Here is a 235277-nt window from a genome sequence, read left to right as displayed (position 1 = left end):
CCGGTGTGTGTCTCGCTTTCCCCGCGTGTAAACCCGAGATGCTGCTTCCCTCGTCGCTGCCGCCGCCACCGCCGGGGTGCTGCGTTGGGCCCGAGGATGGCCGCAGGGCGCGCTCAGGACAGTGCCCCAGGGTCACGTGTTCTCGGTCGCCTGGGTGGAAGGGGGCTTTACTGGGGTAGGAATGAGGGGGTGGGAACTAGGAACGGGGCGGGGATAATCCTGGCAAAAAGTCTTTCCTTTTCCGTGATTACAGAGAACCAGGATTTGTTTTTTATTATTATAATTATAATTATTATTATTATTGAGAAGAGGAAACCTAGCACTGGCAGAGGGGCTTTCTCTGCTCTCATCTTTCAGGTTTTACTCCTGGCACTGGCTGTGATACTTGGAATCTTGAGGTTCAGGGAATTCAGAGAATTTGGTAGCACAGTGTTTTGGGAGAAAGGGAAAATTTCTGGGGTGACGGACTGATCACTCCGGCTGACATGTTTCTCGAAGCGGGCGGTGGGGGTGGGGGGGGGTGGGGGGTGCGTGTGAGCAAGTCCTGGGCTCTGGCGGTGATGGTGGGAGAGAGTCTCCTCGCGGCTGCCCTTCTGTGAACAGTTCTCTCCCCCCGAAAGGACAGATTGCGGCAAAGAGATGAAAATAAATCGAAGCGATAAGGCAAAAGATAGAATTAGAAAATGTTAAATTTCCAAACGCCCGCCTCTTCAGAGGCGTGGCTCTCTCAGCGTCCTTTTCTCCTGCGATCGGTTGCTCCCACCTGCACTGCAACAGCGGTTTAATGAACAGTTTGCGGAACAAATCGTTGAGTACGCCCGCACGCATAGCCAACTGTGCTTTGAGGATAAAGCAAGTTCGAATTCGTGGAAAAAGGATTAAATATTTCTGTTTTCTGAAAAGAGTTATTTTGTATTTTGTTTTCTATTAAAATGTATTTAGTTTCAAAAAAAAAAAAAAAGTGTCGTATCTCATTGAAACTGTGAGGACAGGTGGGCGTGCGGCCTGTCCCGGGGTGGCGCACAGCCCGCCTCTCCCGGGGATGGCAGCCAGGGATGTAGGCCAGGCCAGCCCCGATGCAGGTGTACTCTTCTCTGCCCCTATGTCCTGTGCAGCTTACTGTGAATCGTGATTCCTCTTCCCATTCACAGGAATTATTGGTCGCACTTAAGACTGATCACATTTCTGGGGCTCCTGGGTGGCTCAGTCGGTTAAGCGTCCAACATCAGCTCAGGTCATGATCTCGCGGTTTGTGAGTTCGAGCCCCGCGTCGGGCTCTGTGCTGATGGCTCAGAACCTGGAACCTGCTTCACGTTCTGTGTCTCCCTCTCTGTCTACCCCTCCTCCACTCACACTCTGTCTCTCTCTGTCTCTCCAAAAAAAAAAAAAAGAAAAGACTGATCAAATTTCTAAGGGGCATAAGAGCTGTGTTGTTTCATTAATTTAAACCATGTATTGAACAATTCCGGATAAAGGTCTTGTGCAAAAATTTAAATGATGTGAGAATTTTTTAAATGTACTGGTGAAACATCAAAAGCTCTCAGGAAACCAAATAGGAAGATTCTAGCATTATGTGTGAAAATTCTGTTTTTACTTGAGCCTAAGATGCTAATAATAATAGGAAATGTTTCTTAATCATAAAAATCTGTATATTTGAGATACAGTAAGAAGGATCCTATGGCAACTTAGCCAGCGTCACCTTCCACATCGTCTGTGGAAGAGCCTAGATAGAATTCAGATGTATTCTTATATGTAAGAAGTGAACTCTCAAGTTAGATTGTACGCTATATTGCCAGAAACAATAATCCCTAAATTGAGCTGAATCATTTTCCAGAAGTGAAAATACCACTGATTAGGGATGATTTGGAAACGGTTTGTGTTTGTTTTTGAATGCAATATTTCTGTGATTAAACACAAAAAATGTATTAGGTTGGTCAGTCTTAAAATTACCGATCATGTATATGCTTTGTAATTTCAGTTGAAGCTCTTAATGATCCGTATGTTTGGCCTCTTTTTGCTGTTTTGAACTAATTTTAATGTGGAGTAATTTAACTTAATAGAACCCTCCTCACAACATCCCCCAGATTCTTAGAAACATCATATGTGTGATTATGGCCACGAGGGTGCATATGAACATAGTTCTACTCTTAAGGTTGCTCTCCTGCATTGTTTTATTTTTCTCTTCAGAGCAGTTTTGTTCGGCACACAGGACTGGTGATATCACCACTTGGTACATGAAATACCTAAAGCCCAGAGAAGCTATATTATCTACACCCAACAGGGAATGATCACATGTCTTGGATGTTTTACAGAGAGGATCTCTATTTAGTATCCTCAAGTTCTAGCTGGAGGATATAGCCTTGAAGATAGAAAAACCTTTAAAAAAAAAAAAAAAAACCTTCAGGAAAGAAATATGCATATTAAATATATATGTATGTATATGCAGTGCTTACTGTCTCTCAGAAATCATTCTATGATCTCCATAACAACTCTGGGAGCTAAGTGCCATTTTTATCCACATTTTATGTTGAGGATTTTGAGGCCCTGTTGGATTAAGTCACTTACCATAGAGTCACACAGCTAGTAACCAGAATTTGAACCTGGGCAGTCTGGCTCCAAAGTGCATGTCCTTCCCCAGACTCTTGTCTTCCTTCATTCCCGCATTGCCAGGTAAAGAGTGACCTGAGGTTACTAGAAATTAAATATTCTTGCCAATAGTTGTTAGACTCATGCTTCCCTTTGCCAGAGAAATCAGCAGCAAGCAGATCGAACTGACACTAACTACAAACAAACAATATGTACCAGTTTCTAAAAGAAACTTGAGAATCTTCCAATTATTTTGAGCCACGATGATAAATCTCTGTAATGTGTGTCAGGTAGGGGAAAAAACAGCTTGAGATTTCTTAGATTGAGAGGCTCAGAAAACCTGACTGTAATTTCAATTTAGCAGTAGACAGGCCAAAAGAAAGAGAAAGTTAAGATAAAGGAAAGTAATAAATTGAGATGAAACGGGAAACAATTTGAAGTTTATGTGTGTGTGTGTGTGTGTGTGTGTGTCCTTAGCTTCTAAGTATAGCTGTGATTAGCTTTTCCCTTGTTTTATTCAGATATTAAAAATGTGGATGTATAAAAAAAATCCATTGAGTATGTAGGCTTCTAAGTTTGCTATTGCCCAGATTGATATTTAAGTATATGGATTAAAAGATTAGTCTGTGGGCGCCTGGGTGGCTCAGTTGGTTGAGTATCTGGCTCTTGATCTCGGCTCAGGTCAAGATCTCACGGTTCATGGGATGGAGCCTTGAGTCACATTCCATGCTGACAGCAGAGAGCCTGCTTGGGATTCTCTTTCCCCATCTCTGCTCCTCCCCTGCTCATGTGCGTGCTTTCTTTCTCATAATAAATAAACGTTAAAAAAAAAAAAAAGATTAGTCTATACATCAACTTGTCTTTCGGTTGCATGTTTTAGAAAAGTGTTCATTATATCTATGCCCGGCCCACAGCAAGGATTCATGTTATCGAGCCCCACATGGCAGCCAATTAATTCCGAAACTGCTTTATGGTAAACAGAAAATCTTCACTGTAGAATTTGAGGAATGCAAATGTTCCTTGTCAGTTTGGCCCATCGAAGGACAACTTAAGATACTTTCCCATGATTGGCTGAAATTTCTATAAGAAAGATTTTTATGTTAAATATGTGAATGTCTGTTATGATCAGATAATGTGTTAGTGGGCAAAAATGCAGCAGTAAGCAAACTGATATAGACCCTGACTTGAGTTTATAGTTTAAAGAGGGAGGCGAATATTGATCATACAATACCATAAATAAATACATAATTTCAAGCAGTAGGGAGTGCTATACTGGGTGCAATGAAAGAATATGCCCAGGAATCTAATTTACACTAAGCATTCAAGGAAGGCCTCCCTGAAGAAGTAACAGTGAAGCTGAGACCTGGAGGGGAAGCAGGAGTTAGCCAGGCAGAGCTCGGGAAAGAATGGTCCAGACCCCCAACTGGGGAAGAACCTGGTACACTCAAAGAAGTCCACTGGAGCTGAGGCAAGGTGAGTAAGGAGCACAACAGCTCGACATGAGTTTGGATAATTGGCAGAGTTTTGGGGCACTGTCGGGAGGTTGGCTTTTATCCTAGGTGGGATGGAAACCATTGAACGGTGTACCTCAGCCAAGTGACGAAGTCCAAGTTCCACCTTGATGTCACTGCCAGCAAGAGGACATAGACACATTTGCAGTGGACTTGCACTTCAGCATCAGGATAACTAAGCAACATTTACTGGACCTGTCTGTACCGAGCACTGCAGGGCAGCTGAATGATGGAAGCCAGCGACCGTGTGCCAGGCAGCCCTACGTGGCATGACCTGTGGGGCAATGAACCGAAAGCAGCCTCTAACCGACAGCCTGTGAGGACCCGAATCCTGCCAACTACCACACAAATGAGCTCCGATGCAGATGCTGTCCCGTTCGAGCCTTCAGATAAGACTGCAGCCGCCTGATCGACCTTGAGACAGAGACGTCCAGGTAAGTCTGCCTGGTTTCCCAACTCACAGAAACCGTGAGATATTAAGCCACTAAGGTTTGGGGTGATTACTTCTGTAGAGTCGATAACTAACCTATCAGTCCCACTCCATAGTCCATCCTTTTAACTGCTACGCTGTAGAAAATGAGATCGTTACTGATTAAAAAAAAATCACTGGCAGGTGTAAGGAGCATGGATTGAGGGTATGAGAGTGAGCGAGGAGGCCAGTTAAGATCATTGCAGATGTCCAGGGGAGAGATGGGGGTGGCATGGGCTAAAGTAGCTATGGGGGAAATGGGGAAACGTGGACAAATCGAGTGAATGTTACAGAGGTGGATTGACTAGACTTTATTGGGTTGTATGGGGGGAAGAGACAGAAATAGATGACCCACATGTTTCTGGCACGAGCAGTTTGGTGGGTAGAGTTGCCATTTATCGTGATGAAAATCCTAGAGGAAGAGGAAGTTTGGGGCAAAAGGTCGAGAGGTCGTTTTGTACCTCTAAAGTTTGAGGTGTGTACGAGAAAACCAAGTGACGATACCGGATAGGCATTGAGATAGAGACACGTGGGGCTTAGAGCAGAGGTCTGGCCCTGACGTGCTAGTTTGGGACTTCTGTTCATTAGAGGACTTTCTGCCACGGGCAGAAATCTGACTCCAAGTGGTTTACAAATAAGGCATTTTATTGGTTCCCGTAACAAAGTGTACAGGTCAGGTGGGTTTCGCGTGCAACTCATTAAGGGCCCCGCCTGTGTGCTGCGACTCCTCTGTGTTCTCTTCCGTGGTTGGCTTGTTCACAGCCTGGCTTTTCCCATGGTTGTGAGAGAGCCGCCAACAACAATGAAGGCCAGGCTCATCCTCAGTCATGTCAAGTGGGGATGTGAGCTCACTTTCCATTCCTCGCTTTTAAGAGCAAGGAAAATGTATCTGGAAGCTCCAGCAAACCTCTCCGATTTGCATTAGGCCTGCTAATCATGGAACCTGTCCCTGATGAGGGCAAGAGTCATTAGCATGTAGTTGGAATTTGAAAGCTCCCGAACAGATGTGATTACCAAGGTTAAGAGCATAGAGTAAGAAGAGATGAGGGCCTACAACTACGTCTTGACGTTCCCCAACATGTACAGTTTCAGAAAGGAGCAGCAGCCAACAAAGGAAGGAAAATAGAGGGCCCTGTCTCAGGAACCAAGAGAAGAGAGTACTTCACGATGGAAACAGGGGGGCCTGGCTGGCTCCGTTGGTGGAGCGTACGACTCACTCTTGATCTTGGGGTTGTAAGTTGGGTGTAGAGATCACTTAAAAATGAAATCTTTGGGGCGCCTGGGTGGCTCAGTTGGTTAAGCATCTGACTTGGCTCAGGTCATGGTCTCGAGGTTCATGAGATCGAGCCCCGCGTCGGGCTCTGTGCTGACAGCTCAGAGCCTGGAGCCTGTTTCAGATTCTGTGTCTCTCTCTCTTTCTCTGCCCCTCCCCTGCTCATGCTCTGTCTCTCTGTCTCTCTCTCTCTCTCTCTCTCTCTGTGAAAAATAAATAAACATTAAAAAAAAATTAAAAAAAAAAAAATGAAATCTTTAGGGGCACCTGGGTGGCTCAGTCGGCTAAGCGTCTGACTTCAGCTCAGGTCATGATTTTACGGTTCATGGGTTCGGGCCCCACGTCGGGCTCTGTGCTGACAGCTCAGAGCCTGGAGCCTGCTTCGGACTCTGTGTCTCCCCCTCTCTCTCTGCCCCTCCCCTGCTCATGATCTCTCTCTCTCTCTCTCTCTCTCTCTCTCTCAAAATAAGTAAATAAACTTAAAAAAAGCATGTTTAAAAATTACTCAACCTTGTGTTACTCAGGGAAATGCAAATGTAAAACAATGAGATACTGTTAAACACCCCTCCGACTAAGACTAGCAACAATGTAAAAGCCTAACAGTGCCACGTGTTGGTGCATCTGACCTGCCTACACTGGTGAGAATGTAAATTTGTAACCTACTTGAGAAGCTATATGGTATTGTGCAACTAAGCTGAAGAGAGGTGAATGAACTCTGTTATTCCCGGCATTCGTTTCAGCCGCCAGGATACATATATGAAAATGTCCATGGCAACATTGTCTATCATTTCCCAAAGCTGGAAACAAACTAAATGCCCATGAATAGAAGGGATAAATACATTATTGCATAGTCATGCAACAACAACCTTGACTCTAAGAAAACACTAGAGCTAGGGGGCGCCTGCGTAGCTCAGTCGGTTAAGCATCTGACTGCGGCTCAGGTCATGATCTCACACTCCGTGAGTTTGAGCCCCGCTTCGGGCTCTGTGCTGACAGCTCGGAGCCTGGAGCCTGCTACGGATTCTGTGTCTCCCTTTCTCTAACCCTCCCCCATTCATGCTCTGTCTCTCTCTGTCTCAAAAATAAATAAACATTAAAAAACAATTTGAAGGGAAAGACACATCATTCCTATAGAATGATTGCATTTACATAGGTCTGAAATCAGACCAAGCTAACTGCATAGATGTTAGTGTGTGTTCAAACCAAGCTAACTGCATAGATGTTAGTGTGTGTTCAAAGATGCTCTGTAAAGGGGGAAGGGTCCTGATCAGGAGGAGGCGCTGGAGGGCCAGGAATGTTCTACTTCTTGACTTAGGTGGTGGTTACCCCAGCGTGCACTTAAGAACTCTTCATTATGTGGTACAATTTTATTTCATTATAATTAAAACGTTTCTGAAAGAGTAAAAAGTAGATGAGAAAGTGGAGTGCGGGGTGCAGATAGCGTGAGACACTTGAGAAGGGGCAGAGAGTGAGACCTGTTTGCCGGTTTGCTTTGGTTCGGTCTCTAATGGAAGTTCCTCAAGCAGGGGCTTTCAAATGTTGAGACCTCAACAGACAGTAAAAATGTATTTTGGGGCTCCTGAGTGGCCAAGTCGGTTGAGCATGCAACTCTGGATTTCGGCTCAGGTCATGATCCCAGGGTTGTGGGATCAAGCCCCTCATCAGTCTCCTTGCAGAGCATGGGGGCTGCTTAAGACTCTCTCTCTCTGTCTCCCTCTGCCCCTCTCCCCGCTTGAGCTCTTTCTAAAATAAAAATAAACCTGCTTCAGGTGAACACGAACCCCGTTTTGGGTGAGCTAGTGCCCCTCTTTGGATAAAAAATGAGCCCTGGGTGAGATCCACTTCTCTCTCTCTCTCTCTCTCTCTCTCTCTCTCCCTCTCTCCCTCTCTCCCTCTCTCCTCCCTCCCCTCCCTTCCTCCCTCCCTCCTTTCTTCCCCCCTTCTCTCCCTCTCTCTCTCTCTGCCCCTCATGGTATTCTTTCTCTGCCCCTCACTCACTTGTACCCCCTCTAAATAAATAAATAAATGAATAAATAAGCAAATAAATAAAATAAAATATCATATATACAATGTATATACAATATATGTTATATACATGTATAATAATGTATATATGTACATACGTATGTATATAGACAGATATACATATATATGTACATATATACATACATATATATATAATAATTATATAATGACATAATATATACATATATGATATATATTTATTTATTAAATAAATATATATTTTATTTTACACTGTGACCTAGTATGCACATATACTGGGTTTTATTAAATTAAGACTCCATTGACTATAAGAGGCACCATTCTTTCATACACCATTTATTTTCACTGCCATCAAATGTTGAACAATGCTTTCTTGTCACTTAGAAGTTTTGTCTATTTCAAACGTTATGTTCATTTAAAAACTTTGAGACTTGCATGGTTCCTCTCCCTTGAGTGAAATGCGTTGCGATTGTGTTCTGGAAACTTGAGCTTCGGTTCAACTTTTTGAGTCAGCCATCAGGATTGAAGTTTTCCCTTCTGTGCCCCTGAATAAATGTTGGATAAGGCATCCTAGAAGAGGGCGGGCACCCTTGTCCCCAGGATTTCCTTCCAAGCTATTCTGCAAGGTTTGAGGTTGGCCCCTTCTTTCTCTTAGGTGTCAACAGAAGGCTTCCAGAAAACACCCAGGCTTCGCATCCCTTCCTTAAACTGTCCTTAAATAGTCTGCTGATGGAAATAATGGGCGGTCGCGGTGAGACGAGACCGTCCTGACACCGGGACTGACTTCATGCGTCACAAGTGCCACCTGGCCAAGAACAGCTATAGTGTCATCCGGCTGTAAGTCCCATCCTCTCTTGATTCCAGAAATGTTCAAAAACAATTGTCTTAATTAAATCTTAGACTCAACAGTGTAGTGCGTAACAACTTTCTATGTGTGTTGTACCGTGATATATAATTGTTAGTATTGGTCACAACCTACTGGTTAATTTCATGGCCCACTAATGAGGCCAGTACATAGAAACAGGACAGCACTACCCAGGGCCCCTCTGAATGCTGGGGAGGGGAGCCCAGATTGGGGGTGGTGGAGGCAAGGGGTGTTGCCCATGGAGATGAGTAGGTAGGAGGGCTGGGATCAGAAGTCCTGGCTCCAGGCCCTTCCCCAGTGCTTACAAGCAGGAGGAAAGAAAGGAAAAGGAGGAAGAGGAGGGAGGTTATAAATAAAAGAATGAGCTTATGAACCAATATGATTTTTTTGGTTCACTCGGGTTTGTATTTTTGCATTAGGTTTTGTCCACAACACTCAGCTTTGACAGAGATATGATAACCAGAGCAAGCTGCTTAGCCTCTTTGAACTTGAGATTGATTTTGAAAACATGAAGAAGGAAAAACAAACAAACAAAAAACCCGGAGAGTTCAGTGAATGCTGGCTATTTTGTCTGGGTGCAATCCCAGCACCTAGACCTGATCTTCCCCTAGCCCAGCGGTGCTGCTCAGTCTAGCTTCCTGGAGAGGCAGTAGGATGTACAGCTTACTCCCTCCAGCAGTGTAGACACCGAATTCAGATGCTACGAAATGCACATACCTGTCAGAAAGCAATCTGGGCTTTTATTGGGGGATGGGAGGAGGGGAGAGGGTATTTTAATTGGCTTGCTTAGTTTGAGCTGGTGCAAAGGAGGGAGCCCAGGGTTTATTTGCAGAATGTGGAACACTGTGGCCTGAAGAGGTGAGGGTGCTGTTGATTCCCAGCTGCAGTGAGGTATGCCATGGGCATGGGTAAGTTACTTGGCTTCTCGGAGCTTGTTTCCATCCTTGAATATGGAAAAAAAGAATTGAATTGGAATTTAAGATAGTTAAAATTTCATAATCAAATGGTGTCATGATATAAACTTAGTAATACTAACCGAAAAATCTAATTTGGTAAAATATGTTACCAAAAATATGGAAAAGCCAACCAGTTTGCCTAGGGAAATCAAAGATAAAATCAAAAGGTAACAAGGGTTGATGAAACTCGATCATGATGATTGCACAACTCTGAATACACTAAAAACCATTGATCTGTGCACTCTAAATGGGTACATTGTATGGTGGGTGAATTAAATCTCAATTGTTACCAAATTTTTTTTTTCAAAAGATACGAGGTAACTGGCCTATAATTGGCACTCAAACGTTTACTAAATGAATCAGTAAGTGAATACATAGCAAATGATAGCTACACAATCATGGGAGAAAACATGGCTCCTTTGGCCCTTGACAAGACTTCAATACAACTGCCTACAGGATTTTTTAGGCTCACGTCTTCACTGGAGCAGAGTCACAAATATCAACTCGAGGCTTCAAGTTTTATATTTTGAATTGTTCTAGTTTCTTTTGCTATTTCCAAAACACAAGATTTATGCTTCCTAAAAGTGTCTCTAAAATTGATTGGAAATGTATTTCTTGGCTCAGCTAATATCCCTAGGTTTATCAATGAGAATAAAACCACAGGTAAGTATACCAAAAGCAACTTTTACTTCAGAAGAATAAAGTAAAGTGATTTGCAGTGATATCAAGCTAGAATTCAGTGCCCAGAAATGCACCATACTCTGCTGTGCACTTAATCTACCTCCTAATCATAGTCTTTGTTAAGGGCTAGTCCTAGAAAACAGAGAAATTGACAAACCCACCTCTTAAAGGACAGAAAACTAGTATTTCCATAATTAGAGACCTTTCTCTTTAATTGTAAACTCTTTTTAAATCCCCCCTGCCAAAAGAATCCGATCCCTAGATTTCAGTGCTACTAAGAATCTGTCACCCCCAACATTTTGCTCACTCTTTGGAGAACCTTCTCCCATCTTAGCTTATCTCATCTTTCTCTGTTAGCCAGTTTTCCCACATTGGTTATTATTATTATTTTTTTAATGTTTGTTGCTTTTGAGAGAGAGAGAGACAGAGTTGGGGGGGGGGGGCAGAGAGTGAGGGAGACATAGAATCCGAAGCAGGCTCGAGGCTCCCAGCGGTCAGCACAGAGCCTGACGTGGGGCTCGAACTCACAAACCGTGAGATCATGACCTGAGCTGAAGTCGGACGCTTAACCGACTGAGCCACCCAGGCACCCCTTCTCCCATGTGGGTTCCAAGCCTTGTCTCTTTTCTAGACTTGCTAAGAGTTCCCAAACTATGACCGTCACTTTGACTCTGACTCGAGACTGTATGACCAGTCAGATCCCACCACCTGAGCACACAGCAGGGCCAGGATCAGGCATGTGGCTCACAGCCGGGGCTCTGAAGACATCTCGTCCTCAGCACTCTGCCTCACAGCACAGTGCCCTGTGCGTCCTGAACAGTGAGGACAGAGCTGCTCGGGCTTCCTCCCAGCCACAGTCAGAGCACACAGAGGGCCTGCCGACTGCCGCTGGGGAGTCCTGAAATGGCCTTCTATCTGTGCGCGGTGCCCATCTGAGCTGCGGTCCGAAAGCGTGCCACGACGAGGCCACCTGGGAGTCTCCCATCAACTGCAGCAGACAGCTTACTGTCCGCATCCCTCGTCTCCCTCTGCTGGGCGCTGAGCGATATTTACATGAATTAGAGGCAGGCCATGAGTTAATTTCCCCTCTCCTTCGCTCTATTTTTGGACTTGTCTCTCAGGGCTTCTTGTTCTGATGACATCGTTCTTACAGCCAGTGGTTCGTACATTCGTTCTGAAGGTCCCATAGATCTTCCCTCACTCCCCCATTCTCTGACCTTCTTTGTGAATAATGAAGAACGTGAAAAGTGAATCCCTTGAGGAGCAGGAAGTAGCTTCTCCCTCTCTCGGCCAGCTGTTTCTTTTCTGTGGGACCCCCCCCCCCAGTGTAGCAGCAGGATTCAGAGACTCTTTGGGGGCAGTGTTCTTCTTTTGGTCTCTGGGACATTTGGAGGTGGGGAGGGGAAGGGGGGGTGGCTAGAAGCCTAATAGAATAATAATAGAGGATAATAAGCACAGGTGTCACTTACAGAATATATACCGTGTGCCAGGAATGGTGCTAGATGCCAGAAACTCCGTGAGAAACTAGATAGAGATGCTCCTTCATTTTTCAGTTAACAGGGAGGCCTTGCTCACAGTGGGTGCTCAGACATCATTGATCTGAAATGTTTGCCTGTAGGTTGAACGTCAGCATTGCCGCTTAAGATCTGCCCAGCTTCTCGTAAGTGTGCACAGCCCCTCAAGAAGTTCCTGAGAACAGTAATGCCATGGATCTAGCCTATGAGCAAATGACAATAACCTAAATTACTTCTCCCCGGTCAGGTGGGGTGACACAGCATGGCGCCCCGTCCACTGATGCGATATTCTGCAAGTTCAAAGAAGGTGATGTTAAGTGTGGCCCAGGAATTTTAAGATCATATACAATATTTCATGATACTGAGCCCTACTTCAACTGTGCCCTCTAAGCAGTCATAGGTAGGACCCACTTCTAGAAGTCGTCAGGACTGTTGGATGTAGGGTGAAGATTTTACACTTCCGGGTTTGTTCAACTGGTTACCTCCAGTTTTCAGGTAACAGAGAGGCCAGGCTTCTTATAAGTGCTCAGACACAGGAAATGTTTGCCTCTAAGTTGAATACTAACAATGTGTGCTGAGCCTGCCCGTTAATGTTTTGTTTTGTTCTTGGTGAGTGTGCCCAACATGTCAGGAAATTCCTATGCACATTAATGCCCTAGATCTAGCCTATTAAGGAAAAATCAAATTTTTTCCTTTTTTAAGTTCAATTTATTAAACCAGTGCTCAAGAGGTGCCTGGGTGGCTCAGTCGGTTAAGCGTCCAACTTCGGCTCAGGTCATGATCTCACAGTTCATGGGTTTGAGCCCCGCGTCGGGCTCTGTGCTGACAGCTCAGAGCTGGAGCCTGTTTCCGATTCTGTGTCGCCCTCTCTCTCTGCTCCTCTCCCACTCACACTCTGTCTCTGTCTCTGTCTCTCTCTCTCAAAAATAAATATTAAGAAAAAAAGTTTTTTAAATAAAACAATGCTCAAAATCCAGGGTGGTTTGGTTAAGCATCCAACTCCTGATCTCAGCTCAGGTCTCATGTTGTGAGTTCAAGCCCCACATTGAGCTGGGCATGAAGCCTACTCAAAAAAAAAAAAATATTTTTTTAATAAAAAAAAAAAGCCTCAAAATCCAGTTTTATGGCAAATTTCAACACTTTGTCTAAAACTTAAGGCTATTTTTACTGTGTTATATATTACCTGATCTGATGATTTGGTCTCAAACAAAGCCAGAAAATTGGCAGGGCAAAATGTCTTCCTTAATCATTCTTTTATTGCTTTAAGACCACGTATTTTTATATTGGAGGTCTATATCATGGTTTTCTACCACTTTATGTGCCTGGCCCAACACATGGGAAGGTAGCCGACCTTTCTAGGTATGTAACCGTGTACAATGCTGACATCGTGCCGGATAAGCTTAGGCAGGTGCACTGCTCGATGTTCTGCCCATAGGGAAGATTTCCCCTGTCTACTTTCCAGGTTGTCCCTGAGTGTTGCTACAATGTGAACTGGATAAGCAAGAGATTGCTACTGTGCTGGAGGCTGTTTAAGCCACGTGATCCCAACAGGCCTGAAGCTACTGCAGGCATCAGTGGTAGAGAAGATACAGTAAGAAAGTGATGGCAAGCTCCAGAGGGAGAGTCACAAAGCAGGCTCAGGGTCTGGAACGAGGCTGTCCAATCTGCTACTTAAAAAAAAAATTGTTCTTGGGGCACCTGGGTGGCGCAAGTCAGTTGGGTGTCTGACACCTTCAGGTCATGGTATCATGGTTCGTGAATTCGAACCGGGCTCTGCACTGACAGTGTGGAGCGTGCTTTGGATTCTCTCTCTCCTCCCTCTGCCCCTCCCCTGCACGCACACACACACACACACACACACACACACACACATGCTCTCTCTCTCTAAAAATAAATAAATAAAACATTAAAAAAAAATAGCTCCTGATGTGCTACAGGGCTCTGGAAGAGATCAGATGTTTGACCATGGACACCAAGTGGCCATGCATTCAGAACTGCCTATCATAACCTGGCTTCTGTCAGACTCATTAACTCACAGGATCAGGTGAGCCCAGAGACAATCCATCATAAGATGGAAATGGTACATCCAAATCGAGCCCAAACAGGACAAGGGAGTATAAGTAAACCACATGAGCAAGTAGCCAGACCCCTGCCACTCACCACAGTTGCACCTGTACCCCTCCCTCAATTTACATGAATAGCCATTGAGGTAGAGGGTCCCCTATGATCAGGTGAGACGGGGGAAAATACCCAAAACGTGATTTATGATGGTTGCCTCAGTGAGTAAGTTCAAGCCAAAAATGGCAGCTACATTGTAGCCACACTCAGGGGTGACCTTGAAAGTAGACAGGGGAAATCTTCCCTATGGGCAGAACATCGAGCAGTGCACCTGCTTATGTGTGGTGTGTGGAAGGAAGAAAAGCACAAGATGAAAATACACATGGGCTTATAGGTGGTGTTGAATGACCTGGATGATCGTGTCAGGAACCTGGAAGCCCACGACGAGGAGGTCTTGGATGGAGGAATGTGGACGGCCATGAGGGAGTGGACACAAGGTGGGAAGATCTCTGAAGTACATGCTAGGCTCAGCAAAAGTATCCACCTCAGAAGAAGGGCCATTCAACTACGCAGACAAAATGACTCGGCCAGTTGACGTTAACCAGGCTAATCAGCCACCCCAGAGCAGAGGGGCATAGTGCCAGAGATGGATGCCCGACGTGGGCCCAATTGCATGGATTGTCACTTACGAAGGCTGTTCTAGCTACCATTGCTTCTAAACGCCCAACCTACCAGTGATTGAAAGCATCTCTGATCCCCCAATATGGCACTATTTTTGATGCAATCAACCACCCACTTGGGAAGTTTCCAGCATTGGGCCTTTTCTATCCCGGAAGGGTCCACAGTTTGTCCTCACAGGAGTAAACACTTATTCCAGCCAGGATGGCCTTTTCTGCCCACAGAGGCTCAGCCAGCACCACAACCAGGGAATGAGGAAGTACCTGATCCATGGAGCATCCAACCAGGAGGCCCACTTCACCAAACCCATCCCAGAGCAGGCACAACAGGGCACCAGAAGGCCTGCTCTGGCATTGCTGCTAAGTCAGTATGGAAACAAGGATGCTGTCTTCCAGGTCATACACGCTGAATCTGAGGTCTCTGTACTGCGTTATATCCGATAGAAAGAATGCAAGGGTCAAAGAACCAAAGGACAGAAGTGAGAGTGGCCCCCTTATCATCTCTTTGACCCAGGGGGGATCTTTGTGCTTCCCATCTCTCCTCCTCTGTGCTCTTTGGGGGTTGAGGGACACATTTCAACCCATGCACCTCCCAATAATCTGCTGTACTCAGTGTCTGCTTCTCAGAGGCCCCAAGTGACACAGAAGGGAAAAAGGTGGGTGAATTGGCCACCCAATTCAGTTTACACAGAGGATTAAGTTAGTCGTCTAGAGGAATCCATTGTCTGATTTCATTGTTTATTATTTCCTTACAGCCCAGAGTCTTTGAAGCATTTTACTACATAGATATCTCTGTCAGGTAGAAAAGATAATCCCAGAGGTTAGAAGGAAGGAGATTTGGTGCCAAACTAGAGCTGTCTGTTACCTGAGAAAAGTGCTGACTTTTCTTCCAGGAACAAGGAAATTTACTTTTTCTCAGCAGACTTTATAAGTGTTGTGGGAGACTATTGCAAAATCGAAACAGATCCATAGATACAGAGAACAAACGGATGGTTGCCAGAGGGAATGGGGTGGGCACAAATGAGTGAAGGGGAGTGGGATGTACAGGCTTCCAGTTAAGGAATGTAGAAGTCACAGGGATAAAAGGTACAGCATAGGGAATACAGTCAATAGTACTGTGACAGCATTGTATGGTGACAGATGGTCGCTGCACTTGTGGTGAGCACAGCAGAATGTATAGGCTTGTCGCATCACTACATTATACACCTGAGGCTAAGGTGGTGTGTGTGTCAACTACATTTCAGTTGGATGGATGGATGGATGGACGGACAGATAGATGATAGATAGATAGAATTTTTGGCATGTTAAAATACTGCTTGTTTGACATACCAGTTATATGCACATTAACATATTAACTGAAGACATCCAGTGGGAAAGAAACCTGTTTAGCTTTGGTTTAACTTGCTCCTAAGAAAAATGATCCAAAATTTGGAAACAGGCAAAAGGTCCCACTCAAAGTTGGTAGCAAGCTTGCTGGAAGAGCCTTTGTTTGACTTGCTACTCACCTTTGATTAGGATATTTGCAACTCTGAAGGAGATTAACTTGAAGACAATTGATGGTACAGCAAACAATATTTGTCTTATTAGAGTAAAGATGACCTCCAAAAATACCACGTATTGCCTTGTGGGAAATTAACCATGTTAACATAGTAATCTTATTCTACATTTTTTTAAAAAAAACTTTTTTCCTTGTTCTTCAATACTTCTGGAACTAGTTTTACCATCCTGCTAGTCCCTCATCAACAATGTAGTTAATAGATCTTTGACACATTTTGATTCTATATTTGTAAGAGGTAGTCATGCTTCATAAGTTATTGGAAATTGTACTTTAACAACTGTTTCCAAAAGTTACTTAGTTGCAGGAACACCAATGGTTTTTGTTGCTGTTGTTGTTTTCTAATCTCTTGCTGCCCATCCCTAGTGTTTTCTTTAGGCTAACTTCCTAAAAGTGAAACACTAAAAGGAAGTGTATTTTCTTTTTCTTTTTTTTTTTTTTTTTGGGGGGGGGGGGTTGGACATTATTGCCAAATAGTCCTCCAAAAGATTGTACAATTAAGAATACCACTGGGGCGCCTGGGTGACTCAGTCGGTTAAGAGTCCAACTTTGGCTCAGGTCGCGATCTCACGGTCCGTGAGTTCGAGCCCCACGTCGGGCTCTGTGCTGACAGCTCAGAGCCTGGAGCCTGCTTCGGATTCTGTGTCTCCCTCTCTCTCTGCCCCTCCCCTGCTCATGCTCTGTCTCTGTCTCAAAAATAAACAAAACGTTAAAAAAAAATTAAAAAAAAAAAATAATACCACTAACAGGTGTATGAGTGTGCTGTCCCTTACATTCTCCACAATAGTGGGCACCATATTTTTAAATATATTGATCCATTTATTACATTGGTTAATATAATTGGTTAATTTAATAGAGAGATTAGAATCTCATGGTTCTGATTAGCACTTAATTATTAGTAAGGTCAATACTTGTTCATATTTTTTGGCCCTGTTTTTCTAGGTGTGTGTTTATTTTTCCTAGGAATTTTAGTTCTATGGAAAAGATTTTTGGTATTTTTATCGAGATTGTGTTAAATTTAGAAACTGACCAGAGAATTTATGATACTGAGATGTTTTACCTAAGAATACTGGATATATTTCCATTTGTTTTAATCTTTCAGAAGTGTTTTAAAGTATCCTCCTATAAACTTTGAACATATATGTTTATGTTTATTCCTAAATGCATTTTCTATATTGTATAATTGTTGCGTATCTGAAGGCTTTTAATTTTTGTATGTGGATATTATATTTTGCTATCATAATGAAACTCTGTTGTTTCAGTTAGCTTTATCATTGATTCTCTGAGACTTTCTAGGGATACTATCATATCTTCTGCAATAGAGATCGTTTTACTTCTGTTACCAATTCTCCTAATAGATTTCTTTTCAGAGTTTGCATTGACTAAAACCTCTAGTAGAAAGTGAAATCACGTAGGTAGTGGGCATGCTTTCTGGTACCTGATTTTAACAGAAATGCCCCTCGTGATTCCTCTTTAAGAAAGATGTTGGGGGGTACCTGGGTGGCTCAGCCAGTTAGGTGTCTGACTCTTGACTTCAGGTCAGGTCACGAGATCGGGTCACAATCTCACGGTTCGTGAGTTTGATCCCTACACCAGACTCTGCGCTGGCAGCACGCAGCCTGCTTGGGATTCTTTCTCTCTCTCCCTCTTTGTCTGCCCCTCCCCTGCTTGTGCAACGCGAGGTTCTCTCTAAATAATTAAACAAACTTAAAAAAAAAGAAAGAAAGAAAGAAAGAAAGAAAGAAAGAAAGAAAAGAAAAGAAAATGTATCCTTCTTCACAGTCAGTGCTTTTTTTGGCTTGAATTCTATTTTGTCTGCCATCAAGATCACAGAACTTGCTTTTTTGTTTGTTTCCATTTTTCTGTCCCCTTTTTTTCACCTTTCTTTTATATACAGACTACAGTTGATCTTGCTTTATTGGACACATTGGAAACCTTTCTGTTTCATAGATCAACCTTATCCATTCACATTTATTTATCCATCTTGCGTTAAAATTGCTTTGTATACATATAATTAGTTGAAATGCTTCTCTACATGTGTTTTCTTTGCTGTTTTATTTTTATTTTTATTATTTTTTTAATGTTTACTCATCTTTGAGAAAGAGAGAAAGACAGAGTGTGAGTGGCTAAGGGGCAGAGAGAGAGAGGGAGACACAGAATCTGAAGCAGGCTCCAGACTCCGAGCTGTCAGCACAGAGCCTGATGCAGGGCTTAAACCCACAAACCGTGAGACATGATCTAAGCTGATGACTGAGCCACCCAGGCACCCCCGCTGTTTTATTTTTTAATTTTCTTTTTTTACTTAAAATGTTTTCATGCTTGTTTATTTATTTTGAAAGAGAGAGAGCAGGGGAGGGGTGCAGAGAGAGAGAGAGAGAGAGAGAGAGAGAGAGACTCAATCAGGCTCCAAGCTGTCAGTGCAGAGTCAGACACGAGGCTTGATCTCTTGAAACATGAGATCATGACCTGAGCCGAAATCAAGAGTCAGATGCTTAACTGACTGAGCCACCCAGGTGCCCTTAAATTTTCTTTTGATATTTAGGAAACTTTGTAATTTTATACTAATGCTTAGTTTTGGAATTCTCTCCTTTATGTTCTTGTTTTTACTTTATTATTATTTTTTAATTTACATGCAAGTGAGTTGGCATTTAATGCAAGCATGATTTCAGGAGTAGAATCTAGTGTTTCATCCCCTGCATATAACACCCAGTGCTCATCCCGACCAGTACCCTCCTCCATGCCCCGTATCCAATCAACCCATTCCCCCATCCCAGAGCCCCCCAGCAACCCTCCGTCTGTTCTCTGTATTTAAGAGTTTCTTATGTTTTGTACCCTCCCTGTTCTTATATGATTTTTGCTTCCCTTCATTTATGTTCATCTATTTTGTATCTTAAATTACACATATGAGTGAAGTCATATGATATTTGCCTTTCTCCGACTAATTTCGCTTAGCATAATACCCTCCAGTTCCATCCATGGAATTCTCTCTTTTCTGATGCCCGTCCCCTTTTACTTTCTGATTTGTCCATTCGTATTCATATCCACCGTTCCCATCTGTTGTCTAGACGATGAGTTTGTTTTGCTTTTTCTTTCTCTCTTCCTTCCCCTCCTATTTTAGTTGCTTAAGTTTTTACTTAGAACATATCACATTTATATATTACTATTTTATTCTCATTCCCAACTTTGTTTTGGCCTTAAATTTAATTTTTATTACATGCTCATCATCAGCTCGTTTGCTAACAATCTCTCAATCATCTCTTAGTTGAAGGTCACCCTCTCATAGACTCCTCAAGAAAGATTCATAAGTTCCATATTTCCCAAGCTTTTCCATGTTCAAAACGATTTTCCTATACTCTTGGTACTCAAGTATATTTGCAGATACAATCAAGGATCTAGGGATGAGACTCTCCTGGATTTGGCATAGGCCCGAGGTCCAATGACTGGTGCCCTTATAGAGGAAAGAAGGTGAAATTTAAAACACAGAGGAACCTAGGGGAATGCCATGTGAAGACAAAGATAAAGACTGGAGTTACACAGCCCCCAAGGCAAGGGATGCCAGTTTTGTCAGAAGCCACCAACAGTTCAAGGCCAGCCATGGGACAGATTATCCCTCAGAGCCACCAGAAACACCAATGCTGCCATCACCTTGAGTTCAGATTTCTGGCCTCCAGAACTCTGAAAGAATAGATGTCCATTTGTTTTAAGCCACCAAATTCCTGGTAATTCATTATGATAGCCCTGCGAAGAGAACATAGACAGCTTGGCTGGTTATAAAATCTCTAGTTCATGCTTTCTTCCCTCGAGTTTCCTTTCTTTCTTTTAAAAACGCTGCTCCTGGGGCGCCTGGGTGGCGCAGTCGGTTAAGCGTCCGACTTCAGCCAGGTCACGATCTCGCGGTCCGTGAGTTCGAGCCCCGCGTCAGGCTCTGGGCTGATGGCTCGGAGCCTGGAGCCTGTTTCCGATTCTGTGTCTCCCTCTCTCTCTGCCCCTCCCCCGTGCATGCTCTGTCTCTCTCTGTCCCAAAAATAAATAAAAAACGTTGAAAAAAAAATTTAAAAAAAAATAAAAATAAAAACGCTGCTCCTGGGGCGCCTGGGTGGCTCAGTCGGGTGGCTCAGTCGGTTAAGCAGCCGACTTCAGCTCAGGTCACGATCTCGCGGTCCGTGAGTTCAAGCCCCGCGTCGGGCTCTGGGCTGATGGCTCAGAGCCTGGAGCCTGCTTCCAATTCTGTGTCTCCCTCTCTCTCTGCTCCTCCCCCGTTCATGCTCTGTCTCTCTCTGTCTCAAAAATAAATAAAAAACGTTAAAAAAAAATTAAAAAAAAAAAAAAAAAAAAAAAAAAAAAAACGCTGCTCCATAGCTGCCTACTTTGCATATTACTTTTGAAGAGTCTGGAGGCTGAAAGCTGTCTCATTCTCTTGCCCTTACAAGTCATTGGATCCTTTTGCCTGGAAGCTTTGAAAACATGTTTTTATTTTTAACGTTTAACCGTTTTGCTATCCTATGTCTGAGAATTGATTGTTCAGTGTCCATTTTCTCCAGTGGCTGTGGGCTTTTTAAACAGTAGACTCAGATTATTTTTATTTTTGGAATGTGTTCTTAGATTATAGGTTTTAATGTTAGTTCTGGTCTATTGTTTTGATTTGCTTCTCCATTATAAGAATCTTGGACCTTCTCAGCTATTTGTTCCCTTTTCTTTTATTGTTTTGCTGCTTCTTTCCAATGCTGCTCTTTAAATTTTTTATTTAAAACATTTTTCCTTGGGTACTTAACCATTTAGTCAATTCTTTTTTTTTTTAATTAAAAAAAATTTTTTTAAGTTTTATTTATTTTAAGAGACAGGATGAAAAGGGGAGGCGCAGACAGAGGAAGAGAGAGAATCCCAAGCAGGATCTGTGCTGTCAGTGGGGAGCCTGATGTGGGGCTCAAACTCATGAACCATGAGTTCGTGACCTGAGCCAAAACCAAGAATTGGACGCTTAACCGACTGAGCCACCCAGGCGCCCCCTTCATAAAATTTATTTTTTAATATTTATTTTTGAGAGCCGCCTGGGTGGCTCAGTCAGTGAAGCATCTGAGTGCAGCTCAGGTCATGATCTTGTGGTTCATGAGTTCGAGCCCCGCGTCAGGCTCTGTGCTGACAGCTCAGAGTCTAGAGCCTGCTTCAGATTCTGTGTCTCCCTCTCTCTCTCTGTCCTTCCCCCACTGGCGCGCTCTCTCAAAAATAAATAAACATTAAAAAATACTTAAAAATAAATAAATAATAAATATTTAAGACAGCTCCAGGGAGGGGCAGAGATGGGGGACGGGGAAGAGGATCAAAAGTGGGCTCTGTGCTGACAGTAGAGAGCCCAACACAGGGCTTGAACTCAACGAAATGTGAGACAACGACCTGAACTGAAGTCAGACGCTTAACCAACTGAACCACCCAGGTGCCCCAGAATCTGGCTCATTTTTTAGTTCTTTTCTTTTGGTCAGTGGTTTGGCCCACAAGAACTTTCTCCCCACCCCGCTGCCCTGCTCCATATTTTCAGCTTTAAATTCTCCTTCGCTCTCATGACCTTAGGCCAATTTGAGACCCTTACATCACCCTCTTCTCTTGTTTTCACAGTTTTTTAGGAGTCCTCCTGCCCCAGGTATGTTCAAAGCCTTGTGACAGACCTGGACAGATAGCTCTGGTAGAAACTGGTGTTGATTTTTCTATGTAATGGCAATATGAGGTCTGTAATTACATTATAGGTAAGAGATTTGTGTGTCTTTATTTGTTCTTTTTGTTACTCAATAGAGTTTTGGGGAGCAGGTATGAGAAGCTTCATATTTAATCGGCTTCAATTACCAGACATTTCCCCTGACTGCTTTATTTTTTTTATATCCTAGATTCACTTCAGCAAGTTTAGAAATTGCTTTTCATGGGTTTAGTTGGAATTATGTTAGATCTATAAATTAACGTGAGAAAACCAACTTGGCTGCTAGGCATGTGCTTTGGAAACTGATTGCCAGAATTCAAATCCTGCTCTGCCATCTACTATTTGTGTGATTTTGGGCAAAATGCCTCGCCTCTGGGGGCCAGAGCTTCTTCATTTGTTTAAAAACAAAAGAAAACAAAACAAGGGATGCCTGGGTGGCTCAGTCGGTTAAGCATCCAACTCCTGATTTCGGCTCAGGTCAGGATCTCATGGATCATGAGCTCGAGCCCCGTGTTGGGCTCTGCATTGCAGGGAGCCTGCTTGGGATTCGCTCTTCCTCTCTCTCATCCCCTTTCCCTTAAACTAAATAAGCAAACATTAAAAAAAAAAAAAAAAAAAAAAAAGACCCACCCCCTAAAAATGTAGTGCGATTATGTGTATAAATTGCTTAACATAGAACCTGGTACATATCGAGTAGTATTCAGTCTACATATCCAGGAAAATATTGCATTTCTTCATTTTATTTAAGTCTTATTTCTACCTAAGCACAGCTTTATTATTGTCTTCACATTTGTCTTGTACATTCTTTTTAATTTCTTAGGTGTTGTACCTTTTTATTGCAATTATGAATGCCATTTTTTGGTAGTGAATTCTCTACCTTCATACCCAGGAAAACCTATTTTTTGCCAATGTTGGGTTCAACGGTCTGGTAGAATTCTCTTATCGCTTCATTATATTTTCAGTTGACTCTCTTTGGTTTTTTTAAGTAAAGAAGGATATAATTTGCCTGTAATGACAATTTCGTCTTTTTCTTGTCCGTAACTACACCTCGCTTATTTTTGTCTCTTGCATTGGGGTAGGACCTCCAGCACCACGTTTCACAAGAGCGGTGATAACTGGCATCTATGCTTTATTTCTGGTTTAGATAAGATGGTCTCTGTTGGTTCACTAGTAAGTATGATGTTACCTAATGGCTTGATCGAGATGCTTTTTCTCAGGGCACTGATTGTGCAACGTGGCAGTTCTATTCTTATCATGTTAGTTTAGTAATAATGTGTTTTTTCTAAGTCTTTTAATATTCTGTCGGATATGATTTGCTGTGGTTTTATTAAGGATTTATATGTTGATATTTTCCTGTGTTTTGCTTTTGGTGGTGATCTTTGTTAGATGTAAATATTAAGGCTAATGAATTTCATAAAATGGATTAAGAAGTCTATCTTTTTCTTATGCTTCGGAATAGTTTATATACCAGGGGAACCATTTATTCTTGAAAAATTTGAAAGAAGCCCTCGACACAAGTATTTGTAAAACTAAGCAAAAATAAAAAATAAAAATAAATAGCCCTCAACACAAGAGTTTGTAAAGATAAGAAAAATAAATTTTAAATTTTTCCTCTTTTTTCTACATAGGAGGCTATCTTTTATTGTTTTCTTAATTTTTTAATAAATACTTTTAGCATATTTTTAAAAAAGCTTTGAATGTTTTTTGTTTTTTTGTTTTTTTGTTGTTTTTTTTTTTTTTTTTTTTTTTTTGAGAGAGAGAGAGCGTCAGCAGGGGAGGGGCAGAGAGAGAGGAGACACAGAATACAAAGCTGGCTCCAGGCTCTGACCTGTCAGCACAGAGCCTGATTCAGGACTCAAACCCACAGACCGTGAGATCATGACCTGAGCCAAAGCTGGATGCTTATGCGACTGAGCCACCCAGGTGGCATATTTTTTAATAGACATTGGAAAATCCAAAAAGACACATACCCTAATACCCTGGCCATTCACTTCTCCATAGAGAAAACCACTGTTCCTTGTGTATCCTTGCAAAGATACTCTGTTAATATATGAGTGTGTGTGTGAGTATATATATTTTTATTTTTTACTCAAATAGAGCATACTATACATGCAGCTCTGCACCTTGTTTTTTTCATTGTATGTCTTACGGTATGGTTCCAAATTGGCACGTGTAGAGTTGCCTCATCCTTTCTAAAGATTGCATGGCCTTCCACTGCCTGAATGTACCCCAATTTATTTAACTGATGCCTAATGCTAGACTATAGTTTCCAGGCTTTTTTTTTAAAAATTTTTTAATGTTTATTTTTTTGAGAGAGAGAGAGGGAGAAAATAGGGGAGAGGGAAAGAGAGAGAGGGAGACACAGAATCTGAAGCAGGCTCCAGGCTCTGAGCTGTCAACACAGAGCCCGATGTGGGGCTTGAACCCATGAGCTATAAGATCACGACCTGAGTTGAAGTCGGAAGCTTAACCCATTGAGCCACCCAGGCGCCCCCCCCCCCTTCTTTAAATTACTTTTCCAGTCTTTTTCTATTATAAACAATACTGCAATGAATCTTTGTATAAATTTATCATTCCATACATGTGAGAATGTATATAGAATTTAAATTCCTAGAAGTGACACACCCATTGGAATGGCTAAAATCCCAAACAGTGATAACACCAAATTCTGGCAAGGATGTGGAGGAACAGAAGCTCTCATTCATTGCTGGTGGGGATGTGAAACAATGCAGCCACTTTGGAAGACAGTTTGGCAGTTTCTTACAACACCGAACGTACAATCCAGCGATCTCTCTCCTTTGTGTTTACCAAGAAGAGGTAAAAACTTTTGTTCGTATAAAAACCTGCATGTGGATGTTTATAGCATCTTTCTTCATAATTGCCAAAACTTGGAAGGAACCAAGACTTCCTTCTGTAGGTAACTGGATAAACTTCAGTACAGACGAGGGATTATTATTCAGGGCTGGAAAGAAATAAGCTATCAAGCCATGGAATGACATGGAAGAAACTCAAAGGCCATTACTAACTGAAAGGAGCCAATCTGAAAGGCTACATACTGTACATAGGACATTCTGGAAAAAGGCAAAACTATGAAGACAGTAAAAAAGATCAGTGGTTCCTGGGGCGAGGGGGAAGGAGGGATGGATAGGCAAAGCAGAGGATTTTTAGGCAGTGAAACAATTCTGTATGATGTTGTAATGGTGGATACGTGTCCATATACATTCATCCAAATGTACAACACCAAGAGTGAACCCTAATGTTAACTATGGACATCCATCAGTGGACTCGGGTGAGGGTGTTGTTAGTGGGGGGGTGGGGGGAGGCTGTGCTTGTGTCAAGGCACGGGGCAGGTGGGAAATTCTGTATCTTCCTTTCAATTTTGTTGTGAACCTAAAACTGCTCTGAAAAATAGTCTATTTTTAAAAATCCTGGAAGTGACATTGTGCGATCAAAGGATATATGTATTTACATTGTTAATAGATATAGCAAGTGCTTTCGTGCAGCAATTGACATTTTTCACCAACATGTGGACACCTCACCCTCATCAAGGCAATGCAGTAAAACTTTTTGATCTTTATTCAAATGATTGAGGAGAATCATGGTATCTGCTTGTCATTTTAGTTTTCATGTCTTCTATTATACATCAGATAGGGACACCTGGGTGGCTGAGTTGGTTAAGCGTCCAACTCTTGGGTTTCAGCTCAGGTCACGATCTCAGGGTTGATGAGTTCAAGCCCCGTGTCGGCTCTGGGCTGACAGCTCAGAGTCTGGAGCCTGCTTCGGATTCTGTGTCTCCCTCTCTCTCTGCCCCTCCCCTGCTCGTGTGCTCTCTCTCTCTCTCTCTCTCAAAAATAAATATTTTTTAAAAATTGATACCCTACTCCTACTCCAATATGGCTTCATCTTACTTTAATTTACTATATCTGCGACCACTCTGTTTCCAAATAAGGTCACATTCTGAGATACCAGGAGTTAGGATTTCAACATATCTTTTTTGGAGGAACACAATTCAACCCATAACAACCTTCCTCTAGAGTCTTTGGGGAGGGGGTGAGAGAGAACGTAAAAGCGAAAGATGCCGAAACCTGCTTACACTGCATTCAGCCTGCCTGAGTCCTATTGCTGAGATAGTTACAGCCTCAGCCTTCACTCTAAGCACACAATGCAGATGAGTTACCAAAAACTTCAATCTGGACTTCAGAGGAATTTACAAAACACTTCTGCCCCATGTAGATTGCACCCCTTCCTGGTTCATGCTTGAGGGAACTGTAGGCTCATCTTTCAGCCGTTGCCTCGCCACTCCGGTCCTTGACTGGATAACCTGCAAGCTTGAATTAAGAGAAAAAGAAATGTACAAAGAAAGGTCAAATGACAGCCCCACCTCCATCCTTATCAGATCAGAGACCTCACACCAGGAAGATTTTTGTTTGCTTCTTGTGCTGCCCATGGGGCGGGGCAGGGCAGGGGTCCTGCTGTCCACATGAGCTCCCTATTCGCCCTTTGAGAGGTACAGGAACCCACAGGTGGAACTGTTCTCGAAGTAATTCCACTGCTCTCAAGTTTCCGTCAAAAGACATCCTTTTTGAATTCAACACCTGTTACCCACTAAACCTATTAAGAGTCTATTCATGGAAGGCCAGATTTTACTGCTTGGTTCAACCACACCTCTACCAAGAGCCCTTTCTGTCTGTCATTGGTCAGGATTTGGACTTGTGTTGTCTCAGGATTAATGCACAGGCTTTTCTTGCTTTTCTATGGTGTTTTATACTATACCCTGCATCCTAGAATTTAGACACCGATGAGAGGCTAACCTAAGTCATGGTTAACTTGGGTGGGGATTCCATGCTCCCCTGGGTCTAAGAGGTTGGAATTTAGAGGAAGGCATGCTTCCTGCTCACTTCCTGCTCATCAGGGCATTTGAAGCACTATTTAATTCCACACCACCTTTCTATGATCAGTACTTCCTCTCAAAAGTCCTACACTCCTTACCTACCCCGGGCCCCAAGTAGGGTGAGGTAAGTGAGGCACTCTCCTGGGGGTGAAACTTAAAGGGGCCTAAAAAGTGTCCGTAATCAAGATAAATAACACTTTCATGCAAAAATAGAATAATTGGCAAAGTAGGCCAGCTGCTAACTGCCTAATTGTGTGAATAAGGTTTTTAGGGGTGGGATTAACGTGGGAGGAGAGAGGCAGGATTGTGCAAATGCAGAAATGCATTTGAAATTTTGATACATTGCTCATGATGGATTTTTTTGCATTAATTTTGATTTTGAAAAATATTGCATTAAAATATTTATCTTGATTATGGGGGTTTAGGGTTTTTTTTCTCGAATCCATACATTTTGCGATTGAAGCACGTGTCTCTCACTAGCCTTACCCTCGTATCGGCTTTGTAAAATTACGAGTCAACAAAAACTCAATCCACCTTCTTCAGCCACGCCTCATACATGTTAGAGAATCAGGCTGGTCCCATCCCTAATCCCCCAGCGTACAGATGCCTGCACCTTTAAGTCTCCTTGCGTCCCGGTGGGTTTTAAGATCCTCTCCTCTGGCTTTCCTTGCACGTGCATTAAAATACTACATTGCATTTAGATTGGTCTTCTGCACTCTCAGCAGCCGGGGTGTCTCGACCATGTGTTTTTGCACTGCGGCTCAGGTTAGGAAATGATCTCTTCCTTTGCTCAAAGTTACCCAATTTCACGGCTCGCCAACCACCTCCTCCAACCACGACGCCTTCCATAACCGCGCTGACCCGCAGCGGTGTCCTCTCCAGCAACGTTCTGCGTCTCAGTCCGTGCTCGGCCCTGGGACGTAGGGTGACAGGACCGGCCCCAGCCAGGGTCGCCGGGGCCGCGGACCCTCCCCGAGCCCAGACCAGCTCGCTGTCGGGCCGCCGCATCCCTTCACCGGTCATCGTGTGATCCGGTCTGCGCGCTCCGCCGAGTCGTCCGGCGTGAGAAAGGGCTCGCAGGCTTTTACGGGAAGGGACTGAGAAGCGCGAAAAAGCTCCCCGCACGATAGTGCGCAGGCGCAGCAGCGCCCGACGCTTTCTTCAGCCTGGTCTTTGGCGCCGCCGGCTCCGCGCCCCGCGCTCGGCAGCCCGGTGGGGGGCGCTGCGGGGAAGGACCCCCGAGGCGGGAGGGGGCTCCTTGGAGGGGGTGTGGTGCGGCGCCCGGGTCGCCGCCCTCGGGGGCGGGGACCCGTGCGGGCGGAGGGCCGCGGCTAGGACGGGCATGGGGCGGGCGCGACCCGGGGCGTGCGCGGGGGCCGGGGGCCCGAGGAGAAGGGTGACGGCGGGTGACAACGGGCGGGGCTGCGGGCGGCGCCGCGTTCACGCCCTCTGCTCGGCCGGGCCGGGAGGGTCCTCGGCCTCTGTGCGCACCGGGCCGGGAAGGCTGAGGCGCACGGGGCGGACGCGGCGCCATGCACGGCCCCCCTGCTTGGCCGCTGCGGCTGCTCGTGTGGCGAAGCCCGGCCGCCAGAACGTGGGCCCCGGGCGCCCGTGTCCCGGGGCCCCGGCCGCAGTTGACGGGCCTTTGGCCGGCGCGGCCTTGGGGCGCGAGGCCGCGGCTCCTCGGGGATGCCGGAGCCGCGCGAGGCCCGCGCCGCTGGACTAGCGGCTACCCGAGCGGGGGTCCCCGCGGCCCCGGGGGCGGAGCAGGCCTCGCGCGGCTCCTGGGGCTGTGGGCGCGGCCCCCCGGCGCCTGCAGGTGCTGGGGGCTCGCCGGGCCCGGCGCTGCGCGGCTCCCGCGCGCCGGGCTCCCGGGCGGCCCAGCAGTGGCCGCCCGGGTCGGGGACGAGGCCAGGCAGCGCGGGCCGGCTTTGCCTGCGGCCACGGCGACTCCCAGAGACGACTCGCGAATGCGCTCCGCGGCGGCCAGGCGTTCGGATGCCCGGAAACTTCTGGGGCTGGCGTATCCGGAGCGCGGGAGGCTGGCAGGTAGGGCTTTTTCTCCGTCCGTTCTCTTCCCAACGCTGGTCAGCACCCCTTACAAAGCGCGTGGTCCCGCGACCGCCGAGAGGGGACACCGCGGGGGCTGCAGAGAGACCCTGGGCCACTTGTAACACTGGCTGTAGGGACGGGCTGGCCTCTTACCTGGGGATCTCCACCAAGAAGGGCTGGGTGGAGCGCTCACCTCCCGGTAGCACTGTCGAGCGTTCAGGTTGGCCGAGTTGTGTTTTATGTTTCTCAGCTTGACACATGATACGAGTGGAGCAGTATTTCATTATTGGAAACTTTGGGTCTGTTCTGCTTTGGCATTTGCCAGTATTCTCAGAATGGGCCGCGTCCCCCGCCCCCTTCATTGTGAAATTTATTCTAGCCAAAAATATACCTATTTTGTATTATACACTGATAGTACTTAAAAACATTTTTTGCCTTAGACAAGTTTATTAAACAGCATTTTTTTTTTTTTTTTTTTTTTTTGCTATGTGAAGTAAAACAATCTAAGCCTTTCAGATTTGTCTCATGTGCTTTTTGCCTCCCTCAATGGTGAGCAGGAAGTTACTAGCTCTTCAAAAAAAAATCAAACACTGCCTACCATCAGTGATCTGTAAACTCCAGAAACTTTGAGCAAACTATAGACCAAACCCCAACTAAATCATAATTGAGTAATTTTTTAAAGAAATAAAAGTGAATGTTTTTAAATGTGTATTTTTTTGAGAGAGAGAGCGTGAGCCGGGGGAGGGACAGAGAGGGGGCAGAAGATCTGAAGCAGGCTTCTTGCTGTCTGCACAGAGCCTGACTTGGGGCTGAACCCACTAATCGAGGGATCACGACCTGAGCCAAAGGCAGGCACTCAGCCGACTGAGCCACCCAGGCGCCCCAAAATGAATGTTTCAGAACAATTTTCTATAGCTCCTCGTTTTTCACCATAATTCGGGAAATGTTGGCCTTTTAAGATTTAAAAGTTTCTGAGATTTCCCTAAATCTTCATTTCTTTAATAAATATTTATTGAGCCCCCTCAGTGTCTGGTGGGCCATGGGGTTGCGTGGGTGAGCAGAAAGAAACACAGTTCCTGTTCCTCCTAGGGCTTTCAGCTTAGTGGGGAAGAAACATAAATGAAATAATCATATGACTGGAGAGAAAACTGCAACCGTGATGAGGGCTTGGGATCGAGGCCTGTGAGGTTGTCAGATGCAGCCCTTGAAACAGTGAGAATCCCACACACTTTGCCGCAAATCCACTGCTTTAGAAAAGATTTTCCAAGAGAGTCATTTGCAATGTAGGGCAGGTTGGTGCTACGGAGGAGGGCAGCTAGGGAGGGAATGTTTCTCTTCTTACTGTTGAAGCTTAGGGGAATTCTTGGTATCACGGAGGTAGACAGAATTTATGTCATGGCTCAGTTGATTGTATGTAGATTTTGATGGAAATAAAGATCTTTTATTCTATTAAAAGAACATTTTGAGGGGCGCCTGGGTGGCTCAGTTGGTTAAGCGGCCGACTTCAGCTCAGGTCATGATCTCGCGGTCCGTGAGTTCAAGCCCCACGTCAGGCTCTGTGCTGACAGCTCAGAGTCTGGAGCCTGTTTCAGATTCTGTGTCTCCCTCTCTCTGACCCTCCCCTGTTCATGCTCTGTCTCTCTCTGTCTCAAAAATAAATAAACGTTAAAAAAAAAATTTTTTTTTAAAAAAGAACATTTTGAGACTGGAAGATCCCACTGGACTGTGAGCTGCTTGAGAATGGCGCTGGGTCTAATTCTGTCTAGTTCTTAGCATGTGTGCTGCCTAGAGCAGGGGCTCCGAGTGCCTGAGGTGGAAGAGTAAATAATGGTACAACCAGGCCCAGATTGAGGCCCAAATGTAGAGACCCTGAACCCTACAGGGTGTGTCTGCCATTCCCATATGCAACTCAAAGTAAGTGCCAGGAAAACCAGGGTTTTTTAAAGTTTATTTATTTATTAAGAGAGAGAGAGAGAGCGTGCGAGTGAGTGGGGGAAGGGCAGAGAGCGAGGGAGAGAGAGAAGCCCCAGCAGGCTCCACGCTGTCAGCACAGAGCCCCACGTGGGGCTCGATCTCACAAACCGTGAGACGACCTGCGCCGGAACCAAGAGTCGGACACGTAACCGGCTGAGCCACCCGGGTGCCCAGTTTTGTTTTCTTTCTGAGATATGAGGCGCTGAGAAGGTTTTTTAGGTGTCAGGCTTTGCTGGTGCCCACGTGGGCTCGGCACCATGGGTAGCCTCGCCCCGCATCTCGCGTGCCCATCATCCCTGTACCTTCTTACTCTGTTCCCACATGTCCCACCGCGCTGGTATGTGGAGAAGTAAAGCAAGGGCTGCACCGCCTTTTATTATAAGAAGAGCTGGTTTGATCTGCCTCGCTGAATAATTGTGAACATTTAATCCGAGAAAGGCTGAGGTTGGTTCACTAATTCTTCTAAACAGACAATCAGCACGTGTTGTACCTTATAAGGAAATCTGATGAAAAACCCTTACTAGGACATACGGTTTCCTCAAAAGCCATTGTGTATGATATATTGAAGCCAATCTGGATGTTGGCATTTGTGGGATTAAAAGGAAGTGGGGTGTCCTGTCGTCATTAATTTGTAACTTATCATCATAAGGGCAGCCTCAGATGTTGGCACAGCTCTTCGAAATGCTACAGATAAAGAGCTGTGTGCGTGTGTGCGCGCGCATGTGTGTGTTATAATCAAGAGACCAAAAAAAAAACCCGAGCTGCAGAGAAGGAATTCCAATGTTAACATGCTGGTTTTTAGGAACACAAACGCAAACGTCCTTTTTTAACAATTCAGCCGTACATCTGATTAACGACATTTTCCTCTGTCTTCAGCAATTTGCTGAGTATGCCACCTGAAGTGCGTGACCGGGAAAGTTGGATCTTAAGTAATTTGTGTCAGAAACTGTAACATCAGGGTCTGCCATTTGAACTGTTTCCAGATGTGTGTGTGCAGAGAGCGGTCGTAGCGTCACCCACCTCTCCCCCCCGCCCCCAGGTCTTCTAGAGGCACTGCAGCCCCTCACCCGCCCCTGTGCCCCCTCCCCTGCTACCCACTTGCTAGAGGAATCCGCAGCCCATCTTCCTACAGCTGTGGCCCACAGCGGTGCTCTCGGGTCTCACTGATAACTCTTCCTCTTATCCCCTTGGCCAGAAGGAGTCTTCAGAGATACAGGAGCTCACTGAGGAGCCCCCAGTGGACTGCTGGGATAAGAAGTCATTTGTCAGAGCCCCTTGCTGCGCCTGGCAGATAGAGGGGGGCGGTGGAGGGCTCTGACCATCCCATTGAGTTAGGGGCAGGGAGCACTGCGCGAGCTGATCTCAGCCGTGAGGTGTGTGGGCCGTTGGGGTCCTGTGGGGTCGTGACCACAGTGCCAACCTGGAGGTGCACACAGAGACACCTTGCCAGGCAGGTTCCCGGTTACACTGTGCAAGATACACCACACCCCTCCACCCACACCGTTCAGTTGAGGCCTCTGTGGAGGACCTGGGAGGGTGCCTCTCACTTAAAATACTGATAAGGGCTGTGTGCTTTGAGATTAGGGCCATTCTGAGAACCCCATGCCCACCGGGAGCTTTTGCTGAATGTATAAGTTATATTTTATGAAGTGACCAAAAACAATGAAGTGATAAAGCCAGTGAATACGGTAAACAAGGAGCGGATGAGCCGTGCTGAGAGCGACTATTCCCTGAAGTCCCCAGTCAGGACAGAGGCTCTGACAAGGACAGTACTAACTGGCACATGAGGCTGTACCTTTGAAATGGGGATTGCTCCAGAAAGCGGGGGATGTTTGTTTGCTCTGGAGACACCATATATCAGAGAACGCCTTAACGTTCTGTAGCTGTGCTATGAAACGTGTTAGCATTGATTTAAGTGGAAAATGCATACCAGATTTTAAAAGAACTTGGTATGAAGAAAAAAAAAGTGAAGTATCATTGTAGGGTTCGCTATTATTTTTATGTAGATTACATGTTGTTGAATAACTTGGATATATTGGATCAAGTGTGTTGTTAAAATTAATCCTACCCACTCCCTTTTACTCTTTTAATGTGGCGATTAGAAGATTTAAAATGACATAGGTGGCTCAGTCGGTTAAGCGTCCGACTTCAGCTCAGGTCGTGATCTCGCGGTCCACGAGTTCGAGCCCCACGTCGGGCTTTGTGCTGACAGCTCGGAGCCTGGAGCACCTGCTTCGGATTCTGGGTCTCCCTCTCTCTCTGCCCCTCCCCCACTGGTGCTCTGTCTCTGTCTCTCTGTCTCTCTCTCTCAAAAATAAATAAACAAAAAAAATAATAAAATTACATAGGTGGCCGTCATGTCCACTGAGCAGAGAGTACTGGAGGCAAAGGCAGCCCCCCCCCCCCCCATTGCAAATATGACCCAGATGCCTCAGTCTTCAGCGCGTGCTGACAGTCTGGAAGGTCTTTGTTCTGCATGAACCTAAGAAGTTTCCTAAATGCTCTGCTTCCTGCTAGTCTGCCAGCCCCTCGCGTCTTCACTTCCTTCCCTATCCAGTTTAGATGCCAGGCTTCTTCACCTCACCCTCGAACCTGGAGTATCTTCTACTCCTTTGTTCCCCATGGTACCCACCTTGCATCCACGGAAATGTCTCCCAGATGCCTGAAAACTCAACATGGCCAAAATCCAAAGTTGCCTTCCTCCCCCAAACTGCCTTTTCTGCTGCCACTTCTCTCAGAGAGTGGGCTGCTGTGTGAACCCCTTTGCCAAAGCCAGAGACATTCTTGACTCCTTGTGATGAGGACAACGGAAGTGATATCTACTATGTATTGTTTGCTAGATATCGGGCACCGTACCAGATGCTTTACATGTATGTACTGAATTTTCTCCTTGTGGTATCTCTATGAAAGAGGTATTATTTTTATTGCCATTTTACAGATGAAGAAACTGAGGCACAGAGAGGTTGAGTGACTCACTGAAGGTCCAACAGCTAGATGGCAGAGCTAGGTCTCAGTTTAGAACCTACCCGCCTAACACGCTTCCCAAATCCGGTCAATTCTCGGGTCCTCTGGAGCCTCGTTCCTAAAAACATCTCCAGTCCTTGTCACCTTCCTTGTCCCCTCTGTCCCCACCCTAGTTCCCCCAGTCCCCCTTGCCTGAAACCCTGGAACACCACGCCCTAAGCAGTCTCCGTCTGCGGTCATGCTGGCCTCCAGTTCTCTCCTTTCACTCTGCAGCCAGAGCGGGACATTTAAAATGCAAAGCTGCCTGTAGCACTCGCCAGCCTAAAGCCCTCTGACAGCCTGCCATACTGCAAATTCCCTGTTCCACTTCATAATCTGGAGCCCCCCACCTCTCCACTTTATTTCTCAGGGCTGCTTTTGTGTCACGAGGTCCCTATTCCAGCTCTGTCCTGCAGCCCTTCTGGTGCTTCCTGGCCTGCCCCAACCCCAGGCTCATGCCGATTTCTCTGCTTGGAATGTAGGAAGAAGAGGAAGGCTTTGTGTCAGAACAGGGTTCTGTACTATATGAACTGGGTGACCTTGGGCAAGCGCCCTCACCTCTTTGCTGGAGTTGCCTCTAAAATAATGAGGGTAAGAGGGGCGCTGGGAAGATTCAAGGAGATAATGCCTATCAGAGGCTTCAGATCGTGGTGGGGGCTCGTTTTTGTGCTTCGTCTTTAGTCCTGGAACGACACTGGGGATAGCTGTACCGGCCTGATGGTCAGATGCGTCACTAAAAGATTGGTTCTATGTCCAGCAGCTGGGGGTCATGCTGTACAGCTTCTTCCACCCACCCCAAAACCTCTGTGCTTTCATGAGTAAACTCTGCATTTTAGGATTTCTTCCCTCCTCCCTTTGAAGAATATTTCTTGCACTTTTTGGATGCCGTGGTTCAGTAGAACGAGGATAATAGGAAGATACCTGAAGAAATCTGTCAAGAGATACATAACAGTTGCTGGGTCCCATCAGGCAAGAGGCTTAACCATGGAAAGCAGTTGAAGAATTTCAGAAGGGTTGCGGTGTCCTTGGCATGTTGGGTTTAGGGAGGAATCTGGAATGATAGTTCTGGTTCAAATCTAAATTATTCACTAATGTCAAAGACAGTGGTATGTAGGGAAGACGTCCATTAAAAAGAATCCATCTAACTGAAAGCTGAAAAAATCTTTTATTTTACTTTTGTCTACGTTCATTTACTTTTGTCTATTTTATTTTACTTTTGTGTCCTGCATTGTAGGAGAAGGACATAAATGGCAATAAAACAGGCTGATAATCTTTTTTTTTTTTTTAATTAAAAGGAAAAAGGGGATATCCTGGAATGAGTTTGGATTCAACTAAATTCTTTCCTCTTCGTAATCATTATTATGACTGTGTCAGAACTCGGGTTCAGAATCTAAATCATGGGGCATTTCATTCACGAACTCCAGATCCTGATTTGGAATCATCAATTTGAATGAAAAGACGGGAGGAGGGAGGGGGAAATGGACCCGTCTGGCACTTCACATGCATTGCACCCGTGGAGGCGTTTGCCAAAGCGAAAGAGCAGACTGGAGAGACTAGCTAGCTACTGATGACAGATGAAACAGAAAGGCCTCTCGGGTTAATCCCTCGTTCCTCAGGACGCCTCTCTCTGGAGCCCACCAGCTCCCTGAGGTTGTGCTGGGCGGAATCCCGAGTAAACGTTCTCTGTGCCTGGTGGGCTTTCAGTCCCTCTGGGCTCTTGTCGTCAGGAGCGTGGCATTTTGAAACAAGACCCCAGGTCTTGCATCAAAATGAAACGGCCCTTGACCAGGTTCACATTATTCAGTTAAACTGTGGTTGTGTGGTAGGAAGCCAGACACAGGAACTTTCTGGCTCTGTGCAAGGAATCATTTCCATGTGGACTTTCCGAGGCGCCAGATATTCCGTTCCTAGTTAGGCTCACTGAGGCGCTTCGGCATGATAGACTTTTGTGCCTTCTTTGCCCCAGTTCAGTTTATTTGTTTATTCATCCAGCAGATGTTTATTGAACTTCTCCTGTGTCTCTGTCCCCTAGGTGGTGGGGGGATAGCAGTGAACGAAACAGACAAAAATCTTTTAGGTCCTAGTGGAGAGTAGACAGTAAACAAGTGACACTTTTCATTTAGAATGCCAGAAGGTGGCAAGTGCTAGGAGAAGAAGGAAGGGGGAGTGATGCAGGCAGTGTTTGGGTATTTATAGTTTCACAAAGGTTGTCAGAAGGTTGTCCGCTAAGGTCTTCTCCAGAACAGGATGTCAGGAGGCCTCGAGGAAGGAAGAGAGCCATTGTGGGAAATGTTCCTTCCATGAACGCCTCCCCTTTCTCCTAGCGCTCTGCCAGCCAAATAACCGTTGGCACTGAGTCTGCTCTTTGCTCTTTTTTAAGTCTAAACAAATATTTTTGATTGAAGTCTAGTTGATGTGCAAAGTTATATTCGTTCCAGGTGTAATATATTGAATCATCAATTCTGCCCTTTACTCCGTGCCCACCACGATAAATGTAGTTGCCATCTGTCACCAAACAGCATTTAGTACTGTATTATTGACTGTATTCCCCAGACTGTACTCTGCATCTCTGTGGCTTATTTATTTTATAACTGGAAGCTTGTTCCAGTTCATCTCCTAAATCTATCTCTCTCTCTTTTTTTTTTAATTTTTTGTTTAACGTTTATTCATTTTTGAGAGACAGACAGAGACAGAATATGAGCGGGGAAGGGGCAGAGAGAGAGGACACAGAATCTGAAGCAGGCTCCAGGCTCTGAGCTGTCAGCACAGAGCCTGACACGGGGCTCGAACTCACGAACTGCGAGATCGTGACCTGAGCCGAAGACCGACTGTGCCACCCAGGCACCCCTGTATCTGTCTCTTAATACTCTCTCCCACCTTTCCTCTGGTAATCTCCAGTTCTCTGTATTTAAGAGTCTAAAATATTTTGTTTGTCCATTTGTTTTGTTTTTTATGCTCCAAATGTAAGTGAAATCACGTGCTGTTTGTCTTTCTTTGTCTGACTTAAACTTACTCAGCCTACTACCCACTCAGTCCATCCATATTAGAGCAAATGGCAAGCCCTCGTGCTTTTTTATGGCTGAGTAATATTCCACTGTGTGTGTGTGTGTGTGTGTGTGTGTGTGCGCGCACGCGCACACGCACGCGCGTGTACCACACTACCCATTCATCTGTGGATGGACACTTGGTATTGTAAATAATACAATCTGTATTCTTTTTATTGAGGTTACGTGAAAGTAATACCTTTAACTGCAGTGTTAGCATTAGACAAAACACCAAGAGAAGCAATTGCTACTTGCAGGGTGTGAGAGCTCCCATCTCCTGGGGTTCAGTCCATGTTGTGTTCATCTAGGAGCCTCGCCATTGACTTTATAGTGGTGGTACTAGGTGGGTTCCTAATAGGACCAAGCTCAAAAGTACGCAGTAGCACATACCCTGTCCCCCAGTCACCCTGGTCTTAAGAAGGAACTTTTGTTGCCTGCGTCTGATTACTCTCCTGGAGTTGTCCTGTGTGTATGCAAACTTCGAAACCAACAAGAAAATGTTAACATCCGGGTCCTGGGCTGCTTTCACTAACATTGTAGCTTGGTGACGTCAATACCTATAGAGTTGCCCCATTCTTTTTAATAACTGTGTAACACTCAGAAAATAAATGCTCCTTTATTGATCTAACTTGTTCCCCATTTGTGGATGTTCCGCTGGTATAAGTGATGCTGTAACGAACATCCGTGAGGGTACATGTTTTGCATACACTTAGGGGAGTACACATAGAAGTTAGAATCTTAGAGGCAGAATTGCTGGATCAAAGGGAATGTACATTCACATTTTAACCGGTATGATCGCATCACTCTCCGTTGCATTTGTACCACTTTGCACACCCACTAACAGTGCAAATGCCCCTTTTCCTACAGCTTCTTCCAGCACAGTGTGTTATCGATCTCTGATTTTTGCCAATCCAGTAGATGAAAACTGGAATACCTTTGTAGTGTAGATTTGCACTCCCTTATTATGAATGCACTTACCTGTTTTATGTGTTGTTCCTGATTGGGTTTTCTCAGTATCTTCCTTTCTGTTAAGACTCTATCCCACTGTTTTTTAGACGGATGAACAATTGTGTTATTATCTATTGTCCTATCATGCCAGTACTCTGGTGCTTTATTCCCCAAAGCAGTAAGATTAAGAGGGAACATACCACATGTGTCATGGATGACAGCAACTGCTTTCCAAAGGTTATTTAAAGTTTTGAAATTCTATACATAATTCAGAGATTTACCTGCGTTGCTTGATCTTCAAGCAAAGATACAGTTCAGATGCCAGGGAATAACCACGTGTAGCATGAATGTAGGAAAAATCTCATCTGAGATAAACACCAAGATCAAGCGGCAGGGAGGGAGGCCAGAATGGATTTTCAGATTTTCCACAGTCAGCTCTTGGATATTCCTGGCAAGGAAGACACGATCAAACCTGGGTAAAAGCAAAAGTCATCTTCTCTGGCTACTTGGGTATGCTCGGTCACCCTCCTCACTCTGTCCCTGGAAGCTTCTCGGTTCTTGCCTTTAGTCTGGGGTCCGGGAGCTGAAAGAAGGAAACCCGCAGCACCTGCTCTGCGCAAGCTCTGAGCAGCGCACGCTCTGAACAGCTGCTGTGGGCAAGGCGCTTGGTGAATTCGGCGCCCCGCCCCTCGCCGAAGCACCCCGGGGCCTGAGAACTTCCTGTGTTTTCTAGCCGCAGTTGGGTTTCTGGCCATGTCCAGTGTCATCACCATGTCCGCTCCCTTCTTCCTCGGGAAGATCATCGATGTCATTTACACAAACCCCACCGTGGACTACAGCTATACCCTGACCCGCCTCTGCCTGGCGCTCAGCGGCGTGTTCCTGTGCGGTGCTGCTGCAAACACTGTTCGCGTCTACCTCATGCAGACTTCAGGTAAAAGGGCCCTCATCTTGCCGAGCGAGGCGTTCCAGAGGATTCGCACTGGGGCTCACGTGGGGTTTCGTGCACTCCGGGCCCCCTGTTCCTCTTTTCCCACAGTCCCATCCAGCGGGGACAAAGCCCCATGTCTGGCCAGACGTGGGAGCTACGAATATTTTTCGATCCGGCACTCACTTCTCAGCTCCCCTGGTACGTGGGTGGAAGGGAGGGAAGCCGCCTGTCTTACGGGAGGTTCGCGGGCGCGGCCCGTGGACAGGAGGCTGGAGTTCTGAGCCTTCTCCAGGGAGCTGTGGAAATCTCGCATGCTCCGTGTTTGTGTTTCCCCTCCAGTGGGCACTGGGGCGATGGTGTTTTACAGCCTTTCCGTGACGAGGCCTGGCTGTTAACAGGCCGGTGACAACCACAGAAATCACAGAGCCCGGGGTGCCCGACTCTTCCGTCGGCTGCTCGCCACTTAGCTCATAAAACGCTCTGCGGATGATTAACCGGCCCTTGCCGTTGCCGAGCTCAGTACAGAAAAGGATTGCCAAGGGGGAACAGAATCAGCTTTGGGGAAGTTAGCGTAGGAAGCCTTATTTGTAAATAGCACTGTTTTAAATGTCTCTCAGCGATCAGCGATCCTCTGTTTTATCCCCAGATCCCCTCCTGCGCATCCACGGTCTCCACACGGTTCCTGAGGCAGAAAGAGTGCTCGTTACCAGTGTGTGCGTGTCAGTGTGCTGGGGCTCAGAGGGGCCTGTTGCCGGCAGGTGGACGCAGGGCCCCAGACGTGCTGGGAGGAGGTTGACAACAGCGGCCCGAGCCGCTGCCTGTTAGCTGGCTCGACCCAAGCTGATGCCGTTCTTGTTTGCTTTTGCAGGTCAGCGCATTGTGAATAGGTTGAGGGCTTCGTTATTCTCCTCTCTTCTGAGGCAGGAGGTTGCTTTCTTCGACAAGACTCGCACTGGAGAATTGATTAACCGCCTCTCCTCGGACACCGCACTCCTGGGGCGCTCAATTACAGAAAACCTGTCGGATGGGCTCAGGGCCGGGGCCCAGGCTTCCATTGGCATTGGCATGATGGTACGTCGGCCTGGCTGGCATCGGCGCCTTCTGGTCAGGGCTTTGGCCTGTGCCAGGCCTCTCAGTCAGGGGATGAGCTCTAGCTGAGCTGTTCTCATCGCCCCGTAAGCCACTTAGCCAAGAGTGCTGCCACAGAGGCACGGGGGATGTGGGGCTTGCATCCTCCTGTGCGGCCTCCTGCACCCTTCATTTCTCCAGGATGACTTCTTATCTGGAGCGTGCACCATTAACATTTAGGAAAGATTGCATTATTGCCTGGGTTTTCTAAGAATGTGTGAAAGAATGTTGCTGAAAAAAGCAACAGGTGGAAGGAGCGCTTTGAGCGCCAAGCTGTGTGTTAGAGGAAAGGTAAGTAAGTTGCATTCCACCCGCCTCCCCCCGGCCCACACCAAAAAATGCAGTAAAGCTGCTATTGCTGTCTTGACAAGACCAAGGGATGGTTTCCTTTCCTCTTCAGAAGGAAGACGATAAATTCTATCCTGTACACGAGTGGGTCTGTACTCCACTGAAGTGAGCCCTCTCTACTCCCGCAGCCCCTTTTCCTGCCTTAACCGGGTGGCTTGAGCACCGTCGTCTGTTTGCCTCGCCTCTTCAAACCCTGTTTCTGTTCAGACCTGTGCTGCTGGCCACTAGAATGTAATGCAAACTACATAGGTCATTTTAAACTTTCTAGTAGCCACATTTTATTATTATTTTTAAATGTTATTTATTTATTTTGAGAGAAAGAGAGAGAGTGTGAGCAGGGGAGAGGCAGAGAGAGAGAGGGAGAGAGAATCCCAAGCAGGCTCTGTGCTGTCAGCGCAGACCCCAAAGCAGGGCTCGATCTCACGCACCGTGAGATCCTGACCCGAGCTGAAGTCAAGACTCTGACACTTAACTGATCGAGCCACCCAGGCGCCCCTCTAGTAGACACAATTTAAAAAGCAGAAAGAAATGATTTTTTAAATGTTTATTTGTTATTCTTAAGAGAGAGCGAGAGTGAGAGCGAGCAGGGGAGGGGCAGAGAGAGAGAGAGACAGAGAATCGGAAGCAGAGTTTCCACTGTCCGCGCAGAACCTGACGTGGGGTTCGAACTCAAAAACTGTGCGCCGAAGTCAGATACTTAACTGACTGGGCCACCCAGATGCCCCAAGATGAGATTAATTTTAATAATGTATTTTACTTAATCCAGCATAACAAAGCATCAGTTCCACATGTAATTTTTGTAACAATTATTAATCTGATATTTAATATTATTTTTTCATGTTAAGATTTCAAAATCCAATGTGTATTTTATACTCATGGAGCATCTCAATCCGGATGCTAAATTTTCATTGGAAATATTTCAGCTGTATTTAGATGTCATAACATTTGCCATTGAAAAGGTAGATTGACATGCCAGAACTTGACCTAAACTTGACCAATAACTGAATAGAAATGAAATATTGGTTTTTAAGTTTAAATTTTAGTGAAAGCTAAACAAATTTAGGGATTCAGTTTCTCAGTCACACTGGCTCCATTTGCAGTGATCAGTGGCCATGTGGCCCTATCATTGTGAGCAGTGCAGTCCTAGATCCCCAGAGTAAAGATTCTAATTGATCCCATCTCCCAGGTGGAGCAGCTTGGGTTTTTGTCCTCTTTGCGGCCACGCAGCGCTCAGTCCAGAGCAGAAGGACGTACTGCCAACCTGAGCCGGTAAGATCTGATTTATGAAATGAAAAGCCGCTGTGAAATCCCGTGTTTTCTCAAGAAGACCCATCCTGCACTAAAGCATCATTCCTAAATATCGATAGTTCTGGGGCTCAGGAAAAGTTGGGAACCTCTTCCTGTAACAGTTTCAGACAGTTCAGAATAAGTCCGATGGCTAATCAGAAGGGGCCTTAGTCTGCTCAGGCTGTCTTAACAAAGTACCACAGAGCGGGTGACATAACCGATAGAGATTTACTTCTTACAATTCTAGAGGTTGGAGTCGAAGGTCAAGGTGCTGGCCAAGTTGGTTCGTTGTGAGTCTCTTCTATTGGCTTGGCTTGTAGGTGGCCGCCATCTTGACGGGTGGTCACATGGCCTTTCCTCAGTGCTTGCGTGCAGGTTCTTAGGGGTCTCTTTTCTTAAGGACCCTGATCTCATCAGGGCCCCACCCTTATGACCTCATTTCACTTTAATTACTTCCTTAGAAGCCCCATCTCCAAATATAGCCACACTAGGGTTAAGAATTCAGCATATAAATTTGGGGAGGGCACCAACATTCAGCCTCATGAGTTGGCATCACCTGGGACCTGGTCTTTAGCCCTGGAGGAACAAGAGTAGCCTTAGTTTCTCACAAGCTCCCTGGACCTGACCTCTGATAAGTCTGCTGACAAGAACCTAGTAATGTCTATACCAGACTGCAAGTTCAGTAATTTACATTACGGGATCTTCCTTCCTACAGTAAGATGTGTGTTCCTGGGGCGCCTGGGTGGCTCGGTCGGTTGAGTGTCCGACTTCGGTTCAGGTCAGGGCCTTGCAGTTTGTGAGTTCGAGCCCCGTGTCGGGCTCTGTGCCGACAGCTGAGAGCCTGGAGCCTGCTTCAGAGTCTGTGTCTCCCTCTCTCTGCCCCTTCCCCACTCGTGCTCTGTATCTCTCCGTCTCTCAAAAATGAATAAACGTTAAAAAAAAAAAATGTGTGTTCCTGCTCTTCCAAATGCTCCTTTTTTGGTGACAGGACCCTGCGTTAGGCTTCAAAGACTTACTACCAAGCACGGAACCAGAGCAGAGAGAGGTGGGTGGTGCCGAGACATTCTGATGGCTATTCCGGCCCCACCGCAGAGGACGCCCCATGCAGTTGGTTTGCTTGAGCTCTGTCGGATTCAGGCCCCGGAACTGTGAGGCCTGCCTTGATTGCATCCCTGCCCCTGCACATGGCCTGCAGGTGACCTGCTGGACTGCACGGCCTGTGTGCTCAGGGTGGATCGGTCCATAAGTGGTCAAAGGTGCCAACCACCTTCCTGCCTCAGGGCCTTTGGGCACTTGCCCTTGTAAGACCCTATTACACCTGCAGTTATCCTCTGTGTGTCTCTCTCTTTTACCCATCTGCTATCTAGCTGTCACTCTGATAAAACTCCACATGGATCAGCTGTCTCGCAGGGGCCTGGAATAGTGTGAGCTGTCTGTAGGCGTTCAGTAACGGGCTGTTGAATGAACGATTGGCTGATCCATTTATCACTGTACGTTTCGGTCTGCGACTTTTCCTCAGCGTTTTAAGAAAGCCTCATGCCGACTATACTATTTCCCGTGCAGATGAGATTTGGCGGATTTTAACCATTTGTTGAAGAGACGCTGGTACCATTGAAAATCCAATCACCGAACTGCAGGGTTGGCAGGAACCCCATTATGTTATGTCTATAGAAGTTGATTATTTCCTCCTTGAGCAGCTCCAGTTGCTAGAAACTTCTTAGGTTGAGTCCACATCCCTCCTGCCGAGACTTCAGTCCTCTGAGCCCTGGAAACAGCTCCAGCTCTTCTTCCACTTGTTAGTCCTACTTTCACCTGATCGTCAATTGATACGGGGTTTTGTGGTGTCTTTGCCGTCTTGGCCATTTCAGTGCGACGTTGCTCTGGTCATTCAGTGCCTTAGAGGGGATCCAGACTTGAATACAGAATTCCTGGTGTGGTCTGGCCAGCGTGGAGCAGCCTGGGCCTCCTTCCTTCATTCCTGTCCTGCCTTCCCCCCCCTCTCTCGTTGGACAGCATGGTCTAATGTGCACACAGCACTGTACCGGCTGTGGTCCAGCACTGGACGGTAAAATATTTCCATCCTTTCTTCAGCAGCTTTGTCCGTATTACCCCTGTGTGGTGTGCTCAGTACTCAGGGGGTTTTATGAAGCTTGAAGGTGTCTGAATAACACACACACACACACACACACACACACACACCTGTAGTAGGTAATGAAAGTGTCTTGCTGCTCTATGTAACAAACACCTAACACCTTTTGGCTTTTGTTTTTGACAGTTTTATGTCTCACCTCAACTGGCCACTTTTGTTTTGAGTGTGGTGCCTCCAATATCCATCCTTGCTGTGATTTATGGACGTTACCTACAGAAGCTAACCAAAGTTATGCAGGATTCCCTGGCACAGACCACTCAGGTAAAAGCCCCTCCCTTACGTGGTCTCCGCTTGGAGGAGATGTGCTTCTGCTTTTCAAAAAAGTACTGAACTTTTCCTTAAGGGAGCCCTCAAGAAGGCTAGAAACCCAGACTAGGTTTCTATAGGCTAGAATCCTATAGATTCTATCCTTCTAGAATAGGCTAGAATCCTAGAAACCTAAAATACCCTGCCTTCTAGACTAGATTACTACCCACACCTTGAAGTACATCCCACTTGACTAAACATTGTGTGAACTCTCTAGTTCTTTACCATCACTGTTTCTTATAGGATCGAAAAGCTCATTATATTTTGAAAATAGTGTCTGTGTGACATTCTGTCCTTCGTTAATTGATAAGTGAAGCTTTGCAATGCTATCCAGTATTGCATTTTTTAAAAACTAAACATAGCTGTTACATTTTCATGTTACAAAAAACATGGGTGTTTATAATTGAGAACTTGAAAATATCAAGAGAAAAAATAACACATATAACTCTACCTCTCAGAATGAATGGTATTAACATTTTTGGAGTCTATCCTTTTTATCTATCTTTTTCTCTGTATAAAAATATATTTCACAGGGCACCTGGGTGGCTCAGTCGGTTAAGCATCCAACTCTTGATTTCGACTCACAATCTCACAGTTTTGTGAGTTCGAGCCCCGCGCTGCTCTCTGCACTGACCACACAGAGCCTACTTGGGATTCTTTCTGTATCTCCTCTCTCTCTCTCTCTCTCTCTCTCTCTCTCTCTCTCTCTTTCTCTCTCTCTCTGCCCCTACCCTGCTCGTACTCTCTCTGTCTCTCTCAAAATAAGTCAACTTTAAAAATATATATATACTTCAGTATCTATTAGCCCCCATTTGCCTTTCTATCTACATATATATGGCGTGTAAATGTGTAAATATAACAAAAATATATTTGCTTCCAAAAATAAAATTGTTCATATACTCTGCTTTGTAATCTATTTTTAATGTCTTAAAAATGAGAGCCCCATTTTAACTTAGCTCTAGAAATCTTGGAATGTGACTTTCCTCCCCTGAAATGTATTTATTATTCTCCCAGCTAGCTGAGGAAAGTATTGGAAATATAAGAACTGTTCGAGCTTTTGGGAAAGAAATAACAGAAATAGAGAAATACACCAGCAAAGTGGACCACGTGATGCGGTTGGCAAGGAAAGAGGCGTTTGCTCGGGCTGGCTTCTTTGGAGCAGTAAGTAGATCATTTTGAAAAGAGTGCAAAGGACAGATGTCACGACTGAAACAGATTTGTATTCCCTTGACTTTGCCGTAAATAGAAAATAATTCTGTTCCACTTCAAGATTAGTTCTGAGAGTTCATTTTTGTGAAAGAAGAGGAAACCACTACATGGGACTAAGCGGCGGTGGGCGATGAGACCAACACGCGTGGGGGCAGGCAGATCCCCAACATGGCCCAGACCAGCCACGTCCGCCTCACCGGGGAACTGTCTAGAAGTGTAGACCCTCAGCTGCACCCCAGGCCTACAAATCCAATGCTCTGGGGCTGCGCCCAGCCACAATCTGTTTTAACAGGCCCCCAGGTCGCTTCTGATGCAGGCAGTTTGAGACCCACTGGGGATTAACCGAAATAACTTCAGTGTGTTTCAAGAAAAAAGTATGACAAAAATGATCTCATTGATCGCAATGAACTCAAATACAACACTGAACTAGAAAATCACCACGAGCGGGAAATCTATACCATGTTCAAATGGGAAAGAACTTCAGAGGTGATTCAGTAATGGTCATGATTTAGGGACACAGAGGAAACAGGCCCAGATGAGGCAGCATTACCAAAGACCATGTACCTAACAAAGCTCAAGGCAGATCAGAGACAGGACTCCAACTTCTTGTCTAGCCTTTGCTCAGGGCATCACATTAAGATACATAAATGCATATGCTTGCTGTGCATTCGTCTTGTTGTTAGGCAGGGAGGCCTTAATATCGTGTTTTCCTTTGCAAACCGAGTCCGTTGAGTAAAATAGGAATCTGATGGGTGACTTAGCTTCTAGGTTTTCACGTTGATGAGATCATTTCCTTCAATACTGTGATCTTTCCAAAGTAGTTTTTTATTTGAAATTCAGATTAAAACTTAGTGTTCTGGGAAAACCTTGTTGTGATAGTTAAATGCAAAAAAGAGACTATAGGCCATATTTACGCTTTTTGCATTTAGGTTTCTGGCTCCTACCTGAGGTGTCTTCATTTTCTTCATTTGACAGACGGGGCTCTCCGGGAACCTGATTGTGCTTTCTGTCCTGTACAAAGGAGGGCTGCTGATGGGCAGTGCCCACATGACCGTGGGTGAACTCTCTTCCTTCCTAATGTATGCTTTCTGGGTTGGATTAAGCATTGGAGGTATATAATTTAAATAGGCTTGGGAGTTACAAATTAAAACTCAGCTTATTGTCTCTGCAGTAATAATTTAACTTTGCCATTACACCACCTCTCGTCAGTTAACTTCAACTGAAAAAAACATTTCCTAGAATGTTAGTCCAAATTGCCTCTGAAAGAAGATGTAAAGATATGGGTGCGATCTTGCCATGTAGGTGAGCAGCTCCTTGGCTGGGAAGGTGAGGATTTTCATAGGCCTCTTGTGGCTCATTGAGCTCAGGGTCATACTGGAGCCGTATTTTCCAACTTGTATGTTAACACAGCTTGCTGGCTCTGGTCCTAGGAGGTGGGACCAGCAGGTGGGGGCTCTGGGACCTAGGAGGTGGAAGGAAGGACAGTACTGAACAGGTGTGCACACAAAACCCACGGTTCCTGTGGCTCTGGTAGTTACCCGACTGACAAATCACCGTGAAATAAAATTCCTTTTGTACCAAGTCAACCACATTCAAAACTGATAGTCGTAAGTATAAATCAGAAAGTGCGTGAAGCAGAGTCGCTTGCCTTGGTCAAGAATCTCTCGAAGTTCAGCTTCTGTTGTTGAATCCTGGCCAAAGGGAAGCAAGTTCTTGGAGACAGAGCTGTGTGAAGTCTATGAAAGTTTTCTTTCCTGTACCTCGCCTGCATGCCCAGCCAACAGGGGACAAATGATCTCCTGCCTTTTGTTTTCCTCCTTCCCTGAAAACTGAGATAGAAAGGTTAGATAAATAGCTTGAGGTCTGGCCAGCGGAACTCTGGTATCCCACCGTGGCATCTCAGCCCAAGACTTTTATTTTCAGGGTTAAAGCTAAAGGCTTTTCCTTAGACGTTGGCAGTCAAGTGAGGATATTTTCTGGACTGAGATTTTGAGAGATCCCTGAAAAGAGCATGTTAGTTCTGCGGGCTGCTCTGGAAGAAAAACCTGATTCAGACTGGTCAGGGTGCTAAGTGACTTGGGAAGTGAGAGGGTCAGTTCGCGAGGACCCGGTGAGGTGGGGTTGCTCTCCTCTCCACCCCTGGGATGAGCCTGCTGGGCCACAGGGTCTCACACCTGCGTGGTCGTGTTCCTTCAGTCTTCTGTCCTGCCCGACGGTGGATTTACCTTCTACCACTTACCCTCTCTTCGGCCTTTCTTTCACATCCCACGCTTGACCGCAGTCTGCTGTCCTCCCCAGCCTCCCCCAATCTTCTGTTTTCTGCCACAAGCTGCTTTGATCTTTCTTAGTCCCTCCGCTCCTCGCACCTGCTTTTCTCCAAAATTCTTGACCCGACAGAAGCTACCTCTGTTTTGGGGTGTTCACTGCCTTACTTTTTGTCCTGACAAGTTCGCAGCTGTGTCTTGTACAGGAGTAGGTGGGAAACACGGTGTACCGGGTGACTGACCGGGAGTTAATTCCCTCCCCCAGTTACGGAAGCTGCTGCTGAGGCTTTGTCTGTGCTCGAGGTTTGAGGGTAACTTTGCTTTCTGAACCACAGGCTGTCCCATGACTCTGGTCACTGCCTGGTACAGTACCTGCCATCTGGGGCCGGAGGGAGGAGAAAAGGTGCGGGTAGATGGGTGGGGATCTGTGACCACACGGTTTCCCCACATTTACAAACTAGATAGGTACTTAAGGCTATAGGAACTTGATTCAAGAAGCTGAAACAGATTTTAAATGTTTTTGTGAAGCTCACTGTTGAAAATAATCGCATGATGAATCTGTAAGCAAGAAATTCTATTTTGTTGATTAGAATGTATTTAATAATTAAATGTTAAAGAATGTTTATTTAGATGTTTTCTGCTTAGAATAGCATACTGAAAAACAAATACAACCAATTCTACGTATATTCGAGAGAGGATCAGAAGGGCTGTTTGAAGAAAAGCATGCTTGTTTGTTTTGTGCCAGAGAATGCCCTTACATCTACCTAGCGAACCCCAATATCTCGTTTCTTATTTATTTCTATTGAGGTGAAATTCACCTAAAGTAACGTGAACCGTTTTAAAGTCTACAGTCCGGTGGTATTTTGTACATTCACAGGGTTGTGCAACCACCGCCTCCCCTTGGTTCCGAAATATCTTCGTCACCCCCCACCCCCAGCCCAAAAAGAAAATCCCATACTCGTTAAGCAGTCGGTTTCCATATCCCTCCCTCCCCCAGCCCCTGGCAACCACAGTTTGCTTTGTGTCTTCCCGTCTTTACTGGAGTTCGCATAAAAGGAATCACGTAATATGCGGCCTTGTATGTTTGGCTTGTTTCACTCAGCACGTTTTCACAATTCGCTCACATTGTAGCGTGCTTTGGTCCTTCCTTCCTTTTCACGGCTGAATAATACTCCGTTGTATGGGTGGACCACGTGTTGTGTATCCGGGGCCATTTTGCTTTGTTTTTATGTTCACTATGTTGAACTACCTCCAACTCCTTCCCTCCTTTTTTCTTTTTTTTTTCTTTTTTGTTAATAGAAGATTTGTTAGAGGAATTTTAGGTTCACAACAAGATTAAGCAGAGAGTATAGGGAGTTCCCACGTGTTCCCTGCCTCTACGCGAGCACAGCCTCCCCATCAGCATCCCCCACCAGAGCGGCACATTTGTTATCATTGACAAAGCAACACTGACAGGTGATTATCACCCAAAGTCCAAAGTCCATCGTTTACATTACGTTCACTGGTGTTGTATATCCCATGGGTTGGAACATGCATCTATCATTACGGTATCATACAGAATACTTTCACTGCCCTAAAAGTCCTCTGTGTTCTGCCTATTCCTCCCTTCCCTTAACCCCTGGTGACCACTGATCTTTTTACTGTCTCCATACTTTCACCTCTTCCAGAGCGTCATCTAGTTCAGATAGGCATCTTTCATTTCGTAGGTGGCATTTAGTGTTCCTCTGTGCCCTTTCAGGACTTGATCGCTCGTTTCGTTTTAGCACGGACTAATATTGCATCGTCCGACGTACCACGGTTTCTTTACCCACCCGCCTACTGAACGGCATCTCGATTGCTTCCAGGTTTTGGCAATTATGAATAAAGACGCTCCAAAGATCCACAGGCAGGTTTTTGTGCCGACGTGAGTTTTCCCCCTCTCTGGGTAAACCCAAAGGAATGAGATTGCTGGGTCGTAGGCAAGAGTATGTTCGGTGTAAGGAACTGCCTTCCAAGGTGGCTGTGCCATCTCGCATTCCCACCAGCAGTGAATGAGAGTTCCCAATGCTCTTCGTCCTCACCAGCTTCAGGTGTTGTCAGACTCTTGGATTTTCATCCTTCCGCTAGGTGTGCAGAAGTATCTCGTTTTATTTGCGTTCCCCCCGATGACATGTGATGTCACCTGTAGATCTTTAGTGAGGTCTTTGTGTTCAGGTCTTCTGCCCATTTTGTGATCGGGTGGTTTTCTTACTGTTGAGTATTAAGAGTTCTTTGTATATCGTGGATACCTTTGTCAGCTAGGTCTTTTACAAATATTTTCTCCCAGTCTGTGGCTTGCCTTCTCATTCCCTCTGGAGAGCACAAGTTTTTGATTTTAATGAAGTCTAATTTGTCAGTTCTTTCTTTCATGGATCATGTGTTTGGTGTTGTGTCTACAAAGTCATCACCAAGCCCAGAGTCATCTAGGATTTGTCCTATGTTAGCTTCTAAGAATTTTATAGTTTTGTTTTTTACGTTGAAGTCTGTGATCCATTTTGAGTAATTTTTGTGAAGGGCATGAGGTCTGTGTCTAGATTCTTTTTTTTTTGCATGTGGATGTCCAGTGTTTCCAGCACCACTTGTTGAGAAGACCATCCTTTCTTTATTGAATTGCCTTTGCTCATTTGTCAAAGATCAGTGGACTATATTTATCTGGATCTGTTTCTGCCCGGTGCATTTTTAATTCAACACGAAGAATTTAATCCACTGTATCTTGCACACATTTCCACAAAAAATGCACCAAAATACCTTAGAAAGAATAGTTGAATTGCATTTTTGTGGCATCCTTACTGCATGTTACAAGTATATGTTCTTGCGGTTGGCATGGCCTGGTGTACTTGGAGTTTGTTTGCTTTAAGTCATTAATTCATTCACAGTTCAAAGGTGACTTTGGGGTACCTAGGTGTCTCAGTCGGTAAAGCATCCGGTTCTTGATCTCAGCTCAGGTATTGATCTCAGGGTCTGAGTTCAGGCCCCGTGTTGGGTTCCACGCTGCATGGGGAGCTTATTTAAAAAACAAACAAACACGGGGCGCCTGGGTGGCTCAGTCGGTTAAGCGTCCGACCTCGGGTCAGGTCATGGTCTCACGGTCCGTGAGTTCGAGCCCCGCATCGGGCTCTGTGCTGGCTCCTCAAAGCCTGGAGCCTGCTTCAGATTCTGTGTCTCCCTCTCTCTCTGACCCTCCCCCATTCATGCTCTGTCTCTCTCTCTCTCTCAAAAATAAATAAACATTAAAACAAACAAAAACAAAGGTGACTTTAAAAAGAGATTGTTGGAAAATTTAACTTTTCCAAATTCCTTTTCAGTTTTTAGCCTAGTAAAAGTTGTATTTGTCAAGTGCTTGAAATGGGGTTTGATTTTGCAGATATGAATTTAAAATGAATATTGGGATGTTTTATATTCCTTTTAAGTAAGCATTATATTCTATTTGTATTGCTCTGTTTTTTCACTAGGTAGCTTTTCTCTGTAACGTTGTGATTTTAATTCAGTGGTTGATTACTGTGGCTATATGCATTTGTAAATTCCCAATCAAACATGAAATCTGTATTAGAAATCAGTGAAATCGGAGGAGGAGAAGCTGAAGGCAAACAAGGGTATGAGATAGAGGGAATTTTGAGTACAGATTCCCAGGCAGTTGCCTCAAATCCTGTTTGAAAGTGAACAGATGTTATATTAAAAGCAAGTTACCGTTACTGTTTGCAGAGGGCTGTAGCAGATGGTTGTTTCCTGGCATTGGTGATGAGTATGTTTGCTTCTTGTCCTTAGGTCTGAGCTCTTTCTACTCGGAGCTGATGAAAGGGCTGGGTGCCGGGGGACGCCTTTGGGAGCTCCTCGAGAGAAAGCCTGAGCTGCCTTTTGACGGTGGGTATCCCACGGGTTTGTTCTTTGCTGGGATTAGACAAATGTTGCTTTGGGGGTGCCTGGGTGGCTCGGTTGGCTGAGCATCCAACTTTTGATTTCAGCTCAGGTCATGATCTCGCAGTTCACGAGTTTGAACCCCCTCCCTTCCCCTCTGTGCTGGCGGCTCAGAGCCTGCTTGGGATTCTCTGCTTCTCCCTTGCTCGCTTGCTCTCTCTCTCTTTCTCTCTCTCAAAATAAATAACTAAACAGTTAAAAAAAAAAAATGTGGCTTGGGACAGTTAGACCAGCTCTACCTATGAAGGCTGAGCATGACAAGGATGTTGTCCTTGCCACGTTACGGAAAGGGTGATCAGAGGGGCAGGTAGTGGGAGGGGAAGGACAAAGGAAGCGTGGGGGCTGACCATGCAGTGTGTCAGTCCTGCCGGTGATTTGTTACCACCAGCAGCAGGAAGGAAGCGAGTACCACCCGGGGGTACAGATGGGAAGGGTCCTGGCCAGTCCGCCAGATTTGTCTTCTGTAGGGCTTTTGATGTTTGTGTTGGGGCGAGGGCGGGGCGGGGGGGAAAGGGAGGCAGGTCACACATTAAAAGCCTCCAAATTTCTTGGCTTGGGGAGGGGGGTAGGGCTGGCGGATGCTGGTGTTAATTGGCTAGAGCCATCTCCTTCGTCAACTCCTTCTCTAGAAGCTAGTGCTCCGGGGAGCTACGTGACACAGAAGCAGTGGCCACTCCGTCACTCGCTGACTCCCAGGACACTGATTGCTGCTCAGTCCCAGTATTCTCCAGTGTGACAGGCTGGAGGAAGTAAGCCCGGCTGAGGGAGATGGAGTGGCTTCTCCCGAGTCATCGGCAGGGTGAGGAATACGAGGACAGAGCAGCCCTCGGATCCCTCTGGCTCTGCGGCTGGTGTACAATGCTCAGCCCTCTGTCATCCTTCTCTCAAGACATTTAGAGAAGAGAAGATAAACCCTGCACCCGAGGAACTCGAGGTGGCGGCACAGAGGGGGAAGGCAATTGGGTTCGAAACCAGACTGCCCTATGGGTGGACGGTAGCCCCGCTGCCCGTTGGCTTGGGCAGGTGGTTGTCTCTGAGACTCCGTGTCCCGTCAGTAAAACTGGGACAGTCAGCTCTGCCCATCAAGGGCCATGAGGCTCAGACGAACGCAGAGGTATCGTGCCTCGCACAGAGTGCGTGCAGAGCAGGCTCCGGGTGAGCGTTAGACGGAGGCCTCTTCCTGGCTTGCCCGGGAAGGGCTCACAGTCCGGGGGAGTGTGGTGGCCGTGGCCCGGCACCGCCTGGAGTCAGACGAGTGGGAGAATGGAGTTCCGCTGTCCGTTCGATCTTTGCGTTAAGTAACTCGTATTCTGTCTTGTTTCAGAAGGGGTCGTTTTAAACCAGGAAAGTTTCCAGGGCACTCTGGAGTTTCGGAACGTGCATTTCGCCTACCCCACTCGCCCGGAGGTGCCTATATTCCAGGATTTCAGCCTTTGTATCCCATCAGCGTCGGTCACGGCGCTGGTTGGCCCAAGTGGTTCTGGCAAATCAACGGTGCTGTCCCTCCTGCTGAGGTTGTATGACCCCATTTCTGGTGAGTGGGTCATCGCCTGGTACGGTGGGAGGCCTCTCCAGAGCCCCCCTACCCCTGTGTTCTGGGAGAGGACCAAATTATGCAACGACTTGTAGTGTGAGACTTCTGGATGCCAGAGGGTTTGTTCCCAGGAAAGGAAGCCCCTATACAAGGGGGTCCCTCTTAAGAGTACACAGAAGCCCCGTCAGGCAGTTTGTAGAGTTCCTGTCTGGCCTCTTCAAGTCCCGAGCGACTTCCTGAATTCTGCCTCCTCTCCCGTGCCGGTGTCTCCTTCTGACGCCCCCATCCTGGGAGAGGACAGGCAGGGCTGCCCCGCAGCTACGGGAAGGTGCCCCACGTGTGGCAGAGCATCACTGCCCAGCAGCCTCGGAGTAAGTGCCTCTCTGTGCCAGCCACTCAGCTTGTAAAGCTTCTCTGGAAGCCTTCGGGCTGCATCCGCCTGTGAACTGCCCCGTGGCCAGCGTGCAGACGGGTGATTTGGCAGTCCGTGGTTCACTTCTAGTTTGTGACTGCTTTCTTGAAGTCATTTTGAGGTAGTAGGAATTTTTTTAATGGATTTTTCTCGCTCTGGTTTTTATTTTGTTTTTAACTGGATCATAGCATCTTTTAGAGCAGAGAACATGTTATTTTACTTCCTTATGTTCTTTGTCAATTAAGATGTAATTGACATATAATATTATATTAGTTCCGGGTGTACAACCTGATTTGCTGTATGTATATCTTATGGAAGGTCTAGTTAACATCCATCACCACACATAATTATAAAGTCTATATCCTTCTTTACATCAGAGCCTGAAGTAGATAGTCCTTATGTATGGCTTTCATTCTGGATTGAGACAACAAGGATGTTTCTCAACAAGAAAACAACCGCTTGTTAGTAAAAAAAAACACATCATTAATTTAAAATGAATACGTCTCGTGGCTTTTGTAGCTGTGCTTTTTGGTTAAAACAACGAGAGAGCTGGCTGTGTGCCAGATAAGTATTTGACTTGCGGATCCTGACCCACAGAATAGCCAACTGCATTAAAATGGGTGTTAGCTCCACTGTTTGCCTCTGGAATCCCCGTTTTGAGTCACTCTACTTGCTATAAAATTCTGAAATGAGAAAAATCCTAGTGAAGTGAATGCAAAGCAAGTCAGAACATTAAGCCTGTGGATTCTTTATCATAAACTGCCTTATCATAAATCCCAGCCTTGGGTAGACTATATATAAATATATATACACTTGTACTTTTTAAGCCAAAGACCTCAGATGTTTGCCAGTTGGCGAACGTTTACAGCTGGCTTGTAGAATCCCACACCACTGAGAAGGAATGGCATTTCTGAGTCACCATCACCGTCACCACCAAGCATTACTGAGCGTCGTAGAATTAATTCTGTTAGCGAGGGTCGCAGGGTTACATCTGATTATTTAGATGTTCTGCTCTGGTATCAGATTCTCGGTGGCGGATAATGATTCTCCTCCAACTGCGTTTATGCAGGAAGAGATATTTTAAGGAAGAATAAAAGAGCCAAAAAAAAAAAATCACTGGCGGGGTTAAACTCCCAGGACACGTCTCGTAACTTCACTGCAGAACCAGGCCTTCGAGGTGGTTGCTGACGCTGACGTGGCCCGCAAGCTCCAGGATGAGGCAGCCACCGTCACAGGTGCCAGCTTCAGAGCCGTGCCACCACCACCAGCGTCTGTGACAGCCAGCGGGCACCTCGCTGCTTGCCCCCTTCCATGTAACTCTCTCCTGAGTCAGTTTCGCACAGGTGCATCTTCTTGCGGGGCCCTGAGTCACTCCAGAAAGGAAGCTATTGCAGCAAAGTGAGCTGCGTGGTTGAGCGAGGAGATGGGCCGGTCAGCTACCCGCCGCAGGGAGACGGGAGACACGGAAGTTCCATGAAACATGTTGATTTTAGATTCCGTTTGGAGATTTTGAATGTACTTGTAATCTTTAAAAGAACCGAGTGTGGAATTTTTCCACCAGATCCTTTCTCTGTTGTCATGAGTCATTGGCCCCGTGACACTCCGTGACTTTCCTCTCCTCTCTACAAGGAACTATCAGTCTCGATGGCCATGATATCCGTCAGCTAAATCCAGTCTGGCTGAGATCCAAGATTGGGACAGTGAGTCAGGTAGGAAGAGAGGTTTCTATTTTTATTGTACTTGTCCTTTCACTTTGCTTTTATTATTTATTTTTGCCTTAGACTGACCCTCCCAAAGGAGAAGGAAGTTTTCCAGATGTACCGAACTGAGCTCACCCACGGGTTTTGTAGATTTGGAAACAGAGCTGTATCCTGCAGACCTTAAACACTTGATCCAATCGAAACCGATTTTTATCAAAAGCTGGGGACTAATGTTACTTTGTAGAGCAGATAGTCTAGAGGGTGAGGAGAAAACAATAGAACTTTTCTACGTTTTACTGACTCCTCCACAGTTCCCGTCTTTGTCACCAGCACAGTCTACGGTTTCCCACAATGGGCTTCAGGGATAGTAAGCAAGCCAAGGTTCGGGCGAGAGCCGGCGTCTCCTTGCAAAGAGGTCGCGGATTTCGAGGCAAAATTGTTAGTGTAATACGGCGACTTTGATGGGGCTGTTTTCCCGAGACCCTTTGGCGCGGGGAATTTTTGACGCAGTTGTTTATATTTTTATTACCAGGCTATGTGCACAGCAGGCATATCTGAGCCTCCCCTCAGATCTTACCCCTGCCCCCACTCCCCTAGGCGAGGAGCAGGGGCGGGGGGTTGCTTGGTTGTATAAGTATACCAGCAGTGCATATTGTTTAGGGATGAAGAAAAGAAGCTGGAGGTTTATTTGCTTCTCAGGACTGTTCCACAGGGTTCTGTGAAAATGTCATGTCCCCACCCTGGTTTGTGTATATTTCTAAAAGTAATGAAGAGAGATGGATTCCCCCCTTGATTCTCAGTGGGAAGCCCCCAGCTGGAAAATTCAGGTGGACTCGGCATCTTCCATACCTGACAATTCCTAAGGGGAGGAGCTTGCATTTATGAAGTATCTACCGTGTGCCAGGCACCTGCTGTGGAATCTCATTTCCTGCAGTATAATGATGAAATCAGTCCTGTTCGTGGAACAACATGAATTTTTTAGAAGTCGGCTGGGCGAATTTATGGAGAACGAGGGAGTAGAATTGAGAAAACAGTATGCAGCTGACCCTTGAACAACATGGGTTTGAACTGCATGGGACCACTCATATGTGGATTTTTATAGTGCAGGACTGTGAATGTGCTTTCTCTTCCTTATGATTTCCTAATAACATTTTCTTTAGCTTGCTTTATTGGAAGAATACGGTATGGAATACATAGAACATACAAGATACATAGTAATCACCTGCTTTATGTTATCAGTAAGGCTTCCAGTCAGCAGTAGACTATTAGTGGCTAAGTCTTTGGGGAGTCGAAAGTTATACTCAGATTTTTGACTGCACGGGGATCAGCACCCGTCTAACCCTCATGTTACTCAGCGGCCGACTGTGTGTTCTTGGGGAGCAACTTAATAGTTTCTTAGATATAAGTACTGTATTAAGCTTCACTATATTTACTAGATATGTTTGAAGTCTGTGTTGAAATTTGCAATACATATGTTGTATTTCCAATTTGCAGGAACCAGTTTTGTTTTCTTGCTCAATTGCCGAGAACATTGCTTACGGTGCGGACAACCCCTCCTCGGTGACTGCCGAGCAGATAGAAAAAGTGGCTGATGTAGCCAATGCAGGTGCTTTCATCCGGAATTTCCCCCAAGGATTCAACACTGTGGTCGGAGAAAAGGGCGTTCTCCTCTCAGGTACCTTTTTGTTACTGCTTTGTAGCGAAAACTTGCTGTTCCAAAGAACTCTCCAGCATTTCGTATGGCAGTATTAATTTCTAATTAGGCTCTTGTCCTTAGAGTTTATGCAATTTGCCTTTCCATTTTCTAAAATTTCTTCTGTATGTGGACTGCTCCCCAGTGTCCTTCACTTTCCACCCCAAAGGTGTTCCCAGATTCCCACGCAGTGTCCCACTGAGTAATAGCCACAGCAGTTTTTTTCTCACCTGAGAAAAAATGTGTTTTGCAACTTGAAATCCTTGAATTTTGCAGAAAAGAAGACAAACACAGGGTAGCAAGATGATCTGTCCAGGGAGGCAGAGGCTGTGAATCAGGAACAGAACTGAAATTGAAGAATTCTTTATTCCCCACTTTGTACTTTGCCCGTTAGACCAGGAGTTTCATTAAAGGGCCAGAGAGTAAATATTTTTTAAAAAGATTTTTTAATGTTTATTTAATTTGGACGGAGAGAGAGAGAGAGAGAGAGAGAGAGAGACAAAGTGCAAATGGGGGAGGAGCAGAGAGAGAGAGAGGGAGACACAGAATCCGAAGCAGGCTCCAGGCTCTGAGCCATCAGCACAGAGCCTGATGCAGGGCTCGAACTCACAAACTGTGAAATCATGACCTGAGCTGAAGCCGGACATTTAACCGACTGAGCCACCCAGGCGCCCCGGTGGTTTATTCTTTTGGTTTTCTCCTGTTCTGTGCACACACACAGACTGCTCCCTGTGCCTGTTGTCCCCCAGGAAAGGAAAGACAAGAGGACAGCATGAGGACGGAAGGTGTCGGGAGTAGCGCCCTGAGGTAGAACAGCAGAATGACAGGCCCCAGCACCACGGATGCCCTCTGCGCCCGTATCGGCTCCCATCCCCTTCACATACTGTTCAGAGACCCCTTGATGTCTTGAGTTTCTGGTTTCCTTGCCACACGGGATGTTCTGCAAGGGAAGCGGTGCGTAGGTTAAGAGCATAGGCCTTCGCTGTTGGTTCACACCTCCGCTCTGCCACCTACCAACTATAGACCTCAGACTGATTATTTTCTGCCTTGGTTTTTCATCCGTGAAAAGGGAATGATTACAGAATCTACTTCATAGGGTTTTTTCAAGATTGAACGAGATAACATCGTAACACATTCAGACAGTTCCCGGCACATCGGAACTCCTCAGTAAATGTTAGCTATGATAATAATGTTTGTTACTAATTTTGAGGTTGGTGAGGCGACAGTATATTTTAAACAGAGGTCTCTGTCCCCCGACCCACCTCAGCTGTGACTAACTGGAAGAAGCTGTCTTCAAACTGCCGCGTAGCTGATCAGAAAATCCTATTACCAAGAATTTTTGTTAAGGCTTTCAAATTTAAAAAAAAAAAAAACATTGTCATTGTCAGGTGGACAGAAACAGCGGATTGCAATTGCCCGTGCTCTGCTTAAGGTAAGCTTCAAGCCACTTGGCCGGGATTTTTTGTTGTTCTTGTTATCATTTTTAATTAGAGAGCTTACCATTTGTAATTTACTACTCTTCTTCCTTTTGTTTTTTTGGAGGGGGAGGCGAGGTATGTGGTTGAGAGTTCTGGTGAAAGATGGGTGGGGAGTGTTCCACCCGGTACGTCTCGTCCCAATTTAACAAGTATTTCTTGGGTATGAGGAGCCCAGGACTAAGCTAGAGTTGTTGGAGGGAGAGAAGTTTGGCACATGAACCTTCCATCCTGAAGTATACAGTCTCATGAGTGAAACAGTGATTAATTCAAAATATCAAACAATACAAGTATGATTCCTTGTATCGTCTATAGTCACCTGTTCAACTTAATAGTAGTACAGACTGGAAATACTTATACAGGACTCCTAAGAAGAGAGGGAAAGCCATTTTAGCTTAAGGCCCCAGACATTGTATTTCTTAGCAAATGATAGCCTTCCCCTTTGTTGTATAACTGTTTTCCTCAGGGTTATAGGTGAGGTTTTACTTTAAAACTTTTTTTATGAAAAAAAATTTTAAGTTTACTTATCATTTATTTTTTGAGAGAGAGTGAGAGTGCATGAATGAGGGAGGGGGCAAAGACTGAGGGAAAGAGAGAGATTTGTAAGAGGGCTCTGTGCTGACAGCAGTGAGCTCGATGCAGGGCTTGAACTCACAAACCATGAGATGACCTGAGCCAAAATCAAGAGTCCGACATCTAACCAACTGAGCCACCCAGGTGCCCCTAAAACTTTTTTTTAAATGGTTACTTATTTTGAGAGAGAGAGAGAGTGTGTGTGAGTGAGGGAGGGGTGGAGACAGAGAGAAAGAGAGTGAGGGAGGGGCAGAGAGAGGGAGAGAGAGAATCACAAGCGGGCTCCAGCTGTGAGCTCAGAACCTGATGTGGGGCTCGATCCCACGAGTCGTGAGGTCATGACCTGAGCCAAAATCGAGTCAGACACTTAACCGACTGAGCCACCCTGGCACCCTCATAGGTAAGGTTTTAAAAAACAGCTATATTGAAGCATACCATAAAATTCACCAGTTTTAAATGTACATTTCAGTGACCTTTAGGAAATTTACAATTGTTCAACTGTCACATGGTCCAATTTTAGAACATTTCTATCACCCCAGATTCCCTTATACACACTTGTAGATTTTCTTCTCCCCACCTCTAGTCCCAGGCCATCACCACTGTAATTTCTATTGCCTTGCTGGACATTTGAGATCAATGGAGTCCTACAGTTTGTAGAATTTTGGGTTTGGCTTCTTTCACTTGGCAGAATGTTTTCAAGGTTCATCCCCGTTGTGTCGTATATCAGTACTTTTTTTTTTTTTTTATTCCTGAGAGTTTGTGTTTTCCTAGTAAAATTGTGTTCCTTTTCTTTTTAACGTTTTTCTTTCTTCAGAATCCCAAAATCCTTCTCCTAGACGAAGCAACCAGGTGAGGATATCTTAATCGTATGTGTGATTGTAAAAGCCACATTCTTCCTTTACCAAATATTACTCCTTACTTCAAAGTGATACAGCTGAAAAATGCCGTTTCCCCCCCTTCCACTTTAAAGTGACCGAGTGTGACTTAACAAGGCCAGTGGACAGGCTGAGTCGTAAGTTGAGTGTTCTAGTCTCAACCTAGACATGCTTGTGACGAGCCCCGAGTCACTCTACTCAGCAGCGGTCCCGCAAGTTGTGTGGAAATCAAGGGTTCCGAGCTTCCTTTGTAGTATCTTTACACTATAAGAAGTAGATAGTAGACCCAAGAGGTTGTCATTTTGATCGCAGTGAAAATTCACTGCCGGTTCAGGACAGCTGTGTGTGCAACAGGAAACACGTAAATACGCAGTATGGGTGGCACTGACAGCTTTGCTTTCTCATGTGGGTTTCCTGTTTAAGTGCCCTGGATGCTGAAAATGAGTACCTCGTTCAAGAAGCTCTAGACCGACTCATGGAAGGTAGGACGGTGTTGATTATTGCCCACCGTCTGTCCACCATTAAGAATGCTAATACGGTGGCTGTTCTTGACCAAGGAAAGATCACAGAACGTGGGAGACATGAAGAACTTCTTTCAAAACCCAACGGGATATACAGAAGATTAATGAACAAGCAAAGTTGAGTCCGCATAAAGAAGTGGTTCCCGATGAAGTGAACGCGAGAGACTTTAGAGCGAAACATGGTCACAGGAATAAACGAACTTAGAGAGAGGATGTGAAATCTGGGAGTCACACTGCAAGTTATCTTAAGTATGCCGATTTGTTCCCAGGGTGGGTAAAATATTGTTTTGAGATGCACCTGTTCTCAAGACCTTTTTATTCAGAGTTTTAATCACGGTAACTTTCTAAATGTCTCTAGCACTGAGATTATTTTCAGGTGTTTTACTTTCTTTTATCTTGGAATACTTTAGTTAATATAACGTGGCACCTCATTTGTTTTTTCTTACCTGCCATTACAGATTGAAACTATTGTCACATGACAATTTTTAAAAGGGGATTTTAAATAAAAGGCTTAATCATTTTAGGTGAGTTTTCCAATCACTGTGTAATCCTCTCGGTAGTATTCTACCTCCTTTGTGTCTAATTTTACTAGAAGATTAAAATCTTCCCTTTTTTTAATTCTGATAATCTCATGAAGTGAACCTCACATACAGACCTACAGAAATCATAAACATCACATGACAAGATGGGAACGTTTACATTCCATACTTCCTGTATTTTCAGAGGTATGAGAGTTTAGGAATATGTGTTCCTCTGGGATGAGACTGTTTGAATGTGTGTGGCTTTCAAAATCCTTAGCACGCGAAAGCCTGACGAGTTTTAAAAAGGGTTAAGAAGCCTATCCTTTGAATAAGAAAACTTCTATTTTCATTATTCACGCATTTGTTACTGTGGGAAGTGAGGCATGAACTGCCAGGTATTATTAAGAGGTAAAAATGAATTCTACCTTGAAGTCACCCAAAGGCATGTCTTTTGACAATTATCTTTAAAAAATGTATAATTCCTAACCAAATGTTACTTTTCATCAGTTAAATACATTTGAAATTTCACTCAATGAGGCAAAAACCTAAATAATTTTCAACCCTAAAACATTTGAAAAAAGCTTAGTTCTTTCTATTCTGTACAATGTCATGAAATGTTAAGAACTTGTCACTCTTCTAAAAAGAGGACAATAGTCATTTTTATTTATGGTTATAGTTTTATGCACCCAAATGCCTCGGAACTCATAAAGCAATGCTGAGAGCCGTTAGATTTGCCATATTTCAAGCCAGTGCTGTTAATTTGCTGTTGCCTCAAGAAAAAGTGGTTTTTTTTTACATCGACAATGCCAGAATCTAAGAAATAACTATGTTGATGTAATGAAAATAGAGGTTTTCCCTTGTTCTACATATTTATTAGTTCACTGATTATACTGGAAGGAGAAATCACTACTTTATGACAAGCACAGAGTATTAGATTTCATTCTACATAAAGGAGTTTATTATTGAATAAAGTGAACTCAGTGAATGAACGAACTCTATGTTCTTTGAATTAGGAAGCAGTACATCTGTGACAATCATTTTCACAACCTTTACTTGCATTCTTTATACAATTTGCTGTTAGGGTGTGGTTCTCAGAAAGCAGGCAAAACACAACGACAAGGGTGGATCTCTTTGTGCCATAGAAGTATTGACAAAATTGAATTTGATCATTACATTTTATTCTCTAATACAAAAATGTTCAATTGTGTCTTTAGGGAACATTTTATATCCTGGATTAAAATTTATAGTGAACTTTATCTGTGTCTGTCACTTCTTATAGAACTTTATTACATTCAGTTTCTCACTAGAATTTGGCTTTGGAGATTCAGAAATAAGGAAAAAAACTGACATTACAAATAAAGTAAGTAGTAATTACAAGTTCCCTTCATTTCCTCTTTACCTAAGATTGTTACTGTCTTTTTTATTTTCTATTTATAAACTGTTAGAAGGTGAGGGAGGGATAGTAAAGTATCCCCCAAACTGAGACAGCATTGAGAGACTGGAAAACGAAGCAGGTGACTCCATTCAGTTTACACACAGTTTTATTCAAGGTAACTTACTGATGGGAGTTCGGGTGGACGACCATCCAGGCAGCTGCACAAATATTCTCTGCAAAGTTGAGACCTTAGTCTAGAGATTTTATAAGGCACTATAGTGAGATCAAAGGGCTTGCATGCACCTGACCTTGAACCTGTAATTAGATCTTGTGGCACCATCCGGGCATCGCGCAGGGGAAAGACTATGGTATCTCTACAAGATTTATGGGAGCCCAAAGCAAGCCTCCATCCCTCCCAGCCTTGGCAGTCATTTCTAAGGTATGTATGTCAATCTTCAAGGGGCCTGGAACACAAGGGAGGTCATTGAGCAAACACGAACAAGATGGAGGGCTAAAGGGGGAATCAGTATTGTCAGTAGTCCCACAGAAATATTGTAATTAGTTGCTTCCGTGCAAGAAATAAGTATCCCCTGCCCCTACCACGGACAAGGAACTGTGCTATGGAGTGGACAGATTAGCACCTGCCCTCAAGGGGCTTCTGTTCAGAAGGAGAGATGAGGCAGATAAAAATTAATTACAAGAAGCTAGCTAAATATCACAGAGGTGTCGCTGCCCATACCGTGGTGGTTCCTACCGCTTTGTCTCCTGAGTGTTTGCACGAGTTACCACGTTTGATACTTCGACGGTCCTGTAATTTAAATAAATACCTATCATTCCCTTTTCACAGAAGAGGAAATAAGAATAGGCAAGTTGTAATTAATTCAGCGTTGATGCCATATACAAGAAAAAATTAGAGAAATAGGAGCCGGATCATGGCGGGGGCGGGGCGGGGGGGGGGGGAACCTTCAATATCATGCTGAAAATCTTAGTTTTCATCCTACATGTATGGAGAGCCATTGAAGGATGTGTATATTCATAGGGGCAATTTAGAAAATAAGCAAAAAAGGACATTTTAATCACCTGAAATTTTACACGTGAAGATAAAATATCACGTTAATGAGCTTAACATTTTGTTGTTCGCCCTCCCAGGCTCATCTCTATGTGCAAGGCCTTCTCTGACCGCGGACCTGACTGTTTCTCAGGGAATAATCACAAGCTAAATAAACCATTATAGGCTAAACCCTTGCAAATACAGTTTTATAAATTAGGGCTCTGTTTTGGGAAATCCATTTTATTCCATAAAAATGCCAAAGTGGCTAGAAAATAAAACAAACGTAAATGTTATAAAACATTAAGTATATTAATGAAAGGAGTATAGGACAACTACCTTGTAAATGTTCCTTTGGGGGTGTTCTCTGTGATCTATACATCATGGTATCATGGTAATCTATTCATTCAACTCATTCGAGAAACATCGATCATCCTCTATTTTGTTAGGTCCTATGCTAATAAAGGACCAGTGCCTCCCTCCTGAAACTAACCTGTGGGTCACCAAAGTGCAGCCTGCTGCCTGATTCGTACGGCCTGCAAGCTAAGGATGGTTTTTACAGTTTTAAATGGTTTTTAAAAAATCAAAAGAAAAACATCTCATAACACATCAAAGTTCTCTGAAGTTCAAACTTCAGTGTCCATAAACAGAGTTTTATTGGACCACAGCCAACTTGTGAGCAGTTGCAACAGACCGTACGGCCTGCAAGCAGGTGCTCTCTGGCCCTTGACAGCTTGCTGACTGCAGAACTAATGGAAACAATATGCGTGCTTCCCCGCTGGAAGGACTTGGAAAGCTGCAACGAAATTTAGCATTCTCTCAAGAAGTTCCACTGGCATTAGAGGGCAATTAAGTGAATACCTTGGACACTGGCTGGGGCATGGATGATTTCCATGATGAGTTCTCCATTGTTTCCCTGCCTTTCCATTTTAATATTATCACCGTTATGTTGGTGATCATGGAAGTCTAACAATTCCGCCACAGTCACGGGATGTAGTTCTGGCTACTATCCTCTTGTTCATTGCAGTGATTACTACCACATAAATCAAAGTTTGGTCTTAACTGGAAGGGTAGTACTTTAGGAAGGGTGTACAGAAGGGAGGCACGGGTTGAGGTTGAGCATCTCACACTTGTACTTACATGTCTATACTTAGGAGGTACTTTATTTCAGTTAAAAAAAATGGGCTCGTATTGGACATACTATTTTTTGACCAATCTGCTTTTTAAAGTTTGATATTTTCCTATATCCTTTAAGTATTCATTACACGTATCTACATGTAGTCTTTTTAACCATATAGAATTCTATAATGTGAATATACTATAAATCTATCATTGGGTATCCTTCTATATTCCTTGCTATTATAAACAATACTATCTTTGTTACGATGTGATTTGTTCAGATAAACTTCTAAAACTTCAGATACATTTCTAATTGCCAAGTTTAAGGAACACATACAAGTTATAAGGCTTTTTGATAGATTGTCTGCTTAAAAGACTGTACTAACGTATAAAAATCTCCCCAGAAGTGTATACATCAGCACCTCTTCCCCCCCGCAGCCTTTCAACATGAGCTATTTTCATTTTTTAAAACCTTCCAGCTAGGGGCGCCTGGGTGGCTCAGTCGGTTAAGCATCCAACTTCAGCTCAGGTCACGATCTCACGGTCCGTGAGTTCGAGCCCCGCGTCGGGCTCTGGGCTGATGGCTCAGAGCCTGGAGCCTGCTTCCGATTCTGTGTCTCCCTCTCTCTCTCTCTGCCCCTCCCCTGTTCATGCTCTGTCTCTCTCTGTCTCAAAAATAAATAAATGTTAAAAAAAATTTAAAAAATAAATAAATAAAACCTTCCAGCTAATTCAACTGGCAAATAATACTGATGGATGGTTTGATTTGCATCTCTTAATAATTACTAGTGAAGTTGAAGACCTTTTCATTGTTTTTGGTCATTTGTAGTCTTTGACTTAATGCTAGCTCATGCCCTTCGTACATTTCCATCTTTTCCTATTGGGGTAGCTTGCTTTCTCTTACTGATTTTCTTTAAAGAGTATTATTTATTGGAAATGCTGGTTTTCAGCTGGTTTGCCCTCACTATGTTCGTGTTTTTTGACATCCACAAATATAGTCATATCTATATTATGTAATTCTCACAAGTGAGTACTATTCGTAATCTAATAAAGGCTCAAAAAGGTGACACAGATAGCAAATAGCAGAGGTGATTTGAAGCAAGTCCCATTTGATTCGAGTCTATGCACTCAATTACTACACCAGTCGTTATCAAAACGTCCCCAGATGGCAGCATCACCAACACCTGGAAACTTGTTAGAAATGTAAACACGCAAGCCTTAGCCCAGACCTAGGACTCAGACGCTGTGGGTAGGCAGCAATGCGGCTTAACAAGCCCTCCAGGTGATGAAGCACCCTTGAGTGTGAGAGCCACCGCACTACGCTATCCCCTCCTTCTTGATTTCCCCGTATGAGAGACTATACTATTTAAAATGAGGCCCAAAGTAAGGAAATGAATTTTTTTTTTTAAATTAGGAAATGGCAGCCACTAGGAAAATGTCGCATCCTCGGTAGTGATAAAGAAGCACTCCGCTGCCCCCAAGGCATAGTCCTGAGTATCTACTGTTTCACTCGCCCTCCCCACCATACACTGCGGGAGGCTGACATCCATGGACTGTACTCAGGAGCCACAGTGTCCCAGCCTGTTGCAGTGGCGGGAAGTGTGAAGAATGACTCTAGGGTAGCGCCCTTATTTTTGACTTGGGTGATCGGCCAATTTTACCAAGTAGGGCAGAGGTGGTAAGAGAGGGGTCCAAAAGGAAAACAAGAATTTAGCAGGTGTATTGTGAGGAGTCTGCAAGGACATGCAGGGCAAAGTGTTAGGAGCCCTCAGTTTTTGACCAAGATCCGGGATAGAGGTGGACTTGGGGTGTTACTAGCGTGGATGAGACAGTGCGGGGCTGAATGGGGAATGACAAACCTAGAGACCAACAAATACAACGCTAAGAGTGAAACCAGTGACAGCTTTTCGGTTTTTCTCCCTTCTCAGCGACGGACACTTTCCAGTTCCCCAAGAGGCTCAGAAAAGACCAGCGTGCAGAGAGGCTTTGCCTTCAGGGTGCTAGCGGGCCAGCCCCACCCACCGGAGTCGAGAAGAGCACCTGGCTTTCCAGTTTCACTTCTCCGGAGGCTAGAGACACCCGCCAGCTGCCTAGAACCCTCCACACTAGCCACCGCTGCGATCACGCCTCGCGGCGGGACACTACCCTCTGACGTCATTACGACGCGCCCCCTTCCAAACCGCCCCCACCACGCCCCGCGCCTCGGCGCTGCCCTTTGACGTCTGACCGCGCGCTCTCCCCCGCCACCTCGACCACGCCCCGCGGCTCGGCGCCGTGCTTTTAACGTCATCAGCGCGCGCCCTCCCGCTCGCGGGTGTTCAAGCTCCGCGCGCGAGCGGTGTTTCAGCCCCACAGGCGGAGTGTCCGTCGCCTCTCCTTTCCGTCATGTTCCCGGCCGTCTCCTCTCCGCGGACACCGGGGCCCGGGACTCGAAGGGGCCCGCTGGCCGGAGTCGGGCCGGGCTCCACGCCCCGGGCGACAAGCAGGAAAGGTCTATCCCTGGGGTCTGCAGTCAGCTCCCCGGCGCTCTTTTCGCCGGTCGGCCGGCGTAGCTCGCTGAGCTCGCGGTAGGTGATCGTCCCCGGTTGGGTCTGGTGAACAATAGAGTTAGTGGGCCTGATGGGGTAGTGTCTCCAGACGCCTTCGGAACGCGGAGGAGGGGGCGGGGAGGCAATGCCAAGGCTGGGGGAACTAGACCTTCGCCAATCTTTGCGAGCCTCAGTTTAATTCATCTCTTAAGCCTTCACTTTGCACTTTTCATGGAATTACCTCTGTGTATAAGTGAACAAATTGGATTTCAGTCAGTGGTTACCTGCCTCCTTACTACCCCCGTCTTCCATTGTAAGTCAGTCATGATTCATTTGGTGAAATGGCAATAATAGGCGACCTGAGCCTGCTTCTCTTAAGGCCAAATGAATCAATACGAAAACCCTCGACGACGGTGGGAATGAGGATCTCCAATTCTGGAAAGTGATGTTATGCCTAACATAGTTACTGCCATTAATATCTGCTGACTGATAATTACATGACCTTTAGCAAGAGAAGTTATCTTTGCAGCTAAATTAATAGGGGAAAGTCTTTCCTAGCAGTGAGATAAGAACAGTAGTTTTGTTCCCAAATAAAAGTGTGGCACATCAGTCCACATCATTCCTTAAACCATACTCTGCATCCCGCTTTCATAATTAATCTAGAACTTTAGAAGGTAACATGTTTCTGAGTAGTTTCCTCCGAATTCATCTACGAAAAAAGAATTTTCCTTTGCAAGAAAAGTGTAATATTGGGTCTTGAGCTTATAGTTAAAATTTATCTATAGATGCTTGCAATACTTTAAAGGAGAAATGATTTTTAATTTTTTTAAGTTTATTTTACTTTGAGAGAGAGTGTACACAGGAGGGGCAGAGAGAGAGAGAATCCTAAGGCTCCACACTGTCATCTCGGAGCGCGATGTGGGGCTCAAACTCACCAACCGTGAGATGATGACCTGAGCAGAAAAGAGGATTTGGTTGTTTAACCCACTGAGCCACCCGGGTGCTCCAAGGAGACATGATTTTTAAAGAATTCACTGCGTCTTTGACTTTTACATCTCGAAAGTGCTCTTCAAAGTGGTGATCTTTCAGTGTTTTTTTTTTACTACCTTTGAGAAAAGTAAAGCTGTACTTTATTTAATGCGTTTTGTTTCAAATCTCTTTTTACCTTCCAGTGATCATTTAAAGAAAAATCTTTGTTGTAATACTCTCAAGAAACAAAGCTCACTTAATCCTCATGATAAGAGATGGAATAAATTTTATACTGGTAACTTTACATTATTTTTTGAATGTTGACAAGGTGAAAAGATCTAATTTCTACACTGTATCTGCTATTAAAGAACAGGTAACAGCAGATACTCATGACCCTATTTAATTTCTTAGTTATAGAAATCTGGTAGATTTCATGTAATCCTAGAGCTGATGAGGGCAAAATGGGTGAAGGGGAGTGAGAGGTACAGGCTTCCAGTTAGGAAATGGGTAAATAATGGTGATGAAAAGTACAGCCTAGGGAATATAGTCAACAGTACTGTAATAGGGTTGCGTGGTGACAGATGGTAACTGTCCTTGTGAGCATAGCATAGAGTTTCGAATCACCATGTTGTACATCTGAAACTAAAGTAACGTGTGTCAGTTATACTTCAATTAAAAAAAATTCTAGGGGCACCTGGGTGGCTCAGGTGGTTAAGCATCTGACTTCGGCTCAGGTCACGATCTCATGGTCTGTGAGTTCAAGCCCTGCGTCAGGCTCTGTGCTGACAGCTCGGAGCTTGGAGCCTGCTTTGGATTCTGTGTCTCCCTCTCTCTCCACCCTCCCCCACTTGTGCTCTGTCTCTCTCTCTCTCTCTCTCTCTCTCTCTCAAAAATAAATAAACATTAAAAAAAAAAATTCCAGAGCTGATGAGAGCTGAAAGATAATCTAATCCAATGTTTGTAAAACTTTTTGGCCACAGTGTAGGATAAATTCTAGTTTATATCCTATTTTATTTTTCAGAAATGTTAATTGAGACCCTCACAGTGACCCACAATTTGGAAAATGCTGATCTAGTCCAACCTTTGTATTACATAGCGAAGGATACAGTCATATAAAGAGTTTAAGTGAACGGAGCATGCATCTGATTACTAGAGCATAAGAGTCAGAAGCCAAATTTTCCTATATCCTGTCAGTCTTTTTTTAATGTAAAATATATTTACACAGTACACATGAGCCAGAGTTTTCTTTTACTGCTACAGCTCATTTTTTTTCTTGTTTATCAAAGATCTTTTCTTTATATGAAAATAGTACATAAAAGTAAGCATAACGGAAAATTTTAAATATGATGCAAGTTGAATGGTCTCTATTCTTTAGAGGAACACCTACACGAATACTGCCACACCACTGTGTAACTGAGTCTATGAACTATGATGTGAAAACATTTGGATCTTCTCTCCCTGTTAAAGTAATGGAAGCCCTAACATTGGCTGAAGGTGAGTGTCATTTCCATTTGCCTATATTAGCAATTCAGAATGAAGCCTGTCCCTGGGTCCGAGATTGAAATTTGTGCTTTTTCTGGTATACCTTCACTTAAATGGGGTAGAAACAGGTAACATTTGGTTTTCCATGAATTGCAAAATGTAATAAATTTGAGAAGCAGAGTGAGTCCATTTTTAGCACAGATTACTTCTTCAGTGGTCGTAAACACTGCATATGCAAAACTCAGTCCAATTGCAAAATTTGATTGCGAGTGTCATGTTATGAGTATGGGTATAATAACCACTCTGTCATGTTATGAGTATGGGTATAATAACGTTATTGTAAGATCAAGTCTTACCTCCATTTCTGGATCCTTTGTAGTATCCCAGAGGCTATATGTACACATTTATGTTATCAGCGTAAAGTACCTTCAGGAGATTCTGTTGGCAGAGAATTAGAGTGGGAGTTTGGAAGATGCAGTCACGCAAGCGTCAGAAAGGCAACAGTAAGGATAAGGGGTTGGGTGACTGGCAGAACAAAGTTCACAGCATCCTCCATGATCTGCCCAAGTCATTTTTATTTATGATTCAATTCTAGATTTCTGTGATTTTTTTGGAACAGTGTTTTTCAGACTGTAGGTAGTGACTGAAATCAGTTTAGTGGTCATGGCCAGCACTTAAAAAAATTGAAAGCAAAACATCAGAGTGCGTTTTATGTCATAATGTTACATAAGTTTTGTGTGTTTTACTTAAATTACATGTGAATGCATCATGATATAAAATATATTTCATATTGTGAATGATGGTCAAATAAGTTTAAAGTACTCCATTCTAGAAGGAATATTTCTCATCAACTTGAACTACGTATCTTGCCTGTGAGACCTTGGGAACCCAGGTACAGAGGTTTTCAGACAACTAAACTTCCACTGTAACCTCCATCATGTACTTTTCTTGTTTTAATTATATATAGCATGTATTATATTTTTCTTTAGTCCTCTAAAAATTTCAGCTCAAATAGTATTTAAACCTTTTAACATACTCCTGGTTCATGCCACCAGACTGTTAATAACAAATAGTACACAGCCTCAGAGGAGAGAGTCCCTCAAAATCAAGATGTGTAAACTTAAGGGTGTGTAAACTTGAAGAACTTTTCTGAATATGGAAACCTACCAAGTGCTGTGTGTTAAGTCAGGGACCCCACAGGTTTGCCAGTAGAGTCTTTGGAGCTGCTATATTGCTTTCAGGAAATGAAAATATTGAACAGATACTCTAATTCAGCAAAAGCCCACACTTAGCCTAGGCATGATTTAGTATTTTAGCTTGTAGATTATTGATGCCTTTTATTTTGCCCTTCTACCCTGCTTTAGGCAAAGAGCAGAGCTCAAATTAATTAAGTTTCCAGGGCTAACACACTTAACTGAGGTTTACCGCCAGTGCTTATGACAGCAATATACTAATTTAGTTTTGTCACTTACTATGGAATGCAACCCTTGATGTCTACGTATAATGAAGTGATTTATCAAACTTTTAAAGAAGGTATTTGAAAGTCATGTTCTTTTGAAGGAATAATTTTTTCTTGAAATTCTTTATATATTTAATGAGAGAGATTATTATTTGCATTGCTGTATCAAAATAAAATTATGAATGTTACTAAATATTGTAGAAAGTAAGATACTTGTTTATGGCCAATATTAAAAGATAGTAAACCTAAGGCCAAAATATAAAAGGCTAAAAGGCTAAAAGTGGTTATCAAAGTTAAATGGCTCTCTTGTTTTGGATATTAATAACTCTAACTCTTGAATTACTCAAGGGCATTTTTTTCATATGAATGAATCTTTTTTATCTGTGGTAATTACTTTTTTTTTTTTCAATAAAGAATGTATCCATAAAGAAGATCTTGGTATAAGGAATTTTAACAGTTTTTCTTTTCTGTTTCTTTTTTTTTTTTGTTACAGTTTTTCTTACTCGTTCTTTGAGGTTAAATATGTAAGTTATGTACTTTTTTTTTTTAGTTGATGATCAGCTGACTGTTCACATAGATGAAGGTGGATGGGCTTGTCTGGTCTGCAAAGAGAAACTCATTATTTGGAAGATTGCTCTGTCACCTATTACTAAGGTAATGGCTCTTGAGAAAGCTAGAAGGAGAAGAGGAAAGGATTACCAGTTGGCTCTTAATTTTTACTCTAAATTTTTAGAGTTGTTGGAGGACACAATCTGAATTTACTCATTAGATTTGCATTTTCGTAGTGGTATGAATTACAGAGCATACATTCACATTTTTATGTTGGGAAAAAAAGTTTCTCCCCTTTCATAATTTTAAATAGGATCCATGTTATTAAAATTTTTAGTGAGTGTTATGAATGCCATGCCAGTCTGCCTAATGAAGTTTAAGAATAAATACTGCCCACATTAGCTAATGAACTGAGCTTATTTCTTTTTTTAATTTTTTTCTTTTGAGAGAGAGAGTGAGGGAGAATCTTAAGCAGGCTCCATGCTGAATGCAGAGCTCAATCCCACGTGATTGATGCTGGGCTCAATCCCATGAACCTGGTGTCATGATCTGCGCTGATATCAAGAGTCGGATGCTTAACTGACTGGGCCATCCAGGCGCCCCTGAGGTTATATATTTCTAAGATAGGACTATGATTCACTGAGTCTACTGAATGGTGTTTAATGGGAAAAAAATGATACCAATTTTAGCAATTGCTAGTTTAACTTTCAGTTGTCGGTTTCTCACATGGGATTATCATTTGCGTTTCTAGGAACTTATCCTCAGCAACCTATTTTCCTGTCTGTTCCAGATGAGGCATAGTCTCTTGCAACCACTCACTGGTCACTGTTACTGGGCCATCGTTCTGTTGGACCTGGGGATTCTTGCTTACTTAAACTCTTCATGTCTGCTGGCCTCTGTACTTCTGCCGAGAAGATAGTATTTGTAGTTAAGAGCATAGGTGAGGGAAAGTTCTGGGGGCCATGAAGAGTTAGCAGCAGGAGCCTGATATTTGGCTGAGGCTAAGAAATATTTTCTAGACACCTTGGTATAATTAATTGCTCTGTAGTCATGCTGATTTTAGATGTCAAATAAATCAAGACTAGACTGGGAAAATTCCATAGGAAGCCTACATACTTCTTTACGGGAAGTATGACTTCTCTTAAGTCTTGCAGACTTTTTTTAGTCTAGAAAGATACTGGGCTAGTTGATGTTCAGAGTCTGGTCTAGCTCTTAAGTTTTTCTGATTCTATATCTCTTAAAATATTTTGCTTTAAAATGACTGAAGGGCCTGATGAAAAGCTGATCAAAAAGATGTGAGAAAAAAGTACGTTTGTAGAATGATATTTCCAGCAATGACTCAGATTCTGAAATGTACAAGGAAGGGAAATCATGAAGTCGGGGTGCATATGCAAAGAATCGGATTTGATGTGAAAGATTTTTTTTTGTTTGGGTTTGTTCTTTAGTTATCTGTTTGCAAAGAGCTTCAGCTGCCACCAAGTGACTTCCACTGGAGTGCTGACTTGGTGGCTCTCTCTTATTCTGCTACCTCAGGTGAAGCACATTCTACTCAGGTAGGTGACTTAAATGCTTGATGTGTGTGTGTGTGTGTGTGTGTGTGTGTGTGTGTGTATTTTTTTTTTTTTTTAATTTAAATAAGGGAAGTTGTGACATTGGAGGAATTATCCAATCAACATTATCCAAGTTGATTCAGAGACATAACTGTAAAGCTACAAGAATCAAGATACTAGTATTGGCAAAGAGGTAGACACCTAAGGGCAACTGAACAGAATAGAGAGTGCAGATACAGATCAACAAAGAGGTGTCCCTTTGGTCTTTAACAGAGCTGCAGTAGCAAGTCAGTGAAGTAAGGGTAGTCTTTGCGGCAAATGGTGCTGGGACCATTGGGCATCCTTAGGCAAAAAACAAAACAAAAAAACACCTCATACCGTATACAGAGGTTAACTCAAAATGGATCGTAGGTCTAGATGTAAAATGTTTAGAAGAAAACAGGAGAAAATCATCATGACGTGGCGTTAGACAAAGAGTTTTGGGAAATCACCGAAAGCATGATTCATAAAAGAAAAAAATAGATAAGGCAGACTTCATCAAAATTAGAAACTTGGTGTCAGAGACACTGACAAGAAAATGAAGAGACAAGCTACAGACTGGGAGAGAATCTTTCCAAGTTATATATCCAACAGAGGACTTATATCTAGAATGTAAAACAAACTCTGAAAGCTTAATAAGAAAACAAACAACCCAATTTAAAAACAGGGGACAGGGCTTGAACAGACACTTTATCAAAGAGGATGTAAGGATGTCACAGAGATGTTCACATCATTAGTCATTAGAGAAATGTAAATCAAAACTAGAGTGAGATATCACAGTACTACGTATTACAGTGGCTGAAATACAAAGTACTTGAACTGGCAAGTGCTGACAAGGATGTAGAGCAACTGGAAATTGTGCATTGCTGGTGGGAATGCAAAGTGGTACAGCTACTTGACTTTCACTTTCTAGTAGTTAAAATACACTTGCTGTTTTGACCGAGCAATTCCATTCTTGGCTGTTTACCTCAGAGAAATTAAAACTTATGTTTACACAAAAAACAGTACATGAATGTTACAGCATTCATATCACATTGTTTATGATAGCCAAAGGTGGAAACAACCCAAATGTCCTTTAGCGAGTGAATGAATAAACGAATGGTTTCATCCATAGAATGGAATAGTACTCAGCAGTAAAAAGGAATGAGCTCTTGATACAAGTGACAACCTGGATGTATCTCAGAGACATGCTGAGTGAGATCAACAGTGCTTAAAGGTTACATTCTGTATGGTTTCATTTGCTTGACATTCTCAGAAAGATGAAACTATGATGATGGAAATAGTGGTCGCCAGGGTTAGGATAGGGGAAAGGTCTGATCATAAAGGGATACATAGCACTAGGGAGTTTTGGATGTTAATGGAACTGTGCTGTATTCTTATTGTGGTGGTAGTTACATGGATCTTTGCGTGTGTTAACATTTACAGAACTGCACAGCAAAAGGAAAAGAAAGTCAATTTTATAATGTGATAATTTTTAAAATACAAAAAAAGAGGTGGTTTTTTTCCCCCTAATTTCTCTTAAATAATAAATTGCCCTGTTTTCTTTTTATCAGTGTCACCAGATTGCTAGTTTTAGGGTACTTCTTTTTACTGTGATTGCTGAGCGTTATGATCTTGTTTCAAGGCTGTTGCTGTCATGGTTGCCACCAGAGAAGGATCCATCCGCTATTGGCCAAGCCTTGCCAGTGAAGACATCTACACAGAGACCTTCGTGGATTTAGGAGGTGATAAGACTTACAGTTTCCTAACAGCAGTGCAGGTATACAATAGATATTCTTTTATATTTATTGGAAAGCTGTGATTTGACTTGGAAGTGAGATGTGAACAACTAAAAATACAGGGTTTTGAATAGACCATACAGGCCAGAGAGGAATTCAGGAGCCAAGAGAAGAATGTAAGGGTCTAGGATTTGAACAGTTGGGCAAAGGAAAGCCCTTCTCCTAGGACTCTGAAATACCAGTATCCGGATAGTAGCCAGCGGTATTCATTTCTTTCAGAAATATTTTCTGATGGTGGCTTTGAAGCCCTTAGACGTTATGAAGTCTGGTTGGCTAAAATACACTCTGTAGGTCGACCAAAGAATAAAATGTGGTACTTGATTTGTTGAACCTGTAATGTGATGAACCTGTAATTTAAAAATCAGAATTCAGACACTCAATGAAAAAAACAGAATTGCAACTGAAGGTTTCCTATGTAGAATTAGTAGTATTATGTGAATGGATTCATAAGTAAATCATTTTAATAAAGTTTTCTTTTTTTATTCTTTTAAATCTGTTTTAAGGGAGATGCTAGATCATTTATCTCTGTATCAAAGCATTTTTTGTTAATGTTCTTCATCTTAGTTATAGAAGCTTACTTAACGAATTTCACAATATTTGTTCATAGGGAGAAAGTTTTATTTTGTCCTCATCGGGAAGCCAGCTGATTCGACTGATACCTGAAAGTTTAGGAAAGATTCATCAACATATCCTGCCTCAAGGACAAGGCATGCTTTCAGGAATTGGTCGGAAGGTTTCTTCTCTCTTGGGGATTTTATCTCCAAGTACTGATCTCATCGTAAGTTGATGAAATGACGTTGTTTTATGAGCCTGTTTCTTCATGAAATCATTAAGTTGGAAGTTTCCTATGAAGTTGATATTGCCTCCGTATGAACACTAGTGTATATGAAATAAAACCTTTGATCTTTTCAATGATGCATATTTATTGTGATCAAATGAGATGCCATACTAACCCTCTCACACTGTAACTGTAATATTCTTAAATAAATCATATGGATTCTTTTGAATCTTCGAATTAAAACTGTTTTGTAAAATTATATATGTGCTTAAGGACCAGTTTTGCTTTTTAGACTTAACCAAAAGTGTGTTCACTCCCATTACTGCAGCTGTTTGTGTGGATGACTCAAATCTGGGTCTGTTGGCTGGGCTTGTGCCTCAGGCTCCGGACTAGTGAAGGGAGGCGGATGGGAGCTCACATTTATGGAGCATGGTGGGTGCTCTGTAGTTGTTATCTCGAGTAACAATTACAATCACCTATGATGTAGAGAGCTTTCTCCCCAGTTTGCCAATGAGAATACGGCCTCAGGGATGTCATGTAAGCTGCCTGAGGTTATGGAACGACTCCGTGCCCAGGCACGTTAGAATGGAAAGCACATTTTCTTTCTACTGTGCTCTTCCCTTCTAATTTCAGGTTGCTCTCATCATCTGCTTTCTTGATGCTCTTTGAACCTAAAACCTGACCTGTCTGAAAACAAATGGACCATATTCCTTTTTCTCTCCCATTTTCTACACCAAAAGTGTATATAAAACTTCTCTTTTGACCTGTTTATTTCTGTCCATGACCCTGTTTTTTCAGTGACCCAGGTATAAACCTTGATTGTGTGTGTGTGTGTCTCTGTCTCCTTCTTACTTACCAGATACTGTAGATTTGATTTCTGTCATGTCTCATTTTCATCCCTGTCTTTTGCTTCCATTGTTATGCCCTAATCTGTACTCTTGCTAAATTTCCCCTAAGCTCTTGGTGCCAGTTCCGTTCACTCACCGTCGGCCTCCTTACCCATTAGTGGCCAGAATCATGGTGACAAGAGAAACGGAGAAAATTAGGGCTTCAGCTCAAAACAGTCGTGTGCCCATCTTAAAAAAAAACACGTCTGTACTTCATAACCAAGTGTATACTTGAAAAGGCAAAATAATCTGCCTACATGTAACTAACTATACACATCCCTGCCACATTCACTTTCCTGTAACACAGCTCTTGAGTTCAAAAGCCATTGAGAATATCTCCCTTGCTTACTAGGTTTACAAACTCATATTCCCGACTCTCTGCTGTGTGTCCCTCATGTTTCATTTAAGCATTATTTCTACTTGTAACATTGAGCATTATTTCCAATGTGCTGGTTGCTCTTTGAAAGACCTTACAACTTTCCTAACTCCCAACTGTGCTCTTTGTGGGCTGTCTGCTTTCATATTTCTGCCTATGAAAATCTGACCTGGCTTTCAAGGTCCATTTGAGGATCACTCCTTTCTTTGAATCCTAAATGAAGAATTCTGCTAAGATTACTAATAGAATACTCACAAAATATATAAAATTTAGATTTCAGAAAAATAGTTCATTAACATTAGAACTAAAAAAAATCTATAAACTTAACCTTTTTCTTCTCTCCATACAGCTTTCAAGTGTCCTTTGGGATAGAGACAGAGCAAGTTTTTATAGCCTGACAAGTTCAAACATCAGTAAATGGGAATTAGATGATTCTTCAGAAAAACAAGCACATAGTTGGGATATAAACAGAGCTCTGAAGGAAAACATTACTGATGCTATTTGGGTAAGGAACAATAATATTCATTTCTGTAATTCACATTTATGGTTATATGAGAATGCTAGTTTCTCTCATTATTTAGATGACATTGCAATGCACTGTTTTTAGCCATCAGATAAACAGAGAGGGCGCATTCAATCTCTAGAAATAGTGGAACTCACTGATTTACCTAATAATTTTTAAAATGCATCCATGATTTTTATTTATTTAATAACTATTTGAACCGTTTAGTAGGTGCTGGGAATACAAAGTTGAAAAGAAATCCTTACACTCCAGGAGCTTACGTTATTGATGTTTTCACGTAGGGATCTGAGAGTAACTACGAAGCTATTAAAGAAGGGGTCAACATTCGGTATTTGGATTTGAAGCAGAACTGGTAAGCAGTTAGTTTGTCTCATAAAGAATATAGATCGTTGTTTGGGAAAATAATGTTTATTATAAAATGATGAGCAGTCTTGCTATCTGTTCTTCTAATGCTAATCCTTTCATACTGTTATACCTCACTCAATGATTTTATGTTCTTTATCTAGAGATGCTGGTTCATTTGACAAATGTAGGCAGTTCTCAGCCTTCAGCTGTGTATTCTTATATTACTTGCCTGCCCTAGTTCAAGACTCATCTTTCCTGCTCTCATGGCTGGAGCTTCTCTTTCTTCGTGCTAAGAAATGCCCTCCCTGCTGCTGTGGGTGCTCCGTGTTGTCCTCCTTCTCTTCTCAGTGGAGATACCAGGCATATTTGTCCACATCTTTTGCTTTAGTAAGCCTGTGTTTGTGGCTGTATTGGAGAAAGGAAGGTGGGGTGAGGTTTTGTCTTGGCAATACACGTTAGAACTCAGAGTTTATAGTCCCAGTGAATTTCCTCTTAGAAACAAGGCTCTAAGTGGTACTTAAGATCCCAGGTTAGTCTGATAAAGTTAATATATCCTGTCTTACTTAGTTTTAATACCAAAGGTCATATGGAACTTAAAAATCATTCGTAACATGGCGTCCATGAGAAAGTTCGTAATCAGTGCCAATGTATGACTTGGAATCCTTCAAAACACAATTTACCAGAAGTTAAGGGCAGTTTTTATGTGTTTTAGGGTAATTTAATTTAGTAGAACAAATTCTTATTTCTTGGAAGGATATTATAGTTTTGCTGTATAATTTTTTTCTCTCAGGCTCTTGAGAATGTCAGTAAGATCCTTTATAGTTTCTGAAAACCTTATATAAACTATCAAAGAGGTATAAACAATAGTATATACTGAATTCTCATGTATGGTTTAATTAAATATAGTTTATCTGTTTCCCTTTATCTTTACCAGACTTTCAGAGATTTAGAACTGCTGGTAGGACGCAACCCACGTGGGCATACGATGCAGACATTTTTCCACATACACTTTTCAGAATGGAGACGTGGGCTGAAAACAGAAAAGAGAAACGTACTTAGGAATTGCTGTACTGGGCCAAACCCCAAGCTCCTTTCCCCCATTTTTGTCATGCTAACAAGATGCTTGTGGGGTTTGTAAGACACGGCTCTTGTTCTCCTTCTGGACCCTCTAGTGATCCGTATGGAGTATCCGTGTCTGCATATGTTTCTTCATTTAAGAATAGTGTTTGTTGAGGCGCCTGGGTGGCTCAGTCGGTTAAGTGTCTGACTTCGGCTCAGGTCATGATCTCACGGTTTGTGAGTTCGAGCCCCCTGTCGGGCTCTGTGCTGACAGCTCAGAGCCTGGAGACTGCTTCGGATTCTGTGTCTCCCTCTCTCTGCCCCCCCCCCCCCCAACTCACACTCTCTTTTTCTCTCTCAAAAATAAATAAAAACATCAAAAAAACTTAAAAAAAAAAAAAAAGAAAGAATAGTGTTTGCCTTCCCAGTGCTTATGGATGCTCCTTGTTCGTTTTGGCCAGGTTTACAACCAAGGCTTATATTTTCAGTGAGCAGGCTTATAAGTTCTTTTACTAGATTATTACTGACAAAACTCAGATTCATTTTATTTTATTTTATTTTATTGTATTTTATTTTATTTTATATTTTTTAAGCTAATTTATTTTTGAGAGAGAGGCACAAGTCGGGGAGGGGCAGAGAGAGAGGGAGACACAGAATCTGAAACAGGCTTCAGGCTCTGAGCTGTCAGCACAGAGTCCGGTGCGGGGCTCGAACTCATAAACCATGAGATCATGACCTGAGCCGAAGTTGGACCCTTAACTGATTGAGCCACCTAGGCTCCCCTCAGATAATTTCATTCCATTCCATTCCATTCCATTCCATTCCATTCATTTTAATTTTTTTTTTTTTAATGTTTATCTTTGAGAGAGAGAGAGAGACAGAGTGCGAGTGGGAGAGTAGCAGAGAGAGGGAGACACAGAATCAAAGCAGGCTCCAGGCCCTGAGCTGTCAGCCCAGAGCCCAACGTGGGGCTCAAACTCATGAACCGAACCACAAGATCGTGATTTCAGCCAAAGTCGGACGCTTAACTGACTGAGCCACCCAGGCGCCCCTCAGATAGCTTCATTCTAGATATGAAGTTGGGTTTTTTAAATCATAAATGTATTATGTATGTACTCACATAAAAATTTGTTAAATTTTTGCTGGTTTGCAAAATTTTCATTATCTATTGTTCTGTCATCTCTACTACCTAAAACAGCTTCATGGTTTTTAGAATGTGACAATGTTTTTCTAAAGATGTCAAACCTGGCCTAGCACCACTCTCTAAGGAGTTCTGTTAGATGTGTCTCCATGACTCGGCGCTCCTTATCACCCAGTGATGTAGTCTTTATTTTATTTCTATTTATTTATTTTTTAATGTTAATTTTTAGAGAGAAGGAGAGGTGGAGAGAGAGGGAGAGAGAGAATCTCAAGCAGGTTCCACACTGTCAGTGCAGAGCCCAACACGGGGCTCGAACTCATGAACTGTGAGATCATGACATGAGCAGAAACCAAGAGTTCGACACTTAACTGACTGAGCCACTGAGGCCCCCTGAGGCAGTCTTTAAAGTAACTTCAACGTAGAGTCTTATCATCGGTGTAACCAACTGTACCTCCGTCCTTGGTATTTTTAAGACTGCATTCTCCAGGAGCTCGCTCGGTTCCTTTTTTGTGTTGTGTTTTGGCAATACTTTTCATCTCTGTGACTTGTTTATTGTATAACTGAAAGTTTGTACTTCTCAGCCCGCTTTATTTCACCCATTCCCTCACCCCCCTCCCTTCTGGGGAGTCTTCTTTTGTTTTTGTTCATTTGTTTTGTTTTTAAGATTCCACATGTAAGTGAAATTGTATGGTATTTGTCTTTCTGTGTCTGACTTATTTCACTTAGCATAATACCCTCTAGTTCCATTCATGTTGTCACAGATGGCAGGATCTCATTCTTTTTTATGGCTGGGTAATATTCCGTAGTCTTTATCCATTCATTTGTTAATGGACACTGAGGTTGATTCCATATCTCAGCTGTTGTAAACAATGCTGAATTAAACATATGGGTGGGGCGCCTAGGTGGCTCAGTCAGTTAAGCATCTGACTTTGGCTTAGGTCGTGATCTCACGGTTCGTGGGTTCGAGCCCCACATCGGGCTCGCTGCTGTCAGCACAGAGCCCGCTTCAGATCCTTTGTCCTCCTTTCTCTCTGCCCCTCCCCTGCTTGCTCTCTCTCTCTCTCTCTCTCTCTCTCTGTCTCAAAATAAAATAAACATAGGGGTGCATATATCTTTTTGAATTAGGGTTTCGTTTTGTTTGGATAAATACCCAATAGTGGAATTATTGGATCATATAGTATTTCAATTTTTAATTTTTCAGGAAACTTCTATACTATTTTCCATAGTGGCTGCACCAGGTTTGCATTACCACCAACAGAGTATGAGGGCTCCTTTTTCTCCACATCCTCACCAACACTTGTTAATGCTTGTCTTTTTGATTTTAGCCATTCTAATAGGTGTAAGGTATTATCTCATTGTGGTTTTGATATGCATTTCCCTGATGATTACTAATGTTGAGCATCTTTTTATATGGCTGTTGGCCATCTGTGTGTCTTCTTTAGAAAAATGTCTATTCAGGGACACTTGGGTGGCTCAGTTGGTTAAGTATCCATCTTTGGCTCACGTCATGATCTCATGGTTCGTGGGTTCCAACCTGTGTTGGGCTCTGTGCTGAAAGCTTGGAGCCTAGAGCCTGCTTCGGATTCTGTGTCTCCCTCTCTCTCTGCCTCTCTCCCTCCCACACTGTGTCTTCCTCAAAAATAAATAATAAACATTAAAAAAAAATGTCTATTCAGGCCCTCTGCCCATTTTTAAATTGGGTTTTTGGGTTTTTTGGTGTTGAGTTGTATGTCTTCACATATTTTAGATACTGACCGTTTATCAGATACATTATTTGCAAAATTCCATTCAGTGAGTTGCCTTTTTTGTTTTGTTGATTGTTTCTTTTCTCATGCAAAAGCTTTTTATTTTGTTGTAGCCCCAATAACTTTATTTTGCTTTTGTTTCCCTTCCCTGAAGAGGCATACTCATAAATATGTTGCTAAAGCTGCTGCCCCAGAGATTACTGCCTGTGTTTTCTTTTAGGAGTTTTATGATTTCAGGTCTCACATTTAGGTCGTTAATCCATTAGTTCCTTTTTATGTGTAACATTCTTCCATGTCCTGTATTAGCTCTTCAGGTCATTGCCCGTATGTTACAAATTTAGACCAATATTTTTAAATTTCTTTCAAGAGTCCAAGTAGAAGTGATAAAGGTTCAGGAATTGGGTGAAGAAAACAGTGGAAAAGGAGTCAGAGCCACGTTAGGACTGCTTGGTTTGGAGTGGTGTGTCACTGAGTCCCTGGCTGCCACTTTCTTGGTTTTTTTGTTTGGTTCCCCACCCCCCGTTTCTTGTTTTTAGTTGTCAGTAGAGGGCGCTTACCCCCCTGTTAATGTTTCTGAGACTTGAATGGAAGTGGCTAATAACACTACTGAAAGTTCCGGAGGGGTTAAGGGTAGAGACCATTTAATTCTTTTTGAGGGCAACAATTTTGATAGACTTGAGAGGAACATAGAAGCTTTAAGAGAGAAAAAGGTTTGTCTTCACATGGAGGTTTCTGTAACTGACTATTACAATTAAAAACAAAATGTTCTTCTGGACCAAAGTAAACTTCAAAGAACAGATTAGGCCAGGGTTTGGCAACCTTTTCTGTGAACGGCCCCAGACTGGCTGTTTTAGGCTTTGGGGGCCATTGTGGCCTTCGCTGCAATTATTGTACTCAATCAGCGATAGCACAAAAGCATCCATGGACAGTATAGAAATAGGTGGACGTGGCTGTATTCCGGTAAAACTTCATTTATAAAAACTCACTTGGGCACAGTGCGGCTTGAGGGTTATGCTTTGCCAACCCCTGAATTTGATGATTTGATTTTTTAATTTTTTTGTAATGTTTATTTTTGAGAAAGGGAGAGAGAGAGAGACAGCGTAAGCGGGGGAGGGGCAGAAAGAGAGGGAGACACAGAATCCGAAGCAGGCTCCAGGCTCTGAGCGGTCAGCACAGAGCCCGACATGGGGCTCGAACTCAAAGACCGCGAGATCATGACCTGAGATGAAGTCAGACACTTAACTGACTGACCCACCCAGATGCCCCAATTTGATGTTTTTTTAAGTCAGATTTATTGAGCTTATTTTATATACAGTAAAATTCATCTATTTTAGTGTATAATTCAATGAGTTTTGACAAATGCACACTCATTTGGGATATAGTCAAGAAGAGGAATAGTTCTGTCACCCCAAGAATTCCTTCATGCCCCTTTGTAATCAACCCCTCCTCTTCTTTCAGCCCCTGGCAACTATTGATATGTTTTCAGTCCCTGGAGTTTTACCTTTTCAGAATGCCATATAAGTGGGATTATATAGTATTCGAGCCTTTTGAGACTGGCATAATGCATTTGACATTCATTCAGTAGTTTCTTCCTTTTTACTGCTGAGTAGTGGCACACTGTGTAGAATTACCAGGGCTCATCAGTTCAGCAGCTGAAGGATCTTGAGCTTCTAGTTTTAGGCAGTTACGAATAAAGCTACTCTACCTATTGGCACACAGGTTTTTGTGTGAACTTAAGTTTCTGTTTGTCTTGGGTAAATATCTAGGAGTGGGATTGCTAGGTCATATGGTCAGTGTATATGTAACTATATGAGAAGACAAGCTGTTTTCCAGAGAGCTATAGATCTTTCTTTCTCATTGATTAGTGATGGGCTCCTGATTTTGGCAGCTGCATGGCACCCAGCGGACAATCCATGTCTCATCTATTACTCTCTGATAACAGTAGAAGATAATGGCCACCAAATGTCTGATGTAGTAACTGTAGAAGTCACTCAGTATAACCCACCTTTTCAGGTAAGATTTCTATCGTAAATTACAGATGACAGTAACATACTCATGAGTAACTCAACTCATACGAGTTGTTTGTCTTAACCATTGCAGGGTCAAATCTTTTTAGGAGATTGATCTGTGGGGCTTGGAAATATTTTTAAATAGCCAGTGTTTAGACATTGCATTTTGTTTGCCATCTTAGATTTGTTCCTTTGTGCAACCTTAGCTAAATGAGAGTGGAAGCAGCTGACAGGAAGAAGTTGTTTAATATTGTAAGTATTGTTTAATAATGGTGTCTTAAATCAGGAGACTATAGATGCTGGAGAGGATGTGGAGAAACGGGAACCCTCTTGCCCTGTTGGTGGGAATGCAAATTGGTGCAGCCACTCTGGAAAACAGTGTGGAGGTTCCTCAGAAAATTAAAAATAGACCTACCCTATGACCCAGCAGTAGCACTGCTAGGATTTTACCCAAGGGATACAGGAGTACTGAGGCACAGGGGCACTTGTACCCCAGTGTTTATAGCAGCACTCTCAACAATAGCCAAATTATGGAAAGAGCCTAAAGGTCCATCAACTGATGAATGGATAAAGAAATTGTGGTTTATATGCACAATGGAGTACTACGTGGCAATGAGAAAGAATGAAATATGACCCTTTGTAGCAACGTGGATGGAACTGGAGAGTGTGATGTTAAGTGAAATAAGCCATACAGAGAAAGACAGATACCATATGGTTTCACTCTTATGTGGATCCTGAGAAACTTAACAGAAACCCATGGGGGAGGGGAAGGAAAAAAAAAAAAAAAGAGGTTAGAGTGGGAGAGAGCCAAAGTATAAGAGACTCTTAAAAACTGAGAACAAACTGAGGGTTGATGGGGGGTGGGAGGGAGGGGAGGGTGGTTGATGGGTATTGAGGAGGGCACCTTTTGGGATGAGCACTGGGTGTTGTATGGAAACCAATTTGACAATAAATTTCATATATTGAAAAAAAAATAAGAAAATGAAAAAAAAAAATAATGATGCCTTAACAGGGATGGCTCTGGTGGTTGAGCATCCAACTTCGGCTCAGGTTCATGGGTTTGAGCCCCGTGTCAGGCTCTGTGCTGACAGCTCAGCGCCTGGAGCCTGCTTCGGATTCTGTGTCTCCCTCTCTCTCTGCCCCTCCCCCGCTCATGCTGTCTCTCTCTCTCATTAATTTATATTATATTTAATTCTCATTAAATATAATCTTTAATTTTCAGTCTGAAGACTTGATTATGTGTCGGCTGATGGTCCCAAACTTTTCAAACCAGACTGCTTATCTGTATACTGAGAGTGCCGTCTATGTGTGCTCCACTGGAACTGGGAAGTTTTCTCTTCCTCGGGAGAAAATTGTCTTTAATACACAAGGTATAGTATCAGCTTTAGACAGGATGATTAACGACTCATTAGTCATTCCTAGCAGTCTTTATTGTCTTTCCATAAGTGTTATTTTAAGCATGATACCTCCAGGTGTTATTGAGACATTCATTCTGTATGATACCAGTGGTAGCTGAAGTCCTAACCCTACCGAAAAACCAAAAGGGTAGTAAATTCCCAAACTGTTTTGGGCAAAAAATAGTAACATTTTCTCCAGAAGAAGCCAGGAAGGAAAGAACCAATGGTAAGAGAAGTAATTGCTTATTCCTAGTTATAATAACTTATCCTGAGTTGCTGTTCTTCAAGGAAGTTTGTCCAGATCTCTGGATAAGAAGAATCCCAGGTGCTGGACTCATGCGGGGGGACTGGAATGGGGGCGAGGGGAGCCAGGCAAGAGTGGAAAAAAAAAAAACAGCCAAGTAGGTCTAATTAGAAATTTTAATCTAAAGAGATTGGACATAGTGCAAAATCCAAGTTGGGCAGTAAGATGGAACATAGATTTTCTAGTTTAAACACAAGAGCCTTGACTTTGGGTTGGGAGATTGTTATTAAGGCATTGAGCAAGCGTAGACTTTTTTTTCCCTCTCCTTTGGCTTACTTAGTAAGTAAAAATACAGGGCACCTAGGTGGCTCAGTCAGTTGAGCATCTGACTCTTGATATTGGCTCAGGTCATGATCTCTCAGTTGTGGGATCGAGCCCTACATCAGGCTCCACACTGGGTGTGGAGCCCGTCTGGGATTCTCTCTCTCCCTCTGCCCTTTCCCCCTGCTCATTCGCTCGCTCTCTCAAATGAAGTTTTTAAAAAGCTGAGTTCTGAGTAGGAATATTGTAAAGGAAAAAAATGTTTTTATCGTAGCAAAATTTTTTTTTGCTTAAGGTGGTAGATTATATTTGTATTTTATTTTTTTAGAGAGAGAGTGTGTGTGCAGGGGAGGGGCAGAGGGAGAGTGAATCTCAAGCAGGCTCTGCGCTGTCAGGGCTCAATCCCACACCCCTGGGATCATGACCTGAGCTGAAAATAAGAGTCAGATACTCGACTGAGCCATCCAGGTGCCCCTAGAGTGGTAGATTTTAGAAAACATTTTTTTTGTTTTGTTACGTATTTTTGTATATTTTTCTTTCTTTTAGGAGATAGTATTTTAGGAGCTGGTTCCTGTGGTGGTCTTCCCATTCTTTTTTCTAGAAACAGTGGGTTGGTGTCTATTACATCAAAGGAAAATGCATCTATATTAGCAGAAGACCTTGAAGAATCCCTAGCATCTTCAGTTGCTGGACCCAGCAATGAGGTAATGCAGTTCTATAAGACTCTTTAGTTTTTATTAGAGTATTCCTTTTAAAAAAATTTTTTAATGTTTATTTTTGAGAGAGCGTGAGCGGGGAAGGGGCAGAGAGAGAGGGAGAGACAGAATCCGAAGCAAGCTCCAGGCTCTGAGCTGTCAGCACAGAGCCAGACGCGGGGCTCAAACTCATGAACCACGAGATCATGACCTGAGCTGAAGTCAGACGCTTAACCGGCTGAGTCACCCAGGTGCCCCTGGGTATTTCCCACAAATGTTTTAGTTGAACAGCTTAAAAGAGTTGTGATGAAACATAATTCTTTTATCTCCCTCATCTCCTCTGTCCTCCTTTCCAGAAGCAACTCCCTTTAGGTCTTTGAGCCGTGTCTTCTGGTGTTTTTTTCCATATTTCTAAGTAACATCGTATGTTGCTATCTCTTAATTTACCGGTTTTAGACACCTCTTGATTTCCTATTACGGAAGGTAAGGATTTAGGGTAACTTACACTCCTTCCTCTGCCTATATTGTCCCAGTATAAATTTTTTTCCTTTAATGACAATGTGAATATTTATGGTTCACTGAGTCAAGTAATGTACTGTTACATTTCCTTCGTTATTCAATTTTATGTGATTCTTGGAGTTTTTAATGGACTAATTTTGTATTTGCTTTCATTCTTTAGTATCTGGCCCATCTTCTAACAGCCTCCAGCAGCGGTTTAAGTGCCTTTCAGTATGGTTTTCCCCATAGTCAAATCTCTAGAAATTCTATGTCTATGATCACCTTGGAATTTTTCTTTTCATTGTCCACAGATCCCCACCAGGATCTGTCCCTGCACCACCCACACCGATTTGCTTTGTGTCCTCTCTGCTCTGTCATCTGCCTTTCCTTCTGGTTTTTCCATCGCCATGCGTTGTAGTTGGAATCACAGATGTTTGGGTGGTTGTGCTTCCTGCTATTGTGGGATTATATTGAAAGGGAGAGTGGGATACAAATCATCAGTTTTTTTTCTGTCTTGAAACACGGAATACCCTGATCTGTAGATTTGTATCATTCTTTTACAGAAGACTAAATTAATATCATGTGGGGCAATTTCCATTTGAATAGAATGTGAAATATATAGACTATTTCTGTAATTCGAAATTGGAATGACTTGGTAGTTTCAACGGGAAGTAACAATTTTTTTACTTTTATTCTTTTGTAGCCTTGTGGTTTTGTAATACTTCCTTATGTTCTGAAGCTATCTTAGAGCATTCTACTTCTTTAAAATTTTTCTAAATCCCTGTTTAAGCCTGAAATCAACCGTTATTGTTAGTAATATACATTGTGGTGAACTGTGTAAGAGCAAACCTATGAAAGGTTGTGTGGCTTATGATGAAACCCCCAGATAGTTTTACTCACAATATAGTCCCTGAGTTATATATATCTTTTTAAAAAAAAAAATTGTATGAGTCGATTCATATTCTTTATTTTTATTTTTATTCCAGGATAGTTAACATAAAGTGTTACATTAGTTCCAGGTATACAATGTAGTGATTCAGTAATTCTATACATTACTCAGTGCTCCTTATGATAAATGTGCTCTTAATCCCCTTCACCTGTTTTACCCGTCCCCCCACTCACCTCTCCTCTGGTTACCACCAGTTTGAGTCTATTTTTCACTTTGTCTCTTTTTTTTCTTTGTTCGTTTGTTTTGTTTCCTCCACGTGAGTGAAATCATATGGTATTTGTTTTTCTCTGACTGACTTCATTTAGCATTATACTTCCTAGATCCATCCATGTTGTTGTAAATTGCAAATATTCATTCATTTTCATGGCTGAGTAATATCCCAGTGTGTGTGTGTGTGTGTGTGTGTGTGTGTGTGTGTGTATACATCTTCTTTATCCATTCATCTGTGGATGGACACTTGGGCTGCTCCCATAATTTGGCTCTTTTAAGTAATGCTGAACTAAACATAGGAGTTCATATACGTTTTTGAATTAGTATTTTGTATTCTTTTGGTAAATATCCAGTAGTGTGATTGCTGGGTTGAAGGGTAGATCTCCAAGTGTGCGTGTGAGTGGGAGAGGGGCAGCAGGAGAGGCAGATCTTCAACAGGCTCCACACCCAGTGCAGAGCCAGACTCAGGGCTCCATCCCACGAACCGTGAGATCATGACTGAGCCGAAATTGAGAGTCAGACACTTAACTGAGCCAGCCAGGCACTCCAGGGTAGTTGTACTTTTAACTTTTTGAGGAATCTCCATACTATTTTGTACAGTGGCTGCACCAGTTTGCATCCCTACCAACAGGGCACGGGGGTCCCTTTTTTGTCCACATCCTTGCCAACACTTGTCGTTTCTTGTTTTTGATTTTAGCCATTCTGACAGGTGTGAGGTTATATCTCAGTGTGGTTTTGGTTAGTATTTCTCTGATGATGAGTGATGTTGAGCATCTTTTCATGCGTCTGTTGGCCATCTGTGTGTCTTTGAAGAAATGCCTGTTCATGTCTTCTGCTCATTTTTTAATTGAGTTGTTTGGTTTTGGATGTTATATCAGTTCTTTATATATTGTGAATAGTAACCCTTTGTCAGATACGTCATTTGCAAATGTCTTCCATTTAGTAGGTTGTCTTTTAGTTTTATTGTTTCATTTGTTGTGCAGAAGCTTTTTGAGTTAGTCCCAATAGTTTATTTTTGCTTTTGTTACCTTGGCCTCAGCGTACATATCTAGAGAAATGTGGATGTCAGAGAAATTACTGCCTGTGCTCTCTTCTAGGATTTTTATTGTTTCAGGTCTCACGTTTAGGTCCTTAATCAAATTTTGAGTTCCTTTTTGTGTTTAGTATAAGAAAGTAGTCCAGTTTCATTCTTTTGCATGTAGCTGTCCAGTTTTCCCATCACCATTTGTTAGAGAGGCTTTTTCCCATGCATATTCTTGCCTCCTTTGTCAAAGATAAATTGATCATATAATTGTGCATTTACTTCTGGGCTGTCTATTCTGTTCCATAGATCTGTGTGCCTGTTTTTGTGCCAGTACCATACTGTTTTGATTACTACAGCTTTGTAACTTTTTTTTTAAATGTTTATTTTTGAGAGAGAGAGAGACAAAGTGTGAGCAGGGGAGGGGCAGAGAGAGAGGGGTGGGGGGGACACAGAATCTGAAGCAGGCTCCAGGCTCCAGGCTTCGAGCTGTCAGCACAGAGCCCGATGCAGGGCTTGAAGCCACAAACTGTGAGATCGTGGCCTGAGCTAAAGTCGGACACTCAACCGACTGAGCCACCCAGGCGCCCCTGATTACTACAGCTTTGTAGCATAACATGATAACTAGGATTGTGATACTTCCAATTTTTTCTTTTCCAAGACTGCTTTGGTTATATATACCATTTTGATAAGGTTTTTGTTGACCATTTGGCCCATTTTATCTTGTTTCAATGTCTTAAGTATATAAACCACTGGTATAAAGTGTATGGTAAACAGTTTGTGCATCTGTGTTGTTGCTGTCATAGGTGGGTCCAGTTTCTATTCTAAATTCCAGTAATTTAGAATATTCTGATACCTTCACCTCTAAATTACAGTTTTTTATTTGACAGAGTATGGTTTTTGAGGCTTCTACAAAGAATGAAACCATAGCCCAGGAAGATAAAACTAAAGTGTTAAAAGCTGCTTTTCTGCAATACTGCAGGTATGAAAAGTTTTTTAAATTGTGGCTTAGTTGATGTCTGAGCACACATTTTACTGACGTGTGTTCCTTATTTGTTGACTGGTGAGCAAGTTGGAAGAATGCTGCCACCAAGGAGCGGATGTTTTTCTGAGCTTCGGTGCTTTACCAAACTTACCGTGCACTTGGTAGGCACAAGAGGCTTCCAGCTGGTCTAGGAAAAAACGTGGTGTGACATACCCTCTCCGCTTAATGGATAACAACGTGCTGTTAAAAATGGTGATCGTGGGGGGCGCCTGGGTGGCTCAGTCGGTTGAGTGACTTCAGCTCAGGTCATGATCTCGCGGTTTGTGAGTTGGAGCCCCACGTCGGGCTCTGTTCTGACAGCTCAGAGCCTGGAGCATGCTTCGGGTTCTGTGTCTCCCTCTCTCTCTGCCCCTCCCCTGCTCATGCTCTGTCTCTCTCACTCTCAAAACTAAATAAATATTTAGAAAAAAATTTTTTAAAAAATGGTGATCATGGAAGACCTCTTGCAAACATGTTTTATGTATACTGTGAAGGCAAATAAGTTGCATACAGAGGTTTAGCGATGTTATAAAGAAGTGAGACTTGGCCTATTCATTGGGTTTTGTTCTGTACAAAATCACCCGAGAACTTAGCAGCTTATTTAACATAGCTCATGATTCTGCAGTCTGGCTGTTCAGGGGTTGGGCTCATGTGGACTCGCTGTCTGTGATCAGCTGCCAGCCACCCAGGCTAGACTTGCCCACATTTTGGGGTCTCTGGCTGGTCATGTCTCTGCTCGTGTGCCCCCTCATCATCTAGCAGGCTCTCCCCTCTGGGTGTTCTCCTCCTCCCCGTGGCCTCAGTTCTCTCCTAAGATGCAGACATTCCTGCTCATGGGGGTGAGGTGTGCTCTCTTTGCCCCCGTGTGCCCTTCCTCATAGTCCCTCGGCCTCGCTGCTCTTCTTCCTTGGCTACAGGCCTCTGCTTATCCATGCCTTCCTCCGGGAGGTTTTCCCTGCCTCTTGGACGGTTTTGGTTTCCCTTCGGTGTGTTCTGTAGCGCTCCCCTTTCTTTGTCACGGGGTACGTATGACTGCTTGTTTAACTCTCCGGCTCCTTGCGACACCGTATCCTCTGTGAAGCCTTGGAGTGTGTTCTCAGTGTCTTGTCCTTCTGCCTCCAGTCCCTGGTGTGTTGTAAGTACTCAACATATATTTGTTGAACTAATAAATGCATAATAGGTGTCTCTCTTTATGTTTTTAATGTTTGTTTAGAGAGAGAAAGAGAGAGCAAGCGGGGAGGAGGAGAGAGAGAGGGAGACAGAGAATCTCAAGCAGGCTCTGCACTGCCAGGGCAGAGCCAGACGTGGGGCTCAAACTCACGACCCACGAGGCCATGACCTGAGCCAAAATCAAGAGTCAGACATATAACCGACAGAGCCAGCCAGGCGCCCCTCGTGTCCCTTTTAAACAAATGTTGTTAACTTTTAATAATGTTGTTTTAATGTTTTAATAATGTTATTAACTTTGGGCTAAAATACGGGAGTTTCCCAATTAATGTTTATGTGGTGAATTTTGAAAATGTTTGCCTCCTTTAATACTTCTGTGTTCCCATTTTATTTCAGAAAAGATCTGAGTCATGCTCAAATGATGGTTGATGAGCTCTTTTCCTCCCACTCTGACTTGGATTCCGACTGTGAACTAGACAGAGCTGTTACCCAAATCAGCGTGGACCTGGTGGATGACTACCCGGCCTCAGACCCGCGATGGGCTGAGTCTGTCCCTGAGGGTGACAGCTTCTTTTCATATTATGAGTGATCTGTTTTGAGAATATTCTGGTTCCTATGTTAAGCATCTCTTGAAGCATGTCTTTTTTAGTTTTTAAAACAGTTATTAATTTATTACGTTTTAAAAGGTTGTAATTTACCTTATAGTAGATTTTGGAAAGGGCTCAGAACAGATCTGCCTAATAAAAACTGAAGGAATATCAGAGCAAATCTTGCTTGTTCTACCTGAAGCAGATTAGCCCTACTTAGCTTCCTCTCACATTTTATTTCTAAAAAATTGGTAGCATAGGTAAGCATTTGGCGTGTGTGTGTGTGTGTGTGTGTATGTGTATATACATGTATATATGTGTATATATATACACGTATATGTATATTTTGTATACATATATATTTTTTATATATACGTATATGTTTTTTAAAGTTTATTCATTTATTTTGAAAGAGCGTGCGCAAGCAGGACGGGGCAGAGAGAGAATTCCGAGCAGGCTTCACTCTGTCAGTGCAGAGCCTGATGCGGGGCTCAGACTCACGAACTGCCAGATCGTGACCTGACCTGAAGTTGGACACTTAACCGACTGAGCCATGCAGGTGCCCCTTTGACACCTGCGTGTTAGCCCCCAAATTAAATGATAATTCTGGCATAATCACTGTATTTGCCTAATAGAAGGTATACATTTTCCTAAGAGCTGCATTGAGCAAATCTCAGTGTATAGAAGTGGGCGTGTTTGACATTCGGCCCAGGGTTTTCCTCCCTGCCCTGGGGGACTGTCCCTCTTAGACTTCTACTGCCGCGTCCCAGCAAACTGTCTCAAACCTCCATTTCTCTCCCTTATTTCTTACTTAGCAAGTTTGCTAAGCCTTATTAGAGGTTTAGGAAGGAAACGTCAGTGCTTACCTTTTTTCTTTGACTTTATTTTGATCTGTCGAGCTTAGAATGATATAAATGATTAAGCTATTGTTAGCTTAATGTTTTTGTGTTTTGAATAAATACACTATGAAATGTATCAAACTCCCAAAATTTCCCTCTAAATTTTTTAAATTCTTGGGTAATGTTACAAATAATTGCATTGAAAGGTTGGTGGTTTCCTTTTGTATAGATTTTTTTTGGTTTTATTTTGTATAGATTTTTTTGTATAGATTTTGTATAAGTTTATTTTGTATAGATTTTATTTTAATAGCAGTAGTTATTGTAAACCCAGTATATTATGTGTTTAAATTTTGTTACTGTGTTTCAACAGAAGCACCTGGGTTTAGCAATACGTCGCTGATTATTCTTCACCAGCTAGAAGACAAAATGAAAGCCCATTCTTTCCTTATGGACTTTATTCACCAAGTAAGCATCTAGTCGCTGTGAACAGGGATGGCCAGGACCCTGTGTCTTTTGTCAGCTCTAAGGCAATGGGAGATCCTTGCTTATTGTGAGATGTTTCATTGGGTGGGGACATGACCAGTGTTCTCATTATCTTTGCTGACTTAAAAGTAAGTAATTCCAGGGCTGGGGGGGGTGACGGGGGCGAGGTATTCAAGTATAAATAGTGCATTGAAAACAGGGTGAAAAGAAGAAAAATAGTGTCTTTCAGCAGAAATGTTTCAGTTTTTCTTATCACTCTCTGTGATGTCCCGCCTTTCATTCAGATCTGTTGTGTGCTTTTATGTAAACTTAGGTTTCACGAATTGACTTTGTATTATTAAAAAGAGTGAACCATATTAAGGTGATGACAGATTTTGATACATGGGCTTTTAATTTTGAAGTGCCATTAGAATCAATTCCCTGTTTAAAGTGTTTTCTTTCAGGAGTATTCCCGTTTATATTGGGTCTAAAATTACAATATTAAAATTTGCTGCTAGACAGAATTGTTATGCAGAATCATCCACCTCTGCTTTGTTGATCAGTAGTGGCTTCCATGCATATTGTATATCCACATGAAGAAATTCAATCCCACTTTTGCTCACTTTTTCCAAAATCAGTAATGCCTTGACATTAAAGAGATTCTGATGCTGTCTCAGTAGAACTTCCTGTGGTGACGGGAACGTTCTGTATCTGTGGTCTTCGGTAGTCACTAGTCACAGGCAGCTGCCGAGCACTTGAAATATGACTGATACAGCTGAGGAACTACATTTGTCTTTAATTTAATTTTAATTAACTTAAATTTAAATCACCATTTGGTGGAGAGTGGCTCTCTTATGATTCCAGAAATAGCTTGATTGTTCTTAATTCCACATTCTGCTTCATTATAATGCATGGTTTGGCTCCTGACTACTTTTATTGTCTTGGCAAGAGAACTCCATTTAAGTCGCTCTCTCTCTCTGTCTCTCTCTCTTTTTTTTTTTTAGGGGTTTAGGTGGACTGCAGATTAATGGGGAAAATACAACATTTTCTCCTGATATAATTGTTTAGTCAAGTGTACTAATTAACTATTAGTTAACTATTAGTACCTAACAAACCACCCCCAAATCCTCAAAAGGTGGTGGATTAAAGCAGTTCTTTAGGGTACCTGGGCGACATTTCTGTTGATTTTGGCCGGTACCACGCCTTGAACTGCATTTAGGGTAGGCTGGGCTGGAAGTGGAAGGTCCCCAGGCTTCTCTCGCCTGACGGACAATTGGCCGTCAGTTGGGCCACTTGGTTCTTCTCCACTTAGTCTCCAGTCCTCCTTTCGCCTGGACTGGCTTCCTGTGGTCTTGGGGCAGCACTCACCGGGGATGAACTTAGAAGCTGTGGTCTTGCTCAGGTCTTACCTTAGATGTCACATCGTGTTACTTCCACCAAAGTGACATTGGTCAAAGCAAGTCACCAGGCCAGCCCAGATGAAAAGGATTGAGAAGTGGATCATACCTCTTGACGGGAGGAGTGGCGGTCACGTGGCAGGAAGGTGTCATACTGGGATGGAAGGAGTTCATGCCTTAACATGCCACACCGAGGACACACTGACTGATCAGAGGGGGAGGGAGCCAGGGGGCAGGAGCAGTTACCGCCTCTTTTGGCACAGCCTCCCTGGGCTTCAGACTCCTGCTGGAGTCACTGCGCTCTTGGAAGCAGTGTGCATTGCAAGGTAGTGTCTAGCTGGATCTAAAAATCCCATTCCGGCTATGTGTTTATACTTGCGTTACCTTATTAACGCTTATTATTAATTTACATGAATAATCAGGAAAAACGTGTAACCAGATACTTGTATCTAAGGAAATAATTCTGAACATAAGGCTCTCCTTCTCGGGCCAGATTCAACACCAACAAGGCCATATCTCATCCCAAAGGGGAGGAGAATTAGTATCCGGGCCTCGGGACAGTATCTTTGCCTCTGGGTTTCCGGTGTTGAGGGAAGCATATATCCTCACACATAGTGCAGAGAACCTTGGAAGCGGGGAGTTAATGTGCTCCTCTTTGCTGTGTGGCTTGAGTGACGTTACTGTGTCGTTACCACTTCACTGGCCGTGCTGCCGCACTGAGGCAAATAGAAGCAGACGAGCAGAACGCCCTCATGTAAAAACTACATTTGCGGTATTTGTGAGGGAGCCAAGAAGGGAATTCAAATCAGAAAGGACAATGGAACTCTTATTTTAAAATAGCCAGGTGAACAGGTTGAATAAATTAAGACAGATTGATTCAGTGACCTGTTCCACGGTCACTAAAAATAATGGGTAAAAAGAAGAAAAATGAATATCTAAGTGTGTTGTGAAAAATAAGATGCTGTCAAAACAAGGTACAGGGGCCCCTGGGTGGCTCGGTTGGTTAAGCGTCCGACTTCAGCTCACGTCACGATCTCCCCATTCGTAGGTTCGAGCCCCACATTGGGCTCTGTACCGACAGCTCAGAGCCGGGAGCCTGCTTCAGATTCTGTGTCTCCCTCTCTGTCTGCCCCTCCCCCACTTGTACTCTTGTGTGTATCTCTCAAAAATAAACATTTAAAAAAAACTAAAAAGCAAAACCAGGTGCTGAACAACATATATAACGTGACTCCTTTGTGTTACAGAAACCAAAATGTCTTCCAGAGTAGAAATGCCACAAAAGCATATAAAGATATGAAGGAGACAACTGCAGGTCCAGTAGGGAATGGGCGGGGAACTTGTACCTCTCCACGCTGTTAAGTTTCCTAACCATGTGCAAGTCAGGCTCTCTGCGTTCACCGTGGACAGTGTGGTGGAGAGATTTCCGGAGCGGTGACCCACACCTGCGCTGTTAGTTGAGCCTTAAGGGGAGGAGCGTGTTGGGAAGAGAACCCTTTGTTCTATATTTTGTATTGTTCTCTTCCATGGGTTAGAGCTTCACGCCGTCTTTCCTGACTTTGCTATTCATTTGGGATGGTAGAGAATGTTCCTGAGAGCCTTGAGGTCCAACCTACAGTATTATCCTTCCTTATGGCCCTGGTTTATCACACCCACTCTCTTTTGGTTGTATTCTCTGAAGGAAGGGTTCTTGGGCGCTGTCCTCTTAGTCGATGTGTCTTTATGTATGATTGCTGTACGTTCTCAGAAGTCAGGGTGTGGCTTTTCTTTAAGCAGTTTAATGAGTGAATTTGGCAGCAAAGTGGCAAGAAATGGTTCTCCAGCCAAGAGAGGTCATGTTCGTCCTCTCGTTGCCCAGGTTCTCTGCTCGCAGAGGCAGGCAGTGAGAGGTGCCGGCAGCACCCTGGACACACAGCATTTCCATGGTCATTCCCAGTGTAGAAACCATCTTCTCCCATTTAGAAAAAGGGAGGAAAGAGCATTTTTACACAGAGAAAAAGGAAAAAGATGCATGAATGTCATCTTTTGTCTTTTGTTTTCAGTTGGCTGATGTTGGAGTGTTTGTTCTTGACATGTGCTTGTTTTTGTGTTTTTAAAAAAATTTTTTAATGTTTATTTTTGAGAGAGAGAGAGACAGAGACAGAGTGCAAGCAGGGGAGGGGCGGACAGAGAGAGGCATAGAATCTGAAACAGGCTCCAGGCTCTGAGCTCTCAGCACAGAGCCTGATGCGGGGCTCAAACTCCAGATCGGCGAGATCATGACCTGAACTGAAGTCCGATGCTTAACTGACTGAGCCACCCAGGCACCCCTTGACATGCACTTGTAAACCAAGTTTGTTTACAAAACCAAGTCTTGCCAAGACACAAGTTGTTTTGGCTTTTCACTGTAATTACCTCTTGTTCTTCTTGTCTTGACTGCTAATGCTCCTAAATGATTCTATTTTGTGGGAAGCAGCCTTCCGCCCTGGGTTTCCTTTTACACACTGCAGGGCTGTCTTTATACTTTAAAAAAAAAAAAAAAGAAGAAGACTAACCTCATGGGGTATTTGCAGAAAACCATTTAGCAAAAGGTAGATTCCTCATTGTTTTTTTGAGCTCGTTGTAATAAATCTAATTCAGAAAAAAATTTTTTTTCTTAATTTTTTTTCTTTTCTTAAAACAAAATTTTTTTTTAATGTTTATTTTTGAGAGGCAGAGTGTGAGTGGGGGAGGGGCAGAGAGAGAGAGAAAAACACAGAATCTGAAGAGGCTCCAGGCTCTGAGCTGTCAGCACAGAGCCCGACACGGGGCTCGAACTCACAAGCCGTGAGATCATGACCTGAACCGAAGTTGGACGCTTAACCGACTGAGCCACCCAGGCACCCCCCAAAATTTTTTTTTCTTAACCATGTGCATTCATCACGTCTGTCCATAGGAATTCCCTGGGGATTTGGGTTACTGTTTATTTTTGTTTTCTCTGTACTTTATTTAAAATAAACCTCAGCATATAAAAACCAAGTCACTTTGTTAATGAAATAGATCACACTTAAAATGTGGAAGAGTATTCAGTATTTAGATGTCTCTTGGCTTCCTAGTTGGGATGTAATGCTTCATCAAATGAGAAAGCTTAGAAGTCCTGGAACCTAGCAACGCCTGAAACAGGCATCAGGCAGACCAGAGGTAGATAGTGCAAAGGATTAAAGACTCTCCCACCCTCCCCATGGCTTTAAGGTTCTGGGAATCAGGTGCTGAAGATGGAAACTGCTGAGTGTCTAGTTCCTGAGGATCTTGAATGTAGGGAAGTTACGTAGAAAAGAGCAATTTTACGATTTTCATAACCGTAAGTAAGAAATAAGATGGAGTGATGGAATGGCCCTAATCTCAGAAGAGGAACCATCTCCCCTTTCTTATAGGTGCTCACAGCTCTGGCTGAAGGGTGTGTGTGTGTGTGTGTGTGTGTGTGTGTGTGTTCGTGTTCGTGTTCAAAACAGCAAAAAGGAGAGGTAGCTGAGGTACTTTTTTGGGGGCAGATGAGGCCAGTGGCTCTGTACCCAGTGTGCTCCTGGGGCAGATAAGACGGCATTACTTTGTACGTTACTGTAAATGCTTTCTAAGAACATGTGTTTGTGTTTTCACCAGGTTGGCTTATTTGGACGTCTTGGCACTTTTGCAGTTCGAGGGATGCCCATGGCAACTCGCCTGTTGCTCTGTGAGCATGCCGAAAAGTTATCAGCCGCCATCGTTCTCAAGAACTACCACTCGAGGCTCTCTGAGCTCGTGAACACAGCAATAATGATTGCTTTAAATAAGAGGGACTGCGAAATCCCATCCAACCTGACCCCCGCAGACGTCTTTTTTAGAGAAGTAAGAGTTGTTATTTTGCCCTTAATGTGGCTTTGTAGAGCTGGGCCCTTGGCCGACCATGCCCCCAACAGAGAAAAAGCTTGAGGCCAAAAAAAAATCTCATTGAAATTTTAAACAGGACTCCATATTTATTCGTCACTTTCCCTACAAATTAGAGCTTGCAAACTTGACTAAGAAGTCTTCCCTACTGTCTGCTGGGTGTTTTCCTTTGTCTCTCCAAATCCACTCTTGACTCTGCCTCAGAGGGCACCTTCGCCAGTGGGTTCCTTTGCCCTGTGGCTTCTTGTTGCCTTTAACAGAGGTGAGGCACTGTTATTCTCTGTTCTGTCATGCCCCCCTCCCCCCAGCCTCATTCCCTCCCTGCTTCCACTGCAGTTTGCTGTGCCTTCTGTCAGAGACTGCGGCTTCCCTCTGGCTGCTCTCCGCGTTCCCGGTAACTGCTGCTTCCCAGTGCCCCTTCACACCTGGGCTTAGTGGTGGCTTCCCTGTCGCTAGCCCTGGGTGCCGCCCCTTCCTCTGCAGATCCCCTTACTCTGCCAACCATCCCTTCACTAAACTCTTCTCAGGCACCTGCTAGGATCCTACTATCTACCTTGCTGTTAAAATCAATTTATTTTCAAAGGAAAAGAAAAACCTGCTGTAAACTTTGGAGGGAGAAAAGAGGAAGATGCTGGTCAGCTGGCCATTGTGAAATAAGTACTTTTTGGGAGGGAGAGGTTAGATCTGATGCCAGAGCTTGTCCAAAGAGTTGGGGTCTATCCCTAAAACCCTGCTGGAGAGCTGTCCAAGTTAACTGTTGGTAGTGTTGGGTGTTGGGGTCAGTCTAGGTGGAGGTGAAAAGGTCTTGGAATTCTGAGGAGATGGGACTAGTGAAGAATGTGTTCTTAAGATCCAAGTCCGTGAAGTACATGGTGGAGGGTGGCGTGGCGGAGAGGAGGGTATATGGATTGGGGCCAACGGCCTCAGGTAATTCTGAGATCCCGAACTAGTCTATAAGAACCATCTGGCTTTTGGAATGGAGGGACTGGAGTATTGTAAGGAGAGTTAGTACGTTTTAATACATTTGAGGAAGGAAATTCGGAAATGGGTCGTAAGCCTCGCAAGGCCTCAGCTTTGAGAGGATGTTGGGGTTTTGAAGGGAAAAAGATAGGACCCTTAAGGCATATAGGTTGCTTTCACAATCAAAGTGTTTGTTGTAACTTTTGTGTCTTTTTTTTTTGTCTTTGTTCATACTTAATTTTATACAGCAAAACAAAGTTTTTTTAAAAAAATTCACAAATTATTTGAAAGAATTAAGAGTCGTGTTCTTTTTTTCTGCATTCGGATCAAAGTGGAAAGCATACTAGTTAATTCAGTATATATTTTCCAGATAACTGGAAAAAAAAGGAGTGATTTGGAAATGAGAAATGATTATCAGTTGGATACATAATTCAGGAATAGTACCTTAGGAATAGCATAGGACAAAACCAAAAATGTGATAGGTTTTTCAAAAGAACACTCCATATGGGAAATGGTAATGTTTAAGACTATGATGTTTACTGGCCTTAAGCTTCCTTTGGGTGTAGTTCTGAATCCCAGGGTTCCATTAAAGCAGAGGTAACTGTTTAAGGGTCAGACTTTCAGGATAGCATATGAACAGAATTTGAGACCGCTGAGTATGTAACTCCTATCATAAAGGTGTTGAGCAAATGTTTTGACAATAATTTTCTGCTATCATATCATATATCATATCATATATCACATATGCTTTCCCTATCGTTTTCACGTTAACAGTATTAAAAAAAATTCTTAAGTTTGGGGCACGTGGGTGACTTAGTCAGTTAAGCATCTGACTCTTGATTTCGGCTCAGGTCATGATCTCATAGTTCGTGAGTTCAAGCTCCTCATCGGGCTCTGCCCTGGCAGTGCAGAGCTTACTTGGGATTCTCTCTCTGTCCTGCTTGCTCGATCTCTCTCTCTCTCTCAAAATAAATAAGCAAACAAACATGAATTAAATAAGTCAATATTGCACCCTATAAAAAAATTCTTACACTTAATCTTTTAAATGAAATGAGCCAGAAGTCTCTTGCTAGGGCTGTTAATGTGCCTTTGACTAACATCTGAGAAGGCAGAACAGGGTTTAAAAGACAGTGATTCTGTTTGGGCCACGGTTTGTGTATAGGTCTTGCTCCTTCAACTAGTTTGTATCCTTAAGGGCAGCAAACCTGATTTCTGTTTTTCCTTCTCTCTGAGTGCCCAATGCTATGCAGACTCTGGTGTATTAAGTAGTAAGGTAGGGAAAGTTTAACTGGGGGCTGAAACTGGAAACAAGGGTTTCAGTGCTTTAAGAACAGTTTTGCACCGTTACCTCCGTGTGTTAGTAATGACAAAAATTAGAAAAGAACAGTTAGAAATTATATAATTGACCCTTGAACAATGTGAGGGTTAAGGGTGCCCGAGCCCCCATGTAGTCAAAATGTTTTTAAAAAAATCCTGAAGAAGAGAAAATAAATTCACAGTACTGTAAGGTATCGAAAAACATCTACATGTAAGCAGACCCACGCATTTCAAACCTGTGTTGCTCGAGGATCCCTTGCACAGTATTTTCTCTCCCTACTTCTTTTTAAATGTATTTTTTGCCATCAACTGTTTTATTCTGAGTAATGAGCTAAGAATATGACTTTCTGAGAAAAGCCCGTTGAGTAGATTCTGGGCAGTTGTGATTATTACCCACCGCCATGGTTTTTGTTAAAAGTAGTTGCCTTCTCTGTACTCCCTCAGGTGTCGCAGGTAGACACCATTTGCGAGTGTTTACTGGAGCATGAGGAGCAGGTCTTAAAGGAAACATCTTTGGAATCTGTTGAATGGGCTGAAGTGGTGATCAATGTGAACAGTATTCTCAAGGTACAAAACCACGGTGAAGATTTCAGCAAATCAAAGACCAGAGTGTGGCTGGAAGAGAAAGTGGTTTCCATATTCCAACTCTGTATTGCCAGTAATTTAAAAGTGTTTAGCATTTAATTCAAAAAATGTAGAAAAGTACAGTCGTTTTATTTATCAAGCATTTTGAATGTCTTATGCGTATTAAAAGTTTCTATAATCCTGGGTTCTGGATTATAATAAAATAATAACCTTTTATCTGGAGAAAGATACATATATCATGGCAAATGTATTAATGTTATAGTAACTAAGTGTCTTAATTACTCAAGAACTTAATAGTTACATTATTGATTAAAATGTTCCATTTAATCTTAGATAATGTTCTTCATAGCAATGGTTTTCCTACTTTGGTTAGTAAGTTTTCCAAAATTAAAGTTAAGTTATGGAGTAAAACAAATTTCAAATGCAGAAGAACCAAAAGAGTAATTCTTACAGACTTGAGCTGAGTATTTTTTTAGTATTAATAGACTTTGATGTTTCAAATTATCTTTAAGAATACTGGGACTCATCACTTTCTGCATATGCTGATGCATTTTTTTCTAGGACATGCTACAAGCTGCCTGTCATTATCGACAGAATAGAAACTCCTTATATAGAAAAGAGCCGATAGAACAAGAACCTGAGTATGTTCCTTGGACAGGTGAGATTGCAAGCTCTGAGCGCAAATGTACTGGTTTATTATTAGCAGTCGTTCAAGATATATTTCTAATGGCCTATCGTTTCTGGAAGCTGTATTATTCCATTAGTGTGGGTTTGTGAGCGAAATGAAAAATAAGTGCCACCTCCAGAATGAGTAATTCTTGTGAAAATTGCTTTATTCTCTTAGAATAATTTGTAGATTTGCCTGTAATTTATGTAACTGATACTTATTATGCGTCCACTAGATTTAAAAAAAAAATTTGTAAGTAATCTCTACCCCTGACGTGGTGCTTGAATTCACGATCCTGAGATCAAGAGTCACATGCTCTACTAAGCCAGCCAGGTGCCCTTTGTCTACTAGATTTTAGTGCATATGGTTATTCAAAGAAGGAGGTCCTGGCCCTAGAGGTATTGACAATAGTTAATGTTGATTTAATACAAGAAAGTAAGTGGAGTTAGCACTGAAGGAATTTAGAAGGGAGAGGATCATGTTCACCTGGCTGTGTTGAAGTCTCCATAGAGAAGATGGGATTTAAGCAGGACATAGAGAGGGATCAGCTGAACCCCTATTTGTTTATTTTTTCCAGCAGCGGTGACATGATAGTTCTTAGGCAGTTGGTCTTTCCCCTAGCCATTGTAGAACCCTTACTTACCATATTACTTTATGTGATCTCATAGCAACGAGTGGTCCTGGGGGCATCCGAACAGTAATCGTGCGCCAGCATGGGATTGTCCTGAAAGTGGTATATCCTCAGGCAGACAGCAACCTCCGAAACATTCTGACAGAGCAGCTGGTAGCACTGATTGATTGCTTCCTGGATGGTTACGTTTCCCAGCTTAAGTCTCTGGACAAATCTGGTGATCAAGAAAGATACAGCAGTCTGGAAATGGAATACCTACAGAAAAGATCAGATCTCCTATCTCCACTTCGTAAGTGCATGATATTTAGCAATGGCTATGGGTCTTTGACGTTGCGGAGCGGGTGACGGAGTCCAATCATTAATGTAGCATATTCAGTGTAATATCATTAATCCAACTGTAACCAAGAACGTAAAGCAAAGCATGTATGTACAGCTTTCTGCATTCATTCATTTGTTCGACCTTGTCTTCACACCTTTCCAGGTACAAGTACCATAGATGGTGCTGAAGATGATTTGAAAATGAATAAATTAAAAACAACTGGAGACTGTGCTCAAAGAGCTTATCTCAGACTTTTACATGAATAAGTCGACTGCACAGTAGAGCACGATGAGGGCGGTTAGAGGGTACAGACGGGACAGTGTGGCTGTTCGGCAAAGGACACGTTATTTTCATAGCTAGAGTTAGGAGAAGTAGCTCGTTTTGCTAGTATACCAAGGAAGGGACTAGCATCATGGGTAGGCAGTGATGAAGCAGGGGATTAAATTTGCCTCTCTAATGAGTTTATAAGGATTATGAAACTAAATGCCAGTAAGTGGAAAGGTTTCTATTCCGTTATTTTTTAGAATATAATATGAATTAAAGTTTCAAGTAATACTTTCTATCACATAATAAGTTTTCACTAACAGAAATTTTTCCATCTGTTCTCATTTCTACAGTCACACTAGGCCAGTACCCGTGGGCTGCTTCATTAGCAGAAAAGTACTGTGACTTTGATATCTTAGTGCAAATGTGTGAGCAGACTGACAACCAGACCAGACTCCAGCGCTACGTGACCCAGTTTGCTGATCAGGTAACGAGTGTTGGGGACGTAGGAAATTGATGCTGTTGTAAGGTTTTACCATTTCAAATCTTTTTTTTTTTTTTTTATGCTTATTCAAGAGAGAGAGAGAGAGAGCACGTGTGGGGAGAGGAGGGGTAGAGAGAGAAGGAGAGAGAGAAGTCCAAGCAGGCTCGGAACTGTCAGTGCAGAGCCTGATGCGGGCAGGGCTTGAATTCATGAACCGCGAGATCATGACATGAGCAGAAATCAAGAGTCAGACGCTTAACTGACTGAGCCACCCAGGCGCCCTCGTTTCAAATCTTACTTGGGTGTTTTGTTGGAAGATGATATATAGTCGTTTTGTAGTTACCTTATGTACTAATTTGTGCATTAGGTTTCTTTGTAAATTGGCAGATGATTCCAAATATTGTTGAAAGGTTCTGTGACCTTTGACAAATAAGTTAAAATTTTCATTTCTATTCATATATTTCCAGTCATAATTAAAAGTACTTAGGTATATGAAAATTGAGAGAATTTTTAAAATTTGAAAAGAAGATCTTAGGAGCACAGGATGCTGCAGCTTTTAGAGAGCTCAGCTTTCCATACACCAAAGATTTGTGCTCTCCTTCTTTGACATCATGCTTCTTATTTTTTTTCTAATTTTTTTTTTAAATGTTTATTTATTTTTGAGGGAGAGAGAGAAAGAGCGTGAGCAGAGAAGGGGCAGAGAGAAGGAGACACAGAATCTGAAGCAGGCTTCAGGCTCTGAGCTGTCAGCACACAGCCTGATGCGGGGCTTGAACTCCCGAACCATGAGATCATGACCTGAGCCGAAGTCGGATGCTTAACCGACTGAGCCACCCACGTGGACCCACATGCTTTTTATTTTTCAAAAAACTTTTCACTATGACACTCTCTAGGTGAATTTAAGCTAGTTGATTGTCAAGTAAGCACTGACTTTTTTCTTACTATAAAAGTGAACATAGGGGCGCCTGGGTGGCTCAGTCAGTTAAGCGGCCGACTTCGGCTCAGGTCACGATCTCGCGGTCCGTGAGTTCGAGCCCCGCGTCGGGCTCTGGGCTGATAGCTCAGAGCCTGGAGCCTGCTTCCGATTCTGTGTCTCCCTCTCTCTCTGCCCCTCCCCCGTTCATGCTCTGTCTCTCTCTGTCTCAAAAATAAATAAAACATTAAAAAAAAAAAAATTTTTAAAAGTGAACATAGTATAAAATTCAGAAAGCCCCTATAAACCAGAAAGATTTTAAGAATCATTCAAAATTTCACTACCCAGAGAGGAAGAACCCTTTGTAACATTTGGTTTATGTTGTTCTAATCTTTTCACGCTATATTATTGTGGACAAATATGTTTTGCCAGTTGCTAATCACAAACATTTGTCCTGATATCATTAAATATTTCATAATGTTTTGATGGTATTGTGGTATTTCATGGCCTGGATGTAACTTGCTTTATTTGATCAGGGCCTGATTGTTTGACATGGCTTATTTAGTATTTCACGATAGCACTAAAGTAAATATTTCTGCGTCCATCGTGATTTCTATTCTTTTGTGGATTCTAGTTCTTTGTTGACATTTTTCATCCATTTTTTCTTTCTTTTATTTTCTTTAATGTGTTCAGTAGTTCTTTAAAAAATCCTTCTGTACTACCTCTAAAATCTGATCATCCTCAGATTTGTTTCTCTTGCCTACTTCTTGGTCATATTTTTCTGCTTATTATGTCTTATGAATTTCTGGTTGTATTTTGGATATTGTGTGTAAAGGAACCTTAAAGATGAAAATAATGTTTGGTTTTTTTTCTCCTGAGAGGCAGATAAAGTGAGAGGTAGGTCACTCAGTTCATCAAGAACAGAGGTGGGCCAAGATTTGGTTGAGGCTTTTGTTACATTCATTTCATTTCTGGTTTCAAAGTCTTGTGGGACTGGTGTGTTCATGGCAGAATTTCCTTTAGTGGAAATACCTCTTAAATACTGTGTGACTGTAGGACATTTTAATCTTCCCTTCCAGCCTAGCCTTCCATGCTACCCCAGCATCCGGCAAACATCAGGTGGGGAAAACTGGCTAGGCATTTAGACCCTCTCTAGAATCCTGTTTATCATTCCAGTGCACATGGCCTTCTGGCACAGAATTGAACCCCTGGAGGTGTGGAGGCAGCGCCTGGGTGGCTCAGTCAGTTAAACGTCCAACTTGGGCTCAGGTCATGATCTCACAAGTTCGTGGGTTTGAGCCCTGCGTCGGGTTCTATGCTGACAGCTCAGAGCCTGGAGCCTGCTTCGGATTCTGTGTCTCCCTCTTTTTCTGCCCCTCCCCTGCTCATGCTCTGTCTCTTTTTCTCTCTCAAAAAAAAAAAAAATGAATAAACATTAAAAAAAGAATTTGACCCCTGGGAATCTTTCATTCTGCACTGTTGCATAGAACTTTCCTGTGTGTTTTCTAAGATAGGACATGGGGCACGTTGAGCACCTGATGTGATTAGTGTGACCGAGGAACTGAATTTTAACATTTTAACTAGGTTAAACAGCTGTACATAGCTAATGGCTGTCAAACCATACCACGCACATCTAGAGTTTACATGATCTTAAACAAGATCCCCTTTCAGAATCTGCATTCCTCTTTTGTTAAACTAAGTTAAGGGTTTTTTTTTGAGGATCCTAGTATATAGAAAATAAATGTTTAAACAGGATCTCTGTTCTGGAATCTAAGACCTTTGAAAAAAATATTAACGTTTTATTATCAGAAATATACTTTTTAAAACTGTATTAATAAATATTATTGGATTCTTTGCTCTTTTATTTGTAGAATTTTTCAGACTTTCTCTTCCGTTGGTATCTGGAGAAAGGAAAGCGAGGCAAATTATTATCTCAACCCATTTCTCAGCATGGAGAGTTGGCAAATTTTTTGCAAGCTCATGAACATCTCAGCTGGTTACATGAAATTAACAGCCAAGAATTAGAAAAGGTAAGAATTGAGTTACATGGAGCAGGTTTAGGCAGTTTTTTACTTAGTTGTTTTTTTTTTTTTTTTTTTAAACTAGTTTTTATTTTATAGAGAAAGAGCACAAGCAGGGGAGAGGGGCAGAAGTTGAGAGAGAGAGAGAGAGAGAGAGAGAGAGAGAATCCCAAACAGGCTCCATGCTTAGCACAGAGCCCAATGTGGGGCTCCATCCCATGACCCTGGGATCATGACCTGAGTTGAAATCAGGAGTCAGACGCTCAAATGACTGACTGAGCCACTCAGGTGCCCCTTTAGTTTTAATTAGTTTAGTTTATAGTGATTAAAATGCTATTTAGAAATTATTTTAAGCATATGTCTCCTTTCTCTGACATAATTTGAATAAAGTATTCTTGTTTATTTATGATGGCATTGCTCTTATTTTTAATGTCTCAAAAAAATGTAGCCTGTTGTGTTTTGACTACTATTAGAGTAAAATAAAGCACAAAAATTGTATTAACATGTAAATAACCATTGACCTTTATTTGCAATGAGTATTAAAATGTTCAAATTATGAGTAAAAACAATACACGAATTAATTTTAAAATTTGTCCTTGACAGGTCGTTGAAGTGACTCTGTAATTGTTACAGAGCAAATGTCTTATACATGTTTCTTTTCCCAATAATTAGTGTCGCTGGTTGGTATTTTATTGTGTAATTACTCTTGGTGTATAGAACCAATTAGTTTTTAGGTTTGCTAGTACTGACTTGATCTTTCATTGATATAAATTAGGGGGGAAAACAAGTTTAGGTTGTGCATTAGCCTGTATTTCAACTTGAATTAGTACGCGGGGTCTTAGCAGTTTTCGTGTTTTGTTGTAGGCTCATGCAACACTTCTGGGTCTGGCAAACATGGAAACACATTACTTTGCAAAGAAAAAAACCCTTCTTGGCTTGAGCAAATTGGCTGCCTTGGCTTCAGACTTTTCAGAGGATGTACTGCAAGAAAAAATTGAAGGTAAAAGAAAGAATTTGAGCATCAAGCATGCTATCAGTGAACTTTTATAATGCACTCCTAGTATTGTTCAGTGGTATTCATTAGACACAGGACCCATCTCTTCTTTAAGAGGAATGCTTTCTATTCAGTGGCTTTAGACAATTACATAAGTACATATTTGGGATTCTATTTTTTAGAGAAAGTTTGTATGTTAAATAAGAATTCCTAAAGAATAAAAGTAAATGATTTGACCCAGTGCTTTGATTACACCCTTAGTGACTCACATTCTAAGAACAGGAAGAACTGCAAAGAAATCTTTATTCAGTGGGTTTGTTGTAGATAGTAGTTTGTTAAAGCTACTGGTTTCAGAATTCAAAGCTTTTTGGTGTCATAATTGTGAGACTTTTGTTATGTTGTCAGTTAAGAATATGTTTGGATACACTCTTATTTTTGAGAACCAAGGGGAAGAGGGAGATAGAAATCTAGGAGGAGGATGAGGAAGGGCCCTGGACTGTACTTGAATTGGAGATTTCAGATGGAATCACGATTGTTCAAAATTAAAGTATTTCTTGGGCTCTGTCCACTGAAAAGGCCTAAAAGCAGTGACACCCCAGTGACAGGAGCGTACCTAGTCCTGTATCATGGCTTCTAACTATTTCTCAGTAAAAGGAGATGAGGGTTATTGAGGGAATGATCCTGGGGAGTCTTGTTGGGCCAGAAAGCAAGCTTAATGTAGAGATGTCAATACGACAGCCACCACTGGCCAAGTTTGGGGATAATCTAAACACCAAAAAGAATGATAGTAAAACATTTTATTTCACAGTTTAAAAACAAAAAAAAATCCATAAATCTACAGTGAGACCCACAAGGGGAGGGGTCAGTGAGAGTTTCCTTTAGGAAAAAAAAGAATACCAACTGATAAGTGTAGAATGGGACTTGGCAGATCACCACCGGCAACCATGGTGACTAATGTGTCATCCAAGGACGCTAAAGCCATTGAGTTTAGGGGTTAGGGGAAAAGGATGGCCTCATGCTTTCAGAGTATCGTGACATGGACCTGACAGGTACCATCATCAGCACTGAGACAGGCTCACCGTAAATACTTCCCAGGGTGATGTCACGTAGCAGTGTGGAATACCACCTTGTGCTATTGTCGTGTCAGAAATGTTCGACCTGAATCTAACCCCAGGGAAGTGATTAGATAGATCCTGTTTTGGGGCATTTTACAATATAATTGGCTCCGACTCCCAAATTCAGCAGCATGAAAGACAAAAAACTTAAAAAAACAACAAAACAGGAGGCTGTTTTATGGGGCGCCTGGGTGGCGCAGTCGGTTGAGCGTCCGACTTCAGCCAGGTCACGATCTCACGGTCCGTGAGTTCAAGCCCCGCGTCGGGCTCTGGGCTGATGGCTCAGAGCCTGGAGCCTGTTTCCGATTCTGTGTCTCCCTCTTTCTCTGTCCCTCCCCCGTTCATGCTCTGTCTCTCTCTGTCCCAAAAATAAATAAAAAAATTAAAAAAAAAAAAAAGAGTCTGTGGATTGCCTTAATGGTTAAGTAATCACAGGCTCTTATTGTTTAAAAAAAAAAAAAAAAAAAAAAACAGGAGGCTGTTTTAGATTAAAGTAACCTGAGAGCCATGACAACCAAATGTAGGGAGAGAGGCTGGCTCAGCTCCTCGATCATCCCCCAAATAACCAACCATGACGCACGTTTTGGGGACAACTGAGGGGATGTGAACATAATTAACATTAGATGGTATTTCTGTATTTGTGTTAAATTTTTCAGATCTGCTAATGATATTGTGATTGAATGCCCTTAGGAGGTACATCCTAAAGTATTTAGAAATGTCATGATGTTTGCAGCTTTCATTTGATTTAGGAGGAAAAGCAAATAGGTAGATTGGTAAACAGGTAGATAAAGCCAAGATGGCAGAATGCTAACAGGTAACTGTAGGTATACAGGGTGCACTGTATTCTTCTTTAATAGTTTCTCTAGGGGCGCCTGAGCGTCTGACTTCGGCTCAGGTCATGATCTCACGGTTCATGAGTTCAGGCCCCGCATCGGGCTCTGTGCTGACAGCTCGGAGCCTGGAGCCTGCTTTGGATTCTGTCTCCCTGTCTCTCTGTCCCTCCCCTGCTCGCACGCTGTCTCTTTTTCTCTCAAAAATAAAAAAATGTTAAGAAAAATTTTTTTTAATTTTCTGTGGTGTTAGAATTTATTTTTATTTTTCTAATGTTTATTTAAAAAAAATTTTTTTTAATGCTTTATTTATTTTTGAGAGAGAGAGACAGAGTACAAGCAGGGGAGGGGGAGACACAGAATCCAAAGCAGAGCCTGACTCAGGGCTCAGACTCACAAACCACAGGATCATGACCTGAGCTGAAGTAGGCTGCTTAACCAATTGAGCCACCCAGGCCCCCCTAGAATTCTTTTCTAAATCGGCTGCATGCCCAGCATGGAGCCCATTGTGGACTCGAACTCATGACCCATAGATCAAGAGTCATACACTTAACCAACTGAGCACCCAGGTGCCCCAAGTTTGGAATTTCTCAAAGTAAAAATTGGAAGGGGATCTTAACTCTGTGATCAGGGGTGAAGGGTATACAAACATAGATACTTGTATTTGGTTGCAGGGCTTATCCACAGAGGCCAGCCTTTGAGGTATGGATTCTATTTATACTACCGTCTTTTTTTCTTCAAGGAATGGAAACAGTAGAAAGAATCTTGACAGAAATTGGACAGATCTGGTTTCATATGTTTTCTCTGGCTTACTAGCTTTGTGACCTTGGATACCCTCTGAGCCTCCGTTTCCTCAGCTATAAAATGGGTAGTTGTAAGGAGTGGAGACACTGTGTTCCTTGAAAAAAATGTCTTATACATATTAAGTCCCCAATAAAGTGTAGGGTTAGCATTTAACTTTTATTATTAAAACTATTTTTCACTGTTTATAAAGGAGATTTTCAATCTTATTTTTAAGCACTAGTAGTGTTTATTGTTCTAGAGAAGTGTGTATATATTCTGCAAGGTTGGCTGATAGTCTGACATGGGAAGCCATATTTTACCTAGTCACCAGAGATAGACCGTGTTATTCAAATCCAGATGGTTGTTTTATCTATTTATTTATATTAGAGAGAGAGAGAGAGAGAGAGAGAGAGAGCGTGCTCGTACAAGCTGGGGAGAGGGGCAGAGGGAAAGAGCAAAAGAATCTTAAGCAGGCTTTGTGGTCAGCTCAGAGCCTGACACGGGGCTCAATCCCACAAACCGTGAGATGACCTGAGCTGAAATCAAGAGTCGGACGCTTAACTGACTGAGCCACCCAAGTGTCCCTCAAATCAAGGTTTTATTTCTTGCTCCCCCCCCCACAACCCACTCACCAGAAATCATTGGAACTGTGGTCACCATTTTACATTTGATCACTTCTTTTTTTTTTTTTTTTTTTACATTTGATCACTTCTTAACTTTTGCTTTCTTAACACAATGGGAATGTTTTTGGGTGTCAGTAATTACCTGCAGACCATCATCACAGTGTATCTAATCCTAGGGAGTAGATTTTTTTTTTAATTTTCTGGTTATATAAATAATTCCTTACTGAAATTTGTAAATTACCGGGAAAAAACATAACAAACAGATAGTCTATATAATCTCACTGCCCCAGAGAGAACTATGGTCACTGTTTCGTGTACCCTCCCAGTCTGCTTCTCTATGTATGGAAATCGCACAAAAATTATTTAATTTTTACAAAATTAGGATCACGAGGGATGTCAGTATTTGAATGAGCATATTTATGCTTTGGTCATTGTACCTGGCGGTGACAACTGTGTTTATGAGAATACATAGCAGTTCTCAGTCCTTGTCTCCTGCAGTCCACATCTTCCTGGGCAAAACCAGGTAATGGGCTGCAGCCTGGATGGCTGATGTCACCTCATCCAGTAGAGCTCACCATTGCTAATTAATAGGTTTGGTGCATAATCTTCCAGGCTTTTTTTCTTGTAATAACTCATGGCGGCTTTTAAATAGATCATTTCCCTTAGTGCAAGATTCTACTAGAAACTGGTGGGAAGAAGCACCTCCTTGAGTTAACATAAAATGGGACCGGGTGGCCCCAGATTTGGGGGACTTGTGTCTTGTGAAATAGCCATCTGTTCTCCAGGCAGTAGGTGTATTTTCATAGCTCTTCTCTTCTCTCCTAACTCTGTCTGGTTACTGTGACTGTTTATATGACTTGGATCAAATCATGAATATGTTTTAACATAATCAGGAATCAAAGGCAAGCAGAATTAATAACATTTTAAGATCATCAAATAACGATGAGATTACCGTTAGAGGTGTTCCTTTTTTTTTTTTTTTTTTTTTTTTTTAATTCAGATTTGTTTTATGACAGAGCAGAAGTTTACTCCCCTCCCTGCCTCTCATTTTGAATTCTAGAAATGGCTGAGCAGGAGCGCTTTCTGCTGCACCAGGAGACCCTGCCGGAGCAACTGCTGGCAGAGAAAGAGCTGAGTCTCAGTGCGATGCCGGTGCTGACTGCACCACAGCTCATCAGCGTACGTCTTTGCGAATCCTTGCGCCATTCCTCAGTCTCAAAACGACGTCAGTGTTTCTTGAGTCAGATGGACAGTTCCTAAGAGTAGTCCTCTTTCCGTTTCCATTTTTCCGGTAACTTTCCCCTTCCTCTAAAATAAGTTGTTAGAAGCTGCTTGAGAACAGGATGCCAGTTGGCAGGAAGCGGATCAGCCTCTGCCTCCCATAGATCTCCAGCTGTTCCTAGAGATGCTTATCCAGGTGACCAGAAGGAAGTACTTGGATTTTCTTTTCTAGCATAGGACATAAACATACCATGAGGTACAGTTCAGGCTCTTCCATAAGAAAAATAGTTTAAGGAACTAGATTTACATAGCCTGTGAGTACTGTCCTCCTGCTTTTGTCTGGAACACAACACATTCCTGAGGGCAGGAACACAACAATTCCCTAGATTATGGGCTGCAGCCTCCATGAGACAGTCTCATTGTTACGTACTGTACTTGTAGCCTTAACTCTGCTTCGCTCTTTGCCCTTCAACAGAGCATCCCAATACAAGAGTGATGTAGGATCACTTTGAAATCACTCTAATTATAGTAACAGAAGACAATTCCAAAACTTCAGTATTTTAGTCATTATTGGTAACAGATTTCCTGTAATTGAGCCCACAACAGCCTCTCTTTATATAGCATATCGCAAAGAATATGCCCAAAACAATACTGAAGTATGTTACATTATATTGAACCTAAGAATATGAATTTACTGACGTTTTTAAAGTATATATACCAAGTTACACAAATGAAGTACTGTTGAGTATAGGCATGTTTTAAAAGAAAGTTGATCGTGAGGATAGATGGAATGTGATTTCCAAATGTGACAGTCTTCTTCGTATAAAATACAAATACCTGTGACTTACTTGGAAGACATAATGACTTATTTTCTCCCTAAGTTTCTCTAGTCTTAGTTATATGATCACTTAAAATAATCCTCAACCTTATTTGAATTTCCCATAGCTATATATCTGTGAAGAAAACAGAAGAGCTAATGAATATGATTTCAAGAAAGCTTTGGACTTGCTGGAATATATCGATGAGGTAAGGAAAATCACTGGAGACGATCAAAGGCAAGTATCACAATTATATATTTGGTTTGCTGTAGAATTGAAAACGTATTAAAAAAGAAAAGGTAACTTCTTTTAGCCAATCATGACAGTGTGTTAATTAAAAAAGACTCCCAGTGGGGCGCTTGGGTGGCTCAGTCTGTTAAGCGTCTGACTTCGGCTCAGGTCACGATCTCGCGGTCTGTGAGTTCGAGCCCCGCGTCAGACTCTATGCTGTCAGTTCAGAGCCTGGAGCTTGCTTCAGATTCTGTGTCTCCCTCTCTCTTTGCCTCTCCCCCCTCACACTCTGTCTCTCTCTATCCAAAAATGAATAAACATTAAAAAAAATTTATTTTATTTTTTTTTTTTTAAATAAAAAAAAATAAAAAAGACTCTCGGGTGCCTGGGTGGCTCAGTCGGTTAAAGCGTCCGACTCTGGCTCAGGTCGTGATCTCACAGTTCATGAGTTCGAGCCCCACATCAGGCTCTGTGCTCACAGCTCAGAGCCTGGAGCCGGCTTCAGATTCTGTTGCCCTCTCTCTCTGCCCCTCCCCCACTTGTTCTCTCTCTCTCTCTCAGTCTCTCTCTCTCAGTCTTTCTCTCTCTCAAAAATAAATAAATGGTTTTTTTTTTTAAATTTTAAAAAAGACTCTCTGGTTCAGCTATTCCTAACTCTTGGAATGTGTAGCTCTTTAGAAAAGTTGTCAGGAGAGTCCCTTTCCTGATAATTCTCACATGTTCCCTGTCTTTTTCTGTGCACGAATAAAAAACACGGCTTTTCAGAGTCCTGAGGTATTTTTTTTTCTTTCATTTATTAAGTCATTATTAGTTCTTCATTCTGATACGTTGCTTTATCAATATATTTTTCATAGTATTCACCCTAAGAGGAGCTGTTTCTCAGCCTTCTTTGGGGGGAAAAAAAAGATTATGATGATAATTCTGTAGGATAAGAATTGGCCTTGCAATTGAAAGTAGTTTGGTAGACTTAAAAAATGTAATGGATTGGCTTTTATGTTACCTTGTTTAAAATCTTAACCTTTTCAGGGTTCCTGATAACATCAGATTATCACAGAATAATCAGAAACTGATTCACACAGAGTTATTAATTGGCTTACTCTTCTGCGTATTAATGTCTTATAAGGAAATTTTTTTAAATTATGAATCAAAAGTAAAACAATATTTATGTAGAATTAGAAACTGATACAACTCAAATGTAAGCATGTATTTCTTAAAATCAGGACTTAATGAGAATTTTTTTGTTTCACCATAAAGGAGGAAGATGTAAATATAAATGATCTAAAACTGGAAATCCTTTGCAAAGCTCTTCAGAGAGATAAGTAAGTTCTCATAGCATGAATCTAAGGTACGGTTTTGGGAAAGGATTCTTTAGGAAGATTATGATACCATACATCAAACGGTCTTGTAGCCTAATTGTTTTATAACATATACTATGAAAATTGTAATGGTTGCATTAGTAATCTAAATTTTTCATTCAATAATTAAGGGAGAGTTTAAGGACTTAGGACCACTAGGTTAATACGTCTCTACTTTCGATTTTAAAATTTAGACTGTCAGTTTGCACAGAAATGCCTGTGTTCCTGATTTTCACACAAGTTGGGCCAATTCTGCCAAACAAGCTGCTGTTGTTTTAAATAAGAAGTTTATTAGAGTATCAGTACTGTCTTGTAAGTTATTGAGACCTCTCACATTATCTCCTTCTTAAGGGGGGAGATTTCTGCTGGAAATGGTGGCAAAGAAAGGTGGTGGCTGTGAAAGACTGAAAATCAAATTGCTTCGGGGAAAAAGAATTTTAAAGAGAACGTGACTTGAGTGTTAACGTCCTTCCCTACCCACAACTTTCCTTTTTATATCGTGCTGAGAAATTACAGTAGAACTATTTTTACGAAAGCATTTCTTCCTCTGATCACTCCCAAATGGTTCACATTGTTCTGCTTGGTCTTGGAGGTCACGCTCTGAAGCATCTAGCTCTGCCACTTGATTCTCCTTCCTAATCTAAAAAAAAGTATGCCATCATTTGGCTGGAATTCTTTTCACGGCTTTATGTTTAAAAACTTTAAGGTATCGTGGGATATATCCATTGATGATACAGAGTAGTGGCTCTGTGTGTGTGTATTTCAGCGGTAGATAATCTCATCTAGATAAAACTTACATTGTATTAGACACCAGTTACCCTTTTACTTTTATGAAAAGCAGAATCTGTTACAATATACTGTAACTATTGTGCTCCGAAGATCATACTTTGGAGTCCTTACTAGATTTGTTATATATTTATAGCATTTTTTGGGAACAGATACCTCACTACTTGGTTTTGACATCACATAGGTATGGTTACGTTGGGCAGGTAGCTACTTGAGTGTAACATCTTGTATCTACTCTAAAGACTCGATAAGTGTGTTCAACATTTAAAGCTCCCTTATTTTAATAATTTGAAACAGTATCACAAAAACTTAAGATTCTCCACCTGACCCCCCAACCCCTCCCCAGCACAACCATTAGAACAAGACTATGGTAGCAAACAGAAGTCCTTTATTTCAGATATGTTCACGATTTCATTTTCTTCCCATTGCACTTTTGTTTTCTAGTTGGTCCAGTTCAGATGGTAAGGATGATCCAATTGAAGTATCTAAAGGCAGTATATTTGTGAAAATCTTACAGAAACTTTTAAAAGATGGTAAGTAGTTTGTTGACACTAGAAATTCTGGTATCGCTCCTCAGTTTTAGAAATCTGAGAATGGGATTTGCCAAGGTGTCAATGCGAGGGCAGTTTAAGATTAAACAGTACCGTACTCAGAATTCGATTTGTTTAAAATGAAGGAAGGGTTGGGGTGCCTGAGTGGCTCAGTCGGTTAAGCGTCCGACCTCTCCTCAGGTCATGATCTCACGGCTCATGAGTTCAAGCCCCGCGTCAGACTCTGTGCTGACGCCTCGGAGCCTGGAGCCTGCTTTGAATTCTATGTCTCCCTCTCTCCCTGCCCCTCCCCTGCTCACGCGCTCTCTCTCAAAAATACACAAATATTAAAATGAAGGGTTTTTTTCTTTCCTCTCCAATTGGGGGAGCATGTGTCAAGGTGAAGTCTCCATCCACATGGATCCTGGGGGACTCCAGTGGGCAAAGTCTCCATGCTGATTGGACAAGGAATAGATTCAAGTGTTGGTTGTGATACCAAAAATGTATATGATAAATGAGATGTAACTTTTTGTTATATAACTGACCATACTATGCTTAAGAATAAATTACAAATGCTTTTTCAAATCCATTTTGGATGTTAATACTCTAAAATTCATTTTAGGAACAAAATAAAAAGAAACAAGAAGGGAATGTGTTCTGCACATGCTCCCATACTAAAGCAGTGAGCAAAATTCCATTTGCTGATTGAGACACAAATTAGGTAAAGAAGCTTTTATGGACAAAATGCTGTTCTTAGGGAGGTGTATGAATTAGAGGATGCAGTTGACCCTTGAACAGTGTGTGGATGAGGGGCACTGATCCCCAGCACAGTTGAAAATCTACGTATAACATTTGACTCCCTAAAAACCTAACTGCTGATGGTCTGCTATTGACCAGAAGCCTTACCAGTAACACAGTTAACACATATTTTATGTGTGTGTTATGTACTGTATTCTTATCATAAAGTAAGCTTAGAGAAATGAAAACGTTCTTAAGAAAATCATAAGAAAGAGAAAATACAGTCATAGTACTGTACTGTATTAAAAAAAAAAAAAAAAATTCGCAGGTAAGTGGACCCTTGCAGTTCAAACCTGTGTTGTCAGGGGTCAGCTGTATTTTTACTTTTACCATTTTTTATATTACTGGGAGCTTAATATATGGAGAATATTAGGTAGAGATGAGCAATTTTGCACATTTTATACCTATGTGACTCGTATTATAGAATTGTATCAAAACGTATGCTACTAAATTCAGGCAATGTGCAAAATAGGCTAACTTAGTGTTCACCAATCTTTTCAAATATAAGGACACACTCTCTTTTATATCAAATGGAAAAAATACACAGTGATAAAAAGTTGTAAATTCAGCAGTCCTTCTAAATGGATGGGACTTCTATCCATCATACTGACATTTACACACATTTGAAAGGTTTCTATATATACATATGCAAGATACATTCTTTAATCTACGAAAACATGCCAAATCCAGTCCCTGATACATAGTAGTCACTCAATAGACATTTGTCCTTTGAATGCCTGGAAGTATTTTGCAGATTCATAGGACTCATAGCCCCAACTCCTCTGCGATAGATTGTATTCTGCAGTCCTGTGTTTTAATTTTTTTTTAACGTTTATTTATTTTTGAGAGAGACAGAGCGTGAGCAGGGGAGGGACAAAGAGAGAGGGAGACACCGAATCCGAAGCAGGCTCCAGGCTCCGAGCTGTCAGCACAGAACCTGACGTGGGGCTCAAACTCACAAACTGTGAGATCATGACCCGAGCCGAAGTCGGTCGCTTAACTGACTGAACCACCCAGGCGCCCTTACAGTCCTCTATTTTAAAAAATCACTGGCTTAACCAAGTGAAATGAAGGAGGACCCGTAGAAAAGTTCTATGGAATTAACCACACCAACCAGTATTCTGAGGTTAAAGAGAAGCAAACTCTCAGTGTTTGTGTTTCAGAAGGCTTTTTTTTGGTTTTTTGTTCTTTTTATAGCCCATCTGTATGGGTCTCCTAGCATTAGTTTTCAGATTTTTAGTCTCCTTTTATAAGTGATCCAAAGAAAATGTAATTCTGTGACTAGATCACTTGGAACTTGCTCAGAAATGATTTGAACTTTTCTTCATGAAAGAGGAATACTTGATTGCTCCATATTGACAGATTTAATTCATTCATTTTCAAAAATGAGCAAGTAATACAAAGGTTAATTAAGACTTTACATTGTCACAAAATAAATAAAAACTAAAAATGAAATAAGGAAGGAATCTAGCAAAAGAACCTATTTTTTTGCTTGAAAGTATTTGAAATGCTTGAAATTCCAAAAGAGCTAAAACGCACCAAAAGGCTTTCTCTTTTCTGTATTTGGAAATGAAGAAATGATATGGCTGACTTCTATGTATGGTTGAAGAGTTGGAAACCATTTGGACCCAAATCCAATGCTGTCCATGAAATTTGTTCTTCTAAAAGTGCCACAGAGGGGCACCTGGGTGGCCGTCGGTTGAGCATCTGACTCTTGGTTTTGGCTCAGGTCATGATCTCGCGGTTCGTGGGTTCAAGCTCCACTCCGGGCTCTGCAGCTGGTAGCATGGAGCCTGCTTGGCTTCTCTCTCTCTCTGTCCCTCCCCCGCTCAAGCTGTCTCTTTCTCTCTCTCTCAAAAAAAAAAAAAAAGTGCCACAGAATTGAATTGTGGCTAAATAAGTGGTGCTCTTTAAAGGTGACTTTGCTGTTTTTGTTATTCTTAGATCTTACTCATAAGGACAACAGGAATGTAAAGTTGTGAAGAATTATTACATTGTGACCAAAGGACAAAAACAAATAGAAATATTATATTATAGAAATATATATAAGTATATATAAATATATATAATATATATAATACATTCAGACACATTTACATACATACATGTACAAATTAAAGGTATATATATTTATTATATATAACAAGAAGCCAAAGACATTTATTTTTGGAACCTTTTTAATAATATAGTTACTATATACAATGGTAAATATTTTTAAAGACAGATCCTGAAGATAGAGAGTTATAGATAGCCTCATATTTCATAAACTCTGACAACCAACAATTACTTTTGCTTGTGGAAATGTATTCATCCTACAGATATATTTAACTTACCCATACAGAGCTTTTCAGTTTGTTTTTTTTTTTTTTTTAATATATGAAATTTATTGTCAAATTGGTTTCCATACAACACCCAGTGCTCATCCCAAAAGGTGCCCTCCTCAATACCCATCACTTCAGTTTGTTTTTATATATTATTGAAGTGCATTATCCACACAAAATAAAATGCACGTATCATTATATATGGAGTTTAAATTTTTTTCTAATTAGTCACCAGTATTTAATAGTTGAGAAGAGTTCTTACAAAAGTCTTCTTTTCTTTTCTTTTTTTAATTTTTTTTAATATTTGTTTTTTTGACAGAGAGAGGGAGACAGAGCACGAGCGGGGGAGGGGCAGAGAGAGAGAGGGAGACACAGAATCCAAAGCCGCCTCCAGGCTCCGAGCTGTCAGCACAGAGCCTGACGTGGGGCTCGAACTCACGAGCTGTGAGATCATGACCTGAGCCGAAGTCGGACACTCAACCGACTGAGCCACCCAGGCGCCCCACAAAAGTCTTATTTTCTTAATTCTCTTAAGAATCAAACTGTTTGCCTAAACTGAACTGATCTATTTATCTGGCAACAGTAAACTGGATCTGATGAGCACTGCCCCCTTTGGATGAGGCATTGGCTCTAAGTTTACCAACGTCCCCGAGGCCACCTTCCTCATAACCACCTGCCGGAGTTTTTGGCCCCAGCTGAAACGAAAAGAAACCCACCAAATATTAGTTCTAAACAGAGGGCGTGCCCCGTAAAAATAGAAGCCAAATAAGATGTTACATTTTTTTAGAGAATTGATCTTTTAGAAACTAATGTATTTTCACAAGTTTAATACTGTTTTACAGATAAAAAGTCTTTATTGAAAGTATTTTAATTATAATAAATGATGTATAAATATTTTGAATTTAGCCTCATAACATTCATTAACCAGATTTTTATTATATTACAATTAAGTACAAAAAACGGTGCTAGGCACTTTGAGGGCCTTTGATTTTGAGACCCTTATGCTAATGTAACGGATTATAAAATACTGTCTTATATGAAAATTTTTTTTCCAGTTTTCTTTATCAGGCGAGAAAACTGTACATGCCTTTTTGTAACTACACAGATCTTGATTTCAGCAGTTCTGTCTCATCAGTGCTCATTGGCTTTCTGGCTTTTAGAGGACTAATGAAATGGTTCTTCACCTATCTCACTTTTAACTATAATATATATTTTGAGAGACTGTAGCTAGCTTTCATGAGATTGCATTTACTGAATTATTTCCCTATACATATAATTGGATACATATTTAATATATATAACTGTCGAAATATTGGAATATGTAATTATAAGATACTTGAAATACCTGAATACATAATTGTTGGAATATATAATTGTTTGAAGTATTTGTTCTCAGGTGATTGTTAGTTAAAAACTCCCACGTTGAAGAAATAAATGACTTAAACTGTAGAGAAAAATGAAAATATTTCAGGTCTTATTAAAGACTTTAATTAGATTGGCTGTTTTGACCACTAGGGGGAAAAAAACACTCAAGCAACCTCTTCTAAGTAAAGCATGTCGTGTTGTTAGATCTGCAAGTATGTTTGACCGTGGAAGGAATTTAGAACAGAGTATTTCCCAATAGTGGAGTGACATTATATTTTAAATAGAAGCACAGATGCTGTTATCATCAATCATCTTAATTCATTTGAGAGTTTTATCAAAGTAAAAAAGGACTTTCTGTGTTTGTGTTTATAGGCATTCAGCTCAGTGAATACCTGCCAGAGGTGAAAGACCTCCTACAGGCAGACCAGCTTGGGAGCCTCAAGTCCAATCCTTACTTTGAGTTTGTTTTGAAAGCGAACTATGAATATTATGTCCGCGGACAAGTGTAACTTCTGAAAATGGTCACTGCTGCTAACAATTTGTACAGGCTCGTCCTTAGAAAAATCGTAGACCTTAAATATCTAAAAGTTTGTACAGTTTTATAACATGAATTACTGAATTTTTTGTACTTTATTTGGAAACGGCCGTGTGACTGTAGTTTTTTGTTTTTTAGTTACAAGATCTTTTCTCCTTTTGCCATCGATTCATCACCTGTTATTTCCCTGCTGGCTACCCTTCTCATTCCATCAAGGGCTCTGGAGTTCTTGTTCTAGTTGTGGCTATTTGTTTGCACAAAGCACTTCTAGGCCTCAGTCCCTATAACTCTGAACATGACAGGATTGCACTGATTGTCTCTGAGATTGCTGTCACTCTGGAGACTGTGCACTGAGGAGAATTGGGAGTCTGGTATCCGTTTGGGTTAGGGCTGCTGCAAAATGTCCAGGAAGACAGATGTCAGATTTGGTGACTTGCTGTAGGACCGAAAGACAAAACAAGTGGGCATAATTCCTGTGAGTTTGAGAACTGCTTAATTCACTGGGAAAATACTATACATTTCCATGTAAATAGAGTATTAGAGTAGTGAGTAAAACACTTAAGTGGTAACCTGCCTGCAAGTTACCATATGGTAAATTTGTAGTATTAAAGTTAGTTATGGCCTTTCAGTATGGGGATTCAAGCTCTATTTTCAAGGTGATTTACACTGAATTCCTGCTTTGCCACAGTCTGGCTAACATAGAGCATGTGTTACGCTAGAAGCCGTTATGGGTTTTCTTAACACGGCATCTGATTTACTGAAAAGTAGTGGCTCTCAGAGCTTCATTGTTCTGACTAGTGTCATTACTCAGTTTTTCTCAGCTTTAAATAAAGACTAGAGGTTGCACAGGGTGTTGCTGGCGTATTCAGATTCTGGCCCAGTTGAATGCTCACTAAACAACTCGCTCCAACAGCTGAAAAGGTCAGAAGTTAAATATGGTAAAGAGTCCGGTGCCTGGTTTCACAAAGTGCGGCCACCGTGCCTCTCTTCCCGTGCCCTCTTCCCCTCTAGGCTTCAAATCCAGCCTTTGAACATGTTGGCAAGAACAGGTTAATGGAGCTCGTTACATTAATAACCAGAGGAAAGACACTAGCAGTCTTGTCTTTTTCTGTTTGCAGCTTGTGTGCTGGGACAGCATGAGGGTCCCGGTTAGGAGTATATGGAAGGGTGCGGTGCTAAGGGAAGGTCGGAAGAACTTGTCAGGTGGCAGGGAAGAGATGGTTGAACTCTTGTGTTCTAAGCCGAGGCTTTGCTTTTACATAGACATTAACAGTTCTTGCCCGTATGATCCTTTTTAGATACTCGTGTGCTCTGGGAACACAAGATGGTGCCCCCTTCACATGCTACCACAAATCTAAGTATCCCTAATGTGACAGGAAAGCCAGTCTGACGGTGACCCTGGCCCCATTGATTGCCTGATGTCAGATTACTGCTCTCACGGTGTAATGCGTAGTTGTCTTATGTTGAGGGAGGAGAAGCCTCACTCTTCTAGCTCTGTCTCTTAGCCTGGCACCAAAATGGTTGGGTTTTTTAAAATTAATAAAATTAAGGTCGAAGGTTTTAAGTAACTTTTCTAAATTTTAAAAAGTTGTTTCACAGTGTAGTCTTTATCAAAGAATTACTGATTTTTGTATAAATTGAGTAATAAAGGCACATTATAAAGGTGAGCATGTTTTCTAAGGAAAGAGAACATTACTGCCTTGGGAAGGGGTTTTTTTCACTCCTGTCTTTGCTCTTCTGAAAGTCACAGTTTGCAGCCTCAATTACATGAAGCAACGCAGTTTTTGATAGCAGCCAGCTTCGTGCTCTGGTATGTTTCGTTTTAAGACTTTGTGAATGTATCAAGGGTGAAGGTAGAACCTGAGATACACGTAAGGGACTTGCTGAAACCCTTAGCGAAGTAAAAGGCTACAGACACCCTCTGTCACAGGGATTTTGTTTTTGAAGAAGCCCTCGAAATCGGATTCTTTCTTTGACTTCGGGGTCCGAATCAAAGTGCTGAAGTCTGTCACCCGCCAAGCGCACGAGGCCCGCGCGAAGGGCACACGGCACATTTCCCCTTCGAGGTGGATCGCTCTCTCTAGTAGCGGGAACAGACGGAAAGCCACGTCACAATGTCGTCAGGCTCCCCCTTGATCTCTTGTGATCCATCACACTTGTACATCTTGAGGCTGATAACTACAGAAAAAGGTAGTCCCACCTTTTTATCCCTGGACCTTTTATTGGAGAATGCCTGAAGAGAAAGTAGTATTACGTACTCCTATGTAAAATCCACTCATTAAATACAAAAATGCAATTTTAAAAAATAATTTTGTGTAATTCTAAAATTATGAAAAGCTGTAGAAAATGTAAAACCTATTTTTTTTTTTAAAGTTTGTGGAAGAACATAAACCCCTGTAATACCACCAGCCAGAAATCATTTCAGTTACCAGCTTAGAATGCATTTTAGAGGCACCTGGCTGGCTCTGTTGGAAGAGCGTGCATCTCTGGATCTCGGCGTCATGAGTTCGAGCTCCATGTTGGGTGTAGAGATTACTTAAATAAACTTAAAAAAAAAAAAAAAAAAAAGAAATGTATCTTAGACTATGTGGGACTGTATAATAGAATAAATCTTTCTATAAAAATCTTTGTGCGCTCCAAGTTCCTTTAAAATTACATGACTTTTCCTGCTCAGTTTGTGATGATGCTTATACACGTTTAGTGAACAGTTATAATCATTTTGAATGTCCTTTGCTCACCTACCCACCTCACCACCCCCCCCCCCCACCTCCTCCAGACACTCAGAAGAAAGATATTGTACTATTTATTGAGCACTTCTGTCCCAGGCACTTCTGTCCAAGTCAGTCTTAAGGAGTAGGTAGTACCCTCAGTTGAGAATACAGAGTCTTTCTTGAAATGACCTGCCCAAGGCCACAGAGCCATTCAGAAGGGGTGAGGGGCATACCCAGAAATGCCAAGTGCAGATTTTTCACCAGGTTCTTATGCCAGATATTAGGAGGTAGTGGGGGCAGAACGAGAGGTGACGGAAGCCGTCACTTCCAGGGCAGGAGCCGTGACTTCATTTCTGGATGTCCTTGGCTCCTGTTGGAAAAGATCCCTTGAGGATCTTTTATATTTCCAGAAGGAAACCAAGTTTTGGGGAGGATTGAAGGAAGGGAGAAAGGTGCTCCTGGTGGGAGGGGGAGTCGCCCAAGCCCCAGCTGTGGGACCCCGGGGGCCCTGTGGTCTGACTCACCGAGCCTTACTTTTCTGAGTTTTAACTGACTTTTCACATTGAATGGCATGACTAGTATGGGTCTTATTTCCCTCAGAATAGTTACAAGCATCCAAGGGAACCATGTGAAAGCACGTAAAGCGTTCTATGAATTCGTATTTGAATCAGTAGGAAATAACAATGGGAGGCTGAGACGCAGCAAGGTGGCTCACAGGTGAGTGAGGAACTGAGGGGACAGGGCTCTGGAGAAGACAGCTGAGCGGCAGCCCAAGGCCCCGTCAGAGTGTCAAGAGCCGGGGAAAACTTAGAAGCCGACGCTCTCTGTCAAGCATTCCCTCCGTGGCTGAGCTTTACTTGGCGATAGTTCTCAAAAGGCTACGCGGGCAGCCACCCGCTTACTAGGCGACAGCAGAGCACTGCTGTGTTCCCCAAAACCGTACATGTATGGAGGTGGCCTTTCCACTCACCCATTAGGTCTATTCCCTAGGCCAATGAGAACTCAACAAGACCAGGATGGGATTGGGTGGCCCCGTGGTGACCCGTCAAGAGACCATTTAAACAGCCCCAACCGTGGACGGAGAGCAGATGTCCGGCCCTGTGTTCTCGGGCCCCGGCTCCCGAGGTTTCCTTCCCTTGGGTTTTCTTCATAGCTTTTCACGTGTCTTTGACACCGATAGACTCCGGGCTCAGAAAAGCTTGCTGTAGGAGAGAGAGGAACCACACCGAGCAAGAGGTTTGGAAGATACTGGCAGCCCAGTTCCCCTTTTTAAAAAAGCAACAAGTTCTTAGGTATCCTTGCTACTTTCAGGCCAGAATTTAAGCTTTACCCCTCAAAATTGTGCATACAGTGCATTTGCAGGGTTTTTTTGGATTTTTGTTTTGTTTTTTTTGGGGGGGGGGGCGTCTTTTTGTTTGTTTCCTTCCTAACATCTTCACTACCCACTGACAGCAGGACAGAAGGTATTAAAAAGGACACGTAGCTCTGTCTGTTACTCACTCGTTCTCTGCAACAACTGAAAAAGCCACATGTGAAAGAAACTACAGCAGCTTTTAGCTGACTCTTCATACTCCCGACATAGGCCCCCTGCTAAACAAACTTCATTTTTTAATGGACTTTGATGGTTTAGGAAGAGCTGCCATGATGTGGGCTACCAGGGAGGGTTACATGTGCCTTTATATCCGTCCTCCGGGGAATCCACACCTGTCCCCCTTGCCCAGCTCCACGACCAAATGCGAACTGCAACTATTTTGGGAACACTTAAGCACATCAGAAAAATGAATGGTTCCATTCGCGCTGGCACCACAGCACCGATGTACCCTCTCCAAGCATGTCACTGAGTTCATCACAGAAAACGGTCTCTCCTTCTGCCTTCGATGGCAGGGTTAGGACTGCGCTTGTTCCCCAACCCCCACCCTCACCCCCACCCCCACCCCTGCCGAAAATGCGAGTCCGGCACCGACTGGATAACCTCTTCTGACCCTCGCTCCACCTTACCATAAGTAGATCCAAATCCTTCTAGAAAATCTGAAAGGCATATCCCCATGTATCAGTGGTATAAATAGAACCGCTTCAGCAGGCTCTGGTAGAGGGTGAGTTGCTCCAAAGTGGACTGGGAAGCGGCCTGGCCTTGGCAAGGCTGCACCCTCTAAATAGAAAGATGAGTTTGTTCAGCCTTTGCAGAAGGAAAAATTGCTACCCATCCTAGAGTGCAATGTCCTTGTCCTCTTTACTGGGAGGAAGGTCGAGCAAGGTCTCATTTAGTAAGGGCGCTTCGCCCATTCCACCACCGGGTCGGGAGTTGTGACCCCTGCCTTTCAGCCCCAGGACAGGGACACTCTTAGTCCCACCAGGGAGGTGGGGGTTTGGGGGCTCAGCCCAGCCCACCCAACCTGGGGCAGGTTCAGTCCGGGAGGAAGAGAACACCCACCACCAGCACCACCAAATTCACTCCCTTCACGAACACCCGAGTGCGCTGCGTGTCACTGAGAGGAACAGCTCCGGCTGCCCTGGCGTTGTGCCTGGCGCGGCCAGGGCCGCCGCCCGGGCCTGTCCCCGGGAGCCCTCCTCCTCCTCCTCCTCCCCGCCTCTCCGCCCTCTCCTCCCGCCGCCAGCTGTCTGGCCCGCGACAGCTGCGCGCCCTCCCGCCGCCGGTGGCCCTCTCCGCGGTGGGGGCGGGTCAGCCCTCCGAATCGGGGAGCTCAGGGGTGGGAAGGGAGAGGCGAAGTTCACCGGGGAGCGGGGGTCGCCTTCCTTCCCTTCCTGGGGCGCCTTCCTTCCCTTCCTGTGACCGCTTCTCCCATCCTCTCTTGTCCCACCACTGGGACACGGCTCCCTCCTCCCTGTAGCCGCACGTGGGGCTCTGAGGGTCTGAGTAAACCCAAAGAAGGGATGAAATGTGGGAGGCACCCTCCGGAGCGCCCTGTGCGAGCAGAGCGGACAGGGTGGGGAGGCCTTGCGGACAGGTGCAGCTACGGGAGCGCAGGCGCACACGCGCACCCACTGGCGCTCGCGGTGACCCTCGCCCCACCCCATCCCCTCGGGCGGGCAACTGGGCCGGGTCGGGAGGGGCCGACCGGCCGGGGAGACACTCCATATACGGCCCGGCCCGCGTTACCTGGGCTCGGGCCAGGCCGCTCCTTCTTTGGTCAGCGCAGGGGACCCGGGCGGGGACCCAGGCCGCGAGCCGGCTGGGGGACGGGGCTCCAGTGCCCAACACCCAAATATGGCTCGAGAAGGGGAGCGACATTCCTGCGGGGCGGCGCGGGGGGGAGCGCCCGCGGGCTATATAAAACCTGAGCGCGAGGACCAGCGGCCACCGCAGCGGACAGCGCCGAGAGAAGCCTCGCTTCCCTCCCGCGGCGACCAGGGCCCGAGCCGGAGAGCAGCAGGTGTAGCCACCCGCCCAGGTAGGGCGGGAGTGGGGGAGGGGGCCGGGGACAGGAGAACAATAGGACAGGGGGACAAGGTGACAGGGCACCACCGAGGGGAGCCTGGAGAACTCCGGGGTAGAACCCAACCGACTCACCCGATCAGCCCCAAGGCCTGCTTTCTGCCCGCCCACCCCGTGGCTGGGTCCTCAGAGCCACACGCGCTTTATAGAGGAGGCCCGAGGCCATCAGCTTTGGGAAACATCTCCAAATTTATCCCCAGCCCCTTTGGGCTCCTTTACCTGGCGTTCCGTATGTGCCGGGTGGATTAGAGGTTTTGCTTTAGTCGTCCCAAGGGCAATGCCTTCCCGAGGAAGGCCGGAGCCCGAGAACAGCAAGGGCCGCAATTCTCTGGGGTCGCCATCAGGCGAAACGGTGCCTCTGTCCTGAGGTTGGAATGTCGTGGGGGTCCGGAATGGGCCACTCCTCTCTGCACGGAGCACCAAAGCCCTTCCCACGGGCATCTCCTTCGGCCCCCACGCTCGCCCGGCGAGCAGGTATCGCCCGCCTCGACCGCCCAGACGAGGCCGCCGAGGCGCCGAGGCCTGGGGCGCCAGCGCCCGGCTCCTGCGTCAGGTAGCCTGCAGCGAAGGCAGAGGTGTCCGGGGTTCCCGGGGTGGAGAAATTCTCCGAGATTCTCCGCAGCGCGGCCCTGAGCCCGGGGAGCGAAGCCCGCCAGGGTGCCCTTGGCCGCTCCCCTGGCCGACGGCGCGCGGCTCAGGGCTGGGGACGTCCGTCGGTCCCCGGGAAGGGAGGGCGCTCGGGCCGTCGGGGACTCCTGCGCTGTCGCGTCGTGCGTCTCCACGGCCTTCTTGTCCTTTACAGAAACCAGACACCATGTGTGACGAAGACGAGACCACCGCCCTCGTGTGCGACAATGGCTCCGGCCTGGTGAAAGCCGGCTTCGCCGGCGACGACGCCCCTAGGGCCGTGTTCCCTTCCATCGTGGGCCGCCCTCGCCACCAGGTCAGGCTGCCCGTCCGCGGAGGGAGCCGGGCGGGGGTCCTCCCCCAACCCCCCGCGTAGGCCAGCCGCGGTCGCGGGAGTCGCCGTAACGTGGGCGTGGTGTCCCCGCTCCGCAGGGCGTCATGGTGGGTATGGGTCAGAAAGATTCCTACGTGGGCGACGAGGCGCAGAGCAAGAGAGGCATCCTGACCCTGAAGTACCCCATTGAGCACGGCATCATCACCAACTGGGACGACATGGAGAAGATCTGGCACCACACCTTCTACAACGAGCTCCGCGTGGCCCCCGAGGAGCACCCCACCCTGCTCACCGAGGCCCCCCTCAACCCCAAGGCCAACCGCGAGAAGATGACCCAGATCATGTTTGAGACCTTCAACGTGCCCGCCATGTACGTGGCCATCCAGGCCGTGCTGTCCCTCTACGCCTCCGGCCGTACCACCGGTGAGTGCGCGCGGGGCCGCCCCGCTCCCCCGCTCCCGCCCGCCGCGCGCGCCCGCGCCCGGCCTCGGGGGCGCGCGCTCACCCCCGCCGTGTGCCCCGCCCCGCCCCCCGCGCAGGCATCGTGCTCGACTCCGGCGACGGCGTCACCCACAACGTGCCCATCTATGAGGGCTACGCCCTGCCGCACGCCATCATGCGCCTGGACTTGGCCGGCCGCGACCTCACCGACTACCTGATGAAGATCCTCACTGAGCGCGGCTACTCCTTCGTGACCACAGGTGCGCGGCGCTCCGGGCTCCCCGGGCGGGCGGGGTGGCGCGCGGGCCCCGGGGCCCTGCGCTGAGGGCGCCTCTCCTGCCCCTGCCCCCCCACAGCTGAGCGCGAGATCGTGCGCGACATCAAGGAGAAGCTGTGCTACGTGGCCCTGGACTTCGAGAACGAGATGGCGACGGCCGCCTCCTCCTCCTCCCTGGAGAAGAGCTACGAGCTGCCCGACGGACAGGTCATCACCATCGGTAACGAGCGCTTCCGTTGCCCGGAGACGCTCTTCCAGCCCTCCTTCATCGGTGAGTCCCGCTCGCCAGCCTCCCCAGGAGCCCCGGGGCCCCGCCCGGTCCCCGGCTCGCACCCGCCGGCTCACGCTCCTCCCTGCGGCCCCCAGGCATGGAGTCGGCGGGCATCCACGAGACCACCTACAACAGCATCATGAAGTGCGACATCGACATCAGGAAGGACCTGTACGCCAACAACGTCATGTCGGGGGGCACCACCATGTACCCGGGTATCGCTGACCGCATGCAGAAGGAGATCACGGCGCTGGCCCCCAGCACCATGAAGATCAAGGTTGGCGGCGGCCCGCGCCCCCTGCCCGCGGGTGGGCCCCGGGGTGCGGCCCTCGCCGGCCTGACGCGCTCCCTGTCTTACAGATCATCGCCCCGCCTGAGCGCAAGTACTCGGTGTGGATCGGCGGCTCCATCCTGGCCTCGCTGTCCACCTTCCAGCAGATGTGGATCACCAAGCAGGAGTACGACGAGGCTGGCCCCTCCATCGTCCACCGCAAATGCTTCTAGACCCCATTCCACCAACAGCGTGCGAATTCTCCTCAGGACGACAAATCTGCTCAGGTTGCAGGTGGCTGACCTCGAGTCACCGCGCAGCAACTTCCTCTCTAACAACTTGAGTTGCCGCAGCCGCAATCCGACACAATGTTTATAACGTGTACATACATTAACTTATTTACCTCATTTTGTTATTTTTAAAACAAAGCCCTGTGGAAGGAAATGGAAAACTTGAAGCATTAAACTCAGCCATTCTGTCTGTTGCGTAAAGTTGTTCGTTGTGTTTATTTGCCGGGGCGGGGGGAGTCGCAGGGGGCAAGGGAGGAAGAGGGACCCCCACCTTCCTGCGTGACTTTTCACAATACTCGGAATGAGCGCGCTCCTTGCGACGCCTTAGTTAAGTCTTCCCTTGCTCGCGGTCTCCCCCTCTGGATCAGATCCGTTCCCAAACACTGGCAGGCCCGCCCCTCTGGTAGGTGGCGAGGCCATCTCTCCCACCGCAGGCTCTGGGGTGGCCGCTGGCGGGCGGGTGGCTCTGGCCAGCGGCCGGCGGCGGGCGCTGTCCACGGTGCTGGCGCCGGGAGCCGCCCCTCAGAGCGCATTTCCGTCCCACCTTAAGGGATCGGCCTTCCCTACTGCATCTGGAGATCTAACTGAAAAAGTGGTGCGCTGCATTTAATGAACCAGTTTTCATCTGCAAGGGAAGGCGGTCACTTCTCTTCCCGACTGGGAAGTCCTTTGCTTGGTGCCAAGGCGACGGAAGTGCCTCTTCCAGAGTGGGGGCTGGGGAGAAGCGCCGCCCAGAGGTGGGAGGAGGGTAAGGGACACGTGCGCTTTCCAGAAAGGGCGGCGCGTGCAGGGCTGGGCCGGGCACGGAGGGCAGCCCAGCAAGGAGGGGTCTGCGGCGAGTGGAGCTGAGACTGGCACTGGCACTGGTGCCAGTGGAGCGGGAGTAGTGAAGAGGAGTAAACAAGGAAGAAGGAAGACGACCGCCCTCCTTCCCAGCACTCGCAATGTTCCAAAAGGCATGAAATATACTAACAGAGTAGGAATTTCTATGGGACAGCACAGCCGTCTTCTTTAAAACAAAAACAGAACTACCTTAATGGCTTCTAGTCAAGATTACCAAGGACGGTGGTACCTAAATAAAAACGATTTTGACTCAAGGCAGGTAATAAACTCTTTTGGAGATAGGCTTATAAGTAGAATTAACAATATGCAATGTTATATGCCACATAGCCATGTGTTTATTCATTCTCTCCTTTCCTTTTTGAAAAGGTTCTGAAATCCTTGAGGCCTCGAAGGTGGGAATGACTGCCAAATGCAGAGATCAAGAAAATCAATAATTCGGTAGAATTTAAAATGTTAATAAAACAAGCATATGATACTATGTGTTATTGCCCACCAAGGGTGGATAGATGTTTAAAATGGGCTACATCCTAGTCTCTCAGAGGAATCTAGGTTTTACTGATAACAGTAAATATACATAGGCATACATGATCAAACAAAACACACACACAGCCCGAATAATCATGTAGCCAGCAGCCTGGAAAAAATGTCAGAATTACACGAGTTAGCTAATTGTCGTGTTGTTGGTTTTTTTAATTTAAAAAAGATTTGTTTCTGAGAGAGAGAGAGCGAGCACGAGTGGGAGACAGGCAGAGAGAGAGGGAGACAGAGGGTCCAAAGTGGGCTCTGTGCTGACAGCAGAGAGCCCGATGCTCACGTTAAGTGTTTTTTAACCAAAACCCAACATCACTTAATTAAGACTTCAGTAAGGTGTGTAAGGGGGTAACAACACATTTTCCCGGTGATCATAATCATTACATAGCTCATGATCGTTTAGGATTCACAGAAGTTTTCGATATAATCTGGTAACATTTCCTCATGCATTGCCTCTGACATTTCTATGGACAAAACGTGCAAAAACTATCAATTGTGTGGTTTCACTGGGAATGTGCCAAATCTAAAAATTACCTTTCCTTTACTGACACTTCTAACAAACAAACAAACAAACAAAAAACAGGCATTTTATTGGCGTTCTGTACTTTCCTATCAGGTCATATTACCTATGTTTGTCCTGAAAGAGAGTGGTGGGTGTGGTGTAATAAAGAATGAGTCTGTTGAGAATATATGTCTAGAGCGTATACAAATGTCTGTGCTGGGTGAGGGGAGAAAGAACTATTCCCAGCGGCTCTATGAGTGTCTGTAGTAGTAACAGTCGAAAAGTCCCTGTGTGGTGGCAATACCCTTAGCGCTAGAGTGAATAATGTTACATCTGATTCCCCACCGAAAAGCCATCTCGGGGAATCCATCGCTGGAGCAGTGAGAGAATTGAAAGCAACAAAGAATCCACCCCCCACCCCACCCCCCATTGCTTTTGGTGTGTTTCCCTAGACTTGGCAGTAGGCTTATCGGGGATCTTATTTCCTTCTTACAAACCTTGGTAAATTGCCACCAATTTGTTTTCGCTGAATCTATGTTACCAGTGTTCTGTCGAAGAAGGAAGGAATAGAGAAGAAAATGGGCAGAGAGAGTGTGTCGGGATTGAAATGAGGGATGAGGGCGCCTGGGAGGCTCCGTCAGTTAAGCGTCTGACCCTGGATTTTAGCTCAGGTCACGATGGCACGGTTTTGTGGGTTCGAGCCCCCCGTCAGTCTCCACAGTGTGGAGCCTGCTTGGGATTGTCTGTCTCCCTCTCTGCCTGCCCCTCACCCGTTCACGCTGTCTCTGTCTCTCTCTCTCAAAATAAATAAATAAACTTAAAAAAAAAAAGATTAAGGCTGAGAGGGAGAATTGACAGTAGTCAGTACCACGGCACATGCTAGGCTCTATCACTTAAAACTTTGGAAGCTCGAATTAGACCGGGGAATATCAGGGTCCCTCCCAGCTGCATCTGTCCCGTGACCCATCACCCCAGATGTGGTAGAACCCACCAAAGGTTAATAAAATATTTTATTGCCCACGTACCATGTGCAAGGGGTACAGAGAGGGCTAAGATATGGTCCCATCCTTACGCGTTTGGGGCCCTGATCTCCAGGATCGCCAGGCACCTTATGCCTTCACTGTGATCACCACGAAGGCTATTGGAGCCGCTCTGCAGGCTGTGAGGGAGGCCGGCACACGCCGCACTGGGAGCCATCAGATGCTGTGGACGCAGTGGCTGTTTTGTTGCCTGTTCAGTCAATTGCCACCATGAGGCCGGCTTCCCTCCCATTGTTTTCCGACAAGCCTCGATGGGTTCCAAATATGGTTCTTATGGGGATACACATCCCTCATGGTGCTCAAGCAGGTTGTCCTGCCTGTGGTGTTGGGGACACAGAGTAGCATGGCCCCTTACCTGGGGGTGCCTCAGCCCCGAGGGCGGGAGGTGGGGAGGGGCTCATGTCACAGACCGGCACGGCCATGTGGGCATTTGTGTGGTCAGCCTGCCTACCTGACTGCCTCCTTCTCCTCTTTGTCTCGCTTCTGTCACTTTCATTTCCTTCCTGCCCTGCACCGTCCTTTGGAAGGCATCCATTTTAGCACCATGGAGATGTCATAGTTCTTTTGTGTAATTACCGTAAGCCGATGATAAGCCCTGAGACCTCTAAGTGACCCTTCCCCCATTATCAGTTTCTTAATGGCTTATCCTGACGTTGAACAGGTCCTGGGGGTGATTAGTGAGCGAGTAAAAGATCGGGGGAAGGTGCAAAGAGGACATTGGTGGTTCTCATATGTGTCAATAGAATCAGGATTGCCTTTTATGTGATAACGATTGGAGTTTCTTAAGCCTCATCATTGTGCAGAGTTGCTGGTCACCACAGCTGGCCTCAGGAACGGCAGATTATAGCATGGGTCAAGGGACAGCTGTGACACCCTTGGATCCTCATCACACCGTGTCCTCAGTTCCTTCACGGTACCTATGTTGGGCTCTTGTGGCTGCTGTAACAAATTACCACGAAGTAGGTGACTTGGAACAACAGGAATTGCCTTCTTCACGGTTCTGGAAGCTACAAGTTCAAGGTCAGGGTGGCGGTGGGGATTGGTTTCTCTCTCCTTGGCTTGTAGATGGCCATCTTCTTCCTGTGTCTTCATTTCATCCTCCCTCTTTCCATGTCTGGGTCCAAATTTCCTCCTTAGAGAACACCAGTTATGTTGGATTTAGTGTCCACCCTAATGACTTCATTTTAATTTAATTATCTCTTTAAAGACCCCCATCTTCAGGGGCCCCTGCGTGGCTCAGTCCGTTAAGTGTCTGACTTCAGCTCAGGTCATGATCTCACGGTTCATGGGTTCGAGCCCCGCGTCGGGCTCTGTGCTGACCGCTCGAAGCCTGGAGGCTGCTTCGGATTCTGTGTTTCCCTCGCTCTCTGCCCCTCCTCCGCTCACATTCTATCTCTCTCTCTCAAAAATAAACATTAAAAAAAAATAAAAATAAAGACACCATCTCCAAATATAGTCACATTCAGAGGTACTGGGTGTGTTAGGACTTCAGCATATGAATGAGTGAGGATACACAATTCAGCCCAAAATAGGGAGCAACAATTTGACCCACTATGGTACCTAAGAGGCCCTATAACAATTAAGTTATATTAACATCAATAATTAATTTTTTTTTAATTTTCTAATGTTTATTTTTGAGGGAGAGACAGAGTGAGAGCCATTGGAAGGGGAGGGAGAGAAGGAGACACAGAATCCGAAGCAGGCTCCAGGCTCTTAGCTGTCGGCACAGAGCCCGACGCGGGGCTTGAACTCATGAACTGGAGATTCTTACATGAGTCGAAGTCGGACACTTAACGGAGGGAGCCCCCCAGGTGCCCCTACATTAGTAATTCATTATAATAGGTCCTGCAGCTCTTATGCTAATATTGTGTCTTATGCTATATGAAGCACCTTCAAATGCATGAACTCATTTGAGTTTGTAAGGTAGCTAGAGTAGAGAGTACGGTTCCACTTTCATAAATGATAAAGGTGAGGTTTCAAGATTGAATGACTTGCCTAAGTTTATAAATTAGGAAAAGGGAGGGGCGCCTGGGTGGCTTAGTTGACTGAGTGTCCGACTCTTGATTTCAGCTCAGGTCCTGATCCCAGGGTCATGGGATCCAGCCCCAAGTTGGGCTCTGCAGTGAGTATGGAGCCTTCTTGGGATTCTCTCTCTCTCTCTCTCTCTCTCTCTCTCTCTCTCTCTCTTTCCCTCTGCCCCTCTCCCCTGCTCTGTCATTCTCTCAATAAATAAATAGATAAATGAATGAATGAATGAATGAATGAATAAATAAATAAATAAATAAATAAATAAATAAATTAGGAAATGTGGTAAAGACTTGAACGTGGAACTCTCGACTCTATTCTTTTATTTTCAACATATAAAATCTGGTGTTTTATATGTATTTCTTATAAACAGCATATGGTTACGTAGTTTTTCCAGCTTGACAATTTTGTCTTTTAATTGAAACACTTGACCCATGTGGTATCTGATGTAATTGCTGACATATTTGGGTTAAGTCTACCATTTTATTTTGTGCCATTAGATTCGGCTGTTCAAAGTCTAAAATTAATCACTTCTCCCTCCTGGTACAATATGAGACCCTCTGAGGACTGTCATTCCAACAATTTACCTTCCTCCTGACTTGTCATGTATTTTCATTCTATCTTTTTAAACTCGCAGGCGCGCCTGGATGGCTCAGTCCATTAAGCGTCAGACTTTCCCTCACGTCATGATGTCCCGGTGTTTTGTGAGTTCGAGCCCCACACCCAGCCCTGTGCTGACAGCTCGGAGCCTGGAGCCTGCTTCAGAATCTGTGTCTCCCTCTCTCTCTGTTCCTCCCCTGCTTGCACTCTGTCTCTCTCAAAAATAAAGATTAAAAAAAATTATAACCCCCCAGACATTATCATTTGTTATACATCAGTCATGGCTTTAACTTCCTCAAAGTATTATAATTGTCAATTTAGATTTACTTGTATATTAATAATTTTCTTTGCCCATTTCTTCCTCTTTATGGATCCTTTCCAAGTGGGATCGTTTTTTTCTATCTGAAGCACAAAGTCTTTACAATGTCTTTCATGAGACTCTGTTGGTTGCAATATATCTCACTTTTTGTTTGTTTCTCCCTCATTCTTGAAAGATTTTTTTTTCTGAATACAGAATTCCTGGTTGACAGTTACTTCTTTCAGCATATTGAAAATGACATTTCTCTATCTTCTGAGTGCCATTTTTGCTGTCGAGAAGTCAACAGTCATCCTGGGGTTTCTTTGAGGCAATTTGCATTTCCCTCTCCCTGCCTCTCAGTATTTTTATTTTGTTTTGCTTCGTTTTTTTTAAGATTTCTCCTTGTCTTTGGTATTCTGCAGTTTCTCTATGATGTACCTAATTGTGGATTTATTTTTTTACTTCCTTAGAATTTATGAGCTTTTTGAATATGTGGATTGGTGTCTTTTCAACAGGTGTGGGAAGTCACCAACCATTATTTTTTTCAAATACTGGCTCCGGTCCCATTTTTTCTCTCCTTTCGTTCTGAAGAATTGATCAATTGGGCTTCACCAAAATTTAAATGCTTGTTCATCAAAGGACACCATTTAAAAAATGAATAGCCAAACCTAATACTGGAGGAAACGTCTGCAAAACATATTTGACAAAGGTGTGATATCCAGGCTATAGAAAGAACCCCTACACTTCAATAACAAACAGATAAAAATGCAATAAAATGGGCAAAATAGTTTGAATAGACACTTCACAAAAGAAGATCTGTAAATGGCTAAGATAAGTGCATGATCATACTTGTTAGGATGGCTATAGTAAAAACACACAGAAAACCAACTACAACAGAATAACAAGTGTTGGTAAGAATGTGGAGAAATTGGAACTCTTGATCATTGCTGATAGTACTGCAAAATGGTGTAGCCTCTGTGGAAAACGTTATGGCAATTCCTAAAAAAAAAATTAAAGATAGAATCCAGCAATTTCTATTTCTGGGCACATCCCCAAAGCAATACAAGCAGGGACTCAAAGACGTATTTGCACAACCGCGTTCATAGCGCCATGGTTCACAAGAGTCGCAAGATAGAAGCAGCCCACGTGTCCATTGATGGATGATTGGATACACAAAATATGGTATATGCGTACAATGGGATATTATTCACCCTTAAAAGGGAAGGAAATTCTCACACATTCTACAACATGGAGGAACTCTGAGAGCATTACACTAAGTGAAATAAAACAGTCCCGTGAAGACAAATACCGTATGATTCCACTTATATGATGTACCTAGTGTAGTCAAATGCATAGAGGAAGAAAGTAAAAGGGTGGTTTCCAGAGACTGGGGGGAGAAGGGAAGGGAGGGTCAGTGTTTAATGGGCACCAAGTTTCAATTGGGGAAGATGAAAAAGTTCTGGAGATGGATGGTGGCGGGGGTTGCACAATAAAGTGAATGAACTTCATGCCACAGAACCGTACACTGACAGATGGTTCAAATAAAACATTTTATGTTATATATATTTTGCTCTAATTATTGAGGGTGAGCACTGTCCTCAGAGCGGGCTCTTCCTCAAGTCCCTGCCCCCTGGGCACTGTGTTTGCCATACCCTCATCTCAGCCTTGGGCTGAGTGTCTGTATTTTTTCCAAAGGGCATTTTGGGTAATTCCTCCAACTGATCTTCCAATCCACTAATTCTTCCTCTTACTTAATCTATCATGAAGTTCCTTTGTTCACTTTCAAGTCTCTGTTATTAACTTTCTCACTGATAGAAATTTTTAGAAATTGCTTTGTTCTTTTCCAAATCAACGAGGTCATGTTTTTATACTTTCTGTTCCCAGGGGATATTTGTTAGCTTTTCTCTTGCTTCCTTGATGGAGCACGCATAATTTTGTTTTGTTTTGCTTTTGGTTTTGGTTTTTCACAACGTGTACCTAATAATCCCGGTAGCTGGAGTCTTGGAGTTTGTTTCTGTTATCCTTTGTTTCGATTCTTGTCCATACTACCTTGTTTCCATGTGTTTTCTTGTTAACAATGCCATGGTCACCGTCCTGAAAGAATTACTTGTAGAATACTTGGAAACAGAATAAAAGTGACTCTCTCCAGAAACGATTTGTATTTGCTTCTGCCAGAGAGCTCCTAGGCTACTAGTAATCTGCAATGATGGTAAAATTCACAGCCTGAGGTCTTTTGGTCCTCCCAGGTGATACGGATTGGGACTACAGACACACGTGAGGGCTCGGCTGTGTTCACAATTTCTCCAAAATCCGCACCCCACACCACTACCACCACATGCTCAGTGTCAAGGCCACTTACCCTCCGGGGACTTGAGTGTCAGTGTGGGGTAGGGTTTACTTCTGGGTAACTCCTTCACTCCCACCCTGTGGTGTAGCCCTTAGGGGCCCCAAGCTTTACAAAGCTGTTAAACCCCAAGTGCAAGGTAATCAAGATAAACCCTCTCCAGGAAAGAGCTGTTCCTAGAATTGCTGCGTTTCTGGCTTCCCTTGGATTTTGGCCCTAGTAATTCTTTACTATCTTGTCAACTCTTCAGGGCCTGTAAGATTTTTTAAATACTTTATCTGGCTTTTTTTTTTTTAAGCTGTTTTCAACAGGAGTGTTGATTCTGAGAATTTAGCCTGCCATGTTCTCTAAAAATAGAACTCAACGTCTCTTACTTCTCAGGCTTGGCTTTAGCCACCTCTGAAAAACAGCACAAACCTCATATACAAGCTTCAGGAATTTTGCCTCAAGTTCTGCTGCCTTATTTTAAGGCTGTTATTTTTTCCTTAGACCTAAAAGTGCTCTGGCTCTGAAATATTCCCCAGGATGACAGGGTACCAGCTGGGAGGCAGAGGTGCCTGGAGCCCTTGCAGCCCCTATGAGAACGTGCCATGTGTCACCAGGGATCAGCTGAACCACGAGAAACAAAACAAAAATGAATGAAGGGCGACGGGGACAAAGGAACTAGGTCAAAGTGGTAAGTCATCACAGCAGGTTCTGCAAGGTTGATGTTGGTGGGCGATTTTTTCCCCTGCCTTTTTTATGCCTCAATATTTCTTCCAACTTTATTTTTCTTCAGGAAATGCATTATGTCAATATTAAATATAGCCAAGAAGAAAATGAAAAACAAAACAAAACAAACAAACAGAAGAGAAAAGGCCCCCATAGCCCAGTAGCCCTGGTTAGTATTTCCGGCAGCAGGGACAAGTTTGGGCAGATCCATTCACAACCCGGCTGGTGACCAGAGGCTGGGCTCCTGAGACAGATGGAGGAACCTTGGGGTTTGGGATGGGCAGTGGATCACAGGGCCACCGTGTCATGCAAGAGCCCAAGGCGGCACCTGCTGAAAGGAGCTAAACTTGCTGAGCTCCAGAGCAGTCCTGGGTGAACTTGGCAGACAGCAGTGAGGAAAGAGTCCCTGGGGTCCCAGACACTGAATTCTAGTCCTGGTTCCAAACGCTTAAAAGGGATGCCTTACATGCTTCACATCTATCTCTGGAAGCTTCTCTGGAACCTGGATTTGCCTCTAATTTTTTAGACTCTAGAGTGTAGTGCCGAGCACACAGGTGGAGAGCAGGATGGCGGGGTGGGGGTGCGGGGGCGTGGGTGTAGAGTCAGGTGTGCTCAGACCACCAGGGACACTGAGGCTTGAATCCGCCGGCCTGGGTCTGCCACCTCAGGGGAGCCCCGTGTTTCTTCCCACACCGCACGGGCACTGGAGGCCAGGAATCTGAAAGCCAGGGTCTCAGGGCCTCTCAAATTCAAGGGACTTCATAGAGGAAGACACTCTGGTCTGGGCCAGGATGAGGGGGAGGACTGTCCTCAGAGGGGGCTCTTCCTCAAGTGTCTGAGCCCCGGGGCATTGTGTTTGCCACACCCTCATCCCAGCCCTGAGCCGAATGTCTCTATTTTTTCCAAAGGGCAATGTGGCCACTGTGAGGCAAACAGATGTGTCCCAGGCCACGGGAGAACACAGGGTCATGGTCCACTGCCAGGGAAGTATCCTTTTCCTCCACCCAACTTCCTGGTTGTCCAAGGACACAGACGTGGGGGCTGTCCTCATAAATCTGAGAAATCAAGACATCCCCAACCTAGTCCTGATTCTTTTTTTTTTTTTTTTTTTTTTTTATAATTGCATCTTGCCTTTTTACAAAAGGTTTTATTTATTTTTGAGACAGAGAGTGTGAACAGGGGAGGCGCAGAGGGAAGGGGGGGGGGGGGGTGCTGCGGCGCCGGACAGAGGATCTAAAGCAGGCTCCGAGCTGAAACCACAGAGCCTCATGCGGGGCCCAAACTCACAAATTGTGAGATGGTGACCTGAGCTGAAGTCGGACGCTTAACTGACTGAGCCACCGAGGCGCCCCCTGCTCGTTCTTTAGCTCATTTTCCGAAAGGATCCCGAGTGCTGTCACTGTTGCCTGCTTAGGGGCATACCCACCAGTCAGCAATTAATGTGCTGATTCATTCAACAAACACTTACTGAGCACTTCCTGTGTGCCAGGCACGGTGCTAGGGGATAAAAGGGTGAGCCAAAGGACTCAGGGGCTCAGTCCTCAGGGGCCTTACAGGATCAGGGTGAAGGGAGACATGTCAGTTACATAACACAAATCAACGTAAGTCTGTAAATCTGGCACATGCGACGAAAGAGAGGTGTGGCGTGTGACAATACAGAGTGAGCCAAGGGCCACACAGAAGGGTTCAATGAGCAAGTGCAGGTGGAGGTACGTCTGAAGGGTCGAGAGAAGTTAGCAGGCGAAGGGCAAAGGAGCAGCTCATTCAAGACCAGGCTGGGGTGTAGGGCGGTGCGGGGTGAGGGTGCAGCGGGAGGCGCCCCCAGCTTGAGCAGACCCTCCCTTGCAGAGGATGTAGTTTTTCCTTAATCTAAGAGTGGAAAGCCACTGACGTGTTTTAGGCAGAGACAGAGAGAAAACCGGGCATCACCGGAGGCGGCGGGACAGACGCCATGACGGCTCTCGGGCCCCTGACCCACATTCACCCACAGTCATGGGAACACGGGAGCCAGTGTGAGCTGTGGCTGGTGCGGCAGCCAGGCAGTTGGCGGTCCCGGAGCAGGAGCGGCAGGTGGGGAGGGCAGGGCGGGCCTGGGGCCTGAGGTGGGGGCGGGGACTGGGGCCTGAGGTGGGGGTGGGGCCTGGCTCCTGAGGTGGGGGCGGGGCCTGGGGCCTGAGATGCGGGTACATTCTGGGTCCTGAGTTGGGGATGGGGCCTGGGTCCTGAGATGGGGGTACATCCTGGGTCCTGAGGTGGGGGTGGGGACTGGGTCCTGAAGTGGGGGCGGGGACTGGGTCCTGAGGTGGGGGTAGGGACTGGGGCCTGAGATGCGGGTACATTCTGGGTCCTGAGTTGGGGATGAGGCCTGGGTCCTGAGATGGGGGTACATCCTGGGTCCTGAGGTGGGGGTGGGGACTGGGTCCTGAAGTGGGGGCGGGGACTGGGTCCTGAGGTGGGGGTGGGGCCTGGCTCCTGAGGTGGGGGTGGGGACTGGGTCCTGAAGTGGGGGCGGGGACTGGGTCCTGAGATGAGGGTACATCCTGGGTCCTGAGGTGGGGGTGGGGCCTGGCTCCTGAAGTGGGGGCGGGGCCTGGGTCCTGAGGTGGGGTGCCCCTGGGCTGCAGCCTTTTCACTTCCTCCCAGTCTATCCCCACCTTGCAGCTGGCACAGAGGGTCATTAGAACTGGAATGTTCTCCGTAGAAAATCCGGAAAGAGCACAGGAGAACGAGAGTTCGTGCTATTTTGGCGTTTCCTTCTCAGGCACTAATGCAGAGGAATCTTAAATGGTAAATGAGCCTTGGGGGGAACCTGCCTCAAATAGCACCGCTCTATCCAGTGTCTGCTCTGAGGACGTTGCTTTGTGCACTGGGGAGGGGAGAGGGGAGAGGGGAGAGGGGGAGGGAGGGGGCGGAGCAAGTTAGGGAAAGGCGAGGTGGGGGGGAAGGAGGAAAGGGAGGAAGGGGAGAAGGGAAAGGGGGAAAAGGGATGGGGCCGAGGAGGAGGAGGAGGAGGAGGAGGAGGAGGGGAGGGGAGGAGGGCCGCAGCTGTCTGCCCAGCGCCACCGCCTGCCACCCGGTGAGTCACGGTGCCAGCTCCCACCGCCTGCCTCTATTTTTATATCAGCGCCTGCTCATATCTGACTCGTTAAATAAGCCTCCCAACTGGAGGAGGGGAATCTGATGGCAGAGAATGAGGACCGAGGGAATAATGTAGAAGTCTAAATAGGAATTATAAAGCGATCCCTCTCTCTTATTAGGAGATCTTCGCCTTTTTAACAACCAGGCGCTTTAAGCTGCTGCCGCACAGGGGAGGGGAGACCTGGGAGGCCTTGGGCAGCGGCCACACGAATGATCCCAGGATCCCAGCAGCCGGGGCTCTGGCCCCAGAGGGTGGTGGCAGCTGCGGGAGGGGCTGGGGAAGGTGCGCCCATCGCACCTGCCGGTGACACCCAGCACAATAGGCCCCGTCCGCAGCCAGCGGGAAGGCTGTGCCCTCCCACCCAGCAAGCCAGCGGGAGCGCACCGCAGATGGTCACAGACAAATGCGAGAGACTGGGGCTGGCGGTCACATGGGGGAGGGGGCCACCGGCCCGCAAGCCAGGTCACCTTGCACAAGTAATTCAGCGGCCCCGAGCCTCAGTTCCCTCAGCTGTGAAATGGGGGGGGGGGGGGGGTTAGTGCGCTCAGCCTCGTGGGGTTGGAGGATTGCAGGGACACCCCGTGTCCGAGTCGGGTGTGCCCAGGGGGCTGCAGGGCCCGGGGCTTCCTCTGGCGGTGTCCGCAGAAGAGCTCTGCTCCCCCGCGCCTGCTAGAGAATGAGTGCTGCTTTCTCTGGGATCTGTGATGGGTAGGTACGCCAGCCTTTCTGAGCAGGGGTCAAGGGCAAGAGGCGCTCTGCCAATGTGTCTTTGAGCCTCTCTGGATTATCTTCCATTTGGAGACTCTCCGGGGTGACATTCCTCCTCTGACGTTCCGTTATGTGACGCATCCTGATCAGAGACGTCTGTTTGAGCCCTGCCTTCTGAAGTTCACCTGCTTGCGTCAGATCGTGGGGTGAATATTGATGACGTCAATCCTGGTGCTTTAGAGGTGTTTGGCAGAGGAGAGTTAGAGCTCGCTCTTGCCAGGAAGAACTGGGGGAGCTGGGACCTGTGCGTCCTTTTTGCCATGCTTTGCACCGAATGCACGGCTAGAACTCACATGTGTCCGTGTGTCCTTGTGTCCCCAGGATCGACGCCGGTCCCACGGTTCTTTCCCGGCTCCTGGGCCTGGTGGAGAAGAGGCGTGAGCATTTCTGGTCTCTCCATGGCAAGGATCCCCACGTTCAGAGCAAGATCCTGGTGACCCAGGGGCCGAGGACCTGCCTGCGCCCTGAGGCTGCGGGCCAGGTAGGCTGAGCCCCGGACCCAGTGCAGCTCCAGTGCCCCGAGAGTCATGCCTGTAGGAGCAGGTGCCTGGCCGCTGGCACAGTCTTCTCCTTTCAGGGGACCCCCAGAAAGGCAGCTGCCCTCTCCTTCATACACTGCCTGACCCTAGAAGGAAGCCCAGGGACACTGACAAGGAGCCTGTTTTCTCCCCCTTTCTTCTTGTCCAACTAGGCACAGATTCAAACTCAAACTTTATTTTATTTAATTTTTTTTTTACATTTATTTAATTTTGAGAAACAGAGTGAGACAAAGCGGGGGAGGGGCAGAGAGAGAAGGAGACACAATCTGAAGCAGGCTCCAGGCTCTGAGCAAACGGTCAGCACAGAGCCTGACGCGGGGCTCGAACCCACAAACTGTGAGATCATGACCTGAGCCGAAGTCGACTGAGCCATGCAGGCAGCCCTGAACTCAAACCTGAAGGCCAAGAGTGGCCCTGGTAGGCCCTGGGGAACAGTCCAGAGCATCCAGATGCTGCCAGTCAGGCTCCATGCACACGCTGTCCTCTCCTGCCCTGCCCTCCCCTCCCCCTTCCCCTACCTATCTGAGCACTGTGGCAGGAGCCCAGGGCCCCATTCTCCCAGACACAGCCTCAGGGGCCTGGCTCCCACATGCTCACCCCACCGCAAGAACCCCCCCACCCCCTTTCCCATCCTGTGTGTGGTCGTTTTCCCTTTCCTGTGTAGTTCGCGGCCCCAGGCAGATGGCAGTGTGCAGGCCCCAGGGGGCATCGCAGCCTGGCTGGAATGGCTGAGACACTCTCCCCCTCAGAAAGGGGCCCCAGGGGCCATGTGGTTCCTCCCTCCAGGGCTGGCTCAGTGAGGGGCTGCCGGGCAAGCAGCAGGCCTTACAGAGTCTCGTCCATCGTGGACTAGAGGGAGGGGACCCTCTCTTGTGGCCAAGGAGCACCCTGCCCAAGAGGAAAGCTAGCCGTAGTCCCATTCTGCCGGTTTGAAAGACAAGGTCCAGAGTCGATCACACAGTCCCAGGCTGTTCTTCTTCCATCACGGGCCGTCACTTCCCCTGAGCCACGGGACTGCCCCCTCCCCCCCCAGAACGCCTTGGCGGAGATTGTGGAGGAGTCTAGGGTAACCCTGGAAACAGGGAGCCATCAGGCCGCTTCCTGGTGAAAGAGACAAGAGGACACATTCTCTCTTAGATCGCTTCAATCAGAGTCAGTGTTGAGGACCCAGCCGCCCACCTTCCTTAGGCAGGGTTTTAATTTTTCAGTCTTCCTGGTGGCCTGCGCTCCCTGATTTTCCATGTCGCGGGGTTTGTTATCCTCTGGGAGCTTGGGAGCTGGCTCGGGAGCCTGGGGGCAGGAAGGAGGGTGTGGGGAGCGGGCAGCCTTCCTGGGCTGGGCTCGCTGTGACAGCTCACCCCACATGCCTGCCACGGGCCACATGCCTGCCATTCCCCCTGGCGCGCTCATCCTCTCAATATAGGGCGCTTCTGGCACACCCAGGCAGGGGGCCTCTGGCTCTGGGGCCGGACACCCTGCTGCTTTAGGGCAAGGCCAGTGGGGACAGGCTGGGCCAGGTATCAGCTTTCTTCCTCTCCTTGCATGGCCAGGGCCCGCAGCCTGCCTTCTGATTTGCGTGTATTATTAGGTCCCAGGGACTCCGGCGGCCACGGGTGAGCCTCAGTGGTGGTGGGGGGTGGGGGGGGAGCGCGATCTGGTCCTGGAGGGAGTTTATCCCTGAACCTGAGCTTGGTTGGGGGTCCCCAGGGCCGCCTCCGGGCAAAATGAAGAAGGTGCCTTTCCTTGTTCCCTTGCTGTGTGCCCCCACCTGCCCCCGAGCTCACACGTGGGCCTGCCTGGCCCCACTGCCCCCTTGTGCCCCCACCCACCCTAGGGCTTGTTTCTGTAATATAAATTGACCTAGTTTGTGGCTGATCTGGGCTTAATTGCTTTCTCTCTCTGGTAACATATGGGCATGTTTACTAGGGCGGTTAATGTCATGGCTCTACAAGGAGAGTTAATTTGGGAAATGGGGGCCGTACTGCCCCGGAGGGTGCAGGAGGAGGCCCCTCCCAGGGCACAGAGCCCACCCGGCCCCCCGCTCGGGGGTCCCTGAGCTGCCAAGCTTTGGGATGGAGGGATGCACGCAGTTTTGCTTCCTGCCCCAGCCCCCGAACTATTTGACAATGGCTGGTGGCAGCAGACAGGCTGTGTACCTCTGCCACCAGAAGTGACCGGCGTCTTTAGGCGACGGGAGGAGAGGATACGCGCCCCTTTCACTGGCTGCGTTTAGCGGGAGAGAAGCCTGCCCTCTGCCTCTCCAGGGGCTTACAGCCAAGGTCGGGCCTCATGGGCAGGGCGCTTTGATTTTCTGTCTTCCTTCCTTCTTCCCTCCCTTCCTCCCTCACTTCCTTCTTTCCTCCCTTTGTTCCTTCCTTCCTCCCTCCCTCCTTCCTTCCCTCCTTCTTTCCTTCCTCCTTCCCTCCCTCCTCCCTCCCTCCTTTCTTCCTTCCCTCCTTCCTCCCTCCCTCCTTTCTTCCTTCCCTCCTTCCTCCCTCACTTCCTCCCTTCCTTCCTTCCTCCCTCTCTTCCCTCCTTCCTTCCTCCCTCCCTCCCTTCCTCCCTCCCTCCTTTCTTCCTCCCTCCCTTCCTTCTTCCCTTCCTCCCTCCCTCCTTCCTTCCCTCCCTCCCTCCTTTCTTCCTTCCCTCCTTCCTCCCTCCCTCCTTTCTTCCTTCCCTCCTTTCTCCCTCCCTCCTTTCTTCCTTCCTCCTTCCTCCCTCACTTCCTCCCTTCCCTCCTTCTTTCCTCCCTCCCTCCCTCCCTCCTTCCTTCCTCCCTCCCTCCTTTCTTCCTCCCTCCCTTCCTTCTTCCCTTCCTCCCTCCCTCCTTCCTTCCCTCCTTCTTTCCTTTCTCCCTTCCTTCCTTCCCTCCTTGCTCCCTTCCTCCCTCACTTTCTCCCTTCCCTCCTTCTTTCCTCCCTCCCTCCCTCCCTCCCTCCTTCCTTCCTCCCTCTCTCCTTCCTTCCCTCCTTCCTCCCTCCCTCCTTTCTTCCTTCCTCCCTTCCTCCCTCCCTTCCTCCCTCACTTCCTCCCCTCCTTCCTTCCTTCCTTCCTCCCTCCCTCCCTTCCCTCCTTCCTCCCTTCCTCCCTCACTTCCTTCCTTCCCTCCTTCTTTCCTCCCCTTGTTCCTTCCTTCCCTCCTTCCTTCCTTCCTCCCTCCCTCCTTCCTTCCTCCTTCTTCCCTCCCTTCCTTCCTTCCTCCTTTCCTTCCTTCACTCCTTTCTTCCTTCCTTCCTCCCTCCCTCCCTCCCTTCCCTCCTTCCTCCCTTCCTCCTTCACTTCCTTCCTTCCTTCCTTCCTTCCTTCCCTCCTTCCTTCCTTCCTCCCCTCCTTCCCTCCTTCCTTCTTCCTTCCTTCCTTCCTTCCTTCCTTCCTTCCTTCCTTCCTTCCAGGCTGAGTTATCCTGGTTCCCCCGACCTCACTCTGGGACAATTCCTCTATGACTCAGTGCTCCCACCTTGGGCTTTATCTTCCGCATCTGTAAAACAAGGGACAAAATAGTCACTTCCAGGGTCCCTTTCCGTCCTGAAGCTCTGAAGCCAGCCTACAGTTACTGCTCTGGGACACATAGGGCTCCCGAATGCCATCTTGGCCCGTGGTAGTCCTGGGAGATCCTAGGTCCGCCTCCCCTCTAGAAGCTCGGTGCCCTCCCTGGCTGGCACTGCCCCACCTCTAAATGAGTTAATGCAGGGCTTTTCTTGTGTGCAGGGCTGTTCCCCTGCCAACTGAGAACTCCAGTCTCGGGCCAGTCTGCGCACTGTGGGGAAAAAAGGCCAATTGTAAAAACTCCCCTCACATAGACGAGGGCGGGGGTGGTGGGCAGTAAATAAGAGAGGTTAAATTCCTCTGCCTGAGCTATGCCCAGGAACTAGGGTGGGAGGGAAGGGGAGAAGAGGAGAGGGGGCAGTGGCAGGAGCTCTGCATGGGGGAGTTGAGCCCTCTGACACTCAGCTTGGAACCAGGAAAACTCTCCATGTCTCCAAATCTTTAGGAAAGGCCCACAAAGTGCGTTACTATTAACTGAACTCCAGAATTTTATTTGGGTTTTAGCAGCTTCCCCATGAATATCCTTTCTGCTCCAGGACCCCACCCAGGGAGCCCTGGTGCATCTAATTATCATGATTTCTTTTTTAGAAAAAAATTTTTAATGTTTATTTATTTTTGAGAGACAGAGAGAGACAGCATGAGCAGGGGAAGGGCAGAGAGAAAAGGAGACACAGACTAGGAAGCAGGCTCCAGGCTTCGAGCCATCAGCACAGAGCCCGTCGCAGGGCTCGAACTCACAAACCGTGAGATCATGACCTGAGCCAAAGTCGGACGCTTAACCGACTGAGCCACCCAAGGGGCCACCACAGGGGAGCTCTCAATTTGGGTTTCTCTCATGTTTTTCTCATGATCAGACACACGTTATGGGGAAAGAATATGAAAGAGGCCAAGTGCCCTTTTCATCACATCCTAGAGAGGGACGCGTGAGATCCACATGTCATCCTTGGTGGCATTTACCCTGCTCGCGTGGCCAAGGGGGTGTCTGCCAGCTTTCTCCACCCGAAGTGGCTGTTTTGTACTTTCCCTACGGTGTTTTCCGGAACCCAGGCTTAGAGCTTAGAGGAGGGGATGAAGCTCCACCCACAGCCCGGAGTGGAGAGTCTCCCCATATATTGCTTGGAATCTTTCGTAAGGAGGGGCTGCCCCTCTTCACTCCTTATTCACGAATTCAGTCATAATCTACATCCGCGTGGAGACATCTATATTTTATGCTTTGGGCTATGATCCAATGCCACGTTATTTATTTCGCTGTCAAATCATTCCGGCCTTGGCCGTCAGGTGCTCTTTCGGGTTGGCTCCCCTGTTCCTCTGGCATCACAAACTGCTGTTCATCAAGCACTTCCTTACTTGCTCCTACTGTGATCTGCTCCAGCCACGTGGTGTATTCCCTCCCCCACCCCCCTACCGGCTCTAGAATCAACCACTTCGCCAAGGAGCCCTGGTGCCTTTTCCTGGATCTTTAGAAACCAAGATCTGGCGCTGGGGTGCTCGTTGTTCCTGGGGTGTTTGTTCTCGCTTCTAGGCCCTCTGGGTAGGCAGCGCTCGGGAATAATGATGTGTGTGTACGTTAGCCCACATATACGTACATCTGTAACTGTTTCCACGTGTGCGTTTGCATCTATGTGACATATGTGTTAGGTTAAACGTGGCTTCTTACTGGTATCTCTGACTCTAACAGAGTTTTAAATGATGCATGATTTGAATGAAGCTGGCTAGCTCAGAGAAAAGTATGGACATGAAAACAAGAGTCTCTATTCCTGAGCTGTAGAGGGAGGATATTGGATTTTGCGCGGGATGGAATGAAGCTTCAAGTCTATCTTCCTTCTTTCTGTGTTTTTTTTTTAATTTTTTTTAATGATTTTATTTATTTTTGAGACAGAGACAGACAGAGCATGAGCAGGGGAGGGGCAGAGAGAGAGGAAGACACAGAATCTGAAGCCGGCTCCAGGCTCCGAGCTGTCAGCACAGAGCCCGACGCGGGGCTCGAACCCACAGACTGTGAGATCATGACCTGAGCCGAAGCCGGACGCTCAACTGACTGAGCCACCCAGGCGCCCCAAGCCTATCTTATTTCAATCTTAGGAGACCACACAAGCCCAGCTGACATCTAGCTGACAGAGAGAACATTTAATTGCTTTGTTCACTTTTCAGCCAGTTGTCTGCCATCGCATAGAGACAGATGGAGATAGACTGAAATGACACATCCTCACGTAAAGAAAGTGAAAAGTTCCCTCCTTCCAGAGCCAGCTCTATTAAGGATAGGAAGACAGTGCTGTCCAAGCAGCTGGGTGTGGGTCCTCTGGGCATGTCTTTCCCCCCTACTGTGCCTGGGGAGGACTTGACAATCTTAGATTCCGGCACCTTCAGCAGACAAGCTATCCTTGCTCTGAAACTTCTGGATACCCTGGGCAGGTCGTTAGGGCCCACAGACCCCCTTGCCTGGGTGGGGAAGCACCACAAGGATCACAAGAAACCTGGTCTTCCCTCCTTTAGGCAAAAGCCAGTCCAGACCAGGCAAGGTTGGCTTTCTGGTTCCCCAGTCTGAAGGTGGCCCAGGCTTTACCGTTATGCTGAGCTCTGCCTTCAACTTTGGGACAGATGGCAGTGACTGGCTGTCGGCCACCATGACCTGTTTAGTTGTTTTTTTTTTTTTTTTTTTTTTTAATGTTTATTCATTTATTTTTGGGTGGGGGTGTAGAGGAAGGGGCAGAGAGAAAGAGGGAGGGAGGGAATCCTAAGCAGGCTCTGTGCTGTCAGTGCAGAGCCTGATGGGGGGCTCGAACCCACGGACCATGAGATCATGACCTGAGCCAACATCAGGACTGAGCCACCTAGCCCCCCCCCCCCCCGCCCATGACCTGTTTAAAGGGACTTTGTGGCAGGTGGTGGGGCACAGCTGGCTGCAGGAGCCCCGCTCCCCTTACCAGCTCCCCCTCCTCTGCAGGGGCACGAAGGGCTCCAGCTTCTTGTCTCCCTCTTTAAGTCAGGACAGAGGACCTATCTGAGGGACATGCAGGGCTCATAGGTTCTGGAAGCTTCTAAATTAAAGGGAAAGGAATCTTGGCTTGAAGCACCAAGCACCTTTTTTTTTTTTTAATGTTTATTTTTGAGAGAGAGAGAGAGAGACAGACAGACAGAGCACGAGTGGGGAAGGGCAGAGAGAGAGAGTGAGACAGGGAGACACAGAATCCAAAGCAGGCTCCAGGCTCCGAGCTGTCAGCATACGCCCGACACGGGGCTCGAATTCATGAACCGTGAGATCGTGACCTGAGCCGAAGTCAGACACTTAACCAACTGAGCCACCTGGGCACCCCCTGAAGCGCAGAGAGTCTTTAGAGATGTGACTTGTAAAACAGAGAAAGGCATGATAAGTCTGCCTTCTGCTTTAAACCTCTTAGAGAAGGGCTCACCAGGCCTGGGGGAGAGAACAAGCGAAAGGGAGACATCTGTTTTGCCCCGACAAGCCCACTGTCCCCTGGAGAAGGTGAGATGCGCAAGAAACCACACCAGAGGTAGGAGTCCTGGCCTATGAGACCTCTGTGGGCTCTCCGGAGGCTGTGGGAGCAGGCAGTGGGTGACATTTGGGAGCAGACCCTGAATCTGGAAGCCATGAATCTTAGAGGTCGCTTCCCAGATGTGTGATCTTGGGGCAGGGGGGTGGGGGTTCACTTCCCCATCCCCAGCCTCCGCTTCCTTGTCCATAAACAGAAAAATATTTGCAAGGATATTGTGAGGACTGACGTGGTGATGTCTGTGTAGCCTTGGCTGGTTGTGAAATACCAGTCGGTTCCTGGTTGCAGCCATCCCCGCTATTTAAAAGAGAAGGCCAGATTCTCCCCGTTTTGGCTACTGGCTCCCGTGTCAGTTTGATCTATGCCCTCACTGGGATTTTTTGATCACTCCTTTACCTGCTGGCACGACGAGATTCTCCAGGCTGCCCTTGTATATTTTCTGTCCTAGTCCTAGACTCAGCCATTTCTCCAGGGAGTTCGGGTTCCTTTTATCGGAGAATGGTCTTAGGACGCAGAGTTCTGGGGCTAGCTGTGCTTATTGCTACGTGGGTATCATTGCTTAGAGGGCCTCTCAGCTGGCAGAGCAAGAAAGTATGCACTCTACACCCTGTGTATACACACAACTGTGAATATCGCTGTATTCGGCAACGCGTATATTAAACGCGTTGCCTAACGCGTTCGTGCGTGAAACGAGTTCGTGTCTCCAGCTGTAGTACATTACCTGACAAACAGCCAAGTGACCAAGATAATATGCTGATGTGCGTAACCTTGGTGTGATGAAAATGGCCCCTTCCATCTGTGCTCTTCCTCCAAAAAATGCACGACCCCCGTATAATTACGAGAAAGACGTCAGACGAAATCCCACCCGAAGGGCAGTCTACTAAATACCTGACCAGCACTTCTCAAGACTGTCAAGGTTATCAAAAACGAGGGAAGTCTGAGAAAATGTCACAACTAAGAGGAACCCAAGAAGACCCGAGAATTAAAGGAAATATGGGATCCTGGAACAGAACAGGGACACTGGATAAAAACTAAGGAAATCTAGGGGCGCCTGGGTGGCTCCATGGATTAAGCGTCTGACTTCGGCTCAGGTCATGATCTCAGGGTTCGTGGGTTCGAGCCCCACGTCGGGCTCTGTGCTGACGGCTCAGAGCCTGGAGCCTCTTTCGGATTCTGTGTCTCCCTCTCTCTCCGCCCCTCCCCCACTCATGCTCTGTCTCTCTCAAAAATGAATAAACGTTAGAAAAAATTTTAAACAAAACAAAAAACTAGGGAAATCTAAAGAATGAACTTTAGTTAATAATAATGTATCAGTGTTAGTTCATTGTAACAAATGTTCCACACTAATTTAAGATGCTAATAACGGGTATTGGGTATAAAGTATATGGGAACCTTCTATACTATCTTCATAACTTCTCTGTAAATCAAAAACTACTTTAAGGGCACCTGGGTGGCTTAGTTGGTTGAGCGTCCAATTCTTGATTTCAGCTCCGGTCGGGATCTCACGGTTCATGGGATCGAGCCTTACATCAGACTCTGCGTTGACAGCTCAGAGCCTGCTTGAGATTCTCTCTCTCTAATCTCTCCATCCCTCCCCAGCTCCTGTGCGTGCTCTCTTTCAAGTGTCTCTCAAATAAATAAACCTTAAAAAATACTCTAAAATTCAAAATTTCTTTAAAAAATAAAAGAGAATGCCAAGGCCAAGGCCACCTGCTCTGGCTGCTCTCCCACGTGCCCTTGGGTCATCTTCCAGGATGCCTGCTCCCTTAGGACTGCAACTACAACTTTGTGCCCATGTGTTCTTGCCTCAACTTGTAGCAAACTGGGCTCCTTACCTGTTCCCTTGGAAGCACAAGAGCCTATCATGGGGTGGTGGACAGAATAACAGCCCCCAAAGATCTTGCAATCCCAGGACCCGTACCCCCCGTTAGCTTCTATGGCCAAACGAGCCTTCGCAGATGTGAGCCAGGTAAGGATCTTGAGATGGGGAGGGTATCCTGGATTATCCAAAATAGTCACAAGAGTCCTTACAAGAGGGAGGCAGGGGTTCTGAGTGAGAGAAGGAGACGTGATGGTTGGGGGCAGAGACGGGAGTACCACAGGGGCAGAAGGGGACCAAGAGCCAAGGAAAGACGCCTCTGAGGAAATGGAATCTTCCCTTACAGCCTCCAGAAGGAACGCAGACCCACCAACCCCTTGATTTGAGATCCACTTCAGACTTCTGACCTCCAGAAATGCAAGGCGGTAAGTTCATATTGTTCAAGCCACTAAGTTTAGGGTGACTCACTACAACGTTAGACAGCCACAATAGGAAACTACAAGGGTCAAGAAAAGTGATCCTTTCTGGGGCTGACTTCCCTCTTCCTGGCACAGGCCAACTTGCCACAAAAGCAAGAGTCCCTGTGGTAAAGGAGGCAAATTTGCCTTAGGATCGGCATCACAAACACCTGCACTGTGTCCAGGTGACCCGGGAGTCTGGAACAGCCGAGGGTAATTGACATTGACGCTTAACGCTGGGTTTCCACCACCTCCACATCCACAGCAAATTTATCACCTGCAACCGTACTTGATGGAAGCAAACTTGCTTTCCTTTCTTTGAAGTTCTTGCCAACTTCTTTTTGGAAGGCAGTAATTATCTGCCTTTGCTATTTAGGGCATCTTTATTTCCTGAATATCAGGATGAGAACAGTAGTCGGCAGATAAATTCTCTGCAACCTGAAGACTTATTTTCACGCGTTGCTTTTCCTTTCTAAATAATAAAGTGTCTCAAGGGAAAGGCTTCCCCGACCGGGGCATGCGGGTCTGTGTGTGCGCGTGCCTGTGAGGGTGTGGGTTCCATGTATTCGAAACCTCTCCAGAAATAGATGAACCAAACTTTCCATGAGATTGAAGAAGCTTTCAAAACAACAAGCCTACATTATTCTCTGTGCATCATTGCTGGTTTAAGATTGGAGCAGAAATACACCCCTTTAGATGAGGCTCCTCGGCCAGCAGAACGTCCACAAAAACAAGTCTGGGGCGGGCACCTGGGTGGCTCAGTCGGTAAAGCCTCTGACTCTGGCTCAGGTCATGATCTCACAGTTTGTGAGTTCGAGCCCCGTGTAAGGCTCTGTGCTGACAGCTCAGAGCCTGGAGCCTGCTTCGGACACTGTGTCTCCCTCTCTCTCTGCCCCTCCCCCACGTGTGTTCGCTTTCTCTCTCTCTCTCTCTCAAAAATAAATAAACATTTAAAAAAAAAAGTCCTGTGTTATGTCACAGTTGTAACCAGTGGAAATGCCTAAAGCTACATGTCGCCTACACCGGGAAAATGGCACTTTAGAGTCTGTAAAACAGCACTCGCACACATCATCGAAAACCTGTAATGTAGATGCTATTATTTTCATTTTATAAATAATCGCTACTCTTTTGGTCTTTTCTGAGAGCTTGAGACACAGCAGGGGCTGTGCTATGCTTCCTGCCTGGTATAGTGGTTGGGAGCCCTGGATGTGACTCCTAGCTTCCCCCTTTTACCCTCTCCCTTTACCAGCTGAATGGCGTTGCCCACATTGCTTAGCCCCTGTGGCTCAGTTTCCTCCACTGTAGGAGAGAATAACTGTATTTGCCCTCAGGGGATTCCCATGAGACTGACATGAGATGATGTTTGTAAGGGTCTTAGAACGGTGCCCCCCATGGTGGAAGGCCTCACAGCATCCCTTTGAAGCAGGTGTGTGTCCTAAACCCACGTCAGGTGTATCATTTGCCTCACTCTGGGGCCTAGAACTGTGGTTGGATTAGCTTGTGTCATCTGTAGTCTTTGGCTAATGGTCAGTTGATTTTCAACAAAAGGGCCAAGGCAATTCAATGGAGGAAAGAACAGGCTTTTCAACAATGGTTCTGGGACAACTGGGTATCCATGTATGAAAGAACGAATTTGGACCCCTACCTCACACCATACACAAAAATTAACTCTACTACCAGTTTCTTTGTGGATTTTTCTCATCCACCTGCTGTGTAAGGGTCACTCAGCTAGTCCCCATCCTGCCAGAGGGCATTGTTCCATTCATAGCTGTAGACGCAGTGTGTTCATGAGAGGAAGTGAGTTGCCATCTTGAACTGGAAGTCCAAAATTTAAAAATGTGTGCCTCAAACGACACCATCAACAAAGTAAAAAGACAACCCACAGAATGGAAGAAAGTATTTACAATTATATATCTGATAAGGGACAGTTTTGGCCTCAGCTTACCCATAACCAGTGTTGTGGTTGGACTGGCTTTTATGGTTCATAATATTGCAAGATGCGCTTCAGCAACAACCAGCAGGAAGCGATTAAAAAATAGAAGTTTATTACTTCCAACACCTGGAAATTACACAGCATACCTGGGGCCACATAGAAAGGTTGTTGGGGGAGAGAGTGCACAAATCAGGAGTTGTGCTTTTATTGGGATCAAGGGTGGGGGCCTAGGATTTCACAGGCTCACCGTTTGTTGGTAAGTTTAAACCATAAGAGTGGACATGTAAGGTACAGGAAGGGAAGAGACAAGTGACTCAAATGGCCAGTTACCAAAATTAACCAAGATGTCTGAAACAATGGAGCCTCAGTGAAGGGAGGTGACCTGGCTTTTAATCTAATCATCTAATCAGGCTGGCAATATGTTTATTCAAGAGAGTCATCTTTGAAATGGATACTTAAGCCACGAAAGCGAAAGTCAAGCACTTGAATTACAAAAAAGGGAAAAAGCAAACAAACAAACAAGTAGGGCTTGCGCTGCAGGGACTTGTATCCAAAATAGATAAATAACTTAACATTCAACAATAAAAAATAAATCACCTCATTAAAAACGGGGAAAGGATTTGAATGGATTTTTCTCCCGAAAACAAAACAGCACAAAATCCAACGGCCAGTAAGCACTTGACGCTCAACATCGTTTGTCATTATGGAAATGTAAACCAAAACCACAATGAGATACCACTGCATACCCACTAGGATGTGAATAAAGACAGACAATATCAAGTATTGGCACAGACGTGGGGAAATGGGAACTCATGCGTGGCCGGTGGGAATGTAAAATGGGGTAGCCACTTTGGAAAACAGTTTTGCAGCTCATCAGAAAGTTAAACGTAGCATTGTCCGATGACCTGGAAATTCTGCTCCTTGATTTACATCCAAACGACTTGAGAACAGGCGCTTAAGCAAATACGTGCTCATGAATGGTCATAGCAGCACCATTCATAACAGCCAAAGAGTGAAAATAACCCAACTGGCTATTAACAGATGAATGGATAAACAAAGTGTAGTCCATCCATACACGTGGAATATTATTCAGCCACAAAAAAGACTGTAGCACGGACACATGCTCTAATGTACCTGAACTTTGAAAACCTTATTCTAAGCGAAAGAAGCCAGACCCAAAAGGTCACATATTGTATGATCCCATGTATATAAAAATATCCAGGATGAATAAATCCATAAAAACAGAAAGTAGGTGGAGTCCAGGAGCTGGGGGGTGGGGGGGGGTGGGGAGAGGAGTATTGGGGCGTAACGGACAGTAATGGGGAGTAGGTATGGGGTTTTGGAGTAACGATAATGTTTTGGAACTAGATAGAGGTGGTGACCGCACAGCATTGTGGGTGTACTACACACACACACACACTAAATTGTTCACTAAAACGGTTGATCTGGGGGCGCCTGGCTGGCTCAGTTAAGCGTCCGACTTGGGCTCAGGTCATGATCTCACGGTTCTTGAGTTCGAGCCCCACATCAGGCTCCGCGCTGACAGCTCAGAGCCTGGAGCCTGCTTTGGATTCTGTGCCTCCCTCTCTCTCTGCCCCTCCCCCACTCATGATCTGTCTCTCTCCCTCAAAAATAAACATTAACAATTGTTTTAAAAAAGGTTGATTTTTATGGAGGTTCCTCAAAAATTAAAACCAGCACCACCCTGTGACCCAGCAATTGCACTACTAGGTATTTATCCAAAGGGTGCAAAAATGCTGATTTGAAGGGGCACATACAGCCCAATGTTCACAGCAGCACTATCAACAATAGCCCAAATGTGGAAAGAGCCCAAATGTCCATTGACTGATGAATGGATAAAGAAGATGTGGTATATATATGCGATGGAATACTACTAGGGGATGAAAAAGAATGAAATCTTGCCATTTGCAACAACGTGGATGGAGGGCTTTATGCTAAGAGAAATTAGAGAAAGAATTTTGAGAATTCTTGAGAAAGAATGTGGAATTTGAGAAATACAACAGATGAACATAGGGGAAGGGAAGGAAAACTAAGATAAAAATAGAGAGGGGGGCAATCCATAAGAGACTCTTAAATAGAACAAACGGAGGGTTGCTGGAGGGGAGGGTGGGTTAAATGGGGGAATGGGCACTAAGGAGGGCCCATTTTGAGATGAGCACTGGGTGTCCTATGTAAGAGATGTATCACTGGGTTCTACTCCTGAAGCCAAGACTATACTGTAGGTCGTATGTTAACTAACTTGAATTTAAATTTAAAAAATAATACAACAAGGTGGTTGATTTATGTTATGTTCATTTCATCTCAATAAGAAAAATGAGAAAAAAAAGAAAAATTAGGATAGTCATTCTTCTTGGGGGATATAATGCTTGAAAGAGGACTCTGGAGGCATCTGAATTGCTGGAAATGTTGTGACCAGTAGCCCATTTGGTCTTAAGAAAGTTCCATTGCTCACACCAGAGACCTTAGAAGTCAAATCTAAATTCCGAAAGTCGACTCAACTGCCGAATCTTAAAGCAGAATGCAACAGGTAATACTACTGAGGGACTATTTTACAAGAAAACAGATGGCAAGGAGAATGGACATGAGTGTTTAATATTGGAAAGATTCCTTCTGCCCTTGGTTATTAACACCATGCTAACTGCTGTAAAATATCCTCTAAAGGAATTTTCGTGGAAATTCTTAAGAGAATTCTAAGAGAATCTAGTCCTGTGCCAGGTTGTTTGTGAGCATGAGTTCGTGCACAGAGAGCCCTCCCATCACCGTGGTGTGGGAGGAATTCGTGGCGATCTCTATAGCCCCAGGAGGACATTCTGTTTGGATTTGTACTGTGCTCCTGTCATCACAGACTCTAAGAAGGAGCTCGGGGTAGCACAGGCTTCCGTATCTCAGTACAGGAAGCACATGTGGGGGATGCACCTTGCTGGATGGAACCTTCCTACCCCCACCATGTTCCTGCCACTGGGTCACTTCCAGACCCCCCCCCCCCCATTTTCCTGCCATTGGGTCACTTCCGGGTCCCCCCCACAATGTTCCTGCCACTGGGTCACTTCTGGGTCCCCCCCCCATTTTTCTCCCACTGGGTCACTTCCGGGTCCCCCCCCCCACCACCATGTTCCTGCCACTGGGTCACTTCTGGTCCTCACATAAGCCCATCTCTTTCCCGCCTTGAGGCCTCGGCTCCTGCTGTCTCTATTTTCTATGGACCCAACTTCCCCAAGGTCTGGGAATGTTGGCTCCTTCCCATCCTTGGGAGAGCGGCTGAAGCACCACCTTGCAGAGAGGCTGTCTCAAGGGGCCGAGGCTTTGCGTTAATCAGGTGTGGTAAGGCACGCAGACATGGGGATGACTGTGGAGAAAAAAAGGGTTTTATTCTGGCAGTTTCCCAGAAATAGACACCCCAACCACTGCAGGGCCACTCAGGAAGCACCAGGTTTTAACAGGACACAGAGGGAGCAAAGGGGAAAATGTGGGCACGAGCCATTATTACGGTTTCTGTGGGAAGGAAAGTGGCTGATTTGAATGGTGTCTGTGGACTCCGGGGCGGGGGCGTCCCTGGCTGTCTTGCCAGGGAGTAGGGCAGGTGGCAGGGATCCTGAGTGTGACAGCCCCATAGAGGAGGAGGTCAGAGGTGTGGGCTCTGGGTCAGTAGGTTCACATCGGAAAAGCACCCCCTTGGGGCAAGTTGTTTACTGTGTGTAGGGGTTGTGTGACCCTGGAAGGGGCAGTCCCTCCAGGTCCGCAAGGCCCCAGGTGTGACAGCATCAGAGCACAGAAAATAAAAGACATGGTTACTACGGAAGCCTTCCCAGGATGATAATGCTTATTATATTTCCTACCTTTCTTCCGGTTTGGTCTGTTTCCTTTGCTAAAACGGAAGCTCTGGTGGGGGAGGAGCCATGTCTGTCTTCTCTTTCCCCGAGTATCCCCGGTGGCTAAAACTCAGTAGATGCCGGCCACCTGGGTGGCCCAGTTGGTCGAGCGTCCAACTCGTGATTTCCGCTCAGGTCACGATCCCAGCACGGAGCCTGCGTAAGACTCTCTCTGTCTCCTTCTGCTTCTCTCTCCCACGCGCGCTCCTCTCTCTCTATGAAATCGAGAGATTTCAAATCAAATGAATCAAATCAAATGAATCAAATAACTAAAATAAAGTAAAACTTAGATGCTCCATAAATAGTGAATTAATGAATACATGAATCAAATTGTGTGGGTGTGGGCAATCTCTGAAATTTTAAGGTCTGTTATGCTAATACCCCAACGGTGCATCCATCTATCTATCTATCTATCTATCTATTTATTTTCATTATTTTCTCTTTAAGTATTTTTTTTGAGAGAGAGAGATAGCGTGCAAACAGGGGACGAGCAGAGAGAGAGGGAGGGAGAGAGAGAGAGAATCCCAAGCGGGCTCCATTCAGTCAGCGTGGAGCCCAACGCGGGGCTTGAACTCATGAACCACGAGATCATGACCTGAGCCGAAATCAAGAGTTGGAGGCTTAACCGACTGAGCCACCCAGGCGCCCCTGTAATTTTTTCTGTTAATTGGACGGACTGCTCTCAGTTGCTGACTGTTCCAAAATGTTGTCCTGCCCCACATGCTGTCAGATCTCCCGAATGTTTTGACAAATGTTCCCAGTCATGACTTCAGCAATGGGGGGGGGGGGGGGGACTGAATGGGATGAAGGTAGGCCAGAACACCTGCCACTCCTGTCCTATTTTCCTACCAGCTCCTTTTCCTTTTTTTTTTTTTTTTTTCCCAGTGGCGTTTTTTGCTGCGAAAACGGCAAGACTGTGGGAAGGTTGCACTTTCACTAAAGGGACGTGTCGTCTCCAGCTGAATATTTTCTAGACCAAGCCTTCTAATGGGAAATAATGCTTGTGCTAATTCCTGTAGAATTAACTCCCTGGCCACATAATTCTCCAAACTGGCCTAATGTGCAGCTGGCATGTCCCCAAACGTGGACGAATTCCCTTTGGCTGTGGCGTCAAAGTAGAGGTTTCAAATTAGGCTGTGGAGTCTCCTGGGATGGGAAGGAAATGAGGACTCAAGACAGGTAAGCGGCCAACCCCTAGCTGCAGAAGGGAAGAAAAGAATAAAAAAGTGAAGAGAAGGGGCAGGTGGAGATGTGTGGGCCCCTCTCACACCGGGGTTATGATCACTTTTCTCTTTAGAAATGAGATAGGCAGGGCGCCTGGGTGGCTCAGTCGGTTGAGCGGCTGATTTCGGCTCAGGTCACAATCTCGCGGTCCGTGAGTTCGAGCCCCGAGTCGGGCAGCTCAGAGCCTGGACCCTGTTTCAGATTCTGTGTCTGCATCTCTCTCTGCCACTCCCCCGTTCGTGCTCTTTCTCTGTCTCAAAAATAAAAAATAAACGTTAAAAAAAATGTATCAAAAACTCAGATGGATCGGGGGCACCTGGGTGGCTCACTCAGTTGAGTGTCCGACTCTTGGTTTCAGATCAGGTCATGATCCCAGGGTCATGGGATCGAACCCCTCATTGGGCTTCATGCTGAGTGTGGAGACTGCTTAAGTTTCTCTCTCTTAGTCTCCCTCTGCACCTCCCCCCTGCTCATGCACTTGTGTGCTGTCTCTCTCTCTCTCTCTCTCAAATAAAAAAAAATTAATTAAAAAAAAAAAACTCAGATGGACTGAAGGGTGGGTAGCGGAATGGGTAGTTGATAAAGCAAGTAGAGTGAAATGTTAGTGATAGACCCCACCCCCACTCTCTCTGCCCAGCTAACCTCTGTAAATGTACAGTGCTCCCCCTTCGTATCATCCCCTCACTTTTAAGGTGAGGTCACAGAGGCCCAGAGAAATTCCACTACTTGCCCAAATCTCACTGCTTCCGTCCTCCCGCCTAGGTTCACGTCACTCTGAGCTCTGCGGCCCCTTCTCCCTTCTCGCCCAACCAGCAAGGGTGCCCTAAGAGCTGCGGAAACCCATCGAGTGCTCTCTCTCGGCCCCGTGCACGGAAAGACACTTGAGGGAAGCAAGTGTCTCATCCCTGGTGACAAGGCTTTTCCTGCCAGCGTGAAACCCGAAACCCGACGCCAGCCAAGGACTACGGCACGCTAACTGATAATGTGTAAATAACTTCAAATCCACTTCAACTTTGCGGTTCAGAAAGGAGCTGCCCTGCAATGAGGGGCCGTGAAACGTGATTACAGCAGAGAAACCAGCCCAGAAATGGGCAAGGAGACGGTTCTCGCAAGCTCGTAGGAAAAGTGGGTGTGCTGTTCAACAAACGGGCAAAGGGTTAGTCCCAAGAGGACAAATTTAGCAAGTAACCATATTCTACACACACTCCACCAAAAGTAAAGTTCAATGTCACTAGTAAACAAAGAAATACAAACACTGCTTTTTTTCATCTATCACAATTCTTTTTTTTTTTAATGTTTATTTATTTTTGAGAGACAGAGAGAGACAGCGTGAGCGGGGGAGGGGCAGAGAGAGAGGAAGACCCAGAATCCGAAGCAGGCTCCAGGCTCTGAGCTGTCAGCACAGACGCGGGGCTGGAACTTGATGCATTTTTTTTAAAGTTTATTTATTTATTTTGAGAGAGAGGGAGCCAGAGGTAGGGAAAGACAGAGAGAGAGGGAGAGAGGGAATCCTAAGCAGGCTCCTCACTGTCAGTGGAGATCCCAACACAGGGCTCGATCTCACGAACAGTGAAATCATGACCTCTATGTGAAATCAAGAGTCGGATGCTTAACCAAGTCACCCGGGTGCCCCCCAAAAAGAAAAGCAAAGCTGGATGCATCACGATTCCAGACTTCAAGTTATATTACAAAGCTGTAGGAATCAAAGCAGTATGGTACTGGCACAAAAATAGACCCATAGATCAATAGAACAGAATAGAAAACCCAGAAATAAAGCCACAACTATATGGTCAGTTAATCTTTGACAAAGCAGGAAAGAGTAGCCAATGGGAAAAGGACAGTCTGTTCAACAATCGGTGTTGGGAAAACTGGACAGCAACATGCAAAAGAAAGAAACTGGATCCCTTTCTTACATCATGCACAAAAATAAATTCAAAATGGATCAAAGACCTAAATGTGAGACCTGAAACCATAAAAATCCTAGCAGAGAGAACAGACAGTAACTTCTTTGATATTGGCCAAAGCAATTTTTTTCTAGCTATATGTCTCCTGAGGCAAGGGAAATGAAAGCAGAAATAAGCTATTGGGACCTCATCACAATAAAAAGCTTCTGCACAGTGAAGGAAACATCAACAAAACTAAAAGGCAGCCCACGGAATGGGAGAAGATATTTGCTAATGACTTACCCGATAAAGGGTTAGTATCCAAAATTTGTAAAGAACTTACAAAACTCAACACTCAAAAAACAAATAATCCAATTAAAAATGGGCAGAAGACACGAATAGACATGAATAGACAAGACATCCAGATGGCCAACAGACACATGAAAAGATGCTCATCAGAGAAATGCAAATCAAAACTCCTGTGAGATATCACCTCACACCTGTCAGAATGGCTAAAATCAACAACACAAGAGAAAACAGGTGTTGGACAGGATGTGGTGAAAAAAGGAAATCTCCTGGATTGTCGTTGGGAATGCAAACTGGTGCAGCCACTATGGAAAACAGTATGGAGGTTCCTCAAAAAAATTAAAAATAGAACTACCCCACTATCCAGCAGTTACATTACTGGGTATACCCAGTATACAAAAACATTAATTCAAAGGGATACGTGCACCCTGATGTTGATTGTGGCATTATCTACAATAGCCAAACTATGAAAGTAGCCCAAGTGTCCATTGACTGATGAATGGATAAAGAAGAAATGGTACACACACACACACACACACACACACACACACACACACACTGGAATATTACTCAGCCATCAAAAGAACGAAACCTTGCCATTTGCAACAACATGGATGGAACTAGAGAGTATAATGCTAAGTGAAGTAAGTCAGTCAGAGAAAGTCAAATACCATATGATTTCATTCATAGGTGGAACTTAAGAAATAAAACAAGTGAGCCAAGGGGAAAAAGAGAGAGACAAACCAAGAAACAGTTCTCTTAACTATGGAGAACAAACTGGTGGTTGAAGAGGGGAGGTGGGAGGGGGATGAGGGGAATAGGGGATGGGGATTAAGGAGTGTACTTGTCGTGGGGCGCCTGGATGGCTCCGTCGGTTAAGCAGCCGACTTCGACTCAGGTCATGATCTCATGGTCTGTGAGTTCGAGCCCCACGTCGGGCTCTGGGCTGACAGCACAGAGCCTGGAGCCTGTTTCAGATTCTGTGTCTCCCTCTCTCTCTGCCCCTCCCTGTTCATGCTCTGTCTCTGTCTCAAAAATAAATAAACATTTAAAAAAATTAAAGAAAAAAAAGGAGTGCACTTGTCGTGATGAGCACAGGGTGATGTATGGAATTTTTGAATCACTGTGTTGTACACCTGAACCTCATATAACACTGTATTGTTAACTAAATGGAATTAAAATAAAAACTTAAAAAAAAAAAAAGATGTTACATGAACAGAGAGAGAGAGAGAGAGAGAGAGAGAAATTGGGTGTTGTTGGCAAAACAGGCTCAAGTTCCCAACCCAGGAAGTTCTGTCCTCTTGGAGTGGTGGGAAAACAGACTCTTCCAAGTGTGTGTTCGTGTGTGTGCACGCCTGTGCACGTGTGCGTGGGTCTTGTGTGTGTGTGCGGGTGCAAGCTTGGCATGGATTCCAAGACCCCAGTTTAGAAGTCAAAGGCAAGAATATTCTCTCTCAGTTCAGCCTCTCCTGAGGCAGCAAAACTCAGCCACTTATTGATGAAAGAGTCATAGGGCGGGAAGGAAGTACCAAGAATAGTATTTCAAGATAGTCATTCTTCTCCTTCGTGAAGATCAACGTATGTAGGGGCGTGTGGGTGACTCAGTCGGTTAAGCGTCCAACTTCAGCTCGGGTCATGATCTCACGGTCTGTGAGTTCCAGCCCCGCGTCGGGCTCTGTGCTGACAGCTCGGAGCCTGGAGCCCGCTTCGGATTCTGTGTCTCCCTCTCTCTCTCTCTGCCCCTCCCCTGCTCATGCTCTGTCTCTCTCTCAAAAATGAATAAACATTAAAAAGAAAAAACCCAGTTCAACAGATGTAATGATTCATGTATCTCAGAGGACGTGCAGAGAATAAGAAAAAAGCTGAAAGAAATAGAATTAAGCCAGCTTCAGCACTAACTATTTCATCTTTTTAAGGGAAGATTACGTGTGTCATTTTTGTGGAAGCCACTTTTCCTTATGGCCCTATGGCCTTCCTGATTGGAGTAGAGGAAAAGAGCGCTCCCCTAGGAGTGGTACTGATTTTGATCATGTCTTTGAGGGGCCTGGTTGAGAGATGGACCGGAATGTAAACAAATGATTCATCCCGTGGAATCCGGCACTTGGCTCAGCCTCCGTTATCAATGTGTGTGCGGATCGTTTTCCACAGCCAGGGAGGAAAAACACTCTGTACCCTCAGGCAAAATAAAAATAATACAGATACTGTGTCGAGTTTTGGTCCCCAAAGAACCAAATCTTGAGCCTTTCTTGTAAGTCTAGACTCTGGGCAGAAATAACCTCATCCCTGGCTTTCAGAGTTGATGTCTGAGGATGTAACACAATGTGTGGATGGTAACTGTGTGCGGAGTTTTAGTTTTTCCACCATAAAAACACAGACATAACCATGGTCATCTTGTGGCGTCTTTAATGTTAGATACTTGTTTGTTGTTTTTCTATTATTGGATGAGATTGTGTTGCTGAAGTCTGACTCCCTTGCCCCTTTTGCATAAACAAACTTCTTTTTGGGGGGCGCCTGGGTAGCTCAGTCGGTTGAACGTCCAAGCCCTCGTTTCGGCTCAGGTCACGATCCCACGGTTTGTGAGATCGAGCCCTACGTCAGGCTCTGCGCTGACAGTGCAGATTCTCTCTCTCTCCCTCTCTCTCTCCCTTCCTCTCCTCCTCCTCTCTCTCTCTCTCAAAATTAACAAATAAATATTTTTTTAAAAACTTCTTTTTTTGCGTTTGGAACACTTTTCGTTTCTAAACCTTCCCTTGACAGATACCATTCGGGAGTCTGATTTCAGTTTTCAAGAAGCCAGGTAACGTGGCCCTCTTTGCGGAGCCACACAGAACATCTGAGGGGCCCCAGGGCCCAGGTGCCTGCTTTGCCACGGCTGCATCCCTGGGCTGAACTCTCCTTCCCCGTGAACTGGTGTCAGGGTCCTTGTCTGCCCAGGCCCGAGGGACAGATATGGCCTCATTGGAAGGATGGGAGCATCGTGGGTCTGCCTCACTCGGTCCCTGTGTATTTCACGAGGTAGAGCTTAATCTCAAAGAAGCGTCTACCCCTGGGACCGTAGGTAGGCAAGGAGGTGTTGTGCGAGTCCCGGGGGACTTTGGTGACCTTCACACTATCCGTCACTTGGGGCCACTTGTAGGGCAACCGTGTATTTGGGAGAAAATATTGAGACGCCTGGCCTGATACCGGGACCACATTTGGCAGAGTCTGCATGGGAAACCCAGGAAGCCGTCCAGGGAGGCGTCTTAGCTCCGGTGGGAAGCCATCACATCAGTGTGTCTCTGGTTCATTGTCAAAGCCCCGGGTTCCTAAGGGCCCTGCCTCGGCACCCATGGTCGTCTGGCGTGTCTTTGCCTTAATTGAAAGAGCCTTTTCCCAATGGAAGGATTTACTAGCAGAGCACACGCCGTGTCCCTGTGTCACCTCCAGGGTGAGAACCCGAGTGCTGAAATCGCCCACATGTGCTCCGTTCGGCTCGGGGGAAGGAGAAGAGCTGCTCACAGCTTGGGAAGGTGCGGACTGAGGTGTCTTTCCTGTGAAGCAGCTGCTGCTCGGCTAGTGGTGTGGACGCTTTCTGGTAACCTGGTAACCACCTGTGTTTTGGTCTATCCATTAGACTCCTCCTTTCCTCCCTGCGCTGTCAGTCACACTGCTGTGTGTCACCCGTCCCCCTCCCTCCCCCCTCACCCAAAACAGGGACCCGGCACATGAGCCAGCTTGAGCCAAGTTGGAAACAGCGGCCGGTCCTGGATGAGCCGGTGATCCAAACCCGTCCAGTGAGAGTCCTTGCCTAGACCGGTCTGCGGTGTTCAGAGAGGGAGGCTCGCTTCTTCTGGGCCTGGGGATGCTGAACAGGTGGTGGGGGGGTGGGGGGGGATCCAGGAAGCTGTGGCCCTGGGGTGGGGGCTGGGGGAGGGAGAGTCAAGTGGCGATGCTCAGACTCCATCTGGGGACCGGGCTCCTACGCCTATGTGCGTCCTCCCTGCTGGGGTCTACAGATGCCTCCCCACTGGTGTTTGTTTGGCTTGAACCGCTTCGAGTTGGGTTTCTGTCACTTTCAACCAAAAGAGTCCGGGCCAAGAGTCTCGTCCTGAGGCAGTTGCCCGGGTGGTCAAAGGCACAGATTGCGGCTTTAGGCTTCCTCAGTCCGGATCTTGGTCCCGCTTCTCGAGATGGGTAGCTGGCCGGCACTGAGGCACCCTAGCCTGTCTCCTTGGCCGGAAGATGGGCCAGCGTCTCTGCTCTAGCTCTGGAGCCCCTTTCCCGAGCCACGGGACACGCTGTGCAGCGTTCGTGATGGCCTCTCACAAAATGACCGTATGCCGGAGTTCACTATGTGCAAGTCCTCGTGGGAAGCGTCAGGGGTTCCTTCACTTATTTATGCCGACAGTGTCTTGTTCTAAAAGGGATTTATGCCTTTGTGATAGCTGCCGCAAGATTCTGAAAGATGAAATGGAAATGAGTGAAGAAATTGGGGCATCGAGGGTTGGGAAGCTAAGGTAAACCTAGGAGTGAGATTAGTTAGCCAGGTAGGTTCAGATGAACCAGAAATATAATTCTTTTTTTTTTTTTTAATGTTTATTTTTGAGACAGAGACAGAGGCATGAATGGGGGAGGGACAGAGAGAGAGGGAGGCACAGAATCCGAAGCAGGCTCCGGGCTCTGAGTCGTCAGCACAGAGCCCGACGCGGGGCTCGAACTCACAGAGCGTGAGATCGTGACCTGAGCCAAAGTCGGACGCTCAACCGACTGAGCCACCCAGGCGCCCCCAGAAGTGTAATTCTGAGCTCACCAGCAGCTTAAGCGAAGAGGGAGCTGCGAGCAGGTATAGGACTCTCGCGTCTTCATCCTGATGTTTTCACATCTTGGGGCCTCGATGACCTAGTGAAGGCCCTGCCTGCCCCAGGCCCCCAAACCCGCCGAGATTATTCAAACTAGCCAATCCCAAACCTGCTTACCCTGCCTCAGTGGAAGCCACCAGGAAGGCTCCGGGCGACAAAACGTCACCTGCACTCCGTCCACCGCCTCACTGACCTGGTGTTCCCTCATTTCTAGGGAAGCCATGGGTATAAAAACTGCTTCCTTCGTGACAGATATTTCCACGTCTGTGTATCTTATCACACCCGCGTACAGCAAATCCCTGGCAGGTTCTGCAGCAGTGACTCAGGGTATCCGTGGTATCCAGTGAGAAAGAGAAGTGCAATTATTCAGTAAAGCGAGGCCAAAGGCAGTTGTCTCCGGCAGCCCTCTTAAAGAGGACGTTGCGTCCTGGACTGAGCAAAGTCCTCAAAGACAAATGCATAATTTGAGAGGAGGCTTTCAGCGGCAAGTAAGGACACTGGCTGAAATAGGCTTAAAGACCACAGTTCAGAGGTGAGAGCGGTGCCATGGAATTTAGAGCCTCAGGAGAGGCTGGTTTCTTTGTGATTCTTTTTTGTTTTTGTTTTTGTTTTGTTTGTTTCATCCCTGAGCGCTCTCTGAGACACGAAAAGTTCCATTTATCTTAATGTGGTAGGAAAACATTTCGAAATATTAGCTGCTCGTTTAAAAAAAATTTTTTTTAACGTTTATTTTTGAGGGAGAGACAGAGGATGAGTGGGGGAGGGGCAGAGAGAGACGAGAATCGGAGAGGGCTCCAGGCTCTATAGGTGGGGCTCGAACTCATGAACCGTGAGGGCCTGACCTGAGCCAAAGTCAGACGCTTAACCGACTGAGCCACCCAGGTGCCCCTTTAAAAGGCTGATTTTTATTCTTGGTATTCCTTTGTATCCCATGGCCCTTCTTTCCAACATTAGAGGCCAAGTTCAGAGTCAGAAAACAATCAAATTCTTAGCCTTGACACTAAAGAAAATAGGCTTGTGAGGACCAGAGAGGAGTAATGTCTTGAAAACTGAGGATTTCAATTGGCAAGAGCCGGGCTTTAAGGGAGATCAAAGGTCTCAGAACTGAAGAGCTGTTTGAAGTTTGCCTATAAATGACAGGAAGACGCTTGCAAGTGACATTTGGGAGAACGCTTACCTATAGCTTATTTTCTTCACCACAGAATGAGGACAGGCAAGCTCTTTGGGGCTGCAGGAAAAGAGGTTTTCCAAGTTTCGGATGGTAGGGTAGTGGGGAGGCCACCTATGCCGTCAGTTTCAGAGAAGAAACTCTGTGGCAGGCACACCCAGGCTGAATGAGCCATGATCATGACCCCTCGATATGTTGATAATGACCCCCGAGCCCTGGGACGTGGCCAGCACGAACCAGAGCGTGGAGCAGGATCTAAGTGGGGTCTTCAGGGGGGTGAGGTGGTCAGGCTGGATCCGGGAAAGGTCCTGAGACCCCGGGAGGTCCCCACAAGTGCTGAGAGAGCTGGGGGTCCTGGGGAGGAGGTTGTGGCTCCTTGCAGAGCTGGAAAGGACGCACAGTTGTGGGAATGAGGTCCCCACAGAAGGGCCACGTGGGCACAGGTGGACTGAGCTCAGCACCTCCTCATCAGCACTCACCTGAGTCCCCCCAGGGCCTTGCCACATCCCCAGGGGAGAGGAGGGCAGAAACATCCGATTTTAAGTCGTAAACTGACTTCACAGTCATTAACGAAATTTACCTGGAAATAACAAGATTCTTTTTGCTCTTGGGAGAAAACAGGGACTCAAGAAAAAGTATAGCATGGTTATAGAAAATACGGTTTCAGTTTTGCACAGTCGAGCTAGCTGACAAGTTCTAGGGAAACGCTCTCTCTCTCTGTGGGGTATTTTGGTATTTAGTATCTCAGCGGTTGTTTCACTCCCAGATAATACCCAGTTATTATTACCTTTTTTTAATGTTTATTTATTTTTGAGAGAGAGAGAGAGCATGGGGGTGGGGGGAAGGGACAGTGAGGGGGACAGAGGATCCCAAGTGAGCTCTTTGCTGACAGCAGACAGCCTGATGTGGGGCTCGAACTCACGAACTGAGAGATTATGACCTGAACTGAAGTCAGACGCTTAACCAACCAACCCACCCAGGTGTTGCTGGCTATTACTGATTATTAACATGAGTCTCAAATTTTCTCTGGCTTGTCTATATTTTCTTGATTTTGTTATTGTTCGATAATGAGCATTATTGCAATGGCATTTATTCATTCAATAAGCACTATTGAGGACTTCTAGACAGCTAAAGCATTGTGCCCCAGTTTGGATCAGGTTCAGTTGTGAGTAAGAGACACGAAATAACAGTGGCTTAAATAAGATAAAATGGCTTTCTCTTTCCTCTGAAAGCCTGAGGATAGACCATCCAGGACTGGGATTGTGGCTCTACTCCACAAAGTTCTCAGACACCCAGGGCCATCTCTCTTGCTTCGCGTGGTTTTAATTTGCATCATCAATGATGCAAATGTGGTCCAATGTGGCTGCACAGGTCCGGTTGTCACACACACATTCCAGCTAGCAGGAAGGAGGGAGGCAAAGGACGTGACTAGCTGTCTTATGGAAAGCTCCTGGAAGCTGCTATTTAGTGCTTCATTGGTCAAAACTTGGCCAAAATGCATCGCTTCAAGGGTAACCCAGAAAAGTCATTTTTATTCTGAGCGGCCCTGTGCTCAACTAAAATGTGGGCATTCCTTAAAGGTGTAAGAAAGGAGAATGGTTTGGGGGGCGGATAACGGGCACAGTTCTTTAGGGATGCTTTATTTATGTCTATCCAATTCAGCAAACATTTATTGAGCAATTATTAGGAGCCAGGTACTGGCGGGACAGGTCCTGGAAGTGTCCTCCCTGGCGAGCCCTTATCCTCTCCTTGCTGTGCTCCCTCTGATGAGGCAATCATTTCCTCTCCTCCTTCGGATCTGATTTGGCTTTGCAGAGATAGAATTAAAAAATATATATATTTTAATTTATTTATTTATTTTTTGCGGGGCCCCTGAGTGGCTGTCAGTGGAGCGTTTGTCCGACTTCAGCTCAGGGCATGATCTCATGGTTTGTCGGTTCGAGCCCCGCATCGGGCTCCCTCCTGTCGGCACAGAGCCCAATTCAGATCCTCTGTCCCCGCCCCCTCTCTGCCCCTCCCCTGCTCACGCTCTCTCAAAAATAAATAAAACATTTAAAAAATAATGAGAACAAAAGTTTTTTGTTTTTTTTTCTGCTAGGCCTACCACGCAATGTTGAACTCTGATGGGTAAGTGATTCTGTTTTACCCGCCTGATGCTTTGATTCTTTATGAAGAATCCCCTAGCCTCCATTTAAATTACCTCCAGGCCTTGAGGGTGAATCATCAATCAGTATTAAATCTCTCAGAGTCACAGACTCTTAAAGCTAGAAGGGTCTCAGGGAGCGCCGAGCCCGAAGCCCTCTGTAGACACAGGAGGACCCGTCAAGCCCAGAGGCGGGCAGAAGCTTGCCGGGGCTCTCAGGTGCCCGGGGTTCGCGGCCCTCCAGCCCCCACTGCCTCCCTCCACAGATGGCTCCTGGCAGAGAGCAGCATGCTGGGCAATCCCAGGCCTCAGTCACGCGTCACCCAGGCAGTGCTGGGGGAGGAGGTCGTAACTGACTGACGTAACTGACGCTTCATCCTGTTCCTTAATCCCCAGGTGACCTGTCCCAGTTCTGCAGATGCGCATTTCTGAGCCCTGCATGAGGAAAAACTCAGATTTGGATTTGTATCCTCTTGCTCCCCGGGCCCCTCCCCCACCTCTCCCTGCTCCTCCCTCCCAGCCGCCTCAGTGTCACCCCTGCGGCCCTTGCGTACCAGTGCTTGCTACCGCTGGGTGCAGGGGGAGGGCCAGGGTGGCTCGGCACCCTGCCCATCGCAACCTCTCCCGGGGAGGCCCCCACCTGTGACTTGTTGTCCTGGAAGTGACACTCCCAAGTCATAAGTGATGGAGTGTATGGAGGCAGGATTATCCCTCTACTAGGGATAATGACTTGGATGCCAGTGACCTCTCTTGAGTGGGACGGAAGGGCTGAAGTTAGGCCCCGGGGCGCTGGGGATCAGCCCGGCCCTGACACACTGGGGGAGGCCGTCTCAGAGGTGCCCCGGCCTCTCCCCTGCCCCCTGCCAGGGGACAGGGTGCTAACTGCCGGTCATACCACCTCCCGCCTTCATGTCCCAGCAGAGGGAATGGGGTGGAGTGAGGGATGGGGTGAGGCTCCCTTGATGGGGTGGGGTGGGGGGAGGGGAGAGCCTGCCAGACCAGAGGCAGGACCCTGGTGGGATCTGAAGGGACAGAGCAGCCCCACCAGAGAGAGCATCACCCAGAGAGAGAGCCACTACCCTCAGCCTCCTTTGCCAACGGGGATCACCCCCCCCACCCCCACTCCCCGGCGAGCCTGGCTCCTGGTCCCTCCCTGGCCCCTTCCCTGCAGCACCGTCCCTGGTCCCTGTCCCCAAAGTGGTGTCTAGCGGGTCAGGAGGCAAGAGCAGAAGCGCAGCCGCCCTACCCACCAGCCAGCGCCCTGGGCACCACTGGGGCCTCCGGCCTGAATCCTGGGGCGCTGCAGCCGGCGGCCAGAGCTGTGCCCTCCGTGTGCCAGCACAACACATGTACAGATGGGGCGGCGGAACAGGTCAGGAAATGAAGAGTAAGGGAGCATCACGATCCCACAGACACAAAACCAGCCCCCTGCCTGCCTCTCCCTGGGGAAACGGATCCCGGTTCATCTCACTCAGGGGCTTGGCATCTGGCCTGGGGTGAGTTGGGGCTCTCTGAGCCCTCTGGTCTGGACCCTCCTTTAATGCACCGGGTGGGGGGTGGGGCACACATGTCCCTGAATGGGGGGGGGAGAAGGGTGGTGTCTCATCTGTTCCACCAGGAGGCAGCGAGGTGATAGGACCCCCCCTCCACCCCCGCCTTCTCCCCCCTGCTTTTTTGCTGCCGCATCTGTCTCTTGTGCAGGTCAGAATTCCTCGCAGAAAATCTAACGAAAGGAGAAAAGCACATTTTCAAGCCCGAACAAGAAAGATGCTTCCCGGAAGTTATGACGTCATTGCATCTGGGGGCACTGCGCTTTTGTGGTGAAGAAAAAGGATGGTTAGTATTCCTGTTAGATGCAGACTGGTGGGTGGGTGGGTGGGCGGGTGGCCAATTTCTCGCGCATCATCCTAAGTGGAAGGCGTAGCTGCGTCTCCGCCCAGCTATTCTCCTGGAGTTCATTTGCAAAAAAACTTGCTCTGAGTTTTCCTACAGGAAAAGAACGTACCCTATTATTTTATGAGAAGGGGAAACACAGGCCACAAATCCCTGGTCCTCTTGGCCCTCGTCTACCACACCCTTCCCCATCCCTGGCCACGTGGCTGCCCGGGAGGAACCCGCTGGCCCACAGGACGGCATGAAACACTTCCCTGACTCCCAGCTCGCTTACGGGTAATGTTTTCAGGGCACAGACGAGAGTGGGGTGAAGCGTGTTTCCAGGCCCCGCTCCCCAACAGACCCGTCCTAATCTGGTGCCTTTTGGATGCGATGGGAGTGACATCATAGGTCCGGCTACAAAAATGGCCCCAGGTCGCCAGTAGACTGAGCCCCCCAAAATTGTAGAGCCAGAGGTCTGTTGGGCCACCTGTCAGATCGACCCTTAAGGCCACAGACACAGCCTCAGTGGGGTTCCCCCTGGAGCATGTACTCCTACTGTTTCTTCCTCTGTTTCCCAATCCTTATCAGAAACCTCAGTGTCTCAGGTCAGGGGAGGGCTGTGGGGAGGTGGGATTAGACTTGGTCAGTGAATCTTTTTTTTTTTTTTAATTTTTTTAATGTCTATTTATTTTTGAGAGAGAGAGAGACAGAGCACGGGGGAGGGGTAGAGCGAGAGGGAGACACAGAATCCAAAGCAGGCTCCAGGCTCTGAGCTGTCAGCACAGAGCCTGACGCGGGGCTCGAACTCACGGACCGTGGGATCATGACCTGAGCCGAAGTCAGACGCTTAACGGACTGAACCACCCAGGCGCCCCAGCCTGTGTTTTCTTTTTTATGCTACATGAGAATATCACCCATTACAGATCCACGGCCTTTGGTCTTTGAGTGAGCTCGCGCTTGAGGAAAAGTGTTCGATATTCCAGAGACGGTACCTGTTCCTTCCTCGCCCGCGTGAGTCAGGAATCCTTGTCTCTGGCAGACGGAATATACCCCGTCCCCTCGACTGAGAATTCTACTCTAGAAATAAACACATTTGTACGCCTGACTTGGATCCTCTGTTCCCCTCTCTCTGCCCCTCCCCTGCTTGCCTGCTCTCTCTCAAAAATAAACACTTTCCGGGGCACCTGGGTGGCTCGGTGGCTCGGTCAGTTAAGCGTCTGACTTCGGCTCAGGTCACGATCTCGCGGTCCGTGAGTTCGAGCCCCGCGTCGGGCTCTGGGCTGATGGCTCAGAGCCTGGAGCCTGTTTCAGATTCTGTGTCTCCCTCTCTCTCTGCCCCTCCCCCATTCATGCTCTGTCTCTCTCTGTCTCAAAAATAAATAAACGTTAAAAAAAATAAAAATAAAAAATAAACACTTTCCAGGGGCACCTGGGTGGCTCAGTTGGTGAAGTGTCCGACTTCGGCTCAGGTCACGATCTCACGGTCTGCGAGTTTGAGCCCCGCGTCAGGCTCTATGCTGACAGCTCGGAGCCTGGAGCCTGCTTGCGATTCTGTGTCTCCCTCTCTCTCTCTGCTCCTCCCCCACTTGCACTCTGATTCTCTCTCTCAAAAAAAAATTGAATAAATAAATAAGCATTTGTTTTTAACCAAGATGCCGATTCGAATTCAGTAGATCTGAGATGGTCAGGGATTCTGGCTTATAACCAGGTCCCTGGTGATGCGAGGCCGCCGGCCTGTTCCACGGAGGGAAGGCGGTGTCTCCCCATGTGTGGTCCTCAGGCCGTCTGCATCGGAGTCCCTGGAAGCACCTGGGCTCCCCTACAGCCAGAATCTAGGGGAGGACCCCCCGGCACCCGCAGTTCAGTAAAAGCCCCAGAAGACTCCGGTGCAGACGGATGCCGGTGAGCAGCTGCTGTAGGGACGAGAAACACGGTCACTCGTGGCAGAGCCGAGGTTGCAATGGCCCATGGGCTTGTGCCGCTGCCGTGTGCGATGGTGTGCTCCTTCTGTGCCCCCAAGTTTTGGCCTCCTGACTCCCCAGAATAGATCTGCTTCGTGGGATGGCTACCGTAATTAGCCAATAAGGTCAGATCTGGGTGTAAAGAGGCCCTAGGGGGAACTGTGGCCTGAAGGAAAAATGACTCAGGAGAGCATCGGAGCCGGGGCAGGATGGGGAAGGACCCTCACCCTGCTTTGTTTCATGGAGCCTCCCCTGTACCTCCAGCACTCGGCCCAGAGCAACCACCTGGGCAGGCAAGGAGGCCAGGGGACCCATGGGAACTGTGCACAGCCGGCAGGCCGGAGTCCGGATGACGACAGGAGATGCAGCCTTGGGGGCTGGGCCAGCCCTGCGGGTCCCCCATAAAGCACTGCCCAGAAATGCAGGCCAGCCCGGCACACGCTGCCCCTGCCCCAGCCCCCAGCAGGACCCACGCTGGGTGCTTTGCATCCACGCTGGGTGCCCCGCCCCCCGCCTTCTCCCTCTCCCCCTTCGTCCCCGGAATATGTGGGGCGCAGCTGCTAAATGTTGAGTGGGCACTAAAGAGAGAAGAGCCAGCAGAGGTCACAGAGTATGGGCCGACACAGACAGCTGAGCAAGCTCCTAGATCCGCTGTGATGAGTGCAGCAAGGGTGGTGGGGTTGTGTGCTGCGGTGCAGGGGGAGGCGGCTGCTGGAAGCGGCAGTTGCCCGGAGTCAGCTCTGGAAGCTGGACAGTTTGATATTCTAAGGCGGAAGGTCTTTCCACCTGTAAGCAGCACGGCACCGGGGCACTTAGGCTGAGCGGGAGCTAGGGGAAGATGAGGCCAGAGAGGCAGGCAGGGGCCAGATCAGGAAAGGCTTTCTGAGTCCTGCCAAGGAGGCTGGCTTTTCCTCTTGCAGGAGCCCCCCATCCGGTCGTCAGCAGGGGAGCCTTGCGTGAGGTCCCCGAGGCGGCGGCCGTGAGGAGGAGATCCTGGAGAAAGCATGCACGGCTGACCGCCTTGGAAAGAAGGGCCGTGTTGGTGAATTAGTCCTGCACTTGAACTAGTAGAGATTTTGGCAGACTGAAGTGCCCGTCACGGGTCAGTTTTTCTCTTACTGCCCTTCAAACCCCATTTGAAAAAAAGATATTGGTGCCCCGGATAGATCTGTTCAGTGAGGACAAAGAGGCCGTCCACCCACCACGAAGAGGGAAATGTTAGCAGTGGTGGCGCCCAGCCCTCAGTTCATTTGCAAACAATTGACGGAAAATACTCCTCGCGGTCAGAGAAATGGTTAGTATAGTCATGACTAAAGAAAACAGAAAAAAAACTGACCTTAAAAAATCTCAATAGGAAAGCAGGCAACGGACATGTACAAACAAATCATAATTATACATATTGTTTTATTTTAGAGAGAGAGAGAGAGTGCGTGAGTGGGGGAGAGAGGCAGAGAGAGAGAGAGAGAGAGAGAGAAACAGAGAATCCCAAGCAGGCTCCACAGTCAGCACAGAGTCTGATGCGGGGCTTGATCCCATGACCCTGGGATCACGACCTGAGCCCAAATCAAGCGTCAGATGCTCAGTCAACTAAGCCACCCAGGTGGCCCCCCCGAAACAAATCACGATTTAAGATACATATTCTGTAGAAGCACAAAGGACATAAAATAAACACACAAACCAAAACACGTGAAAAGTGTTTAACACTGTTCGTGATCAAAGTCACGGCCACGTAGGCACTGAGAGTTGGCGCTCTTCGCGTATCAAATTGGCGATATTTAAGGAGCTAACACGCAACTCTGGACTGAGAAGACTTAGTGGTGTGGGCAGCCTCCCAGCCATCCCGGTGGGGGGGGGGGGGAGGGGGGGAGGGAAACGGGGAAACTTTTCCGAAAGCAATTTAGACAATTAAACCCCAAAGCCATAACAGTGCCCTGTCTGTGATTTTACTTCCGGGAATCTATCTTAAGGGAATAATGAACGAGGCTGCAGGGATGGATGTACAAGGACACCGTAGTGCTATTTATGACAAGCCTAAATTGGAAGAGGTAAGTCATGGACCGAGGCTAGCCCAGTTTGATAAGCTATGTTGCATGGTGTGGGATGGACCACTGAGCAACCACTAGACGTGTGTACTGAAGGACCTTGAACCGATCGAGGGAAATGCCCACGGGGCATCTCACATAAAACCAGTATATTAAACCACAGAATCGGCAGGGTCCCAATTTTATTGTTTAAAATGAGCATACACTTAAATAAGTGTTAGAAGGGCACACAACCAAATGGGGGAGATTATGAGGATATTCTTTTAATGCGATTTCCCCCTTTCCCTGTATTTGGCAGTTTTCTACAACGAATGTTTTCCTAATTATGTTTGAAAACTTAGTCTACGAAGCCTCCTCGCCCCATCGAGTGACACGGTCCTCAATGCCACAGCAGGTTGAGGCTGGCCTCAAGCTGTGGTTTGGGGCAGGTGGGGTGGCAGGTGGCCCTTCGTGGGCCAGGTTCGCAGAGTGTCACCGCATCATCGGTCCCCGCGGAGGGCCTGTGACCACAGAAAGGAACTCCACCAAACCCAAACTCACGTCTCCCTATCTCAGCGTCCTACCTGCCAGGTCCCCAAATTACCCGCAGCCAGCCCCATTCCGTATGAAGGACGTGCACTGGAAGGAAGGTTGCGGTTAAATTACTTAGTCTTGTAAATTTTGCCCAAACCAAGGACTTTCTAAAAACGTTGCTAGAGGGGCGCCTGGGTGGCTCAGTCGGTTGAGCGTCTGACTTCAGCTCAGGTCATGGTCTCATGGTTCATGAGTTTGAGGCCCACATCGGGCTCTGTGCTGACAGCTTGGAGCCTGGAGCCTGCTTCGGATTCTGTGTCTCCCTCTCTCTCTGTCCCTCCCGCCCTGGCGCCGTCTCTCTCTCTCTCTCTCTCTCCAATTAAAAAAACAAAACCAAAAGGACAGAGTTTGGAGAGCTTCCTGGTTGTGAACACATGGGAATTTGGGGAGAGTGGTATCCTCAGAGAGGGCACGGGACCTCCTCACCCTTTCCCCATACCTTGCCCTACGTGTTTCTTCCATCTGATTGCTCCTTGTATAATGAATCGGTGATCTAGTACATGAGATGTTTTTCTCTGAATTCTGTGAGAGGCTCCAGCAAATTGGTCAAACCCAAGGACGGGGTCACTGGAACCTCTGATCTATAGCTAGTTGGTCAGAGGCACAGGTAACAGCCTGGGCTTGCGACAGGCATCTGAAGTGGGGGGCAGTCCTGTGGGACTGAGCCCTTACCCTGTGGGATCTGACACCATCTACACTAGGTAGAGAGCGTCAGAATTGAGTCGAATTGTAGTACACCCAGCTGGTGTCTGAGAATCGCTTATTGGCGGTGAGAGGAAGAACCACACACGGGTCGGGACGGGCATCAGCATCATCAGATATGAAGCCAGCCCCTGAGGAGCTCAGGTTCTCGTTCAGAGCCCCAAACCTGCAGGACCCACAGCATTTTGTCCCAAGCTAGATTCCTAAGTCTTCCAGGGCACCAAATGAGCAGGGACCCTGGAGGTGGCCTCCGAGTCAGGAAAGCTCGGTCCCTTAGAAAGTTGAACCCTATTCATATGAGGTCCTTGGAGTCACGGCTCTGGGGTCTCTGTCCGGGATGGGTCCTCACACACCTGAAAACTCGGCCGATGAGAGCAGGCCTTTGTTCCTACTTTCCCAGTGGGGCAGTTGGAAGGGGAAATGGGGGAATCGGCACGTTTGTTCAAAGGACTTGCTGAAGTCTGAAGGCTCGGGTTCCTGAGCTCTGAGTGGAAGCCAGACCCTTGTGGGGAAGGACAGACACAGGGAAGGTATTTTTCTTGGATTCCTGGAGTGGGTTTGGGAACCAAGGTCATCAAGTGGATGGAGATCATGATTTACATTGTAGCTGAGGAGCGGGTGGGTGGGTGGAAATTCGGGTCACCTAAGAGACAGAAGCCATGCAATTTGCTTCGTATATGGCCGGCCACTTCTCGAGCAGGAGGCTTTGTTCTATCACCCCGTTGTCTGCGCTGCCGGCAGGAAAGCAATTTCGGGCACTCATTTAGAAATCAACATCCTTCCTGCAGCAAGTGCATACTCGCCCCGAGAAGGATCTGGCTCATTACATTTCTCCGGGGACCAGAAACCTTCTCCCAGGCTTGCGCTCACCCAGCACGGCTCCCGCATGACTCAGGCAGGGACAGGCGCAGGGCACACTGTTTCAGGACATAGGTGGCCTTGTAGACGGCAAACGCCTGGCGGAGCCCTGCTTCCCCCCCCCCCCCCCGCCCCCCCATTGCTGTGGCCCAGCCCCGCACTCACTTCTTACAGAGCTGAGGGATGGGGCTAGAAGCTGACTCTGTTGCCCATTTCAGTTGGGTCTTGCCCTCCACCCCCCACCTCTGGGGACATAGCCAGTGATAAATAGTATCACAATAAGGCCACCAGGGTGGTGGTGTCACGTGGGTTAAATCAATTCTTCGAACAGCCTCCTGCTTAGCGCACAGGCCCAGGCACGCAGAGGGCTTAGTGGACGGTTGGCCAATTGGTCTCTTTGATCCCCTTGATCTCCGAAGTGCATGCTGGGTCTTTTCAGACCACCGCTTTACACGCTACCTGGGATTACGCAGAATACCACCGGGTAAGGATTTTCGCAGTCAGGATTAATCCTGCTGGCCACCCTTCAAATAAATTCCTCGGCCAAGTCCTCTTCTGTTTCTCTGGAGAAGCCAAATCTGGACCATCAGCCCCGTCAGTGAGAAGGTGCTGAGCCCGAGGCCCGAGCCCCTACTCGCCACATACACGGATCTGTTTCTGTCATGGGCTTGGTTCAATGCAAAGCATTCGTGCAAAGCAATCGCTGAAGAGCTTAAAACATTTCTCCTATTTCTCGTCTCCGCTGACCCCTGTATGTCCAGGGGGCCCCTGAGTCCCTCTGGAGATGTTTGGAGCTATTTATAAACGTGACACAGGATGATGCCTGGCTTGGCAAGCGGATCACACAGAACTTGAAGTTTTGGGAGGAGGAAACATACCCCGGTCCGAATCTGGCCATGATATCATTTACCTTCTAGTTCGTGGTGGCCCGCTGCCCGGGAAATGCCATCGGATCCCTTGAGGGATCCAGGGCTCCGTGGGAAAGTTCAGTCCCTGAGGACCCCAGCTGGTCGGTTTGGAAACGTCTGGACCTATAACACGCACGAGGGTTGGAGAAGACGCTAGCACTCGGTTTTCTTTGTCGAGTGATGCCCCCAGAGAAGCGCTCGTGCATTATAATGAAAACCGGAGTTTCTCTTTGCCTCACCGTCCTCTGCATTGTCCTTTTAGGCAAAAGCATAATCCAGGGCAGAGCAAGATGCTTTATGAGTTTCAGACTTCAGACCCAGGTAGTCTATAACTGCATTCTAAAGATGCCCCCGGATATAATTTGGAACCCTTTGTGGTGATTTAAAATTTTTGAAATGTTTATTTATTTTTGAGAGAGAGAGAAAGAGAGAGAGAGAGAGAGAGAGAGAGCGCTAGCAGGGGAGGGGCAGAGAGAGAGGGGACAGAGGGTCCCATGGGGGTTCTGCACTGATAACACAGAGCCTGACACGGGGCTCGGACTCAGGAAATGTGAGATCATGGCCTGAGCCAAAGTCGAACGCTCAATCGACTGAGCACCCCTGGAACCCTTTTTGGTGATTTTAAAAGAATCACAGATGATACCCTAGATCTAGATAATAGGAATATTAAACAAGACTGGAACCAGGCTGGCATGTCATTTAAAAAAATTTTTTTTAATGCTTATTCATTTTTGAGAGACAGAGACAGAGCATGAGTAGAGGAGGGGCAGAGAGAGAGGGAGACACAGAATCCGGAGCAGGCTCCAGGCTCCGAGCTGTCAGCACAGAGCCCGACGCGGGGCTCGAACCCACGAACCGTGAGATCATGAGCTGAGCCGAAGCCGGACGCTCAACCGACTGAGCCACCCAGGCGCCCCTCATTTTTTTTTTTAAAGGAAAATATAGTAGATCCCGAGAAACTGTAGGTCTGTGTGACATTGCTTTCCAGAAAACTGCTGGGATTCATTGTTGAATATATGATTTCGACTATGAGGAAAAGCATAAGGAGATTTCTGGGAGTCTGCACTCGTTCAGAAAGAGCAGGTACGTCATGCCAAAGTGATGCCATCCCTTGTTCAGATTGTGGTGCTCAGTCAATACCTCCGAGGGATCCCACAAGGGTGTTTGTTTCATATGGCATCCGACATAAAACCCTATGCATGAAATGGAGAAATGTGGGTAGTGACCCACGTGGACAGGTGAGAGATGGGTTGCTTGAACAATGATGTTTGGAAACTGGATCGATATCGTAGTAGGGGGTGGAGTATTCTGTTCTAGCTTCTCAATGTTTGGAAATGGAAAACCTGCTTGCTAAATTCGTAGACACTTCGAAAGCGACAGGGCAACTAGTCGGCAGACAACCAAACTTGACATCCAAGCTTGACAGCCTGAAATGGCGGGCTCAGATCAATGGGTAAAATGCCAACCAGGATGAATGCCAAGGTTGGATTTAGATTTTTAAATGCGAGAGAAACACGTTGGCAATTCATGAGAAGAATCACTGGGGAGTTAAGTAGAACACATTGCTACGTGATTAAAAGAGATACACAATCCCGCACTACCTTCCTGAAGCATCCGTGTCAAGATCATGTTCAAGCCATAATCCATGAAAATCAGTTTTCACCTAGTTTCTGTTAGTCCGCATCTCAGTTCAAGTCTGGGCTCTGCATTTTAAGATCCGGGAACAGTGATGAATTCTGGAACGTTGAGCTGGGTGACCAGAATAAGGAGGCGTGTGGAATGCCATACCAAGGAGAGTGAAGGAAACTTTTTTTAGGGTTTATTTATTATTTTGAGAGAGAGAGAGCATGAGAGTGTGTGCTTATGTGCACACAGGCTGGAGAGGGGCAGGGAGAGAGGGAAAGAGAGAACCCTAAGCGGGCTCCCCACCATCAGCCCAGAGCCCGACGCGGGGCTCGAACTCATGAACCGTGAGACCATGATCCGCACTGAAGTCGGACGCTTAACTGACTGAGCCACCCAGGCTCCCCAACAAAGGAAACTTTTTCATTTTTAAAACATGTGTTTTAGTTTTTTACTGCAGAAAAACAAACACGTGTTATAAAAATTGGGAAAAGTAAGGAGCAGTGGAGAAGAGACACTCGTCTTCTCCCCAGGGAAGAGTTGCTTTTATACTGGAGAAGGTGAGGCCTGTGGAGAGGGGGAGGGGGAGCAGGGTGGACGGAGGGGGACACTTGGTTGAGAGTCAGGGCTTGGCTTCTGAGGTTCAGTTTCCTCCTTATCCAAATGAAGGGCTTGATTAGGTGACCCTTCAGGCCACTTCTAATGTCGCCAATGACTTACTGATAGGACAGGACTGTCTCCTAAACACTTGAAGGGCTGGGAGGTAATCCAAGATTGATCGACACACTTCCAGGTTCCCAAAGATAATACTAGAATCATAAGGACAGGTAAACTAAAAACTCGGGATAGTTTATTATTAATTAAACATTCATTAGGGGCGGCCTGGGTGGCTCAGTGGGACAAGCGTCTGATTTCGGCTCAGGTCACCATCTCACAGTTTGGTTCCTGAGTTCGAGCCCCGCGTCGGGCTCTGTGCTGACAGTGCAGAGCCTGCTTGGGCTTCTCCGTCTCCCTCTCTCTCTCTGCCCCTCCCCTGCTCGCTCCCTCGCTCTCTTAAAAATACACAAATAAACTTTTAAAAAAGTGATTTACGTTGAAATTGCTGTCACAGCTGCAGCCTTGGAAGGCAAGAACTCCCGAACGAAGTGCAGGGAGAGTGATGCATCAGGCGGTCGTGCTTGGTCCCCGTTCTCATAGTCACGGGCTGCTGGGAAAGAAGCAGGGGGCCCTTCAGAGCTGTTCCCATAGCCCCTCCCGGCACTTCCCCAGCCACTAGTGGCCTGTGCTCCTTCAGGCTTTCACTGTCATCCCTGCCTTGACCCTGTGTCCTCGAAATGTTCGTCCAGCTCCGGTTTCTTCTCAAACGCCCCTCTTCAGAGAAGCCTTCCTCCCACTTTATATTTTCTCCCACACCAGGAATCATTCTGTCAACTCGGCCACTTGTGGGTTCCCTTTGTCTGCGTGGAGGGCAGGCTTTGTTCATGTCGTAACATCTGTTCCTACACCGGTGCTGACCCCACATCGGAGGCTCGGGCCGTATTCATTTTTTGAGAGAGCGTGAGTGGGGGAGGGACGGAGAGAGAGGGAGACACAGAATCCGAAGCAGGCTGAGCTGTCAGCACAGAGCCCGACGCGGGGCTCGAACTCATGGACCGTGAGATCATGACCTGAGCCCGAAGTCGGATGCTTACCTGATTGAGCCACCCAGGTGCCCCTCTTTGACCTTGGTTTCTGACACAGGGCTCTTAAATCCCTTGGAATTTCTTGGATGATACATGTGTCTGTTCTTTTTTTTTAGAGAGAGAGAGCCTGGGGGAGAGGGGCAGAGAGAAAGAGACAAAGAGAGAGAGAATATCTCAAGCAGGCTCCACACTCAGTGTGGAGCCCAGTGGAGGGCTCAATCCCACAACCCTGGAATCATGACCTGGGCCGAAATCAAGAGGAGGATGCTTCACTTTCTGGGACACCCAGGTGCCCCTGGAGTGTCTGTTGTTCTAATGAGGTGACTCTGAGTGGGCTTCAGGATGGAGGCTGGTGACCCGCAAGACCAATCTAAGACCACGATTAGAACCTTGCAACTTTCAGCCCTGCCTGCCATCCTCTGGGAAGGGGAGAGAGGCTGGAGGTTGAGTTAATCATCTGTCTTGCCTATATGAAAAAGTCTCTACAAAAATCCCAAACCTATGGGGTTCTGAGAGTTTCTAGGTTGATAAACACATCTATATGCCAGCAGAGGCACACTCCAGCTCCATGGGGACAGAAGATCCTGGACTCCAGACCCTTCTGGATATTGCCTTATGTGTCTTTTCATCTGGCTGCTCATTGATATCCTTAATCATACCCTTTTTAACAGACCATCAAATGTTAGTACGTGTTGCCCTGAGCTCTGTGAGCCATTCTGTCCCGCAAATGATCAAATCCAAGGAGAGGGGTCACAGGAACCTCTGATTTGCAGCCAGGTGGCACAGAAGTTGTAGGTAACTTGGGGACAGGTGGTGACCTGCAATTGGCCTCTGAAGTGGGGGCCATTTACGGGACTGAGCCCTTAACCTGTGGGATCTGAGGCTGACTCCAGGTAGATAATATCAGAATTGAATTGTAGGACACCCAGCTGGCGTCACAGAATTGCTTGGCGTGTAAACACCTATGCATGTTGGTGTCAGTAGAGTTCTGAGTGTGGTGGTCACGTGAGAGTAAAAGAGAAACACGCAGGGCGTTTTTCTCCAACTGGTCCCCTCCCTTCCCCTTCTCCTTGTGACCTGGAAGCTATGTGTTGGGATGGCCTTGGGACGGCTGTGTCACAAGGTGGGGAGATCCAGGGTCCCTGACTCACTGCTGGGAGGACAGCCCCCTCTTTGAGTGAGAAACAGGCTTCTATTGTTTTCGAATATGGAGATTTTGGAATCTGTCTGCTGTAGAAGCTGGCCTGACCAGGTAGGAAATGCTCGAAGGAACTACTACCCTTCTGCAGATGAGATGAACAGTGAGTAAAAACTTTAGCAAATATTCTTGTTTTTCTAGAGGGCGAGGATTGACACCTAGGATTCCATCTAAAACAAAACCCTAGGGGTTCCTGGGTGGCTCAATCGGTTGAGCATCCGACTTCGGCCCAGGTCATGATCTCGCGGTTCATGAGTTCGAGCCCCGCGTCGGGCTCTGTGCTGACAGCTCGGAGCCTGGAGCCTGCTTCGGATTCTGTGCCTCCCTTTCTCGCTGCCCCTCCCCCACCCACCCTGCGACTCTCTCTCTCTCTCTCAAAATAAGTAAACATTAAAAAAATTTTTTTAAAGGAAACTCTATTTCTATCTGTTTCACCCATTTAAGCTCCCTTGGTCAGCCTTTCTTTAGCAAAAGATTTCCATGTGTTTTCTTTAAGGCGTAAAATGTCACAGCTTCTAGCATTTATGGAGTGCTTGTGAAGCCCTCAGTGTGCGTCTCACTGAATCCTCCACAACGTCTCTGTGACACGAGTGTTATCATTCCCATCTCTCAGGGTTTGGCAGCTTAGGCTCAGAGAGGCAGACGCCTCGCCCAGGGGCACGCTGGGAGTAGGTGGGGAAGCTGGGTGTTCAGCCCAGCTCTGTCCAACCGCAGGGCCCTAGATACTAACTGGTAAGTGACCTCACTGATCTAATTGAGTCTTCCACTAAACAACCGAATCCCCAGCAAGGGTTTTCTGTGGTCCACACCTAAGCAGCCGGTCACATTTCGGGCCCAATTCAATTTGTAAGAAAGTTCTTCTTTATCCGGGGATGAAAACTGCCTCCCAGGCCGCCGATAAATGCTTAATGAATCAGGCCACCACGGTTCTACACTAGGACCACTAGATTATGTATGCATCTTTCCATTTTAAGAAGTCAAAGGATCTGTACGGGAAAAGGAAAGAGCTCAAGAAGAGTTGCCAACCAGCCATCACTGACTGCAGAGAGAGGTGCTTATTACAAAGTCGTGTATTTCGACATCATGGCAGGGACGGAAGTGCAGTGTTGGCTACTGATTTCCCTGCAGTCCCCCTGTGCCGGACTTTCATTGCTATTTTAAAATTTTTAAAAAATGTTTATCCATGATTGAGAGCGAGCGAGAGAGAAACACGGAGGGTGAGTGGGGGAGGGGCAGAGAGGGAGACAGGATCTGGATCAGGCTGCAGGCTCTGAGCTGTCAGCACAGAGCCCGACGCGGGGCTCGAACTCACGAACTGCGAGATCATGACTTGAGCTGAAGTCGGTCGCCCAACCGACCGAGCCACCCAGGCGCCCCTCATCGCTATTTTAACACCCTGTATCTCTAAATTATGTATCTGAAACGTCTTTATTGGGAATCATGAACAACAGTGCTCTCCTGGTTCATCTTTGGGGTTTATGTCAGGTAGGCTCTCCCAGAATATATATATATATATATATATATATATATATATATATATATATATATACACACACTCATTTAATGAGTAAAATGAAAGAGAAAATTCTGGTCCCAGCTCTGACAATAAGTGTATGATCTTGCAAAACTTATTTACCTTCACTAAATGACCTTATACAAAATGTTTTTAATGTTTATTTTTGAGAGGGGGGAGGGGCGGAGAGAGAGGGACACAGAATCCGAAGCAGGCTCCGGGCTCCGAGCTGTCAGCACAGAGCCCGACATGGGGCTTGAACCTGTGAACCAGGAGATCATGACCTGAGCCGAAGTCCGACACTTAACTGACTGAGCCACCTTCACTAAGTGACCTTATAAACGTATTCTCGGTTTTAAAGACTAGAGGAATGTGGAGTAACCAATATTTAAGCAACGTCAGGAGATCCATGAAAGGAGATGTGTTCATCTCCTCCCATCCACTCCTGCCAACAGGGATTTGAATTTAACTTTGTAGCAATGATCAGAAGGTTCAAACACTTTTTCTCTACTATCTACACTTTTCCACCAAGAGTCCTTTGCTCCACTGTGTACTTGTGCTTATTAATCTCTAATATTGAGAAGGTAGCATGCCCAGTTCACAAGATCACCCTCGCTCTGGACACCAGCTCCAAGTTTGGGACGCCCCAGGTTTGATAATTCCTTAGAAGAACTCCCAGAACTCACTGAAAGCCAATGGTTGCAATATAACGGCAAAAGGAAGCGTTGCGTGGGGCAGTCCGGGAGGGTTCCAGAAGCAGGGCTTCTGGTTGTTCCCTCCCCATGGTGTCACGGGCAGTGCTAACTGCTCCCAGCAATGATGGGTGACGTTATTTGTGGAATATTGCCAACCAAGGAAGTTCACCCACGCCTCAGTCTCTATGGGGGCTCCTTCGTCAGCTGTGTATGTAGCTGGTCTCAGTTTCCAGATCTTTTGGAAGTTGAGCTGGTATTGCAGGACTTAAAAGCGCCCCTCATAAATCACATTGTTAGACATTCTGGTAGGGTCCAAGACGCCCAAGCAAACAAAGACACTCAGCGGTCAGGACATTCCAAGAGCTTGGAGATTACCCACCAGGGGCTGAGAGCAAAGGCCAGGCCTCCTTCTGGGCCAGGTTAAGTCCTTACTATGCCTGTGGAAAAGTTTTCTTTTAGAGAAGTTTGTGAAGGCCAATGTTTACAAACTATCTTGGCTTTTTTTTTTTTTAAGTTTATTTATTTATTTTGAGGTGGATTGGGGCAGAGAGAAAGAGAGAGAGAGAGAGATTGAGAATCTCAAGAAGGCTCCTCACTGTCAGCTTGGCACCTGGCGTGGGGTTCGAACTCACCAACTGTGAGATCATGAGCTGAGCTGAAACTAAGAGTCAGATGCTTAACCCCCTGAGCCATCCAGGTGGCCCTAGAATATCTCGTTTCCTGTCTGAGACTCAACAGAGTCCACTGCATCATCAAAAAGCAAATGCATTTTGAACATCCACCATGGTGCTTGGAAAATCCTGTGCCAATTGTCCACAAAGTTTACCCTGCCATTCTGAGCCCTGTCTCATCCATCGGCAGACATGTTTACGCGCCCCAGCAGCCCAGGCTAGATGAGGCAATGGAGGTGTTATCGCCCCTTGACCATATAGGGCTGAAGCTTTAACCTGGCTTCTGACCAGCCATTTTCGTCATGTTGCCAACTCCCAGGGTTCTGAAAAGAAGGCACGACGAGATGTGCCACAGTGTCAGCAGCCACACAATCAGTAGTTGACTTGTAGTTCACTCAAGTCCCTTTCACGTACGCGCTTTCTCCTCTGCAGGCTCAGAAAATGGGCAACTCTCTGACTCTCCTGAGTCACGTTTTTGGGCGATAAAGCTTAATCGTCTCTGAAAGTTGAGTGGACTTTGCCATCCCAGTGGATCTCCAGAACCGGCGAAGTCTATGCTGTGGACTGAACCGTGTTCCCTCCAAATTCTTATGTTGAAGCCCTAACCCCCCTGAGCCAACTCAGACAGTAGAATTCCCCCAAAGCGGTCAATGTGACTCTCTTACAAATTCAGAAAGAACGTGTTTCAGAGGTTCATTTAAACTCTCAGGGGAGAGATCTGCACGATGGTGAAGGCTGTCCTCTGTCAGGCTTTTAAAATGAGCAGCTTACGTTGGCTACGCTCATTTCCTCATGACTCACATACTATTTATTTATTATTTTTTTAAATGTTTTATTTATTTTTGAGAGAGAGAGAGAGATAGAGAGCGAGCAGGGGACTGGCACAGAGAGAGGGAGACACAGAATCCGAAGCAGGCTCCAGGCTCTGAGTTGTCAGCACAGAGCCCGACGCGGGGCTCGAACTCACGGACCGCGAGATCGTGACCTGAGCCGAAGTCGGCCGCTTAACCGACTGAGCCACCCAGGCTCCCCACTATTTATTTATTTTTTAAGGTTATTTATTTATTTTGAGACAGAGAATCCCAAGCAGGCTCCACGCCGTCAGCTTGGAGCCTGACGTGGGGCTCGAATTCACAAACCGTGAGATGGTGACCTGAGCTGAAATCAAGAGTTCGACGCTTCACTGACTGAGCCACCCAGGCACCCCACACACTATTTATTTAAAAAAAAAAAAAAATATATATATATATATATATATATTATTTAAGTATAGGTGACATACAATGTTATATTAGTTTCTGATGCACAAAAGTGATTTGACAATTCTAAGATTTGGCTTTTATCTCGTCTCTTCATTGAAACTTCATTTCTGAAGCTCATTCAACTCTTGCCAGTCTGATTTTTTTTTTTTTTTTCCATCTGTCACTATCCTAAGTTACTCGGCACACGGTCATCCTGGGCTGCTGCTTTCTGATAAAAAAGAGCTCCCGTCTCCTGGTTGCTTATTTTTTTTTTTTTTAATTTTTTTTTTTTTCAACGTTTTTTATTTATTTTTGGGACAGAGAGAGACAGAGCATGAACGGGGGAGGGGCAGAGAGAGAGGGAGACACAGAATCAGAAACAGGCTCCAGGCTCCGAGCCATCAGCCCAGAGCCTGACGCGGGGCTCGAACTCACAGACCGCGAGATCGTGACCTGGCTGAAGTCGGACGCTTAACCGACTGCGCCACCCAGGCGCCCCTCCTGGTTGCTTATTAAATGCACATGCAACTTCCATTACTTCACACACTGTGATTGTATCCAACCCTCACCAGACCTTGCTACTGCATCTATTTTGTGCCTACGGACACTGACGCACAAGGAGGTTAAGGTACTTGACCAAGGTCACATAGGGGCAAAGCCAAGATTCAAACTCAGGCAATCTGGCCCCAGTGCCTGGCATACTTACTCTCCACACCACATTGTCCCCACCCTCTTTATTCTCTGCCTCAGGGTACCTGGCCAACTGCTCCTCAGCCAAATTCCTTTTGTCTTAATCATCCCTTCTAGTAACGCACGCGCGTTAACTCTAGAGTCAGGGGCGTGCTCGGGTTCTGGTTTCATCGGCTACTTACTACCCACGTAATCTTGGTCAAGTTTTTTTTATTAGGGCTAGTCCCCAGTTTTACCATCTCTAAAGTGGATGTAATAAGTCTAGTTAACAGAGTTGTTTTGAGAATTAATTGAGATAATGTGAGCAGAAAGCCTGATATTAGTAGGCATTTGTTAGATACCTGAGCGTATAGTTTGCCTCACGAATACGAGATGGGGCTTCTTTTCCTGGGATCCATTAGCTAGCATGGGGACAGGATGACAGGCAGGCAAATGTCTTGTGTGTACATCTATTTTTTTCTGGGGAAAGAGCCTATAGCTTTATTTATATTCCCAGAAGAGTATGCGACCCCCACCCCCGCCAACTGGAAACCACTGAATGCTAGTGGGCCTGGAAGTTGAGTCCTTAGTCTTTCACATTTCCAGACCTGGGTCTTTTAGGTTTCTTCCCCCGAGCACAGTGCTGGACACACAGCAGGCTCTCCATGACGTGCATGAAACCGAATTCGACTACAGTTCGGCAGTGGATGTCAAGGCCTTGGATGGTGGGGTCCCTTGTGTTGCCAACCCGTTTTCTTCCATACAAAGATGCCCACTGTGAAAAGATTTCCCAGATCGCTTCTTTTGTCCAACAACAGTAATCCAAAGCGGACTATTCCAAATGTTGCATTGGAAAAGGACTCTAGTGACATCACATCACGCTGTGACGTCTATGGTTGGCGGAGTGCCACCTGGGTGGAGGGGGTGGCTGTGTGCATGGCAAGTCTGTATTGGCCCTCTTTGCCCTTCCCTCACTCAAACACCGTGACATAATAACGGCTGCCATGTAAAGAGTGGAAACACAAGCTATTCATTCTTATTTTTATCCACCTACTTGGGGATTGTTATGCCCACCCTCAATTCAAAAAGGGCTCAAGTGTACTTAGGTATCGGTTTCCCATTGAGATATTTAATATATCTTGCCTTCCTATGTAAGATCTGTGAGGTTTACGTTACATACCCCTGCGAGTCTCACTGAATTAAAAAAAAAGAAGTTTACATGTTACATCAGTTCGGAAGAATTAATGATTTTCAAACCGAAAAGGACTCATGCATGAAGGATTCATAATGGGTTTAAGTGAGCATCGAAAATACACCATGCGATAGGATAAGATCAGTAAAAGAGGCGACCAAAAGGAAATTAAAATAGAACAAAGTGACGGGAGGTTGGTGCACGAGAGTGGGCCACACGTTTGCCCCTGTCTCTGAACTTGACACACTCGAAGCCAAGCAAAACCACAGAAGTTTCAGTGCCCAAATGGTAAAAATAAGTCAATGCGTCAACAGAGGACCGAGACAGATTTCTCCTGTGAGATTTCACAAGGGGATCATGGGTAAAGGGGCAGACAGGGCATTTCGACTCCCTCGCATGGATTTAAAAGAAAGTTGCATCTGGCTGTTTCTTGGAGAATCCACCCGTGAAGCCAGTGCTCTAACACCACATATAACGCCTCTGTGAGACACCAGAGAAATGCTCTTGAAGCACACTCGTCCCATGGGTTGGCTAGAAAACAAGGAAAAGATTTAGAGGGGGGAAATAATCACTTAGAGCGGAGGAGTGAGTGCATACCCATTAGGCAATCCTCCATGAAAAATACGTTCTTGTTCCCAAGCCTAATAGAGTTGGGGGCTCTATTCTCTGGGGTGAAGGGGTGGGGACCTGGAATATAGATTTTCTATGCTGCTTACCTAAGTGGGCAGTAGAATGTCCATCCTTCCATGAACATTATGAAGCCGCAGGGGAAAAAAAAAAGGCATCCTGGTCTACACGGGGGTGGGCTGACAGTATATGCAGGTAGGGCCAAGGATTTCTTCAGAAACACACACAAATAAGCAACCTGGGGCTCAGCGTTCAACATCGTGGAGCACTCTTTCAAAGCAGGCGTTACCATTGCAGCCAGATGAGACTGTGTTCTGACAAATTGCCATGGTAATCACACTGTGTTTCTGGATGTGATGGCTTATTATGTAGTAGTCAAGGTAATTGGGGGTATTTTTGTTTCTTTGCTAGATGGGACCAAGCGTAGGAAGATCAGGGACAGGGGATTGCTCCGGAGGGGGCCAGAGGCTCTGTGCTAGAAGTCAAGCAAAGAGAGAGAGAAGGAGGCGGGGAGAGGGAGGGAGAAGAGGGAGGAAGAGCTTGTAGGGCTGTTCAGCGAACGAACTAGAACAGTCGGTGAAAGGCAGCAGAGGTGGAGGAAGGGCAGAGGACATAGGGGTGGCCACAGTATGAATGTTTGTGTCCCTCTCAAATTTGTATGTCGAAACCAATGCCCCCCAACCCCCGCCCACTTATGCTCCTTACTTCCCACCCTTCCAGTTGGTATTAGGAGATGGGGCCTCCGGGAGGTGATTCGGGGCTGGAATCACCTCAGCCCTGGATGGGCTGAGACAGGGGTCTCTCACCTGACAGCCCGCCCCAGGGCTGAGGAGCCACTCAGAGGAGCTCAACTAGCGGTCAAGCTCAGGGTCTGTGGTCAGTGGGTCCTGGGCAGAAGCTCTAGGCCTGTTCTCGGTAAGTGAAGGACTTTGGGTGGTTTCCCTCCCCCTTCGTGGGACTCCCGAAGCCGCTGGCCAGGAAGGAGTCTAACTTCTCTTCTGCAGAGACCGTGCAAATGGCTGGCGTTCTCTGCACGGCCACCCTCTGCCTGTTAACGGGGCTGCAGGCCCGAATTCTCGGTAGGAATTCAAGCTACACACTGTGTTTCGTCTTTTCATTCTTCCTGTGGCTGGTAGGGCCTTGAGACAGAAGGTTATGCCGACCAGGAACAATCCAGGCCAACAAATGCTTGGTCTAGATCTTGTTCCTGTGAAAGGAATTCTCTGTGTGTACTTTTGTGTATGACAATTCCTGGCTACGTGCGTTGTAGACAAGGAGGGAAGGAAGGCAGTTAAACAGTCCTGAGGTGTCCTGGGGGATTTTTTTTTTTTTTAATGTTATTTTTCTAGACTCTCTTATTTAGAGTCTGGAAGATCCCACAGCTCTGACAGCTCTTTCCCACACCACGGGCCCAGCTTCCCCTTCAGCTGAGGATCGGGGGAAGCCTTGTGGATGTAGCACCTCAGCTAGGCCTGCCCCTGACTGTATAGACCCCTTATCTGATCAGGTCCTTGCTCTCTGCAGGGCCGCTAAGGGGAGTCGGTGCTTGTGAGCGTGCCCCCAACTGGGCTGATAAGGTGGCGGGTGAGAGGACGGGCACAGGAAATACGGCCTGATAGACGTGATCACACCAGCGAGTGATTGCGCGTGGGGCACCCGGTCACAAAGATGACATTTTGACTGGGACTGGGAGAACAGACATGCCGTTAGCAGGAACTGGGACTCCAGAAGAAGGGATGGGCGGGCGAGGACGGTGGTAGATACGACGAACACTGAGCTCGAAGTGGTAGCCAGCTGTGCGCGAGGGGAGATCGGACGGTGACCTGGAAGGCGGTGTGGCCCCCCAGAGTGGGGGCGGGGCACCGGGGCATTGATGCCGTGATGCAGAGGGGTCACCGCTGCTATGCGATCTCTCGTGCGGGGGTGGCATGAGGAGAGCGGAGGGGAAAGAATGGGGGGAATCCGTGGCTTAAAAAGGGAGACGGAGAAACAGGAAGCTGCCAAGGAAACTGGGAAACCCATCCGAGAGGAGGAGTCAGGACCGTCCGGTGTGTTGAACAAAGCGCCTAATTGCTCGGCAGACAAATCCGCTCTGCTCATTTTAGAAGAAAAGACACATATTTAAAAACTTGCCTGGGTGGCTTCCAGAAGCTCTGGACGGGCTGGAAAACACAGGTGTGGAGCTCTCAGAGGAAGAATAGCCACGGAGACCGCCACTGCCCTGGAGCCCTGGGTGTGCGGCTCCCATCCCTGACTCGGCTGGCTCTGGACACTGGGGTTTCTCCGAGCGCTGTGGCCACTGCGGCCCCAGGAACTCAGTCTTGAAACTGACACCGCGGCCAGAGAGCCTCCTGGTCCCTGCTTCCGATGCAACAGGAAACCCTGATGGCAAGCCTCGGGACAGGAGTATCTGACGAACAGAGTTTAGGGTCTCATAACTGCACTCCAGCCGCAGGAGAGGGTCTGGGAGAATATCTAGCGTTTGTAGCTTCTTCTTGGGAGGTGGAGTTGTAAAAAGGGCAGGGTGGACGGGCGACTTCTGAGTATGTTCGTGTTTGGAGAGGGGGTGGAGGGGAGGGCTCGGGAGAACTGGGAGCAGAGCCCATGACCTGAAAAGAACATCTTCTCAGAAGAAAGGACAAGTGAAGTGGAGAGAGCTCTTGGAAGACGGCCTCCCTGCGCTAAAGAAGGACGAGGTGATTGACCCAGGATGGGGTGGCACCCTGAGGGGGAGATGGTGCCAGATGCTTGGGGAGGGCTCTGGGAAGCAGGGAGCCCAGAGAATCAGCCATGCATTTTTGTGACCAGACTGAGTCACTAGCAGGTCTTCATAACGAATCTGTATGCCTATGTAGCAAATAGCTATTATTTTCCTATAGTCTCCCAGGGTTCAGCATTGCTTTCTATTGGTTCCCCAGTCACCCTGGTGGAGAGGCTCTCCCAGGGCTGCCTCTCACTGAAGCCTCCCTCTGCCAAAGTCAAGGAGGAAGATCTTCCCCCTCTTGTCCATCCAGGCCCCTGCAGCCTGGCCTCAGAGGTCTCCTTGAGGCCTGCCTGTTTTCCACCTTCTCTGTGTCTTCTGTGAGCTTCTTAGGCCATTCCTAAAATTTCCCTCTTGCTTAAGAAACCAGTTCCCAGGGGCACCTGGGTGGCTCAGGCGGTTATGCGTCCAACTTCGGCTCAGGTCATGATCTCATGGCTCACGAGTTCAAGCTCCGCGTCAGGCTCTCTGCCAGCTCAGAGCCTGGAGCCTGCTTCGGATTCTGTGGCTCCCTCTCTCCCTGCCCCTCCCCTGCTTGCGCGCTCTCTCTCTCAACGATAAATAAGTATTACAAAAAACAAAAAGCAGCTCCAAGTCCACAACGTTTGCCACAGTTGTATCTTGTATCACTGTTTACGGGTCCTAACCCCACCTGCAAACATGATGGGCACTCTCATCCACATCAGCAGCTTTCTGTGCTGTATGAACAGACTATTCTTTTTTTTTTTTATTAATTTTTTTAATGTTTATTTTTGAGAGAGAGGGAGACAGACAGAGTGTGAGTGGTGGAGGGAGAGAGAGAGGGAGACACAGAATCCGAAGCAGGCTCCAGGCTCCGAGCCGTCAGCACAGAGCCCGACGCGGGGCTCGAACTCACAAACTGTGAGATCGTGACCCGAGCCGAGGTCAGACGCTCAACCGACTGAGCCACCCAGGCGCCCCGATTGTATTCAAATTCTTAACAGCTGTACCAGACTTAAGATCAACTATATCCCCCGTTTTTATACCCCTCACACGGGCTGTCAAATTAGAACATTCTCATCTAGTTCTTCTTAGACACAAAGACAAACCTCCACGTGGGCACACGCAGTTTTGTGTGCCTATCACTCCTCCTTCTGAGGAGTCTCACTCCATCCTTATTCCCTGGGCTGTCAATCTCAGCCTGCCACCCTATCCCCATCGACAGAGATGGGCACGTTTCCCAGGCTTGGCCGATCATGTCACTTCCTACACCTGCCAACGGCTAAGCATGTGACCAGAGAATCTTTGTTCTCTTATGCTGGTGGTCCTCAGCTAAGACAACATAAGGCTACAAGGGGTTCTTCCTCAGCTATGTGGAAGAAGTCCATTTACATTGGGGGTGGGGGGGTGGGAAAGGCCAGCCCCAGGAGGAAAGCAGAGCTCAAAGACAGAAAGAAATAGAATCCCAATGAAATTGACTGGGACTCTGGGTTTAGCTCGGCCAGAGTCAGTAAATGTCCTTTCTGTTTAAGCTGGCTGAATTGGTTTTTATCACTTCCAAGTGGACGAGCCCTGATGAATAATAACCTTTAAAAAATTAGAATCAAAGTAGCACGCTTAAGTGTGCACAATAGGTAAAAAGGAAAACAAATCGGGGCACCTGCGTGGCTCAGTTAAGCGTCCAGCTCTCGATTTCACGAACCATGTGATCAGACCCCGTGCGTTGGGCTGCATGCTGACAAGGCATAGGATTCTCTCTCTCCCTCTCTCTCTGCCTCTCCCTCACTTGGGCATGCTCTCACTCTCAGATAATACACTTTAAAAAAAAATAAAACAAATCATTCCTAGTTCTATTTTTCAGCTATACAAAAAACAAACAAAAAAAAAAAACCCAGTATATTACCTTGTAAAGTAGGACCGCAAAGTTCTCTACCCAGCACTCAGGGAAGTTAGCTGCTGCCCTTTTCATGCAGGGGTGAAGTTTATTTCTCTCTGAATCTGGGCTGGACTTGTGGTTTATTTGAGTATTAGACGCAGGAGAAGAGATGTATATGACCTTCCCAGGCCTTCCAGCTTGCCATTACCTTCTCAGAAGACAGGGGCGAGTGGAAAAGCCAGTCTAGCCTCCTGAGGATGAGGCCACAGGGAGGGGACCAAATGAGGCCAGTGCACAGCCAGCCCCACCAGCAGGCATGTGAGGCCCTCATGAACTCAACTCTCCCTCCGGCTAAAGGCCACTGTACAGTGAGTCTAGACCAGCAAGGCGAAACCAGAACTGCCCGGCTAGCCCACAGAGTTGTGAGGAACAGGCAATCTTTGTAATGTTAAACCACTAAGTTTTGGGGTGCTTAATCACGCAGCCAAGGCTGAGACAGCTTGCGTTCTGCATTTTTCATACAACTGCACATTGTCATTTCCCCCGGGTTATTAATATATTTGTTATCATTCTTTGGGTCGCAACCATCCCAAACCACCCCTGGCCACTTCCACAAAAGTGAAATGCATTAGAAGGTTCCTGGGGGGTGTCTCAAGGATCAAAAGGCAAAGTTGGGGAAGAGAGAAGTCAGGGCCGCTGTGGGGAGGTCAACAGCCAGGGCTCATGCAGTGGTCCATCCGGAAAACTGCCCTTAACAATCCAGGGGTAATGACTCCTGGACTGCTCATTTCAAGTTCTCAGGACAGTCTGACTTGTCCCATTTGGGCAGTGTTGACCTCTGGATCAGTCAGCTTCCATGAGGGGCTGGGGCAGAATACGAATGAAGACAGAAGCAAAAATAGCAGATGAAGGGGGCCTGGGTGGCTCAGTCAGTTATGCATCGGACTTGCGCTCAGGTCATGATCTCATGGCTCCCGAGTTCAAGCCCCGCGTAGGGCTCTCTGCCAGCTCGGAGCCTGGAGCCTGCTTCAGATTCTGCGCCTCCCTTTCTCTCTCTGCCCCTCCCCTACTCGCACTGTCTCTGCATCTTTCAAAAGTAAACATTAAAAAGAATTTTTTTTTAAATAGTAGATGAAAAAAAAAAATAGGTGAATGGAGGAAAACCCACTACGGAAGCCAGACCGGTGTAACTCACTCATGGATGGCCTAGGCCTGCTTTTCAACTGTTTTAAGTATTTTGATTTTCCAAAGCTGCTTTCAAATCATTTTTGTTACGAATGTATCAAGGCTCCTTTTAACGGAGGGTAAGGATCTGCGTGGGGCCACACTTGAAACCGTAACGACTGCAGCAACATTGTATACTGCCGCACGAGGCAACTGAATCTGTCCAGGCTTTTGGTGCAGACGTCTCTGAGAGGGTGGATTGGCGGGTTTAATGAAGTTGAAAAAAATGTTTGGGGTGCCGAGAAGAAAGGAATTCGTACTAACACGTGGAAAGGGGTTAAAACCACAGTAACAGGTGCTGTGTGAACACAGGAAGGAAGCAAGAGCGACCGCGGGGACTCGTTTCTGGGAGAGGAGAGCAGCGCAGGGGTGTCAGGAGGGGAGCGCAGAGGGTGCGACCCCGGGGGGGCTGCACCGTTCACTGGACGGGGCAGCAACCCCAGCCCCTAGCTGACGCCTCCGGCGGTGGCGGGCGCCTGGGACGGCGCCTACTGGGGACGCGGGGGCGCGGGCGCCTGGGCCGGGTGGGCCGGGGACGTGGGCCTGGGGCCCCGGGCTGGCAGCGCGCTGCATCCCCGCGCCTCGCTCTCGGCACCGAAGCGGCCGCCCCCACGCAGCGGGCGGGGGCCGAGACCGGGAGCGCGCGGGGGAGGCGTCTGCTCCCGGGGACTGAGGCGGCGCCTTCGCCTGCCGGCTGCCGCAGGGACGCGGGCCGCCGCGCCGTCGGCGACATCTTGCTCGGCAGGAAAGCGCGGGGGAGAGCGGGCCGCTCGGAGCTGCTGCGCCACGCGCGCGGAGGACGGGCCGGGGACGCAGGGCCAGGCCGGCGCGGGACCGAGGAGGTAAGCTCGGAGGGCGCCCCGAGGACCCCCCGCCCTTGCTTTGCCTCACTCCTGCCCCCGCCGGTCCCCGGCCTCCCGCGGCCCTGTCACACCAGCCCGCGGCCTCTGGCCGCCGTCCCCCGGGGTGACCCCCCCAGCCCCCGCAGTCCTGGCCGCTGCGCCCTCCTCCTGGAGCCTCCCGCGCGGTACCCCGCCGGGGCCGTCAGGACAGGGTCACGGGACGAGGCGCTACCTGGCCGGGTCCTCCCGGTCCCCGCCCCTTCCCGGGGCCGGCCGCCCGCTCCCTCCGCCCCCTCACCTCCGCCCCCGCCCGGGCCCGGCCCCCTCTGTCCGCGCCCCGCCCCTCCGCCCGCGCCCCGCCCCCGCCCGCCCCGTCCGGGCGGGGCTCCGGGTTTAAACGTCGCGGCGGGCCGGGTCGGCGGGAGGGGCGGGGCGGGTCTCTGTGTCGTGTCCCCGGCTCCGTAGGCGGCGGCGGCGGAGCGGAGCCGCGCGCGCTCAAGCCCGCGGGAGGCACCATGTCCCCGGGGAGCGGGGTGAAGAGCGAGTACATGAAGCGCTACCGGGAGCCGCGCTGGGAAGAGTACGGGCCGTGCTACCGGGAGCTGCTGCACTACCGCCTGGGCCGCCGGCTGCTGGAGCAGGCGCACGCGCCCTGGCTCTGGGACGACTGGGGCCCGGCCGGCGCCTCGGACGACTCGGCGTCGTCGGCGTCGTCGGGCGCCGGGGGCCCCGCGCCCCAGTTCGCCCCCGCCTCGCCGCCGCCGCCGCCCGCGGAACCCGCGGCGCGGGAGGGGCCGGAACGGCGGGCGCGCGGGCCGGCGGAGGAGCAGGGCGCGGAGGCGCCGGAGGCCGGGGAGGCCCGGGACGCGGCGAGCGCGGAGGAGGCGGCGGACGGGGCTCTGCCAGGTACCGGGCCGGGAGGGGGGACGCGAGGGGGCCGGGAGGGGGCTGCCCCTGGCGTCCGAGCTGCCCAGCTCCGTGTCTCGCAGCGCTCAGGGCAAGCCCTTCCTATTTATTCATTTTTTGTTTTGTTTTCTGGTAGACGGAGAATGCGCCTCCCTGGCCGAAATAAGGGTGGTGTCAGCTCCGCCTCCGCCCTCCCGCCCTTATTTCCGTCATCGGGTGGCTCTGGGTTGAGCCCGCTGTGAACTGGGTTGAAGTGGCGCTGAACTCCGGGTCTTCCTCCGAGGGCGGTGGTTGCCTTAGTGAGCTCCGAAATCCCATCTATTTATATCTAAGCACCTTTTTTTTCCCCCCCCCGTAGAGGAGCCCAGCTTCCATCAGATTCTCAGAGGGGACCGAGCCCAAGAGGTTAAGGTCGCTGAGCCCAGCTTTCAGTCTCATGAATGGGGCCGCTGTTTTTCTGTGTTAAGTCCCTGACCTCGCTGCATTGTCCCTAAAGAGTATTTTGAATTTGTTGACGCAGGCGGTTGCGTAACTCCTGGTTGGTGGGAGAATATTCGTGCGAGGTGCTCTCCGCTTCTTGCCCACCCACTCGTCCCCCGTGCGCGCACCCCTCATCAAAAGGCTGCCGCGGGGTAGAGGTGGAGCCGTAGCTGGAAGATGGCCCTCGGGTGCTGTGCGTCTACTGTTTCTGCCCTGGTCCTCCTCCACCTCCTTTCCTGGCCAGACGATGGCAGAGTTGGGGTCTCAGCGCGGGAGGCCGGATGGACGGTCGCTGGTGCTTAGGGCCGGGTTAAATGCCTCAGGATGCAGCCTGGAGTAACCAGGGGTTCCTTCCTGCTACTTTCTAGCGTTGGCCAGACACTCCCCCCACCCCTCCCCCAGTCCCAATTCTCCACCCCCGTCCCGGGTCACTCGATTTTAAAGAGGCTTTGGCGAGAAAAGTAACCAAAATGTATTGAGAGCTTATTATACCTCCAGTCGCTGATCGTAGAATATGTATTTTCTCGCTCAGCGTTCAAAACCATTCTAAGCGGTAGGGGTGTAATTTTTATCTCCGTTTCATAGATGAAGAAATGGAAGCTGGGGATAGATGATCAGTGACTTCAGTTTTGTTTGTTTACGGCACTGTGAAGCGGGGATTAATCAGCTTTTCAGTCTCTCGTCGCAGCCCCTCTGCAAGAGGCTGGAAGAGAGAAAACTCAATCTTTTAGTCACAGAGCCAGCCTGCTTTGTTGCTGTTCTGTCATCTTCAGCCATTCTCAGTGCATCCTAGAGCTGCCTTTCCACCCTCACATAACCTGTAAATTCCCCAAGATTTGTGGCCGTGTAGTAGCTTCCCTAGCTAGCTTCTAGTAGCTTCCTAGCTTCAATGATCCCTGGTGGAAATCTGAATAACAGAAGGCAGAGGGGGCAGGGGCACATGCCTTCTGGTTTAGTCCTGCAGACACTGGTCTACCAGCTAAATTGTGAGATGTACTTGAGGTGCCTGTGTTTGCCCGAGTTCGTGATTGTTTCGGTTTCCTTAGAGACACGGAATCCTCCTGGTGGCTGAGGTCAGTTATTTCTTATCTGCCGATATTTCTGGCTTAGGCATCGGGCAGAAGAAAGGATGTTTGTTGTGGCCAGGCCTCTCGGTGGCAGGACCATTTGCTTTGCTCCTGCCTGTTGATTCCTATGTCTGGCAAGACTGAAAATCCTTGTTTTTACGTGGACGGTTTTATATACTAGAATGATGAGTACCCTTGAGTTTCTATGAAACAAACCTTTGGTTCTTGTTTTTACTGAAGCCGTATGTACACATAGAAGCATATAGTTCTGTATGGCTTGTTACAAGGATCCAGCAGACACACAGGCCAGCCCCCTGTTCCTTAGACGACCACTGCCAGCGCCTCTGGCTTTTCCTTTGGTGTTGATTTTTCTCCGGGTGACAAGGCTTTTGTTGACATTCCTTAATTTTTTTTCTTTCAGTCTTTAGCATTATCTGTTGGCTTTCCTTTTTAACTCCCTCCTAACCCATACACACGGGCCCTCCCCGCACCTGCTCAACAGTCGTCATGGAGTTTGTTACACCTACGACTGTATCTACCATATTGTGCCTGGAAAATGTTGTGCCAAGCCGCCCTGTATTGTCTGCCGTGACTCCTTTTTCTTTCTTTCACAATACAACCAACACATCAGGTTCGCTCTCGCTCTCGACATCTTAAGACATCCCTCCCAGCGTCTCTGACCTACTTCCATCTGGCCTGGTTGCTGCTCTCTCTTGCCTGCCTGGTTCCATGTTGGGCGGGCCCTTGGCTACCACCCCAGGGACTCCTTGGCTTCTCTTACGTAGGAGCCCTTGTGTGGCTCTCACATCATCTTCCTTCTTGGTTTACCCCTCCCGCTGGAACTTATCTTCTAGTAGCTTCCCGAGAAAGGGTATGTGCGAGGTTAATTTTCTGAGAGCTGGCATGTCAAACGATGTCAACAATAGCTTGTCAGACTATGTGTCAAACAATAGCTTGTATTTCCGCCCTCGTGATTTGGTGAGTTCGTGGCTGAGCCTGGAATTCTAGGTTGGAAGTACTGTCTCTAAAGAGTCTGGAGGCATTTGCTGTGTTGTGTTGTAACTTGCGGTGTTGCGCTAGGGTCCTGTGGTCTCCTGATTCTTGATAACGTGTCCCCACCCTCAGGAAGCTTTTAGGGTCTTCCCTTTGTCCTTTGCGTTCTGAAATTTCTCCTTGATCTAGGTCTGTCTTCCTCCAGTGTGCTTGCAAGCCCTTGCAGTGAAACTCCTGCTTTGTCATTTTGGTAGGTTTTCTTTTTTCACCTCTATTTCTGTTCCTGTTCCTTTCTTCTCGAACTCCTTAGTTGGATGTTAGACTTCATGAATTTCTCCTCTACCTTTCGAATGTTCATCTGTCTTTTTCTTCTGTTTTTTTTTCTGGGCGATATTCTCAACCTTATCTTACAACTCTTTCTTTCTTTCTTTCTTTCTTTCTTTCTTTCTTTCTTTCTTTCTTTCTTTTATTTTAGAGAGAGTGAGACAGTGAGCGTGAGCAGGGGAAAGGGGCAGTGGGAGAGAGACAGAGAATCTTAAGCAGGCTGCATGCTCAGTGTGGTGTCCCCCCCCCCCCCCCCCGCCCCCCGCAACTCATCTATTTTTTTTTTATCTGTGGGATTCTATTTATTTTTAAGTTAATTTTGTTTTCTGGACTTGCTACCTTCCCTCCCTACCTTCTTTCCCCCTCCCTTCCTCTTTTTATTCCTTTGTTATAAAGTTCATTTATTTATTTTGAGAGCGTGAGTGGGGGAGGGGCAGAGAGATGTGAGGCTTGAACTCACGGAAACAGGAGATCACGACCCCTGAGCAGAAACCAAGAGTCCTACGCTTAACCAGCTGAGCCACCCAGGCGTCCCTCTTTTTATTCCTTCGTAAAAAATAGTATTCTCTTCTCAATTCATGCATATAGTGTCTTTTATTATCTTGCTGAGGATATTCCTAGAAGTTTTTTTTATGTATTTTCTTCTCATTGTATTTCTACGGCCTAGTTTCTGGTTCCCCACCCTCTCCCCACTTGCGTTTCTTTTTGCTTTTAACCCTATATTTCATGTTAGAGACCTTTTTGAAATGTCTGATGATCCTTGGCTTCTCACTCTTATTTAAGAGATGGGTATGAAAAAGCTGTCAGGACGTTTTATGCATGTGGTGGGTGTTACAGGAGTGTTCACTGTGGTATGCCTTGAAGCATGCTTTGGAGAGTCCTCTGAACTGTCTCTAATTCCTTCATATGTCTCCTTTCACTTAAATTTTATTTTTTAGCAAATTTACACATATGCATAATTTTTTAAAAATATGCTTAGAATGAAAAAAAAAAAATCTGACCTATTTCCCACCCATGCCCCTCGCTCCCGCAGATGCTCCTTCCAACTCTTTTTAGCTTTCCTTTCAGCGATGCCCACCCTCTTCTCATCTAGAGGCTTTTTATTTTATTTTCTTATTTTTTTTAACGTTTGTTTATTTTTGAGAGACAGAGCACCAGCAGGGGAGGGGCGGAGAGAGAGGGAAACACAGAATCCAAAGCAGGCTCCGGGTTCTGAGCTGTCAGCACAGAGCCCGATGCGGGGCTCGAACTCCTGAACCGGGAGGTCATGCCCTGAGCCGAAGTCAGACGCTTAACTGACTGAGCCACCCAGACACCCCTCCGTTGGCTGTTTAAATTTTATTTTAAACATTATATATTGACTTCCCATCATGGGAGATGATGTAGCTTAAGATCTTGGCTCTGCCACACCCACTCCCTGACATTTACCAGCACCCAGTTTGTCCCACAGTATTAACTACGTGACTATTTTGCTTAAAGCACGATTCTGTGTTTGAATTATTGTGGCTATGTAGAAGTATGCACAGGCGGGCCGTGTAGTATATTCTGACTACATTTTCTTTTTATTTATGTTTTTCCTGAAGTTAATCATTGTTTTACCTTTGTGTGTGTGTGTGTGTGTGTGTGCGCGTGTGTGCGCGTGTGTGTTTATATTCCCATGACTACTTCACCCTGAAATAGTCCGGTAGTATTTTAAAACTTGGCATATGCTAGACACATTAGGTGTTCTATTCATTTATTTTTCTTTTTTCCCTTGGAGACTTTTTTTTTTTTTTTTTTTTTTTAACCCCCATCCTCCTATTCCAATTTAGACATTGTGCTGTCAGTCTGGGACTTCTCTTCACTGTTTCAGTATTTTTTTGCTCACATCCTTTCTCTGATCTCTCTTGTACATCTCAAGTGTTCGTTCGTGTGGCTTATCCCTTCCTTCTGGGGTAACATGTCCTCTGTAAGTCCTGAGAAATGTTGCATGGGAATAGAAATTTTGTGACCTTGCATGACCAAAAATGCCTGTATTATATCCAAAGGCTGGACTGATATTTTGCAAGGTAGAGAACTATAGATGAGAAATTTCAGCGTTTAAAGGTATTATTATATTGCATCCTAGTTTTTGGTCTTGCGTTTTAGAAGTACCATGCCATTCCAACACCTTGTGTATGTGACCTCTTTTTTGGGGGGGCGGAGAGAGCAGTTTTTAATAGATTCTCTTTATCCTAGGTGTTCTAACAGTCTATGTCTTCGTTTTTTTTTTTTTTTAAGTAAGGTCTACACCCAAGGGGCTTGAATACCAAGATCAAAGTCGCATGCTCTACTAACTGAGCCAGCCAGGTGCCCTTTATGTGTATGTCTTTTTTTAAAAAAAGTTTTTTAATGTTTATTTTAGAGAGAGAGACAGAGAGACAGAGCACAAGTGGGGGAGGGGCAGAGAGCGAGGGAGACACAGGCTCCAGGCTCCGAGCTGTCAGCACAGAGCCCGACACGGGGCTCGAACTCATGAAGTGTGAGATCATGACCTGAGCTGAAGTCAGATGTTTAACCGACTGAGCCACCCAGGCACCCCTGTCTTTTATCATTTATTGGGCTGACAAGTTGGTGGGCCTTTTTAGTCTGGAAACTTTTCGTTTAGTTCGGTAATATTTTCTAGTACTGTTTAAATAATTTCCTGTGCTCTATTTACTTTTTCTTTCTATATTTACTTTTAGTTGGATGGTGTAACTCCTGGATCAAACCTCTAACATTTTTATTTAAAACTTTTTTGATATTGGAATTTTGGGTTCTGTTTTCTGGAAGAACTCTTTAATTGTATCTTCCAATCTTTATATTGAAAATTTTAGTTCTACCATCTAATTTTGGAAAGATTACCTTTTTTTTTCTTTTGTCCCAAGTTTTATTTTTAAAAAGTAAAAAAAAAATGCGGGCACCTGGGTGACTCAGTGGGTTGAGCATCTGACTTTGGCTCAGGTCATGATCTCATGGTTCATGGGTTCGAGTCCTGAGTCGGGCTCTGTGCTGACAGCTGGGAGCCTGGAGCCTGCTTCAGATTCTGTGTCTTCCTCTTTCTCTCTGCCCCTTCCCCACTCGCTCACCTCTCTCTCTCTCTCTCTCTCTCTCTCTCAAAAATAAACATTAAAAATAAAAAAAAAATAACATCCTGTTCTTGGATTTCTTTTAACTCAAAAAAAAAAAAAAAGCCATAATTGAGAGGTCTGTTATATTTCATAGTCTTTTTGTATACTTTGGACTTTCTCTTTTTAGAGGATGTACTCAGATGTTTGCTCTTAGCCTGTCTGCTCGCATGTAAGAGTGAGACTTGAAGAGCTTTCCAGGAGCTCTGGCTGTGGGGGTGGTTGTTGACTAATTGGATGAGGATGAGCTGTTTCTCTGGGGGGGGGACTTAAACATAATAAGTACCCATTTTTCTTGTGTTCACCTCCCCAGATGGCAACCCTCCAGTCTCCTGCCTGGGGCGGGGTACAAGCCTGGCTGTCAGCATTCGGGGAACAAGAGTTGGGGAAAGGGAGGAGGGGCCTTGTTCTTTACCACATAAACCTGTTTTTCAAGAAGGTGTCGCCCTTTACTTTTCCTGTGCCTCGTATCTCAAGCCCCTACCCACTCTGCTTCTCCATCTCTGGGGAGTAACCCACATGCCTTCTGAGCTAGGAGAGGGGCAATCATGTGGCATACCGACTGGAGGAAAGACTTTGCAGGAAGTGTCAACAACAACATAACCGAGTGACCCTGAAAACTAGTGGCTTAAAATTCCACTGCCCATTTATTACTGCCCACGGTTTCTGTGGGTTGGAACTTGCCCTGGGCACAGGGGATGCCTTGTTTCCACTCTGTGCCGTCTGCAGCCTCTGCTGGAAGGTGCCAGGGCTGGGGGCTGGCTGCTAGGGCACTCGCTTGTGACATCTTCATGCACCTGGACTTCCTCATAATGTGCTGGCTGGCCTCCAAGGGCAACTGTTCCTGAGAGAGAGCAGGGCACGTGCTGGGCTGCCCTTTGTGACTTATCACCAGAAGCCATGGACCACTTCTTTCACCCCATTCCTCACTTATGAAAGTCTGCCCAGGTTCAAAGGGAAGCATCCACCCCCCCCCCCCCCCCCATCTCAACAGGCACGTTCATATTATGTTGTCAGAAGAGCATGTGGGTTGGGGGGCCTGGGCGGCTTAGTGGTTTCAGCGCCCGGCTTCAGCTCAGGTCGTGATCTTACGGTCTGTGGGTTCGAGTCCTGCATCGGATGTGCTGACAGCTGAGAGCCTGGAGCCTGTTTCCGATTCTGTGTCTCCCTCTCTCTCTGCCCCTCCCCTGTTCACGCTCTGTCTCTCTCTCTGTCTCTCTCAAAAATAAACATACATTAAAAAAAAAAAAAAAAAGAGCATGTGGGCTGGGACACTGATTAATGCTGGACCTTTGGAAAAGGCATTCCATTACACTGGCCTTCTGCCTCATTTTCTATTTCCTTTTGGGGTTCAGTGTGTCTCCTGTGGGACTTTCTCCCACAGGGAGTTAGGATTCGTCCTACTCAGTTCTCAAGGTCACTTCTACGTTCTCATCTATGTTCCAGCTTCCAGAATTGTATGGACACCTGCTGCCTGGTGTCATTGTCTCCCTTGCTTTTTGTCCTATGGGTTATGCATTTTTTCCTTCACTTTAGTGGGCTTTTGGGAGGAAGGGACTATATGCACATGTCATCAGTGCGTATTAAGCCTAAATTCCATTTGCTGTATTTTTACTTAGATTTACTAAAAAAAAATTTTTTTAATCTTTATTTTTGAGAGAGAGAGAGACAGAGAGAGAACAGGTGGGGGAGGGTCAGAGAGAGAGGGACACAGAATCTGAAGCAGGCTTCAGGCTCTAGGCTGTCAGCACAGAGCCCAACGTGGGGCTCGAACTCACAAACTGCGAGATCATGACCTGAGCCAAAGTCGGACGCTTAACCGTTTAACTGACTGAACCACCCAGGCGCCCACTTAGGTTTATTTTTTACTTCCTTCTTGATCAGTCTTGCCAGAGACTTGTGAATTTTATTAGTTTTTTCCCCCCCAAACTAACTCTAGACTCTGTGGATTTTCTTTATTAATATGTCTTTATTGATCCATGATCTTTTCTTCCCTTACGCTTTGTAAGATGGGTGCTTAGCATTGATTTTTTTTTTTTTTTCCCTGCCTTTCTTTTTGGATATGTTGATTTCAGGTTGTAAATTTCCCCACAGTTACTGCTTTAGCTATACTGTCAGTTGAGTAGGATGAATCTTAACTCCCTGCAGGAGAAAGACCCGAGTTTTGTTATATAGTATTTTATTTACTTAAGCAAAATCATTATGATTCTTAAAATACGTGAAAAAATTAATAAACCTTAACATTTATGTATATAATACAAACATAAGGAAATGTATTTATCTTTTTTTTTTTTTTTTTTTTTTTTCAACGTTTATTTATTTTTGGGACAGAGAGAGACAGAGCATGAACGGGGGAGGGACAGAGAGAGAGGGAGACACAGAATCGGAAACAGGCTCCAGGCTCTGAGCCATCAGCCCAGAGCCTGACGCGGGGCTCGAACTCACGGACCGTGAGATCGTGACCTGGCTGAAGTCGGACGCTTAATCGACTGCGCCACCCAGGCGCCCCAATGTATTTATCTTTAAAAAAAAAAAAAAAAAAAAGGACTGGGGCGCCTGGGTGGCTCAGTCGGTTAAGCGTCCGACTTCGGCTCAGGTCACGATCTCACGGTTCGTGAGTTCAAGCCCCACATCGGGCTCTGTGCTGACAGCTCAGAGCCTGGAGCCTGCTTCAGATTCTGTGTCTCCCTCTCTCTCTGCCCATCCCCACTCATGCTGTGGCTGTCTCTGTCTTAAAAATAAATAAAACATTTAAAAAGTTAAAAAAAAAAGTTACTTATTTTTGTTGTTTTATCAAGGTGATTTACACTATAATTACACCATAATTACCTACTATATAGAGGGGACATTCTGTGTGATTTCAATTTTGTAAATGTATTAAGATTTGCTTTAGAGACTCAGATGCGTAAATTCTTGTAAATGTTCCACTTCACCACATTATATATTCTGTAGTTATGGGCTGCAGGGTTGTATGTATAGCCATTCGGTCAAATGTGTTAATTCTGTTGTTCAGATTCTTCAAAACAGACCCTCCAATAAAACTGAGCGGCCCGGTGGACGTGTTCTCTCTTTGTATCATCCGGCACGGTAGTTCCTAGCCACGTGGGGTTATTGAGCACTTAAACTCTGATCGGCTTAACTGAGGAATCGAATCTTTACTTTTATTTAATTTTCCTTTACGCTTATAGTTGATAGCCACGCGTATCGGCTAGCACAGCCCTATACCAAGACTGAATTTATTTTTGACTGTCCTGTCAGCTCCTGAGAAAGGGGCATTCTAATCCTCTCCCACAATGGCGATGACCGCTGTTTTTGTTCCTCTGAGGTCTTTGGTTTCAACTTCAGCCCTCCAGGTAAGATCTTGACCCGTAGGTTCACATGCACTCACCTGACAGCAGGCAAGAGTTTCATAAATATTAATATTGGGCTGATAGGTTCTGTCTCTTCTGCATTTTCCGTCCTTGTCTCCTGCTGCTGCAGACGTACTTGGGTCGGTCTTTTTCTTTTAAGTGTTACGGAGAGTAAACGCAACGATTTGATAGCCTGTAAATGGAAAATCGCTCCCGCTGGCCCTTCCTTCTTGTCTTCTGTCCTTACGAGGCCGCCCATCTTTTGCAGTACATTCATAAGCGCGTTTGCAAAATTATTTATAGGGATAACTTGGCCCAGGGTCTCTAGAGAAGAGTTGACTTCTTTGTACCGGGCGCCTGTGGACCCTCGGGATTTTGAACATCAGTCTTTGTTTATCTGTCGGGGGGAGGGCTGGTCCGGTAGCTCACGGTTAGCAGAACTAGCCTCCACCTTGTCTAGTATGCAGCCCACCGTGACCTGGTGCCCCGACCCCGCGTCCCCCTCTGTCAGCAGTAGGCGGCCTGCTTGCCCAATGCCGAGTCTCTTCCCCCTCGTCTGACGGACCACCCCCCCCCCCCCACGGTGTTGAACACTGTTCACGGCTGCCTCCTTTACCAATGCTCTTCCCGTAGTTTCTCTCCTGGTGAGTTTTTCTCCTTTTCTAGCAATTCTTTCTCCCTCTTAGGCTCTCCTCCTTCAGCCTGGCTGCTCCTTAAATAATGGTGGCCCTAGGGGCCTGACTCACTGTCCCCTCCTCTGACTCCGCTCCTGCATGATCTGTTCCACGTCCAGACCTCAGCTCCCACCTGCTGGCTCACTACCTTGTCTCCTGGCTTCATGGGCTGAGTTGTTCCAGAAGTATCTCCCATCCGACGCCGCAAGTATCCTGTCTTTATCCTTGGGTGGACCTCTGTCAGAGGATAGCAGGACCATCCCCACTAAACATCTGTGGGAGCTGTGGACTCCTCTTTGCTCCCAGGGCCGCGGGGTGTCTGTCGTCTTCACCGGTCTGTCGCAGTGTTGCTGGGCCGTCTGCTCTGGAGAGGCCTCGGTACCACCCGCTTGCTGTTCTGGTCAGTGTGTGGTTCACAGATGCCCAGTGAGTCTGAGCACCTGCCAGGCTCGGTGGGCCCCCTTCTGGTCCTTTCTCTCCCCTCTCCACCCCTACCGTGACTCCTGGGCCCCACTGGCCCCCACTTCCCACCTCACCCCCAGACTGCCGTTGTTTGCTAGCTGGCCTTTCTGTCCTCGCCTCTCTCACTCATCCTTCACGTTGGTAGCTGGAGGCCATATCCGTAAAATGCAAATAGGGCCATGTCGCTTTTTCAGCTTACAATCCTTTAGTGATTCTTCATCATTTTCAGGATAAAATGAAACTCCTGAGTTTGGTGTGGAAAGTCTCCTCCTTTGCCACCCGCCCCATGCCTTCATCCACAGACTCTCTCTGGACCTGTCATTTTGAACTATTTATATTCCCTTTTCTTTCCGGGCCTTTGAACAAGACATTCCCTCTTGTTGGGACTCTCTTTTTCTCTTTTCTTCCTGACTGGTTTGTCCTTTAACCTAAATCATTATTCCCTTCTCTGGGCAGGCTTCTCTGGAAGACCTGGGTTAGACACATACAGACCAGGGGAGGAAGAGAAGGAAGGGAACTTTGGTAGAGTCAAGGTCATTGCTGAAGATAGAAGATAGAAATGACAGACGACAATCTGTCAAGACTTCCCACTTGTGCCCCAGTGTCTTGACTTCCTATTCAGGGGCTTACTCTAAAGGGAATGTGGGCAATAAATAAATAAATAGATAAATAAATAAAGGGAATGTGGGCAATAAATAAATAAATAAATAAATATAAATAAATAAAGGGAATGTAGGCAGAAGCAAGAAAAGAATCACAACCAGAAATAGGAAGGGACAAGAATGTGTCCTAAAGAGGTGATGAGGTTTTAGAATAGCAATCTGTAAATCATCACCTAGAGCCAAATTCTGGAGCATTTGAAGTGAGGGGTATCCTTAAGACCTAAACAGCTCGGGTAAGTGAAATGGAGTTGTAGATGCATAAGGAGCCATTATTCAAAAGACTGAAATTAAATCACTCTATTGCATCATACACACAAATTAACTCAAGTGGATTAAAGACTCGGATGTAAGACCTGAAACCATAAAATTCCTAGAAGAAAACATGGGCAGTGAGCTCCTTGGCAATTGGTCTTAGCAATGTTTTTTGTTTTTCCGGATCTGATTCCAAAGGCAAAGGAAACAAAAGCAAAAATAAATGGGACTACAACAAGCTGAAAAACCGTGCAGCAAGGGAAAGCGTCAACGGAATAAAAAGGCAGCCCATTGAATGGGAGAAGATATTTGCCTAAGGGGTTAAATATCCAAAACACATCAAGAACTCACACAACTCAACAACAAAGCACCAAACAACCCAAGTGAAAACATGTGCACGGGGTGTGAATAGACATTCTTCCAGAGAAGATCCACAGATGGCCGGTAGGCATGTGTCAGGATGTTAAACATCAGTCATTAGCAGGGCAGCGCAAATCAAAACCACAATCAGATATCTCCTCACACCTGTTAGAATTGCTATTACCAAAAAGGCAAGAGATGACAGGTGTTGTGAGGATGTGGAGGAAAGGGAACCCTCCTATACTTGGTGGGGATGTAAGTTGGTACAGCCACTATGGCAGACAATATGGAGGGAGATTCCGCAAAAAGGTAAGAGGAGAACTAACCATATTATCCAACCATTTCCCTTCTGGGTATTAAGCTGAGGAATACAAAAACACTAATTCGAAACGATATAGGCACCCCGTGTTTATTCTAGCATGAGTTACAATAGGCAAGATAGAGAAACAACCCTAAGTGTCCACCGGTTGACGTTGACGAGTGGGTAAAGAAGATAAGGCATATATACACACACTGGAGCGTTCATTACCCAGCCACAAAAAGAAGAAGGAAATCTTCCATTTGGGACACCACGGGTGGGTCTAGCAGGTTTCAGACCAAGTGAAAGAAGTCAGACGGAGAAAGGCAGATGCCATGTGATCTCACCTAGAAAACAAGACAAAGGAACAAAACAAAAGCAAACTCCTAGATCCAGAGAACAAGTTGGCGGTTACCAGAGGGGAAGGGAGTTGGGGGAAGGCTGCGTGGCCGAGGGGGCTCAACTGCATGGTGATGGATGGTAACCAGACTTAGCGTGGTGATCAGTCTGTAGTGTCTACAAATACCAAATTATAGTGTCGTGCACCTAAAGTTCATATGATGTTATATGCCGATCTTATGTCAGTAAAAACAACCAAACAAAAAAAATGGAAATTCGGGCCGAAATGAAACATGGGATCACGAAGCGTTGAAACAGCATCATATAACTTTTACCACAGATAAAGGGTCTATAGAAAGTAATGAGTGGCCAAATGATAAAATGTTGTTAAGGGAAGTAGGTATGTTTTAGAGTACATCCTTCATGTCTGACGTTCACCTCAGAAAGGGCAGTCCCATTTTCCTTCAGCATTGCTCCAGCTCTGCTGGCAGGCTCGAGGGCTGTGTAGACCCTGGGCCCGGATTCATGCAGTCATTTCTATCGCACGTGTTGGGGAAGCCCTCTTAAAACAGGAGCCCACACCTCCAGCTCTTCATGCTGGGAATCCATAGTGAGTAACTATGGAAACCGCTCCCTATTGTGACTGAGGACTGTTCAAACTAAGGTGGACAGCTTGCTCTTTCTTACAGCATGTTGAGAGCCACAGGGAGCTCTCCATATTCATGGCACCTCAAAAAGAAATGAAATTGAGCCCGTTAAGAGCCGTAAGGAGGTTTCCGTAATCATGGTGCACCAGAAAGAAACGGGATCCCGGAACTTGAGTTGAGTGACTTAACACCTAACCTTTTACATCTGCTGAGAGATTACCGCAAATCCCGATCTGTTTCTGAAGTGAGGCCTTGATGATTGGACTTCCCTTGGGGTTGTGGAGAAAGCCATTAGGCTGTGGTGCTTTTTAGGTTTTAATATTTAATTGGGATGCTTGATATCGGACTGTGAGCGAGAGTTGTGGCTTTTGAATAGGTTTGGCCCAGCCTTGGTGGATTTGCTGTTGATTTTAAAATGGGTTAGACCATTTGAAAGGTATAACCCTGGCTTGGTTTTGTATTTCTTCCTTACTTGGACTCGTGAATTGAGCTGTTACGGCATGAAGCGTTATGAATTTCACAACCCAGCTCTTTGAAGTGATTATATAGAAACGTGATTTTAAAGCATTCTCGTCTTGTTTTATCTCCTTTTTTTTTTTTTTTTTTTTTCAAAAGCACTGCCAGTGAAAGACATAAAAGAAAAACCTGAACAACAGGTCAGAGCAAAAGAGACTGACAAGTTACCCAGCAGTACTGAACCTCGACAGCAACCAAGTGCCTTATTTGCTAGAGGAAATAGGAAAGCAGCCAAAAGTCCTCAAAGATCATCAACTAAAATAAAGGAGAAGAAGCATCCGTTTGCTCTTTATGGGTGGGGAGAAAAACAGACCGATACAGGAAGCCAAAAAACTCACAACGTCTGCGCGTCTGCCCCCGTGCATGAGGTGGGTTCGTGGGCACCTGGCCGTCACTGCTTTTCCTTGGAGGCTGGGGGTTGGGCTGCGTTCCCGTCAGCGGGTGTCCTATTCTGTGATCACCGCGGTGCTTTGGGGTCATGGTAGATCTTAGGAGATGGCAGGGTGGGCCAAGGAAAGCCTGGAATTTGGGCATCTGATTGGCAAACAGATTGAGGGTGTCAGCTCCCTGGAGATCGAGGGGTGTTGCTGGGAATTAGCTGGGATTCGGAAGATTTACCAACATGGAACCAGGAGAAGAAGTGGCTGGAGTCAGGGTTTTCAAGTTCCGGGGTGGTGGGGGGGCGGGGCGCAGGTGCAGAGGAGGAGCCCAGGGGGGCTGGTGGCTGCCCGTGTAGATGTGCCGTGGGCCTCTTGACAGGTTTCTGGTTCCTGTGGCTTTGATAACTAGTATTCCTTGACTCCCTTGTTATCTTTTGTTAGATTGATTCTGTAGTTCTTGGCACCTACTGTAGATTCCCTTTGGCTCTTTGAGTTCAATTCGGATGATTGTGTTTTCCCCTGCTCATCCACAGCCAGTGCCTTTTACTCATTGGAGCCTTAGTTGTCCTCTTTTTTTTTTTTTTTTTTTTCATGTTTATTTACTTATTTTTGAGAGAGAGCACAAGCTGGGGAGAGAGAGAGGGAAACTCAGAATCCGAAGCAGGCTCCAGGCTCAGCTGTCGGCACAGAGCCCGACCCGGGGCTTGAACCCACGAACCGTGAGCTCATGACCTGAGCCGAAGTCAGACACTTAACCGACTGAGCCACCGAGGTGCCCCCAGTTGTCCTCTCAGTCCCGAGAACACGTCTGACCAGAGGTCTTCATGTGTGCAGCCATAAAGCAATTACATATGTTAGCACTGACATGACTAAGTCGGCCTAAAGCAAAGAACGAATGAAAAGAAGCAGAAAATACAAAGAATTTGAATTCTGATGAATTACCACGATCAGATTTTTGCTGAACAGACTTCTCAACGAACCCTAGCAGATGGTGTTATTTGGAGTGATATTTGAGACAATGGAGCTGTGGTTTAACAAAAGACTCTGGCTATTGCATGGGATTAAGTTCAACAGAGTTCGTCTGTAGCATGAAACGTCTTAAGTGGTAAAAGTCCTTTAATGGAATACTTATCCAGGCTTACTGCTAAGCATCTTCAATAATTTTCCAGAGCCAGTTTCTAGAGACACATGCAAATTAGTTGCTTACCACTTATACCTAAAATTTAATGTCCGTTTTTTATTGTTTAGCGTCTTGGTCACTGACCAGGGGCAAGGGAATGGCTTTTCTGGAGGAGCTGTTATACCTAGGAGAAAGGGATATGATGAAGCCGGGCTGGCCTCTGCCCTGCTTCAGGTGACCTGGGGGAAGTAAATATTCATCGCAAATATTCTTGAAAATGAGTATAAAAGCCACGTAAGTTGTTATACTTTTATTTTAGAAGTAACAATACTCTTTTTATTTTTGAGTAATTTAGATTCATGAATCAGCATTACGAGCCAAGAACAGAAGACAGGTGGAAAAAAGGAAACTGGTCACTCAGAGGCAGCGCGCTCACTCTGTAGACGTGGAGAAAAACCGAAAGATAAAGCCTTCCTCCTCGGAGAACCCATGGATGACAGAGTACATGAGATGCTATTCGGCAAGAGCTTAAAGGCCGAAACAGTTGCTGGGACAGCCTCTTCAAAAGAGTGTAAATGAAAAAAAAAGAAGAAACAAAACAAAAGAAAACAGACGTAGATTTAAGAAACCAGCTGATTATGCAAGGTTTTCCGTAGGGAATGTCCAAAAGATTGCTCTATTTCAGTGAACCCTGGTCACCTACCTCAGCAGTAGGGCGACAGTTGAAGCCATAGATATTTGGTTATTTATGAAGCTCAGTCCCTAATATTTGATATTCTTATAAGGGTTTTTGTTTTAAAGCATCTTAATCTTTTCAGATACCGCCACCGAATGCCTTTAAATGGCTATTGATGCTTAACATTCAGTATTCTCTGTCAGTGTAGCCGGAGCCTATTTTCATCCTGTCCCGAGTAACTTTCCAGATTCCATAGTGAGGAAGATCATTCCGACCTGTAGCTTAAGACTCATTTTCCTTACGCGTGGTTTTCTGCGTGAAAGAACGGCTCATCGAAAGGGAGTTTCGACACTAACATCGATTCCTTGTATAGTGACGCCAGAACCCCCGCAGTTCCTGAAAAAGTAAACTTACTCGTCTTTCAATTATGGCACCACTTTACACAGACCGTGATATTTAAGAATTATCTGGGCTGGGTGAGGGTCCTCTTTTCCCTTTAAATTGTCATCTGGGCACTTTCTATCTCATACAGATTTTAATAGATCGAATGCAGTCCCGTACGTAAAGTGCCAGTGCGGTGTGTCGAGAGGAGTACTGAACTTCTTTTGTGAAACTTTTCTTTTTATTATTGCAACTTTCTTAACACATAACGGGGGAAGCAGCTCCTTGCTGCGGTCCAGACTTTTGGCATATACGCGCCGCGGACTCTTGCCTCTTCTTTAATAGTTGGCCGTGACATTTAGAACTTCCCGTGTGAAATTTCACTTAGCGATGTTGAGGTGGTCTTGCTCACGGGGGGTGGGGGGGGGATGACATCCAGATACCAGTTAGAGATGTGGCTTACCCCTACTTTCCCCACTCTTTCCTCTACAGAACTCATTCCTAACAAAGCCTTGACGATGTACGTTGTTCAGACTTCCGCTGAAATGCATTTCTCCCGGATTCCTAGCCAGTGGAATGAGACGATGGTGGTGTTTGTCTAGGCACAGATGTTGAGCATGTAAAGAAAGCGCTCCTTCCCTGGTACATTTCCTTTGGGGTAGAACAAAATGGTTTTAAGGAATGCTGGTTTCCACCCAGCCGATACAGGAATCTACAGGAAGGAAGCGTGCCGAATTCTCTGGAAGAGGGAAAAAAGGTCCTTTGCCTGGGCCAGGTTAGCACCTGTAGATGGGTGAATAAAATTTGCTATTAGGTGTGAGGTTGAACATTCCCTTGCTGTTTTTACTCTGGATCTTTGAAGTGTTGTCAATTTTTACTCTTTTTTTTTTTTTTTTAAAGTAGGCTCCAGGCCCAGTGTGGGGCTAGAACTCATGACCCTGAGACCAAGAGTATGCTCTACCAATTGAGCCAACCAAGCCCCCCATAGTCAATGTTTAGAACACAAATATGTTGTATTCCACATAAAATCTTCACACGATGTCCTCTTACAACTGTGTAAGCTTTGAAAACTCAAGAATCGTGAGCTTTAAAAAAAAGAAAAAAGACTTTTTAAATACTTGCATCGTTCTGAGGTGAATCCTTTTACATAGAGAGCTCTCCTAATCATTGAGATGGCTATTTAACAGGAAGTTCTATATGTTGGTCCAAAACAACCCTGCTAATAATCCTGGTGAACGTTACTGTCATTATTAAAGTCCTTAAACACTGCAGGTACCTAACGATCAAATTAACGGGGCATTGTGATGGTGCAGCTGTGAAAACTGTTCCTTCCAAAGCCCTTCGTGCACGTTTGTGTTTAGGCATCCAGCTCAAGCGTTCCTGTTGCACCTGACAATCTCCGGGAAGATGGCCTTGGGTGTAGGTCAGGTTCCACACTGACGGGCTGCCTTAGAAACCCAGCTTCCTCTCGGCTTTACCAAGCCGGACTCCCTCCCCTTTAGGGAACAGACTCGTATTTAATGTGCTTCCTTACTACTGGCAACTCCAGATGGAGACAAAACCTAGAAGGCAATATTGGCCAGTTTTACCCCTTTTTTAAGTAGAAGACCAATGGGCAGGATTTTTAAAGTACTTTTCATGTGCATGAACAATGAGTACATCAGCCTGAATTAACTGTGAGTCCCCTTCCCATGTCCAAGTCATTAGTTGGTGAGGGTGTCTTTTTAGGGGTGAAAATCACCTTTGGAGCCCATGAAGTTTTTTAAGCGGTAACCATTTGATGGTCTGACTGTTCCCTTCATTCTAGAAACTTAATGTTCCTAATTCTTATAAATCGTGTTCCTAATTCTTGGGACAGCGTGGAAGACAGCAAGCTAGTTTAAAATTACCTTTCATGTTGAAAAGTCTGAAACTGAAAATCCAGTGAGAATATGGAATAAAATAATTGCTGCCTAAGATTCTCTTTTTTAAATTTTGGTTTTAAAATTAAAAGTTTGCCATAAACATGGTTTCTGTGTTACTTTTATTAAAAGCAGTAATCGGATACTACGTAACATCTAGCAACTCTGCTGGACCAAGGCAAATGACAAGTAAATAGAAATCTATTTCTTTTTTTGAAAAAATAGTTTGAAATACTTTTTTAAGTGTATCTTTATTTATTTTGAGAGACAGAGCAAGCAGGGGACGGACAGAGAGAGAGGGAGACAGAATCCCAAGCAGGCGCCGCACTGCCAGCACAGAGCCCGATGCGGGGCTCGAACTCGCAAACCACGAGATCATGACCTGAGCCAAACTCAAAGAGTCGGACGCTTAACCGACTGAACACCCAGGCGCCCCTATTCTTTCATTTTAAACCTAAAAGGCTGCTCTTATTTAGGAGGTATCAAAATACTTGGTACCTCTGGGTTTTATACACACACACACACACGCACACACACACACACATATACTCCTATATATATAAACTCCACCGTGGTAACATTTCTAAGTACATATATACATTTTTTAAAAGTTTACTAAAGGTATAATAGGGTATAGATTCTCTTAATTGCTCATGATGTAGTAGGCACCTATTTATGGTACTTCATATGTAATACCTTTGTCATTGTTTCATTAAATAAAAATTGCCAATAACTTGAAAGGTGTGTGTGTGAGGTCACTCAAACTCTGTAAACTGCACGGAAGAATGGTGTCCGTGAGCTATTAGACGTCACCACCCCCCCCCCCCCAAAAAAAACCTCTCCTCCCCAAACAGAATTTTGTGCAATTGGCAGAGTTTAAAAAAAAAAAAAAAAAAAAATTCTAGTGATAACCTTCCTCCTTTGACTTGAAATGCTGTACTGAGCATAAACTTTAAAAATGGAATGTTATCGTACTTGGTATTTAAAATGTTCAAAAGTATTATTGGCAAGGAGGGAGAGAGGCGAAGCATATGTTAGAAGTGAAAACAACTTTTCTGAGTAAAAAATAGTTTTACACTGGATTAGATACAAAATGGTGCTAATGTTTCTTTATCTTGAGTCTGTGTTTGGTTTGATACTAAAATGCTAATGCCTGACTCATAAGGCCCCTGCTATATAGTTTGGTGATAAGTTAACATTTAAAAAGCAATACTGGGGTGCCTGGGTGGCTCAGTTGGTTAAGAAGCAATACTAAAAATGTGACCTGATCATTTCAAATGCTTTTGAAGTGGAGTTTTTGGACAGCAGAGTGAATAGGGAGTAATACAGTGTAAGAACACACTTAATCCCGAATTCTAGGCAAGGAGCTATGTCGAGATTATTGGCCCAGATTTGCTCCCTTCAAGCCTAGTAGCGTAAAAGGGAAATAAGTTACTTCTTTAATACTTATTTCCATTTTGAAAGTCAGGACACCTGCATGAAGACATTGGAAGCCTCTCTTGAGATTTCTTTTACAATTTGCAAAACTGTACTTAAGAACAGTCCCTCCCGCCTCGCCCCCCCCCCCCCCCCCGCCATGTTGTTTTATGGTTATTTTGAGTAGTGCCTTCCCTTTAACATTCTGAAGGAATATAAGGCCTGCTTACAATCCCCAAGCTCAGGCGATGAGAATTCTGGGTTGTCTTTTCGAAGAACTACGTATTTGCTTGTAGCTTCTATGTAATATCGCAATTGCTTGGAAAAATGTGAATAAACTTAGGATTATGGGCTGAAACTTCTGTGGGAAATACTGAGTAGTAGATCAATGGCTGTGTGTACGATGCGTGATCACATTGACTCCTGAACGGGTTTTTTTTTCCCTCCGACAAATGTTACCAAGATACATTACACCCAGGAAAAGATGCTTCCTGGATATCCGCTTTGAGTTGAACGATAAGTGTTTCGTCGTCTTTTCGCTCACGTCTTCCCATTTTGAAAATTACAAAAGCAATAATGCGTGCATGCTTAGAATCGTTCAAAAAGAGGTACGGCGTAAAAGGTGGAAGTTCTTTCGATACCACCCCTGCGCCGAAATTCCTTCTTCGAGGAAACCCCGGGTCAGGTTGCGTAGGTAAGCTTGAAGACCTTCTTCCATAGGCACTTATCTGTGGAGCCACACAGACTCTTTCTTCGGTGCACAAATACACAATAGTGCCATACGCCTTCTAGACCTTTCTCTCAATATCGCGGGGAAGGTTTGTTGTTCCGGGTTACGTGGAGTTAACACACGCCTTCCTTTTCCTTCTCGCTGAACATGGCTGCGAAGCCCGGACAGAATGTATGGCACCACCACTGGACGACACGAAGAAGTAAGTAGCACCAAGCAGGTTGGGAAGAACCCCAGAATTCCAAGCACCCCGAGGTGGTGAGTGTGCCGGCTTCGTGTTCCTCTGGTTCTCCCAGCCGGAACGCAACGCAGCCCCAGATGCAGCAGTGGGCACGGTGGTGCCGGGATCCTAGAGAAGCCGGGCTTGAGGAACAAACACAAATGCTAGAGCCCAGAAAGAGTGGGGGAAATGCCCACTTTCTTCCCCTCCTCGGTCTCCATGTTTCAGGCGGGGCCTCTCTCGGCTGCCAACAGGAGGCCTGCGGGAGCCAAGAGTCTGAGGGAAGGGAATTTCTCTTCCATTTGGTAGAGCTGTGGCACCAAGGAGGTAAGGCTGAGCCCGTGTGCTCGCCCTCCTCTCTGAAGGACGGGGCTCGGTTACAGGAGTGGGCCGGAAGTAGTGGGCTAGAGGACCCAGAAAGTGCTGGGGAGAGAGTAGCGAGGGAAGAGCTCACACAAGTGACTCCACGGAGTTATTCTCGAGCTCTGGCTCAGCCCTGTTCATGCTGTGCACCCGAGGAGCTGATCCTAACTGGCGTACCAAGCACATCTGAGACCTGAGTTGATAGGAAGATTCCCTCCCCGGGTCTCCCAGTGGTCCCAAGGTGGTGACAGGTCCAAATAGCACTGCAAAGGCTTTGAAAACCGCACTGACGTGAGAACCAGCACTCACAGAACTTATGGCCCAAACCTAACCAGATTGATTACTTGCCAAGACAAAGCTCAGCGTTCTCCATAGGATTGGCTCCCACCTCCTCATGCAACATTCAAAATGCCTAGGATTACTGTATAGTTCAACACAAGTCATCCATTCCGATCAACAGAGAAGAAAGGAAAAAATTCAGGGTCAGGTCATAGTGATGAGGGACCATAAGGCAAGTTGAGGGCCAAGCACAAGCTAGCACAACCCCACCCGCCCCCGCCCCACCAAGGTGGGATAAGTGTGATGTTCCTCAGGCACTCCCGGCTGCCCAAGAACAAAGGAAAGGACAGAAAGCAAATGGTTAAACTGCTAGTCTCCATCAGTTTACAAATATCTCATCAATAGATCTCCAGGAACTCCCCACTACCTTAATGATAATGCTTCGCTAGAGGGAAAAACAACCTTAGCTTGACAATAGCTAGGCCTCCAGTAATCTGTAACTCCTCTTTAGCATATGGAAATCCCTTTAAGAAACTGACTCTTGACTTTACCTCCCCCCCAAACTCCACAGTAGGTAAGCAGTCACTCTGCACAACCCCAGGGCAGCTCTTCCTGCCCACGGGTCCTGTCCCCATGCTTTAATGAAATCACCTTTTGTACCAAAGACGTCTTCAAGAGTTCTTTCTTGGCCATCGGCTCCAGACCCCACGAAACCCACCATCACCCCCAAACCCCATCAGTAGGAGTCACAGCACGAGAAGAGCAAGCATAATGCTTTATAAACATCTGCGGAAATGAGGGGCTGACAACCTCCCGAGTAAGCTGAGTGAACGGGAAACGGGTTCAACCCAAAGAAATCCAAGCCAGACACGTCATAAACAGTCGAAAACTAAAAGACATCTTGAAAGCAGCCGGAGAAAACGAAATGTTACCTATAGGGGATAGTTCAAATGACAGTCCATTTTTTCATCACAAACTAAGGAGGCCAGAAAAAGTGACACATTTCTTAAAGTGCTGAAAATAACTGAGAACTCAGGATTCTCTATCCTGTGGAATATCCCTCAGGAAGGAAGGTAAAATGGAGACATCTTCAGATGAGAATAGCTAAGAGAAGTCATAGCTCGCAGATCTGCTTTAAAGGAAGAGCCAAAAGATGTTTCTTCAGACCGAAGAGGAAACTTTGACCATTGGGAGTGAAGGAGAAGCAACAATGATAATATTCGGTCTTTGGCCCTCAGTTCCCGAAACAGTTCCAGAACCTTAAAGGCTTGTCTTCATGACAAGCCCGTTTCAATCACACCTGGAATTTGGGTTAATGAAGTGACTTTGGGAAGTACCCAAGGACGGGGGCCGGTTGCCCGAGGAACTCCTGCGATTAGGGGGTTGGAACTGCCAACCTCTGCCCTGACCTCTGGGGAGGGGAGGGGGCTGGAGATTGAGTTCAGTCACCGAGGACCAACCCTCAATCATGCCTGTGTCATGAGGCCTTCACAAAAACTCAGGACAGGGTTTAGAGAGCCTCTGGGTTGGTGAACACAGGGAGATGTGGGAAAAGCGGTGTGCCCAGAGAGCGTGGTAACGCCACACCCCGTCCCCCATGCCTTGCCCTGCACGCCTCTTCCATCTGGCTCTTCCTGAGTTCTAGCCTCTCACAATAAACCAATAATCTAGTGAGTAAATTGTCCTGATTTCTGTGAGCCACTGAAGCAATTTATTATCACCAAAAACATTCCTTAAACGTGTCCGCCATTTTCATCGTCCCTTTGGAGAACATAGTGTTTATACCCTGAGGTCTCCTCATGTTGCTCTCCTTTGCTGACTTTGAAGTGAACTTCGTTCTCACGGTGCGAGAATCCATGTTAGGGCTTAGAGCTCGAATAATCCAACCTCCTCATTTAAAAAGAGTCAGGGGAGGTCAGAGAGGAAACCGAATTGCTCAGACACCTCCCCCACGGTAAAATGGAGCCTGTGGATAATGGAGCGACCTGTGAGATCAGGACCTAAGCTGAAATCAAGAGTTGGATGCTCAACCCCCTGAGCCACCCAGGTGCCCTGGAAGTTTTCCGCTATTATTTCTTCAAATACATTTTCTGCCCACTTTTGCCTCTCTTCTCCTTCGGGGATGCCTATAATGTGAATATTGTTATGCTTGACGGAGTCACTGAATGCCCTAAGTCCATCCTCGTTTTACGTAATTTTTTTTCTCTTACCTGCTCAGCTTTCCTACTTTCCATTACTCTTTCCTCCAGGTCGCTGATTCGTTCTTCTGCTTCATCTAGTAAACTGTTCCATCTGGTATGTTTTTAATTTTTTTTTTATTGTGTTCTTTATCTCTGATTGGTTCGTGTTTATCCAATCGTTAAGGGTCTTGCTGATGTCCTCCACTCTTTTCCCAAGTCCAGTGAGTATCTTTTTTTTTTTAATGTTTATTTTTGAGAGTGCAAGTGGGGGGAGGGGCAGAGAGAGGGGGACAGAGGATCCCAAGCAGGCTCTGTGCTGACAGCAGCGAGCCCAATGTAGGGCTTGAGCTCATGAACTGCGAGATCATGACCTGAGCCAAGGTCTGACGCTCAACCGACTGAGCCCCCCCACCCCCCAGTGAATATCTTTATGATCATTACCTTAAATTCTCTCAGGCGTATTATCTCCATTTTGTTTAGGTCTCTCGCCAATTCTGTCCCATTCTTTTGTTTGGGACATATTCCTCTGCCTCCTCATTTTGTCTAGCTTTCTGTACCTGCTTCTGTGTGGTAGGAAAGACGGCTACGTCTCCTGCCCTTGAAAGTAATGGTCTTCTGAAGAAGGGGTCCTGCAGTCCCCTGTTGTGCAGGGTCCCCTGTTCGCTAGAACCTGCCGTTTCAGGGGTTTCTCCTGTGGGTCCTGTGTGCACCCTGCACCAAACTGTGGCGGCACTTTTCCTGTGTTGTCCCCCGGGGAAGCTTTTGTTGGTGGGTGGGGCCTGAAGTCAGACCAGTTGTCTGCCTCCACTCCACTGCTGGGGCCTCCGTCTGACTGGCGTGTGTCGTTCTTTCTCTCTCTGGGGCAGGGGTCACTGTGGAGTGGTGCTGGCCACTGTAGGGACTGCTCGCGCTCCCACCAGGACTGTGATAGTGCTGTGTGTGGACCTGGTCAAGAGTGCATCCGAGAGGGCGGGTCCACCAAAGTATAGCACAGAGGGGCAGTGCTGGGGGGTTGGGTAGAGGGTGCGTGTGGGCTGGGGGGGTGGTGGGTGCCAGCAAGTTTGGCCTCCCTGCTGTCCCTCTGCACGGGGAGCCCTGCGGGGCCTGGATTGAGGCAGGCTGTCCAGGATGGTGGATTGAGGGAGGCACAGCGTGGGTGGGGACAGCAGCGGTGCTAGCAAGTTCTACGGGGGGCTGTGTGTTTCTGCTGGCGGGGGGGAGGGGCGGGAAATGGTGCCTTCTGGTTCCTTTATTCCTGGAGGAAGTCCCCAGTGCTTTCTGTCCCTCTGGGGCATGCTCTGAGGTTAGTAAATAACTCTCCCTCCCATATGCCCCAGGTGTTTTTCAAACTGCCACAGGGTCTCCGCGGGCTATTTGTTGTGCTTTTTTTTTTTTTTTTTAATGCTTATTTATTTATTTAGAGAGAGAGAGAGAGAGAGAAGGAGGGAGAGAATCCCAGGCAGGACCTGAGCTGTCAGCACAGAGCCCAACCTTGGGGCTTAAGCTCAGGAACCGTGAGATCACGACCTGAGCCAAAACCAAGAGTCAGACGCTTAACCCGTGAGCCACCCAGGTGTCCCTGTTGTGCTGTCATATTCAGGGCGGGGACTCCGCTTCTTCTTGCCCACCTGCTCTCCCAGAGCGGAGCCCACTAATTTTGTTAATTATAGTTTTAAGTCCCACTGGTTGTAAGGATTCCTGAAATTTGGCCCTTTTGGTTTTCGAAGCCAAACGCTGTGGGGATTCATCTTCCTTGCGTGGGCTCCCCAGTGTGGGGGTCTGTTTCTCTCCCCTCTCTATGCCCATGGCATCCCTCCCTCCCATGAACAGCCCCGAGGGTCCATTTAATTCTCAAGCCTTGACCCTTCCTACCCTCTTTTATGTGGCCTCTTCTCTACCTTCGGTTGTGAAGTTTGCTCTGCCCATCTCTGGATTATTTTTCTGGGTTATTCGCACTGAGGTCCCATTGAGTTGTATCCATGGGATAGGTGGGCCTAGAGTCCTCCTCTGCCATCTTCCCCAGAAGCCTCTCTCTTTTTTTAAAAACAATTAAAATATAGTTACATTAAAATACTAAAGAAAGAAAGGAAAGACATGTTACATCGGTTTCAGGGGTACGACACAGGGATTCAATAAGTCTGTACATCATGCTGTGCTCACCACGAGTATGGCCACCGTCTGTCATCACACAACGCCGTTACATTACCATTTACTCTCTTCCCTACGTTGTACCTTTCATTCCTGTGACTTAGTCATTCTGTAAACTGGGAGCCTGTCCTTCCCACTCCCCTTCACCCATTTTGCTCCCTCCCGCCCCCTCTCCTCCGACAACTACCGGTCTGTTCTCTGCATGTATGGGACTCTTTCTGCTTTGTGTGTGTGTGCGCGCATGTGTGCGTGTGTTATATTCCACATAGAAGTGAAAGCATAGGCTATTTGTCTTTCTCTGCCTTACTTCACTTAGCGTAACACTCTAGGTCCACCCACGTCGTCGCCAGTGGCGAGATTACACCTTTTTTTTTTAAGGCTGAGTGATATTCCGCTGTGAATAGACACCACATCTTCTTTGCCCGTTCATCTATCAATGGAAACTTTGGTTGCTTCCGTGTCTTGGTTATTATGAGTAACAATAAACAGTAAACATAAAGGTGTATATATCTTGTTGAATTAGTGGTTTTGTATCCTTGGGGTGAATACCCAGAAGTGGAATTACTGGGTCGGATGGTGTTTCTTTTTCACAATTTTTGAGGAACCCCCATACTGTTTTCCACAGCGGTCGCACCAATTTGCATTCCCATCAACAGTACATGAAGGTTCCTTTTTCTCCCACATCTTCACCAGCACTTGTTATTCTTGTCTTTTTTATCCTAGCCATTCTGACAGGTGTAAGACATCTCAGTGTGGTTTTGAGTTTCTGTGGTGATTAGTGATATTGACACTCTAGCAATTTCATAGAACCGGGAGGGTGTCATGGGACCCTCCAATTTATAGTTGGTCAGACAGAAGAACAGGAAATAATCTGGAGTTGTGATCAGCGTCTGCAGTGGAGACAGAAGGGCTGTCTCGTGGGACTGAGCCCTTAACCCGTGGGGTCTGATGGTATTTTCAGGTAGATAGTGTCAGAATTGAGTTGAATTGTAGCCTACCGCTGGTGTCACAAAACTGCCTGATGTGCGGAAAACCCCCAAATCTAGTGTCAGAAGTGAAGTCGTTAGTGCTCTGGTTAGAGTACTGAGAGTAGAGAAGACACATATTAGGAATTTTTCCTCAGCACCTAACAACAGCGGGGCGCCTGGGCAGCTCAGTGGGTTAAGCGACCGACTTCGGCTCAGGTCACGATCTCGCGGTTCGTGAGCTCGAGCCCCGCATCAGGCTCTGTGCCGACAGCTCGGAGCCTGGCGCCTGCTTCGGGTTCTGTGTCTCCCCTCTCTCTGCCCCTCCCCTGCTCACGCTCTGTGTCCCTCTGTCTCTCAATAATAAATAAACATTAAAAAAAATTAAAAAAAAAAAGAGAACCTAACAACAGTGCTTTAAAATACATGAGCTTCTGTCCTAATAGTGCTGTCATGGACACAGTGAATGTTCCTAAAACCCGGCGGACCTCTGTAAGAAATGTGGCCAGCATCGTCCCTACAAAATGACAGCACGCAAGAAGACGAGGAATCTCTCTGTAAGGCCAGGGAAAGCGGGGCTCTGACAGGAAAGAGTGGCTGTGGGGGGGCAGACTGCGTTGAGCTGCCAGAAAAAGGTGAGAAGTGCAAAGAAGATCACGCTTGGGTAAAATATATGAAGGCAAATCTGATCATCGAAAAGAGAAGTAGGCAAATTTCTAGTTCTAGTTGGAGAGTTCGACGCTATCGGTAAGAGAACTAGACAGAAAATAAGCGAAGATGTTAGAAGAGCTAAACAACATCATTAATCAAATAACTGGCGTTTGTAGAACACTCTACCCAGCAACAGAAAAACATTTTTCAAGAGCACATGGAACGTTCATCAAGACAGGCCATATCCGAGTTCATAAAATAAACATTGCCAAATGCAAAATAATTGAAACCACGTAAAGTGTATTTCTGACTCTAATGGAATCAAACTGGAAATCAGTGAGAGGATGATAACAGGAAAATCTCATCGGTTGGAAGTTAAACCATATACTCATAAAAATCCATCAAAGAAGTCTCAAAAGCAATTTAAAAATACTTCAAATGAGGTTGCCCCCGGGTGGCTCAGTCGGTTGGGCGACCGACATCCGCTCAGGTCATGATCTCACCGTCGGTGGGGTCGAGCCCCGAGTCGGGCTCCGTGCTGACAGCTCGGAGCCTGGAGCCTGCTTCGGATTCTGTGTTCTCTCTCTCTCTCTCTGCCCCTCCACTGCTCATGCTCCGTCTCTCTCTCTCTCTCTCTCTCTCTCTCTCTCTCTCTCTCTCCCCCCCACAAAAATAAACATTAAAAAATTATAAAAAAATACTGACATGAAAGAAAAATGAAATTACAACATATTATAATTTGTGGGCACAGCTAACAGCACAGTGCCTAGAAGGGAATTTAGAGCCTTGAGTACTAATATTAGGAAAGAAGATCTCAGATCAGTAACCTACGCTTCCAGTTGTTAAGCAACTGGAAAAGAATGAGCCAAATGAACCCACATGAGTAGAATGAAAGACAAAGAGTGGAAATCGATGAAATTGAAAACAAAAACCGAGAAAATAAATGGCAGGTTTTGCAAAAAGAATGAGAAAGTTGATGAACATCTAGCCAGACTGACAGAAAAGAACAAGTCATGTATTACCAGTATCAGGGATAAAATGTGGTTAATTTGCAGTTTACTTGATAAGAGTGAGGTTAGCATCTTTTCATGTTTATTGATTATCTATTTCTTTGATGAATATCCTGTGTATGCACTTTGCCCAGTGAAGAGCCCTTACTGATATAAAATGTCACATCAGATTTTTTCATAAATTGCCATGGATGCATGAGGTTTCTAGATGCTTGCTCTTCTGTGGATCAATCTGTCTACATCTGGGCTCCTGCCACTGGTTTAATTTAATTTTGCAGTATACTTTAGTATCTGGTGTTGCAAGCCTCTCTACGCCCATCTTGTTCTTTGCTTTTCTTGGCAATCTTCTTTTTTTTTTTTATACGAACGTTGGGATGAACTTACCAATTCTAAAATTCCATATGGGAGGTTTAAAAAGACTTTTTTTTTTTTTTTTTTTAACGTGTATTCATTTTTGAGACAGAGACAGAGTGAAAGCAGGGTAGGAGCAGAGAGAGGGAGAGACACACACACAGAATCCGAAGCAGGCTCCGGGCTCTGAGCTGTCAGCACAGAGCCGGCCGCGAGGCTTGAACCCACGAACTGTGAGATCATGACCTGAGCCGAAGTCAGATGCCCAATCACACCTGAGCCACCCAGGTGCCTCCATGTGGGAGTTTTATTAAGGCTGCATTAAATTTGCTAATTTTGAAGGATTCATATCTTAATAATACTGGGTCTTTCTATCCCCAAATATAGTATGTCTCCATTTAAGTTAGTCTTCTTATATTTATTTCAAGAGTCTCCAGCAAAAATGTCTTGCACGTTTCTTGCTGGATCTCCCCCACCCCCTTCCAGCAAATTTTCTAAATGGTTCCTTCCTATATATAGGAAAGGGGTTAAAGTGAAAAGAACGCTATTACTTTTTTGATAAATGAGGGAAGGAGAACGTAGGCGAGGACTAAGAAATTAACAATGCTGTCGAATTGAGTATTTTGGAATTACCTCCAAAGAACCAGGGAATTGGAAATGACCCAATTGCTTATCAGTTAGGAACTGGTTAAAGAAACATGGTCTATGCACACAAGGGAAGCTTTAGTGAGAAGAAAGCTCTCAGTGTTTAGGCAAAGAGCTCCAGGATACAGTATAGATGGAGAGTAGGTCATACGTTACCTTTTATTTAAGAAAAAAAAAAAAAAAGAATAAAAAATATCTGTCTCTACATCAAGAAACTGGAAAGAGGCACGAACTAACAAGTGGTTACCTATAGAGGTGAGGGAAGGAATGGAGTGGTGGTTGGGGAGAGAGGCCAATGTTTACGTTTCATACCGTTTTGATTTTTGAACGATAAGAACGTATTCGGTATTTAAAGAAGTCCTAGAGAGAACACAAACTAAATACCCCTCTCCAAAGACATGTCCTCCCACTGAAGATTCGTCTTTGTTACATTTTAGCTTTTCCATAAATACTGTAGCAGTCACGAAGAAAGTATACTTCCACTCCGCAAATAGCAGTCTATCCAGCAGCACTGTTACGAAGTATACACTGAGATTTAAAAAAAAAATTTTTTTTTTTTACATTTATTCATTTTTGAGACACAGAGAGCGACAGAGCATGAGCAGGGGAAGGGCAGAGAGAGAGGGAGACACAAAATCTGAAGCAGGCTCCAGGCTCTGAGCTGTCAGCACAGAGCCCGATGCGGGGCTCGAACTCACAAACTGCGAGTTCATGACCTGAGCCGAAGTCGGACGCGTAATGGACTGAGCCACCCAGGCGCCCCTACACTGGGATTTTTGAATAGTGAGATATAAATCCTGAATTTTCACTAAAAGGACTAACCTTTTCTAGGTTAATAATGACAAAATATAAACCTTGTTGTTGTTTTCTAAAGTGTGGATTTAAGATTGGGCCTCTGGCTCTAGGAGCGGGAGTATAAATTGGCGTTAAGTTCACTGGAGGGCAATTTGGCCTTATCGGAACACATCTTTGACGTGGCAGGTCCACTCTTAAGCACTTCCTGGTATATCCCTGAGTGCAGGTGTGCTGGCCGAGGGAATTCACCAGGGTAGCACGGCGGGCAGACTGCCTGCCTCTCGCCATGAACTAGACCAATGAGGGGGGGGGGGTGGTGGTGGTGCGGGGATGAAGAAAGGAAAGTGCCCAGCAGTCCTGAAGCATACAGGCTCCCTGCACCATTGCTAACTGTTCACAGATGTACGGGGTAGCCTGGGGCAGGAATCTTGCTATGTGTATATGGTTTCAGTTTGTGTTGAACTATGACAGTCTGACCCGGGCCAGAGTAACTACTTCTAACCATTGACCTTGCCATTAAGTTATCTTTTAGTTTTTATGGCGTAGGTGTTGACTAATATCCCTGATGACAGCATCGGTTTCTCTCTCACATTCTTATGGCTTGAGGATTTCACAACTGGGGCGTTACCTTGCCTTTGTGCTGCCCTGCTATTGAGAGGAACCCTGGGAAGTTGGGATCAAACGCTTGCTTCCTGCCAAGAGCCTCCTCGAGTGGCTCACCACGCTCGGATGGCCACCTGCTTCTTGGGCGGGCCCCGCACGCCGGCTCAGCACCCGGGGCTTTTGCACCCTGCTCACTGGTGCCTGATTCCTGCCACCCTTCCTGCTTTCTACAACACCCGCTGGACTGGACTTTTACTTTACCCACAGCCGAGTACTCTGCTGTGTCACCCAGTGACAGAACAGACCCGACATGGGGGTAAAATCTCGTGCCAACGGGAGAGCCCTGTGAGCAAATCCCAGACTTGGGCTACAGTTGAGGCCACTAGACAGGTCCCAAGATATAACTACATTTGGTAAAAGTTTGAAGCAACAGGCTCGCACCTCCCGCCAAAATTACTTCTGGAAATAAAAAGGGGAAAAGTAGAATAATCCGATAGGTATAGATTAAGTGAAATCCTAAGTAAGTCGATCTTTTACTCTTGCTCGAAGACTAAGTGAAATAAATAGAGATGAGAAGCAGCAGAGGCTACGACTAGCCTGGGTCCAGAGTTTATTGTGGGCGCGCACACACACACACACACACACACACACGGCGCAGGAATGTGGCCACAGGAAATGCACAAAATGTTGCGGTGAGGGATGTAAGCCCCAGGTATAAGGTAGAGGACACTCTCATGAGGGGGGCGACTGCCATTAGCACAGGCCTCACAGGCACATTCTTACCTTTGCCAAAGAAATATTTAACTCGCAAACAACCTCAGGACTGGACAGCTTTAAGAGCCAACGAGAAGATTGTGACAAGCATTCTGAAAAGAGTTAGCATGCGCTTTCGGTCACGCACTTTTCACCTGCTAATAGTTTCAACTTACTGAAGGCAGGGCCAAAAAGCAAGTTATCAAACTTGTAAGTTTTTTTTTTTTTTTTTTTTTTGTAAATCAAAACATGGTGTCACAAGGATGACATCAATATCTTCCCCACCTCTAACGATTTGGCACTAAAGTTTTTTTTTTAAATTTTTTAAATGTTTATTTTTTGAGAGAGAGAGAGGGAGAGGGCGCCTGAGGAGGAGGGCAGAGAGAGGGGGAGACACAGAATCCGAAACAGGTTCCAGGCTCTGAGCTGTCAGCACAGAGCCTGACGCGGGGCTCGAACCCACGAACCGGGAGATCAGGACCTGACCCGAAGGTGGTTGCTTAACCGAGCCACCCAGGCGCCTCAAGTACTAAAGGTTATTCTTTTTAATGTGTATTTACTTTTGAGAGACAGAGTGCAAGTGGGGGAGGGAGAGAGAGAGAGAGAGAGAGAGAGAGAGGGAGATAAAATCTAAAGCAGGCTCCAGGCTCCAAGCTGTCAGCACAGAGCCTGACACGGAGCTTGAACTCACGGACTGAGAGATCATGACCTGAGCCAAAGTCGGACACTTAACTAAGCCACCCAGGCCCCCCACTAAAGATTATTTTTAAAATAAAAAATTTTACTATGTAAAATAAAAACTATAAGTTCTTAAAAACTCCAGTACATGTGTGTTTGAAATTTTGAGGGAAGAAAGGATTCCAATCAACACAAATCCCAGTGCCTTTTCCGACTGCTGTGCAGTGGGGTCCACAGCCTGCACCCGGGGCCTCCTGTTCACTTCCTAGGGGTGGCCGGCTGCTACCCTCTGCCCTTTGGGCCCTAACTGCAAAGGGCTGTTTTGAAGGCTAAATCAGGGGTTAATGTGAAAATACTTTTACGCTGCAAAAAACCGCAGCGCTCTCTCCAGGGCTTAATGTTATGGACATTTTAATTGACAGTATTAAAAATGAGCTTGCTAAACTAAGTGTTCTGGTAATTTCACGAGTAAGCGTTTTTATTTTACAATTTTTTTTTTTTTTAACAGATTTTAATCGCTACACCGAACGTGGGGCTTGAACTCACAACCCTCCGATCAAGAGTCACGTGCTCTACTAAGCCAGCCAGGTGCCCCAGTAAACTCTTTTTTTTTTTTTAACCTTTATTTATTTTTTTTATTTTTAAAAAATTTTTTAACTTTTATTTATTTTTGAGACAGAGAGAGACAGAGCATGAATGGGGGAGGGTCAGAGAGAGGGAGACACAGAATCCGAAACAGGCTCCAGGCTCTGAGCCGTCAGCACAGAGCCCGACGCGGGGCCTGAACTCACGAACCGCGAGATCATGACCTGAGCCGAAGTCGGACGCTTAACCAACTGAGCCACCCAGGCGCCCCCAATAAACTCTTTTTTAAACAATCAGTGGTCACCACCACCACCACCTGTCCTGCCAGCCATCTGTGGTTTCAGTTACCTGTGGTCACCCTGGTCCAAAAATACCAAACGTAAAACTTCAGATATAAATAATTCATTAGCTTTCAATTAAGCTGCATGATGAAATCTTGTGCCAATCTGCTCTGTCCTACGCAAGAGGTGAATCATCCGTTTTTCCAGCATATCCGGGCTGTGCACGCTACGTGCCCATCAGTCACTTGGCTGACTTGATGATCAGATCGGCTGTTGTACCATGGTTCTCGCGTCCAAGTGAGTACTATTTTATTTAATAATGGCCCCAAAGCACAAGGGTGGTGACGCTGGCAATTTGGACATTCTCTTACTGTGCCTAATTTATAAATTAAACCTCATCGTAGCTATGTACGCGCAGGAGAAAACGCAGTATGTAGGGCTCAGCCCTATAGCTGCAGGTTCAGGCACCTACTTGGGGGGGTCTTAGAATGCACACCCGTGGGTGATGGGGGGACAGCTGCACTTTGATCAGAGAGACCGTGAACGACCCAACGAGCGCTCGGCAACGGGAACTGGATTTCTCCAAGTGCAAAAGTACAGTTCTCATCGCTCAGGGTGAAGGTGCGGAGAACCAGGCAAAAACCTGTATAAACAATTCAAGGAGAATGCAAAGTTTGAACGTTGCCATTCCTCTACCCCTTTGGCAAGGCTGCAGGTACTGAGTTTTCAAGATCTGACTCTAGCCCTGGCTCCTCCAACACGGGGACTTGTCTGTTGTTAACAGGGTTATGTGATTAACAAAGTGGAGAGATTTGACACATTGCAGCCCCAAGCATTTAGGACCCCAATCCTTAGACAGCTGAGCATGCCTAGGCCTGAAAGCAGGGGCTTATGGGTGATCATACGCTCGATGGCTTCCCACAGCCCTCAAGCCTAAAGCTCGGTGACTGCAGCAGCAGGTTGGTGACGACGGTGCGTGGACCTTGGCCACCTGCTTGCCCACGGGCTGTGCCGCGAGGTGCCAAGAAGCCAGCCAAGGGTACACAGAATGCTAGCCCAAACAACAAAACCTGCTGCCCCAGAGTCAAAGCTCTTGCCCCTAGAATTTAAAATAACTGGGTACCTATGTTCATTACCCAACTTTTGGAAAGGGTGTAGGCTGCACCAGGAGATACGATTCTAGACACTTTTATGTGCCTTAGAGAAGAAATTTTGGTGTGACTCATCAGCTTCATGAACTTGGATGTGCAAATGTCTCTCCAGGTTTGGGAAGTTCTCAGCCACTACTTTAAATAAGCGTTCTCCCCCTCCTCCCTCCCTCCGTCTGGGACTCCAGTGACGCGTAGATTGTTTCTTAACGGCGTCCTGTAAGTCCCGTAGACTTTCTTCATCCCTTTTCATTCTCCCTTTGCTTCTCTGAGTGGGTTATTTCACACCACTTGCCTCCAGGCTCGTGGATTCTGTCTTCTGTTCAGCCCGGTCTGCTATTGAAGCTCTCTACTGAATTCTTTGGTGTAATAATTGTATTCTCCAGCTCCAAATTTTTTTTTTTTTTTTTTTTTTTTTTTTTTTGGTTTTAGGTTTTCTCTTTGTTGGACTCATTTTGTTCCTGTATTTTCCTGATTTTGTAACCGTTTGTATCCTCTTGAGCATCTTTAGAACAACTGTTTTGAATTTATCAGGCGACTCATAGATCTCCATTCCTTTGGGGTCAGTTGCTGGAAGTTTATGGTATTCCTTTGGTGGTGTTATGATCCCCCTATTCTTTGTGATCCCCGTTACCTTGTGTAGGCGTTTGAGGAAGCAGTCACCTCTTCCAGACTTTGTGGACCGGCTTCAGTAAGGAAAGACCTTCACCTGCGAGTGGGGGCCGCTGGAGCAGGCTGTGTCTCCAAGGCTAGCAGCGCAGGGTACCAAGTGCAAGGGCATGTGGCAGCTCCAGGTCTGATGCTGCACTGGTTCGGGTTGCATTGCTACGAGGTCCATAGCATCAAGCGCATGAGCCTCGGCGGACGCCGTGGGGGTTCCGCAGTGGCTTCCAGGGCTGTTTGGATCCTCAGTGCCGCCTCCAGGTTGAGAAGCTAGGGACCAGGGCAGGCAGTGGTGGTGGCCAGGCTAGTGGTGTGCACACGCTTGGCTGTGGAAGCCAGCCGCAGCTGCCCGTGTGGTGGCAGGGGCTGGGGCCGCAGCCAGCAGCAAGGGCTCGGGCCAACTGCGGGTCCATAAGCAAGCAGCTGGGGGTCCCTGGCTGTCGGTGTGCACTTCCATGGTGGTAGGATCGGCCAGTGATGAGAGGCTGGCAGTCTGCAAACGCACCGCTGGTGGGGCTAGCCACGAGGGTGCTCATGGCAGTGGGAGTCAGCTATGGCCGGTGGGGGGGGGGGGGTAGGGGATCCGGGCTGGCATCTTGCACTCTTAGGCCTGGGCAGGCTGCCAGTGCAGATCCGGGGCTCTGGTGGGGGCACTGGGAAGGAGCAGAGCGGGACTCAGGCATCTGGCCCCGGGGCAAAAAAGGACGAAATGTGTAGGGGCTCCGTGCAGGTGGGAGGGCTGTTTACTTCTTCAGTGGTGAAAGCCGCGGGGTCCTCCGTAAGAGCAGGTCACTGGCAACCGTGGTTACTCTTGCAGAGTGGCTGCTACTATAGCCCTTGTCCCCCTTCCTCGTTCTTAGCCATGGCGGTAGGTCTCAGTGTTGCTCGTGTCTGGGGGCGGGGGGACCCGAAGTGGGTCCTTTGTGTGGTGCCCCAAAAGGCTGGGGAGTTCTCTCGGTGCTGAGCCAGTGCTGGAGGCACTCATCCTTGGAGGATGAGGTGACAGAGGCCAAATGAAGTTCTTCCTTCCCTTTTTTTGTAGTTATTCTCAGGTTGTTTGTCCCACTATGCTGGAGTTTTTCCGTGGACTCCTGAGATCGCTTGGAATGGATTTTGTGGACAGTTGTCTAACGTTGTCTAAGTCGGTCTTTGTTGGGGGACAGAGGCTGGGGACTTCTACTTCACCGTCTCGGTGCTCTCATCTGGAAAGGCGAGCTAGGAGTTATGAAACTCCCTCCCAGACAGAATGGAATTTAAGCAGGATCGTATGACCACCTTTTGGAGAGTCTGAAAAAGGGGATCTTGCAGTGGACAGACTGGACATTCAAGTACTTTTGAAAGCCTTGGGGACAGACCTGACTCATCATGTGTCCTTCCCACAAGCACTCCTATGTGCCAGGCAGCGGGCGCACAAATGCAGCGCTGTCCCGGGGAGGTCTTAGCCCAGGAGAGAAGACAAATAAGGATAATATATAGATAAATGAAAGGTTAGGACAGAAGAAAGGTTAGGACAGAGAATGACAGGAGCAGAGCGTGTTTGCAGGTGTCGGGGGAGGTGGGAGGGGCTTAGAGAAAGCTCCCAGTGGAGAAGTTCTACGCTGCCCCCTTTCGGGCAACAGGGCCACAACCTGACTTGGAGAGCCAGTGGGGTGCATTCCAAGGGAGGGAAAGCAGTCCATGCAAAGGCACCCCGGCAATGAGAAAGCAGGGGGCATTCAGAAAAACACGAGTGTCATATAAAAGCACCATTCTCCCCAGGAAATGGGCGTAACATGTACTATGGGGTATGTGATGTAGATTTATGGCCATGGAAACTACTACAATGACTTTTCTGGAAAAGAGAATAATGTGGGAGACTTACTCTGACTTACCAAAACAATTCAGTGTAAAATGATTTGAGGGCCCTCCACCCAACATAAAGAAATCAGCATTTCACTTTCATACATTGTTAGCTGGTCCTTAAATATTTAGTGAACGCAATTATTTCCATGTTTTGGATATTTTCCATATTTGGGGCTGCAAAATACTCAGAAACTTAGCAATGTGTGTGCTTCACACCAGCTTTCTTTAAAATGAAACTTACACATCACCCAGAAGTTACAGAAACGAGTAGTCAGAGCAGAGGCTTATCTACACAGAAGTTTAGGGATGATGTCCTCTAACACAAAGACGTTGACATTATTGCAAGTTTATGGTGTGGCTCAACCCACCTCATAGTTGGCTGGCGTAAGTTGAAGTCAAATGCATTCTTCATAATGGGATATAAGCACATTAGGATGATTTCAATGAAGTATTTCTCATGCTACTGCACCGGCAGAGGGGATACTGAAAATACTTAACCGATACGGCAAGGTCACCAACCACTCCGATGCTATGCTGGCCGTGGGGAGCAGGCCCGCTGCCCTGCTGTCCCTGCTGAGGGACAGAGCTTCTGGTACAATCAGCCACATGCTCTGATAATACTGTATGAAAGACGTGCATTTTGCTTTTTCCACACATGGCAGAAAACTTTACGTAAGTGTAAGGTAACAATAAACATAACCACTCTTGGCTTTGTTATCAATATCTTTCGAGAAGTCCCCAGTGCTCTGGTGTTATATAAAATCACAAACTCTTTTCAGAGATGCACACTCAACTATTTCCGGGTGAAACGACAGATGCCTTGGGTGTTTCCAAATGCTACAGCATTAAAATGTGGGGCAAAGGTCGATAAAACAAAGGTGATCCCCTGATCACACTGTTCTTTTCCAACAAGAAGCAGTATTTTCTAACCTGAGAGGGCGATGGCCGTCATTTCCTCAGCCACGGGTCTTCCTGAGCCTGGTGAGTGTTCTCGGCTAAATCTAAAAGTCTACCAACAACTCCTTGAAGAATTTCATACAACTGGGAATTAACCAAGCAACGGCTAGCTGGGACAAATTGTGACTGTCCATGAACAGGCAGAATGATTAGTCTTTAAAGACGGGGCGCCTGGGTGGCGCAGTGGGGCGCCTGGGTGGCGCAGTCGGTTAAACGTCCGACTTCAGCCAGGTCACGATCTCACGGTCCGTGAGTTCGAGCCCCGCGTCAGGCTCTGGGCTGATGGCTCAGAGCCTGGAGCCTGTTTCCGATTCTGTGTCTCCCTCTCTCTGTCCCTCCCCCGTTCATGCTCTGTCTCTCTCTGTCCCACAAATAAATAAAAAAACGTTGAAAAAAAAAAAAAAAATTTAAAGAGATTCACTCTACAAGTGGCACAGAAAAAAAATTATGAAAAAATTCACAGGCGTTTTAAAGTCCTTCTAATCCTCTCCTCAAAAAAACAAACAAAAAACCCCCCCCAAACCCCCAAAAAAACAAGAACGGATAAACTTCACAGAAAATTAAGAACCCCCTACTGGCTTGCAGTGTGAATTGCTAATCATTTAAGTTTTTTTTTTTTTAATTTTATTTTAACATCAGATTCTTCACTCTGAGTAATACCACTGTTCCTTGAGACTTCAAAGACTCTTTTATAAGTCCCCAAAAATGTTTTTTATAAAAAAAAAAAAAACCATTACAGATTCCCACCCTGGGATGCTCTCATTTTCACTAAATGCTGGGCTTGTAAAATAAACAATTTCAAATCTAAATGGAGTTTAGAGTATTTTTCGAGGACGACTGAAAAAACGCTTCTCTAGAAACGTGAATTGAGAGCATCCTGAAAACGTAGTGAGTCGTGGAAAGCGTACACATAACATTTACCGGCGTATGATGTAACAACATGTATTTGGTCTTCGTCCTTGATTCCCAGCACAGAGCTCCTAAAACCCTTGGAATTTCCACGATGGGGGTGTCTGCTGTTAATCACCAAGTGTCACTTTTGAGCACATTGGAGTTTATGCTAATGAGGTGACTTAGGGTGGGGTCCCGTGCGCCTCAGGATGGGACTGGTCACCAGAAAGACCAAACGATTAGAGGGGCTGGAACTTCC

The 235277-nt window shown here is 46.1% G+C and overlaps 5 protein-coding genes across 21 annotated transcripts; all 5 read left to right on the top strand.

Annotated features, from left to right (window-relative positions):
- The first annotated feature begins 27920 nt into the window (after positions 1-27920).
- On the top strand, positions 27921-61862 carry ABCB10 (ATP binding cassette subfamily B member 10). 3 transcript variants are annotated; one of them, XM_060642777.3, is made up of 13 exons: positions 27921-28775; positions 38481-38681; positions 39547-39749; positions 43717-43851; positions 44911-45057; positions 46081-46216; positions 51153-51248; positions 52630-52836; positions 54878-54957; positions 56443-56623; positions 58030-58073; positions 59504-59538; positions 59988-61862. In XM_060642777.3, exons 1-13 carry the CDS (start codon positions 28259-28261, stop codon positions 60205-60207), a joined length of 2202 nt encoding a protein of 733 aa, XP_060498760.2. In that variant the 5' UTR covers positions 27921-28258; the 3' UTR covers positions 60208-61862. The 3 variants fall into 3 exon arrangements, with proteins under 3 accessions (XP_060498760.2, XP_060498759.2, XP_060498761.1); XM_060642776.3 differs by having other exon boundaries at positions 27923-28775; positions 52627-52836; XM_060642778.3 differs by lacking the exon at positions 27921-28775 and adding an exon at positions 31859-38223 and having other exon boundaries at positions 52627-52836.
- A 4582-nt stretch (positions 61863-66444) lies between these two features.
- On the top strand, positions 66445-122188 carry NUP133 (nucleoporin 133). 2 transcript variants are annotated; one of them, XM_060642774.3, is made up of 26 exons: positions 66445-66715; positions 69021-69139; positions 71137-71240; positions 72581-72688; positions 74349-74483; positions 75110-75280; positions 76893-77048; positions 77348-77418; positions 83222-83369; positions 84588-84735; positions 85874-86031; positions 89591-89682; positions 91288-91451; positions 92688-92782; positions 97792-98016; positions 100777-100899; positions 101479-101575; positions 102253-102504; positions 103152-103285; positions 106067-106225; positions 107081-107216; positions 111622-111740; positions 112728-112808; positions 114086-114150; positions 115417-115505; positions 120359-122188. In XM_060642774.3, exons 1-26 carry the CDS (start codon positions 66534-66536, stop codon positions 120493-120495), a joined length of 3468 nt encoding a protein of 1155 aa, XP_060498757.1. In that variant the 5' UTR covers positions 66445-66533; the 3' UTR covers positions 120496-122188. The 2 variants fall into 2 exon arrangements, with proteins under 2 accessions (XP_060498757.1, XP_060498758.1); XM_060642775.3 differs by lacking the exon at positions 120359-122188 and adding an exon at positions 118245-118317.
- Positions 122189-126515: 4327 nt separating this feature from the next.
- On the top strand, positions 126516-129398 carry ACTA1 (actin alpha 1, skeletal muscle). Its single transcript, XM_060642772.3, has 7 exons — positions 126516-126642; positions 127489-127629; positions 127746-128070; positions 128187-128348; positions 128445-128636; positions 128732-128913; positions 128997-129398. The coding sequence occupies exons 2-7, from the start codon at positions 127501-127503 to the stop codon at positions 129138-129140; spliced, it is 1134 nt and encodes a 377-aa protein (XP_060498755.1). The 5' UTR covers positions 126516-126642; positions 127489-127500; the 3' UTR covers positions 129141-129398.
- Positions 129399-140001: 10603 nt separating this feature from the next.
- On the top strand, positions 140002-160299 carry LOC144613157 (uncharacterized). Of its 7 annotated transcripts, XR_013550455.2 has the most exons (6): positions 140002-140161; positions 142320-142479; positions 151414-151564; positions 151761-151839; positions 158581-158874; positions 159682-160298. XR_013550455.2 is itself a non-coding variant. In XM_078434249.1 (4 exons), exons 1-4 carry the CDS (start codon positions 140043-140045, stop codon positions 151793-151795), a joined length of 465 nt encoding a protein of 154 aa, XP_078290375.1. In that variant the 5' UTR covers positions 140002-140042; the 3' UTR covers positions 151796-152800. The 7 variants fall into 7 exon arrangements, 3 of the variants coding, with proteins under 3 accessions (XP_078290375.1, XP_078290376.1, XP_078290377.1); XR_013550456.2 differs by lacking the exon at positions 151414-151564 and having other exon boundaries at positions 159682-160295; XR_013550457.2 differs by lacking the exons at positions 140002-140161; positions 151414-151564 and adding an exon at positions 140689-140878 and having other exon boundaries at positions 159682-160292.
- A 35658-nt stretch (positions 160300-195957) lies between these two features.
- Positions 195958-213857, top strand: CCSAP (centriole, cilia and spindle associated protein). Of its 8 annotated transcripts, none has more exons than XR_013550460.1 (4): positions 195958-196857; positions 210506-210774; positions 212262-212986; positions 213456-213857. XR_013550460.1 is itself a non-coding variant. In XM_078434253.1 (4 exons), exons 1-3 carry the CDS (start codon positions 196467-196469, stop codon positions 212436-212438), a joined length of 837 nt encoding a protein of 278 aa, XP_078290379.1. In that variant the 5' UTR covers positions 195958-196466; the 3' UTR covers positions 212439-212477; positions 213456-213857. The 8 variants fall into 8 exon arrangements, 4 of the variants coding, with proteins under 4 accessions (XP_078290379.1, XP_078290380.1, XP_078290378.1 ...); XR_013550459.1 differs by having other exon boundaries at positions 212262-213058; positions 213456-213790; XM_078434253.1 differs by having other exon boundaries at positions 212262-212477.
- The last annotated feature ends 21420 nt before the right edge of the window (positions 213858-235277 follow it).

Source organism: Panthera onca, chromosome D2 (genome assembly GCF_046562875.1).
Source record: "Panthera onca isolate mPanOnc1 chromosome D2, mPanOnc1 haplotype 2, whole genome shotgun sequence".
NCBI classification, from domain to species: domain Eukaryota; kingdom Metazoa; phylum Chordata; class Mammalia; order Carnivora; family Felidae; genus Panthera; species Panthera onca.
This window is presented reverse-complemented; position numbering and strand designations above follow the sequence as displayed.

What these genes read in the sequence shown, in the direction of transcription:
- LOC144613157 (XM_078434249.1), top strand. Translation starts at nt 140,043, where the DNA reads ATGACGGCTCTCGGGCCCCTGACCCACATTCACCCACAGTCATGGGAA. An exon ending in TCCCGGAGCAGGAGCGGCAG is followed by an intron (nt 140,162 to 142,319) that starts GTGGGGAGGGCA and finishes TTGTGTCCCCAG; the next exon opens with GATCGACGCCGGTCCCACGG. An exon ending in GCCCTGAGGCTGCGGGCCAG is followed by an intron (nt 142,480 to 151,413) that starts GTAGGCTGAGCC and finishes CTCAACTTGTAG; the next exon opens with CAAACTGGGCTCCTTACCTG.
- ABCB10 (XM_060642776.3), top strand. Translation starts at nt 28,259, where the DNA reads ATGCACGGCCCCCCTGCTTGGCCGCTGCGGCTGCTCGTGTGGCGAAGC. An exon ending in GGGCTGGCTTCTTTGGAGCA is followed by an intron (nt 45,058 to 46,080) that starts GTAAGTAGATCA and finishes TTCATTTGACAG; the next exon opens with ACGGGGCTCTCCGGGAACCT. An exon ending in TTGCCCGTGCTCTGCTTAAG is followed by an intron (nt 58,074 to 59,503) that starts GTAAGCTTCAAG and finishes TTCTTTCTTCAG; the next exon opens with AATCCCAAAATCCTTCTCCT.
- NUP133 (XM_060642774.3), top strand. Translation starts at nt 66,534, where the DNA reads ATGTTCCCGGCCGTCTCCTCTCCGCGGACACCGGGGCCCGGGACTCGA. An exon ending in ACAGCCAAGAATTAGAAAAG is followed by an intron (nt 106,226 to 107,080) that starts GTAAGAATTGAG and finishes GTTTTGTTGTAG; the next exon opens with GCTCATGCAACACTTCTGGG. An exon ending in CTGCACCACAGCTCATCAGC is followed by an intron (nt 111,741 to 112,727) that starts GTACGTCTTTGC and finishes AATTTCCCATAG; the next exon opens with CTATATATCTGTGAAGAAAA.
- CCSAP (XM_078434253.1), top strand. Translation starts at nt 196,467, where the DNA reads ATGTCCCCGGGGAGCGGGGTGAAGAGCGAGTACATGAAGCGCTACCGG. An exon ending in GGCGGACGGGGCTCTGCCAG is followed by an intron (nt 196,858 to 210,505) that starts GTACCGGGCCGG and finishes TTTTTTCAAAAG; the next exon opens with CACTGCCAGTGAAAGACATA. An exon ending in CGTCTGCCCCCGTGCATGAG is followed by an intron (nt 210,775 to 212,261) that starts GTGGGTTCGTGG and finishes TGAGTAATTTAG; the next exon opens with ATTCATGAATCAGCATTACG.
- ACTA1 (XM_060642772.3), top strand. Translation starts at nt 127,501, where the DNA reads ATGTGTGACGAAGACGAGACCACCGCCCTCGTGTGCGACAATGGCTCC. An exon ending in CGCCTCCGGCCGTACCACCG is followed by an intron (nt 128,071 to 128,186) that starts GTGAGTGCGCGC and finishes CCCCCCGCGCAG; the next exon opens with GCATCGTGCTCGACTCCGGC. An exon ending in CCAGCACCATGAAGATCAAG is followed by an intron (nt 128,914 to 128,996) that starts GTTGGCGGCGGC and finishes CCTGTCTTACAG; the next exon opens with ATCATCGCCCCGCCTGAGCG.